The 201,969-nt window shown below is 40.6% G+C and overlaps 2 protein-coding genes and 1 pseudogene across 2 annotated transcripts; all 3 read right to left on the bottom strand.

Annotated features, from left to right (window-relative positions):
- Positions 1 to 671: 671 nt before the first annotated feature.
- Atf6 (activating transcription factor 6) lies at positions 672 to 159,470 on the bottom strand. Its single transcript, XM_038349564.1, has 16 exons — positions 159,293 to 159,470; positions 145,671 to 145,747; positions 143,677 to 143,764; positions 140,853 to 140,959; positions 135,387 to 135,513; positions 134,393 to 134,596; positions 126,768 to 126,988; positions 110,437 to 110,622; positions 108,465 to 108,556; positions 89,351 to 89,482; positions 80,760 to 80,873; positions 80,088 to 80,187; positions 75,775 to 75,842; positions 74,304 to 74,418; positions 38,010 to 38,094; positions 672 to 1,863 (listed from the first exon to the last, which is right to left on the bottom strand). The coding sequence occupies exons 1-16, from the start codon at positions 159,342 to 159,344 to the stop codon at positions 1,655 to 1,657; spliced, it is 1,977 nt and encodes a 658-aa protein (XP_038205492.1). The 5' UTR covers positions 159,345 to 159,470; the 3' UTR covers positions 672 to 1,654.
- Positions 159,471 to 168,735: 9,265 nt separating this feature from the next.
- Positions 168,736 to 176,533, bottom strand: Dusp12 (dual specificity phosphatase 12). The gene is given in 8 exon segments (XM_042054007.1): positions 168,736 to 171,707; positions 171,710 to 171,730; positions 171,733 to 171,827; positions 172,124 to 172,197; positions 172,199 to 172,221; positions 172,569 to 172,670; positions 173,465 to 173,565; positions 176,187 to 176,533. Coding segments are annotated over 8 exon segments (870 nt in total). The 3' UTR covers positions 168,736 to 171,600.
- Positions 176,534 to 183,525: 6,992 nt separating this feature from the next.
- On the bottom strand, positions 183,526 to 187,646 carry LOC119827070 (annotated as a pseudogene).
- Between the last annotated feature and the right edge of the window lie 14,323 nt (positions 187,647 to 201,969).

Here is a 201,969-nt window from a genome sequence, read left to right as displayed (position 1 = left end):
AATTCACCAAAGAGCCCATCAGGATGAACTGTGGCACTGAATTCCAAAGGTTTGCACTGTAGAAAAAGGAGGTGGCTGCATTACTGGAACCCCAGATTCCCAGGGAAAACAGCAAGAGTGGCCCTGCCCCAAGATCATCTTACTAGCTTGGGGGACAGCAACAATGTCCAGAAAATGGTTGTTGGTGAGGGGCCAGGCATCATGGGGTCACAAGAAGAAAACAAGCAGACTGCATACAACCCTTTAGGGCTGTGTGGACTGGAAAGGAAACACCTGACAAAGGCTTGCAAGCCAACTGTGAAAATTCTATCAAAAGCTCTGAAGGGGTTCTCACTTCACAAGGACGGCAGTACATAAGGAAGAGTGGGAGTCCCAGCACCCATTTCTGTGAATTTACCAGTGTACAAAGTACGGCAGAATATGAAAGCTGCTTGGTATGGTAAGGGAAGCAGGCAAAACGCAATAAAAGGTATATGAATATAACTTTTGATTTTCATTTTATTTTATTGTTTTGAGATGATCTTTCTATATAGCTTTGGCTGTCCTGGAACTCAATATGTAGACCAGGCCAACCTTAAACGTAGAGGCTGCCCTGATGGTGTAAATCATGCCTCCTAAGTGGTGCTAACATTAAAGGCATATGCCCAGCTATAGCTTTTTTTCTTCTTTCCTTCCTTTCCTTCCTTGTTTGCAAATTTTTGCCACAATATGGCACAGCCTCTCAGTGGGAATCTATGCTTGCTGTGTGCGTAGTCAGTTTTTAAGGGAAAACTCTCTAGTCTTGCTTAAATCTGAAGTCACCTCCAAGGTCCTTTGTCAAGTTTGGTTTCACAGGAGTGTGTCCTAGGCCGAGGATTCACAATGAAAGGGAATCATTTGTCCTGAGGTCCTTAGGATCTGTGCTGATTGCAGCACTCCAAGAGAAAAAGGGAGCTGTGGCTCTAAACTTACACTGCCCAGCTCAGCTCCCAGTGTTTGAACACAAGTGTACACAGACTCACCGCCTCTCCTGTACTCTACAACTGGCCTTCCCTCGCCTTCTTCCAGTGTGCGGCTCACTCTCTGACCCCACGACAGTTATTTGTTCAGGGCTGAACCACAAATCACAAGCAAAAATAAACTCTACCAACTGGGGACAACTCCTTTACCCAAAATTCCAAACTGTTTTGACTCTTTGTGGGATGTTTTTGGCTGTTTAGCTTTTTGAAATGTGTTTTCTCAAGTGTAATATTCAGAATGAATTTGAAGGAGAGAGAAAGCCAATTGGTGGAAACCACATGAGCATGTGTTCTAAAGCTTTAAATGAAAATCGCTTTACTGTGCAAGGGAGTGCAGTGGACAAAAGAGGAGGTGGGTCGCATCTGAAGGAAGACGACTAAGAACAAACATATCCAGTAGGAAAAGCAGTGCGGAAAAACACAACAGAATAACCAACACCAGGCGACACTTCGACACGGCTGCACTGCCGAGAGGACTTCTCTGACTAGCGTGGTCCACACAGTGGGCAGACGGTGAAAATCAGAGCAGCTTCTTGTTCTTGTCTCTCTTTCCCTGAGTCGCAGCACGAGGCAGTCCTCCACGTGCCACGGGGCAGAGAGCAGCACTCCTCACCGGCTCTTCACTCCTCTGCTTTCTCTCCAGTGCAGCTCGAGTACTACTGTAACGACTCAGGAATGGTGCTCACCACATGGGTCGTCTCTGTGGCTGTGGGAGGGGGACCAAAGAAGGTGCTGGTTTGGTTCCTCTGATGATCTCGGAGGTAAGGAGGAACAGAGGAGCTTTTGATGTGGAGGATCCTGGTGTCCATCACCTGACAGTCAATCTGCATCATCACTTCATAGTCCTGCCCATTGATCACGTTATCTGGAGAGCAGACACAGGGTTAGACAGTCAGCAGGGTGCGAGCCATCACTACTCTTCCAAGGATGGAGAGGAGTTATTAGTTCTTTCCTCAGGTCTAGTTCCCCAAGGGTCTTCTGTGCCCTTACCTCCATCTGTGGAGACTGTGACACCAGTCAGCTGAAGAGGAGGAGCAACCACGTCGTCCCAACAAGGAAGACACGGTCAGGCCCTCAGACCTCCCATCTCACTGGAGTCCGTATTTTAAGGATCACTTACATTTGTGCTTCAGTTGCTCACCTGTGCTTAACCTGCACCTCCCCTGGACAGGCTTCTGGACTCCTCGCTCCACGGTGTTTTCTCGACTGCATCTCTGCCCTCGACACCCATTGTCTGTCTCTCATTCTTACTTTACTGCCCTCTTCCTCCCCGTGCCACCACTTACATTCTCATACCTTCAAGTCCAAAGCACCAGGAACTACATGTTCCCACAGGTACCCTAGGACTACTGCTGCTAAACCGTACTGGGGCACCAGTGATGTACACAGTGAGCATGACCCAAACTCCCAAGAACACTGGGATGTCTTCAGAGGGAGGTAATTAAAGCCTAAGAGTGGAGGCTATTTGCTCAATAAAATCACAGCAGAAAATATCCAAGCCCAGAAAAGGAAATGGACATCTGAACACACAAGCATTTAGAGCCCCAAAGAGCTATGACCAGGCAATCTTTCCATGACACATACAATCACAGTTAAGGTGTGTTAGTGTTTCTGTTGCTGTGATAAAATACCCAGACATGGGAAACTTAAGAAAGGAAGAGTTATTCTGCCTCACAGTACAAGGTACGTCCACCATGGAGAAGAAGCCAGGATGGCAGAAGCCTGAGGCGGCTGGTGACATTGCACCCGCAGGCAAGAATCAGACAGAGGTGAATGCACACTGCACACTGCTGCGTAGCTCTTGCTCTCCATTTTCACAGTCCAGGATCCCATCCAGGGAACAGCCCCACCCAACAGAGGGAGTATGTCATCACACCTTTATTAAAGCAATCAAGAAACTTCCCGTAGCCACGGCCAAAGGCCCATCTCTCAGGTTATTATAGATTCTGTCAAATTGACAACACTAACTGTTACAGATGTCAAAAGTGCAAAGCTAAGAAACAATATTAAAAGGTGCAAGGGAAAATGCTGATTCACACACAAATGAGACATATCAGAATAACATCAGATTTCATGTTGGCAACCCTAAAAGCCAAGAAAGCATGGAATGATATTCTTTAAGCACTAATCATAAAGAACTCATGAACACAATACCTAAAAAGTTATTTCTTGACATTTCCAGATAACCACAGACTAAGGCAATCAATGACAACCTAGCCAGCATTGCAGAAAAACTTAAAGGAATACTGTGCACTAAGAAAGGAGAATCTTATCCATGAGACAAAGGAGAGCTGAGAAGAAGTTCATTATGCACAACACAGGAAATCTCTAATACTAATGGGAGGAAGAAAATAACTACCAATAACTCAACCAACCAGAACAGCCAATGGTTGTTGATTGGTGCCAAAACTACCACCAAACAACCAATGGAAATAGCAAGCCCCTCTCTTTAATAACCTTAAAAGCAATGACCGCAACTAACCATTGAAATAATACAAATTGATTGGATTAAAAATAAGCATCATTACTTGTCTCCAAGAAACATAACTTGGGGTGCTGTCACAACGACGAGCAAGTATGTGTTGGAGAATGGGAGAGAAAGAGAAGTTGAGTGTTTGTGTGCTATGAAGAAAGGTGAAAGGGGAGATGTGATGGTGATGAGGAACAGCCTGAAGTGAGAGGCCTATGCTGCCACCCAAGGCGCCAGCAGTGGCATGGGCGCAGGAGAGCTGATGGGCTGACCAACTCGGCTACCACCCAGGCCTTTATCCAGGGCTTTAAGTTGACTTACCCCAACATCTATCCCATTGGCCCAGTTGAACCATAGCTGCAGGATCTTCACGACTTAGAACAATAGCAGGATATCTGAGAGAAGTCTCGGTGAGGATTGGGTATTGATGGTGGACCAGAAACCTGAGGCCTTGAACCAGACCAATAACTCATTGCAATGAACATCTTCAAGTAAAGCTATCTGGGCAAAAGGATCTACTGCGTGACAGCTTCCAATGGTGCTATGAGAGATGAGTGTGTGATAAGGGGATGGAAAGGATGGAGGAGCGGAGTGGCACGTGCCCAGAAGAAATGGAGAGGCAACAGCTGTGACGGGTGCGAGAGAAGACTGTGGTTGACAGGGGTGCAGGTCGTTGCCCGGAGGGGTTGGCAAGATGTTTTTGTTGTTGTGTTGCTTTTTAATTTTAACTTTTTAATTTTGTTTTGGCAGAGGGAGGTTACAAGGGTGGAGGTGGATATGGAAGAACTGGGAAATGAGTAGGATTAGGGTGTATGATGTGAAATTCACAAAGAATCAATGAAAAATGATGTTATTAATAGAGAGATGGAGAGGGAAAGAGAAACACAACTCACTGGCAAAATTATCTACAAACTAAAAGTCAAAGGATGGAATCAACCTTCCCAGCAAATATCAACAGGCTGGCAGTGCTGGTAAAGCAGACTTCAAACAAAACCTCATCAGAAGAATAAGCCAGGACCAATGAGCAAAGGGAACACACTGAAGATCATACATCAGGACAAAGATAATCTCATTTCAGGGATGCAAAGTTGGATCAACATGTGCAAATCAATAAATGTAACACAACATGCAAATAGACTTAAAAGACAGAAATGAATTAACCATCTCAATAGATACAGAAAAGGTATCTGACAAAAGTTCTATTGCCTTCATGATAAAAATCTTGAAGAAAGTAGGAGCAGAAGGAATATTCCATACAAAGGGAATATATAACAAACCTAGAGTCAATGTTATGATAAATAGGGAAAAAGCATTGTTTTCTGAAATCTGGAAAGATATATGGGTGCCTTCTTTCTTCTCAATAGAATGCTCAAAGTCTTAGCTAGAGCAATAAGGAAAGAAATAAAAGGGATATAAACAGCAAACTGACTCAACTGACCCTATTTCAGGTGACACCATTCTCTACATAAAAAAACCTATGGGTTTCACTTCTCAAGGTACAGCGAAGACGACAAGACCCTTAGATCTGTGTTTTCAGCAATGGAGCAGGATGCAAAATCAACCTGCTAAAATCAGTAGTTTTCCTATATACCAACAACAATGAATTTACCAAGAAACTAAGAACAATTATCCCATTCAAAATAGCCTCAATTACAACAGTAAGAAAATCCCTAGGAATATGTCTAACCAAGAAGGTAAGAGGACTCTATAATCAAAATTCTAAGGCACCAAAGAAAGAAGCTAAATATACTAGAAAATATAAATACTATCCATGTTTATAGATCAGCAGAATATTATGAAAATGGCTATATATTGCCAAATATAGTCTATGATATACTATGTGTATCTATATAGACCATCTGCATAGTGTATCTATAAAGTTTTATTTAGCAAATGTATAGCTGATTGAACCTGTTTATGCATCTCCACCCTTTGTGTTTCTGGTGTAAACCACTTGGGCTCTGCCTTATAACCAGCTTGATAAGTCCTTTACTAAGTAGCTCCTGAAGGGTTGTACATTTTGAAAAAGAAAACTTTATTAAATCAAAGCAAAAATAAAAAGGTTTTGCACAGCAAAGGAAACTATCAGCATATTAACCCTCCCTCCAAAAAAAACTTTGCCAGCTATACTTCAGACAGGGTTAGTATTTAGAATATATTTAAAAAAACTGTAAAAATTAAAACACCCAAATTACCCCCCCCCAAAAAAAACATTGCCAGCTATAGTTGAGACAGGGTTAGTATCTAGAACATATAAAAATAACTGTAAAAATTAAAATACCCCAAATTCCAATCAGTCAACAAACACTCTAATGAACAGGACTTCTCGAAAGAAACACAAATGACCCCACAAGAATTTGTAAAAGTATTCAACATCCTAGTTACCAATAAAATGCAAATTAAAGCTACCTAAGGATTCCACCTCACTCCAGTCAGATGGCGAAGATCAACAAAGCAACACAAATGCTAGTGAGGACGGAGGAAAGACGAAGCCTTCTCCCGGACCGGGGGAGTATAAGCTGCACATCCACTATTGGAATCAATACAGAGGCTTGTCACAAAGACAGAATCATAGGACCCAGCTATATCTTTCTTGGGTATGTATGCCTCAGAAAGGTTTCTGGGTCCGAAGAGATAACTAACTGCTGAAGTATTCACAATAACTAAGAAGCCCATCAGCAGATACATGAATAAAGAAAACATTGTACATATATACAATGGAACCTTACTTGATCAGGAAGAAAAGTGACATCATGATATTTTCAGGAAAATGGGTGAGACTACAAATTGTTATGTGAAGTAAAATAAGTCAGACTCACAAAGAAATACTGCATGTTTTCTTTTGTATATGAATCTTAGATTTTAATTACATGTATATATGGGTGTGTGTGTGCGCACACACATGTGTGCGTATGTATGGGGGGAATGGGGACATGTCATGAAACTAGAAAGGGAACCATGGAAGTGGAAAAAGGTCTTAGGACGAAGAGACAAGACGAAGAGTAACAGAATACAAGTGACTTGAGAGCTGGGGTGGGGAACAGGAACAACAAAAACAAAGAATGTTTGCAATGCCTTAATAAAACCCAATACTGCAACACTCTTTTCTAAAATACTGAAAGTGTTATTTATGGTTTTAAACACAAGGGCTGGAATCACTGTGAGAGCTAACATCACATGGCACCAGTGTGCAGACACTGTGTTTTATATGCACATAGTGAATTACATTTTAGAGCAACTGGATCAGAAGGTTTAGAGTAGGGCAGAGCAAGGGGAGAACACTTAAGCCCATATTTTGCCCTTCAACGATGGAGAGAACTGTTAAAGGAACAAACCATATGGGTGGTAAAGAGACCTTCATCAGGGAGATTAGTCCCCTTACCCGTACAGTTCCTAAAGATTTGCTTATTTATGTATATGAGTGTTTTGACTGTATGTACATCTGCACACCAGAAGAAGTCATCAGGGACTACAATTATAGATGGTCATAAGCTGCCTTGTGGGTGCTGGGAATTGATCTCAGGACCTCTGGAAGAGCAGCCTGTGCTCTTAACCACTGAGCCATTTCTCCTGCCCCACCAGTACAGCTTCTAACTCTATTTGATTCTCCTAATTGTGTATTTAACAGTGAAGACAGAAAAGAACTCATGGACATCTGATAGTTATGCTCTTTCTCAGGGATCACTGGATCACCACTACAGCCATACCATAGTAGGACAATACACATTTCCAGAGTTCCAGATCCCATGCCCAAGTGCAGTTCCAGTGTCAGACTGAAGGGGGGAGCTTAATTCTTACAGACAGTAGTGGTATCTCTAAGGAACACAAAGCCATGTAGAGTCCTGCTAAATACATACACAGGGTTACTCTACCACGAATTTAAAGATTGGTTTTCATCATTCTTATTTTGCATGTGAGCACTTGTGTGCTCATGTGCATGTGAATGTGTACGCACGTGCGCGCGCACACACACACAGGCAGGTACCAGATGAAAGTGAGATCCCCTGGAGTTGGAGTTCTGGTGATAGTGAGCCACCTGGCTGTTGTGGGATATTTTGATCGTACTCTGACACTCAAGACTGTCAATAAAGTTTACTTTAAATCATAGGGCTACTAGCGGACCAAAATTTTTTTTGATAAGGAATAATTAGATAAATGCTTCACCTGATGCGGGTGCTGGAAACCGAATTCCAGTCCTTTGGAAAAGCAGCATGTGCTCTTAGCCCCTGAATCATCCTTGTAGCCTCCATTAGCATGAATTTGAAATACTCAGATACATACTCCCCACTTGCTTCCTAAGAGGATGAAAGCCTTTTACTTCAGGGCCAAATTACTCATTTGTATTCCTGGGTGGTCATTTTCCAAGTTGTAGTAAAATGAAATGATGAGAGAATTATAAACAGATAATATTTCTCAATCTCAGCTGAATATCCACGGCACTACAGCAGAAGCTCGGAGAACTTGGAAGACTGCTCAGTAGTCAACGTGGCATCTGATTTTGCATTTCTATCTGTCAATCTGGAGCTGTGTTTCTGGGACAGCCGACTCATCTTTCTATCATCATCATACAAAGCCAAATAGTACCTTTTAAATTTGAATACTTTTTAGTGACAAAGAGCTCAGATTAAAAGTAAAATTCTTCCTGTCCCATTATCCTTTCTTTGAACTTTTACACTAGATATGGCAAGCATTTTGGAAGAAAACCCAAAGTTTGACATCTGGTCTTCAGACTCCACTGCTGTGTTTGGGGAAAGTGAGCCATAAGGCTTGTCACACAGAAAGGTGGGACAGCTTGAGACATCTAGTCTGGGGTGTTTTCACTGGAATCTAATACACACACTTCAGAGACTCTATACAGTCTCTGAACTGTAAAAAAAAAAAAACTGTTTTGGAAAACAGAGCCTATTAGATTCTTAAAAATTAAAAAATAAAAATTATTAAAAAAGAAACCAATAGATAAATCTAATAACCTATTCATTTTATACTGTACGATACATTTCTTCTATTGTAAATCCAAGGGAAAATATCCCCGTGCCCTAATAGGTTAGTCATTGCCTAAAACATTCTCATTGGTGATCACTTTCCCCTTACAACCCTTGTAAGTCTCTTCAATTATAACTGAAGCTAATTTCCTTCTTTTCAGCCTTACCAGAAATGCAGAACAGCTGGCTGCTGCTGTGCACCAACTAACCTTTTCTCTAAGGCCACTGCTATAGCAGCTTAACATTAATTTTCCAGGTTGTGACTCCATGCAATGGCTTTCAAATTATTTATCGTCATACAACTAAATTTGAATGTCTAGAAGTTAGCTTGTGTTTCACATTGAATTATTTTCCAGAAAGTAGAAGATGGAAGAAAGACATTCTGTTAATGTATTTGGAATCATTTCATTTAGCACATGTGACCAGGTTCAGATTTCAAGACGCCACACCAGCCATTTCCTTTTGGAAGCACAGTCAGTCACTGTGTGGTGTGTGTGTCTGTGTGCTGTGTGTCTGTGTATGAATGCACACATGCACTGAAGCACAGAAGATCAAATAATGGAAAACACATGTCAGAGACATGAAATACATATTACTAACTTTTACTTTTTTTCCCCCAACTAACTCAGAATCCAGATGACAGTGTAAGATCAGATGGGGCTCTCTAAGGTAGTTTCAAGCACCTGCAGCAGACATTAGATCCGCATCCCTGCTGGAGTTTAAACTGATAACTAGAGTTCTTTAATGCCTTAAATAGCAAGACGAGATGAAAAACCTAAAAATCTAAGTTCTAAAAGAAAACTAAAGTTTGGATTACGAATCTAGGAGCTCCTAGCTATGGCTAAAATGACACTGTTGTCCTAAATCCAACCAGGAGGCTCAGGGTAACTCTGGTCTTGGTGGCTTTAAAATAATCCTGTTCTTCACTCCCTCCTCCTGATGGTGAGCTAGGCCAGGGTGACTAAGATAAATGCTAGAAGACCATACCAGAACTAGACAGTAAACGAAGGCAGTGGAATTGAGGAAACCCCTCTGTAAGACATGCTCGACACATTCCTGCAACGTTGGGACTGAATGCAGGGTCTCTACCACTGAGCTATGCTGCCAGCCCTGGATATTTTTATGATATGCCATTAGGCGTCACTAAGTTCCCAACATCTCTAAGGACAGGAGACTATGGCAGCACTGGTCTGCTCTGGGAGATCTTACAAAACAGTCTTGGTTTCATACAGAATGAGGTTGTCACCGTTACTGATGCTTGAATTGCTGCAACTAAAGGAGGACAGACTGAGAAAGAGGCTCATGGTTACTCAGTGTAAAACAAACTGGCATCCCACAGCCCAGGCTGGCTTTAAACTTCAGGCAATTCTCCTGCTTCACCCTTTCCAATGCTGAGATTAAAGGTGTGAGTCACCATGCTGGTCCAGGGTAACCTGATCTTGCCTAGGTCCCTATGGTGCTGTTTACACAGTGAGCAAAGAAGAGCAGGAGCTGTACCATTCACTGCAGGAACAGCAGAAGAGGCCCCTGCTCCTTCTTTAAGACGCTGCCCTTGGTTACCAGGTGAGCACCTCTGGAAAGCACAGCACCTTCAACTGATGCCAACAATTCGCTACTCAGTGTGAATACTGATCTAAGCAGGTCCTGAGAGAGGGCCTGAAGACTCGGGTTAGCCTCAGAGAGCAGGGGAGGGAGGGCCCTGAGAAAGAAACAGGGTCAGAATGCCAGCGGCTGGGACAGAGCACATATTTTAACAATGATGTCTTCAGTGTTAATGTGAAGGGCTCTGCTAAGATGGAGTCATGGGTCTCCCGATGAGAGGAACATGGTAACATTAGGTTAAGGAGCTGAGACCCAAGTTATGTAAAAAAGACCCATAAACCTTTCTCCCTCTCCAAATGTACACTTAACTTAAAAAGGAAGGAAGGAAGGAAGGAAGGAAGGAAGGAAGGAAGGAAGGAAGGAAGGAAGGAAAGCAGAGGGAGGGAGGGAAAGAAAGTCATGCCTGTCTGGGAAACAGAGGAGTCACAGTGCAGTGAAGGGGCTCTGGGCTGACGCTTCTACCAACAGATACATGGAAACCACAACATTCTCAAAAACACCCACCTTGTGTGCTGGGACTTTTGAAGCACACAGAATTAGACAGAACTCTGAACCAAGCCTGGTAAAATGAATAAACTGAATATTTTACATTTAAAATCCATCAGGCAAATAAAAAGGAGAAGAGATGAAAGGCAGCACGCACGAGCACCAGAATGTGTTTCTGAATGCTCAGAAGGGGCGGCAAAGCCAGGAAAGGTGTCTGAACATTCCAGGCAATGTGGAATTCTGAACAGCTTGTAAACACACAATAACTGAATTAAGCATAGTCTGCCAAGGGGCTATTAGTTGAGAGATGACTAACACAAAAACAAGAACTCTGACCGTAAACAGAACTAAATAACCAAAACTAACATAAAGCCTAACTTTTAAAAGTGACAAGACTTGACTCGAGTTTTGTAAAGAAGTACATATAAGAGAGACTTATTTACTTGTTACTGTGTGTATGTTTACCTGTATGTCTGTGCACTATGTGTGGCAGTACCTGGTGACTGTAGAGACCAGAAGAAGGTGTCTGATCCCTTGGAATTGCAGTTATAGATGGTTTACAGCTGTCAATGTAGGTGCTAAGAACTGAACCTATGACCTATGAAAGGACACCCAGGACTGAGCCACCTCTCCATCGCCAAAGACCGACTCTCATCTAGAATCAGACACCAATTCTAAGGAAGCAGTTGCTTACTATGTAGCCTTAGCTAGCCTGGAACTCACTATGTAGATGAGGCTAACCTTGAACTCATCCAGATCTGCTTGCCTTGGCCTCCTGAGCACTGGGATTAAAGGCATGCTTCACCATACCCAGCCTCCTTTACTTGCATTTAAAAAAAAAAAAAAAGAATCAGTGAATGGGAATTCCACCTTCTTTCCAGAAGGTCAAGACGGACTGTGCAACACTCCTGTCCACGGTGTCAGGCAGGCTCGGCCGCTACAAGATCACGGATAAAGAACTCCAGACCATGGGAGAATCTTAAAAGATAACGAGGCCTCGTAAGACCAATTATTCTCAGTTTATCAAAACCCTGGCATATTTTTTGATCATAAAGTAGAACCATAACATGTTTTGGGCCTCTTTGCTCCTTGGTGCTTGAGAATCTGCCATGATCATGAAATGATAAGTGAACGTCTGTACTAGGAAGTCTATGCCCAGTCCTCTCCTTCAGAGGAGACAGCTGTGACTGACAGGCTTCTTCCTGCTGACGGATGGCAGCAGGACTCAGGGCAGAAGTTCAAGAAACCCTTGCCAAAAAGGACAAGACCACACCAGATGCTGTCTTTACATTTGGATACAGAGTCCATTTCAGCAGTGGCAAGATAATTAGTTTGCTGTGACTGTGCGGGGTGAAATGAACCCCAACAGACCTACAAGACATGGTCTTCATGAGAAGAAAACAAAAAACAACGAAAGGAACTCTGAGAACAGAAGGATCTGGAAAGTCAAGGAGACTGCAAAGACCAAAACTATCCCCACAAATGTTTCTGGGCATTGAGTGATGGTAGGGGAAAGACTGCACAGTCATGAAGGGGCAAAATTCTGAGAGGACCAAGAAACTGTAAAAATTATATATACATAATTATGTATTTAATAGAGCTTATACAATATGATTCAGAAAAACTCATTCAAAAGTAGAAACACCTGTGAAAAGGTTAAAATGAATGGAATTGAGATGATATAATTTTAGATAATTTAATAAATTTCATTTTCTTATAAATAGAAATATACAGAAAGCAGTTTATGTAATAGTGAAGGCAACTGTTCCTCATGCTTTTCTTTGTTTTCTAAGAAAAATTGTGTGTCTCTCCATTCCACACCTGGCTAGGTATACAGTGTCTTGGAACACAGACAAATTTGGGAGGTGGAAGTTAGCAATCTCCTGAGGTTTCACAGAAACAGCTCAGTGGGCTTAATTTCACAGAGACAAGCTCCTAGAAGGAACCACACTAAGTCAGCTCCCTGGGGACAGGCATTTTTGTCATTGCGGAATCCTTACTGTACACAGAAGATTCACTTATCAGCATTTATTGGAATAGATCAATGTGTAGAAATAATCCGAAAGAGGCTGACTTAAAGAGGGTGCAGGTTGAAATGAATACTCAGAGAACTGTGCTAAGCAGAGGTGAAAGCCACCTCAAGTATATATCCTAGAGATTCAGTTTTAGATATGTATACATGTGCATATCATGTGTATATCTGTGTATGTATGTACATATGTGTGAGCAGGTGCATGTACTTGTACATATGCTCATGCATGTGGAGGCAGAGGACAGACTCTGAGCCATCTCTTTAGTTTTGAGACAGGATCTCTCACTGGCCGAGCTTGCCAAGCAGGCGAGGCAGTTGTGCAGTACGCCTCAGGCATCCTTCCTGTATCCACTTGCCCAAATGTGGAGGTGCCATCATTCTCAACTTCTAAAATGTGTGTTCTGAGGATGTGAGCTCGGTCTTCATATTGAATGGCAAGCATTTTACTGAGTGAGCTATTTCCCAACTCCAGATTCAGTTTTTAACTGCAAAATTTCTTCCTCTTTGGAGCAGAAATACGGTTAAGAACAGGCTGGAGGTCAGTTTCACAAGTCAATGCCTGTAACGTTATTTGCTGTTCTGAATCTCTTCTTTTTCCATTGACATGCCACAAATCCCCAATCTGAATTAAATTTGAATACACTTTAAAAACCCAGGGCCTTTGAGTACCCACATGTGTTTATTCCCTTGGCTCCTCACAAACAGATAACTTTGCATAAGTAGAACAAGCAAGTGGCTCTTCAGAAAGATGTCTGGGTTTCTAAGTTGTTGTGAGATATTTGGTCACCACTGCAACACTCCAAGACTGTGTTAATAAAGTTAACTTTGGGTTAGGAGGTGGAGCCAGTGACCAGTCTACCAGAATTAGTCACAGAGAAGCCAGGGGTATGGATAGAGAAGACATACAGGAAGGAGGAGGGAGGGACTGTGGAAAGAAAGACAACTGGTTGGTCCTCTGAAGTTTCTTGATCGATCAGGTTTTTACCCCAGTTTCTGACTTCTGTGTCTTTATTGACAACAGAACAGTTTAGATAAACACTTCAATATGTCCCCTACTGTTCTGCAACATTTCCCTTCCTGCAAACAAGTCTTACCAACAAAAGGCAAGGCAAGCTGCAAATGTGCCTGTGATCTAGCATCCCAGAGGCCGAGACAGGAGAATCAAATATTGATTCCTTGTCTTAGAAAACAAAGAAACAAACAAAGCAAAAAAAAAAAAAAATCAGTAAATCCAAATAACATGCTAAGATTTGAGATGGATAACCCAGTTCCCCAACCCCATTCTTAAGTAAAATATAGTTACATACTAAGTCACTTAAGAGTTTTAACATTTTAATACCACTGTATTTATCTTGTGTAACACGCTGGGTTTTTTGTTTTGTTTTGAATCAGCTAATGCAGATATCACTTTCTGCCAAAGAAACAGCTGGTAAATGTCTTAGTTTGATCAATGGCTGGAGCCTACTTTGGCATTTCCAACATTCATTCCTGAAGAGGAAATAACCAGAGAACACTCATTCTGGAAAATAATGAGAAAGAGTTTTCCCTTTTCCTACTACTGGAAACCAACCTAAGAAAGCAGTAAGGAAGCAGTTTCCACGGCGCTCAGGTAAGTCCTGGAGGACCTGACTGAAGCTAGAAGTTGCTACTGAGTAAAATTAGACACTATTTTGATACCCTACACCAAAAAATTATGAGCATCCTAGTTACTAACCTTCTCTCAAATAAGTGATTTAGGATTCTGGAATGTTTTTGATCTCCATAAAAATAAAATAAATTAGAAAATACTATCCCATTTCTATGAATTTTGATACATACTTGGGATTTATAATAATGTTGCTTCCGTAAGAGAATACATTTTTGAGTTAATATAAAGTGGCATATGTCTCTATCAATGTGGAGATAGTTCCATTCTTTGAGCTCTAAAGAATTCTTCTTAGAAGGTTGGGCAGCCTTGCTCCTTTCTGTTAATCAGGTTCCTTTGAGCCTCTCCTTCTCAGCTTTTGTACAATTCAAATTGAGCAAGAATCTTGCTAGTGCACAATGTGGTACTTGATCATTCACAAGCCCCAACCAACCCTGGCTGGACTTCAGTAAGAATTCTTAATCCTCTAGCAAGAATTCCTTAAGAGGGATTTCTTTCCCTCTTGGTAATTTTCCAGTTATGGATACCTCCTGAACACTCTTCCCGTAAGCTGTAAATTTCTAATCCCTTTTCCCCAACTGCAAGACATCTTTATGAAGGTCCCTAGACCTACTGCCACAGCCATCAGTGAATAAGTCTTCCTTACTGTGGTCAACAGATGGCAGGAATAACATTTCTTTACCATTGTTAGCTGTCGATGTCTGTCCTATTTCTTTCAGAAAAAGGAAACAGTAATGCTCATGAGACTAAATCTTGGTGTGTGTCTCTGTTGGCAAGACTCCAAGCAGCACTTTAGAAAATTAAAAGCAAGTTATAAAATGCTCTGATGGGTAGATGTCATGCCTGGTCTGCTGAGGAGAAGAAAGAAAGCAGAGGAGATGCCAATGTCCAGAATGCCCAGGGATAAAGTCCAGTCTCTTGTCTTCTTTATTTTATAAATGTCATTAACAGAAACCAAAGATCTTTTTGGTTGGTTTGTTGGGCTTTTAGGATAAGAGCTGCCATATTGCAAGTTATTTATGAAATAAAAAATGGCATAATTAAGTAAATGTAACATTCCAGTATTCCAGTCAGCTGTGAAAATGAAAAACATGGCTGAAAACTAGAAACTGGGTGAAGCGTAAATCTAATTATTAATCTTATCAGTAAAAACAGAAATGGGGTAAAACCTTGAAAGATCAGAGAAGCAGAGGAGCAGCCACAGTCTCTCCTACCCTTTCTTTTCCTCCATCCAAAAAGGCTGTCCTGTCTCAGCCCCACCTTACCACTTCCTGTTCCTCTCTAAACAGTCCTCCAAACCTCTATGGCTCCACCCTACCACTTCCTGTTCCTCTCTAAACAGTCCTCCAAACCTCTATGGCTCCACCCTCTAACTCCAAGTAAGCGTTATTTGTCAAAACACAATAAAAATATCACAAAACAACTCAGTCTTCTCTTTCCCCCTAGGTCCTTGTGGAATGTATTCCAAACACAGTCTGAGAAGAGCTTCAAGGCTAAATTCCCAGAAATTCCTGGAGGTAACTAGGGACTCACACCATTAAGTTTGTTTTTTTTTTTTTTTTTTTGGTCAAGGATGTTGTTTGAATTTCTGGACTCCATAAAGGTTCCTTGTGCTTGTTGGTGGAGCATGTCCTAGTAGGGCTCATTAACTCAACAAAAACCTGCCTTTCTAGAAGCTAGGCAGCTGTCTCCAGGAGTGTTAACACCAGGTTTAAAATAAATGAGGGTCCTCCCCACGCTCCTCCTAACACTCACTCTAACCTGTTGGCGGCTGCAGGTGTGAGATCAGGGAACTTGTAGCACCTTACCTAAAAGTATTCAGATGGGCTGGCTGGAGAGATGGCTTAGTGGTCAAGTGCACTGCCTGCTCTTACAGAGGACCTGGGTTTGAGTCCCAGAATCCAAAGAGCAGTTAGCAACAGTCTGTAACACTGGTTGCAGGAGACCTAAAACCCTCTTCTGACATACTTGGGTACTAGGCACACATGCATACACACAAGCAAGATATTTTACAAATAAACAAAAAAAAAATAAAAATTTAAAAAATACGTAAGTGGGAGACACAGGTAAGATGCTCATAAAAGCAAATGACTGAGGATTCAGCATATCAGGGTAGAATCAGGGTAAACTGTTTTCAGCTAACATGCCTAATCAATGTATCAACTATCAATGAGCACTCATGTATGTAACATGTATTTGCTCTAATGTTTACATAACAGTTACTATAACCAGGTAATTTATAATCAGGTTCTTAGGAAACATATATGGGAGGGACTAATAACATTCACTGGGGGAAATATGAAAAACTGCAGACTATAACAGCATGTTGACAGCTAAAAGAAATAACTAAGCATTTTTAGGATTCTACTTATTCTGTTTTATGGGATAATTATACATCTTATAATGAAAAGTCTTTCTAGAATAAGCAGAGAAAGAAAGGAGTGGCATTTGGGAAAAGTAAGACTTACTGGGTTCTAACACATTCTCTGGTACAGGAACAAGAGTAATGGCTTCAATAAATTAAAGACATTTCTGTCCAAACAAATTCACAGAGCTGCCTCAAATCCATGTGCACATATAAAAAGTGTTCAAAAGACTAATTCCTTCCGGATCTAATGGAAATAGAATAAGACAAGGGTGACCGAGGGTACTGGCATTTTATTTTCAAATAAAAGTTTTAGTATAAATTAGAGATCAAACCCCAACTTCAGCACATAACTTGGGTTCTTCCTTTCTCAGACTTATTCTACATGGCCTCAGCTGCAGGCTCACTGTGTCTTAAGTCACTGTGAAGTTGTCTAATAGGAATGTGAACCACAGTCTTTTTTCAAGCTATGGATATAGCAACACATATTCAGAAACGAGCTTAAAAAGTGGCCTTTTTCTCATAAAGATACAAAATCTCTAAAAAACTGCATTTTAATCTCTCTCAAAGAGATTTCTGACAAAGAAAGTAACCAGGCTGAGACAACGTCAAACATTGTATTTAACCTTATTTGCCAAAATTTGTGCCGAGTTGGACAGCCAAGGCCTTGCTTATGGCTGTATGTTCTTAATTGAAGGTGGCAAGGGTGCAGGCCGTGCTGTGGACATACTTCCTCTCCTGAGCCAGACAGGCCTGTTACTGCCCGAGTTTCCTGGCTGGCTTTCTGGGTTGTCTGGCCTGCGGGTAACCCAGAGGAAGCAGCATTTGGAGTTTCCCTGTGGCAGAGCTGGCTGCATGAAGCTCAGACATCCTTAGTATGAAACAGCAGGATGAAAAAGCCTGCATTTTGTACAGTTAGAAAGAAGGTAAGAATCAAGCACATGGCCATCAAGGAAAGTTATAGAAATATCCACATCCAGCTCCAGGAAAAGCGTATATGCACAGAATTAAGTATATTATAAAGAAAATAGATTATTTCGTGTAGTTTTGTGATGTTTCAAGCTAGAGTTATTCTGGTCTTAGGAATGACATATTCTCCCATTTCAGACCTTAGGAATCTGAGGCCCAGAAATTTTTAGGTTAAGTTCTGTATTTATTCTCATTATTACTGCTTCTTGGAGAAAGTCCGAAGGAGGGCTGGCTCACATCCTCCGCAGGATCAAAACTGAGGAACCAGTACTTAAGATGCAACTCACTTAAAAAATATTCACAATTAACTGGGGTTTACTGAACATTTTTTCTGGATTTTAGCTTACTAAGCCTCCAAACTGAAGAAGCATGAAACGTGGACCAAAGGACCAGGGTTACTAAGCTCGAACACTTTCCAGAAAACATCACTGTAAGGAAGAGTCTCTTGGATCTTTACATTCTAGTCTACTTTCACTCATTAAATATTTACTGAATCACCACTGGGCCAAGCCTGGTCTAGGTGTTTGAACTGAAAGGGGAAAAACCCACAAAAGTTTCCTCTCACAGGCTTTACATTCTAACGGTGAGGCATGAGTGGACAGGAAATAAGAGAAGTAAATAGTGTGTTTTAAAACCATGGAAGACTAGGGGTAAAAGGAAGGCACGAAATGGAACAGGCTACAATGGAAGCACAGAAAGTCATCTGGGATAGGCCATTGAGAGGAAGTTCTTGATTCAGGGTCTACAGTACTGAGAAAGGCAACCAAATAAGTATCTGGGAAAGAGCATTACAGGAGGTGGGAAAAGCCAGTACAAAGGTCCTGAGGCTGGAGCATGCCCCAAGGATATGAGCAATAAAGAGGCCAGCACAGCAAGGATAAGGTATAAGGAGACAAGGCCACAGAGAACCAGGGGACCTGCCTTCTTGGTCACCCTTTACTTAGATGACATGAGACGAGATGCAAAGCGAAGGTCTGAGCAGGAGCTACGAGGTTACCAGCTTGTTTATTTCAAGGTACAGGAGAGCAGGCTACATCTGCATAGTTCTTAAGGACTAATTGTGACAGTGTTTTTCTAAGGTTTTCAGAACATTAAAAGATACAAAATCCGAGTGCTCTTACCATGGTGGAGTTCGTATGGCAGAGTGGAAATGGCAGGCAGCCTTTATAATTATGGACCTAACGCCCAGCTCTTGCAGTTACTAGCTAGCAAGTTTTTGTGATTTTTGCCTGTGACAGAGAAACTAATACCTAACCATGTTTCAAGAGTTAATTATGCCGAGCAGCTGTCACAGCAAGCAACACACACTTTTCAATACAGCACGGGATGAAGGGTGCCTCTGCATTCCAGAGCAAAGGTGATATCTCAGAGCATCAGCAATCCTGGGGTCTAGCCTGCCCTCCCACTACCTACTTCATGGTCTTAGGGAGAGGAAGTCGATACACTGTCCACTGCTGATTCATTCAGTTTACAGCGGCTGCTGCTTTCCTGGGGCAGTGTGAGGGCAACATCACTGTACAAAAGGACAGACTGCAGTGCTCCTACTGTTCCTACAAGTGTGACTAAGACTGATGAAGACTATGAAAAAGAAAAATCCAGGGGAGTGGCTGCATTGGGAGCCAAAAGATTTCTCTGTTTATCCTGAAAACGGTATCTAGAATGTTGTTTTCTCCTTGTTCAAACACACATAGGGAGGACAAGAGAAGGAGGTGGAGGGGAACCAGGAAGAGACAGGAGGGGAGAAGAAGAGGGAGGAGGAAGCTACTTGAAGCAGCACATCTCTAGTAGAAACCTTTCTAGAGAAATTTTAATGGCAAGCATTAAAATTCTTAAGTCCTCATTAAGTGTTAGAAAATCTCTAAAAACATTGACAATTTTTTTTTCATTTTTAAGGCAAATTTGCCCAATCAGCTTCTTGTAACTTGGTCTTTTATTTTGACCTGAATCCTTGACATTGTTTTCTGTGCTTCTTCAATGAAAGCATTGGGGGCCCTTGCTGTTAAGCAACTAGATCCACAGCACAGTTTATATGGGTCATGGCTAGTCTCATAGAAGCCAAGCTACAGCCTAAAAACTGGGTTGCTTTATGACTTCGAAAGGGTAGGCCATAAATTTCTTCAGAGGACCTCCTTTTCCTGAGAGTGAAAAAAGCAAGCAGAACAACAAGACCTTCAAAGCAGAGAAGAACTAAGGACACCCAGCTTCTCCCCAGGCCAGCAGTGAGTTTCACTTTCGTCCCATTAAGCTCCTGCCATCAACATCTCCAAACACACAAAGCTACCTTAGTCTGCAGCTGGGCATCACAAGCCCTAAACAACCAAAGTACAGTCAACAGATATTACACAACCTTTAAAAGGCTACAAATATGCTTAATTTAACCTTTATTTTTAAAGCAGAGACTGAAATTCCCAATTTAATATAACTCAGTATATTCAATTAATAGGCCAGTATAAATAAGTTTTCCCCCAGATTTTTAAGGCAACAGGTATGTTCTTCCAATGAAAGTTTGTTTCTATGATCAATATGATTCAATTACATAAATATTTACACAGCAGCTGTATGAGCTGGGCAGTATGCTGGGTGTTGGAGAAACAGAGATGAGTAAGACCTGGCCCCCAATCAAAGCATTTGACATCTAGTAAAAAAAAAGCAGCTACGTAAACACACATAACAGGGCTCGACTGTGCGATGGGCAGGTCTATGGTGCAGTGACAAGGAGGCCAGGTGCCTACGCTGACGGGGTGGGGTGGTAGAAAGGTGACAGGAAAGGCTTTCCGAAGGACATGCATTTGCGCCAGACTTTGAAGGATTCTTTTGAGCCAGGGAAATCCTAGAGTGGATAAGCATAAGGAAATACATCAAGTCTGGGGTGACCTACTGTGCACGGTGCTGCGGAAGAACAAAGTGTGAGGTGGGACAGGAGCAGATGAGGCAGGGAAGGGAGAAGAGGCCTCCACAGAGCTTAGGATGAACCCCAGAGGCAGTGGGGAGCCACTGCAGGGCTCTAAAGAAGTGAGACACAGGATCAGAAGTGGAATTTACTGAAACAGGACGTTCTGGAGGCAGCGTGGGAAGCAGAGATGGTGGGAATGGCAGCAACAATGAACAGATGACTCAGCCCTAGCTCTCCATGTCCTGTCCTATGTCCTCAGGAGCTGAGAGCTGTGCTGACCTCTATCTACCAGCTAAGATAGAAACACGGGAGAATATTTACCACAGAAGAACAGGGTATAAAGTACACCCCAGCTAATGTGTGAGGCAAACTCTGTTAATAGCTTCGGTTTGTCTCTGAAAAAACGTAAAAGAAGAATATTCAAATCAGACTCTTAGGCCAACAGTGACTTTTTGGGCAACACAACGGTTCAGCCTACTGCAGAATTTTCAGAAATAGGCTGTTCAGAAGGGTTCTGGAGAAATAAAGGATTAGGAAGGGATTACTGAAGAATTTGCTACATTTCCTACATTACTTTCAATTTGTAAGCTGCTTTTTATTGGGGCTAACTTTGGTTATACTACTGAAAAACAGACATACATACTTCTGTGGTTATGTATACTCAGAAATTAGCACAACTAAACATATAAAAGCAATAAAATACTTTATGAGAAAGAAGCATAATGGTTTGTAGTACTGATGGGTGGAAAGGGTTATAAAGCCAGTAAGGGACCAATACACATTGTTCATTTAATCTGTAAAACCGCCTTTATAACTGTAGATGGTGGTTCACGGCTTTAATCCCAGCATTTGGGAGGCTGAGGGTCATAGATCTCTGTGAGTTCAAGGCTATCCTTGCCTACATAGTGAGTTCAGGCCAGCCAGGGCTACTTAGCTAGATGCTGTCTCAACAACAACAAAGTTGAACATTATCAAAACACACAAACAGATCAAATAAAACCTTATGAGGTAGCTGGCAGAGCCGCCTTATTACTGTATCACAAATCTGAGTCTTAGATGTTAATACTAATTTCTCCAAACGCACAGCTGTGAAGTGGCAAAATCAAATTTGAACTTGGGTCAGAGCTTGCTGTCCTGGGAAAATATCAGACATGTGACTTAATAATAGGGGAACTCTACTAGGTTCCTAGTGCAAAGAGTGTTGTTCCAAGAAAAAAAAATCAGAGTATATGGGGGCTGGTTATGACTCTTAGGAAAACATGGGTTACTGCAGGAACCGTTTTAGGGTCCCCGGTGGTGGAATGATCTCATTCTTTAGAATACAACACAACAGAACATGCTAACTGGCATGAAACATTTGTTCTTTGAACACGCTTATAAAACACAAGGGGGAGGTTGCTGAACTTAAGATCAAAGAGAAGAGCGATGAAAAAACAGAGACACCCGCATTCTTACTATGGGGAAACTCACAGTCAAATCTGTGCTCCAAACATTAGAGGGCTTTATAGTGCTGTTAGTTAGGTACTTTCTTTAAGGGGACTTTGGGGAAGATGAGGTGCAGTCAATAAAAGCTTTGCTAGTACTGGGAAAGTCTATGAACCATAGGAACCAGAAGACTCAAAAACAATAGCACATAGGTCTGTTGCTTTCATGTCACGACTACATCAGTGGCTTCTGTTCATGGTAAAGAATTTCCAGTTCCCTCCTTGACCAACTGCCACCCACCTTCCATCTCTACTCCTCTCTTCAGCACTGATGACAGATTCCAGAACTTATGTATGCTAGGCAATACCACTTGATGTGGGAGTCCCTTCTGTACGCTGTGATTATCATAAATGAATAAAGAAACTGCCTTGGCCTGTTGATAGGGCAGAACTTAGGTAGATGTGTATGTGGGGGGTGGGGTGGGGAATGGACTAAATGTTGGGAGAAAGAAGGGTGGAGTCGGGAGACGCCATGGATCTGCTGCCGGAAATAGATGTGCTTTGCCAGTAAGCCACGGCCACGTGGTGATACACAGATTAGTAAAAATGGGTTAAATTAAGACGTAAGACTTAGCCAATAAAAAGCTAGAGCTAATGGGCCAAGCAATGATTTAATTAATATGGTTTCTATGCAATTATTTTGGGTGTAAGCTAGCCGGGTGGCCAGAAAGAACAAGCAGCCGTTCCTCCTACAACCACTGAGCCTCCTAGATTCCTGTTTTAAATTTTAAGACAGGGTCTTGTTTAATTGCTTAGACCTTGAATTTGTAATCCTTCTGTCTTAGCCTTCCACATAGCTGAAATACAAGTGAATGGTACTAGCTAGCACTTCTTGTTTCTATCAAAATTTTCATCAGGTTCTGTGAAGTACTGCAGTTACAAATATGGAGGAAGGTCTGGCTGGTGCTGGGTGAGGGGCATCGCGTTGTGTCCTCTGCTCAGTATTCATGCTGGGATTAAAGCCATGCACCACCACACCTGTCCTCTGCCCAGGTAACCTACCAGAGCTGATGCAGCTTCCAGGGAGTCCTCATGCAAAAAGAAGCACCTGCTTGGATGAGCTTTGCTCACATTAAAAGACATGATAAAAATGATCAAATATTATTAATCATCTTTTCACAGACTAAAGTGTTATATTTACAGTAGCTGAAGATCACACAGCTACCACCAGCTACCTACCAGACAACCTACTTAGTTTCCAACTATCACCTTATACATGGTTTCACTGTTTTCAGGTGGCTCATTGCCATTTACATTGACATTAGGAACCATGCTTCTCCTAAACAAAGTGAGCTACTGCTCCTTCATGATAATAACCATACAAATTTTACAAAGACTACAGAGGGCCTGTCAGGAATGTCTCTGAATAAAAGTTGGCTCAAATCTTTTTAAAAAACTACATTTGCTAATTTTCTTTTTCTCTGGCATATATTTTCACAGTAGGACCAACTAAATCAAACTCAAGAGAAACAAATTCCTTAGTTTAGTAGACTGGGAGACTGACTATGTTCCAGGTTGATGTCCCCACAGCATCTATGTGGTCCCTGAGACATTCTCAGCATAGAGATGAGACTACAACATATGCGTGAAGAAAATCTCACATATATTCCAGAAAACATGAGCTCAGAATTCAGTGCCAATGCCTAGGCATGGAGTAGGCTACAGAGACAAGCAGGGGAGCAAGGCAACATCAGAGTAGCAGTGTGTGCTGACATGAACTCTGAAAGACCCATGAGACTTCTCTATGTAAAGACAGAAGCAGAAAGAAAAAGGGGGACATATAAATCTCACTGAAAATACAAATAGTTAGGTAAACAGACTAACAGCAGGTGTTTTGTAGTTTAGTTCTTAGAGAGATACCTTCCCCTCTGTTAAACAGAAAGGATCCTAAGGAGACATCACTGTCCTTCATCAGCAGAAAAATGTTGAGTTGTATTCACAATAGAAATGTTTCTCATAAGCAAGTCTCCAAGAGACAATAAAATGGATATGACGATATGCAAACAGTAGAACAGGTCCTTTAAAATGAGGTTAATTAGATATGTGAACATTAGCCCCTTTTCTTCAAGTATAGCAAGAATGTTCTACTATATTATACATGAATTTACATAGATATTGGGGGTGTGTACTTTTTTTTTATTCTAGTATCTCTCAGATATTACCACAATGATGAGAACCTCAGGAATGTGACTTGAATTGACTGTCTACAAAGGTACTTACTGGTTAACTATACACAGGATGGGATTCCCTGGAATAAAATGGAGACAGTGGCACTGACAAGCTAGCCCAACTGTCAGCAGGCTTAAAAAAAAAGCAAAATTAACAATCCTTGGAATGAGTAGACAGGAGATTTATCATGTTCATGACCCAATTCTTTTAATTGTTCCTATTAGTTATCACAGTCTTAGTGTGAGCAGTTTTCCTGGAAAAATAAATGCTCACACACAAAGAAATGTAGACAAAAATGCAAGGAGAGAGACTCTTCCTCTCTACTACTAAATGTCATGTTATATTTGAACATAGAACTCGTCTGTTGGTCTGGGACAGGCTGGCTTATGAAAGTGACTGATGGTTACTTTTGGAAAATGTTTTCTAAAAGAAGGTTTTGTATGTTTAAGTGCCAAGGAAAAATAAGCAAATTCTGAAATTGATGTCTCCTAAATTCAGGTGGAATAAATTTATACAATTTATTTAATTAGATAAACTTAAAATCTCAGAAAATATGTAGTTTATAATCCTCATGTTTCTTCATACTTTAACACAGTGGTGTTATCACAAAAGACACAAGAAACTAGTCTGTGAGCTGAAATGCTTCTTCTCTGTTGCCCATCATGGATGAGTTCATCAACACAGTCCCTTCTACTCTGCAAGTACAGTGACAAATTGCATTTAGTTTCACTGTCTTCACTCACTCACACACTGTGCTTAAGAGAAAGGCTAAAGGTATTAACAGCAAGTGGTCTATAGAACACTAGCTGCAATGGACCATGAAGTCCCATTATGATCATTTGAACCCTCTCAGTTACCTTAAAAGTTAAGTATGGCTAATGCCTATTCTGTATAGTCTCTGTGAGGGCCAAATACAAACTATATGCCACTGAACACAGAAAAACATATAATGCACAAAGCTGGTGCTCAAAAAGGAATAACTGAACCTGAACTTAAAATTCTAAACTATTGAAGCTTCATGAAAATGTCAACACTTGTCCTTGCTGTAGCTTATGTATCCAAGTATCTGGGCCTTCAGTGGAGGAATTACTATCAATGATACCCTAAGTCCTACTATTTTTCCTGCCACCTCAAGGTGCAGCCCAGCTGTAATGACCCTGGGTTTTGCAGATGATGGAGAAGAGCCCCTCATAGCTGATTGCGTGCAGGTAGATGAAAATGAAGGCACCTGAAGGAGATGGTGGAAAGACATCAAGTGAGTCATGCTAGCTCTAGAGCTGTGATGGGGTAGGGCAGATGGGGGCCTGGAAGAGGGGGTGGGAAAGTTACATTAAAAAATTCTAAGTAAAATTTGTGCATTGTAAGGTATCCAAACCATTTTCTGTTGCAGAAGATTTGATTACACTGTGAAAACGTGTGATTGTTCTACCTTGCCAGCCAAGGCATTTCTGATTGATCTAATAAAGAGCTGAATGGCTAACAGCTGGGCAGGAGAGGATAGGCAGGATTTCTGGAAAGAGAGGAACTCTGGGAAAAGTTCTGAGAGGCAGAATTAGCTAGCAAGACAAGGAGGGACTCAGATGTACAGAATGGAGAACAGGTAAAGTGTCACATGACAGAATGTAGGAACAGAACGGATTAATTTAAGTATAAGAGCTAGTGGGACAAGCCTAAACTAAGGCAAAACTTTCATAATAACAAGCCTCTATATCATTATTAGGGGAATGGTGGTCCAAAGACAATCTAACAAAAAATAAAAGACTCACTACATTTGGCACCTAATGGGGGCAAGGACACAGAGCCCATGACTTGCAGTGTACAGAGGCATGGCCCCTTTAAGTGGCTCTGCTATGCAGTTGAGTACTTGAATGGTACACAAACAGATAAGAGACTAGATAGAAACATCTGTGGCAGTGCAAGTCCAATAGCTTCCCAGAGCTGGGGTGGGTAAGAGCTCCCAGCTGCACCTGCAGGCATAAGACCTGAAGGGAGCAGAACTAGAAACCACCAGTACCATGTGTTATGTGGAGCTACACAGTGGGTAGCCTAGAAGTTTATGGTTAGGCTCACACAGTCAGAGAAATGATGCAGACGAAGAAGAAAGAATAAGAAAGAGGAGGAGGAGGAAGAGGAAGAAGAAGAAGAGAAAAAAGAGGAAAAGAGGAAGAGGAAGAAGATGAAGTGGAGGAAGAAGAATAAGGAAGAGGAGGAGGAAGGAAGAGGAAGAAGGATAGGAGAGAAGAGGAAAAGGAGATGGAGAAAGAAGGAGGCTCTCTGCCGTCCTGCTTCCCCTCCTCCGTCTTCTCCTCCCTCCTCCTCCTCCTCCTCACTCTCCTCCTCCTCCTCCTCCCTCCTCCTCATCCTCTCCTCCGCCTCCGCCTCCTCCTCGTCTTCTCTCGTTCTTTTCTTCTTCTTCTTCTTCTTCTTCTCCTCTTCTCCTCTTCTTCCTCCTCTTCTCCTTCCTCCTCTCCTCTCCTTCTCCTTCTCCTTCTCCTTCTCCTCCTCCTCCTCCTCCTCCTCCTCCTCCTCCTCCTCCTCCTCCTCCTCCTCCGACACTATAAGAAGGTCAGTTCCAGGCCAAGAAAACCTCTGGACAAGGTACAGTATGCTTGGAAATGTGCTTAGGTGATGAAGAAAGAAAACAAAATCAATATAGACAGTCATTGAAAAAAATAAACAGTTTAAAAATAACAAAGTCTTCAAAGAAAGAGTATAGAATGTAAAAAGAATAAGCCATGTAAGGATGAGAAATACACAGGGCATCTAGATCCTGTACGGTGCTTTGTTGGTTTTAAAGTTTTTAAATGCTAATGAGCAAAAAACAACAGCTGCTGAGAGATTGGATTATGAGGAAAACTGCTGAATTAAGCCACCCTATATATGTCAAGGACATCTTAACTTCAGAATGGAAGTCAGAAAATATGATATGTTGCATTGGAGGACAGGTTATACCTTTGTTTCTGTAGGAAACAGAGATATGGATTCCTTAAAAATTAATAAAGACCTGATTTGCTTGGGGAAGACATCCTGAAAATCTTGGCTGGAGACATGAAGGAAGAAACCAAGGAAAACTACAAAACAGGTGACATGTATGCAGACCCTCAACATGGGAACAGCTCTGAGACTAAATGAGATATGATAAATCTTGTTAACTACAGAGTTCTCATGACTTACTATTACATGCCATTCTTTCATATGACATAAATGGAGATTTATATTATAGTTTGGTTATGTAGTCCAAAAGGACTTATAAATTGACAGATGTCTTTTACCTGCTCAACACAGAACAGAGAATCATCCTTAGCTTATTTGTGCACACCATACATTCCATATTTGTATTAAAGCAGATATGTATGTTATCTTTAAAAAAATTGTATGTTTTCAGAACAAAAGGACTAGACACCAATGAAAACAAGTAGTCAAGTGACCCAGCCTCTCAAAATGCCTCTGTGCTACAGTTTCCTCAAAAATCTGCTTCCAGGACAACTTCAAAGTGGGTAGCTAGGATGGTCCAGCCTCATAGACTACCCCACCCAGGACTTCAGATAAGCTCTATACTTTCCCATCACACAGAGACTGAACAACAAAATAATACAGCTAGCTCTCCTAGGACTTGACCAATATCCCAATTTTCTCAAGGTTCCCTAAAGATGATGTTGCCCCCATTTAGCAGAAAATAATTTTAAGAACATGAAGCCCACATTCTCAAGAGGTAAGGTGGCTATTTTTTGGTTATTTGGCAGGTTATGGGTGTTTGTCATCATTTAGGGAGTTGGTCGCAAGTTGTTACTGATCATGGTCAGGAAAAAAACTAAGCAAAGGAGGTTAGATCCAGGAATCTCTTTCTAAGAACAAAAAAAGGGAGTAATATAGGAATTATAGGACAAAAGGGTAGATTATTGAATCTATTTCTAAACTAAAAAATAACTATAACTCTCAAATATTTTACAATGGTATGGATTTTTGTATGTTGTTACAAATTTAAGGTTATGCTTGTTAGAACATACTGTACATATATTTCTAACTCTTAAGGATTTTTGTATATAAATTTTGATATAAAGTTAAGATTATTTTTGTTTTAACATACTATATATATGTTTCTACTCTTGTTTAAGGTACTGTACCTATGCAGTTCATTTAAAATGTATTGTAAAATTCTGGTCTCTGAAAGCTATTATTACAAACTATTTAGGATGATTAAGAAATGCAGTAATTAGTCATCTATAACAACCAAGCTGGTAGTCATGTTAGATTTGTTTCTCAGGTCAATCAGATATGTTTTAGATAGACAGGTGGTCTTTATAAACACTCCAGAGACCTACAGAATATGGATGTTAAGATATTTTAGTAACATAAGGCTTTTCATGACAGTGAGATATGCCTACTCCTGCTAGCACCAATGTACTTCAGAGAAGATAATGGGCTTTAAAGAACTTCCACATGGAGTTTGCTTTCTATGTAGAAAAGCTAGCCATTTTGGACAAGAAATAGCCTTTGATTCAACTGCTGACATTATGTTGCCCAAATTGGATGAGCAGGACACAAAAGAAGGCAACTGCCAAACTTTGTCAATACAAGGTAGACTAGTACTTTAAAATTCCTGCTTCACTTAGGACAAATGGGACTGATGTCACCTTGAGCTCTTATTTTGACCATGATTTATCTAGAGTGGAGACATTGTTTTTTTCTTTTCTTTTTTTCTTTAAAGAAAAAACATGTCATGTAGGTTGTCTAAAAATAATGTGCATTTAAATTCACTTAAAAAAATAAAATAAAATTCCTGCTTCACAGAAATGTCTGCCAGACATTCTAGGCCTGTACGTTGAAGATGGAGGCCCCAATGTTTCAGCCTTCCAAGAGTAGTTGTTAAGTAGGGGATTTAATGGAAAAGAAATGTATCAGAGTTAAAAAAAAATTAGTCTTAATTTCAGCCAGCTCCAAGTCACCAAAGTTGTCATTACCAATGTCATTATCATCATCATTAATAAAAACAGCAATAAAGAGGAAAAAGGATAGAGATGGTTTAGCAGTGACACACATGAACTTAATAGATTATATCTGACATAATTATAAGTAAATGGAAAAATCACTTTGGTTTCACCAATAGAAATATACCACATAGAATCTGAAGATACTCTCCACTATGCTCATCTTTCATCAGCTTTCCCAAGAGATGTGACAAGATGGAATTCATTCTAAAGAGAATGACCAAAACTGAGATACTAAAAAAACAAGTCCAAAGAAAAGTGGCTTCTAGCCAAATGTGATGGTGTATGCCTTTGATCCCAGCACTAGGGAGGCAGAAGCAAGCAGACTGGGTTTTCATGGCAAATTCCAGGACCAGGGTTACAAAGAGAGATTCTGTCTCAAAATAAATGAAAGGAAGGAAGGAAGGAAGGAAGGAAGGAAGGAAGGAAGGAAGGAAGGAAGGAGGGAGGGTAAAGAAAAAAAGGAAAGGAAAGAAAAATGGCTTTTGAGGCAGGCCTGGTGACATGACAGAAAGAAAGAACAGACCTCTAAAAGCTGGGTCTTGGAATGTAGAGATTTAAAGGGTATGCAATGTGCAAACAGCTGAACGTTATCACGCAGAAGAAAGATTACATTCATCTATAACACTGTGGATTAAGGAAGAGACAGAAAAGGAACAATTTACACTTGCCAGAGCTATTTAAAGCAGACAGACTATCCCTGGAAGTAATTATATTTCAACTGGTTGGCCACTGAACAAAATGTTTCAGAGGGGATCCAAACCCTGACAGGGAATTAGCATGGATAACTTTGCACTAAGGCCTTGTCAATCCTATTGTTCTATGGTTTGAATACATGGAATCTAATCTTTCTTTGCCCTAATATGCACTTCCATAATGACACGTAGATCAGTTTTCTCATAGAGTTCTGTCCTATAGAGTAACTACAGTGGAAGAACAATACAGGTTTTAGGTATCTTTAAGGGAATTGCTTCCATGGCCTTCCTACCACTTTCTTCCTCAGCAACAAACTACTTTACAATTTGCATTTGCCTCATTATTTAGTCTAAATCTGGTATTTATGACATGTTTGCTTCCATAAAATCATAATAACTGTTCAGAACAATATCTTTTTGGCTATTTGATGGAGTTCAAAGGCAACTCTTCCCCTATCAGTCACCTCTCCAAAGTTCACATACATTTGAACATTTACTTCATCTGTAGCTATATGTTAAGATTTTATATAAAAACTCTAAAAATAGGATCTTTGGAAACTCTTTGATTCTAACTATAAAAGGTCAAGTGGAAAACTGTGTTTTAATGTGGACAAAAATTACAATGTATTAGACATGTACATCTGTGAAATGATGCTGGCCTATCACATCCTCAGCTTCTAGATGTCTTAAATACAAAGAAATTAGCCTGCAAGTGCTAACAGAACTACGCAGTGCTCCCCCAGAAAGTTCTCATCCCTAGTGTTTCCAGCTGGTACTGCAAAAGAGAGTGAGTATTACAGAGGGGTTCAATCTGTGCTTACCGAACAGCTCTGAGAAACAGAAGCTGAGGTTGTGTGAGGTGGTTCAATATTCTGACAAAGTGCAAGGACCTTAATTTTCCAGTATAATGATAGGTCCACTCTGGTGTGTGTAAAATGAAGAATTCTGATTTTTAGAGCTAGTAGGAAGTATTAAAAAGTTGGCTTAAGTAGATGCTGAACTCTAGTTTTTATTTACTGAAAGCTAAACCATCTGCCTGAGTAGAAACAGATTTTTGCCACACGGCAAGAAGAGTAAAAAATCTTCTGAAAGGGAAGGAGTCTCTAGAGGTCAACTGGGTACAATGGGCTCTGCAACTCCTCCCTGTGTCAAGGAAGTTTGGATCAAAACCCTACAAGACCCATGCAAGCTGTTCTAATCTAAACCCCAGAGGCTCCTATAGGCTAAATAATCAGCAAGTAAGACAAACTATCCATAGAAGACACATTTCCTGTGCAACTGCCAACATGTCATCAAAGCCACAGTCACTCTTGGCCAAGAAAATTATATCAAGGGCATAGAGGCAGCTTTGTCACCGAGGATGCTTCATCCACTTAAAAACACGGATTTATTTTCAGAGTTTCTTTGTAGAAGAGGATTCCAGAAAGGCCATGCTAACTGGGGGAAGTCATGGTATGAGAATTTCAAGTGGGGTATATGATGATGTAAGAACCAAGTGGGGAAAAGGGCAGCTAGAGGAAATGAAAGACAGGGTAGGACTATGGGAGAGCTGCCTCACGCAAACACAACAGGGGAAGATCCCCAACTTGAAGCACTTTTGAAAATTAAGTAAGGTGGTATTCTTCAGAGAGGGAAGGGGAGGAGACACACAATATGAACAACACAACACTCAAGACAAGCATCTCTGAGTAGTGTAGGATAATGTTGGAAATGAGGGTGTGGTGGTGGTAGCGAGGGAAAGGTAACAATGGGCCTAGAAAACTGTGCTGGCTCATGGGGATGAGGAAATTATTTAGCAGTGGTAGGATTTCAGTAGCATCTTCAATGATAAGGGCTGCCGTATGCTAGGCCAATACTCTGTAACTGATCCATACCCCCACCCCCAATAGTCTCGTTGACAGTCTTCATCATGCTATGTTTTATAGCTTAAAGTGGCTTCTTTCATTCATTAATGATCGAAGTCATCTGGATGTACCTCTTGCCAATATGAGTCCCTTTTAAAACTGTGTCTTCTCCCAGACAACCTGCTCAGTCCAACTCAGCATGTGACGGAGCACTGCAGCAAGGAGCAGCTGCTCATTTGACTACCTAACCCAATCCCCATCCCCTAAAAAATGCAAAGAACTGGTCATTTCCTTATTCAGATCACAGTGCACCTCATTAAAGTATTGTATGTCAGAGCCTAACATGAATTTTGGTCTAAGTATTTGTCACAATTCATGTATAAAGAGGCACAGGCAAAGAATTTACTAGAAGTTACTGGAAGATGTTCCTTTTCAGAGAGACTGTTCTCACTTATTCTTGCCTGGAATACAGATTTGATGACTTGATCATCCGAAGGGCCAAGTGAATCCAGCCTTCGTGGTCTTGGAGTCCTTAAGCTGTTAAATCAACATTAGCAACCAGGTCTGCTCACTGCATCCCTTGTGGATCTCTCGACAAACCTTCTAAACCTGGCTTAAGTTCATGCTTACTCGGTTCTGTCAGCTGTAGCTGGACATAAGCCTCACAGTAGCATATTCCTCATATTCTCCTTATCTTTTATAGTCCAGCTCAAGTTTCACTTCTCAAAGTACCAACTGATGTTGGTCATCACAATTCTACTTTTAGAATATTCTTCAACTTTTTATTCTGTACATGACTGGTACTTGACTGATCCTCTTTAAGAAGTGACTCTCATGCTGTCTCTGATGTGGCGCTCATCTCAGTCGTCACGACTAGCCTGGGCTCAGACAGTATCTTAGCTTCATTGGGGGTGGGATGAAGTACAAAAGGATCCAATGAACCAAGTCGAATTGTACTCAGGTCTTGAATTTGACTCTAGTTCCCTTAGGTAGTGGCCTTCTCAGTACAAAACAGTGGTCAGTATCTGCTCAAGGCTGGAAGTCAAGCTTTGGTCTTCACGAAGATGTTGCTGACTATAGGATCATTTTAACACCTTACCTTCTAGCTACACATAATTACTGATCCATGCTTGCACTTGAAGAGAAAAATTCATTTTTTTCAGATGGTTAGAGTGATTTTTCCTTCTGTTCTCAGTAGAAATTCTCAGTGTGCAAAGAGTACTGTTCAGACATCAGAAAGTCAAGAACTATGCTTACACACTGTTTTAACAGCTCCAATCACTTAACTTTCTGGCTGCAACCATGAAGTGGAATACATTACAATGATTACAATGGAAATGCAGGGTTCCAAATAGCCCGCTTCCCACCACATACACATTAGCAGACAGGCAACCTGCACACCTCAGCCTACTAGGCAGCCAGCTTGCTTGAGCAGCACCAACACATAGTTTGCAAATCATTTGCTTTGGGAAAGCTGCTTCCACACAAGAGCAGTGCATCAACGCTCTCGTGTTATTGAAACCAACACATGCATCTGCCAGGCTGCTCCCCAACCTTCCACTATGCTCTCCGGCACTGGCATCTGCACACCACTGCTGGTAAGCTCGAGATTTCCATTACAGAAAGCACTCGGAGACTAAATATAATTACCCTTTAGCCTGGCAGTCATCTGTTGCTCTGCTCTGGCAGAACTAGGGCAAGAGTGTCACCCGTTTCCATTACTGTGTGTGTACAAAGTCCACGACACGGACAGGAAGGAGGCAATGAGAACAAGCCTGTGAAAGCACTGGCCAATGACGGATGCTTCTGCTGATACCAGCTGCATCCCTCCAGCAGCAACACTACAAAGTAGCTCCCACGAGAAACCGCCCCCACACTCTATTTTGTTGAATTATTTATCAAGCATGAAGGAAACCTGCGCTTTTACCATAGCATACAGGAAAATAATTTGAGAGCAGGAACTGCTGATTTACTGTACTAAAAGAAGGATGTCTACAATCACTTTCCTTTATAGTAACAACAGCTTTTAATTTCCTATCCATTGTCAACTATGCAATCAGTTCCCAAAACCCGTCGGAATAGATATGCAACACTTACTTTATTTTAATTAGTTTTTCACTAGAAGTTCTCCTTAGGCTAAGAAAGTCTTTCTTACAGCTTACTAAGCTATTTTCAACTCTCTTAAGAGACAAGGAAATTTAAATAATACAAGGAATACAAAATGAAGAAAAAATGATATTGATGGTGATTTTGTTAAATTTTTTTATCACGTGTGTGCACACACGTGCGAGTGCACTCCGTGGCACACACGTGGCAGAGGACAGCCTGCAGGACTGCCTTCCATTATGAGGGGTCTGAGGATTAAACTCGGAGTTGGCAGGGAGTATCCTCAACCACTGAATCATCTTATTGGCCTGTGACCAATAATTTCTAAATGACATAAATTTTATGCTCTTATTCTACTTTCTGTTTCTTAGATTTTCTTTTCCATAGCTCGAGCTGACAAAGTATAATCATCATTCATAATAATTTAAGGTCAAACACTGACCTGTTTGTTCAAGCTGGAAAATCAAATTCCTTTCCCCAAACATGGGAATGTCTCTGGCGTGTAGTGAACTATAGAAACCAGTTAGTCGATAAGCTTTGTCTCTACTTTCTGTCCTTTACTACCCTCTCAAAATTCTATAGGCACATTTAGTCAGAGAGGGATCAACCACAGCTCACTTTTATTTCTAATGTACATGACTTTCTAAATGCAGAAGTGACAGGACATATATTGTGTCAAACATTCTGAGAAAGCCGAAGGGCAGAGAAGTCCATTTACTTCCCCACCAATGCATATCTGGCATGCAGTAAAGCATATGTGGAACCTAAAGGAGGAGACTTTTCTTTCAGTGCATCAAGAGGAAGGGCAGAGGTTGTAGGCGGAGCTGAAGCTGGGCTCGGGGTAGTGGACATGTGACACAGCTCTTGTGTGATTTTTTTTTCAGTGTAGCTCTTGGTGAGTTCATAAACTGAGGGATTAGGAAATGGATATAATGGAAAATTGATTTGAGGAATAAATAAGAATTCCTGTTTCAGAGAGAATAAAGTGAATTCATTAGCAAGGACTTGCAGCAGCAATGAATGTCCCACTGAAATCATTGCTCATAAACTTGAAGTCAGTCAATTTGACTTGATTGGATGATATTTTCTACTTAGTTTCAAATACCTGATAGCAGGCATAAAAAGAGGAGCTGGATTTAACTAGGGTGGGTTTTTTGTGCAGGCAGGAGCTATGAAGAAAGAAAGGAGGATAGGGATCCAGGGTTATTTGCAAGTGTAGTGATAGTAAGAAACCATGGAATCTAGGTTAGATCAGGAAGCAGTATGTCCAGAAAGGACGAGACAGATTTAGGGAAGGTGACAGGGTCAATGACTGGAGATCTGTGAGGGAGAACAGCTGGAGTGTAGACACTAAAGAAACTAACGGTCTAACTAAAGGGACTAACGGTCAAAGAGCGGGGTTGGAGGAGGCAGTTTCAAGGAAATTGCTATCTGTGATAAGATCTGACTACAGTTATGTAGAGGTGGGGGCTGAGGTGGCATAAAAGAGAGAACTGTGTCAAGAAGGGTACAGCTTTGCACTGCCATGCGGAGATGAGAGAGGCGGTGCTGCACACCACGGGTGGAGACGCGCAAATGACTACACCAAAGACAGCTAGAGCGGTGAAGTCTGCTATCAAACTTGAGAGGTGTGGGGCGACTATAGGGGAGAGGAGACGTAAGCTGTAGCTGTGATAAACAAGGACCCCACCCGCCTCCCTGCAGGCTCTCAGGATGATGAATAGCAAAGTAAAACCAAGCCCTAATCTGAGAAATAGCCTCACAGAAAAAGGGCGAAGGCGCTGTTCTGAGAAAAGGCTGCGGAGTGGCAGCAAACTTAACATGCGCTGTGTTCTCTGTCAGTAGTTCTTGAATTTTAATCTAAAATGTTCTAAGTTTACAATATCTTAAAAGGAAAAATACTCAGAACCTACTTGCAAAAATCTGGAACAGATTAAAAAGGAAATGATCTTCTAACAATTGTATTTCCCAAATCCAGGAAAGATTTATCTTTAAAAATTAGTTCCCTGGCCAAGATAAACAGGGTCAAAAAGCATCTTATTGTTTCTGGCTTGCTAAAAATGGACAGCTCACTGCTATAAAACAAAACCAGGCACTGTATTGCATAAGAGCCCAATCTCAGAAGAACAAAATCAAGTCAGTTCTGCCTGGGTGATATTTAGAAAATAGCTTCTCTGAAAATGAACTGACCAAAGTCATAGAGTTCAAGCAAAGAAATCCAAGTAGCTGTGGGACGAGGACAAATGAGATTCCACAAATACAATCTTAGGAGTATAACATAATACATTTGGAGCCAGTTATCCTTCGTCGAGTAGCAGTGGATTATCTCATGAATATCAGAGGTGTGCATGCGCAGGAAGAAGACAGTCTGGATAAGCAGGCTCTCTCCCTCCACTATGTGGGCTGCAGGGAGCAAACTACTCCTGAATTACCAAGTTTGGCAGCAAGCACCTTTACCCAGTAAGCCATCTTGCTGGCCCATGTTCTGGATGTCTTTGTGAGACTAAGGATGTATCCTAACATTTGTGCTGTAATAAGGACATCTTTTCTACTTTATACCCAGAGGCTGTCTCTAAGCATTTCAACTAAGCTGTCTATAGTTCATGAGATCCTACAGTCCTTTATGATATTAGATATGTAATAAAAGCGTCTGACTTTTACTGGCATTTTACTAGGTTCAATCCTAAACTCAGTGTTTTATTTCATAGTGGTATTTGATAATTTGATTATATCAGAATATAGTCTGGTTCACTTGCAGACTAGGTCAAAGGGCTTTTAATTTCATCTTCCTCATATACTCTGAGGGTCTGGTCACTATACAGAAAAGTTATCAGAAGTTCTATTACACTGTTTTGCTAGATAAACTGTATTTTAATGAGCTGAATATTCAAATATTGCCCATGGGAATGTCTCTGGTGTGTAGTGATTTCTGTGCCTGTGTTAGTTCTCTTTCTAGATTAGTGGTTCTCAACCTGTGGATCATGACCCTTTAGAGGGCTGAATGACCCTTTCTCAAGGATTGCCTAAGACCATCTGCATATCAAATATTTACATTATGATTCATAACTGCAGCAAAAGTACAGTAATGAAGTAGCAACAAAATAACCTATGGCTGGGAGTCACCACTAAAGGTCACAGCACTAGGAGGATGAGGACTGCTCTAGACTATAAGCAGAAACACTGGGCCTCCTCATCTTTGGATAGTTCCTGAGTAGCTATCAGTATTATTTTTAGTCAGTTTAACACTCAATACAGTACAAGTACAACAGTGATCTTATTAATATCAAGTTCATTCAGATCGGACGCAAACAGGCTTGTTTATGGCTTGTCTAGAATCTTACCAATATTAAGCTAAAACATGAAATGACTTTAAGTTACAAAGCTATAACTGATAGAATCACCATCAGCATGTATCAAGGGTTTAAGATAATGGATACATGACTCTTAGCAGCAAGTCTGTAGAGTAGTATGCTAGCTTCTCCAATTTTGTAAATGTAAATAAAAGAGAACTACTCTTTATTTTCAAAAGTATAGTAATTGGGGGCGAGATGACTCTGAAGTTAAGAGCATGTACTGCTCTCGTAGAGGATCTGAGTTTGGTTCCCAGCACCCATGTCAGGTAACTCACTACTGTTAGGTTCAAGGCGGGCCCCTAAAATGGCACTGCTGGTGACAATGTCCTAAACAGAAGGATTCTGACCCAGGAAACAGAAGGATTGTTACTGGGTAAGCAGAAACCTACACTCATCATTCTTTAGGAATCCCATAAGGCATATTACCATTTACCAGGAAGTTAATACTTCCCTTGTCTACCCCAGGGGTCAACTACCACAGGCAAGGGCATCTAGTTGCCAAAGAGCAGGCTACAGATCAAAGGTGGTGCCTGCCACCTGTCCCACCACCTGCTGTTCTCTGCCCTCCTAGAGACAGGCAGCAGTTGATCTGGTTTCACTGTGCCCTTCCTTACAACTACCTCCTTAAAACTTCAGCTCCAGGGGATCCAATACCCTGCTTCTGGCCTCTGTGGGCACCTGTGCAACCTCCCCTAATATATACAACTTTAAAAAATAATGAAAATAAGTCTTAAGAAACACAGTGGTTTAAAAATAAGAATGATAGCTTTTTTTGTAAAAAAAAAAAAAAAAAAAAGTGGGAAACCATTTCCAAAATAATACATGTATAAATTTGTCTGAGTGACTATCTTAAATGTCCTCTCATTAACCTAGAGAATACTGGTTAAGCAAAGGACTCCCATATTGACAAATCAAAATTTCAACTTACCATTTATGTTTATTGCTGGTAATACAATTGACATTTTTGGTCTTGTGGTCTTGTTATGGGTGGTAGCTGGTAATAGCAGGTGATCCTAAAATTAAAAAAGAACAGCCTTTTATACATAACTGGTTTAGTCCAGGAACATTCCAAATTTATAATTTTAGGAAGCCAACAGTTTATTTGGGTAATGAAAAGTGTTTGTTATAAAAAACCTGACTTAGAAACACTATACATAATCTTAATGCAGAACAGGTGTTATCATTACCAGACACACCATGGCAGTTTTTGAATACTCTTAGATTCTGATAACAATGTATAACTAGGATACCATAAAGAGTATTAGTCAAGTTGTCAATACAACAGGTTTACTAGTTGTGCTACAAAAGAGTTGTGCGCTCTGGGCAAGATGGCATTCTTTGTAGCGCCCTACGGAATGGCGGATCTGGAGTAGGCAATGATAAAAGTTCTAACTAACAGAGTCAGTCTCTCTCTCTCTCTCTCTCTCTCTCTCTCTCTCTCTCTCCAATATAATATTTTTATTGATTATTTGGGAATTTCACACAATACACGAAGGAGGAGGAGGAGGAAGAAGAGGAGGAGAAGGAAGAAGAAGAAGAAGAAGAAGAAGAAGAAGAAGAAGAAGAAGAAGAAGGAGGAGGAGGAGGAGGAGGAGGAGGAGGAGGAGGAGGAGGAGGAGGAGGAGGAGGAGGAGGAGGAGGAAGGAGGAGGAAGAGGAGGAGGAGGAGGAGGAGGAGGAGGAGGAAGAAGAAGAAGAAGAAGAAGAAGAAGAAGAAGAAGAAGAAGAAGAAGAAGAAGAAGAAGAAGAAGAAGAAGAAGAAGAAGAAGAAGAAGAAGAAGAAGAAGAAGAAGAAGTAGTAGTAGTTCACTAGAGCATGGACAAACTTCCATGGGCACCCCCTTAAAGATAACTGAGTCCTCCCCGACCCCCACCCCCACCAGAAGCTATCAATTGTGAAGAGTTATACTTCAGCAGGCTTACAATTTTAAGGGTTCTCATCAATGGCTTCTTCATTGTCAAACCATTTGTAAAGGAGAGAAACTTTTTGTCCTCCAAAATTCTCTTAAAATTATCAATATGTAAAAGGCTAAAGCAGGTCCAGGGCCTAGGCCCAGCCTGTTTTGTGTCTTCCTTTGAGGTAAAATGCCACAGTGATAGATATTTATCTGTGACAATAGCACACTAGAATGCGTGTGGACTGGGAAGCAGCTCAGGCTGCCGTACAAGTTCGATACCTGAGCACATACATGTACACTATCCTGGTGTGGGGATGTGCGGTAACCCCAGCACCAGGACTCGACAGCTCCCACCCTAGCCTAACCGGAGAGCTCGGGACAGAGAAGACCGTGTCCTACGGAGCAAGACCCGAGACCAGCCTCTGACCTTCACACAGCCACACTCACATCCATACCTGCACATCCACACAACCACAGAAAGCACATAGCTAAATGGAGGGTTGGAAGAACTCAGTTTGTCCACAATTACACAGTTCTAAAATTGACATGGCCAACGTTCGATGGCCCAAAAGTGATTCAGAGCATCTGCGATGCCAGGCCTCCACAACCACTCACAGTAAGAAAAAGCCAAGGGGAGGCTGGCTGCGGAACAGTGGAGTGGTACAGTATTTGGAAAATGTAGTTCCATCTGTAGATATTCTAAAGCAGGTCTTAAATGACTTATGACTTTGATATTAACTAGTATTATCAACAATTCCTTTCCAGCAAAAGCATGAAATTACCACAGGGGTAAAAGCTCTGAGACTATTTTGACTTAAGGGAGAGCATGCTAGACTGAGCTAAGACAGAACCTAAGCAGAACCTGCTTGGCATTGCTCTCTGTTGCTTTTCCTACAGTCACTGTTCCATCATTCACTCAACTGACTTGCTCTGTGGACGAACTCCTCAAAATGTCAGATTTGATATGGCTGTGAGTGATAAATGAAGTTATCAGCAAAGCAAAGGAAAAACCCAGACTGTGAAAGACAAGTTAAAATAAACACCCATGAGCAGAGCTGGGCAGAGACACTTGTGCTAACTACTGTGCTTTGTGGGATTCGAAGCCACAGCTCCATGAGAACACATTTTCCAGTGTGGAGAGAAAAGTGGGGGACTGATAGAATCCCAGCACTGGAGCAAGAACAAGTGTTTTTCCTTTCCTTGTTTTGTTTTGTTAAGTGCATTGTTAGACACAAAGATCACACATTTCTTAGAGCAAGATAATACATTATAACCTAGAAGAAACACAATTTGCTCATCTTCCTGTTGTGAAAATTATAAATAGCTTAATTCCTATAATTAAAATACTGTTTCATGGTCTAAATTGAATAAGAAAACAACCCTCAAATTGCAAGGCCCAAATTAAGGTTACTGTAAAAACAAACACTTAGATTGTATTGGTGAAGGGTTAAAGTCAGGCTCAGACTTAATTATGAGTTTCTTTCAAAGATCTAGATGTTTCCAAACATGATTTTTTTTAATGTAGTGTCTCCTACATTTTATAGCAGGAAGTAAAAAATTATGCTATTGTTTATGAAAAAGAAGAACCACACAGCATATTTATACACATTATTAAAGTTAAACTGTCTTGTCTCTCATCATTACAGATATGCAAACAATGGGGTAGCCATTCTGTATTTGAGAGTCTCACTATGTAGCTAAAGTTGGCTAGAACTTGCTACACAGTTTAGCTGGCTCTGAATGCTCCTGCCTCTGCCTCCTGAGTGCTGGGATTATAAATGGGAAACTGGGCTTTTTTTTTTCCAGTACTAGGGATAGAACCCAGGGTACCACACATGATACAGTCTATAACTTAGAGTGCTTGTTTTACTGATCAAAACTGAAGGGAACCAAAGCTAGTATATTACTGATTCTAAGAGTATTTTATGTAAAAAATATATTACACATACACACATATGTATAATTAGTTAGAATTGTAGAATTGCTTTGTTAAACAGGTACCTTTACTTCCTAAAAAAAATGAAACCAGTAACAATTATTGAATTATTTTCCTGTGTTCAACTTACTCTACTTTGGATTGTTAATTCTATTAGTTATAACTGCAGAAACTAGGAACTTTCATTAGACAACAAGTAACCTCTCACCTCTACCACTCATTACCGAAAACATTTACTGAGCCTACCCACCTACCACATAGTGTTTTAAAGAACAGAAATACAGGTTTTTACCTTCCTGCAAGAAATGCTGCGCACTAAGAGAGAAACTGTGATTTGTTTCCAATACATGCTCTCCTACAACTATAATTTTGGAACAGAAGTAGAACCCGTGATAGTTAATTGGACAGAAAGGAGGCTATATGTCTCAGACTCCTCTGCAGCCAGGCAAGACAACTTAGTCTAGTTGAAAGAACTTCTTTGAGATGGCAATGACGGAAGGCCACCCATGTTCTCTCTCCTGCCACCTAGGAAGCAGACATGGCAGCTACAGATGGGGCAGCCCCAGTGGGCTATGAATTGGAGGCTGCAACCAGAGGATTAAGGAGCAATAAACAGTAGATGGGGAGCCTGGTGACCAAAGAGCCATAGTCAGATATTTAAAAGTTATAGATGAGACAGAGATAGAACTTGGATTTTCCTAAGTCACTAGTGCATGGGATTTCTGTCATCAAATGCTAGGTCTAATAACTAGTAACAGTATCTGTTTGTGAATCAGTACTAAAGATATTTGATCATCAGAAATTCCGTAAAGGCTGACATGATCAGGGATAGCTTTATTAACTTAGTTTTGAGACAGGGTATCACTAAGTAGCTCTGGCTGGTCTGGAACTCGCTCTGTAGACCAGAATGGCCTTGAACTCACAAAGACTCACCTGCCTCAGGTTCTCAAGTGCTAAGATTAAAGGCATGCACCGCTACATCTGACACTTCGTTAATTTATTATTTAGACTTCTTGATAAAGAGCCTCCTCCTCTTATTCAAATCTGTATTAATGAACTAATCGAGGAGATTCAATCCTGGAAAAGTAGAGGTGTAATTTGTGAATCTGAACACAATTGTTCCTTCCATTACATCAATTAAAATAACTCAAGTGCAACAAAAGTTAAGCTAGTTAGAAGTAAAAAGGATATTGCTTTAGAAACAAATATTCAAAACCTTGTTGCCTATTTTAAGACATTTTCAAATGTGGGCTTCTGAATACTCTATATAGGGCTGATAAACTACAGGGTGTGCATCCTCAGGGATAAAACTACGTAGACAAAAATTACAGCTGGCGCTTTGCTATCCAAACTCTCGCAGGCTGTGAGAAAACAATAAAGCACTGCACCGTGAGGAAAAAAAAATCAGCTTTCCAATATTGTGCAGTAACACACGATCCAAGACGCCAGTTCCATACAGTCCTCCAACTCCCTCCCCCACGTACACTGTCAGAGATAGTCACAGTCTGAGGACAAAGCACAGCATTAAACAGCATTTCATCTTTTTAAGGAAGCAAAAGCATTGGAGATAGACTGAACAAAAGTATAAGACATGTTCCTTAGCTAGAATTTACGATGATAACTCACAATAAAATTATCCCCTGACTGAGAGAAAATAAGTGTTGGTTTGCATATCCACAGAGTTCAAACTAACTTAATAAGCCAATTGCTAATTAAGTTTTTCTAATTGCTGATTTGTTAGTGTGTTTTCAAATTATATAAACTGATAAACTAAGTAAAAACAGAGATGACAGAGCTTGACAAAAGTAAATAGGTTAACTCTATTTTTCGCATTGCAAAACTATAAAAGACACAGAAAAAAGTAAGTTTCCACCACATTGTTTAGCAACATGTAAGTTTTTATTATAAGTGAAAGTAATTATCAATGATAACTGGAAATTATGGCAGATGGATTGTGAGTATGGTTTATAGAAGAAAAAATATGGTGCTCTGAATAGTAGATTTAGACTTAAAAACAAAGCACTGATCGATCTTACATTAAAAGCTGGCAAGTGAAATGCTTATTTAAATAACTGAAGGAACTATCCATTTAAAAAAAATCTCCACTTTAGCCAGTTCATGCCATACTAGACAAGACAGTGTGTTGTATATGAGGAAACTCTGGCTCAGCATGGGGGCCTCTATCTTTGATAGGAAGGAATGCCTAAAATATTTCCTGCTGCTCTCTAAGAGTAAGAATCCTCAGTTTGCAAAAGCTACAAGTATGACTGACATCCAGCTCTCACTGGATCGGGATGGCCCACTGTGAGTCAAAAGTTTTGTGTATCAGGCCAACACTAACAACAACGGACTCTTAACATTTAATATTTGGCTTATATCCACTGGATTCCTGCAATGGGCTTGTTTTTCAAATATAGCAACCACTAAAATCAAATAAAAATAAAATAATATCCATTCTTATTTCAAAAAAACAGCTTTGAGTAGTCTCTACCTTCCTGTCTCGGGAAGCTTCAGTTTCTCTGTCACTACCACCTCGTCCTCTTACCAGCTCTCTTTCAAGCTTCCAAACCTCAAAAGTAAAAAGGCTGTCAAGTGGGCTGTCAAGGTTACTACTATTTAAATCCACAACATTTGGAACTGATATTGTTTTCCCGTAGCTACACAAACTGTTGATTAGAAACCAAACTCACTAAAGAAATGTCAATTAGGAAACTTAAAATCATCAAAACATACAGACACACATAGTAAAATACCATAAAAACAAAAATTGCAAGAAAAAATTAGAGGTAGTAAAATTAAGTGGAATGTCATCATTTAAAGTCTATTAAACTGCCTATGATGTAGAGCTTCTCACCACATTAAAAACATAAGCAAAGTAGATTACTAATCCCCAAACTAGAAACAGTTAGTAGAAATAGCCAAAATGAACGTGCTATTTGTGCCACTAATGTATGCAATAAAACTACAGACCAATAAAAGGAAATATAAAGCATACATCTGCACCACTAACATGTGCCAGGGAGAGGAAAAATTAATCAAAACCATTAGCGTAAAACAGCTGGCACAAGAAGGAGACAACATTTCTATTCTGACAAGAGGAAAATTTTGACATGTAATGTAATCCTGATAATGCTGGCAAAGTCAACAGGAAAAATTAGCTTGAAATTCTAATAAGGTCAAAGAAGTTTGTTTGCTTTGAGATATGGTTCTTATATCAGACTCTGTAGGAAGCTTCCCAAATGCCACGAGGCTGTGCAGGCAACGTGGCAGGAAGGGAGTGGGGCATAAGGAAATGACAGTCTAGCCAGCTAGGCTTCTCTCCCTGCCTCTCTTAGTCCCATCTTTGTTGGTTATGGAAATCAAACCCAAGGCTTTATGAATGTTAAGCAGGTGGTCTACCACTGTGCTACACCCCCAGTTCTAGCTGACTCTTTCATGTAACTAAATCTAGCCTTCTAGAAGGGGAGAGAAAGAGACACTCTGATGATTAGTGTTAATTGTCAGCTTGACAAAAACTAAAATCACCTAAGAAACTGGGCCTCTGAACATATCTGTGGAGATTTCCGGATTACATTAGCTGAAGTGAGAAGGCAGCCCATTGTGGGTGGAACCATTCCCTTAGGGAGAGGATCCTGATCTATATAAGAGCTCTGAAAGCAAGCTAAGCACCAACGTACATGCATGTATTCACTGTTCTGACTGTGGACACAGTCTCAGCAGCTGCTTCAAGTTCCCATTGCTATGACAACCCTGCCACGATGGACTGTCACCTGGAACAGTGGGCTAAAATGAACCCTTTCTGTGAAGTTGCTTTGTCATAGTATATATCACAGCAACAGAAAAGAAACTAAATCAATCCCACTTAACTTTTATGTCTACAGTTATTTCTCCTTGCATGATCCTTTGGGTCTGGCTAGTCCTCTAACCTTTTCTGTAGAAAATGGGCATTTTTCCAAGGTAATTGCTGCCACTGCTACCACCACCACATTATTTTCAAGGTAATTTTTAATCTTGATTTCACATAAATAGGAAGGACTATATAATGTTCCTAGACTACATTTTATGAAAGACTGGTCCTGAAAAACCAAACTACAAAATAAGAAAAACCGAAAAAACAAACTATGTCTTTTGAATTCTCTTAATGCCCTTAAAAATTAAATCACAAATCCCAATAATCTGACTTATCTATTTTGGTAAACAAATTTTCCGCCAGAATCTTAGATTATCTAAACTAAGCATCTGCACACCCTAGAAGCTGAGTACGACTGCCAAGAAGAAAATCCACTTTTATTTGAATTACACAGACAAGGACTCCCACCCTTAGATGAAGAGGTACTTAATGGCTCCTGAGCATAAAAATCAGCTTTTTCTAGGGACAAGATTTGCACAGGTGGTCCAAGCCTTGAACAAATTTACAGTCCAGCAATACTAAATGGACTCAGTAGACTGTGTGTGTGTGTGTGTGTGTGTGTGTGTGTGTATGCACAGAGAGCAGGGAGGAGTCGGAGGAAGAGCACGGGTGATGTAGATGGAGTGCTTGTGGATAAAGTTGGCACAGAGGCCAACTTAATCTAAAGAATTTCATTAATTTCTCGGGTGAGTGTAGGCAGAGTCAAAAACAGTCTCTCAAAGTTCATCCGAGTTTGATCTTCCTTTCTACATCTAGAACAATTCTATTAAAAAATAAATCAAAATATTCTAATGACTTCCAATCTCAGAGTAGAGTTAAAAATGGCCTCAATGGCCATGAGTTAGCATCCATCCGTAGTGAGATGTGAAGTCCCTGGAAGCGTACCACTGGGTCAGCTAGCCTGGCAGCAGAAACAATGAAACCCTGCCTCAACAAGGTGGAAGGCAAGAACTGACTCCCACAAGTTAACTTCTGACCTTCACATGTGCAGTGGCAAAGGTATGCATACATACACACACACACACTCTACATACATACAAATAGATAGATAGATAGATAGATAGATAGATAGATAGATAGATAGATAGATAGATAGATAGATAGATAGATTTAGGTTTCTTTATGTAAGCAAATCTGATGGTTCATTTTCAGATCATGGGTTCAAATACAGAAGAACAGAAAACACTTGACCCCTGCTGGAGATCTAGTTATCATCCACCACAAACTCTGCGAAAGCTGCTCCACTCAAACTAAAAATTCAGAGGGGAAATTACTAACAGTTAAGCTTGCTTGCTGCAAGACACAAGCCTGATAAGGTTTAAGATGCATAGGATGCACAGTGCGGAGATGAACCCACGTGGCTTTGTTGAGAAGAAGATAAAACACTGGGGACAGGGAGAGATGAGACCCAGATGACACGGAAGCCTCTTCCCTCCTGATCATTGGGACTGTAACTGTTCTCTGCCCCCATAAGCTCATCTGACATTTGGGCTGATGCTTGACTTTGCAAAATCACAAAATAAGAGGCCTCCCTTTCACTGCTGAGTCTATAGTGCTCTTACTAGGAGGTTCCTTGTTTCTAACACTATGGATACGCTAACCATTTCTCTGGCAGAATGATATTCTATTGTGCGTATATACACCAGATTTTCTTCATCCATTCATCTATTGGCAGGCACCAATATTGGTCTTGTAATTTTCTTGCCAGTTTTTAATTGGGTTGCATCTTATTATTGAGTTACAAGATTTTTTGTGCACTCTGGGTGCAAGCCTCTTATATATTTGGTTTGAAAGTGCTCTCTACCATTCTGGAAGCTGCCTTCTATCTTTCTTAATGGCATCCTCTTCATCACAACAGTTTTTACTATGGATGAAGTTCCAATTCATGTTTTTCACCCTCTTGTTTGTGGATTTTTTTGTTTTTTCTTTTGTTTTGCTTTTTGTTTTTGTTTTTGGTGTTCTAAGGTGTGATTGCTTCAATAGCCTTTTGAGACTGAATTTATCTTCTACATTCCCATCAGCAGCTCAGGAGTGATGCAGTTTCTCTGCATCCCTGACATTTTGTTTGGGCATTCATTTTAATTTTTAAATAATGTTGTTGAAAGTGTCAACTCTATGTTCAAACTTCTAGGACCACTTCCTATCTACTTCTCTTGCTTTCCTCTACCTAAGCCTAGGTAAAATGAACTGGTCTGCTTTTGAGTCCCCACAATCCCTTATACCTATCACTGTTAAATCAATTAACATATTATACATTGTGCTTATATGTCCATTTCCACCTTATTTACTTTTAAGAAAAAGATTCACTTACAGTTATGAGTGGTAATTTTTTATTAATAGTAAGAATATTTTGGCAAAGCACTGTATAAGGAACAGCTGCCTCTCCCAATTTCATTTTATATTATTTTCTCACATCCTAGACATGATATAACAAAAATGACTAATATTTGCTCTGGTCAACTTGTGGCTATCCAATCATCACGGTTATTACTCACTCACATCCTTAGAAAAGCTTTTAAAATCTTCACAGCCTTGCTTACAGTTAAATGTGTATTTCCTAACATGTTCCCAACTCCACCAAAACAAGTACTGCTGATCAATATTTACAGCCTCATGTGATTCACTAGGAATTAAAGGAATTTAAGGCTGATCTGCAAAGATGACTTCTAAATGAAAAGATGTTTAAATTTTTTGTATAAAGAGCCCTGGAATATGGACAAATAAAAAAAAACTCACTACAATTTTATTTGTTTGTTTTGAGGCAAGGTTTCACTATGTACCCCTGGCTGATCTGGGTCTCACTATGTAGATCACGCTGTCCTCAAACGCATAGAGATCCACCCGCCTCTGCCTACCAAGTACTGGAATTAAAGATGTGCACCACGGTTGACCAGCCACAACTTCTTAAAATCAACAGATGGACCTCTTTTCCTTATTAAAGGAAGTCTTAAGAGAACATGAAGTATACACATTTCAAGAGGCTTAAATTATATATCTAGCCAAATTCAGTCTTCAAAGTTTTCTCAAATTATTGCAAATTTATTTCAAAATTATGTGAAATTATGGCAAAACCAAAACAGACACACATAAGATAGACTAAAGGAGAAAGTTCTGCGTGTCTAATTAGGAAATATGCTCCTCATCAGAAACAGCAACATCAAGAGGAAAACTAATGACTATCAGACTAATTAGAAATCATCTGCCTTCCTCATCAGAGCCCAGCTGACAATCAGACTAATTAGAAATTATTTGCCTTCCTCATCAGAGCCTAGCTGAGAGGCAGCTGTCTCTAAAGAACAGACACCAATATCTTAACCCAGCGCCCCATGCACGGGAGGATTCCAGACAGTGTGAGAAGTGTCTGAGGTGGATCACTCTCTCCTATGGACTCCACGGGACTTCTGTGAACAACGGACTGTGCTGAAGCACAGAAGAAATGCACACCGAGTCCTGCACTGGAGTGCCAGGTCGCACACGATGTCCCTCGCCAACAAATCCGAACAGATAGGAACATCCTGAAAGGTATTACACAAAGGCAGTATTATTCTAGAAGGGCTTTTGGGGGGAGTGGGGGAGCCAACTGTGCTCCAAGTTTTGAATGATCACTCTTAAGTTAAATCTTTTAGCAGGAATATAATTGTTAGTTGACGTCTTAGACATCAAATGCCTGTAAGCTCTGGCATTCATGGAAGCCATTGAAAAACTTCACCCACCAACAGAGAACTAAATACATATACATACATACACATACACACACATATATACATATTATGTATATACATATATAGAGAGAGATGATGATGTGTAATAATAAACGTGACTATATATGAAAGTCAAAAGGAATTCACAGCACAGGGAAAACAAACCAGCATTCCAGGCATAAGAAATTTATAGCAAAGTTAAATAAATATGAAAATATGTGGCATTTGGGGAAGAAAAATAATTTGAGTTTCTCAGAATTTACAAAGCATTATGCACACACACACAGACACACACACACACACACACACACACACACACACACACACACGAACACACAGTCCATGGCACAGAACTCCTAAAGCCTCTATGAGTTCCTGAGTGTAGCCTCTGGATATCTGTTTATATCTTTAAAGCGAGTGGGTAAACACAGCCTTTTCTTATAAGCCACTCTACATCAAGAATCTCCCTCCACCCCAAAATCTCAGATCTCACAGTCATGGAGAGGGTTTTCTTAAAAATTTATAAAATTTTTAAAAAACCAAAAAATATGATAGCAATTACATTATGATTATGTGCTGGGAGTACAGGCCATGCCCAGCCAAAGAGATATTTTTTAATAAGCTATAATAATTTTTGTATTAGTCAAAATACCTGGTTTTATTTCTCTCTAGTACTCTTAATCTTAGTTCTAAAAGTATAAACAGAAATTACGTAAGTAACCATTTCATTTTTCCTAATACATAAATTTTAATATAAACTTATGAGATGACCATTTAAATGTAAAAATTGTGTTTCACATATTTGCTTCTTATTAAAAATATTAACTGCCAGCTCAACAAGTTGGCAAGAATGACTAAGGAGTCTCTTTCCATATTACCTATTAATTATTAGTTAGAAAGCTGCTACTGCTCACCAAGAGCAATCTTACATTCTGTTGAGTTTCTTCAGTTCCAGATGGGCGCCTTTAAAAAAGTAGTGGAGGAAGCTGTGGAACACACACATCCAGTTCTCTGTGACTGCCCAAAAGCAGAATGTGTAGGGAAACCGCAGAGAAAAATTTCCCCACTATGCAAGCAGAGATATGAGACAGGAGATGTCAAGTTCACGTTACCTTATTTAGCCATTTAAAAGTTATGAAATGTTTTTCAATCATAATGCTTTATCCTTACATTTACTAGCAAATTAGACTTTATTTTTAAGATTCCTTTATATATATTTAATGAACTACCTTTTCATATTGAAGAAACTCTAACTTTTTACATACAGAAAACAGGGGGGACAAATAAAGAATTGTGCACATGATCATAGATAAGCAGCCGCTCCCTTAGATAAATTACACTCATTCTTCCCTAACTCTGTTAGGAAAACAGTGGAGGCTGTTAATGGGGTGAGAGCATTGTTTTCAATGGCCTTGGAGAACATTAGCACTCTGCAGATGTTGGGAATAACTTGCAGCTGTCGCAAAGTGAGCCACTTACTGAAATCAGGGCAACAGTGAAGAGCTGCCTGGGCACTTGAAAGCATTTACAGTACAGTGATATGAGAAATGATCAACTGGAAGACAGAAAACACTATACAACTTAATTGATCTTTAATATCAAGTCTCTCAGCATTGTTACATATTCCCTTAGTACACGCCTCCATATATGGATGTGCTGAATTGTAACAGTTGTCATAAATATTACAGAAAATGAGAGAAACAACTGTCTTGGCTTTGAATCATTTTTGCTTTAGTTCAATTTAATTAAAAACACTTTCAGTGCTTCTCGGCTTTTTGACTAACATCAAGTGTGGTATCAGGACACTTTAGACATTTAGTATGTGCAAAACACCAGACTGGATTAAAAGGTAAATAAAAACTCTCACTTTTCTATGAAAGAATATAGAAGCGATACAGAAAAGAGAGCAGTGAGAACACATTACAGTACTGTAGGAATGACAAAGGTGACTCTGAGTATCAAATGCTGTTCCTTGGGTTGAGCCTGACTTGCCCACAAGCACTCTTAGCAACATAATTATTTTGTCTAGCTAAAAACACAGAGTAATTCAATTTCATAACAAGAAGCTCAACCTACCATCTATCTTATTTCTAAAGTATGTGGCATATTCCAAACTAATGGGATAGAATACTAATATTATAGATGCTTGCCCAAAGCCCAGGAGACACCGACTTTAAAGGGCATGCTTTAGAGGCATTCTAGCCATCATTCCTTTAAGCACTCTTAGTCCCAAAACTAAGGTGGACTTTGAGGAGGCCTGTTCACAAAGTTCAGTCTCTCTTTGAATGGCTTTCATTGAATTGTACATTATGACCTAGATGATAAATCAATGAAAATATCTACTAATGATTTCTAAGATACCTGAGGTGATCCTTGGGGTTGAGTTCTTACAGTATGATATCTTTATTCTAGAGCTGTGATGTCTAAAAACATATTGTGGTTGAGTAACCAACCAATGTCTGATTTGACTTAACGTCCACTCCATGAGTCAGACTCCCATACCCAATACTGCTTGGGTGACCAAGAACCAGAGACTAGATGGCCTAGAGATAGGATAAAGCAAAACACTACTAGTCTTTAAAAAAAATCAGTAAAATGACTCCTAATGGCATACCGCTACACTCATAGATCAGTACCTTATCCAGTTATCATCAGAGAGGCTTCCTCCTGCAGCAGATGGGAACACATCCAGAGAACCATGGCCAGACATTACACAGAGGAAAAAAATCTCTGGAACACAGAGATGGGATGTCTTCATCAAGTCCTTCCCCTCAGAGTTCAGGAAACCCCACAGACGAGGAGACGGAAAGAGTGTAAGAGTCAGGGGAGGTAGGGGAGGACACCAGAGGAGTAAGGCCCTCTAAATCAACCAAGCAAAGCTCCTATGAACTCTCAGAGACTGAAGCAGTAAGCACAGGGTCTATGCACATCTGCACCCGGTCCTCTGTGTATATATTATAGCTTTCAGCTTAGTATTTGTATAGGACTCCTAAGGGTGTGAGTAGGAGGTCTCTGATTCTTGTGCCTGTTCTTGGAGCTCTTTTCCTTTTGTTGGGTTGTCTTGTTCAGCCTCAGTGTAAGAGTCAGGGGAGGTAGGGGAGGACACCAGGGGAGTAAGGCCCTCTAAATCAACCAAGCACCTGAGGATGTAGCAAAGGACTCCAAGTCCACAATCCCACAGAAACATTTGCATGTGCATAATTACTGTAGTGCTACTTCTGACAGCAGTTATGGAATAGGCCGAGGTGCCCATCAACAGATGAACAGATTAAGATAATGTGGCATAAATGCACACTGAACCTCACAGAAGAGAAAGTGGGATGTACACTTAAATGCATTGGCACAGGAGACCACTTACTAAATGTAACTCCAGTAGCACAGACACTGAGAGAAATGATTAATAAATGAACCTCTTGAAACTGAGAAGCTTCTGTAAAGCAAAGGACATGGTCAACAAGACAAAATGGCAGCCTACAGAATGGAAAAAGATTTTCACCAACCCCATATTGGACAGAGGACGGATCTCCAAAATATATAAAGAACTCAAGAAATTGGTCATCAAAAGAACAAATAATCCAAATAAAAAAATGGGATACAGAGCTAAATAGAGAACTCTCAACAGAGGAATCTAAAATGGTTGAAAGACACTTAAGGAAATGTTCCACATCCTTAGCCATCAGAGAAATGCAATCAAAACAACTCTGAGATCCCATCTTACACCTGTAAGAATGGTCAAGATCAAAAACACTCATAACAACTTATGTTGGAGAGGATATGGCGTAAGGGAACACTTCTGCATTGCTGGTGGGAGTGCAAGCTGGTACAGCCCCTTTGGATATCAGTGTGGCGATTTCTCAGAAAATTAGGAAACAACCTTCCTCAAGACCTAGTAATACCACTTTTGGGTATATATCCAATGGATGCTCAATCGTGCCACAAGGACATGTGCTCAATGATGTTCATAGCAGCTTTGTTTGTCATAGCCAGAACCTGGACACAACCTAAATGCCCCTCAACCAAAGAATGGATGAGGAAAATGTGGTACATTTACACAATAGAGTACTACACAGCAGAAAAAAATGGCATCCTAAATTTGCAGGCAAATGGATGGATCTAGAAAACATCATATTGAATGAGGTACTCCAGACCCAGAAAGACAAATATCATATATAGTCACTCTTAAGAGGCTTTTACACATAAGGCAAAGAAAAGCCAGCCTACAATTCACAATCCCAGAGAACCTATACAACAAAGATGGACATACATGGATCTAATCTACAAGGGAAGTAGAAAAAAACAAGATCTTCTGAGTAAACTGGGAGCATGGGAACCATGGGAGATGGTAGAAGGAGAGGGGAGTGGAGAAAAATATATAGCTCAATAAAAATAATTTTAAAAGGATAATGTGCAATGATGTTAAAAAAGAAATTATGTAATTAAAGGAAAATGTATGAAACTTGAAATCATCATATTGAGTGAAACAACAAACTCAAAAGACCTATTTTCTCTAGTTTTAGGAATCTGGGCTTTATATAGACACATAGTATCTAAATATGAAATATATATACCTGTATATGTTTATATATATGAGGGTAGAAGCAAGAATGTCTGGAAGCAAGGGGGCTAGTGGAGGTTGAGAGGGGAAAGTATGGAGGAGGTGAAAACACATAGCAGAAGAAAATGTCTCTGTGAAACCTGTAACTATAGACAATGAATATACACTAATAATTGCAAATACATTGTGGGCCATACATGCAAGCCAAACGGTACTTTAAATCTCTAAATTAATGTTAAATGACACGATAAAAAAGCCAAAATAAACAGCTAAGATTGATTTTAATAATTTACTTTAACTCAATATGTCCAAAATACTATCATTCAACATGGAATCAACACAAACATTACTGAAATATATGAAAGATATAAAATATCTCTTATTCATCATGTTTAAAAAAATCTATCAGTATTTTCCATTTATAGCACATCTCAGGATTAGTTAAATTGAAGATATTGCATCTTTATAAGACAAGCGTCTATTGGTCTATTGGAAAAAAGTCCTTTGAGGTTTCTCTATTAACAAAAACTCTACAAGTCCTCTGCTTTCCTCTTCACTCCACAGTATTCTGGGGAGCAGGTGTCATGATGAACTAACTCCATTGAGGAGGGTCTTGGACTAGACGCTGCTAAAGCTCCTGGCCTATCTCCAAATGCTCTAATAACATCACCCTACCACACAAGAACACTGATGATATGAAAAAACTTCCCAAAAGGATTGGACTGTGGTATACTGGTGCTCCCAGGCTTATTTAGCAAGGACATTTTAAAAAGGTTATTTGTGTGTGTGTGTGTGTGTGTGTGTGTGTGTGTGTGTGTGTCTGAGAGACAGAGAGAGAGACAGAGAGGGAGAGACAGAAAGGGAGAGACAGAGAGAGAGAGAGAGAGAGAGAGAGAGAACATATGTCACATGTGTTGGATCCCTGGAGCTGGAGTTACAGGCATTTGTGATCTGCTATCCCTGGGTGCTGAGAACCGAAGTGATCCTCTGGAAGAGTATCAACTACTCTTAATCATTGAGCCACCACTCCAACCTTAGTAAAGAATTTTTTTAATGAACAAAATTAAGTTACCTTAAAACATAGATTTAGAGGCCATGTTGGTACTTTACATATATAATCTTTATTTAGTTGGGTAAAAATATTGCAGTGTATTCTAAAAAACAAAAAAAAAATCAACTTCTCTCAATTTCACAGAACAAATTTATTCCACTAAAGGAAATGTTAGATTAGGCTACTGAATTCTACTTGCTTGCATATTTCCGGGAGTCTTTCAATATAATTTTAAGTATCCTGTGGATAGCAGGAAAGTAGTAAAGTTCAGCCATTTCAAAAGAAAATGGCTTCCAAAGGGAGTGGCACTATTAGAAGGTGTGGCTTTGTTGGTGTAGGAATAGGTATGGCCTTGTTGGAGGAAGTGTGTCACTGTGGGGGTAGGCTTTGAGGTCTCCTATGTTCAAGCTACTCCCAATGTCACAGATCACTTCCTGTTGCCTTCTGATCAAAATGTAGCCAGCACCATGTCTGTCTGCACACTGCCATGCTCCCCACAATGATGACAATGGACTGAACCTCTGAACTGTAAGCTATCACCTCAATTAAAAGTTTTTCTTTAGAAGAGTTGCTGTGGTCATGGTGCCTCTTCTCAGCAACAGAAATCCTAACTAAGATATTCAGCAAGAACACCAACCTGGTATGGAAGAGATTTCATTTTTGGACCTTGCTTTGTGACAAACAGTGCTGTAGAGCTTTCAGGGACTCCATTTCTTCATGTGTAAAATAAGGATGAAAATACCTTTCTATGTCTCAAAAATCTAAAGTGAAAAATATATCATGAAACTGCAAAATACACTTTACAATCAGAATCATTTGAGGCAACTATTATTTTCAACATGTCATTGTTGTAAAACTTTATAAAGTGAGATTAAATAATGAAGATAATATGAATGGCCAAACTGTGAAAGAAACCTAATTCTCCTGATTATAGATTCATTTTCTACTCATTATTTCATGCAAATTTTTCACTAATAAGAAAGAATAACCCTTGACATTATGCACACAAAAGACACTCTATCAGCTCACTAGTGAAACATGGTAAGTTGAAATGATAAAATTCAGCTTTGGCCTTGAAGATTCATCAAAAGAAAGAAAAAAACACAAATGACTAATCATTCAATGTAGAATATCTTATATGGACTAAAACACAAATAATGAAATCTCTATTCTGCTTGCCATGAGTAATTTCAGTTCAAAACAGGTAGGTATTTGTACATGTTACAGGAGCCATTCTCTAATGCAGAGAACAGGGTTGGATTATGCCTATATCTGGACTAAGTCATTTTTCAAAGAGAACAGTACAGTTCTTAAGAAGCCTGCATGTAAATGCACAATAGCACTTATGGAAATTTTTATGCATTGACGGGGTGGGGTTTCTTCCTCACACCAAATCACACAACCAGACACAGCTCATCTATCAGCAAAAGACAATGTGGTTGTTTTTTTGTATATATCTTGCAGTCATAATTAAAGGCTTTGGGGGGAGAGGAAGACAAACAGTAAGTAACAGACTGACTGCAGAGAGACGGTAAAGCTCTTCAAATGTGGACATCCCAAAGTTCTCAGCCATCCCGGCATTTGTCCTCTAGGCTACCAGATCTCCACTTTCTTCTAAGAGAAAACCTTCCCTCAGAAGGACAGCGCCACAGCTAGGAAGACAACTTCAGGATCTTAGGAAAACAGGGTGAATGGGACTTAACTAGTGTTATGTAAATCTGGAATCAAATAAAATTACAGAATGAAAACAGCTACAAATATAATATTTATCCTCTAACAAAGTATGTATGCTGTACCCTTCAATTTTTCATTTATTTTGTTAAGAATATTGAGCTTTGACTTAATTTCTGAACAGTGAGAGTTCTTTTGAAAGTTGAAAACAAAACAACATTAAACTTATTATGTAATTACCTGCTGATTCAGACCATTAGGTAAGAATTCTATCTGTAACTCTCATAAGACTTCTAGAAAACATCTCTAATGACAAAAGAAGACTTTATAGACAACTGAGCAAAACAACCTAATAAGTCCATGCTCAAAAGTTTAAGAACCCAAAATTATGGCTCTTCTACCCTACTTATATAGTTTTGAAAATCTAGTTCATCATCTATTTCATCATTTCTTGGTCTTCTGGCTAAAACAAGCATAGAAAGATATTTCATGGCATTCTAAAGTCAGATCTACCAACTCCAATTAGAGTTTCCAATCACATTTTAGAAGCTTTTCTAAAAAAAATACTAGTGATATGCCTTGTGCACGTGCGTGCGCATGCATGCATGCATGCGCGCACGCACACTCACACACACACTTTTTAACAAAGCAATCTTTGTTAATCCTCACCCCCATCTCCAGGTTTTTTTTTTTTTAAAACTGGGGTGTTGTGATGCAGCCTTTAATCTCAGTACTCAGGAAGCAGATGGATCTCTAAGAGTTTGAATTTGAGGCCAGTTTTATCTACACAGTAAGTTCCAAGCCAACCAAGGCTACACAGTGAGACCCTGTCTCCAAAAATAAAGAAAAATAAAAAAGACTTTATGACTCAGTACTAATGTAGGCAAATGGTTCATATTTGGGTATCACGTTCTAATACTAGTTCCTGAACTAGGCTTATTATTATAAAAGCTTTCCCAACCACTTGCAAGGAAAGGAAAAAATTCCAGAGATTAACTGTTGTAGTAGGGCTTTATAAAAGCATTCCACCACCAATTCAGTGTGATATAGTGTTAGGTCAGGGAGCTAAATGTGAACACCAGAAATCTTTAACTACAAAGGACTTGCATATTTTCTTAGAAAAAGGCATGCTTAGGATTAGGAACAATTTATCTCAGGCTGGCACACAGTTTGACAGTTTAAGAGTAAAAGGGACAGTGAAAGATGGTAAGCTATATTATATTAAGAGCAGCTCTGGTAAAGCTTAGATTATTAGTGTTGGTTGAAAAATTAAAGAGCATTTGGACTTCCCTTACATTGTCCATACACACTGTGTACAATTAGATGCCTGTCAAACACTAGGAGGAGATGCAGTCCCTGGAGCTTTTCTGAAACAGAAGAAACGCCTTACAAGGGAAATAAGAGAGCAGAGCAGAGATGGGAAATGAGCAGATGACTTCCTATTAGGCAATGAGCTTTGCTGTTGCTGCTTTTTAGTAACACATTTGATGCTAATATAAGAAGAATAAATTTGTTTTTACCTTGCTACAATTAAGGATTTTATTATGAAAATAAAGTCTCCCCTAAAGCTGCTTATAAATCTAATCCACACGGGTGAGAGGAGCCACGTAGTCATATCCAGTTTAAGGACAGGTTCAAATTCTAAAGGACAGTTTTCCAAATACAAGTTCAGGGAAGAAATTCAAATAGTGATTAAAGCACAACTTTATGTCTCAAATTGTTTCACCTTATTCATGGATATCCATATATCCTTTTCACTTGCTCAAGTGAAACACACAGATAAAAGAAAAGCAAGCAAAAATCAGAAGCTGGGCACTTTCTCCACAAGCACTGATAGACCTTGGAAAATGTAATGAGTCTCCCTATGATCTTAGAAAAACAAAAACTGAGTTCAAATTCAGAAACATCTACATTAAAAGGCATAATATCAAACAAGTTAAGAATAAAAGGAAAAGTAGAAATGGTGGCCATACTGTTCAAGAGCAGATAATTTAAACTTTGGATGATTGCTGCACAAAAAAATGCTAGTTGAGAGTCAGTCAAGGGCTCAGCAGGTAGAGGGCCAAGCCCGACAACCTGAGTACCACTTCCTGGACCCACACGGTGCTAGCTGTCCTCTGACACCCAATGCACCAGAGCTCATGTGCCCCACCCCAAGAATAGAATAAAATATAAAAAATAAACATGCAATTTAAAATCTTTTAAATATTAAACTGGGCCGGGCGGTGGTGGCGCACGCCTTTAATCCCAGCACTCGGGAGGTAGAGGCAGGCGGATCTCTGAGAGTTCGAGGCCAGCCTGGTCTACAAGAGCTAGTTCCAGGACAGGCTCTAAAAAAGCTGCAGAGAAACCCTGTCTCGAAAAAAAAATATTAAACTGGGCGGTGGTTACGCATGCCTTTAATCCCAACACTTGGGAGGCAGAGGCAGTGGATCTCTGTGAGTTTGAGGCCAGCCTGGTCTACAGAGTGAGTTCCAGGACCAGGGAGAAATCCTGAAGAGAGAGAGGAGAGGAGGGGAGGGGAGGGGGGGGGGAGAGGGGGAGGGGGAGGGGGGGGGAGGGGGGGAGGGGGAGGGAGAGAGAGAGAGAGAGAGAGAGAGAGAGAGAGAGAGAGAGAGAGAGAGAGAGAGAGAGAGAGAGAGAGAAAACTGTCAGACAGAACAACCTTTTTTCTGTTTTGCTTTTTTTAAGGGGAGGGTAAAAATAGTTGGGGGGGGGGGAGAGTGCTTAATTAAGTTAGCATTAAGCACTCAATAGTATGGGAATGTTTACATCCTAGCAGCAAGACAGTGCCCCTCACTTGTATGACTATGTCCCCAAAGTATGGACGGTTACAGAGACTCACGTGGATGTGATTTCTATCTTTACAATGTTACTTATACTTAACTTACATAACTATTTTAGTCTCAGAGCTGCGAAACTAAAATATGGAGCTTCCAGTCTTCAATGTCATGTTCTATATGAATTTAGTACGTATGTATAAGTCAGACTGGGGGAGAAATTCCTTCCCTTAGAGGTAAAAACTCCCTTCTAAATGCCTATGCAAACACTTACACGGTTTATTCATGAAATGCAAGTCTGCTCCTATCTGTCTTCTGTCTAAGAACCAAAGTCTTTAAGCGTCGCCCACAAGTTCCTTCGTGATTCTGCCAGGTTCTATTTCCCAGAACCCACTCTGCATTCCAACCGTTTTTCTCGAGAGTCCTACCCATTCACACAGGCGCCTCTCACATCATGAGAAAGGCCACACTGTCTCACATTGCCTCTCAGGCTCTTCATCCTTCTCTAATCAACCTGAGGAGCGCTTCCTACCTTTCCTGATATCTTCTCCCTCCTGGAAGTTAGTGCACCTGGAGCAGCTCCAGGGTCTAAGAGCCTACATCCTGAGCCTCTGACATGCAGAGATAGGCTGGGCTGTCTTCCACACCACAGTCACGTCAGTGAATGCATCATAAACACTGAGTTTATGTCCTAGAGCTCCTGTCACCCTGCTGTAATTCTGGATTGAACGTCACTTTCCCCTACTCTTACTAATCCCTAGACAACAAAGATCTCGACTTCCTTGCTTTCATACATGACAAGTATGAAACACTGAAACAGCTAGCAGTGAAAATGTACAGAATGAATAAACAATGAAGCAAAATAGGATCAAATTTTATTAGGAAGAATCTGACTAACAGGTTAGGGCTTTTCATTTTCCCCTGAAAAACTGCTGAGCTATGCCACACCACATAGTATTTCTTTTGGAAATCCGGCAGATGCCTTTTAGACTGAACTTTTAAGGTTTTCTATAGGAAAAGAGAGAATATATTTTTCCCCACTGAAAGCACACAAAGGTTCATATTTTGCTTTGACTCTGGGAACATGCCAGAGTACTATACATTACACTATTATTTAGTTCTAAAGAAATACAACTAAATAACTTGAGTCGGTCTATAGAACAGGAGCTACACAGAACTGCTCATTTGGGCAAAATGAACATACTGGGAAGTACCAGGGAGGCACACAGTGGAAAGAGGGTTGATGCTGGCTCTGACTCATGCTCCTACTGTTTATTTATAGCTTATTAGTAGGAGACTTGTTTTACTTGGCAAAAATACAAGATTCGGAATGACTAAGCGAGGAAGATGTAAGAGAATGCCTAAGCGTTAAAGCTCCAGAGCCGAGTAACAACCTGTAACTTGGTGCTGCATCAACAGGTTCTCTGAGGTCCCTGGGGGCTGCTGCACAGTGAGGCCACTGCAGAACTGCCAACTTCCTGAGCTGCGGACTTCACTACTACAAGTAAAACAGTGATCAGCAAAGAACTGACTTCTCTGCAGATACCTCCATTTACAAATGCTAAACTCACTAGTTGGAGTTAGATTTTCAGATTGCTCTGTATATACAATTATTAATTTCTTTTTTTAAAACATCACTAGCAAAAATAGTCAAAAGCAATTTTAGAAGACAAGCCAAAAAATTATGTGCAGCGTCTGAAAAAGAAATATTTTTCAATGATCACTTAGTGACTCCTGATTTCCTTACTGATTTCCTTCTTAGCACTTCTAGCAAACTAATACCTTATTGCATATTCACTTATATTCTGGCTTAGTATCTGTTTCTAGAACATAAACTCTAAAAATGCAAGCTCTTTTTTTCCTCCATCGCTGTATATTTTGTTACAAGAACAGCCAGGAACATGATGGCTCTTTAGTAAATACGTTGTGGGAAGAAAGACAGTAAACCCGATTACAGGTCATTAAGTAACAGCTCTGAGGACAGCAGCAGGTAGAAGAGCCTCTAAAGATATATACATAAGTAGCGATTACTCAAAAGAGACAGCTACCACTAGGATAAAGGTGTTTGAAAATTAAGACCAATTCTTCAAAAGATATAAGGAATTATACTTTTTGAGGGGGAAAATATCTATTAAGCTCTGAGGATTTCTCACATTTTTGTTTTTTCTTAAAAATGAACAAAAAATTTGATCAATAGTCAGAAATTGGGTGGAGATATTTCCCATTACATTCAGCTGCTCAAAGATGCTTGTTTCAGAGTAAAATTAATATTTATGCTGTAGTAGGTGGACAAGAAACTTTCCTTGGTTTACATGTTCAAACTAGGCACACGGCACATAAAACGGAAGTAAAAGAAATTAAAATGTTACTTATAACTAGGCACACAGTACGTAATAAAACAGAAGTTCATTTTTAAATGTTATTTTTAACTTCTTTGGTTGTAATAAACATTGATAGTTAATACCATATTCTATTCTCTTAGTGTAAGATTGAATGCAAACTTGGTAAAAATAATTGTAAAACAATAATGGTTTTCATATGACAAGGAACCATAAATACATAGGAACTTGGCTGACCATGAAAAGATTAGTTATTAGTCTCACATATTTTTGTGTGCTTATGTGTACATGTGTGCGTGTTCATGTGTATAGGGATGCATGTGTATTATATGTGTGGAGGCCAGAGGTCAGCCTTGGGTGTCAATTCTCAAGTGGCAAACCTCAGGTGCCATCCACTTTGTTAAGATAATCTCTCACTGGTCTCTGACTCCTCAGTGCTGGGACTACCACACTCAGCATTTGTACATTGTCTCTAAAGGTCAAACACAGGAACTTAAGCTTGAACAGCAAGCATTTTACTAACTGAACTGTCTCCCCATCGTTATACTTTGCTAAAAAATAAACTTTATAACTAAAAAGCATGCCTTAAAGCCTCGGGCATAAGTGAAGTCTGTTTCTTCAGAACAGATGAACTACTTTATAATATGAATTAAGCTATCTTATTAACCTTTTTAATCTTCTTAATAACTTGTGTTATTTGTGGATGAGCTCGTGATTTTATGACTCCCGTCTAATATCAGCACAAAAAGATCAGATGAAAGACTGCACGGTTTCTAATTATCAGCTGATGTCACTAAATGTGTTCAAAGGGATGTGATGCAGTCAATCTAAAAAGTCCTGGGAGCAGCTAGAACATGTGTCCCCTGTCACTCAGCTGTCTGCAATCTAGCTCTATAACTTCTGTAGACACGACATGTGTCCACTGTCACTCAGCTGTCTGTAATCTAGCTCTATAACTTCTGTAGACACGACATGTGTCCACGGTCACTCAGCTGTCTGCAATCTAGCTCTATAACTTCTGTAGACATGACATGTGTCCACGGTCACTCAGCTGTCTGCAATCTAGCTCTATAACTTCTGTAGACATGACATGTGTCCATGGTCACTCAGCTGTCTGCAATCTAGCTCCATAACTTCTGTAGACACGACATGTGTCTGTCCCCTGTCACTCAGCTGTCTGTAATCTAGCTCTATAACTTCTGTAGACATGACATGTGTCCACGGTCACTCAGCTGTCTGCAATCTAGCTCTATAACTTCTGTAGACATGACATGTGTCCCCTGTCACTCAGCTGTCTGCAATCTAGCTCTATAACTTCTGTAGACATGACATGTGTCCACGGTCACTCAGTTGTCTGTAATCTAGCTCTACAACTTCTGTAGACATGACATGTGTCCACGGTCTCTCAGCTGTCTGCAATCTAGCTCTATAACTTCTGTAGACATGACATGTGTCCCCTGTCACTCAGCTGTCTGTAATCTAGCTCTACAACTTCTATACACATGTGAAATGGACACTGAATTAGAATCAGTATCAGTAATTCTAAAATTGGTACAAAAGATGGTTCCGTGGACATGGATACTCGCCACAAAACCTGACAGTCTGAGCTCAAGCTCCAGGACCCACAGCGTAAAAAAAGTACCACAAGCTGTTTGGAAAAGTGGTGTTGCCTGTAAAGTTCTGCATCCCATCCTTCAAACCCTAGAAAGGGGTTTATTTCAATCAAATATCTATAAATCCAGTTATGCAATGGAGTATACCTTGAACATACTACTGTAACATATCTTGCAGTTTTAATACCATGCCAATTTTCAGTCTGTTGATAAGGAAAGAACATAATAAAAATAAATCCTTCTGGGAATTTGTGAGAGAAAAGGGATCATATGTAATTTTTTCCAACTATAATGAGAACAAACACAGGTTCTTCATACAGAATCCCTGATTCAAAGGTCACCCTTCAAAACAGAGAAACAAACATGTATTGAATGTACTGTGTTCAGAACAGTGCCAGTTCTGGATGTAGTATTTTATTTAAATTTCTTAACAACACAGAAGAGGTAACTATTATTATTACTGTTTTAGTGGCAAGGACACTGGAACTTTGGACAGGATCTTCCCTGAACTCTCCAGTTTATAAGCTCAAGACAGCTAGTAAAAACCCAGATCTTTCTGACTTTGTGCTACAAGATTATCTACCAAAAATTGCTGCATTAGCCCCTGCCAAGAATTATGTTTTTCTACTGAAAAGTAGCAATTCACAGCTGAATGAAAAACTTTCTTCTTCTTTCTCAACAAGACTGCACAATGCCATACATTAAACTATACTCTGCTATTTTCCTGTTCTTTAAGCCACTGTTCAGAAGAAATATATTAATACATATTCTTAAATATTCATTCTAAAGTTTGATTATGAAACTCTTTTTTAATTCAGTAAAGGAAAAGAAAGCCTAATAGATCAGAGAGTGGCAGACAGCTCCCACAAGAAACTTATTTTCAGCTTCTCATACTTTAGGAGCACTTCTTAACCCATATGTATTTGTCTAGCTTGGTTTCTAGAATTTTGGTTTGGCAGTATTCTCTGCCCACTAACGGATGCTGCAATTATCTATAGTGTATGCTATACTTCCAAAGAATATGTAAATAATAACTCATTGGCGGAGTCTGAAGGTTGGACACTTGAGGTTGAGGGAATTCAACCACCAGGCGTCCTTTTATGAAGCTCCGGGAAGCAGTGCAAACTTACCAAGCCAGAGACAACTGGCAGCTTGGCATAACCTTTTAAACTTGCCTTTGCTGTAATTCTTTTTCTTTAAAAAAAGTGGACAAAACACAGCACTGAATGTCATACAATACTGGATTTCTACAAGCAAAAAGCAGACTCTGAGCCACACGTTGCACATATGTAAAAATTAATTCAAGGGCCAACAAAATAATCTCAGCAGAAACAGGACTTGTTGCCAAGATACATGATCTGAGTTTAATCCCTAGGATTCAAATGATGAAAAGAGAGAACCAATTCCTGCAAGTTGTCCCTGATCTCCATACATGCACCATAATATGCAGGTGTCCACACACAGACACAGGTACGTGAACACGAGCACGCGCACGTGCACACACACACAATTTAAAATAAAGACTGACTCAAAATGGACCAAAATGTAAAATAGGAAACAAGTGTTTTAGAAGAAAAGCTATATGATACCATCTTTGTGAGCTAAAGCTGACAATACTTCACGAAGCAACAAGTGCACAACTCATAAAATAAAAAGACAACAAACTGGATTTCATAAAAATTGGGACTTTCTGCTCTTAAAAATATTGAAAAGATTATAAACATGAGTGCATGCAAGTGTGTGTGTATGAATGTGTTCAAGAATTGTGGCATATGTGGGTAAAAGCACAAAATATGCAATTAAATTTAGTTATCATTTACCACCTACATTTTTAAAAGGCTTTTAAATATGAAGCTAAGCTTCACCCTAAAAAATGCAAAGCGTGGCACAGCTACAAAACTTTACTATCAATTCTAATTTTAAATTATGTTAAGTAATAGTTCTTTGCTTTATGTTGCAACAGATAACTAAATCCAGTCACAAATTTTATTCTTTGGGGGTCCAGGGGATGGAGACAGGATTTCTCTGTGTAACAGCCTTAGTTGTCCTGGAACTAGCTCTGTAAACCAGGCTGGCCTTGAACTCACAGAGATCCGCCTGCCTCTGCCTCCTGAGTGCTGGGATTAAATGGATGCACCACCACCGCCCGGCTCAGATTTTATTCTTTTTTTTCCAGTTTATTTATTTTTTATTAAAAATTGCCATCTCCTCCCCTCCTCCTCCCTTTTCCCTCCCCTCCCCTCCACCCATACCCCCACTCCCTCCCTCTCCAGGCCAAAGCACCGGACTGAGCTCCAAGGTCCCGATGAGGAGCAAAAGGAGGGAGATCATGAGCAAGGAAGTCAGGACCGTGAGGAGTGCGTTTACCCATTGAGACGGTGGGACAGATCTAACGGGAGACCACCAAGTCCAGTTGGAATGGAACTGATGGAACAGGGGACCAAACCGGACTCTCTGAATGTGGATGACGGTGGAGGAGGACTGAGAAACCAAGGACAACGGCAATGAATGTGAACTCTACAGCATGGACGGGCTCACTGTGAGCCTTAACCTTCACCTGGTGATGGATGGAGATAGAGACAGAGCCCCACATTGGAGCACCGGACTGAGCTCCCAAAGTTCTGATGAGAAGCAGAAGGAGAGAGATCATCAGATTTTATTCTTAAAGAAAATTAGAGTCTTCCAAGTGGTATAGTTCCCTGGAATGCTATAAAGGTTAATGAACCAAAAAGTGATGGGGCAAAAATTAAAGATGGATACCAAATAATCAAATATTCCTAATTACAATAGCATAAAATTAAATTATTACTTACTTTGAAAAAGACACTAGCCATGTCTAATGGAATTTTAAAATATCATCTATAAGTAACAATTTATTCTATAAGTTCTTATGAAGTTTCTATTTCTAACAACTGGAACTTGGGGAATATGAAAAAGATGAGGGAGAAAGAAACGGGAAATAGCACTTTCCCAAAACCAGGTATTTCTGATGGCATAACAGAAGGAAAGCAAGCTGTTATATAAAGATGTGTTGATGCAGGTATGCTACCATGCCTGGTATAATATTCTTGTTCCCCACGAGCTATGATATCATAGCTTTAGGTAAAGTGTGTTAGAGCAACCAGGAATTGGCCTAGCTGTTAAGGCTCCAGAAAGATTCCCCTGTACAGGCTGGCCCCTTCCTAAGACTGTTAGTGTGTGCTGTCACAACACCTCCTACTTACCTTGAACATCACAACTATCACATCGCGTTATACTTAATTGTGTGTTTTATTCTCTAGATCACAAGTACCTCGAATGCAGGACGCTGCAGCCCACCTTTGGCACTCTGCTGTGGAGATCTCAGTTTAGTCCCGGAAGGCCACAATACAATTTGGCACTTTGCCAAGGCTCAACAGCCTGCGACTCTCCGAGGCTTACCATCCCACTGGCTTCAACAACCACGTCAGACTCTCTCTCTCTCTGTCTCTCTTCGGAGTTCATTCGGGAGCTTGTGGCCCACTCCCGTTTAGTCTCCTTGTTGGCTCCTCCTCTAATAGTCCAAATTCCAATCCTACCCCACCTCTGTACTTTTCCTATACCTTCTTCCTAGGTAGAGAGTCCATATCTCCATTGATTCTAATGAGGTAGGTTGATAATTCCTAAAATGTTATTTTTTGTTTTTTTTGTTTTTTTGAGACAGGGTTTCCCTGTAGTTTCTAGAGCCTGTCCTGGAACTAGCTCTTGTAGACCAGGCTAGCCTCGAACTCAGAGATCCACCTGCCTCTGCCTCCCGAGTGCTGGGATTAAAGGCGTGTGCCACCACCGCCCGGCCTAAAATGTTATTTTTAAAGCTCAGTTGTCCACTCTTTGAGGCTTGGAGTCAGAGCCACTGGTCTTTCATGTCAGACATATTCCCTTAAATGAGTCACCATTTAAACCAAACATATAATTCTACCCACCCCAAATCATTCAACTTCATTTCATGCTAATCCCTGATGCACTCCAACTCTTTCTGAAGCTCAAGGAAATTTTTATTAAAATTTGAAAAAAAAACTCCAGGACAAGCAAGCTATAAATCTCTGCAGCTGCCTGGAAAACGTAGCATGAATGAAGAGAAAAGGCCAGGCCATTTGAGTTAAACTGGCACTGAGGTCACCAACCTGGCAGACAAGCAGGCACATGGCGAGGAGGGGAGCGCTGAGGAAAGAATGAAGCCAGACTGGGGAAAGCATGCCCAGTCAGAGAGGGAGAGAAGAAAGGAAGTGACACTTTTTGAGTAATGCAGATTTATAAAGCTGCATGTGTGCATCTCTATGAGTCTACTGCAAACAGACTTAACATAAAACTCTTGTTCTCTCTGCTCAACTTGTGATGTCTTTCTTTCAAAGGAATTCTCCATGCAATGACAACAGTCATTCTACAGAGATTTACTTCAGGGCATTGTATAACCAGACACAGACAACTCCAGATGAATCATCCAAAAAAATAGTTTACAGTTTAAGTTGGCAATTCTTTCTTAATTTTTTTAACATAATAGGTGTCACATGGGAAATAAAGTGTTCACACGGTCCTACCCTTTTAGGACATTACAGATACACATTATGGGTAGGCATCTAGAACTAATCCATCTGGGGCTTAGTCATTCTGGAGGTTAAAATGATACAAAAATCTCTGAAAAATAATCACCTCTGTCCACATATTACCAAGGTTAGTCTCTCAAACACGAAGCCTGGAGATCTTCCTAGAGCCTCCCTGAGCAAAGAGGCACTCAACGCTGTAAAGCTGCACTTGAGCTCACTTGTTCTGAAAAACTGATTTCTACAGTCAACAAGGCATAGATGGTGCTGAGAAAACAAATGCTCAAGAGGCCGGGCAGATAGCTCAGTCAGCGAAGAATCTGCTATGTAAGCATGAAGACCAGAGTCTGAGCACCAGAACTGTGTGGGTCAGTAGGTCGGTGGGGAGGATCTGGGAAGAGTTGGAGAAGGGGGAAAAGCATGATCAAGAGTATATTATATGAAAAAACCTTTTGTTAATAATAAAAAAAAAAGTTAGGCACTACGGTATGTGCTTATAATTCTAGCTCAAGGAGGCTGGGGGTCGAATAGATGAAGATCTCTGGGGCTCGCTGGCTAGTCAGTTCAGCATAATCAGTAAGTTCCAGGTCAAGTGAGAGAGCCTGCTTAAAAACATACAGTGGACAACACCGAGGACCCACCCACAGCTGACCTCTGGCCGCTGCACTCTATCACACTGTGGTGAGGATAAAATTGAAGACTATGAAACTCATGGATTTGGCATCCAGTTCACTCATCTGTTCATCTACTCCTTGTTGAGTATGTGCTACATGCCTGGCATTGTGCTATGTAGTGGGGAAGAAAGAAGATTAAGGCAGAGAGGTTTCTTGCCCTCAGTGTATTTATTCGCTAGCAGAGGCAATAGGCATGGAGCCAACAGTCAAATAATTAGATGTTATACTCCAACTTATAGCTAATTATCTATCTTTCTGGACTCTGGTGGAGTATCCATATTATAGGCTCTACAGCTCTTCAGACAAGATCTTTAAAGTAGATTAACAGCAATATGTGGAAACAAGTCACACAATTAATAGGTGAGAAGTCTTAAAAAATAATGACATATCAAGGTTTAACATTGCTGAAGGTGTCAAAAGTTAAGCAACTAAGAGTACAAAATGAACAAGTCACTGTAAGTGGAGAAAGGAAAGAAAAACGACGTGAGTATCCTAGACTTTAATCATAAATCAAAGACATTTCCTATAACATAATAATTGCTTCCTTTATTTTTTTTAAATTTTTTTTAATTGCTTCCTTTATAATTAAGGTTTGTGATATCACCAAAAAGCTTGTACCAAGTTCTACTGATTTCACAAGCTAGTTTTCTAGCTTTTATATGAGGAAAAACTCAAAGGCTATATATAAATTTAATTAGAAACAGTTCTATCACCTTTTATATTTTAAAAACTGTTTCCCATTATTAATAACCATGTTGTTCATTACTTGGAAGACTTCTGATATCTTAGAAACACTTTAAACATTATTTTATTTTTTAATATGGTTTTAATTCCATATATATGTCCAGATATTGTGCTATGTAGTTGGAATAGTAGTTATATTGCAAATAAAAACTCTTCAGCTTTCTCCATGCTTTGCTTTAGACATAACATTAATACAGATGAGGAAAAAACATTGTGTTGACTTGGTTAATTTTCCTCAGAACGTCTGTCAAGCACAAAACATAAATACGTTCTTACAGTTATATGAATATAAACCCAAACACAATGGTCTCTATCTGTAGGGAGAAAGAGCTGGCCTAGCACAGTCTAGTCCCTGAGGAGTCGCCATGCAAGCTCACACACACGCACGCACACACGCACGCACGCACTCACAGGGATGGGGATCTGCTTCCTTAGGTATGCCAGGCTATCATTTCCTCCATCAATGTCATATTTTCCAAACACTCCATTTGATTTCGTTCATGTTCTCTCTCATTTCTAGCGTGGGTTCTGTTCTGATTAACATGAATGTAATCACCGTCAGCAGTGATTTCTGTTTCTAAAGCTAACTGGGATTTTCATTTCACTCTCAGGGAGACCTGTAACATCTGATGCTGCTGACTACTTTTTCTTGAACCCTTCTTCCTTCACCTCCAAATTTTAAACAAAATAAACAAGCTGATGCTTTTTTCCTTATCTATATTCTACTCTTTCATTTCTCCTCCTGTGCTTGCAATGATTCCTGTGCTTTCCTGCTTGCGCTTGTTCTTTCTACACAATAATACTTCATAGCAAGTGGTTGCTTTTCCCAAAGGGCTTTGCCTTGGTCTTGTTTTCTTTGAAAATAAACCAAAGCAACTCTAATGTGGTTTTGTACATAGAGAGTAATAGGATTAAACTCCAAATTGATTGTTTTTAAAGATATGGAAATAAAATTGCTTCAAAAAGGCGATGTAGGAAAATGACTAATAACACAGACTCTGGAGTCAAATTTCCTAGGTTAAATTCTGGCTCTGCCACTTTCAAATTATGTTATAGTAACCCTCTGTGCTCCCTATAATTTCACTACAGAAGTAAGAACTAAAGGTTGATACGTTGTTCACTGTAGGGGTATTAAATAAAACACACACATACACAAAAACCCCTAAATATTTATCTCATTGGGAATAATAGACATTCATTTATAACCAACTGAATAAAGGAGGAGCTGTTCTTTTCTCATCTGTTGTGGGATATCTGCACACTGTGTGAAGATGTGCCACTGTGATTGGTTTAATAAAAAAAAATGAACGGTAAATAGCTAGGCAGGGAGGATAAGCAGGACTTCAGGGAAGAGAGGAACTCAGAGGAAGAATCAGAGAGGTGTGGAATTTGCCTGTGAGGGAGTAGGATGTACAGCATAGAAGAGAGGTAACCAGCCATATGACATAATGTAGATTAATATAAAATGGGCTAATCTAAGTTATAAGAGCTAGTTAGGAACAAGTCTAAGCTAAGGCTAAACTTTCATAATTAATAATAAATATCTGTGTTATTATTTGGGGGCTGGCAGTCTAAAGTAAGTCTGAAAGGAAGCCCGATGCACCCACTGTTCCCCAGGCCCCCGCAGATATGAGTATCTGGGTGATGTGCGCACCTGTGGCTGTGAGTAGGCCGAAGCTCTACATCATGTGTCTTCTGTAACGGCTGCCACCTTATTTTTGAGACAAGGTCTTTCACTGGACACAAAGCTTGCTAATTTAGCTGTGGACCAATAAGCTCAAGGGATCCTCCTGTATCTGCTTCCCAAGCCAGCGCTGAGGTACTAGACACATGCCACCATATCCAATTTTGAACTGAATGCTGTGGAGCTGGACTCAGAGTCCTTGTGCTTACACAGCAAACGTTTTACTAACTGATCATCTCTCTAACCCGAAAACCTGCTCCTAGAGAGAAACTGCCCCAAGATTTGAAAACCTTTCTCAGAGACACCTGACTTGGAAACTGATGTATGGATGGCGTTTCAAAGCTCCCTGGAGACGGCTCAGGCAGCATTCCTTGCCCCTCGCTGGAGACGGCTCAGGCAGCATCCCTTGCCCCTCTCGGGTCCTCTTCCTCCTCGCTGGCGTCACTTTCCTACCTAACTTGACTCTTCTCAGAATCTGCTTCTGGCCTATGCTCTTGAATTCATTTTCTTACATTCTTTAATCAACACACTCTCCCTAAACAAACTATTATACAAACTAAATACGTTATATTAAGAAAAAACATTGTTTTTAATTACTTTTTTCTTATTTATGTATATTTTGTTCAAAGTACCTTGGAAGTTTGAGAAAAGCTACTCTCCACCCCTGCCCCTCCAAATCATACCAAAACAAGCTTTAAAAAAGGAAAAAAGACTTAAAGGAAAACAAGATATGAAAACCCAACAAGGAGAGATGAGCCTGCTGCACTGGAGGGAAAACCAGGCAGAAGAAAGTCAAAGCAACAGAAATGTTTTCCTGTCCGAATTTCTTTCTTGCTGACCCACAGCAGGAACTCAGTAGTTACCACAAAGCTGTCTGCTTTAGAGAAAATAATGTCACCAGCTCAACAGTAAAAAGATCAACAGGGGCAGAAGTGTGGGATGTGAGGAACCAAAAGGTTGCGATTAAATAATGGTCCATGGAACAATCAATGCCCACATGTACTTCTTTAGCAATTAAGACACTTGATTAAATATAGTAAAAGAAAGTCAGTGAGATTAAGAGCCCAACAGGAGCAAAGTCCACCTCCTCTAACTCACGCCACATGATTTCAACAAAACTTTTAGGAAAGCATTTCACACCAAAAAATGGAAGAAAATGCCAAGCATGAGGTAATCCATCCATTACTTCTTGTATTTTCATTTTAAGTAAGAGAAAAATGAGCAATCCAGGTATTTAAGGATTGGATTCCTGTTTCATGACACAGTTTAGAGCCAATGCAATAAAGTCAACTTCCATTTCCCTACTGTTAAACAGAAAGAGAGAAAGAGAGAAAGAAAGAAAGAGAGAGAGATAGAGAGAGAGAGAGAGAAAGAGAGAGAGAGAGAGAAAGAAGGGAGGGAGGGAAGAAAGGAGGGAGGGAGGGATGTTGTGGTTTATATTTACTCTTCCTAGATATAAAAATGCTAAATAAATTATAATTAGGAAATGAAAGATAGACAGAATGTGTGACAGACCCTTAAATGAACTATCTGAACATTAATTAAAAGATGGAAAGAAAAATCAATAATTTCCAACAGCACTTTCTATCATTAAAAAAAATGAGACAAAGCATTTTAAATGTGTGGGAAAAAAGTAATTCTTGTATCTTCTTAAAAGCATCATTATCTTCTTTATTTTAAAAAACTAGTCTCCTTTAATAAAGTCTCCCCCCCCCCCTCTCTCTCTCTCTCTCTCTGTGTGTGTGTGTGTGTGTGTGTGTGTGTAACTTGTTCTCATCCCTACAAGGATATTATAAAGGGAATGATTTCAACTCATGACTTCACAGCTGCTGCTTCTACTATTTGGTATACTCTTTTGACCAGATGAAGGCATATCCTGAAGTACTCTTAAATTTAAAAAGCTAATTGGCAATTAAAACCATGCTTCTGTAGTAAGTTCGGTAACACAGTCATGTCAGCAGCCATCAGGTCCGTACAGAGTACAAGATCCATTCTAAACGGTTTACATTCCCTTTAGCCTTAACCATAATTGTGCCAGTAGAAGAACAAATCATTTAGAGCCTTCATGAAATTCTGTCCTCAGTTTCCCCCTTGACACTTAGAAGAACACTGAGGTGGTAAATAAATAAACTAATTGGGAGAACAAGATGAGCATAGGGATTTTTGTGAGAAGGCTATGATCACTAGGCGACAAGGCTAAAGTATCCAAACCTCCTGGTGTGTTTGATAATAACTGAATACATGTGTTACATCTCATCTCCTCAGCCTTCAAGAGCCCATTTTTCTCTGTTACTGAAACCCACTAACGATTTCTAATGTAGAAAATCACTAACTAGTTCACTGTCAATTTCTGTCAGAATGATTGGCAACAGCAGCTGAGATATGAAAAATCATTCTACTATTAGTAAATACTTATTTCTAATTACACATCCACTACAGTCTATTCTTTTAAAAATAAATGGCTTAGGCAGCTAGAGAGATGGCTCAGTGGTTAGAAGTGCTTATTGTTCTTGCAGAGGACCTGAGTCGCAACACCTACATCAGATAGCTCACAACTGCTTCTAACTCCGGCTCCAAGGGACCCAACACCCTCTTCTGGATTTTGTGGGCAATGTACTTGTTGGGGTTTGAATGAGATGTCCCCAGTAGTCTCAAGTATTTGAATGCTTGGTCCCCAGTTGGTGTCACTGTTTGAAGGAAGTATGTCACTGAAGGTGGGCTTTGGGAGTTTAAAGACTCATGTCACTTCCAGTGCGCTCTCTATCTCTCTCTCTCTCTCTCTCTCTCTCTCTCTCTCTCTCTCTCTCTCTTTGCTTTGTGATTGTGTGATGTGGGATTCCCCTCTGTATGCTGTAAATACCATTGGTTAGTAAAGAAGCTGCTTTGGGCCTACTGCAGCACAGAATAGAGCAAGGTGGGAATTCCAAGCAGATAGAGGAGAAGAAAGTAGGCAGAGTCAAAAAGAAGCCATGTAGCTGCTGCAGGAGACAGACACCAGATGCTGAACAGAACCTTACCGGTAGGCCACAACCACATGGCCATACACAGATGAATAGAAATGGGTTAATTTAAGATATAAGAGCTAGCCAATAAGAAGTGTGAGCCAATAGGCCAAACAGTATTGTAATTAGTACAGTTTCTGTGTGATTATTTCAGGTCTGGCTGGCCAGGAACGAACAAGCAGCCTCGGCCTACAGTTGTGGTTGTGTAAGCCCCAGCTTCCTGCAGCAGCCACCATGATTGCACCTTGCTGCTCTCATTCCATCATCATGAACTCTGGAACCATAAGCCCAAAGAACTACCACTTCCATACGCTGTCTTGGTTGTGGGGTTTTATCACGGCGACAGACAGTAACTAATACAGCCTCACATGCACATACCAACATATACAAGTAATCAATTAAAAACAGAATAGATCTAAAAATGGCTTAGGATACAAATGACTGAGGAGTTCCAACCATGTCTGCTTTCCTGGTTAATGTACAGCACTCTGAGGGACTGTCAGATGGAAACCCTGTGGACAATATATTGTCACTTTATACGGGAAGCAGATGGGCTGTAAATGCCTGTGCTTTTTCATGTGGTCTAACATTTGTAACATTCAAAAATGCTAGTATATACATTTGTTCTAGTACTACCTGACATTATTTAAGACACTCTTCACCAACGAATGCAACCATTTAATGAAGAAATAAGAAAGGAACAAAGGAACTTGGGAACATAGATCTAAACACTGTACAACTGACAAATTAATCAGCCTCCATTTCAGAAGTCTGTTCCCTAATTACCAAATAGGCATTGGGTTAAAACCCATAATAGAAAATGACGTTAGAAACAAACAGTAGAGTACAGTGGTGACAAGGAATAAAAAACAAGGTGTAGGTTGTGTTTTCTAAGGCACAAAATGTAGCCTGACATCAGTGCTGTGTTCAGCGTCTTCAAACGCTGACCAGCTCGGTCAAGTCTACATCCATCACAGCGCTCACTCACGCTACTGACTTCAACCTGCCTCCTGCCTACCTCTGGACCTGCTACAGGACTCAGGCTGACATCTTATACACACCAGACACTCAAAACCATTTGTTTTATTCTTTCAAAATGAACTTACCCTTCGAAATGACACAACGTAAAACGTGTCCCCGCGCCTGCGGATGGCTTCAAAGAAGCCTTGGTAACTTCCTGGTGAAGCATAATACACTTGCAGCTCATTCCCAGAATTCCTACTAAAGTGAGAAGATAAAAAATACTATTAATATTCAAACATGTTGAGAATTCCTTCCATTCTAATTCCATCCTTAAGAATCTCTTTCAACCAAAACAGTAGCACTTTAACAAAAATTTTTACTTTTTAATCTTTTTTTAATTGGTACATATTTATGGGATACCATATAATGGTCAGCTACATTTGACTTATGCAGAATGACATGGTCTTATTGCTATTGTTGCTTGGGGTGCTGGAAGATCAAACATGAGGTCTCACACCTGCTACACTAATCTGCTTGGTTCACAGCACAAGTCAGGAAGTGCTATGACTACACTTCTGCTCCACTGCAGTTAGCCCCTTAGTCCTGACTTTCTAAGTTACATTCACCTGGCTGACATCTGAACTGCTGGATACTGCACTCTCCTGGAATCTCAAACTCTTCTGTAGCCCTATGTAGTAACAAGAGTTTTTTTTTTAGATCAAACAGACAGAGTCTCAAGTCTAGTTCTACCACTTAGTTCGCTACTTTGAAAATTACTAAAAACAAGCAAAAAAAAAAAAAACAAACTCCCCATCCTTTTCATATATAAAATACACTTTTGAATCATTATATAAATTTAAAGATAAGATTATGTAAAGCACCCAGTTAGGGTGGACAAGATGGTTCATCGGGTTAAAGCACCTGTCACACAAGCCTAATGACTGAGTTCAATACCCAGAATCCATATTTAAAAAGCTGGCAGAGGCAGGTGGATCTCACAGCCAGAGCTACACAATGAAACCCTGTCTTAAAAAACAAAACAAAAAGCCGAGCAAAAGACACAACTGTAATGCCAGCATTGCTATAGCAATGTGAGAGGTCAAACAGAAGAATCTTTAAACTGAAGATGGTGGGCCAGCTAGCCTGGAGTTCACAGTGCAACAGAAACAAGAGAGTGACCCTGCATTAGGCAGAAGAGAAAACTAACTCCCCAGAGATTTTCACTGACTTTACTTTTCCTCTGACTTAATTACACACATATGCACACACAAAATAATAGTTTTTTTAATGTGACCACTAAGCAAGACACCTACAAAAAAGAAAAGGCAATACCTCTCTCCCTGAGGCTTATGAAACTGATAAAAATCATGAACAAGAAAGCAATATGCACTTAGGATTTTCAGTAAAATTATGAATGAAAAACATTCTGATTAAATCTGTATTTAAGAGATTGGGAGAAGTGATCTTTTTATTGGGATTGCTAATTGGTAGTATATATTAATTTGAACAGATATAAAAGTCGTAAAGGAGTACAAAAAGGAGGTGTGAATTTCAACTTCACTAAAATACAATACAGTTCAAGCTCTCTGGCCAAGAGCTTTGGCATCTTCTTACCTGATGCTAGTGGTTTCTGTGTACTGGACAGCCATCAGTTGAGAATTTGAGCCCTGCTCCAGCGCACCCTGGAAGAGAGAAGAAGATTTAGGAAATAACAGAAAAAACTTCCACCTCTGACTATATGTGATTTGTTATTTAGAATCCTTCGGGTCATACTGTAGGCTGAGAATATATCTTACGCAGTCTTATAAGACATTTCAGGCATTTTCCACAAAGTTTACAGAAAGAATGAGAAAGTTCAGTCCAACCAATCTGAGTTTTATGACCGAGTTGTACAAGTATAACTGGGCATGTAACAACTTTCATTTGTCAAAAATTATTATGTTACAAGTTTTTAAGAAACAGGAAAGGCTCAGAACGAAACAAGGTTTCCACTGTCCACCAAGTTACTCATGCCTATCACACCCATCAATTGTATATCATGAAAGGCATCTAACCCACGACTCTCTTGACCAGAGAACAGTTCAGTGTGGAACCATTATCAGTGGCCAACATGTTAACACTAGAAATTTCTATTTCACAAAACGGCATTTGCTCTGTCCTCTTTCCTCTTAAATTTTCTGGAATTTTTGTAAGCTAATCTTCAGGAGAGTCTTGTAAGGGTTTCATAATTCAAAGGCACATTACTATTATTCCATTACAAAGTGACCTTATTGTTACTTTACAACAATAAGTATTTTTGATATATAAATAATAGTCAAATCATAAATCTGAAATTTATTAATTTACTATGTTCATACATCCATGCTTATATGAAGTATGGCTTCGAAATTAGATATCTGGATTTCCTTTAAGAGGCTCAGGGGTTACTTGTCTACCAGTAAGACAAACTTGTTCCAAATGTGGACGAAGAAAGCGGACAGCACCCTGTCCCTAACTGTGGAGGCGCTGACACGCACAGTTTAGCAGATCAGTGCACTCTGCAGGGCTAGGCTAGTCCAATGCCAGGAAGCAGCTTGGGGCTGCCAGGCCCCGACAGCACTGGCTGGGCCTGCCTATATTCTCAAGGAGACCTAAGAACCAATAAAGCTGCAACAGTAGGCAAAGAAGAATGAAGAGGCCCAAAAAGGCACATTCAGGATAATCACAGACACAGACCCTCACAAATCAGAACTTAAGCTAAACTATACACATTTTAATCATCTATGGCTAAAAACAGTTGCATATGGTTAAAGTCTGTGCTTCTTGATATCCTTTTAATATGCCTGAGCATATTATATAATATTTCCAAATAAACATTAAGCTTTGCTTTCCCATGTGTGCTCTCCTCCTTCCCTCTCCCTCTCTCTGTCTCTCTCATCCTCTCCCCAACCCCAGGCAGAGTCTCATTTTAGCCCTGTAGTCCAGGCTAGTCTATAACACATTATGTAGCCCAGGCTGGCCTCAAATTCATGATAATCTTGTCTTAGCTTCCTGGGTTCTGTGACTACAGATGCAAATCACTGCCACCATACCCGGCTGAAATGTCTCTCTCTCTTTCTCTCTCTCTACCTCCCTCCCTCCTTCACCCCCTCTTTCCCTTTCTTTCAAGACAGGGTCCCACTATGTTGCCCTACGTGGCTTGGAACTCATATAGCCTAGGCTGGCCTCAAACTCACAGAGGTCTGCCTGCCTCTGCTTCTTCTGCCTTTGAAGCTCCAGCATGTGAGCACCACCATGCCCAGCAAGATGTTTCTATCAGCACCTAACCAAACATGCAAACCAGGTGAAAATTTTATATCCAAAACTAAAACCTCTTTCTTGTCTCTTATTCTCTACCCCACAGATGGAGATTTCTCTGCAATCAGCTCCACTTTTCCATGTTACTTTCCCAGGTTCACTTCACCGGGCTTTTGTCATTACAACCGCAGTGAAGCAGCCGTCCTGGCCACCAGGGAGTTCTACTGGGAAGTTTTAGCTGTAATCATCTTCATTGTTCCCCAGGCCATTGGCTGGGCTGGGGCAACACTGCCATTTACCACTCCCCATCTTACTGCCCAGCCCCTTTCAAGCGCTGGTTCTGTTGTAGCCCACACACGGGCAGCGCCCAACACTTAGTTTATCACTATTCTCTCTCTTCTTTCGTCTCACCCTGGGAAGCACCACCCAAAAATCAAACATTTAGCCTCAGCCTCTCTCCTAAGTCCAGACTTGGATATATGGTTGTCTATTGGACTTTTTTGATCAAATGTCTAAAATCATACCTAAAGTTCTTGATGCCTGTTTCTAACTCCTTCCTCGGTCTGTGTCTCAGTAAATGGCATCACTTAAGACACAGAAATCATCACCAGTTCCCTTTTATTTTATAGCAACAATTCCTTACAGTTTTACTTTCAAAATATATTTGGAGGCTAGAGAGATGGCTCAGAAGTTAAGAGCACTGGCTGCTCTTCCAGAGGTCCTGAGTTCAATTCCCAGCAACCACATGGTGGCTCACAACCATCTGTACTGAGATCTGGCGCCCTGCTCTGGCATGCGGGCATACATCGAGGCAGAATGTTGTATACATAATAAATAAATAAATTTTTAATATATATATATATATATATACACATATATACATACATACATACATATATATATATATATATATATATATATTTGGATCCCCATTCTTTCCTCTATCTTCATATCTACCATAACAGAATAGACCCAAAGATCTCTCATCTGGACCACTGACTGACATGCATTTTAGCTGACCTACCTACTTCCACTCACACTCCCTTCAGTCTGCTTTGTGTGGCAGCTAAATTGATCGTCTTTGTCTCTTTGGTTTTGTTTTATCAGATGAGGTCTCACTACATATCTCGGGCTAGCCTTGAATTCACAATCCTGCCTCTGTCTCCCAAGTTAACTAATGAGTTCTGTAGAAGGATAGAAGCGGCGGGCTGCGTCCCGCCACCCGGCTAGCTTTACACCCGAAATAATTACATGGAAACTGTATTCTTTTAAACACTGCCTGGCCCATTAGTTTCAGCCTCTTATTGGCTAATTCTCATATCTTGCTTTAGCCCATATTTAGTAGTCTGTGTAGTACCATGAGGGGTGGCTTACCAGGAGAGATCTCAGCCTGCATCCATCTCATGGAGAAGAGCTATGGTGTCTGCCTGAGGCATCTGCCTAACTCTGCTTTCTTTCTCCCACAATTCTGTTCTGTCTACTCCACCCACCTATGTTCTGACCTATCAGCCCAAGCAGTTTTCTTTATTAATTAACCAATGAGAGTAACACATAGACAGATGACCCTCCTCCATCAGAGTTCTACCACTCCTAGCCAAAATGATCTTTCAAAAACATAAATCAGATCAAGTCATTCCCCTGACCAAACCTACCAGTGGATCCCTTCACACCTAGAATGAAATCCAGAGTTCACACCAGAGCCATGATGTGGCTGAGCTCTCATCTCTGCAGCCTCTGAGGTCTGATCTCCCACTCCCCTCAGCCTCTGCATCCCCTCCAGCTTTACTCAGCAAATATGCAAACCAACCGTTCCTCCTGGAGCTCTTTACATTTGCTATTCCTGGGTCTGACAACTGCTTCACTGCATTTCCCCTAAATCCTGGAGCTATGATAAATTGGCAGAAAGAGATGAGCTTCTATCCTTTCCAGCTGTAAGATGCTGAGCCTGTCAGAACAGCTGAATCAATGACTTTGATACAATATCTTTCTAAAGTGGAATTTCTTGAGAAAAGCCTTCTCAGATGATTTAATCTAAAATAACCACTAATTTCTACATTTAAATTCTAATCTTCCTACCTTAATTTTTCCATAGAAAACACACTTCTCATTTTGAGTGTGTGTATGTCTATATGTATGTATGTATTCCTTAGTTCTCCCTGGCTCATTATCATCATCATCACAGAAATGTTTATTGGGAAATTAGTGTGTCAAATGCTTCAGAAATAGTAACAAGTACCTCATGAATGACAGAATGATTAAAATATCTGACAAACAAAGAAGTAGAACTGAAAAGTCCTAAGGTAGCTAACCTGTAGTGTTTATATCATTCCCTTCGAAAAGGGAGGGGAATAAACATTATTATTTATTGTACTGCCTGTGCTGATAGAGAAAGGGCAGAGGGAGGGAGAGAGAGACAGAGAGAGAAAAAGAGGGAGAGCACGCCAGGAAATGCAGCTGCTGTAAGACCTGAACTAATGTGCTACAAAAGCTGGAGAAGGGTTTCCGTGGCAGTGGCTGCTGCATCAGAAGCAGCCACAGAGAGGAAGGAATAAGATTTAAGTTCCCAAATCTCCCAAAGAAGAAAGCAACTCCACTGGGAGACACTCCCAGCAACTGTGCTTTCATTTCTTTAAACACGAGAAGAAACAAACCTGAAGAATACGGGTTTTCTGTTGGTGATTTGTCATTCGTCTTGATTTGGTCCTTTCCACTTCATGCCTATGAACCCAGCCTCGAAGCTCATGGTTCAACCTACAGAAAAGATTAATCCAATATATTTAACAGAAGTTAACTGTTTTACTTTTTCGTTGGAAAATAATTTAATCATTCTGTAGGTCCCAAAGAGCCTAACATACCTGAATACACAACAATGCTTTCTGGTTTGAAAAAAATTACTGTTTTTAATAAGACATTCATTCTTATAAGGCAACCTTCTCAATCATGAGTTCAAACTTCAAAGAATAAGGGCAAGTATGCCCAGAACAACATAGTCAAACATTACCTTCCTAATTTGAAAAGCAACAAACAATGCTGTCTGCTGAGAACATTCTATCCCCAAATTTAGCCTTGCCCTGACTTTAACATCCACTTCATCCATTAGCTTTCAAATGCAAAACACAAACCAGGTAATCAGCACATTAAACAGACCTGTCACCACCTCTGCCAGGCTGGCAGAGCAACCAGACAACTGACAGTCTTACAGTACCCAACAAGTCATTCAGATTCTCTTGGCCTCTTAGCAAACCTGAAAAAATTGCTTTCCTCAGTTCTGAAGCCGCCACAGGAGGCCATGCCGGTGTCTCTGCAGCACCCACAACACTCACCTGAGAGATTCTGTCGTATTAATCAGGGGCTGGCATGGAGGTGGAGGGATATAAAGCAGCGGCTCGTCAGTTAGCACCATCAAGGCTTTGTCATTTGAAACAGAATGTTCATAGCTGAAAGAAACACACAGAAAAACTGTTTCTGTGTATCCTAAATTTTATAAAGTTTACAAGTACTTATTTTTCATTAAAATAAGCATGTACCAAATTGAACATATTGTGAGACAGAAATGAACATAATGAAAAAGTAAAGTATAAACCAGATGGTAGAACTATCACTTTCTGAGCTTCTAAGAGATGGCAGAGTAATTCACACATGCTTGGCTACTATTTCCTGGGCAGCGCACAGTCTGTATCTTCAGTGAATTCAAGGAACTATCGTGTTGCTGGAGTAGAGGAAGAGACACAGTGGCGAGAGGAATCAGGAAAAGAGCTACCAGTAAACAGGAAAATACATGATTGCACGACATGGTTTAAAGATTGCGGTCATCGCCATTCTGTGATGACAAGTTTGTGTGAAGTGGGGTAGAGTAAGACATAAAACAATTGGCAGGAAAGGTAACAAAGTTGAAAACTGAATAAAACCGTTAGAGCTGTGGATGACTTTGAGTCACTAATGAACACTAGACAACAATAACTAGCTCTTCTGTTAACTTGGAAAGTTTGCTTCTGTAACTGTCACACTATGTCACATGAATTCATACCAAGGGTATGATAAGAAACAAAACCTAAGTTCAAAATTAGAATCTGAACTGGGCCCATTACCTATTGATTATTTCCTCAGTCTGTATTTTACTCTATCTCATTAAGAAGTCTTAGATTTGCTCTGAATATTTTATATAAGATGTTCTGAGTTTATAAATTAGATATACTAAAATACAAAAAAAGAAGATACAAAATTGAACATGGTAAGATTCATGTTTTCCTTTTATTCATTCAGTATTTGCTGGCTACTGTCTATGTGCTGGTAATCCAAGAGAGAGCAAGAGAAGTCTATATCCTCAAAGCCCTAACAGGAAGACAGATCAAATACAAAACAACAACAACAACAAAAACCCACATACATAAAATCCAGAAAAACTGTGCTAAGTCTTGTAAAAGAAGCATAGGACTCAAATAGCCAAGCATGGCAGCATCTACTTTAGATAAACAGTCTAAGGAAGAGACGGTATTAAGTCGAGGCCTAAATGACAAGATTAAGTCAACTGCACAGACACTAGGAGAAGCAGATGCGAAACAGAAGTGAGAAAAAGTCAGACTCTAGAAACACAGAAAAGTGCTGAAGAGTTGTGGCAAGTGGGACAGACACAAGAGGGAAAGACAAAGGCTGAGTCACAGTTAGGACTTGCTGAATGAAAGAGAAGTCACAAAGTATGGAAGTGGCATATTTCAATTTACCCTTGCACCTTGAAATTGTACAAACAATGAACATTAGTTAAACAAGGGAAGGCACAATGGTCCCCTGTGCACATTAATTTTGAAATACTAAAAGAAAAAGTCAAAGAGACGACTGGATGTGTAAACACGTGTATGAGAAGTCTGACCTGGAAAAGGGATTTGAGAATCAATCATGTATACAGACATGAAGTCTGTAGCAGGGATGAGTCACGTTAGCAGAAAGAAAATAAAGTTGACAGCTTTAAAGCTTGGGAATGGACAAAGGAGAAGCCTACAAAGAAATGAGAATGAAAGGAAGGAAGATGGAGTGAGCAGGCGTGATAATCTTGTGCATGGGAGGTTGACGTGGAATACCCCGCTGTATGCTGTGAATATGTTTTATTACCACTGGTTAATAAAGAAGATGATTTGGCCAATAGCCAAGCAAAAACAGCAGGAGGGAAATCCAAGCAGAGATAGAGAGAAAGAAGGCAGAGTCAAGGGAGAAGCAAGCAGCTGCCAGAGAAGCAAGATGTAAAGTAACAATCCACTGGCCTCATGGCAAAATATAGAATAATAGGAAAGGGTTAATTTAAGTTATGAAATCTAGTTAATAATAAGGCTGAGATAATATGTCAAACAGTTCATAATTAATATAAGTTTCTGTGTGATTACTCAGGACTGGGCAGCCGGGAAATGAAAGCACTGACTCCAGTCACAGGAGATGAAAGCAGGAGGCTCGCAAGTTCAAAGCCAGCCTATGGTACAGACCAAGCCTTAGTCTCAATTAACCAGGGGCTGGGAAAAAGCTCAGGGGTATACTGCACTGAATCCCTAACACGACAAAATAAATACAAAAGACTATGCAAAAGGAAAGTTCTTTAAAGAGTGATTCGTTTAGCCAAATGTTGAAGAAAGTTCAAGATGAGCAGATGACCATTAAATTTGGGCACAATGAAAACACGTGCCGCCCCCCCCCCCACACACACACACACATAGCAAGTGGAAAACTAATTTCAGAAAAAGAGCAATGATTTCTGAGTATGGCATACAGAGGAAAAGAAGTGAGGGCGGAAGTTACATGAGACATCCCCTCTACTTCTTGTACTTAGAAGGCTCTCATGTCCTCTCCTCCAGCAATTAAGATTTCCAGAGGTAAAGTGTGTGGAGTAAAACAAACACACAGGTAGTGACTACACACAGGATGAGATATCAGCCTAGAGCTGAGGTTCAACAGGGCCTGGTAATGCAACCCCATTCTGAATGCAGTTAGGAAGCCGCTGCTGCAACACGAACAGAGGCGCATGCACACACATGCACACACATGCACACGCACACACACACACACACACACACCTGTCACATATGTCATTGGAAAAATAACACCTTTATACTTAATAAGGACAGGAACTCTGTAGTCCATAAGGAAAATCCAAAATTGCTTTCAAAACTATATGTCGGTTGTAATTTTCTTTCCATATGATAAACTCTAGTAATGATTTCTGCACATCTGTGCTGGCTAACTTTGTTCTTACAGTCAGAAATATAGAGAAGAAATTCTTGATTAAAAAAAAGTCTGATAGGAGAAACACAAGGATAGGGTGGACAGTGTTGAGGGGAAAGGAAGGGAAAACTCTAAGCTGCAATCTGGAGATGATCAGACCTTCACTAACTAGACAGTCAGAGCTCTAGGCTGTGTGCAAACCATTCTATACAAACAGAAGAAATTTCAGCAAATAAATCACTACAGGCAAGTGCAATGTAGAAAGCTAGAGTTAATGGGAATTCTTGGGCTAAAGACAACTTGTGGCTGATGCCTTAAATGGAAAACCTTCCTTTCCTGTTTACTAGAAGACAATTGTCATTTAAGCCTGATGTCCTACATCTTGAGGTAATAATTATTACTGACTTTCTCTGTATCACTAATATTCTTACAACTATCCCAGTTTGGCTGATAAATTATACTGCTACAAATAAAGACGTGCATATATGTACATATACTTTTAACACTGAAAAAAATCTATGCAGCTACAACTTGCTCGTGGCAATATGCTAACGGCAAACAAATAGAACATTTAAATGACAGGATTATTTAGCTTTCCTTTATTTGGACCATAATTCTCCTAAACTGAAACAAAAATGAGGCATTTAAAAATACATTTTTAAATGATAAGGGAAAATTGAACAGCCCAATAATAAAAGGACAGAATTAGTTATATAAAAAAGTCCCTGCCCCATCCCAAAAGAACAAAAGTCCAGAGCTAGAAGGTTTCACCAAACTGTGCAAGAAGAGCTAAAGGGAGCCAGATGTGGCACACACCTGACAGGTCAGCTATCCAAAAGTCGAGATAGGAAGACTGTTAAGTTGAGGCTAGCCTGGCAACTTAATGAGACTCTTTGAAAAAACAAAACAAAACAAAAAAACAGAACAAAAACTAATGTAAATTTTTCTCAAACTAGTTCAAAGAACTGAAAGAAAGGAAATCCTTCCAAAGTTGTTCTATCCTGACATCAAAGTCCCACAAGAACACATTCAAGAAAGAAATTCACAGACCAAAATCCTTGATTATCATAGCTATTAAAATTTTCAACAAAGTACTAGCAACTCAGATCCAAAATATCAAAAAGATTATACATCATGGTATTTATTATAGAAATTCAAGGAAGGCTCAATATACACAAATAAAAATTGTAACACACTATATCAACAGAATTGAAAACAAAAACTTTATTATTGTTTCAAAAGAAAAAGAAAAAGCATTTAGTAAAACTCAACATCCTATCACGAAAAAAAAAGAAAAGAAAAGAAAATTAAGTGTAGAGACCAGCCATATAGTTTTCTGGTTCCTTCTCCCCATCTTTCTGGGGGCCAAAGGACCATCCGGGAGTGTTTTACCAATAAACCCAGATTTTTAATCTTAATCGTGGTTTGGTTTGCTGTGTCAGCAGAGAGACTTAATATCGGGGTACGGAAACCTTTCATTAGGTATGAAAGAACTTACCTCAACATAATAAAGTCCCCATATGACAGACCAACATCATACTGAATAAGAAAAAGCTAAAATATATACAACTCCTCTAAACTCAGGAGCAAAACAAAGGTTTCTACCTTCACTTATTCAAAACAGTACTGGAAGCCTTAGAGCCAAAAGCAAGAAAAAACAAGAAAGGGCCTCAAATGGTTTTTTTTAATAAAAAAAAAAGTCAAACAATCCTTTTTTCAGACAACAGGATTTTATAGAGAAAACTCTTGACTCCACAAAAATCAATTAGAACTGACAATCAAGTTCAGTAAGAATGTAGGGTATAAAATTAGCAGTTTTGGGGTTAGAGGGTATAGTTCAGTGGCAGAATGGTTGCCTTGCTTGAATGAAGTCCCTAAATAGGAAGACTGTAGCTACTGTGGGAGAAATAAAATACCTACTCTCAGCTGCTAGGACAAGCACCGAAGAACAAATCTGGTAAAGGGAATGGATCATCTGCAATGAAATTCATCAGGCACACTAGTAGAGGAATCCATGGAAGGACATCCCATGTTCATGAACTATATAATTAACATTGTTAAAATACACGTACTACTCAAAGTGGTCTACAGATCCATGTAATTCTTACCAAAATACAAGTAAGTACTTTACCAATAAGCTATCTCTCCAGTCCTCTATCAAAGTACAAATAACATCTGACATAGAAATAAAAACATATTCCTATAATTTATACAGAACTACAAAAGATTCCAAATAGCTAAAGCAATCAGGTAGAAGCTGATCTGCCTCAGCTATACAGTGAGTTTGAAACCAGCATGGACTACATGAGATTCTATTTTAAAAGAAAAAAAAACGATGTTATCATAACCAGAATAGCATGATATGGGGGGAAAAACATAAACTATTATAATAGAACATAGAACTCAGAAATAAATTCATATATTCATAGACAACTAAACTTCCCAAAAGGCAGCAAAAACATGTCAGAAGTCTTTTCAATGAACAGTAACAGGAAAATTGGATAACTCTGTACAGTAAAAAGAAACTATTCCTCTACAGATCAACACACACACACACATTCTAAACTCAAAAAAGATCAAAGACGTAAGTACAGAAGAAAAAAGGACATGCTTCAAGAAATTGATCCAAGCAAAGATTTTTTATGACCCTAAAACACAGACAACAAAAGCAAAATTTAAATGAATTACATAAAAATTAAAAACTCTTGTATAGGAAACAGAGTGAAGAACTTGACTAAGAGAAAATAGCAGCATATTACTGATCCAGTAAGAACGTATGACGAACTCAAGAGAGCACAGCGGTTCATGACGGAAGTTTTAACATTCTGGGTTATACAGCAGGTCCCAGGCTAACCAAGGAACTTCTGGGAACAAAACTGTGTCTCAAAACAAAAGAAACAAAACTAAGCTACTCATATAACTCAACAGCAAAAAAAAAAACTTAATCTATTTTTTAAATGGATGAATGATCTGAAGTGCTACCTCTCAAGAAATAGACACACACACACACACACACACTCAACCATCCCCAGTCATGGAAATGCAAATCAACACCACAATGAGATGCCATCTCATGCTGCTTAGAACAGCTAGTCTCATAAAACAAACAATGGCAAAGTATAAGGAAGGAGAAGACTCAAACACTGTTGGTGGGAATGAAACAGAGAGCAGCCACTGTGAAAACAGTATACAAGTTCCTCAGAGAACTGGAAACACAACTATTTCAATTCAAAGAATCAAAATTCATGTCAAAAAGACATCTACCTGCATGCCCATGTTTATTGCAGTATTAGTCATAATAGCCAAGATATGGAAATTAATCTACGTGTCCACTGATTGAAGAATAAAGAAAACACATATACTAAAATAATATTCATAAAACTAACTGAAATTTTGCCATTTTCACCAACGTGGATAGAATTACAGGACAATGCAACAAGGGAAATAAGGTACAAAAAGTATCATATTTTCTCACTTATCTGAGGAAGCTAGAAATCTGCTATCACATAGTATAAATCATGTACATCGGAGTCTAAGAAGGGGGAGAGAGGGACATGAAAGGAGTCGTTAATGGGTGCCAGAGTGTGACTGGATAAGACAGAGCACTTTAAATGTTCTGCAGCACAAAAGACCAGCCATGGTGACCACAATGCCTCAAATAGTTTAACATATCTAGCACCGAAGAGCTTGAATGGTCTCAACAAAAGGGAAAAATGAATAACTGTCTCAGATGATGGATACACTAATTACTCTGGTCCAATCACTATACATTATAAACATCAAAATGACAGGCACAACACAGTCTATAAACATACCTGATTAAATTCAATGTCAATTAAAATTTTTAAATACTTTTAAAAGATAGTAGCAGTTTAAAATTAAACTTAATCTTTTTTTCAAAAGAAAAATACATATAGGTGTCCTGACAGCACAGATAAACATCTAAAATCCAGCTCAGAACAAATTCATACTTGGAATTTTCAAATGTTTCACAAATAATTTTTAAAATTCTTGTATTCAGTACTGCTACCACTATTATCTTTGATAATTGCAAAAACTTCAAACTAATGGACTAATATTTGCATAAATCTCCTATAATAAGCTTCAGACCTCCAGGTTGCTAAGAAGCGATTATCTCTTCTTACTGAGACCAGTACCTCAGATACACACAACCATTGATGACTATGGGCAGGAGACACAGAGATGGTTTACATATTTCAAGTAGTTTCGTGTACTCGTCTCAATGAGTTATAAATTTCTTCAGGGTGATAAATTTCACCCTGACAGTTGCCTAGGCCTCTCCAGCGGATGCACATGAACTGGCCACTACACTTTCCAGGGGGCAGCACTTTCATCTCATGCTATTGCGAGCACATACATGAAGGCTTCTCTTTATTACAGTTATTTTAGAATAAAGAATATTCCCATAAAGCTTACCTAAACAAAGTATGGCTTCAAGTACAAAATCAGTAGTTAGTTCTAGCAATTAACCATATTTGATCGAACACCACTAAGTCCAAAGACTATTCAACTTCAAACAGAGTTCTGTGGACAATCATAGAACTCAAAATTACAGAACATGAAGAATAAACCTGGGCCAATTTTGGAAAAAAAAACTAATAAACTCTACCAATTTAAGGGACACTGTTACTACCAATGTCAGCAATTCAGAAATGTGACAAACTCTAACATGTAAAAAAACAAATTAGCATAAAATAATATGTAATGCTTTCTAATACCACACCATCATCTCCTGCCATGCTGCACTGCCATAGGACCCTCGGCTCCTCCCCCAACCTCAAGGGGAAAGGACACAGAAGAAGGATTCCTTGAGAAACTGCAGAGAGCTCAGGGCAAGCAGGTCAAAGTCATTTTCAAGCTCTTCACTACACTGTAACAGCTGCGGCACTACGACCTCTCTGCCTGCTGCTCAAGACTCTGACTCTTCTCTAACAAGAATCTCAAACACACAGGGCAATATTTATGAAAAAGGATATAGCTCTAAAAACTGTACCTTCTAATTCGCATACTATGGGAACTATGTTCTCATGTACATCTTTTGCTTTAACATTAAGCAGAACAGAAATTTACCAAAGTATCTGTTAAATTATAAAAAGGAAAGGAGTCAGAAAACACAACAAATAATAATTTTACTTAACGAGTACAAATAGGTTCAACCATATCATTCCGTCATATCTGCTCACGGGTATAAATATTAGTTAAATGTATTAAACCATAATAGGGTGGAAAACTAAAGCTAGTACATGCATTCTAACATATATGTATGTCAATACAAACAGATTATCTGATCACATCTCAACAAAAATCCTAAACTGGAAAAAGTTTCAAAGTAAATTTATTCTTAAAATTGATCTTAAAAATAAAACAAATTGGAGCTGGAGAGATGGCTCAGAGGTTAAAAGCACTGGCTGCTCTTCCAGAGGTCCTGAGTTCAATTCCCAGCAACCACATGGTAGCTTCCAACCACATGGCACCCTCTTCTGGCCTGCAGGCATACATGCAGACAGATACTGTATACATGATAAATAAATCTTTTTTATTTTTAAAAAATAAAAATAAAACAAATTAATGGCACCCCTATTTCACTTGCCCCACTACCCAAAGCCTATATGAACTATTTACATGTCAAGTGACAATAGGTAAGACTTCTCCAGTTCATTAAATCAACAAGGCCAACAGGCCATCCCACCTGTAGCTGTTTTTCTGGTTGATACCATCTGATGAGTCTTGAACTTCTTTAGCGGAAAATTCTAAAAGATGCCTCCTTTGGCTTGCAGGGTTCACGCTGGGCTTCACTCTCCTGGAATCCTGCTCCAGCATGCTAAAAAAACGACAACAACAAATGAACCAGTGGTTGAAATTAAAATGGCACACACATAAGCTACGTCTAGCTAGAAAGCAAGCAAGATCTGCCTTGTAGAGTCATACGTGCAGCAAAAAAAATCAAGGCCTAGAAACAAGTAGAGCACTGATGTCCTTAAATACTCTAGGCCTGGCATCTCGTACATAGCCAACAATTTAAAAATAATTTTATAAGTATAAAAGTCTGTATTTATAAACCAATTAAACAAATGCAGTGTTTTACTTGCTTTTAAAACCCTACAACTACATTATATAAACTGCTGTATTATATTCAGAGCTTCTTTCTCAAAGACATGTACGCTGAAGGCTTGTATCCATCGGGAGGTGGTGGAACAGTTAGGAGGTAGGGCCTAGTGGATGAAGTCAGAACACTGAGTCATGCTTCTGAAGGGGATGCTGGGAACCTAGCCCCTCCTATGCCCTTCTCTCTCACTTTCCAGCAGCTCAAGGTGAGCAGACTTCTTCCACAACATGTTCCTGATAATATACTGTGTCACTACAAGGTCAAAGCAACTGAGTCAAGAGACCATGGACTAAAACCTCTGAAATCAACAACCAAATAAACCTTTCTGATTTTTAAGTTGATTTATCTCAAGTATTTATTAGAGTAACAAAAGCTAACACATATGAATAGAAACTCACGTGAGTACATATAAACAAGTTTTAAATGCAAATATTTGAAGTAGAAAATGTTTTCTACGGGCAAATCCTTCCAATGAAGTAAGAACTGCTGTTCTCTTCTAGTGCTCAAGGACATCGTTAGCCTTGCCACAATGCTAGATGCAGCTGTGGTGGTCTGAAAGAAAATGGCCCCCAAGGTCGGTGGCACTATTAGGAGGTGTGGCCTTGTTGGAGATGGTATGGCCTTGTTGGAAGAAGTGTGTCGCTGTGGAGGCAGGCTTTGAGGTCTCATATATGCTCAAGTCACGCCCAGTGAGATAGACCACTTCCTGGTTGCCCACATTAGATATAGGACTCACAGCTACTTCTCCAGCACCATGTCTGCCTGCATGCTGCCTTGCTTTCTGCCATGAGAATAATGGTCTAAACCTCTAAACTGTAAGCAAGTCACAATTAAACGTTTTCCTTTATAAGTGTTGCTGTGGTCATAGTGTCTTCTCTGCAGCAATAGAACCTTAACCAGCACAGCAGGCTATCAAAGTTCTCTAAAACTATTTATAGTAAAAGTGTTTATTTTTACTTTTACTTATAAAAGTAAGAAGTAAATAAAAAATACTTTCAACTCTCCCTCAGGCTCTCACTCATCAGTGTGATAGGCATAAGTGTTTGGAGAAAATAACATAAATCAGACACATACATACATACATACATACATACATACATAGGCAGGCGAGCAGGCAGGCAGACAAGTATTGATAAATATTGTGATAAATATAATACTTTAAACTCACTAATCATGTGCTTAAGAAATCTGGCTTATCAATATCATTTTAAATGTTTGTTTTTATAAAGCTACACACATAACTCACATTAGTCATGATCCTGTTTCTCTCGGAAGCATAAAAGACTGTATTTCGAGAATAAAGTGGAAGACGAAGGTAAGACTGAGGCGCAAGGGGTAGTAGAGCCTCCTGGTCTAAGAGTGGAAGCCTTTGGGGGCTGCCGAGGTTTATCTTCAAATATGCATGAATAGGCAGGAGGAAAACAAGAGGCAGATATAGTTCTCTAGAATCCTATTCTAATTTTTTATTCTTTTGGTTTCTCAATTCTTTACCACTAGAAACCACTGCCACCTTCAGTTCTCATATGGCATGTTGTTATTCTGACAAACTGCAAACTCTTCAAAGGTACAATGCCAAATTTTGACTACTGTATAAAATTTAATTTTACCAAAACTAATATTAAATTGTTATTACAATTGTATATTTCAGGTTGAATGCTTACTTAAGCAGCCATGCAATACTGCAAGCTTTGTTGCCTTGTAGAATGCCTAACTGAGGGCTGGAGAGATGGCTCAATGGTTAAGACCACTGACTGCTCTTCCAGAGGTCCTGAGTTCAATTCCCAACAACCACATGGTGGCTCACAGCCATCTATAATGAGACCTGGCACCCCCTTCTGGCCTGCAGGCACACATGGAAGGAATGCTGTACACATAGAATGCCTAACTGAACCTGGGGGATCCGGCCTAGGACAACATTTAACTGGAGAGGCCTAGTTCAATGTCAAACTGAATCTGGGGAAGAGACAAGTGAGAAAGCAGGGAAGAAGGGTTAAACAATAAGAGTTTCATGTTTTCTTTTTAAGACTTAAGCCTTTGGTATCAGAAATTATATTTATAACAATATGCTAAGAAAGAAGAGTTAAGAACTTCCCCTTAAGCTGACAAAATCTGTTTGTTTAGCCTCTCAGCTGTGCTTCTTGCTGAACAGATGCATGCTCCGACCCCTTCAGGGACTCAGAGGGCACCTCCCACGCTAGGGAGTAATGACATAGATTCAGAACTGAGCTCCATCATTACACTATACTGTTGATGACAGTTCCCCCAAATGACTGATTACCTAATAAACATGTACTAAATATCTATTATGTTCCAGGGACCTATTCTTTGGTAAACACACAAAGACCAAAAAAAAGATAAAAAACTAAGTTACTTTGTATAGATGGATATGATTGATTGACTAGCTGACTGACAGAAGAGTGATCAGTGTCATACATAACAGGGCTAAGCAGAACGCTATGAAATATACAGGCGAGAGCACTGAACTCTACGGAGAGGCTCCTGAGGCAATTCTAAATGGCAAGCAGCCAACAAATGAGAAGAGCGGAAAGGCATCTCACGCAAACACAACGGTTCTATGGGTGAAGCACACCGGCTCCACAGAGCATTAGTTAAGGGTGGGGGATGTGGACACGGCAGCACAGAGTGGGAAGAGGAGCATCTCACGAGAGAAGAGAGAGCAGCAGGAACACAAGGCTAGACATGTGTGGCCTGGCCTGCCATGCTTAGTAAGTCTAACAATTTATACAGTGACGCAAAATCACTTTGTCCTTGTGTTAATTTATACTCTTCTGTATATTGATCATAATCTTTCCAATGGCTGGTGGAATTTCCTGCTCTGGTGGCATAATCAGTCATCTTCATCTAAGCATTAGTGCTATTTGTTCACTATTCATTATGACTGCCAGAAAAGCAGATTATTAGAGAATATTCTAGGCTCTGAACTCCACAAGGAGTCTCAGACTTTAAACAGAGAGGTCAAAATGGCTGTTCTGCCTTCTAAAGATGACTTAGCACACTTGGTGTTCTCCTCTGTATCAGAATGTCCCTTCTCCTGGCACAGTGGCTCTCGGACTGAGGCATCTGGACAAGCAGTGTTGGTGTCCCCTGGTAACTGGTCAGAAATGCAGATTCTTGTATGAAGAAACTCTGGGGGTGGTTGTCTAAAAGTCAGTGTTTTAATAAGCTGTCCGGATGACTGCCAGTGACTAAGAAAGAACCGCTCTCCGTGCTTTTTACAGCATCTTCCTTGTAGAGTCACGCCTTCACCATGGCTCCATCTGAAGTAGACAGTTCAGAGGACTGGGACAGAAGGACATAGCCAAAAGTGGCAAAATCAGGGGTTTACTGATTTTTTTGTAAACTAGTTCAGTACTGTTAATACTTCAGAGATGAAAAGATTCTCTGATCATCATTCCTCAGCCATCTCACCGCCTCAGAGCTGGTGTTCTCACCGTCATTTACAGCTATTTACAGCGGTCCAGGCCTGTCACCAGTGTGGTCTATCTCGTCTATAATAAAACTCTGCAACAACTTTAGCACATTTATTAGAAGACAAGTATGCTGTTGATGCAAAGTGGTCGCTGTTCTCTGCACTACCTGTGCTGGTAATGATTCTGATGCTGTAATACCAATGTACCCACAGCAATCACCCACAGCTACTTTGAGAATTCTACATTTACTTGTAAACCAAAGAGCTCAACTCTCACACAATGCACTTCACCACACCATTATCTAGAGGCAACATAACACTTTGAGCAAGGAAATTACCAAAAATTAGGATTTAAATGAGCTAAGTCTTGAGTTTATTATCCACATATTGGCCTGGATAATAAGTGTATTAAGAAGTTTACTGTCTTCCTTTTCTTTGATTTCCTTTTTTTTTGCAGGGAGGGAATGCTATTTGGTCTCCAATTCACACATATTTTAATGCTTAATGTGAAATTTCTGAAAAAAATACTTGAGCTCTGAAATAACTGGTAGAAACTTAAGCTTAGCTATGAGAATAACTTCACATTTATAGTTTCCTTGTATCTCTTAATATTTAAAAGAATTTCATTCCACTGCCAGATTTCAGGATTGTCTAAGAATAATTGTAATATTACAAATATCAAGAGGAATTTGGCAGCTCTTGAAGTAGCCAAATATACAAAAGGGTATGAGAAAATTATGTTGATATGAACTTTTAGATTCTTGGCCTGAGTATTTTTGTAATATTGAAAAAAAAATTAAATTTCCAAGAACACAGAAAGATGAGTCCAGCACAGCAGGAATATGCAGCTAGGCTAGTGACTGCTATCTGGTGACTTTATTACCCATAATAATAATAAAATAATTAACTAAACCTTAAATATGTATTTATTTCTGTTTCGTCTGCTTAGATGTTTTGCTTGCATGTATGTCTGTGCACATGTGCATGAAGTGCTCTTGGAAGCTAGACGAAGGGGCTGGAGTTATAGACAGTTGTTAGCTGTCATCGGGGGCTGAGAATCAAATCGGGTCCTCTGCAAGAGCAGAAAGTGCTCTTATATTAACTGCTGAGCCAATTCTCTAGCCCCCAGCTTAACTTTTTAGAATTAACTTAGACCAAGCTCTATCCAGTAGTTTAAAATAAACTAACAAATACTAAGAAAACATGAGTCTCTGTGATCTATGCCTCTACAACCAGAAACATGCTACCCACCAAGAGTCACAGTGGCTCTAATCCACAGAATAATCATTACACAAAAAACCTTGCTCATGTTATGGGCCAATGATCCTGAAAAGCATAGATTAATAAAACATGAATTATTTTAATTTCTTCCAACTTCTTCCAAAGTTTGAAAGAAGCATTACAAGAATTGCTACTTTACTCTTTCACCTATGAAATTCTAAATGTCAACAACGGTTTTCAGTTATTAATGGGGTCACTTATCCTTAAGACTTCAGATATCAAATCTTCATACCAAGTGGCTGAACATAAAATGGCACATGTCCAAGTGTACCCTTGGAAAGCCTGGGTTTTTTTTAATCTACAAGTAGATCAATTTTTAAATTGAAGCCATCTCCACAGGTAAGAGTAATACTGTTTCTCATCACACACACACGCACACACACACACACACACACACACACACCACAAACCAAATGTTGCTATTGTTCTGAGACCCACACATGAAAAACTGAATTATTTTCAGCTGAGAAGGATCATGGAGACCTTTGGGGGTGTGATGTGGAAAAGTAGAAAGAGCACAAAATCTGAAGGCAGAAGATCTGGATTCAGGATGTGACTCAAACGCCTGCCTGGAAAAGTTAGTTAGGTTCTTTAAGCTTCCAATTCCTCACAGTAAAATATAAAAAATAACAAATATGTCGCAGGGCTCGTCTGAGAGTCACATGAAATGACAGATGTGGACATATTTTATAAGGCTGAGGATGCCTCAGAGTTCTTAGTGACACAGCTGTCTTCCTGCTTTGTCCAGTTCAAGTGTTCACAACATAGCAACTGCAGTGATCTTTTAAAAATCTAAGTCAGACTACTACGTCTGTCCACAGCTCAATTCTTTAGACGGCTCCCCTTTCCTAGCATAAAAAGCCCAAATATTTAAACTGACCACGGGCTTACTTCATCTGACCCTTCCCTTCCAGTTTGCCTCTGAGACATTACCTCCTAGTCCTCCCGTCCTGTTCACTTAAGTTTAGCCAAACTTATCTCCTTACTCACCCTAGGGTTCCTGCGTGCCTATTGCCTTTGCAATGCTCTTCCCCGGATATCCAGACGGCTAGCCTTATCTCCATCAAATCTTAGCTCAAAATCTTCTACACAAGGATCACTATTTAAAACTACGTCCCAACACTTGTAAAACTTTTTACCCTGGGGGCTGGAGAGATGGCTCAGTGGTTAAGAGCATTGCCTGCTCTTCCAGAGGTCCTGAGTTCAATTCCCAGCAACCACTTGGTGGCTCACAACCATCTGTAGTGAGGTCTGGTGCCCTCTTCTGGCCTGCAGGCATACATACAGACAGAATACTGTATACATAATGAATAAAGAATATAAAAAACTTTTACCCTACCATATTTTATTCTGCTTAAAGAATTTACAGTCTGACCATTTTACCTATTAAATGTCTTGTCTCAACACAGCACAAGCTGAAGGATGCAAAAATCTCTGTGCTGTTCTGGGTCAGTGCCTGCCATATAGGAGGCACTCCTGGAGTTTGGTTTGTTTATTTTAAATAAAAAGTAAAATAAATTTAATGGGACTTTACATCTTCACTTTGTTGTTAAACTTACATGAAACTATCAATTCCTAAACAAAAACTTTCTGTTTTGCAGCCAATTCTAAGTGCCTGGAGCTCAGGCAGAGCTGCTGAGTGGAGGGCAGACTGCTCCATCTGTAAGGGCCTGCCTGCCTGGGAGGTCGCTGCTGTGTTAGTGATGGAGATCAAGTTTCAGCTCAGCCACCCAACTGTATTTTCAGTTTCCTCATCTATAAAATGGTCATAATGGCAGTAGAAGGAAAAATGGATTAATTCATGAAGCAATCACATTTCTATTTGATACACGGAGTTTGATAACTGATAGCATGATACAGCAAACAAAACGAGCTACCCTTACCAACCAAGCACTAATGATATCAATATACAGTCAACCTAGATTGTTCTAGAATCAATTGTATTCACCTTCATATATTTTATTTTCTTCCTATTGCCTTATTTCTATTTCTTATATTCTAATTCAAAAAAGGGGGTAGAGAAGTGGTAGGATAGAGAAAAAGAGGAATGAAGAGAGGATGGGCTGTTTTAATGAGAATTCTGATAAAGGGCTGATAAGAAAACCACATAAACTATGTAGGTTATGTACACATTCCCCAACTGTAGCTCATTCAGAAGTCACAGGTCATGTTGTGATAAACTGACTATGGAAATAACATAAACACTGGTTATACTCGAAAAACTGAATATCAAAAGTCTAAGTGTGCAGCACATGTCCACAATTCATGTAGACACTAGCAATTAAGAACAATCTGCAGAATGACCCCTAAAATTCTTACTGAAATGACAAAATAACTCAAATCTGGAGACGAAATGGCATTAATGATAAATTTCCTAGAAGCCTAAGCCATAAATAATATTATAATTACATTTGTATATTCACAGTTCAAGGTGTGCATTATTCTACAGTCCCACACCCAGTACAAAGCTGAGCCACTTACTCCTCCGTTACTATGTATGACTGCAGCTGACAACGCATGCTCATACTTGCATGTGCTAAGTATTGCAATGGTAGTTAAAGCTCTTTTAGACAAACTGTTCACTGGCCTTTTTTTGCATTTATTAAGAATGTAAGTCATAAGGATAAAACAGCGGCACAGTCAATGTACATACTGACAGTTTTCAGCTGGCCTAGCTTCTCACTGACCCCTCTCAGGAGGGAAACGTTACTAACATTCAGTTTAATAAATGTTGTCCAGCGATCTACTTACTCCAGGTAAAGAAGAAAGTTAGCCGGATTAGAGGGTGTGACTTCGGACACCCTCTATTTCAGTCTGTGGTCTAGGGAAGAAGATAGCCAGGTGATGCCTGGTAAAGCCACTGGCATGGTCCTTAGAAGTAGTCTCTGAACAACTCATGTGAAAGCCCAGACCAGAAAAAAATCAGCAGCAGGATTTCTATGCCTTCGAAATCAAGCGCTGCACTTGATAGCCACCCTCGAAAGCAAAGACTGACATCTATACAGACGTTTTGACAATCATGAAAACAATGAAACTATCTAGAAAGGCATCTGGTGCTAGCTCTCCAATCCTGATCCAGTAACACCTGGGACTTAGATGTATTTTTATATGTACTTGAGATGCTTAGATGTCATTTTGATAAATGTGTAACATACTTTTAGCCAAGAGCTTGAATTAGATTACATTTAAGAATCTGGCTGAACAAAACCATCTATACTTGGTGGTTTGAATTCTGACATCTAAGTTACACAGTGCCTTTTAACATTCAGCCAAATGGTGATATCATACAGCAAAATGTGCTCAACAATCGAACACAGGGGGGGGAAATTGGAACCAGATTTGGGGACAAGCTCATCTCAGGATAAGAAGCTAGAATTCTTCCTGCAAAACAACGAAAAGCTGACAATTTAGAGAATTCTGAAAAAAGACATTTGGTCTCTAACAAGCTCCTGGGCCGCACTTCATGCATATGCTCTATGGTCACTTCTTCCTTACACTGCCACCGCATGCAGAACCACAGCGTAGCCAGCTGATCCCTTCACGGCATGATTTAGTCTCCCTCCTCCACAGCTGACGGCTCAAACTCTACACTCCAGATCTAAGAGAGGAAAAGGAACCCTCTTTTTTCAACACTTGCTGATTCTTTTAAACAATGTAACATACTTCATGTGCTTGAGACACTAATCTACCACTTGAAGAAAAGGGTGACAGTACTAGCCTTTAAGATGCAGAGGGAAACACAATACAGGAATTCATAAACTGCAGCCCAACCTGCCAGGAAGAACCTGTTTCCCCAGGGATATGCTATGACTCTTCTGTTCAGAACAGGGGCTTAGGAATTTCCTGATATATTAGACAGAGAGCTGTCTAGAGATTTACAACACATAAAAGTGCTTTTCTCCTTGAAGTTTCTCTGATATTAATAAAGCAGCTTTAGGTTTCTTCAGGAATACTACTAGCCTTTCTCCCCACCCCACCCCCCGTAACTGTGAACTTTTCTGTAGCCTCACAGTTTATTTCTCCTTTAAACAGCATCATGTTGAATTTTACTTTTTCCTCCACTCCAGCAACAAATTTGCCTTTTAAAGACAAAGTCCAGTTCAGGAGCAAGGGAGATGGTGTGTAGTGGGATAAAGTGCAAGGACATGAAGTTCAAATCCCTAGAATCCACATAAAGCCGGGTACGGTTAGCACACATCTGTAATGCCATACTCCTAAAGCAAGATGAACAACAGAGACAGGAGACTCCTAAGCCTGGTACACATAACAGTCAACAACAGAGACTCTGCCTCAAACAATGGTATAAGGTGAGGGCCACACACAAGGTTGTCCTCCTGGCCACTTATATGTGCTGTGACACAGGCATGCCCACACACACACACAACACACACACACACAGAGCCATCCATTTTCACCAACTTCATCTCCATCACAGTATGTATTTTTGTAGTCACCTAGTTTCCTTCCCTTTAATACCTTTTGAAATGAAATTGTCGAATTGTATTTTGTTATTACTTATCCTAAAATTTTAAAAGTTCAACTTAATAAGTCTAAACTGGCATCTCTACCTACACTCCCCCAAACCAAATAAATATTGATTCTATCACTCCCAATTCATCTGAATTACTTCCATCTTGATTTTGTTTTTTATAACAAACTGGGCATTATTACTATTTCATATCACAGCTATTTAAAAACCTTCACTCAACAAATTGTATTTTGGGGTGTTAGCTAACCGTTTTGAGTCTAAAAACCTTGTCGAGGCCATTTTCTTTCTTCAGGAAATACATCCTTCAGCAGTCCTTAATGAGGTCTGCCAATAGTAAGGTCCTCTCCAGCTGTGTCTTGAGATAGCCTATACTCTCTACACTTGAAAGGTGGTTTTTGCCAGGCAGAGACATTAGGGGTGAATCTCTTAAACTTTAAGGATAACCATTTCTACTGATTTCTAGTACCTTGACCTGTTGAGAAGACAGACTACCAGGCTCAATAAAAATGAGCTTGAGAGAAACCTATCTTGTCCTCTTGGTGTTCGGACAGATCTTCTGTTTGCTTCTGGTGTTCTACAGTCTTGCTGGGAGGTATCGATGTATGAATATCTTTTATCTGGCACATTCTGTTTTTTCCCAGAACTATTTATGCTAAGCCTGTTAGCCTCAGTATCGTTGTCTTTCATAAATTCTGGGCATGTCCTAGTTTGTTACAGCTTCAATGCTGCTCTTGCCCACTTTCCCTTCCTTGGGATTGCACTTTTGATGGACACGGAGCTTCCTTTATGCTGTCCTTTTCTCTGTTGCCTGCCTCTCCTGAAATACAGACTCAGTTTCTTTGTTTGTTTGGGTTTTGTTTGTTTTTAATTAAAACCTCAGTATGCATACATGGAAGGACGCAAGGGGAAGGAGAAGACTAGTCGGAGTTTGGGAAAGGGGGGAGGACATACGCTTGAAGTATGATATACTTCAGATTTTAAACTATCTTCTGAAGTAACTTCAGACTTACAAAGAGTGTACACAAGTAGCACCATAAGCTCATATGCACTTTCTCCAGCTCCCTCGAATGCCAGTGTTAGTACAGTAAATAGTACAATGCCAATGGTAACACAATAGCAAACATAAGACAGACTTCTGCCCTGCCAGTCCTCATAGCCACACTGTCCTGCTGATTCCACTGTCCTGCTCCAGCCCCATGTACTATATTACTTGCCCGATATCTACTCATTCCCCATTCTCAGAATGGCCCTCAGCCTTTCCCTTGACTTTCATGACCTTGATACTTTTGAAGACTCAGGTCATTTTGTACTGTGTCCCTCATTTGGGTATTATCTGACTTTTTTAATGATTAAATTCATAAAAAGGCATCTGGGACAAGTATTTCACAAGATGTAGCAACTTGCATTCTTTTTTGTGCATTCCATCAGGTGCCAGATGTCATATTACTGGTAATGTTATTCTAACCACTTGGTTATGGTATAACCTCAAGTCTTTTAACATCTCTCATGATTTCTACCTCTTGGCCGGTTACACTGCTTTTCTTTATATTTGTGGTGTATGCATGTGTGTGGAAGTGTGTGCAGCTGTGTGTGGATTCACCTTTGCATGGATGTATGCAGATCAGAGGTCAACCCCAAGTGTCTTCCTCGACTGAATTACTACCTTATTTTTTGAGACAGAATCTCTCAGTGAATTTAGACTGGCTAGCCAGCAAGCCCCTTTGGTCCACTGTGATCTGCCTGTCTCTGCTCACTTCCTTCCCTGGCTGTTACATGGTGCTGAGGACCCAGGTGCAAAGGTAGTTGCTGTGAAATCTACCCACTGAGTCATCTTTCCAGCCCCTTTAGTTGGTCTAAGTTAGTTGGTGTTTTGCTTATTTTACCTTACTAATTATATCTAGTTTCTTCAAAATGTTCTGATCAACTCTATCTTTCATCACTATTTGAATTTACTCTTTTATTTAATACATTTTATATTTTGTAGATGGTAATTCCAGTACCCATAGTATCAAAGTCTGATTTGGTAGGGTTTTTTTTTTTTGTTTTGTTTTGTTTTTTTTTTTGAGACAGGGTCTCATATACTCCAGGCTGCCCTCTTAAGTTGCTATATAGCCAAGAATGACCTTGAACTTCTAATCTTCTTGCCTCTACCTCCCAAATGCTAGGGTTATAGGAGTGTGACACCATGCCTGGTTTGTGTGGCAGGTCCTTGGGTATGCTACCAACTGAGTTATACTCCCAGCCCAATCTTTTTTATTTTGAAACTTGGTCTTGCTAAGATGTCAGAGTTGCCCTTGAACTCACTCTGTAGCCCAAAACAGGCCTGGAACTTGTGATCTTCCTGCCTCACCCTCCTGGTAGCTAACATTTAGTCTTATACCACCAGGCTGGTTCATACAGGTTAGCTATTTCCTGCTGCTCAGAGTCTGTACTTTTAGACCACCCAAACTGGGCTGACTCCTTCAATCTCAGGCCAAAAATAGCTAGATCCCTTCTTTACCATCCATTAAACATCAATAGGTTAGAAAAATTAGTTCAGTTAAATTTGTTTATTTTCTTTTTCTATGTGCTGACTACACAGTAACCCAAACCCTTCAACAGGGCCGCTTTGTTACACATTATCTTTCACAAATTCTTTAACTTTAGATATAAAATATTTCTATATTTCTACAAAGTATTTCTATATTCCAAATGCTTTCAGGGGCTATTATTTGTGTGTGTGTGTGTGGGGGGGGGGGGGGGATCAAGATACGGTTTTTCTGTGTAGGCCTGGCTGTCCTATAATTCACTCTGTAGACCAAGCTGACCTTGAATTCAGAGAGATATGACTATATCTTGCTTCCTGAGTGCTGGGATTACAGATATAAGCCACCACTGCCAGGCCAGGGGTATTTCTTAAGGTATATGTGGCAAATAGTTGTATTTTTCCACATGGACCCATAACAATAAGGCACAAAAGGACTCATCTACACTGTATGTCTGAAACTCTATTTTTATTATAGTATATGATCTCATCAAAAAGAGTTTAGGTTCCTAAATTTAAAATCTTTAGAAATCTCTGGTTAGACTATCCATTTGTTTGGGCAAATTTAATCCAGTAATATTCAAGAAAATTCAGATTGAGCTCACAATCTGCACCAATTAAAATATAATACTAATTACTTAAAGATTCCTGTTATTGTTATTGTTTTAAAGGGAAATTCTTATGGCTTCTTAAAGATTTGTTTATTTTATATATACAATGCTTTATTCCCATGTATGTCTGTGCCTCATGCCTGAGGAAGATCCTCTGGAGCTGGAGCTACGAACAGGGTGAGGTGCCAATGTGGGTACTGGGAATAGAACCCAGGCCTCTATAAGAAAAAGTGTTCTTAATTACTGAGCCATCTTTCCTGCTCTGTTGCTTTTTTGTTTGTTTGTTTTATAGGGTTTGAGTGTGAGTGAGGTGTGTGTGTGTGTGTGTGTGTGTGTGTGTGTGTGTGTGTTACTGGGTTGTTCTAGAACTATCTTCTAGGTGGAACTGATAAGGGACATCTGGGAACTTTTTCACCTCTGGCTGACTCCATCCAGCAGGTGAAGAAACTGCAAACAATGTGGCCAACAAAAAGACGCTCTTGAATAATGCAAACCCTAATTCTCAGCATCTGGTTAGGCAGCAGGTTTCAGTCTTGGAATCCCTGTTGTTTCTGGCTTTGATTTTCCTGTCTGTGCCAGTCTTGTATAGGAGAAATAGTTCTCTGCTTTTATGAGTGTTGCAGCCAGTTTTGTCTTTTTCCCTCTTGGTATTTGGAGACATACCAAGTTGTTAAGAAACTTCTGTTTCCTCAAATCTTCCAGCTCTTCTTTTTAAGCTTTTAAACATATTTTAAAATTTGAAGTTCTTAATATTCCCACAGCCTGTCATTCTGTTCCTTAAGACTCAAGAAAAAGATCTTAGCTGGTTGTACTTCAGGATTTTCAAATAATCTTAACTCTCTCATTCTTAAATTCCTTTCTGTGCTGGCATGTAATTCTTTTCTGAACCATTGTCTGTCTCTTCATTTCATAAGTGATCCATCTACTGTGGAAATGACATCATTTAATGTCTGTGAAGAAGATAATTAACTCATTCAAAACTTTCTATTCCAAATTTTCATGTTGACCCAAAAGAACTTTCAACCAAATGCTTCCTCTACCCCTATCCTTCCTTTTTACAGCATAATCTAATCTTCACTTGGTTCACTGAATGCTATGCACAAAGCCTCCAGGATTGAGTCTTTGCTTCAGTTTATTTAGGAATATGAATATGATTTTGTAAGAAGAAATTAAATATTTAGTGTCTTCCTGGGTTTCTGGCACAGAAATCATAAAACTCTTGGGATTTCCTGAGTGATGAGAAAATACCTTTATAAAAAAACAAAACAAAATAAACACCCCTTCCAGCCATACCTGAGCCTATGGAGATGACATAAATCATGAAGGAAGAAAAGCCAATTGCCAGGAAACCTCACCATTGATTAGTGAGTGGGATTTTCAGTCTTACCCCTACCTCCAAGGATAGGAAAGAGGCTGAAAATTGAGTTAAACCACCAAAAATAGTTTAATCCATCGCCTCCCACAAACTCTAACCAGTAGGTCTGGAGAACTTCCAGGCTGGCAAGCACAGAAGATGCTGGAGGAGAATCAACCTGCAGACAGCATGCCAGTTTCTCACATGCCCTCCACTATATCTTAGCTTATGCATCTCTTCTATTTGGGTTACCTTATGAAATTCATGGGAATTGTTTTTACATGAACCAATAATAGCAAGAAAAATGTTTCACTGGCTTTGTAAGTCACTCTAACAATTATTAGAGAATGCGCAATTGATAGCTAGTGTGCATAAGTCACACAACCCAAGACTGTGGCTGATATTAGCTGATTTCAACCAACAGATGAACATGTACTGCATGCATCCAGACTCACAAGATGTGAGGGGCTGAAAGCACACACTTTCCCAGGAACTGAACGTGGATGAATGTGTATAAATGTCTGTGCTCTGGGATGACACTGTGTTATTTCTACAAAAGAAAACCAGTGAATTAGACAGGAGTTGAGACCTTACATAAAAAAAAAAAAATGTAAAGTAACATAAGGAAAAAGTAAGACTTTAGCAAGTGGAACAAAATGCCTATGATAAACTGTGTAACTGGAAAATGGCTGGACAACACTGCCAAGAATGTCAATGAGGCTAGTGTCTCAGAATCATAAACTAACAGAGTAAGCGGCAAGCTCTTCAGTTTAGGACTGCTGTACATACTGGCGCGAAAGAGCCATAGTAAATGGATGAAAGATACATCAAGCAGACTGTGAATCAGTACTAGATGTATGTCTTAATACATGCAAGTGGTTTACAGCAATTCATACAGAAAAGGGAGATTTTTTAAATCAAGACTGTAAATAATTTTTAAAGGGGGGCTACAACTAACAACTAGCTAAAGAATTTTTTTACCCCACTTACCCTGAATTGTGCCAAGAATCTCATCCAGTCAAGCATTCTACTACAAGCTACTCCTCCAAAAGTTTTGAAGACCCTATTTTCTAAGTTCATTAGTACTATAGTATATATTTATTTAGTGACACTACATGTCAAGGCATCATTCAAGACATTAGAAATCAAGAGAGAAAATTCTATCTAATGTATAAATGTACCACATTTACACATTAGAGTACTACTCAGCGGTAAAAAAACAATGACATCTTGAATTCTGCATGCAAATGGATGGAATTAGAAAACACTATCCTGAGTAAGGTAACCCAGACCCAAAAAAAATTAATATGGTGGTATGTACTCACTCATAAGTGGATACTAGCTATAAACAAAGGACATTGAGCCTATAGCTCATGATCCTAGAGAAGCTAAGTAATAAAAGTGAACCCTAAGAAAACATATACAGACCCACCTGAAAATTGGAAACAAACATGATTTGCTTGACCAAAATTAGGAGCATAAGGGCGGGGAGGGGGGCAGGCAGAAGGAAGAAGGGGAAGAGGTGGGGAGAAGGAAAGGGGTTGAGGAGAACTTGAGGGAATGGGATAGTTGAGATGGAGGAAGGACAGATTATGAGAGCAAGGAAAAGACATATCTTGATTGAAGGAGCCATTATGAAGTTAGCAAGAACATCATTGTGAGTGAGGTAACCCAGACCCAAAAAAACAAATATGGTATGTAATCACTCATAAGTGGATACTAGTCATAAACAAAGGGCAACGAGCATATAGCTCAGGATCCTAGAGAAACTAATAAGGTGAACCCAAAGAAAACATATGTAGAGACCCACCTGGAAATTGAAATCAGAACACAAATTTGGGAGCAGGGGGGCAGGGAGTTGAGGGGGCAGAGAAAGGAGACTGAGGAGAACTTGAGGGAATGGGATGGTCGAGATGGAGGAAGGACAGATATGAAAGCAAGGAAAGAAATATCTTGATTGAGGGAGCCATTATGGAGTTAGTTAGCAGAAACCTGGCTACTAGACAAATACCCAAGAACCCACAAGGATCAAACCCAGCTGAGACCCTAATCAATAGAGGAGATGGTGTCCTGAACTGACCTTACCCTGTAGTGACTGATGATTATCTTAATTATCACCATAGAACCTTTCATCCAACAACAGATGGAAACAGAGGCAATGACCCACACGGAGCGCTGGACCTGAGCTCCCAAGATCCAGTTGAGAGGTGGGAAGAGGAGTGAGAGGTATGAGCAAGGAATTCAAGACCATGACGGTTCATGCCACTGAGCAGTTTTGCTTGAGCTAATGGGAGCTGCACCAACTCCAACTGGACTGGGAGTGAGCGAGCTTGGGAACAACAAAGTCCCTCTGAGGGGGTTAACAGATGGGGCAGACTGAGGGGCCACTGATAGTGGAACCTGGGATTTGTCTCTACTTGTATATACGGGTTTCATGGGATTCTATTCTCTTGGATGTAAACCTTGCTCAACCTAGACGTAGTAGGGAGGGCCTTGGACTTTCCACAGGATGGGGTGCATGGCACTCCCTTAGGGTTGGAGGGGTGAGGGGAGGATCTGTGGAGGGAAGATGGAGGGGACTGGGAGGAGGAGAGGGAGTGGGAATTTGGATTCGTATTTTTTAAGTAATAAAAAAAGGAAAAAAATCTAATAAAAAAAGAGATAAAATTCTTTCAGGGAGCCGGACGTGGTAACCCCACCACTCAGGAGACAGACGCAGGTGGATCTCTGAGTTCAGGGCCAGTATGGTCTACAGACTAAGTTCCAGAATAGCCAGAGCTAAACATAGAACCCTGTCTCAAAGAACAAAAACACAAAGCAAAACAACCATCCTCAAGACCCAGCAATACCACTTTGAGGTATATAGCCAAAGGATGCTCAATCATGCCACAAGCACATGGGCTCACTATGTTCATAGCAGCTTTGTTTGTCATAGCCAGAACCTGGAAACAACCTAAATGCCCCTCGACCATACATTTACACAATGGAGTACTACACAGCAGAAAAAAATAATGACATCCTGAAATTTGCAGGTAAATGGATGGAGCAAGAAAACATCATATTAAGTGAGATAACCCAGACCCAGAAAAACAGTTATCATGTACTCACTCATAAGTAGTTTTTAAACATAAAGCAAAGAAAACCAGCCTACAAATCATAATCCTAGAGAACCTAGACAACAATGAGGGCCCTAAAAGAGACATACATGGATCTAATCTACATAGAAAGTAGAAAAAGACAAGATCTCCTGAGTAAATTGGTAGCATGGGGACCATGGGAAAGGGTTGAAGGGGAGGGTAGAGGAAGGAAGGAAGGCAGAAAACCGTATAGCTCAATAAAATCTATAAAAAAAAAAATAAAGAAAAGAGAAAAAACACAAAGCAAAACAAAATATAATTCTTGCAGGGAAAGAAGATAAGTTAAGCTAATAGAAGTCACAGAGCTCCGGAGGAAAGGGAGCTTATTAGAAAACTAAAAGAAGGAAGAGATGACAAGAGATGACAGTAGAGTAAGCACAGCCAGGAGAGAAAGATGCCCAAAACATCCTCGGGGCGGGGGGCAGCACTTGAGCTGATACTTAACAAAAAGCCTCTAAAGCACTGAAGGCCTTGGGAATAACACACAGGAAGACCTGACACTGCACCCACTTAGTGTATCTCAGGCTGGGCAAGGAAGCCAGCTTGACAGGAGTAAATAAAAACAGCTTTCTTCCCCAGAAGGGGAATAAGCACTCTTAATATACAGAATTAGAAAATACGCAATGGAATGAACACTTCTTCCACCTGCCAGTAGGAGAGTAAACTGGTGCATTCTTTATGATACAAGATGATTTTATATATACACACAGACTTGCAGACATGTACACCTATAAACTGGAAATGCTGTAAATGTCCATTCACAGCTTAAGCACATGCTTTAAAAGGGCAGTTTAAGAAGTCCGAGGTACCCTAAGAAGCTCCGAACTCTGCAGCCTTAGAGAGCTTACCTCACACAAGAATCTGATTTTTGTTCATCAATTTCAAACCTACCACTACATCTGTATGTACGCTACATACAGAGAGACATGGTGGCTTCTCATCAGTCAAATACCAATATTTGCATGAAAAAGTATGAAGCAATGTTACTTTCTCTTCCATGTCACTAACATTTGAAGATCTGTATATGTAATTATGTTAACATGTAATGATTTATGATTAAGTGGACAAATATTCAAAATCTGTTTTATTTAGTCTATAACTCAATAAATATCAATGAATATAAGTTCTTTGCTATTCTTAGTAATTTTTAACTTTAATAGTATAAACTGGTTCCTGAGTTAAAAAATTTCTGAAATATGTCAAATAATAGTATATATCTATATTTCAAAAAATGGTGAAGTTATTAATAGGCAATGATGTGCTAACATAATTAAAAATAAGAAAGCACTTTGAATAACATGTACCTTTTTTGTAAACATAATTTATTAAATTATATATGTATAAACACAAAGACAAAACCAAGTATATATACAAACTGAACTTTTCACTTTTTAAAAACATGTCCTATGATTTATAAGCATGCTTTTAACATGGTGTTTATTCTGCTTGACATGTTTTTCCCATACTTCTCACATGGTAAACCAGTATCAGAATTCAAGGTTTGGATTATTCCTTGAGTATTTCCTTATCACTCAATCATTCAACAGAAAAATGTTCTGCTTATCTATGATATGCCATGAACTGTCAGGTTAAGGAGCTCATATGCCCAGTCATAGTCACCCAGCATCTGCTGCGCACACTGCACTACCACACTCATCATGCTGAACTATCCCTTACCATGGCTCTCTTCCCAGCTCCATCCTGGTCTGTCAAGCCATTTGTCTCCTGTCAAATTGTTCTTTACACATTCTGAGTGCTGATTTTTATTCAAAACAAAGGAGTTTTCTTCTTGCTTATGAGTAAATCTAAATAGTAACAAATAACTAGCATTTAAACTTTAGTACTCACATCCAAAACACTTGTATACTCACCTCATGGGGCCACAGTTCAGCACTATAAATGCCAATACAATCATCACACAGACAGCTCTTCGCTTTGGACTCGGGACTTTAAGCCTCTGGTTCTAAGAAAATAAAATAGGACGAAACTACAAGTCAACATTACAAAGAGCAATAACTAAGAGTCCTCCTTTTTACAGGTGTATGAATACTTTTTCTCATAAAAAATAGTGAAGATAAAAATAAAAGACCTCAAAGGTACAGAAATGGTAGTTCGCAAAAGACTAAAGTCTTCCACATTCCCTTTCCCAACAAAGAAAAGAATTTAAAGGACAAATACGGAACAACTTTTAGCTTTGTATTTCTGTTGGTCCTGAGAATTCTGAGACTTCTGTCACTTGTCTCCCTTCCCCAACACACTAAAGCATTCTCACACTCAGGGCAAGACAGCAAGGACAGAGTGAGAATCAGCACTCAACAGGCATCCAGTGGCTCAGGACTACAATGCTGTGTTCCACAAACAAAGCAGAAATAAACATCTCTGAGACCATCATGGCAAGAGAAAGCAAAGGAACATGATAGGGGTCAAGTGGACAAATTCAAAACATATTTTATTTTGTATCATTTCCTTTTTTAGGGGAAAATAAAAAGAGTTAAAATGGAGTTACCCTACAATGAGGCAGCAAGGCCCACAGACGAACAAAAATCCCAGAGCCAGGATGGGTTACTTTTGAAGTTATTGACCAGTGAAATTCTATAGACTGTGTGCACCCAGGACAAACGACACCCTTGCAGGGGAGGGAAGCTGATATGAAGCCCTCCTCTCAGCTGAGGGGCTGACAGCACTTGTTAGCTGCTGTGGGAGGGAGAGTCAGTGTTTTGTAAGAAAGTAGCCCTGGTTCTTTTGCCACGCTCCACACACATACCCAAGTACATCTAGGCAGCACAAATTGGTCCATCTGAGTTTTAAAAAAAGAGGACACAAAGCTGGATGGGGAGGGCTGGTGGGATCTGGGAAGAGTTAGAGATAGGAGGGCTGGTATGACCAGAGCACATAGTGTGAAATTCTCAAAGAATTAGTAAAGATAGGAAACAAGGGGAAGACAAGTTCTGCGTGGATTTCCATATCTATAATCCCTATACGAATTGAAATTCAACCCAGTGAACATGTAAGTCCCAGATCAGCTAGGGCTATATAGTAAAACCTTGCCTCAAAAATAACAAAAAAAAAAAAATAAAAATAAATAAAAAAATTGAAAGAATAATAATAAAAAGAATGAGCTGGCAGGATTGTTCAGGAACCTCAATGTGATTCACCTGATGCAAAAAGATAAAAAGCTGGCATTGTGGCTCACATCTTTAATTCCAGCACTTAGGAAGCAGAGGCAAATAAAGCTCGGTGAGTTCAAGGCCAGCCTGGTCTACATAGTGAGTTCCAGGACAGCAATGGGCCATATAGTGAGCCTAAAAAACTAAGAAGAAAAAAAGAAAGAAAAATTACTAAAGTAATTGTTTGGAAGAAACCCAAGAAAAGCAGATAGAGTTTGTGTGGAGAGAAGAGGAACAATTCAAAAGGTCACCTTTCGCTGAGTTTTTGTGTAGCCCTGGGCTAGAAGGCTTGCTTAACATGCTGGAGGCTCTGGACTCGATTCTCAGGCCCCAGGAGAAAAATATCTTCAAAAGGTCATTGTTGTAATTTTTTTCCTACCATAAATGTTTTGTGCTTAGTGCACCCCCATTTTCTTAGCACTACTATTTTATATTATTTAAAAAGTAATTATCAATTTACTTATCAAAAATAAAAAGAAAGTCAAGCCAGAAAGAGGTGGCTCTCGCTTTTAATCCCAGCACTTGGGAGGCAAGGCAGGTGCAAGGCCAGCCTGGTCTACAAAGTGAATTTAGGTAGACCCAGAGTTGTTACACAGAGAAACCCTGTCTTGAAAAACCAAAAGAAGAAAGAAGGTCAGTTTGCCCCACCTCAGCTGGCTGCACCACGAGCACCCACCTCTGACACCACCTCGTCCAGCTGTCGCTTCAGGGACCCATTCTCCTTCTTCAGCTGCTCGTTCTCTGAAAGGGCAGCCTTCAACCTGGCCTCCAGTCCTAGCATATACTCCTTCTTCTTCTTGCGTGACTGACAAGCAGACTCACGGTTTTTTATCATCCGCTGCTGTCTCCTTAGCACAGCAATCTAGGAAAGTTACAGATTACACGGAATCACTGTACTGGTTTTGGGACAACATCAAAATATCAAAACCTACTGATTTTTCAAATTATTTCTAAACAACTTTGGTCAAAATATACATTAGTAGTTATCTAAAACACATTTAAAATATACTGCTCAAATTAAGTAAGCTCACGTCAAATGAGTAAAAAGGCTTTCTCAAACCTAGTCACTGAGGTTTTCTGAAGCACAGTGCCAAGCACCTGACTTGCTGATTAGAAAGGCCCAGAAAGTGCCTCAAAGGAGCTATGTGAGGTAGCGCACACTGACAATCCCAGGATTCCAGGCAGGAGGACTCCTGCAACTTTGAGGCCAGTGTGGCCCTATTTTAAAAAGATAAGGAAAAACATCTGGCCCAGTGAGATGGTTCAATATGTAAAGCACTGGCTGCACAAGCCTGGGACCCTGAGTGCTGAGTCTGATCCCCAGGACTCGTGAGGGTGGGAGGAGAGACCAACTCTACAGAGCTGTCTCTGACCTCCACAATGACTGCCATAGGACACACACACACATCCCAGGGAGCACTGGCCCATTCACTTGCATACACACACACACACACACACACACACACACACACACACTAATAGTAAAGTAAAATATCTAATTATTTGAAGTGTCTTTAAGTACATGTATATGCAATTTTCTCTCAGTTTTATTTATGAAGAGCTGGGTTTAGAATACCAGATAACAAAGCCTGCAAAAGCTTGCCTCCCAAAATGCCTTAATATTTGCATACAGCCTACTTACACCTGCCTTCGTACTCTTAAACCAGCAGTTCTCAACCTGTGGGTCATGGCCCCTTTGGCAAATCTTTATTGCCAAAACAAAAATATTGACATTATGGTTCATTTAGAGCTGAGAAGCACCCACAAAAATGATTTTAAGGTTGGGGTTACCACAACATGAGGAACTGTGTTAGCGTGCTGCAGCATTAGGAAGGCTGAGAACCACTGCACAGCCATTGCTGGGTTACTTAATCTAATACCATGGGCACAGTTGCTATGCTGTAACAAAGTTCTAGACATTTATAGTGTGGGTACGACTTTCTTTTTCTTTTTTCTACCTCAGAATGTTGAATCCATATATGCAAGTTCAATGTATATGAAGGGCCAAAATATCCATGCTGATTTAACACCATTGCTGGTCTTAAATTAACTAAATCCTCAAACTCTAGATCCAGTTACTCAGAAGATCACTTCTCATGTAGAGCTGGTATCAGTGCTTTTCCTCAGTAATGCACATCTTTCAAATACACAAGAAGCCAGGCTTGGTGGGACACACCTGCAATCCCAGCATTTGGGACTACAAACAGAAGGACTGCTACTTCAAAGTCAGTCTGGGCCATATGAGAGACTGTCCCAAACCAAAAACACAAATAAGAACAATAACAGCAAACCTATGAAAATACCATTTTTTTATTCTGTATAATTTACTGCCTCTTCCAATCCTTCACTCACCAAAAGTGTATTGAGTAGATGGTAATGAGCAAGTTTATTTCAATGCAAATATTCTGTTATCTCTCTCTAGTTCTGCTGTCAACTCTCCACGTGCATCCATGAATACATAGCAGACTACTGCAACAGACTCCTAGCCATGTGCATTATCTTCTAGCCCACCCTGCTACCAGCTGTAAACTCCTCAGTATATTTTTGTCTTATCGGCACTCTGCTGCAAGAACCAGCTAGTCAGTTAACTACCCTAACTAAACCAGCTAGTCAGTTAACCATCCTAACTAAACCAGCTAGTCAGTTAACCATCCTAACTAAACCAGCTAGTCAGTTAACCATCCTAACTAAACCAGCTCGTCAGTTAACCATCCTAACTAAACCAGCTAGTCAGTTAACCATCCTAACTAAACCAGCTAGTCAGTTAACTACCCTAACTAAACCAGCTAGTCAGTTAACCACCCTAACTACCCATTTTCGCTCTCACCTCCTTCACTGTGAGCACTCACTACCTAACCACACCTTCTCCTTCACTCCAGTCTCTACTCCATAATCTCCACAATAGTTTTCCATTTTTATCCATACTGTTTATTCGCACTTAATGTCATCTCCTCCACTAACCTATTTCTAAAGTCCTCACCTCTTCAATTATTCTCATCTAATTTTTTATTTTCTCTGAATATTTTGTAGTCTTATAATTTGGAAGACACAGCAAAATATTCCAATGACTTCAGCTGTTTCAACAAAGCTAACTATCTTTCTTTCACTTATATTTTAGACCTTGAAAACTAAAGTCATATCTGATACTATTTTTTGTTTAATAACCAAAAATATCTACCATTACCACACTTAATTTTTTGTTACTTTTTTTAAAAAAAAAATACAATCTACTGTTACATAATTAGCCTAATTTTGTTTGGATAGCTGGTAAGAAAGTAATCTCAAAAAAAAAAAAAAAAGACCCTCCAAAGAACCTTAACTCCATTAGGTTATACACATAGCTGGATGAGTTACTGATGTCTACGTGTTTCCCAATGGACTTCTTAAAACGTCCTACTATGGGTGCATCACAGCTCCATCAGTAAACGCAATTACAGTTTCAGATGAGTTCCTTTTAAGAAAATTGTCTTGGTTAGGGTTTCTACTGCTACGATAAACACCATAACCAAAATCCACTTGAAGAGGACGGGATTTATTTCATATTACAGTTTCTGGTCCAGCATCCAGGGAACTCAGGGAAGAACTCAAGGTGGGCTCAAAGAGACTGAAGTGGCCACATGTCACAGAGACTACATGGGTCTGTGCTGGGTCCTCTTCATATATACTATGGTTGTGTAACTTGGTGTTCCTGTGGGACTCCTAACAGTGCGAGTGGGCACTGTCTCTGACTCTTTTGCCAGCTTTTGGGACCCTTTTCCTCCTACTGAGTTGCCTTGCTCAGCCTTGATATGAGGATTACTGCCTGGTCGTACTGTATCTTGTTGTGTCATTTTGATTGATGTCCCTAGGAGACCTGCTCTTTTCTGGTGGGGAGAAGTGGAGAAAGAGGATCTGTGAGGGAGGGAGTGATGGGAGGCGTAGAGGAAAGGGAAGCTGTGGTTGGAATGTATTGTACAAGAGAACAATAAACAATTTTTAAAATTTTTATAAGCATACATTATCTTGAAAATTGTCGTATAAAGGAATATACAATTAAGAGTTGGACAAATAATTTGGAGGTTAAAAAAAAGAATTCAAGGCAGGAATCTAGAGTCAGGAACTGATGAAGAGACCATAGAATTTTCTCAGCCTGCTTTTTTATAGCACCCAGGACTACTAGCCCAGGGTTGGCACCACCCACAATGGGCTGGGTCCGTCCACATCAATCACTAAGAAAATAGACCCCTGCCTTGTCCAATCTCATGGGGGCATTTTCTCAATTGAGGTTCCCTCTTCCAAAATAAACCTATCTTGTGTCAAGTGGACATAAAAACTAGCCAGCACACTATAATAGCAAACTTATAGCTTCCCAAGTACTGTATTTCCTAGCAACAGTGGTATACTATAACTAAATGATCTCCCAGCATCAAATACTGTCAACCATCTTTAGTCAGGACACACAAAGAAAAACATTCCGTGAGTTGTCAAAAAGGATGCTTTTTTTTTTTCACTTTTAACTGAAACTCCACAAAGAAGGCTGATTTTACATACCGGCCATCGCAATAGTTCCCAGTTCTATATATCTCTAGAACTGCTTTTGTTATTATTCCCATAACTGCTTACATTATGATGACTATCAAAGTAATACCAAATATACACAGATAGACAGAGGAAGAGAAGGAGGAAGGGGGAGGGGGAAGAGGGAGCAAACCCATGACAAATTGATTACTCATCAATTTCAAAACACTCTCAGGACAATCCTCTTTGTTCCAGTGAACATCAGTTTTAGGCAGCTTCATTTTTCCTGGGAAAGTCAATGTCCGTAATTAATACTTAATACTAGGTGCTGAAGTGCATGGAACACTGAGCAAACACATAAAAGAGAAGGTTCCCAGATGGAAGACTTTATACTAAAAGTTAGATAAAAGGCAACTTTAAAGGCTAATTAATCTATGGAATTTAGGGAGGCTTACAAATGGTACACCATTTAATAAATTTCAAACAAGGATTAGGCATTTCTATAAACAGAAAAAGCACCGCACATTATCCACAGCATGAAGATTTCAAAGGCTGTCAACCCCACATGCCTCAGTCTAAAAACAAAAAAAAATGAAAACCACCTGTGGCCTAAATAGTCTGTTTTTTCTATAGAAAAAGACCCATTGTAACAGTCTGAAAATATTCAGCCTTACAATAAAAGCAGAGTAAAAAACTGTATAAATAAATGAAATGCGTAGAGTCAAAAAGGACAGGGCTGCCTACTCTATATTCTCAGCAAGTGTCTTAGCTATCTGAATACACAATATTAAATTATTGCTTCTTAGACCAAAAGAGCATAAAAATAATTTTTAGACTAAGCATACACACACCCCTGGTGTTCTGAGGAAGTATTTGCTTTCGTTTTGTTTAAAATTCTGTCGGGGTTACACTGACTTTTTTACATATATGCTGTATCAGAATCATTCCAGACAGGAAGAATGGCAGCATAATTATAATCCCCTTTTGTCTCAATTACTATGGATTTTCCAGATTCCCTTTAAGGAAACCATAATCAAGCCAGCATTATAGCATACACCTGTAATCCGAGCGCTGAGAAGCAGACGAGAATTGTTGAGTCAGGGTCAGCCTGGTCTACAGTAGCAGGTTTCAAGTTAGTCAGGGTTACACAATAAGACTATGTCTCAAAAACAAAGTAAAACAAAAAGTTTAATAAATAAATGTCTCATTTGAACCACTGTTAGAGAGTAGAAAAATCAAGGCATGAATAGAGGTCAGCTGAGCTTCAAACCTCTTGCAACTTATTTAGTAGCTCCACCAGGCTTTCATGGACCACAGTCCACACAAAGGGTCTGGATACACCAGCATGGACGATGTGCTGTTTGGCTACTCGAATTATGGCTGTCTAGAATACAGAAGCTTACGAACTGCCTATGTCTGGAGGCTAGCTCACCACTGTTAGCGTTCTGTTACAAACATGGAAATTGAAAGACTGGCTCACTAGTTCACTGACGCACCCCAATCAAGGCCACACCAGATGGTTTAAAAGACCCTAATGGGCCAAGGGGTCGCCCGCTCCTGCTGCTGAGCACCACACCTGGCATTGGAAAAGAGAATAAAATCAACTAAAGGGAAAGTCCACAGCTGCAAAGGATTCACCCATTAGTGCCACTGCACTAGGAAGTGTGAGGTTTTCCTTATAAAACAAACATTAATTTGCATATAAGAGACTTATGTAAAAGGAAAATTTTCACAAATAACTAAGTTCCTTTTGAAACTTGAGTCAGTTTAAAAGGCAAAGCTTCAAAACTGCCCACATTTTGTTTTTAATATTAAAAGCTTTACCAACTGATAAATACTTTATTTAAAACCCCTTGACAAACAAAATGATGTTTAGAACCTTCAGTCTAAGATGCTGCTTAAAAAAAAATGAGCTGCAAACACTATAAACTACGGCAGGATAAGAGTGGGGTACTTCTATGCTTACAAACACATTCGAACACCTCAGGAAAGCTTAGTCCAGAACAAGAACAGCGTGCAGTCAGAGAACAACTGTTATTGGAGAATATTATTTTTAGGTGTGTGACTTTTGTTTATGCTGCATTTGTTTAACTCTGTGAAGCTGTGTTGCTGTGCCTGTCTAAAACACATGATGTCCTAATAAAACAATGAATGGCCAATAGCAAGGAAGGAGAAAAACTAGGCAAGGCTAGCAGGCAGAGCAGAAATAGACATCTAGGAGGAAAAAGGAGGAGCAACGAGAGAACAAGGAGAGGAGGACATCAGGGGCCAGCCACCCAGCTACACAGCAAGCCATGGAGAAAGAAGTAAATAAAGGTATATTTTGTGGGATTCCCCTCTGTATGCTGTAATCACATAATGAATAAAGAAACTGCGTTGGACCTATACTATAGCAGGGCAGAACTTAGGTGGGGAAAGCTAGGCTGAATGCTGGGAGAAAGAGGGCGGAGTCAGAGAGAAGCCATGGAGCTACTGCCAGAGACAGACACACTGAAACTTGCTGATAGGCCACAACCTCGTGGTGATGCACAGATGAATGGAGATGGGTTAAATTAAGAGGTTAAGAGTTAGCAAATAAGAAGCGAGAGCTAATGGGCCAAGCAGTTATTTAAATAATATGGTTTCTGTGTGATTATTTCGGGGCTGAGCTGCCAGGCAGCCGGGAAACTAACGGCCTCCTTACAACAGGTATACACAAATAGAGAAAGATAAAAGTTCAGAGACAACAGGTAGTCAGGATAATTTAAGAAAAGCTGACAAAAAAACAAGTCAAGCTAGGCCGGGCATTCATAACTAAGAATAAGACTCCATGTGTAATTTATTTGGGAGCTGGGTGGTGGGCCCCCAAAAAAGCCAAGAGTAAAATATCCCACAGCACTCTGTGAACCACTTCTAACCTTCATGGGTTCCACAATCAGACTTAGGACTCGGGTCACCAGGCTTGTGCAAGTGCTAAGCCCACTGAGCTAAGTCACTGAACAGACTGGCTTTTTTAATTAGACTGATGATTCCACAGCTCTGTAAATAAATGTGAAACTACTAATGTACACTTCAAAACAAAACGAGTAGAGCTCAGGGTAGAAGAGCACTTCACTAGCATGTATAGGGCTCTGGGTTCGATCTCTAATACTGTATATGCATTATCTCAATGGAGTTGTTTTAAAAAATAACATATGAACTTGTTAATCAAACACAACAAGAAACTATAAAGAATTATGTGAGGAAATCCTGGCACTCAGGAGATAGAGAGGATTCAGGAATTCAAAGCCAACCTTGGCTATATAGTAAGTACTCAGTCAGCCTGGGCTACATGACATCTTACCTTAAAAAAAAAAAGGGAAGAGAGAAATCATGCCAAGAAAATAGTGACATACAGAGATTAGAATGGCATTTGGTAAACTCTATCAAAACTGAGACAGTACCTATCTTCTGTCCCTGCAATTCCAATTTCAGAAATTCCTCAGATATACTTGCACAGAGACAAAATAAAGTATGTACCAAGATATTCAGAGGAAGACTGTTCACAAAGAAAAGACTACAAAAAAATGTAAATTATGGAACCTCTATGAAATAGACTCCCATTCAGCTTTTCTTAAAGTGCATTTATTTTTTTAAGATTTACTTATTTTTATTTTGTGTGTGGCTGTTTTGCCTCCATGATTATTTATGCACTATGTGCATGCAGTACCCACAGAAGCCAGAAAATGGAATTGGATCCCCTGGAACTAGAGTTACAGGCAGCTATGAGCCACCATGTTGGTAATGAGAGTCGAATCAAGGTCTTCTGGGAGAGCAGCCAGTGCTCTTAACCACTGAGCCATCTCCATCCCCTACCTTTCAGCAGCTTTAAGTACTGGGAAAATCTCCAAGATATATTAAGTAAGAAAAGCAAGTGTGTGTGTGTGTGTGTGTGTGTGTGTGTAAGGTACTATTTCTGTAGAAAAGGTCAGGCAGTAAAACCTGTAAGTATGTGCATATTAAAGAGCCACCTCAGGACAGATAGACACAAAACTAGGGAGGCTGATTTTGAGCAGAGGCGCTGATTGTCAAAGCACTGTGTCCCTACAGTAAACTCCAAGGTAAGACTGTAGGGATCTGAGAAAAGAGGGGATAAGTATTCAATTATTTAGGATATAAGTCAGCATCCTTTTAAATAATTAATTATTAGCTTTAGTGTTAAATAAAGAACACTAAATTTAGCCAAGCATGGTGGTGCACTCCTTTAATCCCAGCACTAGGGAAACAGAAGCAGGCAGACCTGTGAGTTCAAGGCCAAATTGGTCTACGTAGCAAATACCAGGCCAGCCAGGAACGCACAGTGAGACCCTGTCTCTAAAAGACAAGACCACTAAAGCTGACACAACATGAATCCATCACAATGCAGAACATGGGGGCAGGGGCTGTTTGTTGACCTTCCCAAAGCCACTGCAACCATAAATTAAATTTCCAAAATCCTTATTCAAGATAAATCTTTTAGAAGTACCAAAACTCCATTTAAGAGAAACTTTAACAAAGCATAATTTTCTTTGATTTGCAGTCACTGGTAGCAGCAAAGCCAAAACCTAGTCAGCACAAAGTGACTTTTTCCTTCTAAAATCTGGACAGCTTCTGAGAAGCACCAGATCTTTCCTACTGAAATTGTTCTGACAGATTCCTTGACTTTGCAGCCTAAAGAAATACCATGATCTCGGTGCTCGCTCTGTTAAAAGCATTTAGTTGCTAAAAATTGTCTCCTCATTCTTTCTCTTCTTCCATCTAAGACAGCTGTAGAATCAAAAGGGGTTCAACTCCCATTTAGTTCTAAGAGAGGACCTGGGGTGTTTAGCGTCTAGAGTTTAGCTTTTTTTTTTCTGAAAAAGAACACAGGTAGAGCGTCTGTCACTTTACACTGCAAATAGATTATTATAGCATCGTATTCTTTTGAAAGACAGGCTGCTGGGGTCTCTCATGGGTTTTGTTCCTATACGTCATCTTACTGCAGGCTAAGTATGCAAAGTTATAACCACTGGGTGGGTGGGTATCAAGGCCATTTCTTGGGGTTAGGTTCCCAACAAGCAACTTTGAAAAAAGAGGTAGAGAGTCCCTCTGGAAAAGGAGGAACTTCCTGCTTGTTTTAAAAATGAAAGATTCCCCAAGTTCACACCTGTCCACTGAATGAAAAGCAACAGTGTGTGCAAGTGTATCCACAGGAGGTCACATCACATCACATCACCTCCATGTTCACAAACCAACACCTAAAATCTCTAACTCTTTAACACCATTTCTAGAAAAAAGAAAAGCAAAATCCAATTTGGAATGCTGAGAGAATGCCCTTCTCAGCATTTCTAATGATTGCAGGCATGTGGGAAGGAATCCTCCCCAACCTAGAACCCTTCTTTTTATGATGGCTCTGTGGACCTGACCCAGGAAAGCTCCAAAAGACAGTCGTCTTGGAAGGGGGGGTATCAAGGTCTCTAGTCAAAGAAGATGGGAAAAGTGTGCAAGGTGATAAATAGTTCAATAGATATTCCATGGGACAGATGGGCAGGCAGAAAGAAATGGCAGGGGCTCCTGGCAATAGAGTTAGTGCTTCTCATTCAACCTCCCCTTAGTTCTAGTTCTGTACTAATTCGTGGTCATTTCCTTTCCATTGTTTCAGCCTACGCATTTCATTAAGTCTTAGCTCTTCCTTGGCCCACTACAGAATATATAGAATAATTTCACATTTTTCATGGTCCTTTATCCCGATAACTCAAATAATATAATTTTCAAATCTTAAACTAGGGTCATTACAGTTCATAAACAGTTGAAATGGTGATGAGAAGAGACGGAAATAATAAGGGTAACACGAACTTAAACAGAAAATTTTCAAGCTCATAACTTGACACCTGGCAGTGTTCAACCACCCTTCAAAGAAGGCTAAGTATGCTCTCTATCAAGCCACCTTTATAAGTCAGTCCATGATTGCATTCATTAGCAGACTACATAGAGAATGTCTACACTAAAATAAAATGTCTACTTTTTTTCATCAGGATCAGAGCCAAAACCAAATTGTACTTCCTAAAAGTGTAGGTGAGTTTTCCAAGAGTTAAACATAACAGATTTACCAGCAAAACGCAAGACTGAAATTATAATTTGAACCAGACAAATTGTTTCATAACAGAAGATGTGGCACTTACTGCCGTCTGCAGAATATGGTATGCTAGAAACGCTACTTATGGCAGCAGGCCCTAGAGAAGGAAGCCTGCCAAACAAAAGAATTCAAAACAGGTAGGGGAAAAGTAGCTATGTCAGCATTACAAAGCCACAAAAGATTGATACAATTTTTTTCTGAATTACAACCTCTTCACCATTTGGTCTAAAAGCACAAAAATTATATGAAAAATAAAATTGGAGGGGGGTACATTTTGAATCAAGACTGTATCTACATTAATTAAAATTTAATGAGACTTTTTAAAAACGTACATTAACACAGAGACTGTTCCAGTGGACCGCAGTCTTCTCTACAGCTCCTGCTAGAAAAGGTTTACTCTGGGTTCCTTAGGTGGGGTTGGCCAGCTGATAGGACAAACTAATGCTTTTCTACATTATGTAAATATGAAAAACTCACACTGAACAGTCTTGACTGAGTTCCTGTGTGGTGGTTTAGATAAGAATGGCCCTCATAGGCTCATATATTTGAATCCTTTGTCACCAGTGAGTAGCACTATTTGAGAAGGATTAGGAGGTGTGGCCTTATGGAAATGGGCTTCCAGGTTTCAAAAGCCCATGCTAGACCCAGTCCCCTCTGTCTCCTTTTGGATCAGGATGTAGCTCTCAAGCTGCTTCTTCAGAAGCACACCTGCATGTTACCAGGCTCCCCATCATGACGATAATGGACTAAACCTGTGAAACTGTACATAAGCCCCCAATTAAATGCTTTCTCTTATCAGGGCTGCCTTGGTCATGGCGTCTCTTCACAGCAACAGAAGAGTGCCTAAGGCATCCTGATAGGCTAGCTCGGTGAAAATGGCACAAAAACCTCAGTGCAGGCTGACTAGAAAGTCATTCTAATAGTCTTTTAGGTTTCTTACATTCCACACAGGCTACATTAATCTTTCTTTTATAATTCTATCAGTTCTAAATTCTAAAAGTTGACTAGCCCATAAATATTGCTAGCAATAAAAGATAACACGCATCAGTACAAAACATTCTTATCTCAAACTTCCTCCAGTTCCTCAGTGTTAACTGAGACTCTGTCAGCAAGTTACTCAAAACTTCCCAGAGTACTCTACAAAAGCCATGTTAACATATGTTCTTTCACATCAAACAACTCATGAAAGCTGTCTGGCTAAGAGACCAGCATGTAATTAACTGAATATATTTGGAGAGTACAAATGGGTCAGTGAATGCATGATGATTGTCAACCTTCAGATGCCGGGTGACCACATACAGTCTAAAAGAAAACAACGGCCTCCAGCTTCTAAACACCATGGCTGTATATAAAAGCTTGGGATTAGAAGAGGCCCTTCCACCACTTATCTGTGCCTGTTACAGATAACCCACTGGAATAACTCAGAATAATTCTGCTGTCCACATGACATCCTACCTTTCCTAAAAGTTGGTTCCTATGTCTACATCCAGTCTCCTCTTTTAGTATACCCCTTGAGCAGCCAGTATGTAAATTTAAAAAACAAAACACTTGCCGGGCGGTGGTGGCGCATGCCTTTAATCCCAGCACTCGGGAGGCAGAGGCAGGCGGATCTCTGTGAGTTCGAGGCCAGCCTGGTCTACAAGAGCTAGTTCCAGGACAGGCTCTAGAAACTACAGGGAAACCCTGTCTCGAAAAACCAAAAAAAAAGAAAAAAGAAAAAAAAAAAAAAACAAAACACTTACTGGCAAACTTACCAGCAAACTTACCAAAAGCGGGCAGAGCCAGGTGCTGAAGCCACCACAAAGGTCCTAGCCATGCTGCTTACCAGGTTTTTGCTCATGCAGACAAAAACGACTAGAAATTCGCAGTAAAGACAGATTCAGAGGAAAAAACTTCTAAACATGTTCCAATGTGTTTTGCAATGTGTACAAGTTTAAGAAAGAGAGAAAATGCATATGGACAGTATAGAAAGAAATAGTTTAAAAATAGTAAAGTCTTTAGAGACAGAATTAAAGCAATATAAAAGGAAAGAGCCACGTAAGGTGGGAAATACACAAGGAATCTGGATCCTTGTATATTATTGTGTTGATTCTGAATTTTTTGATTGCTGATAAGGAAATGACAGTTGCCGACAGACATGGGACTGAAAGGGGAACTGCTGAAATAAACCAGCCTAGATATTTTAAGAATGACTTAACCTTAAAATAGAACTCAAAAAAAAAAAAAAAAAAAAAAAACATTGCTTTGGAGAAACGATTTTGCTTTTACTTCCACAGAAAACAAGAGGCTGTAGATTCCTTCAGGGTTGATATGGATCAGGTTTGATCAGGGAAGATCTCCTGAATCTTGACAGGTGATATATATTAGTAAGGTTACAGCTGGTCTTCACAGGACTTGGCCATTGTTTCAGTTTTCTCAGGGATCCCTAAAGATGCCTTTGCCTACAGACAACAAGAAGCAGTCTGGAGAACATGACACCCACATTCCCAAGAGATGGCATGGGTGGTCTTTAGTTACTTGGTGGGTTGTGGATGTTTGTTATCATTTAGGGAAATATAGGAATATAGGATAAAAAGACAACTATTAATCTCAGATATTTGGTCAAATGTAAAGCTATTTTTTATTTTTATTATGAATTTAAAGTTATTTTTGTTATACTGAATATATGTTTCTACTCTTGTTTGGGGTATTTTATTATGCAGCGCATTTAAAATGCAATGTATAATTAAGAAATGAGGTTAATAGTTAATCTATATAATCAAACTTGTAGTCACATTAGGTATATTTTCCAGGTTAAACAGGTATATTTTAGACAGATGATTTTCAAACACTTCAAAGACCTAAAGAATATGGCATTTAAAATGTTTTGTTAATATAGGGTTTTTCATGGCAATGAGACATAATTACTCCTGACAGCACCAATTTACTTCAGAGAAGATGATGGGCATCAAAGAAACTCCTTATGGGGTTTGCTTTCATTGTGGCAGGGTTAGTCACTGGGTAAAGAAACTGCTCGTGCCTTTGACTGCTGACAGTAAGCTGTACAGACTAGACAAGTGGTACACAGGAAAAGTCCTGTTGAACTTTGCCAAGACAATGCAAGACAGTCCTTTGAGATTCCTGCTTCACAGAAGAGTCTGCCAGATATTCTGCAGGACACAGAGGAAAGCAATTGATGAATTTTGCCAATACAAGGTAAGACAGTCCTTCAAATTTCCCACTTCAATGAAAAGTATACCAGATAGTCTAGGCCTATAGGCCAAAGATGAATACCCCAACATTGCAGAGGAGCTTTGGGTGACTATCCAGGCAGCTAGATGTCTCTGTTTTTAGGTAAAATTACATCCTTCTGGGGTCTTTGATGGAGTTAAAGACTAAACAGAGTCATAGTTTTCCTTAGTTATGGTAGAAAGTAAATTACTTATAAAACTTTGGAATCACTAAAGTAAGATAGATAATGGAGTATTTTCTATAAATTTACTAAATACAAATAGACTGAATATTGTAAATATAATTCTTACTTGATAAGTGGTTTTGTTATATATAGTTTTACTATGTTAAAGTTAAAACATTTCTTTTTATTTAGACAAAAAAGAAAATGCTGTGAAATATTAATTTAAGAAGTGTTACATTTATGTTTTGGAATATTTGCTTAATGATGCAAAGATGTGTTGCATGCTCTTATGTTGCATTTGTTTAACTCTGGGAAGCTGTTACTTTGCCTACCTACAACACCTGATTGGTCTAATAAAAAGCTGAATATCCAATAGCTAGACAGGAGAGAGGGATAGGCAGGGCTGTCTGATAGAGTAAATAAATAAAAGGAGAAAAAGAAAAGAGGAGAAACAAGAAAGGGAGAAAGAGAGGAGGATACCAGGGGCCAGATACCCTGTAAAATATTCTTTTATACTATGTGAATTATGTGTCACTGTGATTGGGTTAATAAATAAGCTGATTGGCCAAACCTGGACAGATAGAGGTTAGGTAAGACTTGCAGAAAATAGAGAGAGAGCACAAGGAAGAATAGAAGTTTCTCAAAATTGTGAGATGAACTTGCATACTGAGAAAAAATATCAAGCCACATGGCAGAGCATGGATAAGAAACATGGGTTAGAAGCAAAACATGAGCAAAGGTGTCAAGACCATGATGGGGAAACCCACAGAAAAAAACTGACCTGAACTAGTGGGAGCTTGCTGACTCCAGACAGACAACCAAGAAACCTGCATAAGATCAATCTAGCCCTCCTGAAAGCAGGTGACAGTGGGTGGCTTGGGCAGTTTGTGCGCCCACTGGCAGTGGGACCAGGAGCAATCCCTAATGAATGATCTGGCTTTTGGGAGCCCATTTCCTACCAAGAGAAACCTAGCTCAGCCTAGACACAAGGAGGAAGGCCTTGGTACTGCCTGAACATGGTGATGTGACAGAATTCATTGACTCTCCATGGGAGGCCTTACCCTCTCTGAGGAGTAGATGGGAGGAGAGAGGGAAGGTGGGGAGGGAGAGGGAATTGGGATTGGTATATAAAATAAAATAAAATAAAATAAAACTTAAAAAGAAATAGGGGTTAATTTAAAATGTAAGAGCTAGTAACAAGCCTGAGCTACTGACTGAACATTTATAATTAATAATAAGTCTCTGAATGGTTATTTGGGAGAGGTGGCTGAGACAAAGAGAAACTATGCCTACACCACCCAGCCACAAGCCAGCTACAGAGTAAGAAGAAAGGTATATAGAATAGAGAATGATAAACCCAGAGGCAAAAGGTAAACATGATAATTTAAGAAAAGCTGGCTAGAAACAAGGCAAGCTAAGGCCGGGCATTCATGAGTAACAATAAGTCTCTATGTATTTATTTGGAAGATGGGTGGCGGGACCCTCACAGATCAAAGAGTAAAAAAACCAACAATAGGACAGACTCCTGAGCCCTTGTTCCTGTCAGCCCCACAGTTGCCCCTTCAGCTCTGACCAAGATGATTCTTCCACATCTCCTAAGGGACCTCCCCAGAGAGGGTAGAATTCAAGAGTTTGCGTGTTAAAACCAGATGCTATCCCTGCCCCATGTGGAAAGACTGGCCTGATAGAAACTTAACTACCTCTCCTAAGGCTGGGGGCCCTAAGCAGTTTGGGGGATACTCAGACATGTCCTAGGAGTCACATCTGACATATAACCCTGTTCTTATTAGTCTCAGTGATGATAAAATATATCCATCTCTAAGGAAAAAAGAAGTCTATCATTTTAAACCTTTTTGGTTTTCTTAAAAAGCATACTCTTTACTTACTGGTTATACTTTTTAAATGAAAAAAATCACAAATACTTTTTAATTTTGCTATTGTCATTCTTTTTCTTATAAGGAAAGTTTTCCATGTGCTAAAAAAAAGAAAAACAGCTTCCATAGCTATCTACATCTTTCCAATATTGTTCCTGTGCTTACCAGGTGCCAGTTTTTAACTCAAGGTCTTGTCATTTATTTGTTACTCTTAAAGACTAATTTTTGACTGGACTCAGAATTTCTCAGCGAGAACTGTCTCTTGGCAACCTGATCCTGGTGCTTTTGACTTCCTGCATTCTTTTGGCCAAAAGTTTCGCATATTCTGTGTCTCCTTCTTGTTTATCTTAGGGGACCGCTGCTCCAGAGCAGTGCATCAGTGTTTGTGCTGTGAGACACTGAGTCCTGGCTGCTTTAGCCCCGGCATTCCTGCCCTCTTTGTTTCCGACAACATACTGGGCAGACACTGTCTTCTTTAGAGAGATTAAAATGTTTGCAGATCCTGCTAACTCTTTTGTGCCCCAACCACCAAGGCACAGTAAGTACTATGTGACAGTCCAGGAATATCCTTCTCTCCTTTTTTTTTCTTACAGTAACCAAGCTGAGAACACTCAGATTGACATCCACAATGCAGCTGCAAACAAACTTGCACTTCCTCTCTCCAGTTCTCCTTGCTCTATAACAAGAATGCCCCTTACTCAGTAGCTTACTCAGTACTCAATACTCACCCCTTACTCAATACTCCTTACTCAATACTCAATACTCACCCCTTACTCAATACTCCTTACTCAATACTCAATACTCACCCCTTACTCAATACTCCTTACTCAATACTCAATACTCACCCCTTACTCAATACTCCTTACTCAATACTCAATACTCACCCCTTACTCAATACTCCTTACTCAATACTCAATACTCACCCCTTACTCAATACTCCTTACTCATACTCAATACTCAATCTTGATATCCACTGTTCTCCATATCGGTATAAACCAAGGGGCTCTTATTCTAAACAATGGATACTTTACTCACTAGATATGTTTTGCTACAAATATTCACAATATTGTCAACTGAGACTACTGCTATACTTACACAACAGAAAAGTACATTCAAGGGTAGGTACTTACATCTGAACCCAGACTTCTTGTGGTGCTTTGTAGGACAGGTTTAGGCATGGAAAGTTTTCCGCTCACTGGACTGTTCACCACAGGGGCTGGCACCACGTTCACCACATGGTTAGGTAGCTGTGTGGCTCCTCCAGCGACAGCAAGAACTGGCTGAGCAGAAGGCAGCACTCCAGGGGCCTGAAGTTGAACCATAGTAGGCTGAGAGAGCAGAACAGTCTGACCTGAGTTAAGAAAAAGCAAGGAATCAAGTGGTGCACAGCTATTGTGTCAGGGACCAGTTGAACACTCAGGTCTCCTCTACAGACAGACAGATTAATCCTGAAGAACTTCACAGGGTAAAATAAAACATCACCAATAGCAATGCACACTAAGGGGACTCCGATGCTGTGTCTTTAATGGGAACCAAGTTCATCCTCTTTGAGTCATCATTAACAAGCTTTCCTTTTTTTTTTTTTTTTTTTTTTTTTTTTTTTTTTTTTTTTTGAGCCAGGGTTTCTCTGTGTAACAGCCCTGGCTGTCCCGGAACTAGCTCTTGTAGACCAGGCTGGCCTCGATCTCAGGGATCCGCCTGCCTCTGCCTCCTGAGTGCTGGGATTAAAGGCGTGTGCCACTACTGCCCAGCTAACAATCTATTTTTAAGTCAGATATGGTAATACATACCTATAGTCTAAGTAGCTGAGAGGCTGAGGCAGAGGAACCACTCAAACCCAGGAACCTGTAGATCATTTGGACAGCACAGCAAACCTCAACTGATAAAATTTTAAAAGGCCAGGAGAGATGGCTCAGGGGTAAGAGTGTTTACTGCTCTTCAAGAGAGTCCAGATTTGATTCCCAGTGTCCACGCTGAGCAGCTTACAACTGCAACTTACAACTCCAGGAGTTTTGACACCATCTTCTGGCTTTTTCAAGTACATACACATGTGCACACATGTGCACACACACACACAATTTCAATTTAAAACCTTTTTAAAGCCAGGCCTGATGATGCAAGCCTGTAATAGTCACTATGGAGGTTGAAGTAGGAGAATCACATGTTCGTTCAGACCCTCATCTCACAAAGTAAATAAAAAGTGGACTGGGGATGTAGCTGAGTGGCAAAGGGCTTGCCTGCATGCACAAGGCCCAAGGTAATTCCCAGTACTGAGGGGAGGACGCAAAAATACTCACTAGAAACATAAACAAACCAGGCAGTAGTTCATTTTTATCTTCTTCAATATACCAACACATAACAAATTTGTTGTCATACCTACATTTTCCAAGTATTAGCCTCTGACGTTTATTAGTTTCTATATGAATTTTTCTTATTTTAAACAAATATACCTTTATACCCTTTAAATTATATTTACAAATACATACATATACAAATATGTAGGAAAGAGTCAAGTAATTACAAATGCCCAAAAAACCCAAATGAGATGGAATTTTAGTTAACAGACACAATGGCTATCTATAAATAATACCAACCTTTCCGATCGCTGCCAAAGCAATGATCTCAACTCTTTTCCTAGTCTTTGCGGTTGCCACTATCTTAAACTTGCGTTCATTGCCACGTACTCCGCTCACCACCCTCAGGAAAGCACGGACAACTCATAACACTGATCTAGTGAAATGGTACCCGCCTGCTTCCTTCCCTTGACAATTATATAAGGTGTTGAAACCCTTGCCTAATATCTGTGTACTTTGGCTTTATCTAGCTGAATAAAGGTACTATCATGACCAGAAACATTAATTCAATATAAATTTATAGTTCTTCAAGGACAACCAGACATTTTATGTTCAGGCAGTTTAAAATGACTTATAAAATTCAGTTTCATATTTCAAAGGGTTGGGAAAAACTGAAAATCAAAATACTTTCAGAACACCTGTTTGTTGAGAACATCTGTCTTAGCTAAAAAAAGATCACATTTATAAAATTCTTTGTTTCAGTGGCCTCAAAAAGCAGATCAGAAGTAGAATTCAAAGTCACCATTTTTCTCAATTCATATATTAGCACTTATAAGTAGTAAGTTTATAAGAAAATTTTAAATTAATTGCATAAATTTGAAATACATACAATTTAGTGGGGCATAACATTGCTAAATATGTTTATCTTCTCGTTTCCCATAAACTGACCTCTGTTATAAAATAAATTCACCAAAATGGAGAAATGGGTTAAAGGTAGTTATATGAATATATAGTCAGGCCAGAAATATAAGAAAAAAGTAATATTTAAATAATAGATGAACAAGGACTGTGTTTTTAACAACACTGAATAAGACATTAAGTCAAGCTGGTATTAAAAAGATAGACTTACTATGATGTAAAAACTGAAGAGGATTTCTAACTGCATATACTTACTTCTCAGGCATTAGAGTTTTAACCCAAGGCCTTGCACAAGCCAGGCAGGTCTTCTACCACTAAGTCCTGGGGTTTTTGAAACAAGATCTCACGATGTAGCTCAAAGACCTGCAACCTGCTATGTAGCCCAGGCTAACCTCAATTCATAATTCTCTAGCCTCAACCTCCCAAGTGCTGGAATTATAGGTACATGCTACCATGTCCAAAAGTACTCTTCTTGTACATCAAAGAGACAGCTCGGCCATATGAGATAATCATGGTGTCTGTGGGTTTCTATGGACTGTGAAAATGCACATGAGAAAAGACTACTAAGAATTTAGCTATGGGGCTGGAGAGATGGCTCAGCGGTTAAGGGCATTGCCTGCTCTTCCAGAGGTCCTGAGTTCAATTCCCAGCAACCACATGGTGGCTCACAACCATCTGTAATGAGGTCTGCTGCCCTCTTCTGGCCTGCAGGCATACACACAGACAGAATATTGTATACATAATAAATAAATATTAAAAAAAGAATTTAGCTATGAATTTGTATTGGTATAATAATGTATGGCTATAAATCCAAGGAGGATTTTTGGTTCAAGAGCAGCCTTGGACTATGTATTAAGATACCATCTCAAAACCAAAACAATAAAAGTATCAAATAAAATTAACAAAAGATATAGCCATCAATTTTTTGAAATAATTGTACAACAATAAATGAAATAAATTATTAGATTTACAATAACATCTTAGAACAAGTAGAGAATTGATGCCTTGTAAAATGCTGTATGGCTACTGCTTTTCCGCTCAACCCCACCACCCCACCACCCCACCACCCCACCATACAGAACCACTGGCATAAGCCAACACTTGGAGAAGAGAACAATGTCCGCAGAAACAATGTTCCATGCCTTCTAAGCTTAAAATTATGATTATATAAAAAAAGAAAACCTTCCTTCCTCTAAACATTGTTCCAAACTTTGAGCTTATTCCGAAGAACAGAGGAGATAATAAACATATTGAATCACCTCAAAGAAAGGATCAGACCTGTAGACCCAAATGTAGATTTAAAGCACTGGTAAATAACACTGTGAATGTCTGTAATATTCCTTAAAACTAATTTTAAAAAATAATCCAAAACTGGGCCTGGCAGTATAGGCCTATAATCCTCATTATAAATCCTATAATCCTAGCCAGGATAAAAGGATCACAAATTCAAGGTCAACTAGGGCTACAGAGGGAATTCAAGGTTAGCCTAAGCAACTCAATGAGACTCTGTCTCAAAACAGAAAGTGAAAAGAAGGCTGGGGAATGTATAGAGTTCAGAGGTAGTGGTAGAGAACTCGCCAAGTATGGACAGGGCCTTAGGTTCAATTCCATTACTAAAAAGAAAGAAAAGAAGGAAGGAGAAGGCAAGGAAAGAAAGGAGAGAGAGAGAGAGAGAGAATCCAATTTCACTGTCCCCTGTCTCACTGTCCCTAGTTCCAGCCAAGAGAACTGCATCTTATGGAGATAGGATTACCAAGACAATCTGTCCACCAATACAACTCATGTCCTACCAGGCCACTGCCGCCTCCCTTACTCCACGCTGTATTTCAAGCTCTTACACCCTAAAGTCCCCAACTGTCTTCACTTTACCTAAATCAAGGGTCCTCTAAAGATTTTAGGCATGTTCAAGTTCAAGACAGAATGGCAGGAACCACTAAATTTCTATTACAGTCTGTCCAAGAACAAAAGGCTCTCGTAGTTACTTGCTAAGTGCTGACCAGGCTGAAGACTACAACACAAAGGACTGTTTGGGGCATTCAGTAGTTAGCAGCTGAACATAGGGACTATTCCTGGTGTGGAAACACATAAAACAGAACACACCAAAGGGTGGTTTATCCGTTTGCACACTCCAAATCCTCTCTAGTATCACAGGCAAATCCCCTTCATGGACAACAGCTGGATTCAATGCTAAAGCAATGCTGAATGATACGACCACTGATTTTCATGATCAGTTCTTTCTTTTTAACTTTCTTCAAAAACTGCAAACTACATAGCAAACATTTAAGGAATACCTACTTTGTTTTAGCATACTTGTGTCAACTTGGTTACATATTTCTTTGCACCAAGTTTTCTCATCTATAAAATAAAAATATTAATACTTATCCTGAGAGATATGTAACTATTAAATAAGATAATGTATTTTTAAGCCCTTAGAAGAACGTCTGACAAATAACAACAGCTTAGCATCCATTCATTATTGGCCCTTTTTCTACACTAATAGTAGCTTCCCTGTACTATCAACTCATTAGTCTTCGCAATTGGTACGAAACTATTTATACAAATTTAAATCGCAATTAAAAAGCAGAATTCTGAGAATAAAACCGATTACATTTTTAGAAGATTAATTAATTGTAATATATAGTATAATATAATTAATTACTAAGCCTTGGCCGGCCAGACAAGTTAGCTTCACTCAACCATCCCCGCTTACAAGATGTTACTCTTTATGCATCCCCTAATTTCAGGGATTTGTGGTATCATCAAAAAAGTCTAAGACAAACATAGACATCACCAAAAAGACTTTCCTCTCTGCCCTCACGGCCTCTCTCCCCCACACATGCCCCCGTCAATTACCACCCCTTACAATGCTAGGCTTTGTAACAGCTCTACTTCCCATCCTGGTTCTCCATTTTCAGATAGTCTAGGCTTTAATCATCTTTCAACTGCTCTACTTACAACATTCTTACAAGGCACAGAAGACTTAGAAGCAAAAATATAGAAAAACAATCCAAGTTGGCAGAATTCAATAGACAATGCCAGGTTAATTAGACTGGCACAAAGTTCTATAGAAAATAATGAAGCTATACTGTAAAGTTAGAAAACTAAGTTGGAACCAAATTGTGAAGCACTTTAACCCCACATTAGAGAATATGAACTTAAATCTGTAAGTATTACATCTCTGCCATTTTTCTTTTTTGTCCATGTAGTATATGTATGTTTTCAAATGTGTGTACATGTGTGTTGAGGCCAGAGGTTGATGACAGGTGTCTTCAGTGGCTCTCCACCTTACTTTTTGAGACAGGCCTCTCCCTGAAACTGGACCTTATCAGTTAGCCAGGCAAGCTGCTCTGTGACCTCTAAGGGATCTGCCTATCTCCATAAAGGCACTAGAGTGTCCTACCCAGCTTTTTATGTGGGTGCTAGGCATCTGAACTCAGGTTCCCATGCTTATGTAGGAAGCGTTTTACTGACTGAGCAATCAATCACCCCAGCCCTTTCTTCCTCTCATTCCACTCTCAAATTAAAATAATAATATATGAAAGACACACATTTAATCTGCAAGTTGTAATACTAATACCAAAATCCATAGATTACATTATAAAAACAATCTATTGGCACATGCTCATCAAAAAAAAACAGTCTTCAGATCATGTAAAATCACTGAAGTTCAGAATGTATGATTTTTAACCTCTGGAACTGATAAAATGCTTGGAAAAGAATAATCTGGTTTTTGCTATAAGTAAAGATCTCAGTGTGGTGGTGGCACAAGCCTTTAATCCTGGCTCTCAGGAGGCAGAGGCAGAGGCAGGTAGATCTCTGGGTTTGAGGTCAGCTGGTCTACAGAGGGAGTTCCAGGCCAGGACAGCCAGGACTACACAGAGAAATCCTTTCTCAAAAACAGAGATCCACCACTTAAGCACAGGCAACAGTTTAAAGCCAACTGATTCCTGAGGCCATCCCCCTCCTTTACATACGGCCATATTAGCACCAGACTTAGAATTTTATACATGTTTTAATAGCTGTGGGAACTGTAAGAAGATTCTTCATGAACTCAAATTCTTAGCTTTCAGATATACACAAATCATTTTGAGGTCTTGGCAAAAGATTTAAGAACTATTCCTAAAACTCTATATGAATATACAGTAAGTCTTTTGCCTTATTTCAAAGAGTTTATCCTAAATGGGGGAAGGTATTTCAAACTATTTTATCTATTAGCATTGTTCTTTTATCTGGGAACCTTTTTGTTTAGTTCTTTTTATTGATGTCTAATTGCCTATGGTCACTTAATAAACAAGGTTAATACACATGATCAAATTTATGAAGCCTCTCTCATTGAAACCATGCTCCGAAGAAATGCGCTAGCCATTCATAAATGCAGATACAGCCATAAAAGTAAATGTAACTCTGATGTTTACTTACACATGCCCTATTAACTCCTAGTGCTAAATGTTGCCAATAAATTAGATCCTGAGAAATGAGTACTGCATAAATCTTCTCATAGCCTTGTGCATAGAGATCAGTGCAAGTACAATGGCGACGAAGCTGCCTAGGAGATGTCCCATAACTCAAAATTACCAAACCCTCAAAGCTGAACTTCTTTCAATAGTAAACTTTCTTGTAGACCCAAGCACGTGAGGCCATCTAGTGGGTAAAATACAGAAAAACACCAATTCTGAGCTAGCTGGCAGCAGTCAGTTCTAAAACCTAGTTCAATGCCTTGCTTACCAAACCACACAGTCTCCTCAGAAATTAAGAGCCAGAGTTATTGTTCAACACATACTTGATTTGAAATGGTCCTTATTATTTTAAATCATAACCACCCCTCAAAAACAAAACAAAGCAAAAAAGACCATAGTTAGAATAATCTCAGAATAAAGTAGCAATACAAACAAAATCTCCCAAATGATTTCACAATATCAAAAGCCTCAGTCAAGTGTGGTGCACACCATTAGTCCCAGCACTCAGGATGCAGAAACAGGTAGATCTCTGTTGATTTGAGGTCAGCCTGGTCTACTTATAGAGTTCCAGGCCACTAAAGGATACATAATGAAACTCTGTTTCAAAAAAGAAATAAAAAAGCATGGGGATCATGGGAGATGGTAGAAGGGGAGAAGGGAGGAAGGGAGAGAGAGAGAGAGAGAGATTGATATATATAAAATCATTTAAATAAATAAAACAATTTAAATAAAATAAAATTTTTATTTTAACAATTTTTTTAAAATTAAAAATAAAGATTTAAAAATAAACCAATTTAAACAATTTAAAAAGAAATCAACAAGAACAAAAAATTGGTGCCTTAAATACAGATATTATCCCAATAAAACCTGTAAGAAGAGAAGAGGCAACAGATATCAGTGACCTGTAGAACTCTGTCCCCACAAGGACAGAAACTATATCAGTCATCTCTGCAAAGCCCTCAGATCCAAGTAAATTCCTGACACCATGGTGCATGCTCAAAAACTATAACCCAAATTAAAATAACTCACGTTATATAAGCCTTAGTGCTTCCAATAAACACAGAGCACCATAGTCTACACAGGTACCTTTAGTGGGTGCAGGCTGTATACTGATGATCGATTGCTGCTTTGCCAGTGGCATAAGGGCTGGGAGTGTCTGAATAATGATGGTTTTTGCTGGAACACTGGCATTTGTTTGAGTCTTGGGTACTGCTGGAAGTAATAAAGGCTTGGGCTGAACTGAAGGTTTTGAACTCATTTGATTTTTTTTCTTTGGAGTCAGTCCATGTTCTGGAGGAAAAAACAAAACCTCAAATCAATCTGAAGAAAATAAAGAAAACATTTATATTATATTATAATTATATTATATTATATTATATACTTTCCTCTATGCATTATCTTGACTTCTAAGAACAATCACCAGTGAGTGTAAACCCAGCCATTCTTTACATGACTGGACTGAAGAGAGCCCTCAGTCTGGGATCGTCCTTTCTGCAGCTTTGTAAAGGGGACCGTGAACTGGTAAGGACGATGCTAAAACTACTGAATAATGTCTAGACTAGCATGAGGTAAGAGTCGTCACCTCTCACATTCAGTCTCCTTGCCAGGACCCTTACAACCCCTCCTGAAGATGACAGATCCATGTCTATTTTAAGTTTATTTCACCTGTGAAGACAAGGCCCATCACAAAAGATTTTATTCCCTTGTCCTCTTCACAGTAATCATTCAGAACAACAACTATATAATATACTCATTTAGGGGCTGGAAAGATGGTTCAGCACTTAAGAGTACTGGTTGCTCTTCAAGAAGACCTGAAATCTGGAACAGCTTACAGCTACTTTATAATCCCAGTTCCAGGGGATTTGAAGCCCTCTTTTAGCGTCTGGAGGCAGGAGGCACACAGTTGATTCACATACAAAAATGCATATAAAACACCCATATACATAAAATAAAATGATACACTAATTTTAAAATATAAGCCAGCTTAATAAATATATGCTTAATCTAATATTTTCCTTTTAAAAATTGAACCTACGTTATCTAAAATAGAAATAATAGAAATTGGGAGACAGACAGATACCAGTTTTGTTTCCAGGACCAATGACAGGCTTGTCTTCTTTGAGTGGCTCTACAGAAGAGGGGCTGTTACAGCTTTCACCATATAAGGAAAGGGGAGACTGGGAGCTGGAAGACAAATCCAACTCCTCCTGCAGCAAAACACAAACAAATTGATGCCTATGAGTACAACCTTCTGGCAACAAATTACTTAGAAAGGGAACAAGAGCATATGAGAAGTGCGCAGGACAACTTACTGCGAAGATAAAGTACAATATGAAGCGACTACTGATAAATCAACTCTCATCAGCCTCAAGGATGTAACTCAGATAGCATCTGTATACTGCACTTGTGTAGTAAACAGAAATCGTTATCGGTCTCTCCACTTCGTCCCACAAACTTCAGAGCTTACTTGGTTCTGAGTCATACAAACATATTTATCATCATAAGGCTAGAACTACAATTAATATACTTTCCCATTTATTTGCTATTCTTGCAGATGACCCAGGTTCAGTTCCCAGCATTCACAAGGTATTTCACAACCACCTATAACTCTAGTTCTAGGGTATCTGACATCCTCTTCCGACCTCTGCAGACACTAAGCAAACACATGGCACACATACATATATGTAGGCAAACACTTCTACATATAAAATAAAATTATCTAAAGCAAAATCTTAAAAAAAAAAAAGATGTGGGAGGCTAATTGACAATTGAGAGTTTATCCATCATAAAAAATACAAACTTGGCAGTAACAACTGAGAGTTTTATGTCATAAAGACTACAAAGTTGGCAGTTAATAGGGAAATGAGACCAGCAATACCTAAACCCAGCAAGAGTCTGAAACTTCGGAGCTGGGGAAATGGGTCACTAAAGAGCTTGCCCTCTCACACTACAGTTCCAGTGCTGGGAAGGTGCAGACAGGGGGATCCCTGGGGCTCTCTGGTCAGCCACCTGATCAGTTAGGTCAAGGCAAGTGAGGCTGTCTCACAAAGGTGAGGTATTCCTGAGGAACCAGCCTCCTTATACACCAACACACACGTAGGAACTGCGGAACACAGTTTAATATCTTAAACATGCAACTGATTCTTGAAAATAACACAAAAATGACAGCAAATCCATAGAAAAACTATCAAAAGACAAGAATAAACCATTTATAGAAGATCAGAAATGCATAATGAAAATGTAGAGTTTGAAAACAATCAGTAATCAAAGAAATCAAAATTAAACAAAAAAAAAAAAAACAGATAACATCAAGCATTAGCAGAAAAGCTCCAAGGCCCCCAATCACTGCTGATGAGCCTGCAGAGTACCTACGGCAACACCCAGAGAGCTGAAGTTGTCAAAATGAGTGTCTGTGGCCTGCCACCTGCTTTTTTCTATTCTTGGACATACCTCCCAAAGGGATTCTGTGTGGACACAGGTCCACAAGAGAATATTTTTTCACAATATTCTTCATGATATGGGTAAAATACAATGAATGCTTATCAAAATATGCAGTTAGAGGCAACAGATTTTATGTATATAGAGCAATATGAATTAATCTTTAAAAGTAAATAAAATCCAGGCATGTGGTACGCCCTTTAACCTTATCACTCAAACAGCTAAAGCAGAGTATCATTGAGTTCAAGGCTAGCTTGAACTTCAAAGCACGAGTTTGTATCAATACCCAAAATATAAATTAATAATAATACATATTTAAATAGGATACCTAATATAATAACATTTGCATAAATTTAAAATATATGCCTGTAACTAAAATCAGTTAGGAGAAAAACAAATCTTTTAAGAAATAATATTGGCATAAACATTTTGATAATAATTTAGAGAAACATAAAATTAAGCCTGTATCTTGCATCACATATAAGAAAATTTCAAATTAATCTGAGATCTATATATTAAAAATAAAACATGAGAAATTTGTATTAATACTCATATAGAAAATATTTCTTCCTGAATAATTTAACCATTAGCCACTAGATGGCGCTGCAGGACCACCATCCATGCCTGGGGGCCTTAACAGAGCACCAGAAGGCTAGGGAGGGCATGCACAAGGGGAACCCTGTGATCTGAGAGGTCAGGGCAAGGGTGAGGCAATGGCCCAGGAGAAAGCCTTGATGTAAGATGGCTAGGCACAATGAAAACAGTAAAAGATCACAGGAGCAATAGGAATAAATAACCACAGCAATGGATTATACATAATCTAAATGAAATGGGCAACAATGAGCCCATGCTAACAAACAGGCAAATGAGTATCATAAAAAAGTGCGCTGAGTTCAATCCCAGAACCCACATGGCAGAGTCTGCCTTCCACACATTCCCCGTGACCTATCCACGAATACACACATGCATCATGCACATACACAAAATAAAAATGTAAACGTTCCTTTTGTAAAAACAGGACTTTTTCATGATTTTAAAGTGCCTTTTTCATAAAATGCTGGCAACTAGCCAAGAGAGAAAGAATAACGTCATAGCTGCGCATCTGGCGGGAGCTGGAATTAACTGAGGTGACCGTCACCATTAGCGGTACAAGCTGAAGTTGGGTCGCCACAGTGAAGCTTTAGCGTCAAAAATAAATGAGAAGACGGATGGTGGGTGGCTTGTGCTTATTACCTCAGCTTTTGAAAGACAGAGAGGCAGGAGAATCAACTGAAGGTCATCTTCCACTAACTAGCAACTTTAAAGCCAGCTTGAACAGATCCTCTCTCAAAGACAAAGCAAAAGCAAACAAAAGACAGACACAGAATCGTGTCTGTGACATTCCTACCACAGATACAAAATCTGAATCCAATCCTGAAGAAACGCCTGGCAATCCAATCACAAAGCTCAAGAAAGAAGAATTGTTCCAGAACGAAGAAAAGTAAAACAGTAAGAAAACGACATACGATATAGCTGGACGTACGATATAGCCGGACGTACGATATAGCCGGACGCTTCTGCTGGTCTAGAGGACAGTACTGGGGAATCTGACACAATCTAAATGGGGGCTACACATAAAATTATTATTATATATCAATGTTTAGTTCCTTGTTTTGATGGCTGTATTGTTAAATAAAAAAATTCTTGTTCATAGGTGGCAGACGTTAAAAGTATTTGGAGTTCAGTCCACCTGGGGCAACCGCCTCTCAAATGGTTTAGACAAGATCTCTGCAAAATACTTTGAAATTTAAGGTTACTCCAAATGAAAAGACAATGTAAGCAAGATAAAAAGAATAAAAACATAGGCTGAAGGTGGTGGCACACGCCCTTAATTTCAGGAGAGAGGCAGGGGCAGGTAGATATCTAAATTCAAGGCCAGCTTGGTTCAGAATGAGCTACAGGACAGCCCGGGCAACACAGAGAAAGAAACCCTGCTTCAAAAAACAAAACAAAAAAAATCAATAAAAAGTAAACATTAGAGAATGTCTTTATAAGTGATAAAAACCTTTTGAAAAACAGGAGAAGTAAAAATAGGAAGAAAGGAGGAAGAGAAGTAGAAGGCAGAAAAAAGAAATGAGGATGAGGAAGAGTATCAATAATAATAATAATAGCAGTACTAGTAGTAACCATAATAGTAAATATATTTTATTTATAAAATATACATTTTATATTTTAGTTTATATATTTATTTAATTATATTATATTATATTATATATTATATTTGTTATGTTATATATTTAATTATATTATATATTAATACTTATATTTTATATAAATATAGAAATAAAAAACAATAAGCAATAGAAAACCAGGCTGAGTATCCTGGAACACATCTTTAATCTTAGCACTCAGAAGGCTGAAGCAGAAGAATCTCCACAAGTTCAAGACCAGCCTGATCTCCAAATTAGTTCCAGGCCAGACAGGGCTTGACAGTGAAACCCTGCCCCCCCCCCAAAAAAAAGGAAAAAAAAAAAAGAACCCAAGTCAGACACAGTGTCACATTCCTGCACTGAATCCAGCCTGGGCAACCCAGAAAGACTCTACTTTTAAAAAAGAACTCTGTAATCCCAGCACGCGGGATGCTGAGGCAGCAGGATCACATGAATGATGCCACCCTTAACTGACAGGCTCAAGAACTGCCTTGAATACAAATCTCTAGGCATATCCATGAGGGAGCTTTGATTAGACTGAGCTAGGAAGACCCACCCTAGATGTGCGCAGCACCATTCCATGGGCCAAAGGTCCAGCCTGAAACACACAGAAAACAAGCAGAGCGAAGCATTCATCTGTCTTCTTTCTGACCAGCTACAACAAGAGCAGCAGCCTCACTCCACGCTGCCATACCTTCCAAAATAAACCTTTACTTCCTGAGTTATTTTGGGTAGGGGTTCTATCACAGCAACAGGAAAGTCACTAATACAGCGCTATGGTTAGATGCTGTCTCCAGAGCGTAGCCCAGTGCCGCGAAGCGCCTAGCACAGGACTGCATGAGCCCACAGCAGCTCTCAGAGGAGACCCACAGGGCTCAAGCTAAGCGGAGTCTGGAGATGGGAGGTGCAAAGCAAGACTGAAACGGCTAGAGGTAAACACGGGCAGATCTTGAAGGACTCAGCACACAGAGGATTTGAATGTCATGCTTTAAGTATCTGGAAGTTATTAAAAGGTTATAAGGCAAAGAACTTAGTCAATTTTATTTTAGGAGATTCATCTTTAAAGATGACTCTACCAACAAAGGTTTGGAGAGTTGGTAGGCAGACCACCAGTTAAAATCCTAATGTCTTTTATCCTAAGGTCAGATGATGATGGCCTGAAAAATGTGAGAAAAAAAAAACTAAGAAATAGTAAGTGAAAAAAGGGCTGGAAAGATGATGATTCAGCAGGTAAAAAATGCTTGCCATACAGGCCCGAGAAACTTAGTCCGATCCCCAACATGGGAGAAGGAAAGAACCAACTCCTGAAGGTTGTCGTCTACACACACTCACGGGCGGGGGGGTGGGGGGGGGAGTATAGAATCACCAAGATTTAGTAATTGGTTAAATATAGAACCTTCCAGAATAAAGATACCTAATTTACAAAAGATAAAACATGAAACATTAATTTGACTTTTCTTCTTATGTTTTAGCTTTTTCGTATTTAATCAGGTACTTCATTTTCTTGACCTCAAAGCTGAGACAGACACACTCCAAAGGAGCTACCAGACTTTTGTAAAGATCTTAGTTCATGCCAAAGACAATGGTAGGAGTTCCTGAACTAAACAGATCATATCCCAGGTTCTGTGAGCCAGGAATTATAAATCTTGCATTCCTCCATGTCCTTAAAGAATGTATACTCTAGTAGAGAGGAAAGGGAAGCATAGAAAGAAAATATACAAACAAGCAAAGACCATTAGGCACTAAGAAAGTGAGAACAAAGGGGGGTGAGCCAAACCTATGAAGCTAACAGCCTTCTCACTCCCACGAGTCCCTTGTCAAGTCACATCTTCCTCAGAGGAATAAGGTTCCTTGAAACACGTACTGTCAGCTGCCTCCCCCGTTAGAACCCAGTTCATCACAATAGACTAGCCACTTACAGGAACATGCTGAGTAGACGAGCAGGAGTCTACAGACCGGGGAGATGAGACTGAACAACTTGAGGAAGCTGGAGAAAGAGGCTGGGGTTCTGCCTTAATATCTTTAACTGAAAGACATGGAGAAAAGGTTTTACACTCAAATCCATATAAATGCAAAACAATGAGTATAAAATAAAGTAATGGTCTCTTAAAATTCTATCAGTAGTGAGGGGAAAGTTACAAAAGTATGTCATTTCAATGAAAAACTAAGGATCAGCAAACAGTGTACACTTCCACTCCTGTAGGAAGCTGCATCTGCACTAACTCTCAGGAGAGCCCAAAGGGAGAAATTGGTTACATAGTTGCTACTTCCTATCTTGGCTGAGGAGCAATAGAAGAAACATTCTTCTACTCTATAAGCTTTTCTATGTTTTCAATATTATATAGACCATACACAAAAAGTCAAATACCCAGAAAGAGAAAAGAAACAAGAATAACCAGCATTCTCCCAGCTAAATCCTACAGATCTCTTCCCCCTCATTTTACTGATCTTGCTCAGCTCCTGACTCCCACCATAAAATATGGAAAATACAAGGTCAATGTTCTCACTAGATTCTTAGTTTTTTGTATCATTTTTGGCTTTTGTTTGTCTAGTTGGTTGGTTAGTTAGCTGTTGCTGTTGTTTTTGGGATGCTGAATGTCAACCTCAGGACTCTGCATGCTACATAAACACTTTACCACTGAGCTACATCCCACCCAAGTTTTCTAATTACTACTGTGTAACTAAATCTAAGAACCTTAAAACAACCATCATATTAGGTTCCCAAGTGGAGAACACTTGTGTAACCCATATTCTATGAGAGAAGACAGGAATTGAGAAAAATAAGAACATCAAAGGAAGAATAGGAAGGGTAGAGATAGGAAGGTATTTAACAGGGAAAATGTGCTGATTATATGCACTCTATCTCAATTCCTATAATCTGTGACACTAATTATTAATATATTTCTAAGTCAGTTTCCTTTTAGACAGTATAGATGGGGCACGCAAGAAGGAAACATACTAGAAGACAGGAGAAAACATCCCTCAATTTCTCTTATCAGCCTTGGCCTATCAGTAACAACCTGTCCCAGGTTCTCTCAGCACACTCAAACCCAATCTTATCATATTCCTTTAAGAATATCAGTGTGCTGGGCGGTGATGGCACATGCCTTTAAACCAGGCACTTGGGGAAGCAGAGGCAGGCAGGTCTCAGTGAATTGAGGCCAGCCTGGTCTACAGAGTGAGTTCCAGGATAGCCAGGGCTGTTACACAGAAAAACCCTATCTCAAAAACAAACAAACAAACAAAAAAATCAATGCTGCTAGCTGCCAGCCTCACCAAAAAACATGAGCTCTGGGTTCTGGGAGAGCCCCTGTCTCAAAGAAATAACTCAGGAGGTGAGGGGAATAGAGAGATGAGGCCACAGCTATGAACACTTGCTGTTCTAACAGAGGACCTCGGTTTGATCCCACCACCCATGGGGCAGCTCACAACTGTCCATAACTCCAGCTCCAGGGGAGCTGATGTCCTCTTCTGACCTCCACAGGCAACAGGCACTCACACGGTGCACAAACATACATGCGAATAAAACAGTCATACACAGAAAAATATTGCTAAGTGAGGAGGGAACACAATTCCTCTAGCCTCTACACACATAAATATATATGCTACACACATGCACCACACTTACACACACCAGAAAAAAAGGGAATAACTTTCATATCTAGTTAACAAACAAAGTAAGATGTATTAGTAAGAAGAAACTATAAGTTATGAGAATGTTATTTTCTTTCGAAAAAAAAAAAGTGTAATTTTTATCCTTCAGTAGGTTGGCTCAAGGGTCTTAAAATAACAAAACCTGTAGAACAAAACCTGAGTGGCTGAAGAAGCTGCATGAAGTCAGGGGAAAATGTATAACGTGTAATCACGCTAGCCAGGGCTAAAGAGAAATAAAAAGCTTTAATTCAAAAAAAAAAAAATAACAGCATTAGAGCTAGAGATGCTCAGTAGTTAAGAACTGACTAACAAAGAAAGAGAAGAAAGAAAGGAGGGAGGGTTGGAGTGAGGGAGGGCTGGAGGAAGGGAGGGTCGGAGGGAGGGAGGGTTGGAGGGAGGGAGGGAGGGTCGGAGGGAGGGAGGGTCGGAGGGAGGGAGGGAGGGAGGGAGGGAGGGAGGGAGGGAGGGAGGGAGGGAGGGAGGGAGGGAGGGAGAAGAACTGACTAATCTTCTGAAAGACCCATCTTCAATTCCTCACACTCCAGTTCAGGGGCTCAGACACCTCTTCTGCTCTCTTTGGGCACCAGACACACAGTGGTGCAGACATACATGAAGGCAAAACATTCACACTCATAAACTTTAAATTTGAATTTTTAAAAATTAAACTGAACATTAAAATCCAAAGTAAACTATTGTAAAACTGCAGTTGAACTCTCTGTTTAAATAACAAGGGTTTTATGGTGTGTTGATCTGCTCTGAATAACAGACTGTGAACAGCCTATCATTGCATACTAGGCAACCAACACAGGAGACAAATATTTCAGCCAATTTCCTGTTCTCTCTGTTGCCATTACAAAGTTTGGATCACCTGAAAAATACAGCATTAGCCAAGTTGTGCCCCTTCCTCAGAAGCATGTACATCAAATGCAGGGGACCCCACTATCGGGATCCTAACTGCTGGTAACCCTAACGTCATCCTTTTCATTACACAAACTCTGCTGGCCAGGGTTTTCTGAACCACTTAATCCATGTATTAGGAACTATCCCAAGAGTGTGGCGGGAGCGCTGAAGGGTAAAGCACATCATTACCTGAGCAGAAGTGGCTACTGGAGCTCCAAATGTCGGATTCCCACGGCATCAAATCCAAATCAAAGTTAAGATGATCAAAATGATTTTCCTGTAGGTGTCATACCAGCAAATGATCAGAACAAAATACACATACCTTGGAATCAAACCGTCGGGCAGTTTACTACGGATAACATAATTGCTACTACCCAATCTAATAAAAAGAATCTAAGCCAACCACTTCACACTGCAGACGCATTTTAGAGAACCCAGAGATGCAGCCATTCTGGCTCGTGGGAGGACAAGAACAACTAGAATAGGTAACAGACTCCATGAGTCAGAGATTACTGAGATTTACTCTTTTCTGTGAAAACAGACCATTAAAGAGTCACAAAATGGTGAGAATAAATCTTACTAATCTTGAGTCATGGAGTCCATTTCCTCTATGGCCAAGCGTTGGTGGCACGTGCCTTTAATCCTAGCACTTGGGAGGCAGCAGCAGGCAGATCTCAGTGAGTTCAAGGCCAGCCTGGACAAGCTCCAAAGCTACACAGAGAAATCCTGTCAAAAAATAAAATTAAAATAAAATTCACAAAATGGAATTCTTTTGCCATAGAGAGATCCAGATCCAACAAGAGAGATGTTTTTGATAAACTAGTCCAAACAAATAGTTATTCATATCTTCTCCCTGTAAAGGAAAGAACAGACACAGCCAAAACAATGCAGGTATCATGAGGGTACTATCAGACAATGTTCTTCCCCACCACTCTGTGGTTCTCGAACTCCTAAAATCTTTATGAATTCAACAAATAAACCCAAAATCCACTTTTAAGACCAATAAGACAACTCAGCAGGTAAAGGTAATAAAGAATGAGGCAACCAGCTTAAGAAAAAAAAAAAAAAAAAAAAAAAACCTGGGCTTGAAGAGATGGCTCAGAGGTTAAGAGCAATGGCTAATTTTCCAGAGGTCCTGAGTTCAATTCCCAGCAACCACATACATAGTGGCTCATAACCATCTATACTGAGATTTGGTGCCTTCTTCTGGCCTGTAGCATACATTCAGACAGAACACTGTATACATAATTAATAAATTATGGGAGGCAGGGGCAGGTGTATCTCTGTGAATTCAAAGCTACACTTCATAGCAAGTTCCAGACCAGCCTGGACCATACAATGAGACCTTGTCATTTAAAAAAAAAAAAAAAAAAACCTTTAATGGCTCAAAGAATTACAATAAGCTTTTAAAATTAATTTATTTTTATTTTATGTAGATATGTTTTGCCTGCATGTATGTCTGTGCAGCATGCGTGTGCAGTGTCTGCAGATTCCAGATCCTCTCAAACTAGAGTTATAAGCAGTTGTTAGAGGCCATGTGGTTGCTTAGAATTGAACCAGGGTCCTCTGAAAGAGCAACCAGTGTTCTTTGCCACTAAGCCATCTCTCCAGGCCTCCAATAACAGTTTTTATATAGTTCTCTGAGTAATCACAAACAAAGGTAAAAATATGACTAATTTCTAGAGCTCTTAAAAAGGAAGCCGGTAAGCTTGACTAGATCTATGACTCACCATGCCTCTTATTACTACTATTCCCACAAGCTGCAAAGTATCTAAAGATCAAGAAATAGGACTTGGTGCGGTGGATCAGCCCTAGAACCCCAGCACTCAGAAGGCTGGGGCAAGAGGACTGCTAGGAACTGCAGGCCGGCTGAGACACATAGTAAGTCCCAGAAGAGCCAAGACTACAGAGTGAAGCCCCGTCTCCAAAAGAAAAAGAAAAAAAATGACTTTCCCGAGGTCACCACCCCCTAGGACCAAACAATATGCTAAGCCAACAAGTCTTCTCAAACCAGCACTCAGGAACTTTATAGCTCTGCATTTACTGACTGCAAAGGAGCTACTAACATTCCTGATTAATGATGTCTTTTAGCTACTAGCCTAAGCTACTGTCCTGAAGCCCTGTACATTAATCACAGTGCAGATGAAGCATCAAGTCGCTCACTATTCTCCTCCAGGACTTACGTAAGTTTCATTTGCTGGATCGAACTGCACCTCATCAGTATCTGTGAAGTAGCCCAGTTCAGCAAACAACGTAGACTCTGGAATAAAGAAGGACAAAGAAAGCAGCTGTCACTCATGAGCCTGACCGTGGGACAACTCTGCACCCTGGGCAGCTCTATCAGCTTCCACTGGGCCCTGCTACTGCTGACAAGCTCGAGCAATGCGAACATCACGAGAACATGGGCTTGGCTCCCCAGAACATATAAAAAAGTTGGGGACAGCTGTACATATCTGAAATCTGAGCACTGGGGAGGCAGAGAAAGGTGGAGCCCTAGCGCTTGCTAGCCACATCCGTGAACTCCAGCTTCAATATGAGACTGTCTCAAAGACAAAACAAAACAAAAAGTAGAGGTGTGACAAGAAGGCTCAGCAGTGAAGCATCTGCAGCGCAAGTCTGACGACCTGAGCTCTAGCCCCTGAAGCCACACAGGCTGGAAGGAGAACTAACTCCACAGCGCTGTCCTCTGACCCCTGCACACGCACTGTGGCACGCCCACCCTCACTCCAACACACACGCACACACACAAGAAAATTTAATTGAAGAAAAAATAAGATGGAACTGACTGAAGAAGACTCCCAACATGAGCACACACATGTACATGCACTCACAAGCACACACATGTACATGCACTCACAAGCACACACATGTACATGCACTCACAAGCACACACATGTACATGCACTCACAAGCACACACATGTACATGCACTCACAAGCACACATGCACACACAGAGGAGTAAGAATACACATAAAAGTCTATGTAGATAATAAAAAGACTCACCTAAATTTTGGTAAGTTGAAGCATATTCTAATTTCTAGTGAGGTTTCCTTATAAACCAAGAAAAATATGGACAAGAAAAGATTCTTCAATAGTCTACATTTTTAAAAAGTTTAGAAGGATCATGAACTATAGGCTCAATGTCCTTTGTTTATAGCTAGTGTCCACTTATGAGTGAGTCCATACCATATTAATCATTTTGGGTCTGGCTTACCTCACTCAGGATACTGTTTTCTAATTCCCATTCATTTGCAATGCAAAATTCAAGATGTCATTGTTTTTTACCACTGAGTAGTACTCTAATGTGTAAATGTGCCACATTTTCTTTATCCATTCTTCCACTGAGGGGCATCTGGGTTGTTTTCCAGGTTCTGGCTACTGATGATTATCTTAAATATCACCATAGAACCTTCACCAGCAACTGATGGAAACAGAGGCCGAGACCCACATCGGAGCAACTGGACTGAGCTCCCCAAAGTCCAGTTGAAGAGTGGAAGAAATGAGAATATGAGCAAAGAGGTCAAGGCCATGATGGGTACACCCACTGAAACAGTTTACCTGAGGCTAACAGGAACTCACCAACTCCAGCCGGACTGGGAAGGAACAAGCATAGGACCAAAGTAGTCCCTCTGAGTGTGGTTGACAGTTGGCATGACTGGGGCAGACTGAGGGGCCACTGGCGTGGCACCAGGATTTATCCCTACTGCATGTACTGGCTTTTTGGGATCCTAATCTTCTGGATGGATACCTTGCCTCAAGCCTAGTTATAGTAGGGAGGGACTTGGACCTTCCACAAAGCAATGTGCTTACCCTCTCTGAGGATTGGATGGGGGGTGGGGGTGGTGAGGGTGTGGGGGAGGGTATGGGAGGAGGAGAGGGATTGGGAACTTGGATTGGTATTTTTTAAAAATCTCAATTTAAAAAAAGTTTAGAAGAAGATCAAGGTGCTGACAAGACCCAATAGTTGCTACAATCTGTAAAGTTTCCCTTCCCTACACTTGCAGAACTCTAGTTTCCCAGCTCCAGGTCCTCCTTTTTACTAAACTCCTGCAGGGATTCCATCCACATCCACTGCCAGCCCAGTGATCCGTTTCTGGTGGTTTGAATTAGGCGGCACACCACAGGTGAAAACATGCACATGCGAGTGCTGAGTCCCCCCGTTGGTGAACGTTGAGGAAGGATTAGAGTGTGGCCTTGTTTGGAGGTGTGTCACTAGGGCTGGGATTTGAGACTTCAAAAGCACATGCCAGACCCAGTCTCACTCTGCCTGCCAGCTGCGCCGGCAGGTCAGGACGGAAGTTTTAACTAACTCTGCTCCAGTGCCATGCCCTGAGCCAGGCTCCCAGGCAAGCCAATCATGGGCTAACTCTGAACTGTAAACAAGCCCCCAGTTAATGCTTCCTTTTATAATTTGGCCTTGGTCATGTGTAACCGAACAGTAACAAAGATATGGACTGACCAAGGACATGAATCTTTCACCAACAAAATAGAACACAGCAATAATGTATAGATAGCAATAACGGCCATGCTATCCGCGCAGTCTGTCAGAAAAGGCTACTTTAAGCTCCAGCTCCAGAGCCAAAATCATGCACACAGAAGGCTGGGAGGATGTGTCTTATCTAAAACTCCTCCGAGTTCTCTGCATTTGCTGTCTCCTCATGTCTTCTCATTCTTTCCTAAGCCTCCAGCCAAGCAACCCCACTCCATACACATTATTCGTGGTCACCAGTGACCTCCACGCTACCAATTCAACGGTAAATCCACAGTCTTTGCCTCTCCTGAACAACCAAGAGGCATCTGATAGTTTATCCTTTCTTATTTGTTGAAACATTTTCTTCACTTAGCTTCCAAAATACTGCATTCCCCTGATCTTCCTCCCACCTCACTGATTGACCCTACCTACCCATCTCTCTAACTGGAAACTGGTCCTGGGTCAGCAAATTTTCCTATCAAAATGTTCCCTCTTTGAAACTCCAACGAACTCATAGCTTTAAATAGCAATCTTGGTGCCAGGCATTCCCCAATATGTATCTCCAGTTGATAATGTGATGTAGGTGTGTCTTCTCTCTATCTGATAATTCATTGGATAATTAATAAAGAAGAAACTGCCTGGCCATCTGATAGACCGGCCCTTAGGTGGGTGGAGTAGACAGAACAGGAAGAAGGAAGTGAGGTAGATGGCTCAGTCAGATGCCCCACCTCTCTTAACTTAGGCAAGACTGCCATGGCCTCTCCTCAGAGAGATGCCAGATGTGATGAAGCCAGCCACCAGGTTAGACATGCTTAATCTTTCCGGGTAAGACACCATTCATGGTGTTACATATATTGTTTAGATATGGGTTAGTCAAGATGTGAATAGAGGCTGAAAATAATGGGCCAGCAGTCTTTAAAAGAATACAATTTGTGTTGTTATTGCGGGGCATAAGCTAGCCAGGAGGCAGAAAGCTGGGCGGCGGGAATGCAGCCCGCAGCTCCTCACTACAATAATGTCAAGAAGCATAGGTAACACACTGAGTTTACATCTCCTCCAATTTAGTACACTCCAAAATGAGCTCTCATTACTTCCATCAAGCCTTCTTCTGTTTCTGTCACTTATTAATGGATTTAATTCTCCTAGTGGCTCAAGCCAAAAACCCTAAAATCACTGTTTACTCCTCTCCCATGCTCTCTGTATTAGATCTACTTCCAAATCCTATGAGCTTCCTATTCAAAACACATCCATAATCTGGTTTCTTACCTTTCACTCATTCTTCCTTTCTTCCCTAGCCTCCCCAACACAAAGAAGTCAGTTTCTAAGACAGCCGAGCAATGAGGCTGCTGGGGGTTTTTGCATAGTCATCTGCAGCAAAGCCTGGTATCCAAAGAAATGGTAGAGTGGGGAAGAGCAAGTTGCCTGGTGTAGGTGGCAATATTCCCTAGGCACCAATGAAATGGAGTTGGTAGGAGGGGAAACAGCATGACAGATGGAAGTGACAGCATGTGTAGTTAGGAGCGATTACAGTTAACAATCTGCTAACTGATGAGGCAGATGAATAAATATATCTAAAAAGAACTGGAGTGTGATGTCTCACTGAGGAAGAGTTTAAAAACATGGAGAGGGGGAAGGCTAACTATAAGATGTTGGATTGAAATATACTAAGTGACCTAATTTTAAATACATTCATATACAGCCAGGAGTGTGGCACATGCCTATAACCCGTTTCAGGCCACCCTGTGCTACATTCCTAGTTCCAGGCAAGCCTGGGTTACTATATGACAACTGCCTCAAGAAGAAGGAGGAGGAAGAAGAGAAGGAAGAGGACGAGGAGGAAGAGGAGGAAGAGGAGGAGGAGGAGGAGGACGAGGACGAGGAGGACGAGGAGGACGAGGAGGACGAGGAGGAGGAGGAGGGGGAGAGAAGAAGAAGAAGAAGAAGAGGAGGAGGAGGAGGAGGAGGAGAAGGAGGAGGAGGAGGAAAGAGGAGAAGGAGGAGGAGGAGGAGATCATTAAAGATATTTACGAGTGTGTATATACAGAGACATGCATTCATTTCCTAGTTCTGTCTGCTGAGAGGTTTATGCACAATGACGCCCCAATAGAATGGAAATAATATGCTCAGATACCAGATATTAAACACCATCCTCCACTAAATGAAAATCATTATGGGGCTCTTTGGAGAAATGGCTGATTTGGAGCAGAGAACATATAAAATAAGCCTAAGAAATCTTGATGTGTTTTTTTAAAAAAAAGTTAATTCTCAGCAAAAGATAAGAGCATATCAAAAGAAGAGTGGTTATGGTTCCGTAGCAGCATTCTTGCCTCACATGTTCAAGGCCCTGAGTTCAATCCCAGTACCTCATGGACACACAAACAAAAAGGAGATGAATTTGACAAACACCATAGGCACTAACATGAATGAACTCCCACTGATCAAACCTGAGAAAGCATTAGAGTAAAAGTTTACAATCCATTAAGATTAAAAAAAAAAACTGAATTCACATGGAAGGAGGAAGGAAGGGCGGGAAAGAGTGTTCTTTCTAATGCTGTAAGCATTGCTTGCAAACTAATAACTAAGATAGGAGAGAGACAGACAATGTGCATGTGGCAGGCTGCCACACTCAAGAGGATGGAGGTGTGGGGATGTTAATAACAGGATATTCATGTCCTATCACATTCTGTCCCCTGAATATAAATTAAAAACACAAAAGGCAAACTGACTTTACAGAGGAGAAACCTGACAGGTGGCAACTTAGCTTTAATCATGTGACCAAGCACCTTCGATAGCCAGCATCATGCCGTCGGCACACCTGCCGTTGCATGGCCTGAGTCTGATCACAGGACACAGTGGATAGACCCAGATTATTACTGATTTCTAGCACAAAAAACTCCCAAGAACATAATAGACAGGAAAAAAACTAGAGCTATTCCAAAATAAAGACCATCAATGAGACATCTGAAATAAAAGCACTGTGTGTTTCCAGGGAGAATTCCAGTCTAGAATGGAAAAGCCATTGAGACAGTCAGCAAAACTTAAAATATCTGTAAAATGAACAGAAGTGTTGCATCAGAGTTTGTTTTCTGAATTGTGGTAATATAGAAAAGCCTGGCATGGGCTGTGCTTGTTGTTTTCTGGTGGTGGGGGAGTTGATATATACTGTAGTATTTAAGATGGGGAAGATAAAAAAGAGAAAGAAATGGGGCAACTGTGACATATCGTAAAAACTGCAGAAGGGCATGCAAGAGTTCTTTTCAGTGTTCTTGCAACTGCAGATTTGAAACTGCTTCAGAATTTTAGATGGACATTACGGCACAGACCTCTAGTCTTGGCTACTTGAGAAGCTGAAGCAACAGGATGACTTGACTTGAGTTCACCAGTTCAAGGCCAGCATGAGGAACACGGAAGTCTCAACTCAAAAACATGCATGTGTATCTACATACATCTGCATCAGTTAACTATGGGAATTCCTATAGAAGCCTCCAAATAGTCTCCTGGCTTCTGTCATAGTCCTCAGGCAGGCTTTTCAGTACACCAACTAAAACAAAGGACAGGGATGGGGATATAGCTCAATAGGTATAATATACATGAAGCCCTGAGTTCAACCCACAGTACCACATAAACCAGGCATGGCACATGCCTATAATTCTCCTACTCAGGAGGTAGAAACAGAGAAATAAGGAAATTCAAGGGACTGGTGAGTTGTCTCATCTGGTAAGGGGCATGCTAAGCAGGTCTCATGATCCAAGTTCCATTCTCAGAACCCATAGAAAGATGAATGGAGCCGGGCAATGGTGGTGCACACCTGTAATCCCAGCACTTGGGAGGCAAAGGCAGGCAGATTTCAGTGACTTTGAGGCCAGCCTGGTCTACAAAGTGAGTTCCTGGATAGCCAAGAATGTTATACAGAGAAACCATCTTAAAAACAAAACAAACAAACAAAAAAGTTGAATGGAGAAAACCGACTCCACAAAGTTGTCCTCTTCCCTTTACACATGTTACACATACACAGCAATAACTAACTAATTTTATTTTAAATTAAGATCAATTGTAGCTAGAGAGATAGATGGCTTAGTAGTTAAATGCACTGGCCGTTCTTACAGAAGACCTGGGTTCAAGTTCCAGCACCTACATGTCGGCTCACAACTATCTGCAACTCCAGTTCCAGGGGATTTGACACCCTCTTCTGACTTCCTCATGCACTAGACATGGACATGGCTGCACAAACGCACATGGGCAAAATACCCATACATATAAAATAAAAGTAACCTCAGAAAATTTTTATTTAAAGTAAACTAAATGTCATCCTCAGCTACACAAGGAATTGGAAGTCATTCTGGGCTACATAAGATCCTCTCAAAAAAATGAAAACAAGTTGGGCGGTAGTGGCACACACCTTTAACTCCAGCACTTGGGAGATAGAGGCAGGAGGATTTTGGTCAGACATGGTATCGCATGCCTATAAGCCTAGCACTCAGGGGCAGAGAGACAGGAGAATGGAAAGTTTGAAGTCAACCTAGTTACATAACAAGACCTTGGCCAGGCAGTGCACACCTTTAATCCCAGAATTTGGAGGCAGAAGCAGGTAGATCTCTCAGTCTGAGGCCGGCCTGGTATACACAGTGAATTCCAGAACAGCCAGGGCTACACAGAAAAATCTTGTCTTGAAAAAAAAATAAACTGAAAAGAAAAAATGAAAAGGAAGACCCTGCTGAGCCTGCTGAAGGGTTAGAGATGTAACTCTAGCTGCAAAGTAAAGCATGCACAGATCCTAGGATCCCAGTACCTGGCAGACAAAGGCAAGAGGACACGAGTTCAAAGTCATCCTCCATCCTTAGCTACATAGGCCATAATATTCTATTTAAAAAGCAAAATGAAAACAACAAAAAACCTTTTAAAAGAGATGTTGAAAACAAATATGATCAACAATATATAAAAGCAGTCCCAAAACGTTAGAACAGAACTGAAAAAGCCCATCACCTGGAGAAACCAGGGCTGTCGGTGTCTTACGGTGGTGCATGCTCAAGTGTTTGTGGTAGCGACATGTAAAGAACTATTGTGAAGCTCATAAAGCATACAGCTGTGGATAGCACACACATAATTCTTGATAATGACAACCAACAACTACGTTACTAGTGTTGCGTTCGCTACAGTACACTCCCTTGCCCTTAGTTTAATACATGCTCCCTCTACTATAAAAAGTTACAGTTAAACGGTGAGCCATGTTACACTGGAGACACATCATCTCTTACATCTACTGTGTCTTAATTGCATCATTTTCTCTTGTATTTTATTTAATCTCAGACAGGATTTCTGTGTGTATTATATGTGCACATATGTACCATACAATGTAAGTGTAAAGTGACCTTACAATCCAGGTTTTGTAAGTATACGCCACACTATGATGGGCACACAGCACACTTCTCAAAATGTGTTCCTGTTGTAAGTGGTTGGTGGCCACAGTTAATTCAAGGTAAGAAGGAACCTTGTGATCTGGCTTAGAACTATAAATGTTGTCATGCGTTCATGGGTTTTTTTTAAATAAACATCCTTGTTCTTAAGAAATACCTGGTAAAGTATTTAGAAGTTTCCTTCCACATGTTTGTGTTTCAGGTGGTGGACGAGGGGAAGTATGGGTTATAAGGGACACAGTAATTAGGGCAGGATTTTAACAGTTGGTGCATAAGGGAAATGCGGGTATCAGTGTACTGATCTTCAGCTTCTGTGGTTTAAAAAAAGTGAAGATAGATGAACACACTTCTATACGTAGACTGTTTCATTAGACTCCATGAGAAACGAAGGGCACAAATCACTGTACAGTATTAAAACTGACCACCTATTCCTATGTCCTTCACCAATTTCACACTCCCAATATTTAGACTTCCCTCAACAATGGCAGCTGTGATTCTTAGCTTTCTTAGTGAGCTTTTCAACCTCACCTCCCTTTGCCCTGACCACATACTTGTTTACTCCTCCACAGTGATCTCGCATTTTACTTTATCTCAGCCAGATCAGTCTTATTATTTTCAATATGATGGAAGGTGGGGTCACAAGATGGCTCAGTAAGTAAAGGTGCTTGCTGCCAAGCTTGACGTTCTAAGTTTGATCCCCAGGACCCACATGATACAAGTGAAGAACCAACTCCCAAAGTAATCTTCCAACCTCCACACATGTGCCTTGACATGCAGACCACCACCACCCCACACACACACAAATAAATAAACAGCCAAAAAAGAAGAAAAAGTTGGGGTCACCCCTGAACATGGACTTTTAAAAAAATTTCTCTATTTACGAAAAAAGGAAGGGTAAAAGAAGGAGGAGAAATGTGGAAACAGCATGAAGGGAAGTAACATCTAAGGAGAGTTTGGCATTGTCCCCCCTCCAAATAGGAGAAGTGAAATAACTACACGTTTCTTTTCTAAGAGACAGGAGAAATGCTATATGCACCAGGAAAATAGCTTGAGCAACTTTTAATAAAGCACAGCGACCTGAAACACACACAGCAGGTCGGATTCAATCTAGGAACAAGAAGCCAACTTCAGCATCTGTATGGAGGGAAGGCAAGCGTGTGGTGGGGGAAATGAGGCAAGGACTGGAAGTTCTGATTAAGAGCATGAAAGAGGAGGTGCCAGAGGCTGCAGAGAGAAGCTTTAGGGAACAATCATCAGTAATTAGGCAGGGAATGGACTGGCCGAGCTACTGAAATAGCCAAAAATCCTAGCCGGGTAATATCAGAGAAAGCACCAGTAAGTTAGTAGCTACACTTCCCCAGTGCAAGTGATGGAAGAATCAGCAGGTCTCTGCAACAGGAAGAGGTGGAAGGCTGCATACTGTGACAAGAATAGGTGCGACACCTAGACACCGCCTGTCCTAGGAATGCAGGGAAGGACAAAAGAAAGACACCTACTACATCCTGCGGTGCCAGGTGCAGAAGGCTTTTCACCAGAACTTGGGGAAAAGCTGTGTTCATCAGGAGTGTCACACTTTGGTTAGTGCAAGAAAAGGAAGAGAAGCTTCAAAGAAGATACTAAAGGCATGAGAGAAACCGCAGCAGCAGGAAGCTTCTCATCTTGACACACATCTCAAGTGGCTTTAAGAAAGAAAGAAAGAAAGAAAGAGAGAGAGAGAGAGAGAGAGAGAGAGAGAGAGAGGGGAGAGGAGAGACTTTTGAACAATTCAAGCAAGAGGGAAAGAGGAAGAAAGGTGAGGGAAAGTTAAGATTATAAACTAGTCAGGAAAGATGTTCAACACCATGTAACATTAGAAAATTGCAAATTAAAACAAGGACCGCCACACACCTGTTAAAATGGCTAAACTCCAAGTACTGGAAACAGCAAACGCCATCAAACAGAAACATCCACTCATCACTCATTGCTGGTGGAGACACAAAATGGTACAAGCTTGGTAGTTTCTTATAAACCAAATTATAATATGATCCAGATGATCCAGTAATTGAGCTCCTTTGGATCAGTCCAGATGATATGAAAACTTACATCAACACAAAAACCCACACACAGATGTTTAGAGCACCTTCATGTCTAACCGCCAAAAATCAGAAGCAACCAAGATATCAACATGTAAACAGACACACAAGCTGTGTGCTCTAAACTGAATTGTGTCCTCCAAAGATTCATATGGGCACTATTAATCCCCAAGATGACTATATCTGACACAGGGTCTTGAGGAGATTACTAAGGCTAAATGAAGCTGGAAGAAGAGGATAATGCTTTCCTTCAACGCCATGTGAGGACACAGCAAGAAGGCAGTCATCTATAAGCCAAGAAAGAGGGCTGGCATCCAAACCTGAGCATGCTAGCATCCTCCACAGCATGTAGGACACTGTAGTGACTGATCAGTGTCATCAAACATTTGTCAAAACACTTATAGTTAAGCACTATTGTTAAATATAAGAAATGATATTATAATTTATAATATAGCAATATTCCACTGAGGCACAGAAAGACACAGAGGAACTTCAAATGCACACTACTAAGTAAAGAAGCCAATTTGAAAAGGCTCCATACTGCATGGTTCCAACTATACAACAAAAGCAAAACTGTGCAGACAGCGAAAAGATCTATTATGGAGTGTGGGACTACTCAGGTGGAAGGAAGGAGGAATGAGTGAATGGAGCACAGGGAATGTGCAAGAGAGACGCTCTCACCCTACTCTGTCCAACACTGTAATGATGGGCCCATGGCACTGTGCTTGTCAAAACCCCTATAAGGTTCATCCTTCACTTAATACTAACGTACCAAGCCAGTCATGGTGGCTCATGCCTATAAGTCCAGTATTTGCAAAGCTGAGACAAGAGTATTAAGAATGCAAGGCAAGCTCAGGTTACATCAAATGTTCCAGGCCAAGTTGGAGACCCTGTCTCAAAAAAAAGAAAAGAAAAGAAAGAAAAAGAAAGGAAGGAAGGAAGGAAAAGAAAAACACTGATCAGCACTAGTTCATCCATCTGATCAAAGTCCCACACTAATTGCTTCAGTCTGCCTCCCATTGCTGTGATGAAACACCATGACCAGAAGCAATTTGAGGAGGAAGGGCTTATTTGGCTCACATGTCCTAGTCACTGTCTGCATGAAGGGAAGTCAGGGCAGGAACTCAAGGCAGAAACCTAGAAACAGGAACTGAAGCAAAGTCACAGATGAATGATGTTCCCCCTGTCTTGCTCAGCTTGCTTTCTTATGAACCCCAAAACCCCAAAACCACCTGCCGAGAGTTGGCACCACCCACAGCGGGCTAGGCTCACCCACATCAATCATTAATAAGAAAAAAAAATGATCCACAGACTTGGCTACATGACAATCTAATGGAAGAATTTTCTCAATAGAGGTTCTTTCTTCCCGGGTAATTCTAGCTTGTGTCAAATTAACAAACAAACAAAAACAACCAGCTGACCAGCATAGTAATGTAAGATGATACCAGTAGAGGGAACTGTAGAAAGGAGAGAGGGGGCATCTACGGAATTACATGTCCTATCAGCACGATCACTCTAAAATTCCAAGCTGCATTTAACAAAGACATTAAGTAATACACTAGATATAACAGGGGAGTCAGAGGCAGGAGACTTATGAAAGTTGCAGGCCACCCTGGGCTGTATAGCAAGACCTCATCTCAAAAGATCTAACAACAACAGCCATAATGGGAGCCGGGTATGGTACTGTATGCCTATAATCCCAGCATTCAGAAGGCTACGGCAGGAATATCCGAAGCATGAGGCTACACAGCAAAACAACGCTTTTAAAAGATTCTAAGTAAATAAGTAGAGAAATAATGACTACATCTATGTGAAATGCAAATTTCGGCCTCCATAAGCTTTTATGGGAACACAGCCACTCTCACTTATCTGCACCGCCTATGGCTGCTTTTTCACCACGGCAGAGCAGCTGCAACACAGGCCACATGATAGTGATGCCCAAAATATCTACCATGTGGACCTTTCCAAAATACATCTGCAGATGTCGGCTCTAAATTTCATTAATCACACTTAGAAAATAAATGAATAGAAGCACATCCCATCATATCCTGTGCTGAGGTAATGTCCTTCAAATTGTTCAAGCTGTTAATCATAAGAAACACTAATTATAAAATCTGATTTTTAAATTTTAACAGGGCAGTTGCTAAAATTATTTTTTAAACGTCAATACATCAGTAAAATAATTAAACATCCAAAACAGCAACTCCCAAAGCATCCATTATTCTGTTGAGAAACCCTAGTAGACAGTAGTGTCTAACGCCTACAAAATCTTTCCTACCTACTGAACACCTAAGGAAAAAATCGCTCATCCAAGAGATAATTGTCAACAGTCTGGAAAAAGAGACAGGGAAAGAGCATACTCAAGGAGAAATGGGACAGGATACCTGAGAATGGAGTCAGATTCAACTGACTACAGAGAACTGAGTGTTCCGTTAAAAGAATCAAGTCTAGGAGTTAGGAAAACACAGCCGAGAGAGTCAAAAAACAAAGACAAAACAATGCTATCAGAAAGTTGCTTCGTGTTACAGTTTAAGAAATGCCGTGAAAATATGAGGGTCAAATGGTTGAGAAAACAAATCAAAACTATAACTGAAACAGACTTGCTAAAATCAGAAAGAAGCGTTAAGGGGGAAAAAAGCTAGGAAAGTATTACCAGTGAAAAACCAGAGGCTCGGACCTCAGAGTTAGACGGCCTTGGTTCTGATCCTACTTTTACCACTCAACATCTCTCTAAGACTGAGGGCAATTCTGTCAGCCCCAGTTTCAGCATCTAAAGGACGGCAGGACCCTGGGCTGTTGTGGCCACCAATAACACATATAGCGTGCTTAGTTGGATAGCTGACAAAAACAAGGTCCCTAAGCATGTGGCTAATGTTACTATAACAAAACATTTAGCTGGGGAAATGCACTGGAGAAATGGACCCCTAAAGTATTTCCATTAAGTCTTCGAAAATCTGCCCAACGATTTAAAATAAATCTCTCATAGAACACATCTGCCACTGGAAAATTAAAACTAGGATGTTCAACGCATTCTAGCTGAGAGGTCTGGCCCCAGGAAAACAACACCCCAAATCACAACTCTGAAGAACAGTGTGTCTAACTACCATGATCCACTGAAGGTACCTTCATGTTGGATCCCTGTCTAGTAATCAAAAGAGGAATACAGGTTCTTCTAAGGATTCGGATGACAACACTTGTCCGGTGTCAATTCTCCATCCCATCCTTCCTGAACACCAAAACCAAGCAAGATCTAACAAGAGATTTCAGAGTTGTTTGGACAGCAGTCAGGATTACATCAGTTTATGGTAGATCTAGTAATCAGGGACATGGGTCAGGTGCTTGGGACCTTTGCTTCTTTGCCAATTTGGATGCATGCCTTAAATCAACAATGACAGCTGAAAGATAAGGATTTTCTTCTCTGTGTGTACTTCAACCATATTTTCTCAAACATGTCACGCGCACGTGCAGTGCACACATGCGCGTACACACACACACACACACACACACTTCACTCCCAACTACATCCCACAGTCTGAGAAAATTGCCTGGAGCGGCAGCCAGAGTCATCCTGCTGAGTTCTGGTCCCTCAAGATCACCTGGTATTTCCACCAGGAACACACGCTGAAAAACTACAGCGATTTCCCCGATTCGAACATCACTTCCATGTGGCTACGACCAGGACAGAAGCCCAGTGGTTCTGCCAGTCCCTTCCACGACCCCCCAATCCGTGGCCTCGCTCCCTGGGCAAGGTTCGTCCCCACCTGTCACCGCCGCCAGGAGGAAACCGGGAGGAAAACACCGCAGACCGGGCCCGAGCAAGCCCGCGTACATTCGCAGATCCACTCACCCCAGTCTTCCTCTGGTCTGTGAGGAAATCCCGGACTAAAAGGCGACTCCATGGTGCCGGCCACACCGGCCAGCTTCCGCGAAACAGATACCTCTCCCTACCTCCGAACTCCGATCGGTGAGTAATCCGAAACGGCGGCGGCCGGCGGACAAAATATGCTGAGGGCTGACGGACGGTGGCCGAGCGGAGGCAAACTATCTCAACGCACACCGGCACTTGTAGCAAAAGCTAAGGAGACGTCAGCGTAAAAGCCAAGCCGACCGGTGAGTAAGTATTTCCCTGGGGACGATTTCAGCACTTTCTGTCCCGATGTGATGTTCTTTGTCATTCTTCTTTCTTTCTTTTTTAAAAATGGGCAGAGAGCACGCAGATTTAACTACTTCAGTTAAATTTGTTGATAATATTAAAACTGAAAGTCTCCTGACCATAGCGGTTTTGCTCTTTCATTGCTTGATACTACGATGTAGATATCTCAGAACAAATTAGAAAATTGGCAACAAATCTGATTCTGTTTTTGTGAATACTTTTCTATCGCTGTAAAAAATTTCACGTACACAATAATACAGACGACACCAAGAATTTTCCCACATTTGTTAGAACTGGTTCTGTACAGGCACACAATCGGAGGGAAAACGTTCTCCGCCGATATACTTGTAGAAAGTTCGCCTTCAAGACAAATTTAAACAAAGAAATATATAGATAAACTCTCATGTCCACACTTGCCTCCTGAAGAATTTCTAAAACTCGCAATAAGTTGGTCAATCTTTATTACTAAAAATTCAAGATTCTAAATAGTTTTTAGAAGGAAAACCATACGCATCATGGATTCCCAACTGAAAATGTAAACTGGTGTTTGAAAAAATAGTTTCAAGACGTACTGGTATTGTTTCTTTCAGTTTACTCAATTTCAGTGGCCGGTGGACTTGTTAAAACCAATCGGTGAATGACACGGGATCCCTCTAGGACCGAGTGGAATTTTTCCCATGGTTACAAACAAAACAGAAATGCTTCCCAGAATCCTCCGAGCTCCTCGTGGCTGATGTTACTACCGATTGCGGAATGCGGGAAAGCCCGCTCCGAATTCGTGAAGTCCGGCTGGGAGCGGAGCGCAACCGCATAGACACGTGCAATGCGCCGCACGGGCGCTCTGGCGCTCGCACACGCGCGCGCACACACACAAACACGCTCGAGCACGCACACACACACACACACACACACACACACACACACACAGAGAGAGTTTTAAAGTCCTCATACAATAAATGCCATTCCTTCCATCATTGGAATGATACATTCTTTATTTACCATGAAATTTATAATACTTTCATTCTGGCGTTTCAAATTCATTGACATACTAAACTAAAATAAAATCGAGTTTTCTCTATTCCTCTACCAACCAAACACCATGGTCTTTAAGAAAATCACGCTTGAACTTCAACTTTTCAGTTTTTAACTTTTATAAAATTTAACTTTTATCAAGTTCTCTTATTCAGAAGTTCTGAGCAATTACGATATAAACATTTGGATACCTGTCATTAAGTAAACAAATGTTAAAATTTTTCACTTAAATATAAATTTTTCTCAGAGTATATGAAATTTTAAATTTATAGACAGTAAAGTTGGACTGTCTCCCCACTATACCACTACACACCCAATTTAATTTCCCTCTGTCCAAATAGACAATTCCTACCAAGAATTTTATAGAAGTCTTTTTAGTCCGTTTTAATTTTTTGTTTTGTTTTTGTTGTTGTTGTTGTTGTTGTTGTTTTGAGACAGGGTTTCTCTGCAGCTTTTGGAACCTGTTCTGGAACTCGCTCTGTAGACCAGGCTGGCCTCAAACTCACAGAGATCTGCATGTCTCTGCCTCCTGAGTGCTAGGATTAAAAGCGTGTGAGCCACTACCCAGCTCTGTTTTAATTTTTACTTTTACCATGTTTAAATGTTTGTAAATACATATGTTGAGTGTTGGGGGCAGGGGTTGTTCACATAAATGTATGACACTGTAAATGTTCTCCAAATCATTGGGTATTACTCTTTGAGGCTCCATATTTTAACTGCTACACTTCCTTGAATAGATGTAATCACAGTTTTTTCTGTTGACCTAAGATGGTCTTTTAGTTGTGTACTAGTACATGAAATACATTCCCTGCAAGCATATCTTGCTGGGTCACTTGCAAAATGAGCAGTTACATATTCACCAACACTAGATATAGTCAGACTGACAATTTATGCCACTCTGAGTAGTGTGACTATAGTTCACACTTCTCTGGCAGCACAAGAATGCTGTACTCCTTAATGTTCATTATACACTGTTCTGTGAACCGTCCACTCTGTTTGACAAAGTGTGCTCCTGGATTCCTTTCTCTCAGCGATATGCAGATCTTTAGATAGACAGCCTCCTTTATTCATTTACTGTGTGTGTGTTGTAAATGTCTTCACCTGGCTTGGTACTTGTCTTTATCTTAATGGGGGGGGGGGGGGGGGGGCTCTCTGTTCAGTGTAGTGAATGTCAGTCGTTTGTGGGTCTCTGCCACTTGTATTTTAAGAAATCCTTGCCTATCCTGAGATTGTTGAGGTTTTCCTCTTTAGAGTTAATAGTTTGGTTTTCATTCTTTCTCTGTTGTTTGGTATCTTAGATGTAGATATAGTAACACTATTGACTTTGGTACCACACTCTTGTGTCCAAACCCATTGCTGGATTCCATTATTGTCATACTTTGTCTGCATGCTTTTTTAGGATTGCACACTTAGAAAAACATATGTTGTGCACAAACACTTTCTCATTTATTTTAACAAATGTAAGAGGCAATATGGTGAATCCCCATGTTACTACCATCCCAGCTTCAACTATCTGCCACTCCTGCTCCATCTATCTTCCCTCCCAATACCTTTTCTGTTTTTTCCAGGAAGTCTTACAGCAAATCCCAGACATAGTATTTCATTTATCTAAACAAAGCCTATTTTGAAAATACCATATACACCTAGCAAAGTCAGTAATTCCTTAATATTACCTAATATCTATCAGTTCCACATTCAATTTTTAGTCTTAAAAATGCCTGTCTAGGAAGTAGAGATGGCCCAACAATTAAGGCACTTGATCTCACAGAGGATCTGGGTTCAGTTCCCAGGAGCCACATGGCAGTTCACAACCATCTATAACTCCAGCTCAAGGGGATAGGAAGTTCTTTTCTGATTTCAAGGGATTCTGCACACATGTGGGGCACATAAACTCAAACTAGTGTGCACACATACACATAAATACTAAAAATAAAATGTCCACCTCGAGTTGGCTTGTGAAAATGAAGATACAAATAAGATTAACTCTGTGCAGCAAAGGTTCATGTGGCAATCCCTTTTCTGTAGCAGTCTTCTTGTCAGACTATCTTTGGATCGCCAGCCCCCAAATAACAACACGGAGACTTACGAATTTTGATAGTTTGGCCTTTAGCTTCAGACTTGTCCCCAACTAGCTCTTATAACTCAAATTAACCTGCTTCTATTAATCTGCATTCTGGCCCGAGGCTCAGTTACCTCGCTCTGTACCAAGTCGGACTTCTTCAGAGTCCCACTGGCACCTACCAGGCATAATCTGTCTGCTTAGACTCTTCCTCCTCTTCCTCTCTCTCTCCCCAGAAATCCCACCTATCTCTCCTGCCTAGCTATTAGCCACTCAGCTCTTTATTAAACCAATCACAGTACCACATCTTCACACAGTGGAAGCAAATATTCCTCAACACTTCCCCCCACTTTGTTTGGCACTGTATGTTGAAGAAACAAGTCTTGCCTTGAGAACTGCCTACTTTGTGAGTCTGCTGACTTTATCTTCGTAGTTATGTTAACTTGTTCCTAAGTGCCAGTTTACAAAGAGTCTAGGCTGGGGAGGTTTGCTTTTATTTTTTGCAAGAATACTTCACACTTCTTAAATTCAAACCTGCCACCAAGTTCACTTCACTATGTGGTAAGTATTGGATCCCCTGTTACGGGATATCCTCCACTGATGCAATAAGCCAAATTGAACAATTAATAAATCCCAGATTTAATAAACAGAGAGCAGAGTGAAGCAACTCCTGGTGATTGTTGGGAAGGCAGGAGAGAGAGAGGAGCTCTTGGCAGGTCTAAGTGACCAGGTCTTAACAACCCCTGTATGCCGTGATCTCGAATAGCTCTGGGGCGGGAGCTGTCCCTTGGTGGGCTTTCTGAGGGACAAGGTCTGGAATGACTGGTGAAATTATACCTTATTTATATTGGGTTCATCAGTACTATTAGATTTTAGTCAGATCAGCACTGCGGTATGACATCTTTAAGATATATATTACCTGAATAGTGAAACCAATATCAGGATATAGAGTAAAGAAGATTTTGATGTCAGTCTTGATTCTAATTTGGATTCAACCTCATCCGTGCTCACAGAAATAGCACAGTTAAATTTAGTGGATGGGAAAGAGAAACAAAAAGACATGAAAGCGAGAGGGTGTTTGGAAGGCACTGAGGTAGGGAGGGGTGTAAGAGTGAGATGTCTGATCAGAAAGCAATATAAAAAATTTCACTGGAGAGCCCCAGATATTGGCTGTTTTAGTCCAGGATCAGTTATCAGGTTAGTTGCCCACACCAGTTTCACCAAGGCCTAATATAACCCAGGAAGAACCAAAGTCTTGGTTGGTTCCTGGTAGCACCATCTACACCCAGCAAAGGAAGTAGACACACTCAGGGTCATGCTGTCAGTGGCCCCAAAGCAGTGTGCATACACCTTGTTCTATTTTTTCTGCCGTTTTGTTTGAGATTCCTGTAGCTTCAACTCCAACTTCCAGCAAAGCTCAGGAAGACCTTAACTACCTAATCCTCCTGCCTCCACCCCCAAAGGACTGGAATTACAGGCATGCACCACCTAACCTGGGTGAACTTTACATAAACAGTTAGGTTTCCTAGCCATTCATAAACAGTTAGGTTTCCTAGCCATTCCTCACTTGCCTAAAGGTGAGATGATTCTTTGGCTTTGTATTTCCGGACTCATGAAAGAGTACTGCGAGACATTCTGCAGGACACAGCAGATATGTGACTGAACTGCCTTTGAAATTTCCGGCTTCATGGAAAGCCTCTCTGGATACTATGGGCCTGAAGGCCGAGAGATGGATCCCCAATGGTACAGAGGAACTTGTGGTGGACTGCCCAGGCAGCGAGATGTCTCTGTGATTTCTAGAGTTTGGAAGTAGCTTACTTCTTGTTCACCTAGGTAATATTGTGTCCTTCTGGAGTTCTTTGATGAGTTAAAGAATAGATAGTTATATTTTTTCTTAGTTATGATTAAAGATAAAATATATTAAATATTGTAACTAATTCTTACTTGATTACTGCTTTGTTATATGTAATTTGCTATGTTAAAGTTAAAAGCCTTTTTGTTTAAACGGAAAAAGGGGGAAATGATGTGGGAGGGTCTTCTGTTTGAGTTGATTTCATTGTTAATGAAGAAACTGCCTGGCCCATTTGATTGGCCAGCCCTTAGGTGGGCAGAGATGACAGAACAGAATGCTGGAAAGGAAGTTAATAAATCGCCATGCCCTCTAGGTTCTCTGAGCCAGACTGCTGTGTCTCTACCTCAGGGAGAGAGACACGATAAAGCTCCAGCCCAAGATGGATGTACGCTAGAATCCTCCTGGTAAGGCACCACTTCGTGGTGCTATACAGATTATTAGATATGGGTTAATCAAGATGTGAGTAAGAGGCTGAAACTAATGGGCCAGGCAGTGTTTGAATGAATATAGTTTGTGTGTTGTTATTTCGGGGCATAAGCTAGCCAGGCGGCCAAAAGCCGGGCGGCGGGAACGCAGTCCACCGGCTCTCACTACACTCAATGTGTTATACACAGACACAGATAAGTAAATATGTCTTAAGGCCCTCTTAGCTAGTGCTGATTTATATAAATGTTCAAATATCTAATTAAGTCTAATTCTAATAATTAACAATTAAAATACGTTCTTGTTACTATAGGTAAAACTAAAAAGCTAATCTGGCCATATAAGGTGACACATACACCTGTGAACTGCCCTGCTGAAAAAGGTACCAAGCCATGTTGCTAACACAAATAAGAATAATGGGTTAATATAAGTTATAAGAGTTAATAAGAAGCCGAGCTAATGGGCCAATCAGTTTATCATGAATATAGACCTTTGTGTGATTTCTTTGGGGCTAAATGGCTGTGGAACCTGGTGGGAGGACAGAAACCAGGCAGGACAGAAACCTCAGTCAACATACACCCTTAATCCTGGCACTCTCAGAAGGCAGAGACACTTGGATTTGTCATGACAGTCTGTTCTACAGAGTGAGTTCCGGGACAACCAGAGCTACATAGACAGCCAGTTTCAAACACACACACACACACACACACACACACACACACACACACGAGGGCTACAAAGTGATCTTTTCAAAACTCACTTTCTTCTCTTTCCACCCTCCCCACTTCAGGAGTTTTAGAAAAAGGGATTAAGCAATTTACAAGGTTCAAGACAGTTACAAGATCAACATTGTCCTTCCAAAGGCAACATAAACTGTGATGGGAGAAGAGATTCTCCTGCTGTAAGTTGCCTGCAAACTGAGCACGAAGCTGTAGGAATGCAGCTTTTGTGAGTGATTACCCACGCTCCTGGAAGTAACCCCAATAAATTCACCAGTTTACTAAGCTGGACTTGGGTGAAAGGATCTCTTTGGTCTGTGGTCAGTGCCCAGGATAGATGCTGTTCACGTTTCCCCAGGAGGAGTCACCAAAAGGCACATGTGTAGGTTCACTAACATCCCTTAAATGAGACACGGAAATAATTTTTCAAAATACAACAAATTAATCTGCTTTATATTTCTGAAAACCAAAGAATATCTACCTGAATACAGACAGTCTCAATTTTTTACATATAATTTTATCCATCTAAACTTTAGTACCATACAACCAACATACTATAGAGCACAGCTTTTACATATGTAAGAGGTCCCAGATACACGTCAGAGGTAGAATGTTTGCCTAGCATGCTTAAAGCATGGGCTAGATCCAAACAGCACAAAAGCTTTAAACACATAACAGGACATCTGGTTATAAAAGCTTTTAATATCACATCAAATGTACACGACTGCCTGGATTGCCCAGTGAAGTAATGTACGTTCATCATCCGTCCTGTAATAAGCTACCAACACGTATCTGCTACAGTAACTACCTTTGGACACTAAATGAAATTTTGGCCTCTGCTATGAAAAATAATGATCAAGAGGAAATACATTGTTTCCATCGGGGTTTTATTCCAAACTGTGTCCCAAGTTTCATAGTTTCCTTGTTTGGTGATCCCAGAGCTGGCAACATTTTCCTTTCCATCCACTTCTGTTCTTGTGGATCTGAAACGCAGGAGGGTATCCATCGGGCCACACGAGCACTGTTCTCACTACCAGTTTGAAGGAACCCAACTTGGCACTGCATTTTTGGGCAAGAAGGAAGCTGAAAGAAGCAAATGTGTCATTATATCCATTTTATATTCACCAGCAACTACCTTTGACAATACAGAATATAAAATAGCTAAGGCATGATTCCTGTTCTCAAAAAAATTTGGTTTTTCTTTTTTTTTTTTTTTTTTATGGTTGGTTGGTTTTGATTTTGGTTGTTTCGAGGATCAGGGTTTCTCTGCGTAGCCCTGGCTGTCCTGGAACTTCTCTGTAGAGTCTTGAGATCCACCTGTCTCTGCTTCTCCTGTGCTGGGATTCAAGGCATGTGTCACCATCACCCGGCTCATCAAGGAACTTGTATCTGGGTTGATCATAAAGTACAATTACCACAGGAGAGGTACTTTGTACTGAAAAGGAGGGAAAGGAACTCGGGCTCAAGGGGGAAAGCAAAGCTCAAAGCAACTAAGAATGTTTGTATCAAGGTAACAAACACATTGGCTAACTAATTGGTTTTATAACAGGAGTCCAAGTCAGACCTCTCACGGTAAGGATGGAAGTGCACATTCATATTCTCTTCTTCTACTACTAGCTGATATCAGGAGCACGCGCAATCAAGACACTGATATCCCAGTAAGAGAGAAATCCAAAAGTATTCACCAAGATTTCTGTACTCTCTTTAATGTTAGCAACAGCATTATCACTTATGCTTAGTGTGCATGGTCTGAGTAGGGGATTCTTATTTTAAATTGAGCTACAGAAGTCTGGGCTTCAAGCCAGCAAGACAGATCAGTGTGTAAAGGCATTTGCTGAGCAAGTCTGATGACCTAAGTTCGATTCCCAGAACCCATGTAAGGTAGATGGGAAAGAACAAATGTCACAAAGTTGTCCTGACCGCTACACATAGACCATGGCACATGGTCTTTCCCAAATTAATAAACAGGTAAGTTTTATTAAGTCTGGACTTAAACTCAGAAACATGGAGAAAAGAAAAAAAATAAAAATACAGTCAGGCATTATAGATGTCTGTAATCCTAGATAGCTAGACCATGAGGAGTTTGTGAAGATAATCTTGGGGTAAATAGCACATACAAAAGCCAGCCTTGGCTGCGTAGAACTCTCTCTCCCTCTCTCTCCTCTCTTCACTCTCTCTCTCTCTCACACACACACACACACACCTTTATTTCTTATACTTTAATGTGACAAAAAATACTATAAGCTTGAGATGGAAAAAACTGTATTAGATAAAGCTTATCTATAACGTTCAAAGAGCTCCTTCACATCAAGAAAAAAATAAAGATATAGAAAAAAGAAACTTAAGTGGCTGGTGACTCGGCCTTGTTACCTTGACACAAATTAGAATTACCTGAAAAGAAGGAAGCTTAGCTGTGGAATTGCTCCCATCACAACGGCCTGTGGGCATGTCTGTGGGAGTATTTTCCTGATTAATGATTTTTGTGGGAGGGGCCCAGTCCACTATGGGTGGTATCCCCCCTCCCCAGGGAGGAAGGCCTGCTTTCTTATACAAACCAGGCCCATGGAGTAAGCTAGGCCAGGAAGCAGAATTCCTTCAGGGTCTCTGGTCCAGTTACTGCCTCTAGGTTCCTGCCTTGACTTTCTAGAAGATGGAGTGCATGCTGTAAGATGAAATAAACCCTTTCGGCCCCAACTGGCTTTGGTCACAGTGTTTATCATGGCAACAGAAGCTTATCTAAGACAGCTGATGAATAAGTAGATATACCAATCCTCAATGGTAATCATGAAAAGTCAGGGGCAGTTTAGAATTAACATCTCTTTACTCCACATTTTATACTATCTATCATGAGATGGAGAAACGGGTACACACACCTCTCTTAGTGGAGAAGAAATTCTGTATGGCACTATGAATATAGCCTCAATGGAGTTGGTAGGCCAGGAGTTCCATGAAAATACAAATAAATGTACAAAGACACGGACACAGATGTGATTAGAATATGTTTGTTTGTCTGTTGAGACAGTATCTCACTCTGTAGCCTAGCTAGATGTAGACCAGACTTAACTTACAGAAATCCATGCTGGGATAGAAGGCATGCATCACCACACTCACCCATGACTGAGAGCCCTCTACAAAAACACCTTGACTCTGTGTCTGTGCCCACTCATTTACAGGCTAAATAAAGGCAAGCCAAAAACGCAAAAATCAAAAATTTGGATTTCTTAGAATTAAAAGTCTATGTCAAATCATAATCCTAGGAATGGGATAAGAGAGCCAGGCATAGTGGTGCCTACTTGTAATTCCAGCTCCTGCGAGGCAGACACAGGAGGACCAGGACTTGGAGGCCAGCCTGGCTACGTAGATCCCAAGAGGAAATGTTAGGTCTCAAACTCAGGAAACGATGCTAACTAAGGTGCCTGCCTATGTAGCACACCAAAGCAGACTCTGGCCACCAGCCTTCTGCAGTTCAAGTACTTGTTACAGGCACTCTGGCTGGCACACCCAAACTCCCTACCCCTAACCCTCTCTCCAGCTGCTGAGCTTTACTTCCCTCCCCCAGCTTCTCTGATTCTATATAACCAGCCTTTGGCCTCTTGGTGCTCTTAGCCTCTTGGTCCTTGGCTCCTCACTGTTGCTTCCCCTTTCTATTTCTCACCCCTCCCAACCCCCACTCCTCTCATGGCCCAGTTCCATCTGCTGGCTTGGTTCAGCCTAGACCTTCCAAATGTCTCCGGATGGCGTTCCTTCATATCCACAAATCTTCTCCTCTTTCCTACCTAGGGCAAGGTCATGTCCTCATTGTTCACTCAGTGACAAGGAGCTGGAGGTGCCCAGTCTGAGCTACACGGCATCCCGGGAGGACCAGGAGTTAGAAGTCACCCTGGGCTGTCGTGGAATATTTGTTTAACTAGGCAAAGATGTGGGACAATTGTTTTACCTTGCCTGCCTAAGGCACCTGATTGGCCTAATAAGAAGCTGAAGGGCCAGTAGCCAGGCAGTAGAGGGATAGGCAGGGCTGGCAGGCAGAGAGCATAAGTAGGAAGTAGGAATCTAGGTTAAGAGAGAACGAGGGAGAAAAAGAGAGAGGCTGGTGGGTGTGGTTCGCAGCCAGACATGGAAGAAGCAGGAAAGTAAGACATACAGAATGAAGAAAGGTGAAAAGTCCCAAGGCAAAACATAGATGATGAGAAACAGGCTAAATTAAGTTATAATCTAGCGGGACAAGCATGAGATAAGGCCGAGCATTCGCAACTAATAATAAGTCTCTGTGTCTTTATTTGGGAGCCGGATGGTGATCCAAAGAGAAAGGCTGCTACAACTGGGCTACATGAGATCCTGCCTCAAAACTCACTAACTGAATAGGAGCCTGGCTTGGTAAGGCACACCTAAAATCCTAACACTCAAGAGGCTGAGGAAGGAGGATCATGAGTTCAAGCCCAAGCCAGACTACATGGCAAAACTCTGTCTCAAAACACAAACTGAAACAGACGACAATAAAATGCAGAGTGACTCCCAATGGGTACATTATTTTGAGTGTGATTACAAAAAAAAAAAATACCTTTGTAACTAAACTACAAAGCTACTGAGCCTTATGAAACAGGAGAATTATATATAAATAAAACAGATTTAATGTGGCTCAATTTGAACATATGGATACCACTTTCCAGACAAAAACAGTAACTACATTAAGTTCCTCATTAATAGATTGCAAGTACCTATAGCTACTATATCCTCAAATGAGATACTACAGTAAAAGGTTTCATAAAATATCTACCGTACAAACTTTTATACACCATACAACCTTACAAATTCATTAAAATTGTTATTTCATGGGGTTGAGTTGTACCTCATGTAGGCACACAGGACATGGATTAAATCACCTGCATTTTAAAAAAAATTGCTATAGGATACCTTCATATTAGTGTTAGTGTACACAAAGGCAAATGTGAGGGCCGCCCGAATGTTGCTTCTGAGCTCCATTCTCTAATAGGGAATGAGAAGCATCCCACAGCAAATGCAATTAACAGAAAACATAGGGAAACGGGTGCCATAAAGCTAAATGAGAAAAATAAATTTTAAACCTAATTTACTTTGATTTATCTCACTTAATTTGTGATATATCTAATTATTTTTAAAACATTAGTCTTATGTTTGAAAACTTAAACAATAGTCTTAAAACAAATGTAACTTGGACGAGTGGTTCTCTATCAAATATGGCTAATGAATTTGAATCAGCTAATTTTTAAAAACATTTACTTGAATACTAGGGGCACAGTTTTATGACAGACTGCACATGGGTAAGACCTTGAGTTTAATTTAAAAAGAAAGAACCATTAAATTGTGGTGACCTTAGTCATATACTAAAAAGACACAGTCCTCAGAATCTTCAGAAGGAGATGGTTGGTTACAACACAGATGTTTGCTTTGTTTTGTTTTTATCCAGAAAATAAGATGGCACATCAGGTAAGGACCCTTTGGCCAAGCCCGATGGCCTGAGCTTGGTCCTGAGACCGACATGGTGAAGAGAGGAAGAAACCAACTTCCACCAGCTCTTCTCTGACTTCCATGTGTGAGTGTGTGATACCCCAGAACTCCCACAGCTACATACACCCACATCAAAAGAGAGAAGATGTAATACGGATATTAAAAATAATAAAAATGTTTGTTGTTGCGTTGTCTTGAGGACAATGCCTCGTGAACACCAGTCAGGATAGTCTCAAACTCACTGTGTGCCTGAGGTGCCCCCTAACTTCCAACCCTTCTGCCTTAACCTCCAGAATGCTGGCATTTCAGGCCTGGCTTATGTGATGCTAGAGATGGAACACAGGGCTTCACGCATACTAGATGAGCGTTCTACCAACTAAGCCACATTCCCTGCTCTAAAATACAGTTTAAAGGTGGGGAAAGGGAACAGAATTTAGACAATACAAACAAAACTGCAGGAAGAAAATGATGTCTCACCTGTCCATCCTATTACTCCCAACAAAGCTGACTCCATCCACTGTACAGGTTCAATGAAGTAAGTGTACACTGAGCCTGACTCCCATAAGTACCAAAGACGGTGTCGTTCTCTTGTGAGCAAAGCTATCGGGCCCATTTCCTTCACTATGATCCAAAATACTAGAGCTTCTAAATAAAGATCGCCTGCAAAACCGCCAAAGAAAAGCAAATAACGACTTCCAAAGGATGAATGAAACAAAGATGAAATGTACGATATTTCTTACAAGTCAAAAGAATACAACATTGAGCCTGCCACTCAAATTTCAATAGCCCTACAATCTGATTACTGAGCTACATTCTCTCTGAGGCAGGTTTGCATTTAAAATTTCCATAATATTCAATTAAACAAATCCTTCCTAGAGAGATAAGAAAATAAGACTTGAAGTGCTTTTGCAACTACCAAGACGATTAAAAATTCCAGAGGATCCAAAATATTTTACCTGCACTTTCTACATTTGTAGAGAATGTCATCTTTTAGTCCTTGTGACATGGTGGTTGGGTCAACAGCAAAGAGTTTCTTGAGGCAAATTCTGAAGTTCTGCAAGGTAATTTAAATGCATCCACCTGTCAACATCAACCTTCAAGATTTTCAGACAAAATCCCAATGCCAAACTGAGGTGATACATGCTAAACTCAGAAACTGAGAACAAAACTCTCCACGTTGAGAAATCAGGGAGGAAAAGCAAAGAGAACAAGCCTTCGCGTCGAAATGGAACTGCCAGATTTCAATCCCAGCCATTTTAAACTACGAGACTTTCTGCTAAACAGAGGGAATGGCAGTCTCTGCCTCCTAGGAGTTCTTGAAAGTAATATAATGCATTTAGTGTCCAGGTAAATGAGACCTCAGCGGAGTGCAGACTCCACCAGTGGTCAGTGTTTACCCACCCGGGTACTTTCTCAGTGACCTTCTGGAGCCGTGGTACTGCTTGTAAGCTGCGCTAGAGGTGTCGACTTCACATCCCATGGCCTCATATAACTTCAGTTGCCCTTCAAATCCTCATTCATCCTGCAATGAAAAGCGAGCATGAGTTCAATAAAACTCTTCAATAAACCTCAGGACAAAAGGAGAACTGGTAACAGCAGACGAGGAAGATCCTAAAGTTTGCCTCTGGCCCATGCAGTGCAGGGGGCGTGCACCCACCCCCACACACACACAATGCACTCGCAGACGCGCACACACACAAACACGCACGCACACACGCACATGCATGCCCACATGCACACACGCGCAACACACATACACACGCACAAGCACACGTGTGCACATGCCATACATTCATACAGACTTTAAAGAAAGAGAAAAGAAGTTGTTACTGTGACGGGACTCACTTAGCTTCCGCTTGAACGGTCTGGAGGCTTCATATAGGCCTTTTCAAAGGTAAGCTGGTCTGTCTTCATTATAAAGGCAGTCACTACAGCAACACTTCGACTGACTCCCTGCATGGCTGAAAAAGAGACCTTCAAAATAAAATAGCAAATAGCAGCAATTAAAAACCAAGGGAAAGCCCAGCCCCTATTAATGGTAAAATTTAGGTCCACCTCATTTCTATCTTGTCTTTTCTCATAGTTATAGCAATCTTCCTGTCTCAGGCCTCCTACATGATGGGGTGACAGGTGTGTACCACTGTGCCCAGGTCATTTCCACTCTCCACTCAAATTAACCCACACCTCTTAAATACCGCCAACACACAAGCACAGTCATTGATTTCCGTATTCCTTTTCAATTCTGATCAATATGGATGTACTAACTATTCAAAAATAACTACCTTAAAATTTTTAACTGATGTTGTTAGCTTTCTTTGCTCTTAACTCCAAGTTGTTCCGGATCTGGTCCCATACGTTTTCATCACTACCTTCTGCCCCTGTGTCCACCCTAGGACTACTGCACAAGAGTCCAACAAAACAGTTCAAACTAACCCAGCAGACTACTCAGGAATCCCCAAAACCCACTAAGATTTCCCAGCCTTTTATTTTGCTTCAAATATACGCTGTCAGTTTCCTAGGCAAGGCCCAGGCATCAATCCTTCACATCCTAATTCCACTATTCACCAACCAGTCTCCCTCACCCCAAGCAGAGCATAGAGAAAAAAAACAACAAAAAAGCCATACACACACACACGCACACGCACACGCGCGCGCGCACACACACACACACACACACACACCTTGGAGCTGAGGGTCCAACTCAGAAGAAGAGCACTAGAGCACTTGCAAGTACTTACAAGTGTGAAACTCTGGATTTAATCCCAGCACCATTTCCAAAAAAAAGGAAATAAAAATAATCTGGTATTTAACTTGACTCTGCGGTCTTGAGAATGTCAACGTTAACCTCTCCTACCACTGAAGGGATGCATGGATTATTGCTCAAAACACACATCATAGTATACTGATTATCTCCAATTAGCAGCAGATGGAGGCTTTTTCTTCCTGTTAGCTTCAAGTCCAGAGGTACCAAGGATGAAGAAAATTACTTCAGGTCCTGTCTCTGAGTTTTCACTAATTATTTTCAGATAGCAGGGGGGAAAGACAAGCTTGTCAACATACCAAAGCAGACTGCCAACACATAGCTGTCTTCTATTTCGATCCAATTCAATATGCCAAAAGAATGGTTTATGATTCCCACAGGTTCAACAGGTTTTCGTATGTTTCTCCATGTCCACTGAAAACCCATATTTACTACACCTCTGAAAATCTGCTGACATTCTCCACTGTCCCCTTCTCCTAATGAAAGGGATATACAGTTCTGAGTCAGGTTGTGTTTAAACTTACCTGTACGTCTGTAGAAAGAAAGAACACAAATCACCCTTCAGGTGAGCTTTGTTAGGGGAGAGAGCCTGGAGATCTCCCTGAGGTGTGATCCTCACTGAAGTGAGAAGCGTGTTAGAAGAAGTCGGGATCAAACAGAGGCAGCGTCATGCCAGCCTTGAAGGCTGGGAAAGGAGCGCTACGCCGCCATGTATAATGACGGGGTTCCCAAAGAGAAGCGATTTCCTATTTCAGAGGGCAAATGGAATTTCTAACTCTTACGGGTTTTCACAGAAGGAGGCAAGCTCCAAAATATGTGGTGACCTATCTTGGCCTGGAAATAAAGTTATTTGGGGGTAGGGCAGGGACAGAGGAGGGTTGACAAACCTAGCCTTGCTCACAGCTGCTATAGGAGAAAGAGACCTCTAAGTGATATAAAAGGCACAATTCACAATTGTTTCAAGTTTCTGTCCCAGAGAGCTGCACGGGGCTGGGGAGTGACTTGATTTCTGGTTGTGATTTCACAGGTTGGGCTTAGTGGCTAATTATCAACACTGGTCTCTTCCGATCTGTTTGTCATTTTCTCAGCTTCTCTTTCTCTGCACCTCACCCAGGACAAGCAGAGAGACCAGACCCTCTACTCTTACTCCGATATTAAAGCACAAAGACCCAGAACTAAAGACAAAGTAATAACACATGTATATAAATACTACCACTCAGGAGGCAGGAGCAGGACGGTTCCCAAGTTCAAGGAACAGCCTAGACAAGACAGTAAAACTTACATCTCAAAAGAGAGACAGGGAGACAGGACAAGGTAACCTTTCTCCATCCTTCTGTGTAAGAACTGGCGGCAAAGACATCCTCTTAAGACTGGAGCTAGGCCACAGTACTAGAGTGTCCACCTAGCATGCTAGCAGGACAAATCAATTCTCTGATCTACTGATTGATGTATCCTAAGGCCATCAATCCAGAAAGGGCCTTGCCCTACACCCCAGAGGAAGAAGATCAATACGGGTCAGGGTGGAGTTACCTCTCATTCCACGGGCATTAGATCACACTCCTTTTGTCCAATCACATTGCTATACGACTGCCAGTCTTAATCAAACCAAGCATTTTCCCTAGGTTATGTAAAACTTTGATTAAAGTTCTCAGGCATGGTGGCGCACTGAAGGTGTGCAGCTCTCTAGAGGCAGACGCCGGCGGGTATCTGTGGTTTTGAAGCCAGTGTGGTCTACACAGCGAGTGAGTTCCTCGCCTGCCAGATCTACACTAGTAAGACCTTGTTTCAAAAAAACAAAAAGTGTCATGGTTTTCTCTTGTTTAACCACAGTGACTTTAGGATAAGGAAGAAAAGTATCACTATTTTCACCCCAATATATCTAGCTGCATTAACATTCAACTCCAAAACTATAGACAGATGATAGATAGATAGATAGATAGATAGATAGATAGATAGATAGATAGATAGATAGATAGACAGACAGACAGACAGACAGACAGACAGACAGACGCACGCACGCACGCACGCACGCACGCACCCACGCATACATACATACATAGACAGGCTGATTGCCGCAAATGAACCAAACAAAACACGAACCAGGGGCCAGTCTCCAGACCCTCCTCCTTGAGCCATCCACAAGGATGAGGATGAGGAGCGGTATTATCAGCTATGACAGCCGGTTTCTCCACTCCTGGGCGCTCTGCAGAAAGGTGAGACTGGGTAGGAGGCTTGCCCCTGTAACCTTGTGCACTTACCAGTGCACCACAACACCGCACGTCCCTCGGCTCGCCGACTGGCCGATGAAGGCCACGCAGCGATCCAAGTGGCTGAGCAAGTCGGTCTCGGGTTTGTCCAGCGCCGGCACGAAGAGGCCTCCGGAGTCCTTCGAACCAGCCCCAGCCTGGAAACCCGGTTCCGAGTCTACCGTCAGCACGGCGGTGACGCCGGCCTCCAGCAGGTGGTCTGGTTTCCCGCCACCGCCTCTGCCCCACCCAGATACAGTCCCGGCCGCACTTCCACCATGTGTCCAGCCCGGCTGGCGGTGCCGGTAGCCGCAGCCTGGCGCTCGCCACCCATGGTTCAAGCCCCGCGCGTCCAACATGGCGGCACCTGGAAGCCAGGCAGCCGCTGCCCCCGCCACCGTGTGGCCGGCTAGAGCGGCCCCTGGCTCTCACCCACCCCTCTGCAGCGCCGTGGGCGGACCGCGGCGAAGGGAAAAATGATGGATTCTGCGCAAGGGCTGGCTGAAGCTGTACTAAGCTGCACTCAGCGCAAGCTTTCCCCCACAATCCTCCAAAGTTCAAGATAGAAAATAAAGTTTCCATTCATCCATCGCTGGAGGGACTGCAGACTTGCACAGCCACTATGGAATCAGTGAAGAAGGAAAGTGATCTACCTCAAGGTCCAGCAATACCACTCTTGGGTATATACCCACATGACGCTTCATCCTAACCACAGAGACACTGCTGCTCTGTTCACAAGAACCAGACATTCGAAACAACCTAGATGTGCCTCAACAGAAGAATGGATAAAGAAAATGTGATACATTTACACAATGAAGTATTACTCAGCTGTTTAAAAAAATTGAAACTTGCAGGTAAATAGATGGAACTTAAAAAAATCATCCATAGTGAGGTAACCCTGACCAAGAAAGACAAATATGGTGTTGTATTGGCTTATATGTGGATATTAACTATTAAGTCAATGATACCAAGCTACAAACCCATAGAACCATAGAGGGTAGGTATAGCGAAAGGACTAGGGACTGATAGATCTCCCTTAGGAAAGGGAAGTAGAATAGATAGATGGTCATGGATGGAGGGGAGGCCTAGCACAAAAGTGATGAAATGGAGAAGGGGAGGAAAAAGGGGGAAGAGAATCAAAAATTAAGGGCCATTTGAGGGGTGGTATGGAAAACCTAATATGGTAAAGCTTCCTAACACACACACCACACACACATACACGAAGGCTATCTAAATGAGATCACCAATTAATGGGGGAACAGAGTCATAACCTGACATTTCTTGTCACCAATGAAGCTTCTAATACCTGGATTGGGTTACATCTAATTAGTTTGTTGGCCAAAGGGGTCCATAGGAACCCTCAAACAACTCAGGCTGTTTCCAAGACTGTAGGTTGCCCTCTGCCATCTTATGGTGAGTCTCCATTGTGGAAGGCAACACCTACACAACTCATTGAACATGGAGAAGTCCAGCTGGTGCCTACATAGAGCCTTTACCCCTAAGAGCCAGCATCTTTGGTACAGGAAGGGACTCTGCATGCTACCAAAAAAGAAATGTAAAGACCAATTCAGCCACAAATGCTTTGATCTACAGTGGTATTCCACCTACAAGATATCCTAATGAAATAGTGGCACAAATTATGGGAGTAACCAACCAACATATGATTTGACTTAAGGCCCACTACAGTGGATGGAACCCATACCCAACACTGAGTGAGTGATCAAGAACCTAGATTAGATAGCCCAGGGACCTGTGATAAAACCAAATACTACTGTTGTAAAAATAACAGTTTTATCTTGTTGTGTTTTATTTTATTATTATTCCTTCGAAGCCTAATTGTTTTCTAAGGAGAAACAAAAAGGGGGGTGGACCCAGATAGGAGGGAAAGTGAGGAGGAACTGGGGAGGAATAAAGAGAGGGGAAAACATAATCAGGAGATACTTTGTGAGAGGAAAAAATCTATTTTCAATAAAAGAAAAAAATAGAATATCAATAGAAAAAAAAGTTCCCAGCTGTAGGGTAAAGGGGCCAAGGAAAGAACACCCTGACCCTGCCTTGACTCCAAAGGTCAGAGTCAAAAGAAAAAAACAGCCTGACCCTGACTTGACCCTGAGACCAGGGCAAAGGAGAAATACCCTGACCCTGACTTGACCCCAAAGGTCAGAGTCAAGAGAAAAATACCCTGACCCTGACTTGACCCTGACCCTAAGACCAGGGTCAAGCAACAGAATCTCACAATGCCTGAGCTTGCCCCCAGAGTCTGACTACATAATCCCACTAATTCCTACGCTTGCCACAGAATCAGGCCACAAAATACCACCAATTCCAGGCCACACTAGAAAGCTCTAACCTCCCACCCCCCCAAGAAACTCTATTTAAACGCTATCTTCTCTTCAGTTCCCTGCTGCTTCTTGCCTAAAAAGAGGCAGCCAACCCTCCTAGTTTTTCTCTTCCAATAACTCTCTTGTGTGAGGTTTGTTGTGCCGTGTGAGTTTGTGGTACAGCGCTTATGTCAGGTTTCTCAGATTTTAGCATAATCAGGCAGTGTTAAACCTAAAAACTGTGAGGAGAAAAGACCAGATTCACAACCATCCAATTAAAGCAAGCTTTACTTTAGAGGTGTGCCTGGGACCAGCCAGCTGTCTCACCCGATGTTGGGGTTTTAGAGAGCAAGCCCAGAAGTGAAGAAAGAAAACATGGTTTTTATATAGCTCAGGGGTAGGGAGGTTCCAAATGGGGGATTTGGTGGGCAAAATAAATGGGGTTACAGGAGCAGAAGAGAAGCATAACAAGTTAGTCCTAATGACCTCCTGAAACAAAGGCACGATTGCCATTCCTGGAACAGGCAGAAGAGAACCATGTGTAGTTAAGGTTACAGGTGGAATGTTGCAGAATATTCCTTTACACTGTGTGAAGAAATGTCACTGTGATTGGTCTAATAAAAAGCTAAATGGCCAATAGCTAGGCAGGATTTTGGGGGTAGAGACAACCCTGGGAAGAAGGGTGGAGTTGCCAGACAGACGAGAGAAAGCAGCATGGGGGAGTACAGAGTAAAGATAACCAGGGTCACATAAAAGAATTGTAGATTAAAAGATAAGGGCTAATTTAAGTATAAAGAACTAGTTAGGAACAAGCCTAAGCTACCAACCAAGGATTCATAATTAAGAATAAGTCTCTGTGTGGTTATTTGGGAGCTGGCAGGTGGGACAAAAAAATTCTACCTACAGTGGGACATAGCACAATACTTGAGAAGCTGAGGATTAATCTTGAACAGGAATAAATCTAGTTTGTCTTTACTATAAGATGGCTTTTTAAGCCAAAGATGGAGACAGGCTGGTTCTTCAGCAGAATAGCTAGTTAGGAAATAGAGGGAACATGAGAAAGATCCTTCCTACCCCTCAAGAAAAATATCACAATCAAGGTTGTTAAAAATGGCTAATGAAGTGTGTAGTGGAGTACATCTTTAATCCCAGCATTTGGGAGGCAGTGACAAGTGGATATCTGTGATTCCAAGGCCAGTCTGGTCTACAGGGTAAGTTCCAGGACAGGCTCCAAAGCTATAGAGAAACCCTGTCATGGAAAAAAAACAAAACAAAACAAAAAATGGCTAATGAACTATGCTTCAGTACAACTTTTCTTGTGCTCTATCTATAAGTAAAGATCTCTCTGATCAATCTCTAGCACTCCTTCTCCAGAAGCAAGTCCAAGCAATATACCTTAAAAAGCTTCCTCTCAGCAAGTGGATTGCTGTGAGTTTGAGGCCAGCCTGGTCTACAGAGCAAGTTCTAGAACAGCCAGGGATACATAGAGAACCTCTGTCTTGAAAATAAGAACAAGCAAACAAACAAACAAAGCTTCCTCTTTAAGAGCAGAATTCTGTAGAAAAGAAAAAGAAATATACCAACACAAATACTCCTCAATATTTAATTTAGTTGCAAATTAAGTATCTCAAAGTCCAAAAATGGTAGGACCACCTTGGAGCATTCCTCTTTCCTGATGCCTACACCCTCACTCTCTCCAAGCACTCCTTCCTTGTCTTTCTATTTTAATAAATTCACCCACTTGTTTCCCTCTGACTTGTTCTGAAATTCTTTTCTGTGGCAGATGTCAGGAGCCTCTGCCGTATTTCCCTTTGCTAGTAAACTTTTAAACTTCCAGAGGAAAGAGCCAGCAAGAGCAACTGAACACAAATTTGCAGTGTAATTCCCACCAACTCAATCAGCAGTATCATTTGGGGCTCTAAAGTAAGACTTCATCTGTATTTCTCTGATATGGGATTCCCCTCTGTATACTGTGAATATGTTTTATTACCATTGGTTAATAAAGAAACTGCTTTGGGCTTGTGGCAGGGCCAGAATAGAGCTAGGCAGGAAAACTAAACTGAATGCTGGGAGAAAGAAAGCGGAGTCAGACAGAGGCCATGTAACTGCCAAGGGAGACAGATGCCCACCAACTTTACCAGTAAAAACACAAGTCTCATGGTAAAATTCAAAATATAGGAATGGGTTAATTTAAGATGTAAGAGCTAGCTAAAAATATGCTTAAAGCTATTGGCCAAACAATACTGCAATTAATATAATTTCTGTGTGATTATTTCCAGTCTGGGTGGCTGGAAAAAATGAACAAGCAGCCTCTGCCTACATTTATCCATTTGCCACTGTGGCAGGGTGAGACAAGGTCATCCATCTCATATTCTTCCTGAGTTAAGCTATGTCATTTTCAAGTTTAACTAGAATGTGATCTCTTGAGGGAAATCCATGGGAAATTACCCAGCTTTATTCTAGGAACCAAAGATCAGGATGTCCTAACTAACTTATCTCAGCTTCCGTTAAACTGCTTGTGTGTGCAGAACTTCCCTCCCCAGCTAACTGCTTATCTCAGCTTCTGTTAAAACTGCTTGCTTCAAACTGCTTGCTTCAAACTGCTTGCTTCTCAAGATGAACTGGCAGCTTTGAGCAAGATGCCAAGATGTGGTTTATTCCTTTAAAAACCCATGTTCTAGACACTCTGGGCTAATATAGGTCCCCAAACTGCCTGGGTCTGCTCTCAGCTGGCTGGAATAAAGACTTTCAGTTGACTATAAATGTATCTGAGATAACAGTTACTAGCTCTATTCCCTCTACACACACACACACACACACACACACAGAGATGAGAGAGGAGAGAGAGAGAGAGGAGAGAGAGAGAGGAGAGAGAGAGAGAGAGAGAGAGAGAGGGAGGGAGGGAGGGCTGGTAAATCCTATTCTTTTTTAAATAATTTATGTATTCTTATTTTATGCACATTGGTGTTCTGCCTGTAGGTATGTCTTATGAGGGTGTCAGATCTTGGAGTTGCAAAACATGGAGCTGCCATGTGGGTTCTGGGAATTTCGCCCAGGTCCTTTCTGAAGATCAGTCAATGCTCTTCAGCATTTGTAGTAAGGAAGCCGCTTGGTCGTTCCTGACTGCCCAGCTAGCTTAGACCTGAAATAATCACACAGAAACTGTATTACTTAAATCACTTCTTGGTCCATTAGCTCTAGCTTCTTATTGGCTAACTCTTATATTAATTTAACCCATTTCAATTAATCTATATATCGCCACATGGCTGTGGCTTACTGGGTAAGTTCCCAGTGTCTGTCTCCAGTGGCTCCATGGTGTCCCTCTGACACCACCCTCTTTCTCCCAGCATGCAGCCTAGCTTTTCCTGCCTAGTTCTGTTTTGTCCTTGCCACAGGCTCAAAGAGTTCTTTATTCATTAGCCAATAAAAACAACACATAGACAGAAGGACCTTCCACACCGAGCACTGAGCCATCTCCCCAGCCCTTCCCCATCCCCAGTGAATCCTATTCTTATTGCGCTTTCTGTTCTGGACCCTTAAAAAAATATTAGTTGCATGTATCTGTATGGGCTTATCCTCCAGCTAAAGTTACCCAACTGTGATATACGAAGAATTTCAGGGGATCAGTGAAAGACATAAGGGAGAGAGCTTTTGATTTGTTGCTTTGAAGAAGGTTTGGGGAGACAGCCTTTGTTCTTGACTGGATGATGCTGTCAGGAAGTAGGAGGTGGTTCTACAGCAAGTTATTTTAATAAATTTTATGTAGGGGGAAGGCAAGCTACAGAACTAAGTCTGTAATTGGATGAAATGTAGCAGATATAGTACTGGCATGATAAACCTCTAATCCAAGAGGACATAATAGAGAGGCCCCAAAACAAAGACTCCATATATATGAAGTCAGATGATCGTTTTTCTGAGAATACATGATAGGCATAGGGATAGTCTTCTCAACAAATGATACCCTCCTGAAGAGGACGAAGTTAGGTCTTTAGTTCATACTATACTTTGTGGCAGAGGGGGTGTCCAAAATGGATTAAAGGCCTAAAATTTTCATGACTTTAAATTTGGCAGTGATTTCTTGGTTATGATAACATACAGGTAACAAAAACAAAACTGAACAATTGAAACTCCATCAAAAATAAATAAATTAAAGAAACTCCTTCAAACTAAAACTTCACATTACAGGAAGCAAGGGTGAAAATAAAGCGTCTGAGACGCCGGAAAATAATGACAAGGCATCTATCTGGTAAAGGGTTCCTATCAGGATATAGGCAGACGTCCTACAGCAGCAGGGAAATGAGCAAACCAGCTTAAATCAAGGGACCTGAGCATATACTTCTCCAGAGAGAATGCACAAAGCATCAGGACGGACTGTGAAAGATGCTCGGCACTGCTTCTCATCAGGAAAAGCTCAGACTGCTGAGATATCATCGCATATATGAGGTCAGCTGCTATAAAATTCAATAAATATTTGGGGGGGGGTTGATACAGGGTTTCTCTGTAGCTTTGGAGCCTGTCCTGGAACTAGCTCTTGTAGACCAGGCTGGCCTCGAACTCACAGAGATACACCTGCCTCTGTCTCCCGAGTGCTGGGATTAAAGGCGTGCACCACCACCGCCCGGCTAGAATACAACAAAATCATAAGAATGTGAAGAAACTGAAATCTTCTGCATTGCTGCTGAAAGTGTCCAATGATAAGCTTCTGTAGAAAATGGAATAAAAGATCCTCATAGGATTAACAATGAAATCAGTATCCAATCCAGAAATCAATCTCTGTCTCTCTGTCTCTGTCTCTCTGTCTCTGTCTCCCTGTCTCTCTGTCTCTCTCTCACACACACACATATCCAAAAGAATTAAAAATGGAACCACAAATATTTAAACACCCATGTTATTTGCATTGCTCACAGTTGCCAAGAAGTAGAAGCAACTCTTTTTTTTTTTCCATCATGCTGTTTAATCTAGCACGTTGCCTAGAAAGGCTTGTTAGCAAGAGTAGAAATACATCTCCAGCGTGTCTCTTAGAGACCGTTTCATCCACTGCTCTGTTTGGCTGCTAGCCTCTTGTCTCTCTCTTCAGCAATTGTGAGGCAGATTCCTTTTCCTCAGGGAAGAGAAATCCATGGTTTGTTGCCCTTGCCAATAACAAAAATGTTGGAAAGCCGGGTGGCAAAGCTGTTGCCATTGGCATCTTTCACATGGACCACATCAAAAGAGCCGGGATGTCTCTCTCTCTGTTGGTGATCACACCAATTCTTCCCAACTTAGCACCCCCAGTCACCATACACAGGTTACCAGTGTCAAACTTGAAGAAGTCAGTTATTTTGCCCGTATCCAAATCAATCTGAATGGTGTCATTCACCTTGATGAGGGGATCAGGGTAGCAAATAGTGAGAGCATCGTGGGTCACCAGATGTGGGATTCCTTTTGTGCCCACAAAGATCTTTCTCACTTTGCACAACTTGTTCTTGGCCTCCTCAGGTGTAGTATGATGAATGGCAAAGCGACCCTTGGTGCCATAAATCAGACGGAAGTTCTCTCCAGTCTTGTCAATGCTGATGACATCCATAAACCCAGCAGGGTAGGTTATATCGGTCCTGACTTTGCCATCAATCTTAATGAAGCGCTGCATGCAGATCTTTTTCACTTCATCGCCAGTCAGGGCATACTTAAGCCTGTTCCTCAGGAAAATGATCAGAGGCAGACATTTCCTCAGCTTGTGAGGTCCAGTGGACGGACGTGGTGCAAACACGCCGGTTAGTTTATCCAGCATCCAATGTTTTGGAGCTGCTACACGCTTCAGATGTTTCTTGGGACCACGAGCTATGGCTGTGCTGGGAACGGAAAGAGCTAGAAGCAACTCTTAATGGCCACCAACAGATGAATGTATAATTCAGTAGGCAGGCAGGCAGGCAGGCAGACAGATGGACAGACAGACAGGTAGGTAGGTGGTAATATATAGATAGACATTCACATGCACACAATTATTCTGACATAGAAAAAGAGGGAAATCCTATCATATAGCATAATATGATGAGCGTTAAGGTCATCATTTTGTTAAATAATAATTGGAATAAGCCAATCGAAATGAGTGTGGTGGTGCATGCCTGCAATCCCTGCACTCAGGAAGCTGCGGCAGCAGAATCATAGTAAATCTGAGATCCATCTGGGTAAGAAAGAATATGAGAGAAGCCGGGCCGTGGTGGCGCACGCCTTTAATCCCAGCACTCGGGAGGCAGAGGTAGGCGGATCTCTGAATTCGAGGCCAGCCTGGTCTACAAGAGCTAGTTCCAGGACAGGCTCTAGAAACTACAGGGAAACCCTGTCTCGAAAAATAGAAAAGCAATCACATGTATATGTCAATCGAGCCATATATCTCTTCTTGGCAGAGGGAAGGGGAATGCCTCCTCTTGGCAGGTGACCAGTTCTACATGTTCTGAAGAAATGCTGGCTTTTATCTAACTGCCAGAAATCCTCCTATAGCCCAGTTCAAACTTATTTATGGATATTCGGACTACCTGTGAGACCTAACGCAAGGTCCTTCAAGAATGGAGAAAGGAGACATAGTTAGGCTGAATACCCACAGAGCCTGGCATTCATTTCTGAAGCTTATTTTAATAATTCTCTATTTGTGCTTTTAGACACGAGATGGCGCCATTTGCCTTTACGTAAGAAACCACTTCTCTACACCTCCGATGGGATAGTTTTTTGTTTTTATCTTATTATATTTTATTTTGTTAGTTTTTTTTAAGTGAATGAATTAATGAAAAACTACCCACTAGGGTGAAGGTTGACAACATAACTAGCATTTATGCTGCTGGGAGAGGGAAAATCAGTTTCCTCCAGTGGAGTGGCATCGACTACTCCAGGGCAGGCCTCATGTTCAGGAGGAGTTGACCAACAAATAATGGACTGCACAGTGTGTGTGTGTGTGTGTGTGTGTGTGTGTGTGTGTGAGAGAGAGAGAGAGAGAGAGAGAGAGAGAGAGAGAGACAGAGAGAGACAGAGAGAGAGACAGAGACAGAGAGAATGTGTGTGAGAAAGAGAGTAACTGTGTGTGAGAGAGTAACTGTGTGTGTTTGAGAGAGAGTAACTGTGTGTGAGTGTGTGTGTGAGAGAGTGTGAGAGTGTGTGTGTGTGAGAATGTGTGTGTGTGTGCGTGCACGTGCATGCTCATGCATGTGCATGCTTGCTTTTATTTGTTATAGCTTGAATTTTTGTTTTCGTCTTTTTGAGTGGTGTTTTATTTTGTTTTCTTGGTTTTGAGGGGGTTTATTGCTGTATTGATATTTTTGGTTTTTTTTTTTTAGAAAGAACTTGAAGCTGGGTGGGTAGGGAGGGGAGAGGATCTGGAAGAACTTGGGGGAAGGAAAGAATATGATAAAATATATTTAAACTTTTAATTGTTTTACATAATAAAAATAGAAAAAATCAATCTTATTTTATATCACTAATAGGTAATTTAAAAAATGTACTTGAAAACAAAGACCTAATACTAAATGTCAGTATTGGATGGGTGTTTGTAACACAATTTCTCAGTTATGCAGTGCCAGGTACATATAATGGTGCAGAATAGTATAGTGAATTGAAACTTCTCTTTTATCCAACGTTAGTGATTACTTTTGTCCAATATTCCTTCATTAAAATGTCAAATAATTTCCCTCCAAATAAGAAAGAAATTTAAAAAAGAATCATCAGCACACTGAGCTCAGGGAAAGAAATACTGTTTTTAGAGAGGCTTCTTGGTTACTCCCAGTCAAAGAAAAAAGAGGTTCTTTCCTTAGAACTGATCACACACACACACACACACACACACACACACACATACACACAGTCTCACTTACACACTCACAGTGACTGTTTATCTGCTTATTGCATCATAGATAAGCCAGCAATCTTGATTCATTTCCCCCTCCTTCCTCTCTCTCCCTTCCTTCATTTGTCTTGAGACAGAGTCTTGCTGGGAGTCTCGACCAGCTTGCTATCTCGGAATGCACTGTGTAGATCAAACTGGCCTCCTAGTCATGATGCTGCTGACTCAGTCTCCCGAATGCTAGGGTTACAGGGATGGAAACACTACACCTAGCTGCTTGATAAGCAGTGAACAATAATAATTTTGCTAAGAGATCAAACCATCAAGGGTGGGGTGGCTTGAATTTTTCAAAAGTGCCCATTTTAAACATTATGACCAATCACATGAGGACACATATCGTACAATACTCTCACTCTTTGGTTGTTTCTGGATAAAAAAAGCTTCATTTTCATTCTTAAGAATACTTGCTGTAAATGTACCTCTCTGCTGGGCAATTAGCACAGAAATTTTCCCTCTTTCCCCCCTTCTCCTCCCCATCATGGTCCAGAGGAGAGTTCCCCTTTCTATTTTCAGCAGATGGGCAGTGCTCTGGCATCCAGAGCTATACCAGTAAATGGCAAGTTCTGCTATTTTGCTCTGCTCTTGTTCTCTTCTCTTTCTTTTTCCACTTGGCTTGTTTTGTGGGTTTTCATTTATTTATTTAATTTTTGACACAGCTCATTCTAAAACCTCAGCAATCACTATGCAGCCTATGCCAGCCTCAAACATGGGCAGTCCTCCTGCCCGAGACTCCGCACGGGCTGCAATTACAGGTGCCTGCAATTATGCTCTTTGTAGGACTTCCAATCCAGGAGAGGGCCTGGAGACATGGCTCAGCAGTTCAGAGTGCTTGCTGCTTTTCCAGAGAACTGGGGTTTGGTTTACAGCATCCACACTGGGTAGCTAATAGCTTCCTACTCCAGTTCCAAGGGATCTGACACCCTCTTCTGACTTCTACAGGCACCTACATACACGTAACATACACTCACACAGACACACACGTAAGTAAAAATAAATCTTTTTTAAAAAGGGCTAGGACGGCCATAAAGATACACATGAAACATACTCTAAAGATCCCAGCTGAGAAAGCTGCGCAAAACCGTGAGTGGGCAACGACGCCACACTTTGGTTACTTTGCCTGTGTTTGTGAGAAGGCAGGTGTCTGGGACATGGTGGCTCGGATTTAGTGTGGCCTTTGAAGAGCATGGTCTGAACCTGGTAGGAACCTCAGCCTGGATCTTGGGTTGCGTTTGTCCTGCTACTTACCAATGCATGATCAAAGGGTCTTACAAAGGCTCTCATCTTAAGTATGTGTAAGTATGGCTTCCTAGCAGGTTGTAATAAGAATTAACTTATCCATCTGTGTCTTATTCGTGAGAGAAAGAAATCCCAAGCGACACTCGATAGCAGGGTCTCCAGACGATGAGAAGCTGGGCCCAGGTGAGAGCGTGGCTGGGAGAACCAACTGCCGGTGGTGTGGGAACAAAACTGTTGAATGAGATGAGTCACTATGCCCAACAACCCAAACATTCGGCAGTCATGAGGATTACAGGTGAATGGATCTAAACCGTCTACCCTGCTACAACCACACCCAAAGTCCAACTATTAGTTCAAAGTCTGTGGTGTCAAGCTCCTGTAATCTCAGCAGTAGGATGTTGAGAAGAGTATTTCAGGTTCAAGGTCAAACTGACTACATACCTAGCAAGGCTTGTCTCAAAAAAAAGGGGGGTATATTTTTTTAGAGATTCGTTTTTTCAGAAAGGTATGTCAATCTTTCCCTTTATTGTCAGTATTCTGAGGAAATCCTCGAGTTCCACAGAACCCTAGGGCCAGACGTGACTGACTAGAGTTGAGCACCTCATTGCGGTTTTTTTTGGGTTTATTATTATTATTTTTTGTTTGTTTGTTTCATTCTGTTTTCTGAGACAGGGTTCTTTGTCCTGGAACTCACTCTGTCGACCAAGATGGCTTCAAGCGCACAGAGATCTGTTGTAGACTACTACTTTAACTATGTAAAGATGTGTTACATTTGTTTCTGCTGCATTTGTTCAGTTATGTAAAGATGTGTTGCTGTTTCACCTTGACTGCCTAAGACAGCTGATTGGTTTAATAAAAAGCTGAGTGGCCAATAGCTAGGCAGTAGAGAGATAAGTGGGGCTGGCAAGCAGAGAGAATAAGTACAAGAAGAGGAGAGAGAGGAGAGAACGAGGGAGAAACAGAGGGAGGAAGAGAGGGAAATGCCCTGGTCCAGCCAGCCAGGCAGCTGCCAGACAGACAGACATGGAATAGGACATACAGAATGAAAAGAAAGGTAAAAAGTCCTGAGGCAAAATGTAGACGAAGAAAAACAGGTTAAATTAAGCTATAAGAGCTAGTGGGACAAACATAAAATATGACAGCATTCATAAAAAATAATAAGTCTCCGTGTTGTGATTTGGGAGCTGATTGGTGGCCCCAAGAAAGCCTGCTACAGAGATCCACCTGCCTCTGCCTCCCAAATGCTGGGATTAAAGGCATGCACCACCACCTCCTGGCTGAGCACCTCATTGTATAGGGACAACTTAAATGTTTGACCAAATATCCATCTCTTTCCACCACCACTCAGTATTTGCTAATTTAGCATATAGTGTTGTCCTTCTGAGAAGCACTGGGGCAGAAACTGATTAGTGACCCTTAGGTCATGCTCTCACTTCCTGTTTTGGTGCTGGGAGGAACTGGTAAACAGCGTGAGATGAACAGGACAAGGAACACAGAGATGTTTTCTGTTCCATATCTTGGTTTGCTGAATATGTTTTACATAGATATTCTCTTCTAATCTTTCCCAGACAAGCAGAATGCAAGGGAATGGCCATGGCCCCTCTTTCCCACTGTCATGTGTCCTATACTTAAGTTTGATTCTGTCATCTATTTCTTGAATGATTACAGCTAAAGCAAATAAGCTTTGCGTACTTCAGTGTCCCCATTCAAAGAAACAAAGCTAGTTATGTCCGTACTACCATTCTCTGGGGATTTTAAATGATAAAAAAAAAAAAAACAGAAATTCTGTAAACTACGGGTTTATCTTCTGATGGGTTTCAAACCCTTCTGTATTTTATTCTTCTTAAGCTGCTAAAAGACTATCAAGCTTGGCACCAAATATGTCCCCCTTCTTCCTCTGAGGGTACTGCAGTCACAGTAGCCAAGGCCTGGATGCCCATCAGTAGGTGACTGGGTAACAAATGTAATAAATGTACACAGTGAAGAAGGTATATTCAGTTATAGGAGAAAAGGAACTATGTCGGCCGGGTGGTGGTGGCACACGCCTGTAATCCTAGTACTATAAGGCAGAGGCAGGAGGGTCTCTGTGAGTTTGAGGCCAGCCTGGTCTTTAAAACAAGTTCCAGGACAGCTAGAGCTGTTACACAGAGAAACCTTGCCTAAAAAAAAAAGAAAGGAAAGGAAGGAAGGAAGGAGGGAAGGAAGGAAGGAAGGAAGAAAGAAAAAGGAAAAGAGAATTAGATCATTTTCAAGAGAGTAAATATAAAAATAAAAGTGGAGATCATGTGTTAAGCACAAAAAACTGGTCTCTGAGAGACAACTATCACATAATGTCTTTCATATGCAGAACTTAGATTTAAATCATTATATGTGTGCAATGTATGCACAAATACATATGTGTCACATATATATATATGAACACACATCTATACACACACATACATACGACATGAGAGCAGAGAGGCGACTATGTGTGGGCATGAAAAGTATAAAAGGGTGTTAGAAGGGGAACAGGAGAAGGTAATGAGAAGAAAGAATATTTCAAGCTTTCTCTTATGTGTAGAATCTAGATCAACTACCTATGAATGTATAGGTATTCATCCATGCAGTTTGTTTGAGCACTTGGTTCCTGGCTCGTGGTGCTATTGCTGCTTGTGGAGTCTGTGGGGCTTGGACCTTAAACGGCAGCAGGAGGTCAGTTAAGGTGGGCCTTGAAGATTACATCCATCTCTAGTTTTTGGCCTGAGTTTTGCTTCCTGGTCCAGTTGCCAACAAAGGCTCTATGACATACACTGCTGCTTCCATGGAACCCCTCCTACCACCAAGCATAATGGGCTACAATCTCTGAAACCTGTGTGGTATGGCAGTGCGTGCCTGTAGTGCCTCTGCAGGCAAAGGCAAATAGATGTCTGCAAATTTGAGGCCAGCCGGGTCTACTAGCAAGTTCTAGGCCAGTCAGGGCTACAGTGAGATATTTTGTCACAGGAATGAGAAAAATATACATATGTACATACACATATATGTGTGCGTGTATGTGCACTTACGTGTATATATACATATATGTGTATTCATACACAATCATGGGAGCAGAAGAGGGACTATTTGGAGAGAGAGCCAGAGGGAGGGGAAAGGGGTCAAGGAGAATAATGGGGTATGAATATTAACAGAGTACAATTATGATAAGCATGTATGAAAATGCTATAATAAAATCCATTATTTTGTAGTCTGACTAAAAACAAGCTACAGTAACAAGAACAGAAAGAACAGTGTCCACTAGATGCCAGCATCAGCTTGCTAACATCGCTCTTGCCTTGATGTCTGGTTTGTTTCTAGATAGGCAGAGCAGTGGACTACTCACACACTGACCACTTCCCCCTTTCCAACAGTCTTGTGGACAAGGGCAAGAGAGAATTGTGAGCTGGGTATTAGAACTATAGAGTAGGCTGGTAATTTAGATACAATTGGTGATTCTATCTAAAAGGCAAGAAATGGCTCAATGGTAATCAACCAGTAAATTTCTTGTGAAGTAGAGCCCCACCCAAATGTCTTTTCTTTGGAGAGAAGAGGCTAGTTTGCTTGAGAGAGGTTCTTGCTTTGTGGCTCAGGTTAGCCTTGGCTGTATATAATGAATTCTAAGTCAGACAGTATTAGAATGAGACCTTGTGTAACGGCTTGAATGAAAAAGTTCCCGGTACGCCCAGTTGGTGGCGCTGTTAGGAAGTTCATTCTTGGAGGAAGTACCTCACTGACAGCAGGTTTTGACTGTTTAAAGGTCCCCACCATTTCTATTTTGGTTTTCTACTTGGTGCTGGACGTTCAAGCTGTGAAAGCTCAGCTTGCTGCCCCAGTTGCCACGCCTGCTGCCTGCTCCATGCTGTCCTGGCCATTGTGAACTCTAACTCTCCGGAACAGGGAGCTCAAATAAACTCATTCTTCCCTTAGGTGCCTTGGTCATGGTGTTTGATCACAGCAGCAGAAAGGCTGCTGATACACCTTGCCTTGTGAAGAAGAAGAGAAAAGGAGCAGGGGTGGGGGAGGAGGAGGGAACGAAGGAAGGAAGAAAGGAAGGAAAAGGTCATAAGAATGCACACATAGCCCGGTGGTGGCGGCGGCATAGGCCTTTAATCCTAGCACTCTGGAGGCAGAGGCAGGCAGATCTCTGTGAGTTGGAGGCCAGCCTGGTCTACAAGAGCAAGTTCCAGGACAGGCGCCAACACTACAGAGAAGTGTTAAATGGTGGTTATGTCTGTAATTACCAAGGGAGTAGGGGAAAGTGGTAACCAAAAGTAGAATTTAACATTTTTTTCTATATGACTTTTTAAAACAAAGGCTGTATTAATTAATAATTACTTTTTAATTATTACTGAGGATTGAACCTAGAACCTCGTGCATCGGAGTCAGGGACTCTACTACTGAGCTACTGCCTCAGCCTTTCATTAATGATATCTGTGTTTAAGACAATCAAAGCCAGGTGTGATGGTGCATTCCTTTAGTTCCAGCACTCAGGAGGCAGAGATAGGCAAATCTCCACGAGCTTGAGGCTGAGCTCTGGATAAATCCAGGTCCCCCCCCCCCCCCCCCCCCCCCCCCCCCCCCCCCCCCAGCAGGAAGAAAATAGCCAAAAATCTAAGCAGGAAGAGAAGAATCAGAAATCTAGGATTAGCCAGTTCAGTGACTGTGTTTCAGGAACTAGCTGAAGATAAAGTTAGATTGTAATCTTGAGAATAATCTTGAGAAACAGGGAGTTTCCCCCTTGTGATTATCATTGGTATTTTGGAATACTGTGTCTCAGGAACTAGTTGATTATAACCTTGGGAGTGGTCTTGAGAGGCAGGGTGTTGCCCCCTTGTGATCATCACTGGTATTCTCGGAATTTTCTACACCCTCCCTGCCCCTTTCGGATCACTGGGCTGTGGTTTCTTCCCTTAAAAACTCCTTCTCCCGGTCACTCGGGTCGAACTCTTCCCCTGTTTGGGTTATGAGTCTCGGCCCCAGTGCACTGGTTCCCGTCTCATCTCATCATTGCAGCAAGGACGGTCTCTTGTGAGTTACTGGGGGGGTCGTATTATCCCGAGACTTGAGTGAGAGTCTCCCCACACTGGGGGTCTTTCAAGGCCTTTCCAGGCCAGTTACAGATGCAGCGTGACCTGCAACTTTCAAGTCCTATGTTCAAAATTTTTTTCAAATAAAGTGAATGACTTGTATGTGAAAAGCACAATTCATGGCATGATCAAAATACAGCTTTTTGTCTTTAATGACCCATTTAACATTTACTCGGTTTATTCTTCTTTTTACATTACCTTCCTCAAAGCATCATCCAAGACCCAGCATGACTGACATTTGTTATGCTCAGTTTATGGAGTACCCCAAAAACCAGCAAGGAGACCGAGTCCTGTATATGAAAGAAAAGTCTTTATTCTTACTCAATTTCGGGCTTGGACTCTCTGTGGGCCCAATGCATTGGCACGAACAGAGCTTTGAGCTCAGTTTGGGTGGGGTTTTTATAATAGCAGAGGTTGGGTGAGGGATTTATTTCTAAGGTTCAGGACTCCTGATGGGCTGACATTTGTCTAGGGGTGTCCTGGTGAATGTGTGCTGGCAGGAGATCCTGTCTACAATGGTTGGAACATTAGGAATTTCCTTTGGATGCTCTGTTCCTGGGTGGTGCCTGGGGAGTCTCAGTTTGTGGTCTTTTTTGGAACCAGGTATTGCCTCAGGGTTAATTGGTGAGATTCAGACCTCTATTGTGCTTGCCATAGCTGGGTCCTACATTTCCCCCTTCACAGGTACCAATGACAGGACCCAACCATGGGTCCTGCTTGGTTTTAAGGAGAAATTATTGTGGCCTAAGAACTATTAGCTGACAGATTTATCCAGAGCAGTGGCCAGCCTATCAGGCCCTGGGGCTCTGATCTTTGAGTACAACCAGATAGTAATTATTTTAATCCTGAATGTCCTCTGTGATTCTGTGGTTCTGCATAAAGAACCAAGGTGTCTTCTTATTGTAGAACAATTTTAGTTAATAAATCCATTAATTGACAACTCTGGGCCTTTTTTGTTGTTGATATGCCAATGGACATTATAGGTAACTATTTTTTTGTCCCCCATACCAGGGAGTTCTCCCTTGTCTCAGCGTTTCAACCTATTCTGGGCAGGGAGCATGGGACAACGTGTTTCTTTCTGCAACTACTTCAAGCTGACATTGGGGCCTTGTCACCAGGGACCAAGAAGGCTGAAAGGCTAGCCAAAGGTAAGGAGGGAATTCCGGCAATGGGGCACTCATCAGAAGCATGTGGTCTGCAGACTCTGTTGAAGATACAGGGAGAATTCACATCAGCTGGACTGGTCCACATCAGCTCTCAGCAAGTTGAGGGCTCGCAGTCATTTGGAGCAGGTTGTAGTCAGCAACTGATGCGTAGATGTACCTGCCAGTCAAGTGGATATCTATTGAGATAAATTTAAACTACGAACAGAAGTTAAAATTATATATTTAAAGAAAAATAATACAATTGAAACTTTCAGGCCCATATTGAAATCCATAAAAAGGATTTCAAAAAGAAAGGCAGATAACGGATATCTGTTAAACAGCAGGAATAGACTCACACCTTTGAGTCCTCACTGAAACTATAGGTTTTGATTAGAAGCATGTATATTTTTCTGCTGTACAGAGAGTTGAGTGTGGATTGGACAGAGATATCTTTGGCTTGATGAGAAACACCTTTAAGTTCATATTTAGATGGCAACCAGAATAAATCTAAAATTTATTTTAAAATCTTGAGCTTGTGCCCCAAACAGTAAGTAGTCATGGCTCTATGAGCTTATCAGAACTGTACCATAGAAAAGAAAAAAAAATCAGAAACATTTTCCATATCTTAACCTGTATTTACATCTTACCTCATTTTTTAGACCCTCAAAGCTAATGAGTCTTTATATCCTCAGACCTTTATATATCTTAAAACATTTTTTTTTTTTGGTTTTTCGAGACAGGGTTTCCCTGTAGTTTCTAGAGCCTGTCCTGGAACTAGCTCTTGTAGACCAGGCTGACCTCGAACTCACAGAGATCCGCCTGCCTCTGCCTCCCGAGTGCTGGGATTAAAGGCGTGCACCACCACCACCTGGCCTCTTAAAACATTTTTTAATCAAGAAACCTAGTAGCTTTAGAAAAAGCAAGGATTGATCTCTCTCTCTCTCTCTCTCTCTCTCTCTCTCTCTCTCTCTCTCTCGTCTGGACACCTGTTGCTGCTAAACTGACATTATAGCTGACCTCGCCATCAATACTATCAGAACTCTCAGAATGATAAATAAATTATACCTAAGTACAGATCAACCAGCTTCTGAAACTATAAAAAAACGGCAGGGACCAGAGTCCATAAACAGTTAGGCATACCCAGGTCTCCATAGCATTGGAAGGAAAAGTATCCAGAACAGCAGTCTTACTGTCTAAGCCAGGCCCATGAGATGAATTTTTCCCCTGTGGAAGAGGGACATGGAAAAGACTGACCTTATTTTGTCTGGGCAAAAGTGGTGTAATCAATTCTCCAATGTCCTGCTGTTTGTTCAGAGTCTGGGCCGGGTCCTGGCAGCAGGTGTTGCACTGGGGCACCTTGCCCAGTGGTCAGCATTGTCATAATCCAGGTAGAGACATCGTGGTGCCCCATAATCTTCTTTGGAGACCAAGGGTCACTGCTAGGATCTCAGAGTCTTTGTCCAATATAATAAGCTTTTAAATCATTATTTTAAATGCCATAATCTGCAGATCTCTGAAGTATGAGGGCTGCCTAGATATATCTTATCAGACAAACTTTGTTTCTAGTTACTTATTTTGTCTTGGAAAACATACACAGGAAAGCAAATAAGACTTATCCCTGTAATTAATTATATCAGTACTTTAAGGATGACTGACTAACTTGTATTTCCTAACAGTTTATAATAAGTTAGCAGCTTTCATAAGACTAAAACCTTACATTCTTTCAGGTTTAGCCTTTAAAAAATAATGATTTTGAGTTGAAGCTAATAAGAGTCATTCTGAAGGTAAAAACAGAACAAGTTTGTACCCAGCTGTCAATGCTGTCTCCAGCCAAGAGGAGGAAAAGGTCCCAGGGTGAAATAGGAACAGGAAGGAGCCTAGGGGCTAGCATTGCCCTTGACAAATTCTAAGGCACCAAAGTTGAGGGTAGAGAAGGGCCACAAGTTCCTTTTGCCAGAGAAAAGGAGGGCAACACCCTTCTGAAGTACGAACTTTCTCCAAGCATCTGAGGAACTGGGAGCTTCATCAAAAGCCTGACGTTGGGGAAAGGGCTTTGTAGTTCTGTCTCTGTGAAGAAGTACAAGCTTTAGAAAACAACGATTTTTCAATTGACGTTTCTCTTAGTATCAAAATAAAAAAATTATATGACTCAGTTTATCCAAATACCTTAAGCTTAGCAGAATCAGCAAAGACAAGGAGGCTAGACATACATCCTTACTTCTGAACAGACCTTGAGTAAATCGAGACATTTTCTAAGCCACTGATTCTCAAGTTTTTAAAGTTTTGACCTTTTAATATAGTTCCCCATGTTGTGCGGACCCCCCCATTACAAAATTTTTTCCATGGTTATTTTACAACTGCAGTTTTGTCATTGTTATGAATCTTAATGCAAACACATGATGTGCAGGTGGTCCTAGGCTACCCCTGTAAAAAAGGTTTTTTTAACAACCAAAGGGCTTGAGACTCAATGGGCCGAGAAACTGTTTCAAGCCCTTTGCCAGACTGCTTAGGCCATTGTCTTGCTGCAATTACAAGAAATGAACATCTCAGATTCTGGTTAACATTTTGTGCTTATGGCTGTGACCCTAACTTTTAGCTTTTTATTAAGTCCAAACATTAACAACATAAAACATTTTATAAGCACAGATGTCCCACCACCTTATAAATTTAAGTATTTTAAACATGTTAAAAAAATTAAAATCTCTTAAATGTCTTCCTGTAATATCAAAAATAAAGTACCTCTTTGGCCCCATCTTTGACAGCACATACATAGCCTGTCTTTTAGATCTCAGCCTGCCCCCATTTCACGGTAGCTGGTGCTTCTGGTGGCAATCACCTGGCACTGGCATTTCAAAAACTATTAAGGTCCATCCTTCTAACTGGACTCTCTTTAGGACTCTAGTCCTGCCATACATTTGAAAACCTCAGTTGTTTCCGATGGTCTTTTTATGTCTTTATAACCATTATCACCTAGGTGACTCTTAAATTAACAATGTCTAGCTGGCAGAGTAAGGTACATTTTTGAGTATAAAAACATTGAGGTACAACTTTAATAAGTTAAATCATATATATATATATATCTTGTTTTTTTTAGAATGAGACAAGAGTCATCATGCAAAAATCTATCCCAATTTAAACTGTCTTGGGGATCTGCTGCCCCCTCCTAGTTAGGCCCACTCCACGTGGTCACCTTTACTCAAGATGGTGGTGAAATTCTGCGGCATTCTTTTTTTTTTTTAACTCTAGCAAAATGGCAATCCAAAATTTAAAATGGAGCTGTAGAACTTTAAGACAACTCTGAGGCCATTACTGAGCCCTCAGTCTTAGAGCCTTAGCGCCCCCACCCCAGGAACCTAGCAACTACACATGCACGGACTGGAATGCTGGGGACGTTCCATCCCCCTATGCCCTTGTGGATGTTCTCCAAATAGAGCTCTGTTCCTGGAATTGGGACAAGATAACCCACAGATGTCCACAGATGTTTTGACTCTGTCCCTGGAAAGGGGTCAGAATGACCCCCATGAGGCAACCGCTCTCCAGCCCTGGCTCAGACCACTTGTTATTAGACGCCCCCCTGAATAAGCCAATCCTAATAGTTGGAAAACAACCCCCCGAGTTTCCCCCTTGTTTCTACGGCTTTTTGCTTTAAAAATGGCTTGTAACAGGCATTCAGGGTCCTTGGCATTGAATGCTAAGTGACCCTGCCACAGCAGAATTAAAATCCTCTTTCTATTACATCAACTGCGGTGTGAGAGTGAGTTCTTGGGGTGACTTCTCGGTAATTGGACTCTAGGGTCCAACAGAACAATGCCTTATGATTTCTTTAAAATTACCTATGCATAGATTTTAAATTATCAATTTCCAGTGTTACTAATTAACATTTAACTAGTTTTATTTTAATTCTAACAGATTTTTGACAATATCTAAGAAAATAAACTTATAAATCTGAAGCTACAGAATGCCCACATAAACCAAGTATAATTTTTTTTTTACTGCTCTGCTTTGTTTTCTTCTCCTTGTCATTATGTCAGGGGCTCAGACTGACAGAGTGACTGGGTAAACTTTTAAATGAACATTGGTCTAACAATCCAACTCTATAGCTAGTTTTTCAATTAAAAAAACAGCATAAAACAGTTTTAACATTATCTATACCAAAAAGTCATCTGAATTTCTGCTAAGTCAAATCCAGTAACTAGAGATCAGAGATAAATTCTGAAGTCAGGCACATAAATATGGCCACAGCAGTGATGGGTGGCAGAGACAGCAAAAATATCCAAACCATTTCTGTCTCAGGTCCATGCTTGAAAGGAAACTTACATAGACACACTTTTCAACAAAATAAGCATTCTCAGTATTTGCAGGTATGAGAAACCACAGCAAACATAGTTCACAGCCCCTCTGGCCTTCCGTAACTTTCATATGTAGTGAGTGGGAGTGGTGGGCTGCATTCCCACCCGGCTCCCAGCCGCCTAGCTAATCCCCGAAATAATAACACACAAACTGTATTCATTTAAACACTGTCTGGCCCATTAGTTTCAGCCTCTTACTCACATCTTGATTAACCCATATCTAATAATCTGTGTAGCACCACAAAGTGGTGCCTTACCGGGAAGATTCTAGTGTACGTCCATCTTGGGCCGGAGCTTCATTGCATCTGTCTCAGAGAGGAGAGGCACGGCGATTTATTAACTTCCCTTCCCAGCATTCTGTTCTGTCTACTCCGCCCACCTAAGGGCTGGCCAATCAAATTGGCCAGGCAGTTTCTTTATTAACCAATGAAATCAACTCAAACAGAAGACCCTCCCACATCATTCATATACCTTTAATCCATTTTCCCTCTCTTCATTCTTTCAATCTCCTGCTTTCTTTCTTGCTTTCCAGACAGCATACCAGTCTTTTTTGCTTTTTATCAAAGTCTTTCTCGGTCTTCAGACAACATAAAAACTCTTACCAAAGCCTTTCTTGTGGTTTCCCTCAGTAGTTTATAATATACTGTATGGCTACAATATTTTAAACAAAACCAGAAACATGCATTAACAAAACTAACTTTAAATTTACATCACATAAAATCCTGTATGAGCATGAAACATCTGGGACTAATAGTAGTTAGTCTCATACCCTAACCAATAGTAGTTTGTAACCAGCCTCTCTAAATGATGACAGATATTTATAACCTATTGGATCTGAATGACCAAAGGAGAAGGGAGGGAGGCAGAGAAGAGGATGGGTAAAAGAATAGTAGGATTTTATTGTTCTATTTGGATGGGTGACTTCCTGCTCTCTGAGCTTGGTACATGGGACTCTTCCTAGGGACACTTTCATGGACATTTTGGCAAGTTTTACTTCTGGTAAATACTTTGTTAATGTATTAAGGTGGATGCATATGTCTTCTGGTTGTTTGTTTGCATATCTTCCCTCAACCTTAAAGATCAAGACGGAAATCCCAGTTTGGGTGCCTTTTTTGCCTGTCCCAGGGCTTTATTGCATAAGAATCAAGGCATATGTTTTCTCTCTGCAGTGATCACAGGGCTCCAGGATGCTCCATGGTGTGGGCTGATTCCCAACGAGGTTTTTCTGTCCTACATAGCTTACTTCAGCTTCCTCGATCCTAAATCAGACTCATTCCCCACTACACCTCCTGACTTCAAGGGCCGTATTTCAGACTTGTGTGGCTGACCCCCATGAACTCTTTCATTAGGCTAAGGGGCAGACAACCCACTTCCCATCCTTCCTCGATGTGAGGAAGAACTGTGGCACAAGCAAAAAGTAAGCATACAAAACAGAAAACAAACCAAAACAAAACACCTCACAAGCCCTCTTCTCCCATGTCCCACCCCTGCCCTGTCTCCTCGTGGTTCCAAACATTTCCTTTGTAGATGCTGAAATGATGAGCTAGCATGAGTGCAATATCACTGTTTACATCCCGTCACAAGTGTAGTTGCTTCATTGTAAAAACTAAAAATAAAATTTTGCTTGCATATTTTGTTTGTCTCAGACTCGGCCATCTGAAGAGCGGTTGCCAATCGTAGGTGCCACATTTTCAGTCAAATGCAGGTTAACTGGGGTGCTCTGGACAGACAGGATGGAGAAGAGTCAGAAAGAGTTGAAACTCTGACAAACAGTTGGAAAAAGAAAAGGAAACCTTTCTTGAAGGAAAGCTAGTCGTGAGCCTAAGCACCGTTCTATGAGGGGTTTCTTTGAAACTGTCTTTTTGCTTCCCCTTCCCTTTGAGCTCTTCTGAAGTGTAGGGGTCCATTCGTTCTCTTAACTGACTCTACTTTATCACTTTAAAACTGTCCTCTCTTTGGGTCATTTCTCCTTCCAAGTCTGTTTCAAATTCCAGAAACAGAAAAGGTCTGTAGGCAAATTCCCTATGATTTAGGTCATAAGCAGGTTTGGTGGTGGAGACCTGTAATCCCAACACTGAGGAGGCAGGGATAGGAGGGTGAGGGAGTTATCTCTCCAGAAAGTGATTTCAGGAATGCCATCCCCTTCGGGGTTCCTGAGTACTGAAGTGTCACTAGCTTAGCACCTCTGATAATTAAAGAAGCCATTTATCTGTTTGCTTCTTTAGATTACTATTATTGCCCTTGTTTTCAGAATGAAGAAACTCAGAAGCTGTGTAGCCTCCCGTATAGGACGAGGCAAAAGTCTACCCAAAGGGTGAGCACATGAAAGATGACCACGTGTTGGGAGAACGACAAAGGGGTCAGTGTGGCCGAGAGTAGGGCGGATGCTGAGAGCTTGTGCCTCAACCTAGAGGAGCACGCTCAAGCTCTTATAAAAAAGACACACGTGTCACATATGGTGAGGATTAATGGATTTCTGTAAAGATGAGAAACACTGAGGACGGGCTGAGATGATGACAGAATCCTTTTTGTCATCAAGTAGAGCACGTTTGGGTTCCATGCCTACTGCTATCTGATACAGGAAGCGGCAGGTTCAGAGTCTGAGGCCTGAGCTTAAGATGCAGAAGGGGTCAGACAACCAGAGAGAAAGCAGCTCCCTCCACAGGTATCCGCAGCAAACTGCCACCTCTCCATCTGGGGAATGGGCTCCAGGATGCCCTCTGGACAGCCGCGGATAGCTGACTTCTGTTTTCCCAGAATGAGTGCTAAAACCGAAACAAAGGCAGGATGCAGCTGCTGCGGTCATTTCCTTGGTGCAGGCTCTCCTGAGAGATCCTGGCGGACACCAGAGGGGGTGGTCTCAGGCCTGCCCTCCCGTGTGAGTTCCTCTTCCTCACAGGGGAAGATAGGCTGTGAGCGATTTCAATTTTTGTCCAGAAGTTCTCCATCCTCCTCACTGTCCCCCCCCCCCCACCCCGCTAGCTCTAATGGAGGCAGACGTCAAGATGGGAAAATGAATGTTGAGGCTGCCAGCGAAGATTACTGAAGGAGCACCTGGCAGGCTGGCGTTTGATCAACTCATTTCATTTTGTTGTTATAGTGGTTTTTTTCTTTCTTTTTCTCTTTTTGTTTGTTTGTTTTGTTTCTGAGAGAGGGTCTTACTATGTAACTCTGGCCTGGAACTCACTATGTAGACCAGGCTGGTCTTGAACTCACAGAGTTCTGCCTGCTTCTGCCTCTCTGGGATGCACTTCCACACCCAGAAGATTAAAAATTATTATTATTATTATTATTATTACTTCTATTATTGAATGGCCTAAGGTATTTTGATTACTAAGCCTCTTGGCACTGTTGGTAGCTGCTTCCTGTCCAGATCTGGATGGCAAACACCTTGGGGGAACAAGATCAGAAGAGAGAAAGAGCCTGGGTACTGGAAAGGCTGTCCCAGAGAAGCTGGCATTAGAAAGTTGGGACATTTGTAGCTCAGGTATCCGACCCAGGGATTTGAACACCCCTTCTCAGAATTAGGCAAGTGCCCTTGGACTTCCACAATGGAACCACTGTGAGTACTCTTGTGCAAGTACACACACACATACACACACACATTAAATAGTAATCCATAAGAACATAAAAGCACGTCAGTTGTGGTTAATAGCTCCGAGGGAAATGAGAACCTGCATGTTACCGAATGTCTTTGGAGCAGAACGAAGAATGGGAGGATGGAGTTATATTGGTTCTCAGCCTTTGTGGTGAAGCTTAAGTGAGGAGGGTG

This window comes from Arvicola amphibius, chromosome 12 (assembly GCF_903992535.2).
Source record: "Arvicola amphibius chromosome 12, mArvAmp1.2, whole genome shotgun sequence".
NCBI lineage: Eukaryota > Metazoa > Chordata > Mammalia > Rodentia > Cricetidae > Arvicola > Arvicola amphibius.
Note: the sequence above shows the minus strand (reverse complement) of the source record. Positions and strands in the feature narration are given on the sequence as shown.

Bases quoted from the DNA above. Each gene is read 5' to 3' on its own strand.
- Atf6 (XM_038349564.1), bottom strand. From the start codon at position 159,344: ATGGAGTCGCCTTTTAGTCCGGGATTTCCTCACAGACCAGAGGAAGAC. The intron at 75,843-80,087 runs GTTTGTTTCTTC...TCTCTCTTCCAG, and splicing joins AGAAAACCCGTATTCTTCAG to GGTGCGCTGGAGCAGGGCTC. The intron at 38,095-74,303 runs GTAAGTTCATTT...TTTTAATTTTAG, and splicing joins ACGTTGTGTCATTTCGAAGG to GATCACCTGCTATTACCAGC.